At 45.0% G+C, this 288,358-nt stretch overlaps 1 protein-coding gene and 2 non-coding genes across 3 annotated transcripts; all 3 read right to left on the bottom strand.

Annotated features, from left to right (window-relative positions):
* Positions 1-65,024: 65,024 nt before the first annotated feature.
* Positions 65,025-65,095, bottom strand: Trnag-gcc (transfer RNA glycine (anticodon GCC)). The gene has a single exon. It is a non-coding gene; the product is annotated as a tRNA-Gly (tRNA).
* Positions 65,096-82,369: 17,274 nt separating this feature from the next.
* On the bottom strand, positions 82,370-284,629 carry LOC128714623 (protein sickie). The gene is made up of 19 exons (XM_053809496.1): positions 281,840-284,629; positions 247,131-247,301; positions 213,722-213,848; positions 213,221-213,374; positions 179,023-179,159; positions 177,182-177,329; positions 173,519-175,474; positions 155,685-156,187; positions 155,474-155,618; positions 154,823-155,155; positions 154,228-154,254; positions 151,196-151,440; positions 150,969-151,120; positions 85,399-85,482; positions 85,199-85,327; positions 84,597-85,125; positions 83,374-84,532; positions 83,039-83,294; positions 82,370-82,969 (listed from the first exon to the last, which is right to left on the bottom strand). Exons 1-19 carry the CDS (start codon positions 284,627-284,629, stop codon positions 82,370-82,372), a joined length of 9,645 nt encoding a protein of 3,214 aa, XP_053665471.1.
* Trnag-gcc (transfer RNA glycine (anticodon GCC)) lies at positions 223,463-223,533 on the bottom strand. The gene has a single exon. It is a non-coding gene; the product is annotated as a tRNA-Gly (tRNA).
* Positions 284,630-288,358: the final 3,729 nt, after the last annotated feature.

Here is a 288,358-nt window from a genome sequence, read left to right as displayed (position 1 = left end):
CAGAATTAAAACCTCAGCTCTTGCAGGATTTAGAAGAACTTAATCTCAAGATACTGAATTCTCATTCAGTCAAGTCAGTTCAGACACTATAAGTTTATTCTAAAATTGAAGAATTACTTGTAGCTTACGTAAAACAGCATCATCGACAACTGAAAGAGACCCGCTATTGCTTTTTTTATTGAGTGGCGTAACAGATACTTCTGGTCCAATTAAATTAATCATATGAGTTTGAAGTACACCTGCTTGACCGTTTGTAATCATCTATCGTGTTCGATATGTGTCAATATTATAACAAGGCTCCTCTCAAACGAGCTCCTAGAGCAACTCGTACTCAATCTAAAATCTTCGCAAAAACATGGAGATTACATACAAGTCGTTGGGTTCATACATTTATAAATGGATTCGCCAGGAGCACCATGGATTGGATATTAACGAAGTTTGACACATGGAAAGTTACGACAATGAACCAACTAACCTATTTCCCTATGACATCAGGCATGTACAATATGTGCCGTCCTGTACGTTCATTCTGTTTTGTTGTCTATTCTCTTTCTACTATTCTATTCTATTTTCTACGGATGTGTCACTTTCACACTAAGAGTGCATCTTGTCAAATTTTTAAGCTGGATATCTGTATCCAGTCATCCAGTCAACACACCCTCATATCTATTCTTCTCGGTGATGATAAAGCGGATAATCACTTCGTTAAATGAATGTCACCGATCAGAGTACGCATTAGCATAAGCTAATCCCTGGTGCAGCTCATTATTTCCGGAAAGCCGATCCGAATCCTAATCCAAAGTGCCGTGAATAGAAGAAAAATGAGCTCTCCCTCCCTCACTACCTGACGATTCGAAGTCCAAAAGATCGCAAGAACACGTCCTCAAGACAACAAACAGTACCAGCAGTGAGTCGTATTTACAAGGCCATTAGCCACCATGACGCGCAATCATGGCGACCGTTGAGGGTCGGTTGCTGTTGTTATTGTGGGGTTTTGAAAACTGCAGCTGCAACACGATGTGCATCTTGAATGCATCGAGGGAAATGATGATGACCTTCTGGTGACTTCTGCGGTTGCAGTAAACAATTTAAATCTGTTGCATTCTTTTCACCCTTGGCCGTGGGTTCGCTTCCGATACGCCCCGGCTTGCGGCTTGCGTCACGGTGTTCAAGTGCAAGGCGCCACCCGCAGTGTGTCATCGACAGTGCGCTTTGTCGGTGCCGGTGTGGGCACCGTCTACGAAGCGGATGGAATGGAGAAGGAAAGAAAAGTCATCTGATCCGTTTTCCCGTTTTTGGCAGATGTTTGCAATGCTTTCAGCAGGGTCGTTCGATGCCCGTTGAGGTTATAGGCTGCAGGACATCAAAACCGGGATGTGAATGTGAATAGAATAGTTAAATTTTAGTTCCCAAAACTGCGGGTGGGTATGCATCCCGAAATAAACAGCGATGCCCATTAAAATTCTCAACGTTGCCTATGGCCGATGTGCTACACTGTGTTTAACCCGCTATTGTTTTATGCTCCACTTTGTTTTCTGCTTCACGTATTGCTAGTGAGTGGATGGATTTCTTTCACAAAACTTGTACGAGATCTAGACGCTGAGGCAACATCTGCATGGTGGAAGGGTACATTAAACTAGGCGAAATGGCGCAAATGGGTTTTCGTCCAGTCTATAGAGTGGTTCACTCGGTTGCAAAGATGGCAACATTCTTCCCGTTTCTGAGCGATCCGCTTTTTTTCGCTGTGGAGTTTTTTTTTTTTCAGCGGAAACACAAATTCCACACAACTAAAGAGGCTGTTGCGGGCTGGACCTGGAAGTGTCTGACGGGAAGGTAAGTAAACACCCGCCGACTGGACATGGCCCGGGCACAAAATGGTCCCTTACCGCACCGAGAGACCTCTGGAATTGTTGATTGTTTTTGTTTCGTTGTTTACCTTCATTTTTTTTTCCCTCGCTAGTTCTTATGTCCGACCGCTAGCAGAATGGGCAATGTGTGCTGTACGGGTTGCCCACAGCGCCGATACACTTCTAATAGATATTTAATAGTGTATCAAACACTCATCCCGAACTCCAAACCCCCAATGTCCGGTACAATGTAATGGCATCACTTCCACTTCTCGTTAATTGCCATTTATAAACCTACTTATTTGTATGATTCTTTGCCCCGATTCCTTCGGTCCCTGTCTACCCCGGTGTGGCTTATCCCTTCCCGGCCGAGGGGATGGCCAGTGGATTAGGATGTTTTTTTTCCCATCCGTTAGCTACATCCATCCACTCTAATGGAAGGCTACGGAACGGAGAAGCTAAACAAACCGAACCGCAAACAAAGACCGTCGGCGGTAAGACAATCGTTTGACAGTGAGGCAGAAGCACCAACCTTAAGTGGTCCAGGTGTGTGTCTATGACTCTTCCTTCTTCACAAACCGTCGATCATCCCGACCTTCATCGCATCCTGGTTGATTTTTCCGCCCTACCGTTCGCTCCCTTCGCACCCAGCTAAAAAGGTTTTTCAAAACTATTTACTCAGCAATTTTGCGTTTCTTGAAGTGTACTTTTCATATTCTCAATCCCCCCCCAAGCGAGGGTTATGTTCACGTGTGTGTGTGTGTGTGTGTGTGTGTGTGTGTGTGTGTGTGTGTGTGTGTGCGCAAGTAGGTGGCTAAGTGGTGAACAACGGGCAGGATGTTATTCTTTTAATTTCTTCCTTACCGATATCCTAACCGTTTACTATCGATCTCACATTGTGTGTTGTTCTGTTTTCGTTACCATTAGAAAGTGTGCTGGAAATGAAAACAGAACCTGGGTGCGTGTGTGCCCGCATTGTGATAGGAAGGAATTATTACTGACTGGCTTAGGGCGTGGGTAGAGTAGAGGCGGCACTTACTTTGCTTCGCGTTCTTATGGGGAAAGTGGAGCTCTAAGCCCCTGCTAATGAAAAGTGCATTAGACTGCTGAAATATTGGATTGGTTTGAAGCCTCAAAAACTCGTGAATGGAAAATATTGCATTGTTTTTTATATTTCTATTACTTGAACAATACTTTAGAAACTTCATTGAATATTATAACATTATTGATAAATAATTTCGCAATAATTTACATAAAAATGATGATCATTTGTGCAGGCTCTACAGGCACAAACATTTTATATATGGTTTTAATAAATCAGTTTTCAATAACACTTTATCATTATTTTATTTCAAACTATTTTATTTCATTCCTTAACTATATTAAAATATTGAAGGTAATAAAATATTGCACAAAATGGCTAAAGCCCCAATCTTCCCTATCGATTGTTCGAGTGTGACATTGCGATATGATTTCATCACAGAAGGTGGATTATTATTTTATTCACTTTTCATCTAAACACTAGCTCACGTCGATGATGTCCTTGCGTAATGGCTTTGGCCGATGAAATGTCACGGTGACAATGGTTACCCGGATCCGTGACCATCCACAAACCCCCTTCCCGATTCCCCGATGTCGCTAATGTCGCAAGCAAATTAATCATCTTGAGCGAGCGAACCATAAAGCCGCGGAGGTCACAAAGAAACTGATACCATTTTTCGTCACAGCATCACTATACAGGGCGAATGCCATCATGCCTGTCAGCAGGGTGTCACTCATCATTTTAGTGTATTGCTGTATTTGGAAGTCATGGGGCATACAGTTTGCTGCTCATTTTACGAATGGATCCAATTCATCTGTAAAAGAGAAAAATCTACTACGGGGTGCAATAAAGCTAAAACTTTCATACGCCACCGAGAGCATTAATGCAAACGGATGGACGACATCGGGTTGAGATGCATCCATTGACTGTGAGCGTTTTTTTTTTTTTTCGTTGAAGTTGGTGCCTTGAGGTTGAACACACAAAATAAGCTGACGACAGCGAAGCCCCGGCGGCATGATGCATTATTAGTACATGGTCCAGATGAACGTTTCGGATGGATTCGCGGAACAGCGCATAACCTCACGTTCGCGCCTCGCTGAAGCGTTCCGATTTACGACGTGCGATACACCCCCGGTTTGGGGGCCCAGCTGACCATGCTCTAAAGCAACCGGAGTTTTTCGATCGTTTTTTTTTTTTGTTCTGCCAACCCATTTTTTGCCCCTTTTCCCGCTGCCCTGTGACCCGCGTGTTTGCCACCCCTTCCGGGGTTTCGGAAAGCGCTGTAGAACGTGTGCAATAGAAAACGCTTCACCGGACCGAAGAAACTAAAGGGCGCCCGCGGGCTGCAAATATCGTCGTCGTGCAAGGGAACACAAAGGAACCCAAACGGGTTGTGCAGAATTCCGTCGCGCGCGCGTTGCTGGCCAATTTTTCTACCATCGGGAACTGTTGGTGCGCGTTGGTTGTGTGGTTAGATCGTCTGGCCTGGACGAGAAGAAAAAAACACGATCCGATGATTCGTGCGAGGGCGAGATTTTAAAACGGATGAAAGGGGCGTAAGGAGATGGAGAGGGTAGGTAATAAGGAGGTTGAGGGAACGGTGTAGGTTGAGTGCAAGTGGAACAAATAAAAACATCAGACCTACAATTTGCACTGACCAGCGAGGAGAAAAATAGCCGGCGGAAGAAAGAGACCCGCACCCGGTCGGCGTGCTTTCTCTGGAAGGTTTGTTTGGATGTAAAATTCCATTTTCTACACGTTTTAGCCACCAGCGGACACTTGGAAACTCTCGCTGTCTGGTGCTCGTACACGCTCAAACAGAAAACCGGAAAGAACTTAAATAAAAACGAAAACCCAGCACGTCCGGGTTTTCCTCCAGGTCCGAACCGAACCGAGTGCGGTAATAAATGGCTAGCTACACATCGAATTGAATGTAATCTGGCGGACTGCCGAAGCGGCACTGATGTGACTGGTATCTGCCGGTGGTCGCGGTGTTGTTTGCAATTTTAAATAATGTTATTTTTCTGACTTAGTCCAACGACCGTGGATAGGAGATGTTTCGCTGCTGACAAATATGTTTTAGTAGCTAGGATGCAGCAGAGCATAAGGGCATGCTTTGAGACAGTAAATGTAATGTAGTCTATGAATGCCTCGAAAAACAAGCTCTGTTGTGGAAGCCTTTGCATTGTTTATGTTTGAAAAGTGAAGAGGTGTGTGAAAGTGATACTTGCTACCATAGTTCATAGCATTCCGAAAGGACCCAACTTTTCTTTGGAGTCTTAATGTTCAAGTACCGCCTTCAAGTAAACCTCAAACTTTCCATATGATTCTACCATAGCCCAACTTTGATGACTTTGAGAAGTAATTGGGGTATTGAATATTAGGATCGAGAAGGCAGATGGGATACTTCAAGGTAAATAAGAGCACAAAAATGATAGTTAGTTGTCTGATAGCTGTCAGAATTCTTAGTGGATGATGGCTTGAAGGTCCAATCCCACAGATTTTACAACATTTTGCTTCGTTTATCGGAGCAAAACATTTGCGTTCAATAGCTGAAAGACATTTTTCAAATGAGTTGTTCTAAGTTGCTTTGCACATCACTTTTTTTGTGTGTCTAAACCGAACATTAGACTACTCTCGCTCGAAGGAATTTGATCCATTTTGACAATTTTCACCCACGACCAGTACGGCAGTATACGATCCACTTACGCACAGTCGTATTCTTTAACGGAATCCTAACCTCAATTTAAAACACCTAAAAGCGACACTCAATTAAGGTAATGATGTTCGTGCCTTTTTTCCCACGCTCTCCCGGTTGTGATGTGTTTTGCCGAAAAAAAAGCAACAGAAAATTGTACCATTTATCAAATTGGCATCATGATTGGCCGATAAATAAATGGAGAGCTTCTGCCCCGAAAAAATACGAGCTGGAACACGTTTTACTGTACGCACATTTACAACCTTGCCACCTTATTTGTGCCTTATTGGGTAAATTATTTCACAATTAAAACCCCCGGTCGTTTATGTTTCCGTGCGTCGAGAGCGGGCCGTTCAAATTGTGCGCAACCCCTCCGCTGTGCTGATAATGACACGCGAAGAGTTGCGTGAGTGCGTTGTCCTCTTGGTGTTGCTATACTATTTTTTTTTATTCCGGGACGGTTTATTGATCGTAAAGCTTTATAGGAAGTGGGAAAAAGGTGGTATTAGAATTTATGATTTTACGAGACATCTCTACGAGTTCACTTACTGCTGGTGGCGTGTAGAGATTCCGGCACGAGATTCCACGGCGGTGGACTTTAAGTGAGCGAGTGCGTTAAGCACGTGGAAGGCAGTTAAAGGCCGTGTCGTTTATAGTGTCAGGTTTGTGGATGGTAGCAAGGGGACAATTAAAGTACAAGCGAGCAGGAGTGGGTTGCGTAAACCGTAAATCTCGGTCGTCTATGGCTATTTGGTGGGAAGTAGTATGGCTGTAAAGCTACTAGAAGAAAATCAGTTAACCGGTGGTTGGAAAATTGGAAAAGTATCGCATCAAATCATTAGCAGAAATTAGAACTCCATGTACAAGTTTATGAGTTGACACATCTCCACCGTGATGGTCCTCCTGGACAGGTTTCTTAGCTTCTAGGAATCCAGTTTCTCCTACGGTTCGGAAAAACAGACATTTATGATGCTTCCTTTCGTCTAAACGGATGTAACCCCCTGCAGGGGAGTTAGTGCTGGAAGGTGATGTTTTATGCGTTGCTCTAGCATATGTCCAGCCACTCGCTGCCCTGCACACTTTCCCTCTCACTACACCTATCGCACACGCAAGGCGGCACGCGCTTGCCCATTGACTGCTCCGTGTCGGTGAAGCGAACGAGTCGGCCCGGTGTGCAGCGTAAAAGCTTTCGGGGCGGTTATTTTGTAGCTGCATGTGTGTGTTTCGTAGTTTGGAGCTAGAAAACGGGATCATCGATACCGACTCTCGGCCCGCCGGCCCCTATGTAGGTGAAAGAACAACGCTGCAAGAGATGATGGTCATGATGATGTTTATGATTTTATGAGCTCACATGCGATCGAGCGAGCGGAAAGGCAAGAACATTAGGAAAGTGATCCCAATTTAGCGCTTACCGGTGTGGGAGATCCGTGCTTTGGGAAAGGCACGATGGAGCTAGCAGGAGGACGCGTTTTTATGGCGTTAAGTTTATGCTGCTGCCGCCTCTGTGCTTCTGTTGCTGCTGCCTGAGATGGTGGGCCTCACTCTCGCTGTTTCTCGTACGGGTTGAGGGGTTTTTTTTGTTATGTTCCGCCCGGGCCATAATGAGCCGAAACGCGAAAGCATGGCGGACAGGAAGCGCAACAGCGTGCTGCCGCTTAATGCCTTCCTTTAACTCTTCGCTCGGGTGTGTTTATTTCTTTTCTGCCTTTCGCTTCTCCCACACGTTCTTTCCGTTTCGTTCGGGGAGGTGTTTCTTCACTCGTCCAGATGCAGCTGTATGTTTTGTAAATTCTTGATTAATTATACCTTGTTGGTTGAATGTGTTTTTACATTTATGGTAAACATTTTAGCTCACTTACACACCTACGACGTCCGTTCCGTGGAAGATGGATTTCACAAAACAGAAAAAATCAAGTCTCGACGTACTTTGCCCCTGTGTTCCGGACGTTCCGGGGTGCATAGTGCTAGTACATGTCCAATTATTTTTCCATATAACTATTTATTTGAAGATCACTTTCAGCTAGCTCATAATTCGAACTGACTTACCCCCTGACTGGGGGTTGCGGGAGTCATCCTAAAGCCAGTCGTCTTATGATTTCTTTCTTCGGTGGATCTGTTTACAAAAGAATTTTCTCCCCCTCCAAAATCGGTTGTGAGCCTAGGAAAAATCGTTCCGATAAATGACTACAACCAGCTGACCGGAATCATCTTCGGTGTCCGTATGGTTGCGAGTCCCGGTGCGCGAGTCTGTTTATTCTTTAACGGCGCCGAACTGAGCGCGCTTCATAAAAATAATCATACCTACCAACACGGTTCGGTGTCTTAAATCATTCCACCTTCATCTTCACCGAGTTGTTCCGATTAGGGGGAGGTCGTCTTGAGGACCGAGGGACATTTATTAACCTGAGCCCGTGTTGCATTCGGTGCATGTGCATTAACACTAATCTAAACACTTTTCCCAATCCCTACCCCGACAGAACACATCGTGCTGGGGCGCATGCCTTGCCGAAGACTTTCATCATATCAATAATGGCGATCGAGTCGGCCTCGAAACGGAAATGGCCAAAGCATTACAAATTTGTTTTGCTTTTTCCTCTCCCTCTCGGCTTTTATTTATGCTGTACACAATCTCATTCGTAAATATTGATACAGTGGATTTGGGGCAAATAATTCTACTTTATGTGCAGTGCCGGTTGGGCCCGCAGTTCTCGGATGTTTATTTGTTACATGAAGATAATCCACAAGAAATCCTCTTTTAATGCCGCTGTTTTCGAATAGTAAAAGCGAGATTTTTTCAGTGTTTTTGCGGCTATTGTTGTGATGTGTGCAAAGCGACTGTAAAATAAAAAAAACTTTAGGTACGATTATTTTGGAAAAATTCCTGGAATTGGAAATCTGGTGAAATGGAATTGGCATGGGAAAAGGGATTGGAAGGTGAGTTTTATTGAATTTTGTTTTATTTATTGAAGAAGAATTGAGAAGCAGTATACCTAGGGTGCTCCTATAGTTACTTATGTTGGTAATCTACCTAGTACACCGAGGACCATTTTGAAGTCATATTTGAAGTCATTGCTTCATTGTCAACAGATGCCTACTTGTGTAATAATATTTTTCCTGTAGAGCTTTTGTTTGAAGAGCGTCGCATGGGAAAGAATTTTATTTTCTCGTCGACAACTTTACCACAGAAATTTTTCACTTTACTTAAAGTTAATAATTATGATAATAACCTTCAATTAGGCTATTTTCACCTCATTTCATCCCGTTAAGCAGGACTTATTTATCGAATCTTCCCATGTCTCAATGATTGTCCTTCAAACGGTATCCGTTAAGCCCGGCGCCCACTTTAAAAGCACACATTTCGCCAAACTTTGACACCGCTCATAACCTCAAGCGATTGGTATCGGACGGGGCAGAGAAAAGTTTTAATACCACGCTCGATTAACCCGACGCCTGCGAAACACATCGCCTGGATCATCGATTTCCCCTTGCTACTTTGTATCATTAAACGGTTTCTATCGGTTCGGAAACTTTTCCCCGCACACCCCTGTTACCACTGAGCCACCGGTTTAAGAACCGATGGTAAACGTACATTTGGCCCGGGGTTTTTGTCCTCCTGACACGCGCTCCCAACCTATCAGTCGTGTGTGTCTCGTGATGCGCTCGTGTCCTTTTTGCATGTTGCTGGCATAATTTTTCATTCCGCTCGATAGCGCCACCATTTATCGGTGTTGAATTTTGAAATGACCGCTCGATCAAACCGAACGCAAAGTGCACTCCTACGCACTCGGGATACACATGCATAGAAGGGTGATAGGGGGAGAGGTTGGGTTGATAGGGGGTGTTCGATCATTCACTGTGATGATGCAACTTTTTCCCCATTTCACCCGTTCACTCCATTTCATCATATGATAGGACGTTGACGTTGAAAGTTGTTCCTGTTTGAAAACGGTTTCGGTTAAAGTCCGGCAAAAGTCATCCAACTTTGACCTCAATCCTTGCGGGATAAAACGGAAGGACTGCGGCTGGGAAGTGGTTCGGGTGGGGGGAATAGGGAGTGACCTCGTGCTTGGCTTTGAAAACTGTCACTTCCGCCCGTTCCATTGTGTCCATCCTTGCCCCGTATCTATCTTTCGCCGTTAAACACAAAAAAAAACATCAACTTTCGAGCTGTTTCAAAGTGCAAATGCAGTTTTGCAAACTGACGAATGCAATGCCGCTGACCCTCGCTCCCTCTCGAACCCTCTCATTCGCTCTTGCGAGATGAAACGGGTCACCGGAGGTTGAACAATCTCGCGGCCATTGTCTCCCTTGCGCTTTCTGCCCCCCGTCAACCAAGGTGATGCAGTTCGTGGTTAAAGCATTTTCGGGGTTGGAGCGAAAATTCATGCATTATTAATCCGATTATAATGATACCGAATTTCGTGGTCGAGGTTGTGTGCGGTGACCTGCACCGCCGCCCCGATGAGGAGGAAGCGACCCAAGCGAAGAAAGGATGCAAATTTCAATCACATTTGATTTACTTCGTGTTCGTTCATCCCGTTCGTCCCGTGGAACGTGTGTGTGTGTTTTGCTGCAAACCATTCGAAGTTCGATTGTCATCCCGCCCGGGGAGAGAAATCACATTTTAAGCAAATGATCAGTCGCATTAAATATTTAAAACCTTAAATGACTTACAGTGGTAGCTTTGTAAGCTGAGCGATCAACGGGAACGTTGGTGTGGAACAGCTGAGTTTTCGATACGTGCCAAACCGGAGCTTCCTGTTGCAAGCATGCAGTGACCGTACGGTTTCCCATGCCGAAACATGCTAACGAACCGATTGCTTTAGCACACCGGTACTAAAACCGAGTGCGGTGTGCGACCTACAAAATACCGCTTACGGATTAAGCGGCCATTTTTCAACGAAGATGGTGGTATATTTTTAATGCTAATTGTGCGCGAAACGAACGACCCTGGTGGAAGTGTGTGTGTGTGTGTCCTTTTCTTTGTGTTACAAGTGCATACAACTTATTGGTCGTGAATATGCCATCGGCTGCATGGCATCATCCGGCGGGCACAATGAACCTACGGCTCAACCTTTTAGATGAGATAGACGGTGAAGTAGTTTCGACCTTACATTTTATAACCTCAATATCCTAATTGATAGTAGATTCTTGTCTAATCAATTAGTGTCTAACTCTAACTAGACATCTGATACACTCTGCAAACGGAAGCATCTGCTCAAGACGTTACATCCTCAAGGGTTAATTTACCCACCAGAAACACGAACGTCAAGAAGGTGGGGCAAGCTTTCACGTTTTCGCGCTTGCGTTAGTTCTACGTGTAGCGCCATAAAAAAGTACTTTGTACGGTATGATGTAAGCCGCTTCCTTCACAACAGCCGATGGTGCGAGGTGTGCGAGGTGGACGATAAAATTAAATATTAAATCCGTCAGTCACTTACCGCACGCGGTTTCGCCGGTTGTCGTTACGTTTAATGCACCGTGGATCCGAAGTTCCCTGGCCGGTGCAGTTTGTTTGCAATACCGGAACGGGGTACTGTTGCTGGTGCATTGCGCTGGAGTAGGACAGTCAATGACCGAATCGGGCCGTGGGTTTTTGCGGGTAGAAAGTGTTGATGAAAGCGAGTTAAAGAAATAGGAAACGCTCAAGAATGCCACTGGACTGGAGCAGCTGTTGAGAAAAACGGGAGGTGTAAAACTGTCCTGGATCGTACCGGTGCTGGAGACACCGGAGATACCAACCCTGAGGAAGATGACGAAAGTTTTTCCATCCAATTACACTGTTGGAAAGTATGGCCGGAATAGGAAGTTTGTTTAAAGTTTTGCGGCCATTAGCGACGGTCGGTCGATGTATGTATGTGTGTGTGCGTGTGTGGGTGCATTCGTGTGGATATTCAAACCTGAGATCCCGATCCAGTTGTGGGTCATTTCCGGTTTTACCCGTGTCGGAAGATGTGCAAAGACTTTGGTTTGGTAAAAGGGCCGAAAGTCACTCGGATTGGCTGTGGTCCAGGTCGAGGTCGTACCTAGTGTCGAAAGCTTTAAAACCACCACCGCACACACACACTGAGACACTGGCGCCCTACGATCGGATTACGATTTTATGCTTAAATCCCCCTGAAGCTGCTTTACGTCCACCCCAACACCCGCCATCTCCACCGCCCTCAGTCCATTCCGACCGACAGATTACGACAATGTTTCCCCAGATGAGACTTTTCGTGAATATATTCTACCAATATGTCACACGGTAAGCGTCCACGGAAGGAAGAAATTGTGGTTTAGTAGAGCTCCGCCTTCAGGAGCTTGAAAACAAAGAAAAAAAGGTAGCATTTTTGCGTGGGTCGAAAGATGCTGAGGAAAATAACCTCCACACAAGACCTAGGCACACACACACACACACCGGAGTCGTGCGGATAAGGAGTCGGAAAATTGGACAGCAAGATAGGTGGACAGCACATCAAGACGGTAGGAAGATTCAAACTCCACACTTAAAAGCTCAAGATAGTGGTCCTTACGGGGCAACGTTTTCCCTTTTTGCCGTACCATACCGGGAAGCTGAGCAGTGGGGTGTTTTTGCGAGCGATCGGATGAAGTTCCTCGCCCAGAGGTGTGCCCCGGCGAGGGTTCTGGGTTGGGGATTTTAGGTTTGTTCTTATCGGTATTAGGTACGGGATTTGACTCGGTTAGGAGTTGCATCAAATCTGTGTAAGACGATAATTTTGTCTTGACTCTGGCAAGGTTCCCTGTTTGCCCTCGGGGGAAGGTTCCAGTAACCACCGGGAGCTTAGGATTGGTTTACAGATTAAATAAGTTTTACGATCTTTTGCAATCAAGGTGTGGGTCCAGGTGGACGCGGGCTTACCGAATTTCTCGGATTTCTTATGCTCATAGGGAGACGTGTATGAATCAGCCTCCGTACAATGTAACTGAACAAGAATGCAATGCTTGGTTTGGTGGTGGTTCAAAAAAACCAGATCCAGACATTATGGAATTTCACACAAAAACAAAAATCTCCCCACAATTACCGCCTCTTTAAAGTGAATTATTTCCTTAACCGCACGTTTGGCTTTTATATCTTCAATTAAATCGTCAATTGTGGCACCCCGCGGAACGCCACCACACTTGGGGCCTGCATCGCGCCCTGAGATGATTTACACGATGCCATTCGTCTGGAAATTGTCCAACTGATGGTCATCGTTTGTAATTTTTTTTTTCGTTTGCTTGTTCGTAAGATTGCTCCTTTATTTTTGTTTCCTCGGTCGTACACTTCCGTACCACAAAACAAACAAAAGCACCCCCACTTCTGTTCATCCCACTGCCGACCATACCACCGCCGGAAGGGGAGGTTAAACGAGAACGTCATTCGGTACGTCAAAATTGAGCCAAGAATGCGCAAAAGAACCTACCGAGCAGGCGACATAACCATACATCAAAGCTGCTTCGATAATCGCTTGCAATAAAAAAAAAGGCGAGTGAAGCAAATAAAAGCTACGACACAAGCGGCCCAAAAGTGAGACTCAATGCGCCCGTTCCGATGGAATGGAATGTCGTCTGTTCGCTGCCTTACTTGGAAGGGATTTTTTTTTTGGAGGCAAAACAAGCGACCTCAGTGACCACGCGGAGCAGCAACGCGCCAAGGCACGTACGAACCGGGTGATAAGTGATGGCTTTTGTCAATCGTCCCCGTCTTGCAGGGATGGGTGGCGTGCGAGATGAGCTGGGACTTTAAGATCAATCGAGGGCAGCTTCTGTAAAAATGTGCACGCTTTCGCGAACAAAAAACCCGGCGCGTGAAAACGCTGCCGTTCATCGTTTTCTGCCCACTTGGGTCCTTTTCAGGGCTTTTCAGATGAAAGCGTACTGGGGTTTTTTTTTTTCTCTCATATTCAATCGTTTGCGATTTTCCACGATTTATTTCTGTGAGCTTCCAGTCGGAATTACTTCAGGAGAATGTATGGAAAACAAACACGGACGGAAAAAGCAGCTATTTTTTGTTCTTTGCTGGCTGGCGCTGAGGTTAGTTAGAATATTGAACTAATATTTATTTTTCATATTACTCGGCCGCTTTATTTGTTAGTTGGCACTCGGGGACGATAAAGTGTCAGAATGTTCACTTCAGCTGACCGTTCGGAATGCGCGCCGGGCCGCTTTTTTCGACTGCTCCGGAAGCTCCAGACATGTCACGCCATCCAGCGGGCGGTACGGGAATTGAACATCCCTGTGCAAAGTTCTGGAATAGGGAAAAGCTACACGAATGAATAATTGAACGGATAGAGGAGATCCGATCTGAGTGGGGTCATCGCGTATAGAGGTTTTTTTCCCCTCATGGAAAATAGGAACACTCCTATCTTTAGTCAGGGAAAGGTGCATCAAAATAAAAAAATCCCGGAGAGTGTTTCTGGGAATTTTTCGTCTATATTTGTCCAACGTATTTTCCGGGGGGGTCCGATGGTACAGCAACGAGATACCCCGAAATGGAATTCGAATAAACCATTCACCGGTCGTGATTTTGTTTTCCTTTTTTTATTGCCTACGACCAAAAAGGAACAAATTGGTTCAACCAGATTTGGCTGTCTCTCCTGGATATATAAAAATCCTGACCCAATCCGTTATCGACAAGACCACGGCGGTCAAACGGGTAGTGCTCTTGCGACATAAACGTGTTCGTGTGTCTTTGACACAGAAATCAAACGGTTTCGATCACCGAGAGGGGACAGCGGAAAGAGTGCCGGAAGACGGGTCAGGGTTCCATCCTGCAAAGGTTTTGCCCGCTATATTGGCACCAGGGTTTTGTGAATCGAGTCGAGAAGGTAAATCTGAGCAGGGAGCCCTTTTTTTGCCCCGTTTGTTGTCGCGCTAGTGTCATGGCGGAAAGGTAATCTCCAAAGCCAAACGGGGAAATGAATATTTATAGAATAAATAATCTAATAAAACACAAATACACGTACCCGATTGATTGAGTGAGCTTGGCGAACGGTTCCAGAGTTTGCCTTTGATGATGGCCGCCATAGCAGAGTTCCTCGTAGAAGACCATACAAACCCGATCCTGACCCGGTGCGATCTGTGTGCGAGCGTCTCAGATCTTGCCGAAGGAAATCTCGGCGCCATGGCCGCCACATTACATTTCCATTCCAGTTCAAGGAAAAGGTGTTGATATTTGAAATATTATTAGCCACCTCACCTGTGCTTTCCCAGCATCTTGGCGCTTTTTGCCCGCAAGCATTCAGGATATCCGCATTATCGGATTCTGGGGGTTATTTTTATGGCCTCACCGATCATCGATGGTGCCTGAAGCTGTTTGAGTTCGTATATTAAACCCCCGTAACTGCACTGCCAGCAAGCGAAGAGATTCCGTCCGCAATGAGGTGTGTATTTGATGGTCGTTTTTGGTCCTTCTTTGCCGGACGGAACAAGGACATCCGACGTAAAACTCCGGTAGCCTAGTTTGTGTGTGCCAGACGACCAACTGAACGAGTAGTTGGGGCGTTTTGCTGGCGATTTCTACTTCCAGCAAGGGTAGGGAAGGGGAAATAAAATTGAAAATTCCAATGGCCCGGTGACCTGCAGGCGAATTTCGGAAACCACAACAGCAGCAGCAATAGCAGAAAAGAAATAAAAATGGACGTCACTGCGCCAACTGGTCTGGGCCAAGGTACGGTACGGGTTCGGAAATCCTTGCGGGCAAGTTGCAGAAAATATTTGTAAAATTACTCTACACACTCGCACGATCCGAAACACATAAAGGGAAAAGAAAATGAAAAAAAGGAAGTGAAATCCAATCTAATCGAAAATCCTTCAGTTTCGAGTCCTTCGCAGCGGTGCTCAGTGTGGTAGTACGAATTGAATTCGAGTTTCATAAAATGTGTGCGCACGCTAAACATTTTTATCACTCTCAACACGAGATCGGTGTGTTGTTATGTTTATGCTGCGATTATAAATGACTTTCGAATGCATTTTGCTCTGCCTGTGTTTCTGGTTTTGTGCGTGTGCATTTCTTCAAACTTAACTTCAAACGCATAATTAATCTTCCTTAATGGAACTCCCAACAAATCTGGACACATTTAATCACATTACACATTTACATCTACAACCGACACAACAGCGTGTAGTGAATAGTGGATAGTGTATTACACAACGTTCAGCAAAAAGGGGCTTATGTCTAATAGTTACCCTCGAGAGTCGTCGAATTCCCATTCCCGCACAGTATCCAACGCTCGCATCTAAACATTCCGAACGAAATCCACCCCACTTATTACCACACTGTTCGTAATCCTACCCTGTGAAGATAGCTTCACACAGCCAAACCGTTGCGACTATTTAATTATCTATACTTCAATTGTCATTTATCTTCTATTTCTGGACGAACGCTCCCCATTGGAGGTTAAAGAGCGCCCGAAAATTCAGACAAAAAATACACACCAAAATCGTTTACGAAATCGTTTAGCGAGCTTAGGATTTTGTGTCGCTTTAGATTTATGTAATGCGCCCGCCTCAGTTCTCGTTTTGCACAAAAAAAAAGAAACAATTCCATTGGCCAACACTACCACTACCCCTAAGGGTTTGGATTTTGAACGTGGCAAGATTTCGGAACAGGCAACCCACCGATAAAGATAAAATCGAAAGCGAAACGTGAAACGTCAACGTCAAAATAGTGTCAACCTCGTGTCCGTGGTACTAGGTCGAGCTGCTCACAATGAGCTCCCATTCAATACCTCGGTAGAGTGGCAGAGGAAGGTTGGTTTTTCTTGCTTTTGCTACACCGCTCGCTACGGTGGTGTTTGGCGCTAATGCTTCGATACGCCCAGAGATCCATCAATCACAAATCTCGACATCCACATCCAGCAGCATTCCTATTCCACCCCCGGGCTGGATCGGGTGAAAGAGGAATTGAGCGAAAGAAATCCGCACAAAAAGCAAATCTGATCGTTCACGCGATCGAGTAGTGCACCGAAGTCGCGACACAGTCGACACAGCAATGATAAAAGCACCAAACGCGGCTCGCAATTTGCCCCGACGGCAAGTAAGACACACAATTAAACGATTGTATCGGGGCCGCTTGTTTGCGCTTGGTGTGGAGTCGCTTTGGCAAGGCGTCCCGGTGCCGAAGTCCGTTACCGTGACAGTTGGCCACGGGCGACTTATTGCCACATCGGTGTATCGAGTGCATCACAATCCTTGGGAGACGAAGGGAGCATTAATTTTGGGATGTTTCTAGTCGCTGGTTGGGGAGGGATTTTAACAGTAGCTTTCGAGCTCCGTCTGGATACGCGTGGGGGGATATGCCACATCTCCGGAGGGTCTTCTGTCATTAGATCCACCGTTAGTGGTGGAAGACTCGGACATCCCTTCAGATTTCATCCAGATCACCCCGCGGATGGATGATGTGAAGTGCATGAAAAATGATGCTGCCCAAACAACCATCACCCAATTCCCACTTCCCAGGCCACCATTAGGTTTTGTTTCGGTTGTTTTTGTTTTTCTATTGGGGAGACCATACAAACACAGGCCAGTTATGTTTAATGTTTTTCTCTCGCGTACGACACGGCAGGGGTGCAAACGTTTGCAATCGATGGGGGGAGGGAAGACAGAGAGGTAGGCAGAAGAGGAAGTGTGTTGGGAGCTGAAAAAAGATTGCGCTCACTTCGATTGGGATCGATCGATCCTCGAAGCGTTCGAAATGACCTCCGGGGTTCAGGCGAATACCGGCACACCAGGCGACTCCACCACGGTGCTGCCTATTGCTGCTGGTTTAATCATTACGATCTCTCAATCTCGCATCCGTCCCGGCCATCTCCCTGCACATATCGCCAACCGATTCCCCGGGCGAGGTGCCAACATACCAGGTGAGAAAAAATTCCCTCCCAACATCCTCCACCATTCTACGTTACGGCCCAACGCACACGCCGTACGCTGGGACCCTCACCCAATGTAAATGATTAATTCATTTCCATTGCACCAAAGGGCCTCCCTGGCTGGCTTGTAGGTCTGTTCCCGGTTCCATCTAGCGATGAATCTTCGGGGTTTTTTTTTTGAACGCATACGCATACACTACGTCGATGGATAATGGTTTGCTTTATTGTTGTAAGCGCGTGTTGATCCGTGCATGGCGGAATATGGTAAATTGAAGTGGTCAGAAATTGGGAGAATGGATTGCTTCCATCAGTGAGACGTAAAGTTTAGCAATATTTCTTTGCTGCGAGATGTTTTTATGGCAAGAGAAGGAAAGGTAGTAGAGAATTTCGTTACAGGTTAGGTAGGTTCTGAGTACTCTAACACACTTAGTCGATAGTCAGGGAAATGGCAATCTAGTCTATAAGTTACATATTTATTGGAATCAGTTTAATTCAAGCATTTTTATTCCATGACTTCGATTCTAACCGGAGGAATTGTTGGAAATTCGCAAGATGCTGGTCGTGTTTATAAATAACTAATTTTAAATTTTAAAACTATATCCAACAAAAGTCCATTCTATCCTAAATGTTATCAATGCTCTAGTCACATGAGAACGATAGTGCAAAAATTGATTGGAACACAAAAACATTTGGATTTTTTGTTGTTTTCGTACCTGAACAGCAATTGCCCTAACTGTACATCATCTTGAACTGGAATCCATCATTCTGTCCAAGCACTCGTCCGCGCTGAACCCACTGTCAATAGGTCGGATCGAACGATCTCCACGGATCAAGATCTCTTTCACAAGGTTCCTTTACGAACGCACCATAGCACTTCTAGCTGGCAGCTAATCCATTTTTCATAGAGTTGTCAGACACCAAATCTGACCCCACCGGGCTCCTCACAAATCCTTTCGGAGTCGCTTCCGCCAGTGTACGGTACGAAGTAGCTCACCGGTTTACCTACTCGGCCCGGCACCATCTCCGCGATCATCATCATCGGCACCGTTGTTTTGACGTCCGATTGTTGTGCGTACTGAAGTCCCGTCGACCGCGCGAAATTCCTTCCCTTTCCCTCGACCGCGATCGCGGTCTTACCGGCAAAACCGACAACCGGGCACACTCATCAACGGCACCATCAATTCGTCCAAACTTCCCCATAAACAATAGCACCCAGTCGGTGCCGGTAACTAACTACTGTGACCCCTTTTGCCCCTCGGCGGTTCGGGAGAATCTAGGCGTTCTTGGCAGCTGTTGTGCGGACACACTCTAAAGATAGAGAGGCACCGGGCAACACCGAAAAACACAATGAGCCGAGAATTGTGAAATTTGGTGGCAATTTCGGGGTGGCTATAAGCGCGCCACCAGAAAAGACTACCAGCAGCAGTAGAAGTGGACCGCGCGTGGTGAGGTTTCCATTTTTGAGGTTAATTTATCATCCCCCGAAACAAGTCACCCCGAATGAGCGGCAAAACACAATTTTCTTCTGTTCTGGTCCTGGCTGCTGAATAGCATTGTGGCGAGGGAAGGGGAGGGATTTGGGAAGGCGGAGAAGGGAAATGGAGCTAACTATTCGAAAGGAACCAACGTAGGAATCAAAACAAACCCCCCCGAAAACACCCGCAAACGAACGGTTTCGTTGTAGACGGAGCTGGTCGGAACCGATCGGTACGTGCAACTGGCCCGGTTCCAAGCAAAGAGCATCGAAGCAACACAAATCTTTGCGGAATTTTATCCTCAAATTAAATCAAACAAATGACTGCTCGGTCCAACGGTGCGAGACCTCTGATCCCGCTGGGCCAGGGGACAGGGAGGCCCCTGTTGGAGCGGGTGGAATGTCCAGGTGGTGTACCAGGACAGAAGATGGTGTGAGTTTCGACACTTCTTTCGTTGCAGTCGCAGATCCTATCTGCCGTTGAGCAGCTAACCAGCGTTACTGTTGGCCTCCGTTTACAACGCAAGAAAAGTAATGAATTTCCGCTTGTGTGTTGGTAAACAAAAAAAAATGCAATAAGCTTCCATTTAGCTGCGAACGACAACGGCTTACGCAAGTCACCGGGTGTAGCTTGAGCCGAGATAAGAAGTGATCAATTTTCGGGTGTTTTTAGATTTTGTTTTATAACGCCCTGACGCTGCTCCCACCGCGAGGTTAAGTAATTCAATTTTATATTGTCAACAAACGAACCTGCAACAACCGGAAAGATGCTCGGTGCGGCTTACATCTTACATCACATGGCTCTGGACCCTCCGGTTCCCTTCGTACTCGCGCCTCGATGTATTGATTGATTGATTGATATTGATGACAGCGGTGGATGGATGCATTTGTCACTGCCGGATTTTAATAACGCACCATGCAAACAACGGGCCTTTTTATCCCCTTCCGGAACCGGAAGTATTATCTGCAATGGGAGGCTTCCCTTGATCCATAAAAGTGAAGAAAGAAGTAAAGCAACAACAAAAGAACCACTCGCCCCAATAAAAGCCGGGAACCGAAAAATGCAGATGAGTTCGCGTTTTCTCGTGACGATTATTAAATATTATTGTTATCGAAGTAAATGATTGATGGATGCGGGTACGGATATGATGTATTGGAGCTGCGTTGCGCTTTCACATAGTGTGGTACACGGTAAGGAAATCATTTGACAGGTCCGTGTCAAAGTTTTCGGGGGCTGGTGATGTAATTTGGGCTGCGCAAATTTGCCTCCTATTTCGATTACGAGATTTTTGGGGGTGCCGAAAGACGTGGTTGGCCACACGTCTAGAAGAAAATGTTAACTTACGATGTAGAGCAAACATTAGCTCATAATACAAAATCGCGATCAAGTCCCACCAGACATTAAAGTTGAATAGACCAGACCGGCAGTTGGATCTATGCAAGATTTATTCTACTATCCTATTCAATTCTCTCATTGCAACAAAGTTATCTTCTCTGCCCTCTAGGGTGCCTAGATTTTGGCTACAGTGCGAGATTTTCCATTGCGGGGTTTTTAGTGTTTCTGTGGTCGCAATACGACTTTTTCTGCGTTGTTTCTGCTCGCCCGTTTCCTAGTAACCGTACCATACCCTATCATACCATTCAAATCACATACACTCCAACGCATACAGCCCGCAACTGGCCATATCTCCCCCCCACATCCACACGAAATCACCCCATTTGTTAGTGGTGATCCGTATGTGGATGGTGTGCGGTTCATTTGTTTCTAATCTTTCTCACATACGGCGGGAATTTGTTTGTTGGTGGAACCGTACCCCAAAAAACTAAACGCAAAAGACATGTGTTACTGACCATTCGATTCGTGCTAGCTGCTGCTGCTGCTGTTGCTGCTGCTGTTGGTGATGGTTTGAATCGTTCGTGTTGTTTTTTTGCTATGTGTTCTTGCTATGCTGCACTGTGTACCATTATGCTGCTCCCACACACATGGTAGCATTGTATAAGGAGGTTTTTTGTTGTTGTTTTGCCGTTGTTTTTTTTTTGCCGCTCGTTGTTGGGTGAAGCTGAGGCGTGTATTAAAAAATACGTACGGGGGAGGTCATGCCATTCGGACCGAAAGCTCTAGCTTAGGGGCTAGCGCTGCCCCAAACACCAAGGGGCAGTTAAGCGGCGGGGGCCATTTTGCACATACGCGTGCGTTATTTTCTCGTCGTCCAATAGGGCCGGTTTATCTACGAGGAGTCGTGCCGGGTTTTTGGGGACGGTTCGTTGGGTGGGTTATAAAATGATTAACGATTCTCTATTGTTGTGCCATACAATCCATGCCACTTTGGGCGAATATTCCATTACCCTCGGATGCCCTCCCCCTTGCCCAATGAATTCCCTTTCGAATCTCCCTCCAAAACCCTCAGCTACCCTCAAGAGGTTCGGGTGACTTTTCATGCTTACGAAAGCGTTGTTCTCCATCTCTCACCCGCACTTTCGAGGCGACTTGTATGCTGTATGTGACCATTAGTGTTTTTACTGCGCCGCTATGATGTGCAAAAGCAAAGAAGTAAAAATCGCAAAACGCACGCGTTACATCCGTGACCCAATGGAGAGCGATGGCTACGCGAAGTGCGCGACCTTTCGGTGGGGATCCCTTCCTTCGGCAAGCAATTTTTATTCAGGTCTTTTTCCTGGTTCCCAGCCCAGGAACTACTGCGTGTGGCGGTTGGTTCTATTCAGCGTTGGTTTTATTTCGCGTGACCTCATCCTCTTATCGCCCCATGCTGCTCTGCCACAGGGAAAGCACCAGAAAAGCTTCCAATTCTATGAATCCATCTGAAACGATTCCGGACAGCAAGCTTTTTTCGCGTCGCGCCGGGAGATGTATGTTTTTTCTCTGCCCTACAGCACCTTTTTACGCTGCTGTGACTGCCTTCGGTTTGGCATCACGCAAAACTTGCACACACAAAAGTCTCACCACTTCCCGTTTTTCACCCTCGCTCGGGGTGAGCGTAAATCTCGGTACGCTGTCGTGTATGGCAGACATTCAAGCAGTAAGTTTGCTTTTAAAAAAACGGGGTCCTTTTACTATCGCCACGAGTTTTCCCCGCGAGTTAGTCATATTATTATTTTGATGAAATTTTTCATTTTGTTTGTGATGCCACATGCTTTTTCTATGAAGTTAGTGGATTTTCATCAGCGGCGAGAAAAAAAGATACTCCAACCAAAGCTTCACTACTGTTCTAGTGCTTTTCTTTTCCTCCCGATCTTTGGACGACCCAGACGTCGCGATCCAAAAACTTTCAAACCCTTCGTACCATAATGCGAAAGCACACTCATATACTGTAATAATAGACCAAATCCATCTAGTGCTAGTTGGCAATCCTTGGTACCGTGCCGCAAACTTATTATTACGGATTAACAAGATCGGCATGAAGACTCACACAAATGATAGCATGAGGAACTTCCGTGCATGCATCAGCTGCAGATGCTGATGCAATTCCCGAAAGGAGGCGCACGTCCCAAGAGTACAATTTTTTACACCCTTGAGCTGGATGTCACTAGCGCCGCTCGCTCACCCCGAGACGGTTACTCCCAAACGCAGAAGTCCCAGTCCTAATCCCTTTGTCTGCTTCACCAAACGAAACAAGGCAGCGCACACTTTCTCTGCGTCTATTTATAATTTTAATTAAATAGTGTAGTAATTTAATTTCTCGCTTCGCGTGTTTATTTGTTATGTCTTTCTCGCTCTCTCTTTCTCTCTGTCTCTTTTTTGTTGTGTTTTGTTTCGACTTTTGCGATCTTTACTTTCTTACTGTTGTTTTTCCTCTCCGAAACTTCACTTTTCATCTCCGTACCATTGTTGCTGTGTGATTCATCGCTTCCACGCTTTGTTTTATCTCCTCCTGTTTCTCTTTGTTTTAGTTTATTGCGTTTTGTCGTTGATTTTCAATTTTATGTGTGTGTGGCTTCGTGTGTTGCCTTTGGTTTTTTTTTCTTGTTGGTCGCGAGTATTGTGTTTTTCTCGTTTTTTCTTTTATCTGCGCCTAACGAGAAGGTGAGAAGTCGCGGAAAGCAACCAAGTCAGACAAGCGAAACAAATAAATTCCAACGGCTGGATGGAAAGGAAACGGAGTAGGAAATACCTACTAGCCACTAGAGCCCGACTCGCTTTGGAGGGTGGAAGATTCGGTGGGCAAGATGGTTTCCCTTCGTTTGCTGTTTGCAGTCGGGATGACTCGTTTATCTAGCACGGCTGCCAACTCGGACATGGACGGGATGTGTATTTGCAGGTTGTGTGTGCCTTTTTTGCATATCTTTATTTGTCTAATAAAATGCACACCTCTAGCGGGGAGGGTGAAGCATAAGCCGCCCTGGATCAGATCCGCTGATGGAAGCGGAATGGAATAATAACAACATCAAAATGATACAAAAATGCGCCACCCGATGCTGGACGCCGATAAGATGCAGTTTGCGTATAATAAAGAAAACAAAAAAAACAGACACACACACACACACTACTACATCCTCTTCCGAGATTCACCCCGAGGCAGCATTTTTGACCCATCACTCCACGCGTTTTGTATGGTGTGGAGAGTGTTCGGCCAAAGATTGGGTCTCGCGTGAAATGTTCCACGGTCCCGGTCCCGGGGCTGTCGGATAACATGACGGTAACATGAAATTTTACACAGGATAAACATTTTACGGCGCAGGGGAAGTTATCGTTGCGCGTTCATCTTTCATCGGAGCTTCAAGTGACCGTAAATTGCATATGTATAGTTTTCTCGAGCATTTCCGCAACATGACAGGGGCCGTTTTGGCCCGGGAGGAGAATGTCGGAGGTGTGCAGGTGGTTCACATTCAGAAATTCTTTCCAAATAGAACGGAGAAGGTCGGAAAAACATGCCTCGACCTGATCTATTGGACTTCGTTTGGATGGAGAAACGGTGGGATGGGAATGGTTTGGTTTTAATAATTCCGCTCCGCTTGGGGTTCTTTAAAATCGTTAGTCGCTAGATAAATGGCACGGGCGGGACATTGATGATCCAACCCTTAAAGTGGTAGCTATGAGTTTAATAGAAATTATTTAAGGTGGCTGGACTGTAAACATAACCCATCTGGTAACTTTATTCGTAACGATATTCGGTGAAATTTTTAAACAAGTTTTTTTGACAAAGTTTTTTTTGATAACAAGATAAGGTCCACTATTTTTAACATAACAGGACAAGGACCCTTGCCCACAAGTTTATGTTTTTTAGTCAATAAATTAATGCAAAGCAAACGTTTATTTGCCCTTATTTTTAATGTCCACCGAAAGGTTTTCCCCAAAGCTTTAATCGCATCCAACACGAAGCAGATCCAGTCTTACCTATTATGGGTAAAAATTTGGTAATGGCGTTAGCCTTATCCTCCTGCACTTTCTTTTTGTTCTATCGTTGATCCTGTAGAGAATCTTTCCCCTCCCCGTTTCGTGTTCTTTTTTGTGCCTTTTTGGCAATTGCAAGGTGCCATAAAACTCTGAATCCTGCAGAAAGAATCGTACATCCGCAATATGACTTTCTCCCTTTCCAAAGATAAACAATAGATCATCAAAAAAGGGAACGACAGCCAGGGATGCCAGATTCTGGTTGAGGGATCGCGGAACTTAAAACAAAGCACGAGTGACAAAAAAAAATACTAACGGGAAGATTAAACCAACGCGGTAAAGCACGGTGTGAACCCAACTGAAACGCCTGCAAAACCTACGGGAGGCAGTGACTTTACGCGCGCGCTTTACCGCGACGATAGTTGTGCAGTGCAAACGGGTTGGCCGTGCAGTTGCTCCGTTTACCGAAACGAAAACAATAAAACTGTCTGTCTGTGAGCTAGTATGGTCGGGTGGCTCATTTTTCCTGCCTGTTGTGGACTCGCTTATCCTTCACACTCGCTGGCGGAAGAACAGCAGTGGCCCGGTTTCGTCCTGGGAGTCAAACACGTTGCCAAATACTTGTAGCGGAGAACATTGGAAAATATTTTGGAAAAATAGTATATTGTAAATCTTACTTGAATTTTGGTTTCGTGAAGAATAAGTGAAGTTTGTACGGCAAAATGAATTTTGGGTGAAGATTGGACAACACTGGGCTGGTTTCTTGCAATTTCTTGTAGATTATATTAAAATCCAGGAAGCTCAAAGTCTCTTGGATGAATGTTAATTAATTGTTTCATTCTACAATGTAGATGACAATAAGAATCTTTGGAATTGGAATATAAATTGAAATAAGATTTTTTATATGTAGATGATTTAACACCGTTAAAAGCTCTGAGCTACAGCGTTTTACAGATTTCATTTTTTATTCACACAAATGTCTTTGATGGCTATTGGATACTAAATATTTCATAGTTGTTTTATTTCTTTTCATCGTCTATTGATGATGAACAATGATAATATAATCGTAGGTATCAATTATATAAGAAATTACTTAAAGCTTCAGTTCACATCAGAGAATCAGTTATCTTCGTCTTCTAAATTCCCGAACAAAGAACATCCTTGATGTAACTTTACAAATATCTTATTTTTTGTTGCACTAATTTATTCATGTTACGCATCGAGTTTGACACATCTGCTGTGTTTGTTGCTGTTGTGCTAAGGTTCATTCATTCCCAGCAACCTCCTCGCAAAAGTTCTCCCGCACTTGGAGGCTGAGGGCAGCTGCCCTTCTGCTGCTGTTGATACTGTTATAAAGCAAATGATTGTTTTTGGTTTAGTGTTTTCATATATTTTCGGCCACATTATTCCGCTGCTCGCATGAAAGGAAGGAGCAGAAGGGCTTTTGATTTAAGTTCCACTTTGAGCGGGACCGGGCGCGCACTTTTTTGCATATGTCAAAATAGAACAAAAGCTTAAGCGAAAAACTCCGCTCGTTAACTTCACAAACCGTCGCAAATCTTGTTGAAGTTTTTAGTAACTGTGTCTCTTTCTCTTTCGGGGTGTTTCTTTTTTGTTTTTTTCATTATAGAAATTGGGTACGACGAGGACATAAATGAGAATAGGACAAGGGGGATGGAAAAGATTTCCTCCAGCTTCTTGCACTGTCCTGCTCCGTTCGCTATGCTAACGCTAACGAAATTATCATTATCATCCCTCCGTAGGTTTGAGATTTCCCTGGCGCTTAACCACTACCCCCCCCCCCCCTCTCCCCCTCCCTCTCTCTTCCTACCCTTCCGAGATCCCCTTTGGACCCGCAGCGAAAGATTTTGATCCACGACCAAGGTCCACAAACTATCGCTCGTTTGCTCGTAATTTAATTTTACTGCCGCCGCGGTACGTAAGGGAAGGCGCGATTTCGACGACAGCGTACGGCGACGAAGAGCTGTAAAAATATTATCAATAGTCCGAGCCCCGAGGAGGGATTGATTGAGGCAAGGACAGACGCGCATTATGTTGTCGTTTTTTTGTTGTTGCTGTTGCTTGTTTCTTCGTTACGTTGTTCATTCATTCGCCGTTTTGGCGCTCGGCCGGTGCCGGGCTTCTGGGGATTTGTGGGCCGTGGGGTTACGGCCAAGTTTTCGGTGCTGTGGAAACATGACTGCACGGCACGGAAAAGATGCCACAACATTTGGCGCTCGGAAGGGCAGCGAAAGCGATAAAGATAAAAGCACGGGCCCGGGTATGGAAACTTCCGACCGAAAAAGACGACACAAGCGGAGCAGACGATTGCAAGGGAGAAGAGATAAAACAACGAATAACAGAATGGAAATAAAATTAAGCAAGAAAAACATGGGAATGGAGAGCGAAGAAACATACACAGATACGAAACGTTATCGAAATCGAGTGTTGGGTTGAAAGAAAAAACTACATCACTTAAAAAAAAGCTTGTGGTCCGGAGAAGGTCATAAATAGCAGCCGGAATTTTCTCCAGCGATCCGGCCCTCCAAAGAGCGAACCTTTCCGTTCCACTCCTTCGCGGAGTCAACGTCAATGTACGCGTACAAGCGCAGGCGACAGTGTGGATGAGTTTATTACTGTCATTCGGTCATTTTTGCCTCGGACAGTTTCGGAATGATTTGACGCATGAAGACGCTGAAACTGAGGCGGAAAAGACTGCAGAAAAAATATCGGCAACATTTCGCCGACGAAAAAAAACCCTTTTCCACTTTTTTTGCCACGATTCTCCAATTTTCAAAGACTTACCGGGGTTACAAATCAAAAATCTTATTGCCCAGGGTTTGTCTTGGGAGCGGTTTTTTTTCTCGCTGTGTGTGCGTTGCCTTTCCGTAGTAATGATCGTTTCGGGACCGTTTCGGTACGTTACAAAGCAGGCAAATCATCTTCGACATACGATTAGAAGATGGCGGACAGAAGAAAAAAAAATCGTCCGTGATTGAGGGTCATAATTCTTTTGACTATTTTTAATTTGCTTCCCACAACGTGTACCGGAGGCTAGTCCTTCCTGGTTGTCTAGCTTTGTTCGATTTGATTAAAGGAAAACAGCCCGATGCTGTGTTATGTTGGGTGTGTGGTGAAGTTTATAGCTTTTGATAAATATGGACCTTCAGTAGGTTGGGTACGATGCCAAAAAAACCTAATCAGAATCTTTGTAGTCCAACAACGAAATACAACATTTGTAAGGTTCTACTGTCAGAATGTATGGTAGTTTCGTTCACCTTTTCAATTGACTTCTATTTCCACATATATTTCCAATTATGTTTATTAAGACTTTACACTAAGACGCTAAAGTTCATACCACCAGCAAGCAAGCGACTCTCTCAAAAACCCAAACGAACATCAGTCGGTCGGACAAATCGGTTTCGGAAGAGTATCGAAGCCAAACCATTTAATCTATCATTTTATATCGAACCTGACGATTCCCAGAAAGCAAACGATTTTGTTGCCGAACTGCGGCCTGTTTCTACCTGTGCGCCGCATTCCCAGATTGATGAAAGGCAGTTAATTTGTTCGATCCTAAATAATGTTTAAAATGTGGGAGGTCCGGTCCCGGGATGATCGTCAGCTACGTAAAGGGGGAAACTCATTTGCAAAAGTGGTCCCTGCCCTGCCGCCGACCGGCAATGCGGACGTTGTATTAACGTTTTCCAAAATTATGTATAAAACGGTTTTGTTTTTTTTTTTATTACGAAAAGGTTGTGTTTCTGCGGTTTTTCTTTATATTATTGCCACTAAGCATTGCTCTCGAATGTATGAAAAAAAAAAAACACAGCGCGCAATATCCCTTTTTCATGCTAAATTTAAGATTAACTTTTTCCCCGATCTCATTTCTCTTCGGGTGGCGATCAGATTTTGTGTTTGTTCCATGCAGCTGCTGATGCGATTTCAAACCCCGGCTGTGTTCTGTTCCGAGCGAACGTTCCAACTTTTTTGCGACATGACCACGTTCCAACCCCGAAGCCGTAATTTCACTTTGAGCGGTAAATTTCACGCCCCAGCCCGTATCCGCCACGACGGTTGCATCCCCGCTGGAAAGAGGATTCTTTCCACCTTCCGATAAAATCAGATGAAATTCCATAAAACATTCTCGAATTTCGGTTGCGAATCTTTCCTCTTTTTTTTACGCTACCACCTCGTGCGACATCTTTCTCTCCCGGTGGAGATGCAAATTACTGTTACGATGCACCGGTTGCAAGCATTCCAAAGTGTACGAAAAACCCATTTTCCGACAGTTTTCCCGATGGTGGTTGTCCTTTTTCATGGGATGTAAGCAACGACGGGGGGGCACCGTGCGGGAAAAGTGGTCGAACCAAGTCCAAAATCTAATTTTCAATAAATTAGGATCAGTTTTGGTACGGTTTCGACGGGAACTTCGCCGTAGCACACCGTGCAGAAGAGGAAACCGTTTTTCTTTCCCCCCGTTTCCGATCTCTCCCAACGCCATACTCCTCCTCCCGGTGGCACTCGTTACGTGTTACCTGCGGTTAAAGATGCGGACTTAAGGACACCGAAGATGCACAATTCTGGATGGAGCACTACTCTTTTTTGTTCACACCAACAGAATTGACACCAGAGCGAAAACAAACCAAAAAATATCAAATGGGAAAAGGTTTGATTTTGGACCGAGTGCAATGATGCGAGTGATGCGGAGACAGGATTTAAAAGGCTCAGCCAAGAAGAAATGTTTAATAATTGATTATTTTTAGCACCGACGAATAAAGAGAATGGGATGAGTCTAATCCCCTTTAAGAAGGGGCAATTGTCATCAAGCAAGAAGGGCTCCCAAGGAATTAAAGCTCTTGCTACTGGGTGTTTGATTGTTTTTCTCCCCCACTTTTCCTTCTTAAACTTAACCTCCCGAGCAAGTTATTTGTACGTGCAATTGGAAGGCAATCCCTATTTTCTCACCCTCTATTTTCGGGATCCGCAAATTCGTACTTCTGTTCGCTTTAAGCTCCCGCAAAATGGTGAGCTCTCGTTTAGCGAGCATCCATTTTCATATCTCATTAAACTTTTAAAGTTTTTGTGGCCATTTTTAGCGATCTGCCCTGTGCATAGCGGACGACCAAGCCGTCAACTTCCATCTTCTTCATCTTGTGTTGGGAATAAACTTTGTAAAAAAAGAAAAAAACGGACACTCAAGATGAACCTCGTCAGGGTTTCTTACTCTAAGGTAATGCCAGGAAAATGAGGATGTAGATACAACGATTGCAAATGTACTGGCCCTTTCCAATAACGGGAGGAAGTAATATCTCAGATCTAACAAACAACGGTGGCGGAAGACTAATTCCAGTAGTCCCCACAACTCGCTGTACTTTTGGGTTATGTTGCAATTACTACACTCGCTCAGCTCATGATCTTTAATTCTCACCGTCAGCATCTCACCGGAGTGGGTCCGCAATGCTCATCTGTCGGCTCATTGATGCGAAGATTTATTGCTCACCTTTTCTGTACCAACTTCTAAACGGCGTCTCGTGGCTGTGCCTAGAAGTTTGGAGCTGGGAAGATGGTGCTCCTCCGGGTGCTTCGCTCCTCAGCCTTTGCCCCGTTGCTATGGGTTACTCCGATGGCTGTGAAGGATGCCTTTGCCGATTGCCTTTTTCCCAGCTGAGGCCACAACAACAAGCCGAGCATCGGCCATCTCTCATCGTACAGCATCGCAGATGCCTTCGCTGCACTGAAACGGAACGAATGGGAAGGCATGAAGCAGGAGCGAGACAGCAGTGGCGCAGGCCCGCACCATTTGGGGAATGGAATAAACGGATCGTTTCCACTTTTCCTGTGCGCCCTCTGCACCGAAGTCCCGGATGCTTCCACAAACGAACCAATCGGTCAGTACATCCAAATTGAATGGTACTTCTTCTCTTCCGACCCATCCGCTGCTCCGATGCTGCCATCCATCCGAACCGTACCAAGCAAAACCGGAAAGCTTTCCGATCGCATCTAAGTTGTATACAAATTCCGTGCTCCAAGTCCACTCGCTTTCGCACTCCTTCCTTCTCTATCGTTCGGTCACTCTCGTACGATTATGCTTTGGAGGTTTGGATGCTTGGCGTTAGCATACCGTTCCGGATTGCCTTGGTCTGACCTCATGCCCTCCCCTTCAGCTGCTTCCCTTTTTTCCGTTTTCCTCCCATGCACCAAACTGACCATGGAGCTCCAAGTTTGTGTTCGGTCTGTGTGTGTGTGTGTGAGTGCAACGAAGAAACTGTGAAAACTTCCCTCACACCGTTCAAGTGCTGCTGTCTCTCGTGCTCATGATGCCGTTTTTGGTGTCTTTTTTCGCGACTCGCCAACATCTCCCAACGCCTCCTGGCCACCAAAAGAACACCGTAGCGATGCTCCCTTTTTCCGGATGATTTGTTTTCAGCATTCGGTCCAGCCGGTCTCCGGAACCTGGGTTTTTGCCGTCGGCAGCTTTGCTGACCACTTTGCCGAGACTCGTTTCCCCCGCACCTGAAGAGGGGGGTTGACTCGAAGCAAAGCGAGTTGAAGAAGTAGTGCAAGTGTGTAAGAGTAGTTCTTGATTTTTTAGTCCCTCTCTCTCTCTCTCTCGCTTTCTTTTCTTTTAAATCTTCCGCACTCCCTCGCACCGGTCGGGGTTGAGTTGTGTGATGGTTGCCCGGTAGAAAGGTTTGTTGCTGTGGTTATGGTTCGATGGGAAAATGGTGTTTATGGAAAATTGGTCACCCACAGGCATTTGGGGTTGTTGGGGTAGCACTCGGAGAAGTTGGTACTATCGATACGGTCACTGCATAATGCACATGCACAGCCCAGTGTGCAAGACCTAGCAGAGTCACGCAATTTGTGGGGGTTTTGGTATGAAATGTGTGGGTTTTCCCACTGCAGAAATGGTTCGGTAACAACACCTCCGAACATGCCTAAATATTTTATGGAACTTCAGAGATCTCCGAATTTATTGGAGCAAGCGTTGGTGAACGTGTCCCAGCCATACCGGACATTGCCTATCGCGATGAAACGCCAACCAAATAACCGAACCAAACAGGAAGCGACGATGCGCACCAATGCGCGATAAGCCGTCCGAGATGTATCCGATGTATTCCCGCAAATCTAGAGGCATCTAGAGGAAAATGGTGTGTGTGTGCTAAGAAAGAGCCTACGGGCAGGGTCAAACTAACCGAAAAATCATCATCATGATCGTTTCCCGGTTAGAGCAAACTTTCACGGTGGGATTTGGGTTAGTTACGGGTGGTTCCTTCAAGGTGGCGAATCACGCAAAATGTGGCGATGCCGTTCGGTCCACCAACATCCAAGTTACTCTGAGTCAACCTACGATTTTTTTTTTGCTCTGCTGAGTGTACAAAGTCATCGTCTTGGGCACGATAAAACATACAGCCCGCTTTGTGACGCCATTGTGGGGCAAGGCGGGACGCCAAGAGTTGGCCCAATTGTTGGGCAATTTCGACGCGTCTTCCGTGGAAGGCACAAGACACGGACCAGTGTGGCATAAAATGCGAAAGACACTTCTGCATTCTGCCGACGACTAGATGATGCTCTTGGCTAGCAGGCCCGCAAACCCATCGCGTGATGCTTCTCAGAAGAAAGCTTCACATCCACATGGGCTTCAACCGCAAAGCGAACTGTGGTCGTAGAGTGTGGAAGCATCGCAGCAGAGCAGAGAAGCGAAAACAAAACAAAAAACAATCTGAAACGGTCCACCAAAACCCACGTCACGAAACCGAGCCCTTTTCCGCGAGTGTCTTTTGGTGTGTGCCAAGTGTGCGCGACCGAAGGCGAAGAAATCAAGATGTGTTTTACATCTCATTTCTTGTGTTTTTTTTTCTTCTGTTCTTCTACTCTGGCTCCCCCCAAAACAGCATTGTCTTACCGGGTTTTGCTGGTGGCCGATGCCTTGAACTTGCCCAGGTAGGGAGGCTGACTTTGCTACCATACCTGTTGGGTGCCCTCGCCGTCAACCCCAATCAATCCCCGTTAGACGCCGGTTTACCAACGTACCAGCCAGATTTCGGTTTGTTTTATGTCGCGACCGTTTTTTGGTCGGTTTATAGTTTTGGAGGTTTGGGGTTGGCGCGTCGGCCTGACGGTTGGGAGACGCTTGTTTTTACTGCTTCTTTAAGGTGTCCTTTATTTGTTTTATCGTTCGCATCACAGCCCGGCCCGGTTTGGGCTGATTTGGAGTTAGATGACACTCGAACATAAAAAAAGACAACCCATACCCAGCATGCCCCCCTTCTCGGGGGGTTGTGGCAGTACCTATTTTTTTGTGCCACTGACTGTGTTTTAATTTCACCGCACGGTAACGCCAACAATGTCAAACATGATGTGTGTGAGTGTCGCCATTTTTTGTCGCCACGGAGCGGATATCCAATTACTAAAGGTGGCACCAACAATAGAAAAATTCGCGGAAAAGTATTGAAATTCGTTTGTTCATTTAGATGCAGACAGAGCCAAATGATCAATTTCAATTGCTAATTCTTGCAACTCATCTGAAACACTTCCAAATGTTGTGACCTCTGGCTTTTATTGTGATGATTTAGATATATTTTATATTTTTAATATTACTTCAACATATGTTTGTTGAGTCCTATGCAACGGACGACCTGCAACTGAGCAACTGAATAAACGAATTGCTGTAAAACGATTGAAAATAATGGTATGAAAAATTATTAAGCCTCCAATTATCATCTCCGTAGATGTTTCGATATTCAGTTACGAAGAATTAGTTGCTACTGGTATGTGATTTTAAGATAATCCTACTGGCTTTAACTCATCGTTCAAAAAAATATGTTCCAAGTGGAATTAAAGGATTAATTAAACAAATCCCATACACGTACAAGTGCAGTACATAAAAATAGGCTCGAAATCATTGCTCCATTGCATCGTAAATCATATCAAGTTTCTAGGTTTTCCACCGAAAGGCAAAAGTAATTTTCTGTACGTAATCTCTCTCCCTGGAATTGTGTTAAATTAAATTTCACAATTCTATCACAAAACAAGTCGTGGACAGATTGCTCACTGTAAATATTTTCGGTGCACAAAACATTTCTCTGCACTCTGGTCCGTCGGTGCCCTCCAGGAGGATTATGCTTCACGGTTAATTCTGACGAGGTGTATGCCAACGTGTCTGGGACTACCATTTCGGTAGGTTAATTTGAATACACCATAGCGATGGTGTACTACGGTGCGATTTAATTTGTCCGTCCATCCTCCTGGCAAGATCGTCTAGCGGGCAAATCAACAGCAAAGTTCGGTTCTCGTGTTCTCCTCTGTAATTCCCCATGTCTGTTCATGTATTTTTTTTTTTCGTGGGCAACAGCTCACTTCGTCGAACCTTTCCTTCGAAAGCACTCCAAACAACTGTACGTACATAGAGCCACCAAGAAACGGCAAGCGATGAAGATCCAGCAAACGGCAGCAGTACGAACGAAAACCAAAACACTGAGTGGCGAGGTGAAAAAAAAAACAGATTGACTAGAAATACAACCCCGGGACGCTTTTTGGGGATGCGTAACGCCCGGACGACCCACTTCAAACAAAACTCACGCACACACACACACGGGCGCGTAGTCCGGTACACGCATCTGTGGCATGTTCTGGTCCGCAAAAATACGCCAAACGATTCGTAACGACCAAATGGGGTGGTTTTCTTGTTTTGCCTTTTCCCCTTCGGTCAGCCCACTTTCTTCCTTCCATTCAAAACCCAAACCAGCCCGAGTCTCTATTAGTTCTAGAGCGTACAAACACAACGGGTGGGAGAGTTGGAAGATGGAACCATCCCGGGGAGATGATGCGTGTGCGTGCAGTCCATTAATCATTCATTCATCCGTCCATTCTGGTTTTTCCCGACGTACCCGACGATGCAATGCCCGGTGGTAGAGTGGCTTTGGGGCGGTTTGGCAAGATCGGGATTCAACCCCGCAGACGGTCGTTAGTGGATGTCGGGATGAACCGGTGGATAGGTGCGGTTGGGACAACATTCGCTCAAGTCAAGAAGTGGCCAGAAGTAGCAGCAAACTTGATGTAAGTGAGTGACACCTCGCCTCCCTCGCTTCTTCGGCACCTATGCGCTCTGGATCAGGTTGCCGCAGGCGGTCTGCTTTGCGTTATCGATCGGATCCTGGCGTGGTACGTGTGAGCGTTTGTACGTTTGGTGGCGTATCAGTATAAAGATCCTGAGGAAGAAGCAGATAAGCTTTTGCTCTCAGTAATAGCCACCGTGGCGTCCGACCGTCCGTCCATCCGATGATGGCCACTGGAACGACATCAATAATCGATTATTCCATCGTGCAGACAAGAGACCTGACGAATATAAGCGGGATATAAGCTGGTCAAGCGGAACTTTGCGCCAAGTACGTACGTATCCTGATGGTGGCGTAGGGCGGAACTTTGGGCAAAACTTTCCGAACACGTTCCACAATTCTGGCCCACCCGGCGTACGACTGCTTGGAGTTCGTTTTAGTGTCTTTTTAGTGCTCTTAAGCAGTGTTTAGCAACCGGTCTTCAAACCGTGAACCGGACGCGGGATGAGCGCGACGTGTGCCACAGCGTACCGAGAGATAGCAACGAAAGCACTTACGAGAGGTTGTTTTCTTGAGAGTTTTCCTCCTCCGGTTGTCCGGTGAACCGTTTACACTTCATTCTCATTACATCCGGTCCCCGGGTTTGCGCTGGACCTTGCAGGATAAGAGAGAGATAGAGAGAAAAAGAGAGAGAAACAAAATATTCTTACCATCCTGTGGTCCTCCACAAAAGGAAGTGATGATGATGATGAACACGAACCACTATATCAAACAAAAGTGAGGCAAAAAAATAATAGAATGGATAACACAACCAGAGGTGTTGCGGAATGTAAACTTTTCACAGGGCCAGCCATCGGCGATGAGTCCATCCCACAACCCACTGACGGGTGCTCGGGGACACGCTAACATTTGCTTTTGTCAAGTGAAGAGAAATGATGGCGCACGGTTTGATAGATGGCGATTTGCAGAGACGAGACGAGTCCTTGTTCGGGAAAGTTTGCCGCGCTAGAGCATGGCAACCAACGATCGGACCCGTTTGATAAGCAGCGTTTTTGCAGTAAGTGTTAACTCGCCCTCCTTCTTGCGCATCGTTTTACGCCGAAGCGTAGTTTGGCGACAGCTAACACGCTTCGAGACATGATTAAACGTTCTTTAATATTTATCATCGCCGCACAAAACGACGATATCGATCAAAATTTCTGCTCCAAATTTTAATTACTTACCAACGAGTGAAACATTTTGACGTCGAGAAGTAAAAAGGACAGGCACTTTCGGTAAAATTCTTCGAAATGTTTTCCCCCTTCCTCCGGATGGTTTTGCTGCCTAGCCGGGATTGAGTTTAATTTTGTTAAAACACTTCAAGCACCCTTCCGTATCGGTACGGTGTGTGCTCGGCGACGTCTGCGTGTGGAACAAATTGCGTTTGAAAAACGATCACACTAATAATAATCACCCCGGGGGATGCGCGTGGCAACAACAGCAACAGCCCGCCGGGATAGAGCGAAATACGCGTTTGGGTGAACCCTCTTAATGGTTTTCTCGACCGACCTCCTGCCGTGGTGAGGATCGATTTTTCAACACCCCGGAAAAAAAGAGTCCATTCGATCTAGGTTCGACTACGAAGAATCCTTTCCACTGCCCAGTACGCGTCCATTTTGCCCGTCGACGGGTGGTTAAGGATGTTGCCATTAGTTTTTGTTGTTTTTGTTTGCAATCCCTCTACTACTTCCCTCGCTTAAAGGGAAATACCCACTTAGACGATCCACGACAGATGCACTCAAGTGGTCAGAACGTTCATCTGTCACTGTGGTCATGTGCGCGGTGTCCTTGAGCGGTTGAAGTTCTGCTAAAGGGCAGAACGAGCAGTCAGCGACCGAAAAAAAAACTCCCCCCTCCTCTCAACTAATCGAATGGAAGGACGACAGTCAACTCAAGAGGTTTTCCATCGAATTTTCCTCCTAAAAATATAACCACACACACACATACGAAGGGTACAGTTATGGCAAAGTTTTCCCTTCGTAAACAACCTCCCAACTGGTGGAAAGTTGAAGTTCGTTCCCGAAAAAAAAAGCAAACCCTCTTACTCTAATGATGGTCCATTTTCAAGTTCATACATCGATCATTAGCGAGAGCGTCCACTCGACTTGACGGTGAATTTGGTCCATTTTTCTTCCATATTCACACAACATACAGGCGGTGCCCCTCCACTTCGTCCATTGGATTAGTGGTCAGTGGTCGGCAAAGTCACGAGCAGTATGTAAATAATTTTTGCATCCCATTTGTCTTCCTGTGTGGTGTTGTATAGCACCTCCGAAGGTTTTATCACCTCTTTGTTTAAGGGGTTGAATAACTGGCCGAAAAAAAAACTTAGCATAATTAAGCATTCTTTTATAAGAGGTATGACTTAGAAAGTCTTTAAGCCTGAAAAAAGATGTCAACTTCATTTCAAGACATGGAAGTCATTCTGTCGATTTAGAAATATATTCACATGCTAATAAAATTGAAGCTTTGAATAATTTCTCCTTTTTTTGGTTAAAAAGCAATATATTAAGATAGATTTCTAATGCGAATTCTTTGCCACTTAGCAACTTACAAATACAAACTCTTTTGACCTTTTCACACACGCTACTAGTTTGCCGACCACTGGACTAGATGGTCAGAACTAGATCAACTAGACCAGTTGGGCGGAAGCACCGAATTAAGCGAGCCCGAACCTAGCTACACCGGGCGAAGAAAAAGAAACGTGATAAACCCGATGATTAATTCTTGTTTATGAATATTAGTCAATTAATTCAATTTGGACCGTATTCGGGACTCCGTTTCCGGGCGCCCTGTCCAAGAAGATACCGCAGCTAAAAGGGTGGTGAAGTTTTTGAGGGCGGGTGGTCGGACTGTGGTCCAGTTTTATCAGCGCGTCTATTTCTGCCGCCCGTGACTATATGCCCGGAGGGTTTTGCGTGAGCCCTGTTCCCGTCCTGCTTATGCCAAGGTGTTCCGTCTTCGCTTCTAAACGTGCGCAAGTTAACATACAATGTGTGCAGGACCGGGGCACTGGCCAAATATACGGGGCGCGCGTACGCGCGTTGCACACCGCGAGACGAGAGATGGTGGCAAAAATCGTGACGTGAAGTGACGCGGCCATCTAATGAAGATGTATGCAATATTTATGAAGCGCCGTGATGTGGTTTTGGTTTGTTGTGTTTTTTTTTTGTTTTGTTCCACAGACTCGTGGAAGTTTGTTTTTTTTTTTAATCTATTTCAGGCTCATATTTCTCGCCTTCCACACGGTCGTAAGTTTTAAAGGTGTTTTAAAGGCGAATTTATGAGTCGCCACAGTTAGAGGCCGGACACTAAGTAGCTTAAGATGATAATGGAAATGGGCGCTTTTGCTGGTGGTACTCTTTGACACGGTTGTGATCCGTTTCTTACATGGGGGTTGCTGTTGTTTATCCGCCCATTTAGCGGCGAGACAGCAAAACAATGCACTAATATTTCATTCCACGCGTTTGCTGTTGAGTGAAATTAATTGAAAAAGATATCTTGTTTATTCCAAACCTAAGCCCCATCTTATCGTTTGGAGGTTGTGTGTCAAAGCGTCCGAGAAAGGTATGATGGATTTTTTAAAAAAAAATGGGCACCATTTTAAGGGGTAATAAAACACGCAATTTCCCTTGTCGCAAAGTTGCAGCGCGAACATTTCTCAAACCTACCCAACCTTAAAATACACAGCCTCGAAACCGATTGATCATCCGTGTCTCGATCGCCAAAGCCCGGAAAAGGGTGATCATTCCCACTTCAAGCGCATCCAATTTCGTACGTGTCATTGGCTGTTCGACATTAGATGGGGTCGCCTTTCTTTGTGCGTGCGAGCATATTTATTACCCCGAACGAAAACCACCGAGCAGCACCGCAACGGCGCAGTAACACCGTTTATGAGGGCCAGCCAGGGCCACTTGGAAATATTTCGGTGGTCCTTAAAAAATCAGCTGTCCCGGATTCGATCCAGCCGATCCGGTGCGCGCACACGGGCGGCCCTTCATCGCCATATGTCATAGATAAAGGTATCAGCAATTAATAGGCCACAAGCAGGGGGTAGGGAAAACACCGCAACGACATAAAAACAAGGACGGCGCACCATCGAAACCGGTAGATTTTAGATAAGCCGCAGCCGAAATTAGGGAACCCATTCCCGCGCGTTGGTCGGTCGGTCTGAGAGGTCGCAGTTTTCAATGGGCTGGAGGAGTGGAGTGAAAGTGTGGTAAAGAAATTTCCACAACTTAACAACAAAACTTTAACATTTCCGGCTGCAGCAAGCGGGCATATGTTCGTTAAGGGAGAAAGAAAAAGAAAGTAAAAACACATATGAAAGCACACACATACATAAATGCACCCATGCACACGTTCGCACACACCACTGCCAACGGAACCAACATTAAATGCAGTTGTGTTTAAATTTTCTGATCTCGAGCGAGGGTCCCTATTTGGGTTTTTGTGAGTGTTTTTGTTTTTTTCTTGTTGTTGCTGCTGATACAAATTGGAACACGGCTGGATAAAGGAGGGCATGTGCAGGAGTGTGGTTCCCTGATTAAGACGTGTGCGACTGGAAGCGTGACGGGGAACCGGAACTGGGGCGGGGTTGTTTTCGATGGTTAGTGCGTTTAATTTTCCCGTTTGGACTACGACCGACTGATCCGTGCGACGTCCAAGGCAGAAAGGCATAACATGGTGGCCGATTAGATAGTCGGCGTCGTAAAACACGTAACTGGATGGATTTGGTTGGTTTTTTTTTCGAATGGTGTTCGTGTAGTTTACAGTTGTCTTAATTGTGCTAATCGAGTTGATGAAAACATTGTCACATCTGGGCGATTGGGTCGGAGCGGTGCATTTTCTCTCGGCAATTGGTTGCAACACTCGCTTTTACAGATGGAAGAGAATGTATTAGGGGAACGACTTTTTCTGAACTTGTTTAATATGTCTAAATAAAACAACTGGAATTCATATACGTTTGAGGTTCGACTGCATATTTCTATAGATCCTTACGTACTATAAATCCCTCGACTATTATACTTCGTCCACCAATTATTGTGTTGTCATGAAGCATGACATACATATATTGCTTTGCACACAGATTCTTTCTAGAGAACTTATTGGAAATATTAATATTTTAATCATTCTCAATATATCGACCTCTGAAAATCTGTAAATTATCATATTAAATATATTACTTTAGAACATGTTTACCATGTAAACTGTTCACTGGAAACAGTCCAAACGAGTGAGATTCGTTCACACTTCAATGCAGCTTGGTTCATACGTTTTCCGAACTCGGAACAAAACTGCAACTTCAAAAGCAACTTCAAAGAATTAATCACTAATGAGATGAACGGTGATAAAATTAGCAACCTCAGCAATGGGTGTATAAGCACTATTTAAAGGATTCTTTTTTAATCCTTCCTGTCCTGTCTCCTTACAGTGTCCGGAAAAAGTGGAAGCAAGTTCAGTTACTGCGTTCAGATTGCGAAAGCTTTCTGTTTCCATTACCTGTGGGTGGCATTCTTTGTACGTGGAAAATCCATAGAATTTTCATTATTCAAGTGTTGCTATTGTTAACCTGTCAAACCCGCAGTGGAGCTTTCGAGAAAATGCGGCTACTAGCACGCTTCTCTCTAACGCCCATTACGCACATGTTACGCACAAATCACCTTTCTACTGCAAAATTCATTCGAAAATGGCTTGATAGTGAACAACGACAAAAAAAAACAACTCATTCCGAACAAAGGCAATTCGCTGAATGCCCGTGTAACAATTTCCTCAGGCAGTGATTTTCTAATGAAAGAGGTCGTATTGTGACAGTGGCTCGGGTACCGTACATTCAGGAAATGACACCCAATAATTGAAGCCCCTGTCTTTTGTTCGGGGAAACTCGATGAATTGTATCGATTGGATGGGTTATGTGGGGGGGAGAGGTTCACACATACCAGGATGCGAAAGAAGCCCGGTGTTGTGTGTTTCAAGTCCATTTTCATTATTACAATCGCGTTCCCCTTTGTATGTACCGGCGAACGGTCACCCTGAACATCCCCAAAACGGGGCATTCCAAAATTGCTCTATTCCCAGCTTGCCATTTATCAATTCATTACACCGGCGCGTTGCCTGAAGGGACTCATTTAGCTGGTAGGAGCCGGCATACGGACGCCTATATTCAGGTGCGGCGGAAAGGACAAACATTGCGGAAAAAAGGCACCTCACCTTTCGTCATGCTCCCACCAAGCCAAAACATGGCATCAAACAATTTACATCGTACAGTACAGAGCGAAAGTGTTTCGCTTCCATTAAGGAGCCGCCCCGATGCGAGGCGGACTTGTTTTGGTCCTTCGAACCAGCTCGCATGTAACCAAGGCAACCAAGCATACAGTGAGTAGCTTAAAAATAAAGCATCACTCACAGACACACACACACACACACACACGGGGGTGCGTCTGCAACATCCTTCGCATGTTACATTTTATTTTTAAGCTCTCACAAATGACTCCCACTTGTCCATGTGTCCCGCTTTCGGCCTCAAATTCTTCTTGTTCCCTCAAAAGGGAAAAACCCAATGGAGATGGAAAAAAAGCACACGAAAGCAAACCGTGGGAGGGAATTAATTTTTAACAAACTCTACATCCTTGCACCACCACCACCGGGCCTTCGTCCGCGCGATGGAGAGCTTTTAATTTTAAATAATTAATATTTTCCGATAAATACTCGCTCTTCACTTTTCATCCCACCATCCTCCGTAATAACTCACTCCCCCTCAACTCCAATGCCCATTCGGACAGGTGGCCACTTCACACAAAGCCGGTAATAAAATGTTGATCCATATCCTTCCACCGTTTTTCGGTACGAGAGAGAGAGAGACAGTAGCCGTACGGGAGACAGCTACTTTGTTCCGATGTGTGCGTTTGTGGAAACATGATAAGAAGATGTTACGGTGGAAAGGTAAAGGGGGCAGACGGAGGAGGAAGGGATGTAGCTTTTTTTTGTTCTACACCCCGGTGTCGAGTTTTCCATATTCCGACGGGCGCTTGACTGATGGGTTTTCCTTTCCCCTTTTCTACGCTTTCCGCGTTTTTCCCTCTCGTGGTCCTTGTGTGCGTTTCGCCCATTTTGAGTGGTCTATCAATTCATCCATCAATTACCATACCCTCCCCCTCCTTCTTATGCCTCTCATCGTACTCACCCTTTCCCTTACCCTCAGGTGGGCAGTTATGACCACCGCTGAGTTACCTCCCTCCGTCCCTCCTACTCCATTGGCTTCCCCAACTCCGCGTTTTCCTGCCACAAGTCAACGCATCAACGCGCGAATGAAAACGGTTTCGGTTAAAGAGGTTTTCTGGATTAAAAATTCATTACTCTCGGCTTCCGTCCCCGGCTTCCTAGCGAACACTCCCCGTGACCACATCGCGAGTACCGCGGTGCCCTCTCCCAACGGGACGGAGCACGCTGATTCATGCGGGTTAGGATTTGGGTAGCAGGAGTGAAGAATAATACAAAAATTCTATCACAACGTATGTACACACGCGAATGTGTCCTTGGCCGAAAATGTTTTGCTGGTGTGACAAAACCACATCGCGTCCCAAACAACCACCATGCAGGAATTTTACTTTAATTTGACCGTGGCACGAACGGAAGCAGCAAAGCGGGTGACCGCCTTGGTCCCAGAGCTGTCGCTGGAGGAGCATTGGGAGGAGCATTGTTTTTTTCGGGTGGAAGAATTTTGGCCCAAGCGCTTTGTGGTACGGTGCCACTGTTGCTTCGGTTTTTAGAAGTAGGCCCTGGAGGATTTTTAGCCGTTATGGTCGGCGAAGGAGTTGTTGTTGGCCAAAAGGAATAGAAAATTAATTTGCACCAGCAGAACGTCCGTGGAGTATGGGCATTAGAAAATTAGTGTCAGTATAAGGTTGGTCATTGCATGAAGTTTCAGCTCATGGTTAATGCTAATTTTGGAACAAATGTGATGCTTCACTTTACCTTATCTTTAGACCGGGAGCATAATATTCTTGATTTATAATTAGTTTTTTAATCAGCAAAGTAAAATCTCAACCAATAACATTAAATTCAGTATGTATTGTTTTGTATTTCAATTCTAAATTCTGACAGAAAACTAGCTACATGATTCATTAAATAAAAAATGTCTCCAATATGGTGCAATAGGTATTTATTCCTTCACTTGGAGTACAATGCCAACCATGATTAAACGACTGCATGCCTGGTGATGCCCAATGCCCTGCAAATCCCGCCTACTCTGATCTTATGATTTTCCAATTATTTGTAATATATGAAACAATAAAAAAAACGTTTCTATTAAACTAAGAACAAGAAAGGAAAGATTTGTAAAAGAGAAAGTATAATTGACATCTGGTTGTGGTTGTTCACACCAATCAAGAAGACCATTATGGTTTGTCCTGTAAATAAATAAAATGTTCCCTTCGAACCGTTCCAGGATCGATAAAAACCAACCACTGGATCAATTTTAGTGAAGGCCAATAATCATATCGATTAGGTGAGTGGGGAAGGGGGGGCTATTGAGGTCAATAATTTTGTTTCCTTCACATACGACACTCCACTGTCACTCTCATCACTCTGAGTACAAGAGTGAATAATTCAACATAAAATTACTGTAAATGGCGGTAAGTGGACAGTTTTCTTGAGGCTAAATTCCCGTCGTAATGGGTTTGGAGTTCCTTGCAACAGTGCATAGTGGAGCTGTACGCTCGAATGAATCCACTGTCATCGCTTAATTTCCGCTATTACACCAGAATGCGTCATTCATTTGTCATTTATTAATCAAAAGTCACGATCATGTTGAATGTAAACGCACTGAACCGTGTAACACGGTTATGTGTGTTCCAGTATCCATGTGTAGGTTGTAGTTGTGTGTGTGTGTGATGATGATGGGGGTTGAGGGTGGTTGTTATGTGTCTTCACCGTTCACCGGTATTGTTTCTAATTAATGCATCGCGATGCAATTTGTGCAGTACAAAACTATTTCCATCGATTTGCCATCCTATTAACGATTCATTCGACCGACGGGTTTTCGGGCGAATATGCGAGTGGACATTTACACACGACAGGACTTCATTACACTGGTATGCGTAATGGGGGACGTAAAGGGGGTCTTTTGGTGGATTACCACTGAAAAGGAAACAATAGGACACAGAACACTGTGCTGGAGCGTGACAGAAGCGACAGAGGAGGGATCGAGGGCAGAGGTTGAGCTGATTAAAGAATCATCCGTCAAATGCACAAACGCGTGGCTTTGATTGATTCGGTGATGATGGTGTGATCGCGCAAATCCCACATAGCTGAATAACGCATCAAAAGATCAAAATTCTGGACCGCTGCTAAAAGGGACAATAATTGATTTGGGCAATTTAATTAACAAAATCATTCCGATGGACATCTAATGCTGTTTGCCCAATAGTGTCCATTAGTTTTGGGGACGGATTCGTTTCGATTCATGCGCATTACGGGTTAGGCTGCTTAGCTATGTTAGCAACTGTAGCAAGAACGCCGTAAAACCGTAAAATATGTGTAATAAATAAAGTAAATTTAATTGCAGTTGCTACTACAAATGGCAATCAGGTGGATAAAACCTTATCGCAGGAAGAAATGGCTTAAAAGGTCCATTTACTTGCTCCTTGATTCCGTTCCATTTGTCGCGTTGATTTAATTCCATCTGTACCTTGCCTTCGGAGTGATGCAGCGAAAGGATATCTTTGCTCGGGCCACGCTGCATTGCATCACCCATCAGCACTCGAGATGCACTCCCGTACGCGAGCACCATTAGCGATCCTCGAGGCGGGGCGCTTTCATCTCGCCTGAATACTAAAGGATAACGCTTACACTTGAAAGCTTGTCACCAGCATAAAGCAATGGTTAGAAAAATTAAATAAAGAAGCGAAAAAAAACTGCAACGGTTCCGGTAAACTCAGGAAACTCCTATCCACAGATAAATGCATTCAGGAAATGCAACTGAGGCGGGGCCCTGCTGTTGCTACTTGGAGGCAGCCAAATGGATGATCTGCACCGGAGGATAATGCAGTAAATCAGTGCACGAAATGGAAGCAGGCAGCACGGTAAGGATTTTTATTTCGCGATTGATTGAGGAGGTAAAATATTAAATTACAATGATAGCTGCCCCGAGTGCCGTTCCGTTTCGTCGTACGATTGACTGACGGAGACGATTCTTCATCTGCGTTGAGCGGATGTGAGATTTTCTGCTTCCTTTTTTTTTTTTTTTGGTTTGGCCCGGGAATTCGATTCTGAAATATCATCAAGGCATGATTCACGGTGGGTGAAAGTAGAGCACAAAGGAGGTTATAATTTGTTTTCGCTCCATACGACTGAAATATTATGAAAGATAAATACATGGTGGAATGATGAAAAATCGTTTTGAAAGTTAAGTAATCTCGATAGCTTCAGATTTAATATTTTTGTACCAACATTTAACGAACGAATGAGATTGCAGCAATCCGCATGTAATTTACTCGAATCAAATGTGAAAAGAAGGCTACAGGAAGAGATCCACAATGAAAGGACTCCGGGAAAATATTTAATATCTATTTGTATTATGTATACAAATTAATTGAACTAATCGATCGATATTTCCCGTCTTAATTTCTTATTTGGTCGTACGTAATATGTAATTCTCGTATACAATTCGGAGTGATCTTCTAAGATGCATTTATAGTTGAGGATAAAAAGATCCTTATATTTTAAATTATTTTTTGCATTAAATCTTAATCCTACCTGCATTTAATATTTCCAAAATGTATGGTTCATGCCCGCAGTGCTCGCCCAATCGCAGAGAAGAACCATACGCGCAGAAAAATGAAACTTTGTGCATTTATGCGTTCACCTCTTGAGTCATCCGCATGACTGAGGCTCGACAGCGTAGAAGGGCCGGGACCGGGACGAGATAACAATAAACAACATTGCACCGGAACAAAGCATAGAGTTTCGTTATCAAACTGCATGAATTGTACCTAGCCTGCATCCTTCTGGTCCTGGTTTTGCTGGCACGACGCTACCGTAATTGGAAAATGGAACGAGGTGATGCTTACGGATGTCTCAATATATATCCCGGCGGATATGTTGCGTTTTCCGAATCGGGGTGCATAGGCTTCCCGGCCGTCCCGTTCGCACGCGTGCGAACCGGTGAGGTGGCACCGATTCAATAAAGTCGCCGTCATCCCGTTTGTGAATATCGCCGGCATATGCAACGAAAGCGGGAACCACACACACACACACACACACGCGCACCGTTATCACTTTTCCGGTTCGTGCGCGGGAAAGTGCACCCGAGTGTTTGTGGGAGGCGGCGAACAAACATCAAACGTGGGCCAAACGGCACAAAAGCATCTTTCACCATGCGGGCCAACTTTTGTGTAAGTCATGTGCATCTGCAATTGCCCGCTGGAAAAAGCGTCATAAACGTTCGCATACGCCATGTATGGGGGGGGGGGGGGGGGGGGGCGAAATGGATAAGGATGGCGCGGAAAAGGTTACCATTTGCAGGAAACGGTACAATACACTCTGACTCTATGGTTCGCTTCTTTGGGATGGCGCAGCCAACAGCAGCTGGGTCTTATGTAAATGGGCAATATTATCAATTAGCGACTGGTCGGATTGTTGAGTGGAGTTCCTTTATGTGAGGAGATCACTCTCTACAGGACTGTATGAATGTAGGCTTCCGAGCGGTATGGTATTGCGTTGATCGTTCGAGCATTGACTAGACAATTTAGCTGACTGTGGTACTGAATGCTGCACCGATACTCCGTATGATGCATTTTGAAAAAAATGATTCATTTTTATTGCTTTTCTTTCTTTTATTGCAATTAAAACTGATATTCTTATTGAGGTGGACTAATTTCTATTTCTTTTATCATGCTTCTTCACAAGATTGCGATATCTTTGAGAAGAATATTATCAATTTCTATATACATCATTGGGAATAGTGTACAATATTCTAATGATCGAACCGCTAGCTATCTAAGTTTGAAGTCCTAAGACACCTCAGTCCAAGGTTATAATTGAATTTTTTGATAAAAATATTTGGATGGAGAATAAAGTAAACTTTTAATTCTTTTTTTTTTGATAATAACAAATAAATACCATTTTCTTCCACTTGTGTATGTCTATGTTGTAGATGTTGTCTTACCTTAACACATTGACGACAAGGAAAAAGTCAACATGGTTTCATAGCCTGCTGTAATACTTTTTGCCTTATCATTTGACTCGTTTACCGCAATGATTGATAATGTTTACAAGATGAAACAAGCAGCAGTTCCTTGTTTGGGTTGCCGTTCGATATGACCAGCAAACCAGGGACCGGAGTAGTTCTACTTACATTGATGAACTCCTGGAAATGCATTGCAATTTCATACTAAAACACTCATTATAAACAAGCTGCTCGAAAATATGCATCTTCCTGTAATACAATCATGTTGATTGCAACATCTATCTGTGTTTCCAGGGATGTTTCTTGCTTTGCTTGTTATTTAAGAATTTTCCATGTTACTTTCGTCGTTTTTTTTTTCTTCTATGTTGTCTATGTAGCTATCGGCAAATTATTTACCTTCTCGGTTCATCTCTTCACAACCAATCTTCACTTTAACATTGCTATCAGGTGAACTTGTTTACCTTTCACCGGAAGCTGTACATTGCAACATGAACATCGTAAAGACAGTGTACAAGATTTGTAGTAGTTTTCCTCGGAAGTAGCAAACAGCAGGGAAACCAGAATAGAAAAATATCATCACCAAACACACACACTCACACAATAATGATAATCAATTCCACAAACAGAGAAGCAATTAGGGATTAGAGTGCTTAACGTGCCATTTTGTTTCTTCCATATTTTTCCCTCTTTCTCTCTCTCTGTCCGTGTCCAATGCTGTTGCACAAATTTTCCACCCTCTTACCTGAGTGACGGAGCTTTTATTGGTTCACAGTAAATTAATTGACTTCGAACCTACACCCCCCCCAAGGGGGGGGGATAAGCAGACCAACTAACTACAACCGCTTAGGAATTGATGGAGTTTGCAGGAGAGAATTCATCATTTCACCACATAAATGCGATTGCGGATGCGTTGACCTCGGATGTTGTGCGGGGGAATATAGGAAAAAAGTCCATCCCACTTACTCCTCCTCCCATTCCTTCTCTAGTGCAGACAGAAATCTCGAGCTCGTTAATTACACCGTTGCAATTTCGAAATAATAAAGCAATTAATTTAATTAAGTCCATAAACAACGCGCGACTCGCTCTAAGCGCATTCGCCCCGGCCGGCGACTGACAAAGCCAGACAAAATTCCCTCTAATCTCTCCATACCAGCATCCAGCACAAAGCGTTCGGTGGGCATGACAGCGCCATACGGGTATCATCGTAAAAAAGTAAGAACGAACCGACATGGAGTACAACGGCAACCGGGAGGGGAAAAAAACTAATCACGCAGAATATTAATAATCTATGCATATTTCAAAATTGATGCGCGAGGTGCGGATGCCCCTCATTCCGGATTCCACGCCATTTTTTTATGTTTCTTCCACGTTTTTTTTCTCTCTCTCTCCTCTTCACTCCAGCTAAATCATAGGCATCCATCTGCAATGATTCCGTAGTGATTTATGACACCCTCGACGTTGTTAATTGCCTCCAATAATCACTTGCGAGCCGCCGGAACACCGGGTGGACCACAATCGAACGGCCTGCCAAAAGGGCCGCCAGAATGTTAGACGCCGCAGGGCACACAGACGAGTGAGAGAGAGAGCGAGAGATGGAAAGAACTATCCCCATCACGTGTAAAAATGGGGTGCTATAATAGTGCGTTTTTTGCGCACCACCTACCTTCGGTGCGTGGCCCCGATCCGGTTGGTGCCGGAGGCGGGTTGGAGAGTGATTTCGGGCAATTATTCAATTTATGACTCAATTTGAATATTTGCACCTATCGGCATCATTAGCGAGCGCTTGGGCATCCCATCACCTACCTGGACACCGGCAGCTTCCCTATTCTCGGCCGTGGCCACCTTGACCATCTGGCCAGTTTGGCGAATTTACCACCGCGAGTGACCTCCTTTAACGGGGGAAACACGGACCAAAAGGTAGAAACCCCACCGTGGTATTAATCTCGCACCTGAGAAAATCGCCCCTGGGAGAGTGTAAGAGAATGACAAAACGACCCACAAGCGTGTTGCCCACCGCACCGGTAACGGTATGTGTGCAGTGGGGCACGGGAGACCCGGTGGCATTAGGTGCTGGGTTGGTGAGCCGGCAATTATGAAAGTGGCCTCGCACTTTCCCGGAAGAAACGCGTCACCGCGATGGGTCGGCAAGGTGCTAGCCTTGGCGAACCGGTAAGCGAATTTTAATTTACCATTCCGACGTGTCAGAACGATCGGTGACGTGACGATGGGAACAGCAGACGTGCAAAAAAGGCCACGATTGCATCACTTATCCGGTACGCAAACGTAACAACACAAACAGTGCTGGTGAGGGTTGTTGTAATGGGCAAACAATCTAAAATGGGTCTTAAAGATTGTGTTTATTTCTTGCTTGTTGTTTGTGCTGCGGAGCCAAGGGACATTAATTAGGGTGGAGTGGGAAAGCTTTAATTGGGACGTGAAGCGAAGGTGCTAAACTATAGCTCTGCTGTTTTCTAGTTGCTTCCTTTAATTTTTTTTTTTGGTGAATCTTTCCAGTGGGAATTTTAGTCCATAACCTTCAGGTGTTGCAGTTGTAACGCTTAATGAGGCTTGTGTTTCATCTAGTTTGGTATGTATGTTTTTTTTTTAATTAAGCAACTTGATAAGCTTTTTTGGCTTTAACTGAGGTTCATATTGTGATAATTTTGTTCTGTTCATTATAAAGTTTTCACGCAAGATTCCGTAAGGTTCGTTTGTCTACAACGTACCATCGCCACCTTCCTCTATATGCTTCAAAGTTCCCTGTATGAGGAACAGCCGGGATATGACTAAGTATTGATCTTATCATGTTCAAAATAGCGAAACAGTCGTTAATCAAACAGCTCCCTGTGGTCTAACTCGTGAATAACACGCCTCCACTAGTTCTTTGAGGCTTAAGTCATAACGCACATGATCAGCGGATAAAAATTTGGCGAACCAACTTCGAGACATTGTTTTCCATTTATTTTCTCGAAGATCAAAGTATGCCACATTTGTTGAAAACGTCAAACGGCTCGGTTGCTTCAGCTCGAGGCACTCACTCTTTGACACAGCTTTAGTTATGCACTGAAAACAGTTTCTTCATTGCAAACTTATTGATTTACAAAAAAAAAAATTCTTGATATGATAAAAAAAGAGTTTCACTTTCTAAGTATTAAAACATATAAAATTCGGAATTAAATTGCTTGCTCCCTCTTTCTTACGTTACAGTAGAACGAAGAAAAAACTAAATAAAACTGCAGAACATTCTCATAAAGCTCTGATTTGTGTAACCATCAAATGTCCATCAAAATGTGCAGCATAATAATAGCGCAACTGGTGCAATCCCCATGAATGCCTCATCCACAAAATAAAAACATACAAAATAGGTCTGGAAGGAGTGCAATTTCGGTGCACATCGCATTCACCACCGTTTGATTATGCAGCCGGTTGTGAAAGATAAAGTGAGCATTTGAATAAATCACTGCACAATCATAAATCGAGTTTGCGAAAAGATTCCTTACACCCTAGCTCACACCGAGTGTGTTGGGTTCCCGCTTGGGAGAACATAACATTTGATGTACTCGTGTGGAGTCGGTTCCCTCGTTGCGTATCACCGTAACTGGCGCTTTAATGATTAGGATGGCGAATGGTTGCTGTGTGGCGAAGGTTTGGTCTTCCATCTTTTCTTTTTTTTTTGAAAATTGCTCTTTTCGTTTAGCACATAATGGTCGCCGCCCGATTCAGCACATAAACTCGCATTAAAGGGTTTTCCGTTCGCTGTTGTTTTTCGGTGGAGCAGAAATGTTTGGCCGTTTTTTTGCGGTGGAGTGTATGTTTTGGGGTGTGTTTATGTAGGATGCTTCTGTGTACGCGGTTTATGTGGCCGTAACACTTTCAATTTTTGCCTCGCACTGCGATGTTGTGAGAAACGGGTCGCGGTTAAGAAGGTGTTTAACAGATATCAATTAATGTTGGTAACTGCTCACTGCCCGAGAAAATGGCAATGTTTAATGGCCGTGTTTCGTACCGTTTCGGTTGGGTTAGCTTTGTTAAACTGCTGATGAAGTGAGATGTTTTTTCATTCCCTTACTTGAATGTAAAAAAAACCCCAAAATAAATAAAAAAAAACAACCTCCACATCACCTTCTAATGCCTTAACCGGGCCCTTGCCCGTGGAGTTGTATTAAACATTCCAACCGTGTAAGGTGGACGTGCACAAACACGCACACGTTACGCCACAAATGCCATCCGCTGGCAGTGCCGATGACAGCAAAACTGTGAAGCGGCGTGGAAACGAACACACCGGCGGAGTATCAATTCGCAAACGACGAGTGAGTTAATTAGCGCGCGTCTCGTACTTTGCCGGCCACAGGAATAATTTCCTTTCCATTCCACGATCCGGTGGCCTTGGCTTTCGGGGGGGGGGGAAGGAGAGTGTAGACGAGTGCAGCTGGAAGCGGATGCCCTGCGGATGGACGAAATGGAACGAAAGTCATAAAGGAATCGTTTCTGCTAGTTTGAGTTCCGCAAGCAGTGACATCAGGCCGACGACGGTGGTACAAACCCTTTCCACCCTGTGGATCACCAGAGTTTTCTTCAAGACGATTGCCATTATGGAGTGGTTTATATCACCTTCTGTGGATCTGTTACTCGCACCATTAGCAAACAGGCTTAGAGAAGACATTCGGCCAGGGTTGGGAGCAGCTTGGAACGAACGTTTAAGGAAAAAACCAGAACCACGAGCCGCTTTGGATTTTTAATTTTATTTTACTCCTTTTTTCTCTTTGCTGCTACTACACCCTTACGCCACAAGACGTCAAGATTTACATCTCGTTTGTCATGGGAAGCACCAGCCAAGTCCGGGGCTCCCAATCTCCGATGAAGGGTTTTCTTTTATTATTTGTGAACGAGCTGGAAACTTCCTCTCGGTCGCCCCTGATTTACCCTCCGTTGCAGCAGTAAAAAAAATACCACCAGAAGACAACGCTCCCGTTTCGCGAAAGGCTTGCGGAGTCTGGCGTGTTTAACTCGTTAATTCTTGCTGCTAAAATACAGCCACAAAAAAGGCAAGTGCGAGCAGCAGCAACTTATGCACACGTACACACAAAAGTGCAGACCGCACTGAAATTAAAATCGAGCACAAAAATAGAAGGAAATGAAAATGCTTCATTTTCTTCTGCATCGGAAACAGAAAAACGATCCCCCGAAAGCGCCCGGGGCCCCGTGATGGTTCTGGTTTCGCGTCCGTCGTTCTGATGTGCCCCTTTTGCTGAAAGCGGACCGGGCTTAAGTAACCCTTCATCGCCTTGGGAGAAAAATCATTTCCAATCTTGCAAGGCATCTTAGCGATCGTACTTTCGTCACCAAGTGCGGCTGTTACAATGTTGCCACGGGTTGCAGCAGTGTGGCACGTGGAGTACGGCACTGTCTTGCGTTGGGAAAGGTTGGGTAAATGGAAAAGTTGGTAAAGTTCTAATTATTGTATCGGGATTTATTTAGATAGACATGTTGATTTCTGTAACAGTAGACGAGAAAATTTTAACGTGGTCAGCATGTGAGCAAGTTTCCAAGACTCCCCGTTGGCAGGACTGACTAGGGGAGAATAAAATCAAAGCAAGCCAGAACAAGGTAGGCCTAGACCTATTGAGGTTGAAAGACTCCAAGAGTTCGAGTAGGGTTCTTCTTTTATAAATGACTTCTTGAGCATCGTACCAGATATATTGAACGACAACGGCTCCTAACGCAAATAAAATAGTAGCTTGCGGAAGCTTTTCCTTTCTCCTTATTGCCAATTAGTCCTTTGTAGTCCTTAACTGCCTTACTCAGTAAATTAATTTTATTTTTTCGTGCGCTTATCCTTAGACCAAAAGCTTCAAGAGAATAAAAAAAATAAATCATTCATTAATCACCTTTAATGCTGAAAAGTCTTCGACATTCTAATGATAATTATCAACCAACTTTTCAAAGCACCTCAACACAGCCGAGATAAAAATGCGCCTCTCAATGCCATTTCCTTGAGAGCTTTTCATTTTACACCGACATCCACTGTCACGATAATTGAATGCAATGGAATGTGCTTAAGCTTCGTTTAAAATTTGTTACTCAATGTTTCTTTTTTGCTGTTGTTCTGTTTACTTATTTGCTCTCTCTCTCTCTTTCGCACCAAAACCATCGGGAGTGCACCGATAATCTTATCAATGGGAACCGATCGGCCAGATTGTGTGCGCGACAGTTTAACTCCTTACTGTTTGCTTGTTGCTGTAACCGACACCCACCCGACGGTTCATCTGGCGATGGCGTTGCAGTGAAGACTTTTATTTTATGCTGTTGTAGCAATTAATACCGCACCGTGTCCACAGGCACGAAAGCAAACCGATGAAACAATCGAAAACTCATCACCGGGCCGGGTAAGTAAGTTGTGTTTGCCGCGATGGTAAAAACAAAAGAAAAAAGCAACGGAAAAACGGAATCGGAACCGATGAAATGCATTGCACGCGGTTGATAGGGTGAGAAAACAAACGGGGAGTTGAAGTGGGCCAGCACACATTCAGCCGCTCGCTTGCGTAATGCGCTCATCGATCAGCTCACAGTGGTGGATCATAATAACAATAAATAAAATATTACAAGTAATGTTGGGAAAGGATTTTAATTAAATTATGTATACCCAATCAACTGACAGCTGCCAGGCGGGCGCATGCAAGCGGTGGGTTGGGAGGACGATGCGCTGCGACGAAGGTGAACCGGACGGACGGAGGGGGTGGATATTTATTTGAATGATAAACATTGTGTAACAACTTTTTGCCCCCTCAATAGCTGTGGCTGTGGCTGCTCAAAACCAGTGGAAAACAGTGGGGAAAAATTGATCGGCAAGAATTTTCGATTGCAGTTCACATTTCCAACGGGAAACAAAATTTAAGCTTTGTCGAGTGAAAAGTCGATATGGCACGATGAGTGGAATTATTAAATTTTTCAGCAATCAAACAACAAACGAATGCGCGGAATACTCGTCGGAAATATGGTACTATTTTTTTGGGGGGGAGAAGCTTTTTTTTTGTCGTACATCTTCCTTTCATCCAGGGAGGGAACGAGAGTCAATGCGTTCTGAATTGCCTTTCTTCGTCGGCGGGATCATCATCATTTTGGTTGGGGAGCAGAGCCCATGCCCATGTAATTTTCCGGGAAAGCGTATTCAAAGCTCAAGAGCTACCCAAATCGAGGAAGGGATGCCGGAGGAGGTACATGGGAGAGGACTTGAAAAAGAAGCTCGTGATTGTTGTGTGTTAATGTTTGAATCAATTTCTGTGGATGATAAATTGATTACTCCGTAGTTCGCGAGCGTCACGTTCCACGTCGTCCGTCAGATGGATGTTTTTCTTTTCGATTTTCGCGTATTAATTTCACTGGCAAACCCCGTGGCGTCCCGCTGGCAGCAGCCGGGGCTGCCCCTGCAAGCATCCTGATTTTTCACAGCTGCGAGCCAATCGCGGTACGCCATATTGAACGGGGCATATTGAATGCAGTTCGGGAAGGAGGAGTTCATTTTTATGGGTTTTTTGGTGCTCGCTCTGTTGCTTCTCTCGAAGCCTTTTTGCTATGGGGCTCTGTGTTTGTGCGTTCGTGGTTCGTGAGGATAAATTTCCTCCAAAAGGGAAACCAGTGGGAAGAGTGGGTGGAATCGTGCGTGCACAAACACAAGTGCAATGCATTTAATATATTGCACAGCCTCACCGAACCAACCGGGCGTTTGGGGGGGAATGAGAACGGGGAAGAGGACAAGCAGTTACACACTTCAGCAAATTCGATGAAAGTAGCTTGTGCTGGAAAAATGATATTTTCTTTATTGTATTTCAATGCACCGCCGGTGAACTGCCTACCACCGGGGACGGGCAGGACGGAGATCCGGATTTTTGCGGGGTATCCCCGGTTGTTTGCCACAGTCAATATTGTGCGCTTGCGAGAAGTAATACATGGAAATTGTAATTTTTGATAAATTGAACAATGCATTAATTGTGCTTGCGTTTGATCGATGTAGTAGAAAAATGGTTCCCTCGCGCCCCGTGCTGTTTGGGGCTGGCAAGCGGAAATTGCAGCGCGCTACATATTTTTCATCGCAAGCAAACGCAACTTTCCAGCTGGATGGGTTTTATTAGTACATCGCTTGTTCGGGGATTGATATTTAATCGGGCTTATTTTATTCATTCTGTTTTTTTTTTTTTTGTTGTTGTTGTCCCATACTGCACCGGGACACAATTATTGCAAATTCAAACAAAGGAACGGGTTCTGTTGTGCCCGGTTCCAGTGAATGAAATTTTAGTTTTAATAAAATGTGTTTATTTTGCTAAATTTGCTTACCATGAATTAAAGTTTACCATTAAACAAACATACCCTGTTCTGGGTATGCGGAGGAAAATTGAGCTGGATTAAGCCGTCTGACTAACTTATCCATGGTTACAGCCGCTACACGATCTTGGCTTGCCACAGGAAGCCTATAAACCCCTCACATGTCTAGTAATAGGCGTATATGAGTCGCGACAGTTGTTCTGTGTAGAGAAGCTTACTCAGACTGGAGAAAGGTCGATTGGAATACATTTACATACAACATCAATGTTTGTCATTCGTGCTTAGCTTCGAGCCAAGAAAGGTGAAATGTTGCTGATATGAAAGAGAGCCGTAAACCAATGTTGTATCTATGCCATCAGCATACTTCAGGATCTGGATTGACTCAAAGAAAATGATCCCCGAAGTTTGCACCTCCGATTCACCCTCTCTAACACTAGGTTGAAGAGCAGATTTGTTTTCCAGAATTCATTGTTCAGAATCACCTTGACATGTAAAACATATTTGCTGTTAATATTTACGCAGAACGATATCAAACGAATATATGTTTTTTGTTGGTATATTTAAAAGTATTTCTAATATTTTGTTATTGCCATTCTAAATTCTATGTTTCGAACAAAATTTCAAACGTATTGGACAATAGGACAAGCTCTTTCTGCTCCTTTTTTCATGCTGTAAGCGAATTCCTTTCAAATACCGCTCGCTGAAAGCAAATCCGCCTTAGGAAAGGAATAAATTTCTCACTTGCCCCCACCATAAAGGCGTTAACCGTTTCATTTGTCACCGGTTTCCAGCTGTTCAAAGGCCACCGAAGCCACGACTCAACACTATCGCATTCCAAACCCCGAACCGCCGGCGATGGCGATCGGCCCAAAGAGGGATCGAACATGTCAAAGCGGGAATCATTAAAGTCCTGCGATAAAACCGTCCTAATGGGTCAATTTTTCAGCTTGTGGCTGAAACAAACAGCAAACAATCCAAAGCAAACTTAGAATCTTCCAAACACACGCGGCTCGAAGGTAGGATTTCGTTAACTTTGGTTCTGGGTGAGATATTTTCCCTTCTTTTTTGTCAGACCCTTTCCGACGCTTATCGGGAGATGGTGTCCGGTGCCCAGTCCATTATGGTTTGAATGGCGCCTTTTCGCTGTTGTTTCGTCCAGCAGGCTAGCAAACAAACAACCCAACCACACACAACGCGACCACGCATATGCGCCTGCAGCGAGTCTTTGGCTCCTTTTGACTGATAATTGAAACATCCGAAACGCCACCCAAAGTGACCGCTTCGGAAGGGCTGCGAAGGTCCGCGAAGATGCACTCTTCTTGTGCCTTTCCGTTGTCTCTTATCGTTCATGCTCGAGAAATGGTTTCGTCGATTCTAATAAATTCTTTTACTCTTACGAAACAAATTACCCTACTCGCCCAGAGATATTGGGGCGAGCGAGAGCGTTGGAAGAATGCAGTTTCTACGACCACCCATAATGGGACGCTTTGTTTTCGACCATGGTTGGATTTCGATCGTTACAAGGTGTGAAGATGCCATCATCCTTTTTAGCTTTCGGGTGATACCGTCCCTTGGTGTGTTGCTGTCACACGATACCGGAAGAAGGAACGAAACCAAAGAGAACATAAAATATCGTCACCATCAATTCTTGGCTGATGGTTTTCTTCCTTCTTTTGGTTTTTATTTCCATGGCACTTGACGAAAGGTTGAGCTCAACCTACAGGACGGACAACAAATCGTCATCAAACCAGGAATAAAAAAGCCGATTCCACAAAAACAAAAGGCCGTTTCCGGGGTTTTCGTTTGTATAGCCATTCCATTCCCCGCTGGCTGCTCTGTGCGGTTCGTTTCCCCATTCGAGGTACTTCCGACACGCTCGGAACTCGGAATGCGCGAAGGATTGTTCTCAAGTGTGCTTCAAAAAGGGACTAGACCGCCGCAAACCGTGCAAAACAATAGCTTCATGGAAAATATTTCACGATTGCCAAATTTATGACACCTGACCTGTGATATCGTAGCCGAAAGGATTGCTTCTGGTCCTTTCCACCAACGGAGCTTTCCGGTAATCCTTCCGCTAGATTTCTGAGTGGAAAGATTCACACGGCTTACGGTACCACACAACGGGTGTCGATATCGTCTGCTGTGAATAGGAGCAATCTGTTTGAACCATTGTTTCAGGGTCCTTGTTTTTTAGCGAAATGAAGATAACAGACGCTTGTTTCTTTTTTTTAGTAGAAAACACCAACAAGTTGTTAAGCGGTTTGTTAATAAGACAATATTGTCACACTAAAAGCATAACTTTGGGCGTATTAACAGGGCCGATTGAACGATTCGCGCCTGTAAGTATGCAATTTGAAGGATACAAATCACGGTTAAGACATCTGAACGTTTCCTATCGATACGTCTGTCGCTTGGGTATGTTCGTTATTATCATTTCCTGTGCTCTGTGTTACATACTCCCACTCAACATGACCATCTCAGGAATCAACGCTTACTATCCCGGAAGCCCACTGCGGATGAGACCAGAGACCAGAGGCTACAAAAATAAACGCTCCAGGCTGCTGGAACACTTCTTCGAATCACAGCTACGCCGTTGCGAATCATCTCGCACGTTAGTGGCGATTACGAAAATTAACCTTACCCGGTTCATCCCTCCCCCCCCCCCAGCAATCCATGCAAATGCTCCTCCCGGACCCTCCTCTATGGACTGCCGGACAACGGCAGCAAAGGCACTCGGCAGTGCAAAATGGTAGCCATTTAAATTATTAACTGCCTGTCATCAACATGAACGGGTTTTCCCGGGCCAAGTGCTGCCCGTCGTTCGAATGCATCTCTCTAGTGTTTTTTTTTTCTATGTGATCTCCCCCCCGCCCAGTTGGATTCACAATCGGAAAGTTTTGACCACGGAAGGGAGCGACGAGTTGAAGTGGTAGGAAATTGAGTTCCATTTTCATTTTTGCATCCGTCTCGACGTAGCTCCGTTCGGTTCGAAATGGTGGTACAATTCTCAATCTCGTTCCACAGATGCAGACCACAACCAAAGACGAGCCTCGGACCAGCAGGACGACTTCTCACTCTCGCCCTCACACTCTGGTCTAGACGGTGTTTTTCGGTAAAGTGGACGACGACACGGACCGTTAGATGGACAAATCGAACTATTTTCCTAGATTTAATTAATTAAAATCGGAATTGGTTGCAAAACTGCACCGGCGAGGAAATCGACCGGAGCGCGATCGGTCGAGCGAGTTCCGGTTCGTGGTGCGTTGTGGACTCGTGCGAATGCCCGGTTAGGGATTCAGAAGATGGGACACTATTTTCCCTATCATAACCACGATAAGTGGTGTGAAATAAAAGTGAATGGTGTTGGTTGAAATGGGTGGAATAATTAAAAATCTAAATGCAGTCGCAGTTTAGCGATGATACGATCGAGTGTGTTCCTGTTGTTTCGTGTGGAATTGGTACGAATTTCGGGTGGCTAAAAAGGGTTGGAAATGGTAACAGCACTCGATAGTAAGTTGATATTGTTAATGGCCTTTCAATAGTTACCGTTCCAGGGTTTGAAGTCCCATAAAAGATAGCTTATGTAGCAAAGACTTTTCTGAACCAGGTTAAGGTTTCTGCATTTCCAAATAAGAATACTAATTGGAGCTTATCATCCTACTGCATCTACTTGTAGGCACACATAGCGACTTATCGCTGTACTTAGAAAGCTTTAGATAGGTTTGATTTGGTTCGTTTAATTCGTAATCCAAAGTTCGTCACTAACGTCTAGTGCACTATTGAAGTGGATCTTCATTAACGTATTCTACAGATTAGTTGCCATAGACATCGTTGTTTCTAAGTCTCTCGCAGGACGTTCTCTAGAACCATGTTGAACCGAACGCTCGGAATCTTTCACAGCTTCAAAAGTCGTCAATGGCAGCAGTTTGTTTGTGATAAAATCGTTTAGTGCCGCTTAATACTTACACTGAAATGTAAGCGTTTCATGTGCATGCTTTTTCCGATAGATTACAAAATAATGCACCCAATTCAGTGGAAAAAGTAACTAAAACTGAATGCGTGCTTTTAATTAACGTAATTGTTCCGTGAAGCTGAAACATGTTTTTTCTCGTCAGTTGCTGTATGGATAATTTGCTTTTTGAACATTTTTTCCCCAACCTTGGTTACAATTACCGAACACTTCTATTGCATGCTAATTGGAAAACAAATTACATTATGATACTCAACGATGAAATTCATTCTAAAACAATTCGAACCAAGCAAGGTGCAAAAAACTAATCCAACCACTATCATTCCCAGCAGCACACACGACGCGCAAATCATCACAAATCCCGGTGATTAAAAGGCATCATCGGCAAACAAAAACAAACGGCGTATAACAAACAAGCAACCCGATCGTTCCAACAGCCAACCCTTGAACAGTGGGGGCAACTTTAGCACTCGAGTCGATTGTTTAGCATCAACACCTCGGTAAAATAAAATCCCAAACTCGCAAATCCTCTAAATCTCGCACACTCCATCTCCCGTGCAAGGGCACACACGGTTGGAGCAGCTACCGAGCACTCCGTCAACGAACCCCTCAAACACACGCGGCTGGGGGAAGCTAAAAGTGCATACGAGTGGCAGTGAGAGCGGCAAAAATAGCAAACCTTCAAACTTCAACCTCTCGCCCACGCCAGTCTGAAGCAAGGGAAAAGTTTTTGAACTCGCGAGCGGGCTCCCTCCGACGCTGAATGCACACTTTGGCTGGGTTTTGGTTGTCGAGGGTGGAAATTGCACGGTGCAGCGAACGGAGCGACGCATTGGTCAAAGATCTGGCAGATTTAATCCGTAAAAGGTGTGCTGACTGTGCGCACAGTACGGCTACGAATGCAAACGGCTCTGTCATTGCCGTGGAGCGTGGGGAAATTCGGGGAAAATGCTGACGAACTGACCTCGGTACACCGGGCTGATGATGGACGGAACATGGCAGAAGGATGATGATGGTCGGCCAACGGTACGGTACGGTATATTTTACGCTTCGTTCCGTCGGTTGTTGTCCGCTTGATGGTATCATAATTGTATGTGTTGTTTTTTTGTTGTTGTTGCAGTTGTCATTTGTAGTACAGACGGTGGTACTAGAATTAACCTTTAAAGTGCTGAGCGTATAACGACTTCGTTTGACAATGGTTTTAACTGCCGAACTACTGTACATACAGTCAAGTCTCTCTAACCTGCAAGCTGAAGGGACCGCTATCTTAGAGAGACATGCAGCTTAGGGAAACAAACACACTTGGATGTATGGCAAAATTTATGTACGGCAAAAGTCATCAACTATACTCTGTAAACGCAGCCAAGACGAGGTGTCATTGGCAAACACCAAAATACGGCTACCTTAGGGAGACATTGGTGTATAAACTTCATGTGCAGCTTAGAGAATGCTATGTTAAGGAGACTTTGCAGCTTTGAGAGACAAAAAATGAAGGAACTGTCAAAAATGTTCATCTTAGGGAGACTTACTATCTTTAAGAGACACTACCTAAGTGAGATTAGACTGTAGTTTATAGGATCCAGTGGTAAAGTTGGAGTTATTTCTGGGGGATATAGTTCGGTACAAATCTTTCTCAATTCTTACACATTTCTCTCCGACATTACGGATGTTTTATCCGAGGTAGCTGGGTGCATTGCCTACTTCGTTTTATGCGACATCCAGAAAGTCGGAAGGGCCACAATACCTTCTGACTTAACCTGAATAGAATACAACTTTACCACTTGAACTCCAGAACCTTGAATCTAGTTTTGAAGAGGACAACTTTTGATAAGACAACTGGATTGTTTTGATATATTTTCAAACTATGTCAGATATGATCATAACCCTTGTACACTGGAAAGCGCCCATACACCCAAGGGTTAATGAAATAGAAACACAACGCTATCGTTTTTTTTTTGTTTTTTTGCCTCTTCACTTTTGCAGCTTATTCCAAAAGCACCGTACAATGAGGGCACCAGACCACGGTGGCACCAGTGGGAAGTCACCTGCATTTCCCTACCGAAGCGGAACTAGCAAAACGGCACACAAGTAGCCGTTTCGGTACGTCGAAGCGTAGAGTGGGCACTTTTCGCGAATGGGCCATTTTCCCTCTGCGGGCGCATCGTGATAAGCTTCACCTTCCCCGGCTCTGGTCACCCACGTTCGAGCCCGGTCGTTCATTGTTATTACCATTCTTTTGCACACATTTTTCTATTTATTTGTTTACATCATGCAAGCGAGTAAGCGGACCTGGGCGCGAGGGAGTGTTTTTTTGTATTATTTTTGTACCTTCTTTTTGCGCTGTTGTACAGCAGTAATGGGCTTTTGTTGGACGCGAGTGCGATATGTTTGGAGCTGGTCGCCGACCAGTTCGTGACGGTCGGCGCAAGCCCACATGGAGGTCCACTGGATGCTTTGACGCACGGAGTGCTGGAAGTTACAAAACGTCATTTACTGCAGCGTCAAGCCATTTTGGCCAAACATTTTTCCTAGCTCATTTTCCCCGTTTCGCTTCCCTACGTTGTCCGTTCGTACGGATAATTTCACATCCGTGGCTTGTTTGTTGGTGTGTTGGAGTGCCAGTGCACGGATTCCACAGCCGCCGGCCAACACGCCGCTGGACAGCGTAGAAAAGCACCCAAAAAGGGGGGGTAGGAAGGTGAAACCATCAACATGGACCGAATGGACCGGGGGGTTGGCAATTTAAGTGGCCTGCCGTACGGTGAGCATCCCGCCATAATGTTCCGCCGGGTCCGATTTAAGTGCGATCGCGTATGAATTTCCGACCGTAGCGAACGTGGAGACGAGGCAAACCGGGGTGTTCGTTGTCGAAGCTAAATACCGATGCAATCACTAGCCACTACGGGTAGGGTGTGTGGATTCATCTCTGCGCCCGTGTGCGTCATGGAGCAGAAAAACTTCCGCGATGTCAAGATGCGACAGACCCCCACACTGGACATAGTGGTAAAACGAAAACAAAACACACCACAAACAACATTAAGCTACAACCGGTCAAATATTGCTGGAATTTGTGGGGTTTGGGGAAGAAGAACAGGGCCGTTAAAGGGTCGTCTCGTCGCAGGATCGACAGCCACAAATACCCACACACAAAACCCCGGAAAGAAACGGAAACGTCACGTCAAAATGGCCCTTTCGCAACGGCTTCTTAACGGATGAGGGGGGGAGGGTAAGACGGAATGCAGCAGGGTGGGACACACTAAGCCCAGATTAGACGAACATCGGTGGAGAGCGAGCGAAAAAAGGGTTTAATTGTCGCCCAGGAGAAGACGTGGCCTCTCTCCCGATCGCCCATGGGAAATTGATATTGATTCGTGTGCGGAACGAATTGTTCTGTTTGTCGGGGGGAGGTTTGTGTTTGGGTATGAGCCCCGTGATCCCTGTTCCGGATTTGGGGTGGCGAGATTAGTGTGGACGGAAAATGGTTTCAGTTTCGTTGGACGGATTGAAAGTGAATGCGCAGTGCCGACCGTTCGTCACCTGAAGGCGTTGTGAAGAAATGTGGGACTATTAGAAAGGATTATACCACTGGCTGGCTGTTGCTCCAAAAGAGCCCTCCCAACAAAAGGAAGGAGGTCAAAAGATCATTAATTGAATGTCCAGGGAAATCGTGGCACAAGCATATCAACACTAGCCGCAGATTATTGAACGAGAAAGTTCACATTCCACCAGGGCGAATGCAATGACAGCCGTAATGAACCAAACATGAAGTCCGGTGCGTTACTTTCACCGCCCTGTCAATTCACATTGTTACATTCAAAGTTAAGATTTTATTGCACAACCCACAAAAAAAAAATTTGACTTTTGCGGTGATAGCGCAAATGAAATGTTAATGTCGCGTATTGCCTTGCGCAACTTACCGTTTGGTCTAATCCAGGGGTCTCCAAACTTTTCAGCCTCTCTATTCCTCCTGATGTATTGGATAGTATTCAGGCCTAGATAAAAATATCTTCAAGATCACTAATGGTAAGTAGTGATAAATATTACTTAGGAAAAGTTAGTGAAACTTCCCTAAATTTAAACAGAATTTAATGTTCGTTTTAGATTTAGCTCAATTCCAGCCAGTTGAGAGTACACCAGTAATGAAATTCCAGTAAAATCATAAGCTCCAAAAACGAGCCGCTCCGTTAATGAAGGGTAATTCTACGTATCTGCCGAAATGAGATTTCACCCAGGGATTCACTTTAAACACAGAACTCCCTTCCCGGAAGATCATGTTACCGGGCTCGGCAAATCGAGAAAATCGATGGCATGAAATCCCACCCACCGGCCGGTTATTGCCATTCCATCCCAAAAACCCTCCCCGCTTTTGACCGCTTTAGGCACGGAACCATCCCGCTTGCATTGGTAAAAATCGGTTTTCCACCGAAATTTCCCTCCAATCTGTCATCATTAGGCCTCAGCCAATTGCACCGGGTACAGAGTCGCACATCGGGAAAGGAGGCCGACCGGCCGTCCAATGAAGGGTTATTACCACCTGTCTGAAAGTGAATAGTAATGTCATACCATACGCACCGTGCAGAGTTGGCAGTGGAGTTGTGAGTTGGAAGTGCATCGCCAACTCTCTCGCTCTCACTCTCTCTCACGCACCATGGTTAAATTTCACACAATTCATCCACCTCGTCACTGCCAATCGAGTGCAATCGGGTGGTTGCTGAGGGGAGGTAAATTTTGGGGACCGAAAACCGTTTGTCGTCCAATTCGCTGCGTTGTCGGAAGGATGGTGGTGGCGGCTGATGTCGCAGGTGGACAGTAATTTATCGCGAGTGAAATAAAGCCGGAGATGCGCGTTCGAGTTCGATTGGCATCTGCAAGCGTGGCACTTTCTGTGGGGGGGCACGTTGGTTTTGATTTTCGGATCGGATGCAGTAGATGCATGATTGCAGTTGACGGGATGTGGGCTGGATTTTGGGGTGGGCTATGTAATTGGAGAGGTACTTTGTAGTTGTCGTAGTAGTAGTAGAAAACAAGGATCTCTCCATTAGTGGGTGCTATACAAGCAGATAGCGAAAGTGGCACGGGAAATAGAAATCGGGTGGTGTTAACCCTTCAAGTGCAAGTAGTGGAAAATGTAACTAATTTGTTAATCCATATCTCAGAAGTATAATGCATTCGGAGATGCTTAACCCTCGAGATTCGGCTCACTGAACTTGGTTAGTTACATTACGATCAATCAGAAGCACTTTACGGGTTGACAGTTTAAAGATGGTAGAAATCCAGCTCCAACCACAGAGAGCTTCCTAACCGATAATGAGAATTAAGCCTAATCCCGTCTTTTCCGTCCGAGTTATGAGCGAATGAATCCACCGCGATGCACTCAGCCATCAATCCAATGCGTCCATTCAAAGTCGAAAAAAGACTGCTCGGAAATTCTACGATTCCCGCACTGATTACAACCCGTGCACGATATGGCGTATAGATGGCCCCGAAACTCCGCACCACCCGGATGGAAGGAAAGACATGTGGCCAATATGTCAAATCATCATCCTCCCCGATCCTAGATGATGCTGCTGCGTAACCGCGTGTCACTGTTTGCCGTACCGAAAATCCCAATAATTCGCCAGCCGAACCGAACACAAACGGTAAATTGACGTTCCGGATGCGCACTGGATGAAATAAGCGTGGTAGGACCCCGTACTACCCAACCAACGGCGTAGTGCATCGATGCGTAAGGCAGGCTGATATGCACCTTCCATTGTCTGTTTCGGTACGCCGTGGGTTGGCAGTGGGCAGAACGGGCAGGATCACTCAGTCAAACCGGCGATAATGATGTTTGCGAAGAATGTTGCCATACCTGCTCGTACTGCCAAGGTAGGAAGGGGAGCAAACGGGAATTCGCTTCCGAGTCAGCGGTATTTGTGTGTCTGGCATTTACAGTTTCTGTACAGTTATCGGTTCAACGGCATCGGACGGCGGGAGAACATAGGATTACAAACCCGAACCATTGGATGGCATGTGCCGCTCGCCAGTTTTAGTAAAGTGAGACGACATGGACATATATAATGTTGATATCGTTGAAGGATTGTGTACACAATGCGGTAATGATGACGTGCACCGATAACGATGAGTTTAATCTCAGGAGGCAACTAATTACAAAAGAATTGTTGTAAAAAAGAAGTGTTCAAATTTGCATCGGCCGGGAATCGAACCCGGGCCGCCCGCGTGGCAGGCGAGCATTCTACCACTGAACCACCGATGCGTGTTGAGCGAAGGCTATTAAAAAACCGTTTACTGAGAGATTATATTCATAGAACTTATCACGCTTCACTTTCGCACAGTGCGTGCCACACTTTGTGTGCTTGTTTTATTTCTATTATTAATTATGTGAGTGCTTATTTTTAGCTGGTTTATGTATGTTATCATGAAGCTATTTAATGTTAAAATTGGCATCTCCATTCGACGATTTTCTTTATTCATTTTCATCACAATCAGGGCTTCATAAATTGTACATTTTTTTGGGACACATTCCCTAGATGTGCTGTACTATTTACTACCAACAGACCTTTACTGATAAAGGATGATGCTTGAACAAAAAAATCTAGATATCATCTTGGTCCCACAATTTCGATCAAGGAATTTCACGAAAAAGCAATTATACTTGTCAGTTAGAATAATCGGCTGGACGGTTTTTGGTTCAGAACTGTATAAAATCATTCATTGAGAGTAGAGTTTGAAATTAAACTAATATTTTACAGAACTTGTTGAAGTTAACTTTTAACATTTAAGTAACGCATCGCACGAACATAATGGCGAGCTAATTGTGTTACGTACTGTAGTAATAAATAACGATAAGTAACGCATTTTTTGCCCATTTGCTTCATAATTCTAATTTATGGCACCCATTATGCTCCCCTAAATTGTGAAGCCTGCTCGCTCAATATATCTTTACACCATTAAACCACGTGCTGACGTTGCATCCCTCGCCCAACTTATCACACGGTCTCATCCTTTTCTCCGACTTTTTGCAGCGGGATTTTGATGAGGCGTCTTTCATCGACAACTGCAACCCCAATTAATTGCCTCCCGGAAACAATCAGATGCATCACACCACAGCCGGGGTTGGAAGGAAACAGTATGCCGACCTCAAGCTTAGTGTGGACACCGAGCGTACGCTCCTATGACAATCGGAGCGCCAGTGTGGACGGCGTATTGATGAATCGGTTTTCCGGATTCGGTCGCACTGAGGCTGAGCGAGCAACAAACAACGTGATAAGACGAGCTTGTGTCCGAGAAAGTGTTCAAAGTGATTGAAGGTGACGTACGGCAGTCTCGCATCAAGCTGTAGGTGAACCGATACCCGGAGCTATAAATTAGCAGCATGCATCGGAAAGGAGCTTTGCTCATTTCATTGTGTTGACTCACCAACCACGCATTCGATGAGTTCTAATCGATTCCGGCCCGAGAACAGCTTTGATACACACATTGTAGTAGTGAAGCGGAATTGACGGTAGGTAGTAGGTGTTGTGACACACGTTTAACATTTTAAGTAGTGACACTAACAGGAATTCTGAAGTTTAATATTTCTCCTCGATTTTTCAATCCTGGTAAACAAAAATGCGTTTATACTCTCTATTTTTAACGCCCCAACAAATTCAAGGTGTTATATTTTTATCTACTTACGTTCCGGATACCAAAAGCAACGCCGCTTCTCCCGTCTAATGTTTCTGCCTTTTGCCCTGGAACAACACAAACCAACGACCGTGGTCCCGTAAATGAAGTGCTAAAGATGTCAAACAGCGGCGTTAATGCAACGTGAATTATCAATTAACATTCCACTACACGCCGCCAGCTGGGTTAGACTGGGGGAGGGAACTATGTATGTGGGAACCCCCCCGCTTCCCCTCCTACCTTCCCACTCTAAAACCTCCTTCAGACACACACACGTTTCTGCCGTCTGTGACTCATAACTCACTGGACAAATTGATCTCCAGATCTACGGACGCGTGTTTCGTGGGCCTCCCCCTCCCCTTTTTGTATCCAGCCAGACAGCAACCAGGAGACGCCGTCGTCATACCGTGGCCGGAAATTCGCTAAAAAAAATGTGTGTCATAGCTGAATGGTTCGAGTTGTTTTTGGCCTAGTTTGTGCCGATGTAGGAGACCTGGAGACCGCAAATTTTGCGCGCAAGCCATGAGTCCTCGCACCAATCGCTGACCAATGCGATCCGAATTCCGTACTTCGCTGGCAAATGTTCCGATTTGGTGTCGCCGATCTCGTGCCGTGCCGATTTCCGTTGCATTTTAAAATGATTTCTTCATCGTGCATCGGACGGCGCGGCGCACGTAGACGTGGACGCTGTTTTGTCGTCTCAATCTGCAACAACAAAGCCGCGTGCAATAAAGTATATGCGCGGTCTATGGTTCCCTCGTCTCTGTACCTTTTTGGCTGGGGCTCCCAGAACTGGTCCAGCCGTCAGCGGGTGGGCCCACCATTAGTTCCATTACCGCGAGGGTTTGAACCCTTCGCTTGGGGCTTGCGCTGGGGTCTGACCGGTTGATTCATCATCGCTCGGACAGCCAGACTGGGTCGGTATGGAAATGAAAATGTAATAACGCATTAGAAACGAACCGCTGATTGAATGCTGAATGGAGCGGAGTTTGATTTAAATGTGATCGAATCGAATGAAAGTGATCGGTTGTGGTAGGGAAGTTATGTTGTGTGACCCAATAAATTGACTTGAGAGGGAATCAAATGGACAATGAATCACAATTCAACGGGTGTTTTAAAATTTCTTAGCTTTTTTGCTCACAAAATGTTTTTTTAAGCTACAACTCTTTCAATATTCATACAATTGTGGTAGAAAATACAAGAAATTAATGACCATTCCGACACGTCATTCTTCAAATGACGCAATGCACAACACCCACTGGTTATGGCACATAAATCACCGTGTGACTGATGTTGGCGGGTCTACCTTCCCACAGGAAGGCGTCAAACATTCCTCAACTGACGCGCTCATAAGTCATCAGTTAGCGCACAACAGAACAGTTGCGTTTTGAGGTTGAAAGTAGAACAATGTAGTAAAACATATTATCTTATATAAACTTTTACAATGAATTTTCTACATCGACTTCAGTTTGCCCCTGTCAATTATTTTACACTAACAACTTGTGTTTGACACCGAAATGTCAAATGCAAAACGATAGGACCTGGCGAGAGAGAGAGACGTCAGTTTGACAGGAAGGAAGATGAGTGTGACTGAATGTTTGGTTGGGGCCTGATTGTTTTTGTAAGATCGGCGAATTTAACAAAAAAAATAAAAATTGTTAACCACAACGTAGGGTCGAAAGACATTTCTTTTACCACGGTACAAAACAACTTGTTTGAACAATTTAGACCTGCAAAAGAATCTTACCAGCTCTTTAATTTAATTTAATCTATCCAATGGCTCATAATACACACAAAGCCTTCTTCCTTGCTTTATAACTTGAACTTGGACGTGTCTTTGTGACTTGATAGTTCGTTAGTTATTTCCAATACTAACACCTCGAACTCGTGTAAATCCACATTCATCCCCTACGGGACCTCGAGATTACTGTGGGATAGATATTGAACGAGCACATTGATTAATTTACTTCCAGTTGTGACTTTTGCCTTCAAACAAACAATATTAAGTACCACGTACCTTCTTATCATGCTGCTTCTCATCATTAACCGGGCAGGCGATATCCCCCGCGCCCTCCCCCCCTCGGCTTAGGTTGCTCACCTGCCCGTTGTCCCACCGGGAGTCCAGCGGAGTCACTCCAGATGAAAGCTATCTGATGCTTTCCCACACTCGTGCTCGTTTCGTGTGTCGGCCTGATGCCTGATGGTACGATACACCGAACGGGATCCCGTTGACCAAGTGGATCACGTGATCCGAGGCCCGGGCGCTGGAAAAGCTTTCGCGTGATGCCGAGAAAAGCGCGTGTGAAAGTTGCCCTTTCGCGCCTCGCGTGCCAAAGTCGAATCGCGTGCTCCTCGTGAGGCCAAGTTCCTGTGAGTGGGTGCTGCCCTCTTCCTGTGTGTAAGAGAAACGGGCCGGGTGGGGGGTCAAAGATAGAATGGATACGATTCTTACCCGTGGAAGCGGGGGCGACGGTTGGACAGTGCTTCCTTCCGTTGTGCTAATGCTCCCTTTTTTTGAGGAATAATATCGCTTTTTTAGGTGTGTTTGGTTAGCTTTTTTCGCTATCCTTTCTTCCCCAGTTTTGGCTCGCGTTACGCAACACGGTTCACGTCGAATCATTCGCGCACGGGGGTGGGTTGGTTCGATGCAGTGCCGTATGGTGTCGTGCCGGTCCCATAATCCAATCCATCCATTGGATCGCTCCGTCCATGCTCTCGTGTTTTGTGTTCGTCGTGCGAGCTTTTTTGATCGATTCGATTCGATTAAAATGCGTTCCAAAGCGCGGATTTCGACGGATAGGGCGGGAAACGGCACAGCGGATCAGCTGCAAGGGAGAGCCGGTTGTGCGAGGAGAGCAATTTATGCTGACTGCAAGAAAAGTAAACCCAGCAAAGAAGAGAAAGAAGCGGAGGAAAAAATGCTCAATAAAGCAACACGCGGCACTGGCGCGCACCAAACATAATCTACAAACCGTTCGAACTTTGAACCGATCTCCATCGTCGATACACTGTTGTAGGGTGACCGGTCGGTCCGGTGGGTCGTCGTGTCCATTCGTCCATCGCCGCTTTAAATCGCCTATCGACCCACTTTTTTAACGCAGTTTGCTCGCTCTGGAACCCACCCTGCGGGCCGCATGGAACACCGTGGGAGAAGTGCGACCCGTGCCCCCCCCCCCCCCCCCCCCCCCCCCCCCCCCCCCCCCCCCCCCGGTGGCCCCAGTTTTTGATGTGCAAAACTTTTAATGGCCAATGAACATTAAACGTTACGCACTTCAAAAATCAATCGCTCTGTTCGGGCCGTCTTCCTTCTTCGCCGTGAGGATTTATTTCAACCCAGAGGCAGAGGCCGGAAAGGAAATTTATGTCCACAGAGGAACAGCGAAATTGGAACAAATGACGATTTCAGAGGGGGGACAAACGGTACATAAATATAGAAGAGTGAATCTTGCTTTGTGGCTCTTTGTGGGTATTGCTTCGGGTTTTATGCTTTATTTTTAGTAACATCCATCCAGTTCCGCCCTCATCAGTCACACGTGTGTGTGTTTGGATGCCTTTCTAATTAATATTTTCCTTCCTTCCAAACGACACTTTGTGGAGCTCAGCTGAGGAAGGAATGCATTTGCATACTGCCGTGCGATCTTCCACTGCTAATGAGTTCGATTTATTATTTCTCGCCGCGTGCGGCAAGAATTTGGTTTCATGCGTTTCGTTGAAGCGAAGCGATTCCATTGCGTAATGGGGAATACCGAGTAACCGAGTTCTAAACTTTATTGTCTCCACACCTTCGTTGCATTACTTCCGATATTGCAACTGTGCTAGGTTTTGAAAAGTTGCTAATTAGTTAGGCATTTCCTGGTGCTCCGAATGCTCCGAAATGCTGCATTAAACTGAAGGGCCACTGGTCCGCTTTCAGAGGCACGTGACGGAACGGTTGTGCATTCCGTACCGTGGCACTTTGCCGGTCTGACAGGAACCACCGAATTCCGGTATCGGTTCCTTGATGGAAGTGATTTTGACACATTTTGAGGAAGCAGTAAATGGGATGCATTACTCAAACACACGATTAAAGATGGAATGTGGTGCGTGGAGTTGTGGGACCAAAATTGAGTTGAGGGAAAAACGCAGAGAGTATATATTTTTATAGCATGATTTAGGTCAGCAGCATTTCCTGCTCGTTCTGTGAACTCGTGAAGTCGTATTCTTTAGTATGCTAACCCTTATCTGATGGTAAACCTTTATGGCATCACTTGTATAATATTTTTGATGGCTAACTAATGCCTAACTTAGACAAACAGTGCAGAGCAGATGCGGAGCATCTGTAGATCCCTGGTGGCAGACCACTGATGAAACACACCTTGGCCAAATTACGTCGCAAATTTAATTAATCCAATTCGAAAAGCAAGCAACGCGAGTATCTTAAAAATGGCAAAGGAGAGAAGATCTAAGCATACTCTTTATAAAGGACTCTCTTGAATTATTTTTGGAAGGAACTCAATTCGTATACAGATAAGGTCCCTGAAATCAGACGGAACACGAGTGAAAAACCCAAGAGTTCTGCATGCTTTCGTTAGAACTTCATTGACAGGTTTGAATTTGAAGGTGAACTTATCATCGAGTATTACCCCAAGATCACGAGTGTAATGTCCTCACTTTTACCTTTTTTCCGGGGTAATCGATCTAAACATCTAAACCTCTTTTGTTTCAAGAACTTCTTCTTGCTTATTATAAGTTGGCCATGACAGTTTGACAGCTAGAGTTTCAACTTATGTTCTTCTCGAGTGTGACACATTAGACATTAGTGAGCGATAAAGGATTTGAATTAAGAATTAACTATCGACCTTGAAACCATGTGATGCTTCTACCTTACTAGCTAGGATGTTATCGGGCAGCCCGTTGAGGATGTTATCGGGCGACCACGCTTCCAACCACGCTTTTAGCTTCGTCTCATTTGATGGGCTTCGTACCAATCACACTCTCCCCCTGCCAGAACTATAATTTCTTAAAAGTAGACTACTATCCCCAACTATCATTCCACCCAGGTCCTCCAAGGGGTTTAATGCACCACATTGAGGAGGAGGGACATTGAGAAGACAACCCACGGCAGTAGTGTGCGCTGGAGTTTCTTTTTTTTCATCATAACCGCCTGTTGAGGGTTTCATATTCCAAAAACAAAATGCAATATTCTTCCAATCTGGAAGAGATTTGTGTTTTAAACAGCTTATGTTAAGCCCTACACTATATCGGATAATCCATAGCTGTTCCGGTTGCCATCACAGCACGTGCCATCCACCAACTCTCTGCCCCCCACGTGTCACCGTATGCATCACGGAGCAATCTCCAAGCAAATGGCCAAAGCAAAGCAAAAAAAAACGAGAGAACTTTCCATTTTCCAACAAACATACCATCACTGTTCGGCTTAGCTTTGAAGCAAGCTTCAATTAATTTACAACAATCTGATCCATGGTCCGTTCCGCCTCGCTTGAGCCAAATAGCATTCATCAAAACATCATCCATCCAGCATTTCCTGCAAATTGTGCAAATAAAAATCCCAAAAACCAACTGTTTGGTTGACGAGTTGTTCATTAAAAATGTTGAGCCTGCCACGAAATTACCAACCGACCTGACCTGCCCCCCAATGGGGCTGTTGCCGCATCCAACCGGGGAGAGTCTGAACAGCCAATTCGTCTAGTTCCATCAAAGGGTGACTATAGTCTGGGTGTTGTTGTATGGTGGTACAGTTGGCTGGTTGTTTTTTTCCCCCCCTCACAACGTGTGCCGATATTTTTGGGGTTGTGGAACGTTCTGTTTTCGCTACATGGCGCTCCCCGTTGGAGGTGGAATTTTCAACGTACGCGCGATCCTTATTCAACCGAGAAAAAGGGCCACATAGAGGCTGTGTGCATAACTTTCCTTTTTTTTTTCTCCCATCAATACCCGGTTGAAGGACGCGGTGTTGTCATGAGGACCTCCGGGTGATGCCAGATTGTTTTGGTGGGAACTGGGAAAGCGCCGCACTTGTGCAATATTTTTTTTTATAATCCCGCACTAAAAGCTGCCTCCTCCTCCTGGTGGGTTCCTTTGGGGGGCGGTTTTTTTTCATTACTGTCCTATCCAGTTTTTAGTGCTTCGGCAAACATTTTGAGGCCCCCGGGTTCGACGTGCGTTGCCGCTTTACGGTGTACATCGCTTGGTGAGGTATTAGGTGGCAGCAGACACAAGCACAGCAAGCCGCCAACTATTTGTACATTCATTCGGTAAATACACACACCGTTGCCGGATGCGTCCCGGGACACAACGCGAGCAGATGGAGCTATGGACACGAAATTAAAATATCCAAACCGGGACCTGTAAACTGTTCCGCAAAAGGGTGACGTATCAAAGCTAGTTCCATAAGCCTTCTTTTACCTCTCGCTTGTGAAGGCCCACAAGGGATGGGTGTTGTTTGTCGAATGGGAGCGGGGGAGGGGGGAGGGGGTGCTCTAATTCTGGCCTGCCACGACTTCCAGTGGAAAATGAAAAATGCCAACAAAACCGGACAAAACAGACACAAACTCTCCGCGCTCGGTTGTGCACAGATTTTGGGAGGCTCCCTCGTCAGGAAGGAACGTGTTGTTTGCACGACGCGCTGTTGCACACGCCTGTCGATGACTGTTCATTCGGGGGTGTACCACCCTTACCCACCCTTCGAGGGCAGCTCTGGTGTCCACAGGTCGATGGCAAAACAGCAGCATTCATTAATTCACTCTCCGCTGACTCCGGTGGTAGAAAGCATACAGCTCTCGAAATGGCCACAGCTTGTACCCATCCATCCGTGGCCAGTGATGTTCGTGTAGCCCTAAAACAGCGAGAAAATTGAGACCTTACAATGATCGCAAAAAAGAAAAAAAGCCGTGGAACCTCCAAAATCCGCAACGATGACCGATGGTGGTGTGATGACTGGGCCTGGTGGTCAACATTGGACGTGCTCCCGAAACCGAAAATTCTGACGTTCTGGCGCAGCAAAGCAAGCACAGACAAATGGATTGATTGTTTGTTTGTTAAATAATAAATATTTAACTCGCACTATGTTTGTAACGAAACTACACAAAGTGCAACGAATGTGGACGGAAACCGAAATCGAACGACGGGAGTTTAAAAAGGAATAAAAAGGAATGTTTTCGTGTACATTGAATTACAATGTCTAAAAGCAATCGGTTTTCTATTCGGGCCTCGGGCGTCATCATCATCATCATGATGAAAGACAAGCAATATTCGGGAATATATCCCGAGGTGCTGCTGTCTCCGGGATGGAGTGTAAAACTAACTGTCATAATTGTTATGGCTATGGCGAAAGTTTGCAATATAAATTATAAACTTCCACCGTGACGACTCTTCCCCAAACCGCAGCTCGCGTCCCCCAACGCTTCCCAGTTCTGTTGGCTTTTCCCATCGACGCCACGCTCCATTATGTGTTTTAAGAGGAGGGCCTCTGGGTATCTCTGGGAGGGAGAAGGGAAGGTCGAAAGCGAGCTGTCCTGCCCTCCCCCACAAAATTCTCCTCCGCCATTTTTATTAATATTTAATCAGCAACTCGCATTTGCATTCGCTTTAAATTTGAATGAATATTATAATCGAGCGAACCTCCCACCGCCCCGTGCGCCGCACAATGATCTTCGCCCTTCTGCGGCACCACGGAGACGCACCTTTTTTGAAGGTTACTTCCCAAAACAAAACAACCGACCAACGGTACGAGGCGTCGGAGTACACCCTGCGCCAAGCGGGGTGTAATATTGACTGGGAGAGGTGGGGTGGACATCTGTAAAATGCACACCAGCACTTCCAGCTTCGGGATGTCTAGAATTTGGGCTCACGTAGAATATTCCATTGAAGGAGGAATTAAATTCTCGCTTCAGTCGATTTCATCTGCTTTGAAATGAATTTCCTTCCTCGGCGCGGAAGCATCATCCCGAGTGTTCTCATCCCGATTCCCCAACAAACTGAAGACCGTTGAGATACACACTGCCCAAACCCACGGAACGGAACCAGCAGGCTTTAGTAGCTCGTGAAATCTAGGCCACATTCCTCACGTCCTGCAGCAGTCGTAGGGGAGTAGTCGTCGTCATCGTCCGTCAGTGGAGGACACCCTCCAGAGCGGCTCGAAATCGACCGGGATGGCTGGTGTCTCAGCTGTTTTTACGTCGAAATAATTGAAATAATTACCAATCCATTAAAATGTAATTACGTTTTAATTATATTTAGAAAACCAGAAAATGTCCCCTTTCGCTTGAAGTGAAGCACGACAAGGAGCAATGTCTGGAACGGAGTAGTAGACCCGTGTTGAATACACTTTCTGTCAGCCAACGTCCTAGGCTTCGTCCAGTAGTGTGCAGACAACTGACAAAATAAGGATTCCGGGATGAGGTGAAGTCAATTACCAAAAAAAAAAACAAAAAACCGGAGGCCTCACTCACACATATAACCCTGAACAAAGCAAAAAAAATGCAACAAAACATAAGTGTGAGAGGCCGTTTGGTGGTGGCACCAGCAGTACCAGACTCGGCCAGCCCAAGGATAATCGATAATCTGATTGGGATGTTGCTTTCTTGCGTTTGTGGTTTTTAGAGATGTGGAATAAAAAGGATCTGATTCCCCCCAACTCAGGAGCTCGGCCGTTCGTGAACCATCATCATCTCCCAACCCAATTACCACAATATTCGAGCATCCCTTTTCCGTTTCGAGTTAGAGTTCATTAATTCTAATAACGCATTGACAATCGGAATATTGGATTTTTGGTTTATCCGGGCAGTCCTTTTATTATGTCGTGCTGGGGTTTTTGGTCACTTTGGAACTCAACAAAAAAGGAAGGTTTTTGTTGGAGGAGGGATTGAAGACGTTCCCGAAGCAACGTGTCTGCGGGTAAGCTAAACCACCACACCACACACCGACAACGCAGAGAAACTGCTCCAGGATGTCGGCGCAAAGTCGGTATCGAAAGTGAGACCTCATGCGGTTGGTACGTGCCACCCATACGGAACATGCTTAAACGGAGCGCAACATTCCGATTTTTATCTGCTTTTGTCATCGAAATCTCTTTCCGGTTCCGAACCCCTTTTTTCCTTCACGGACACTGGCCGATGGTGTGTGTGTGTGTGTGTGTGTGTGTGGGAAGATAACGTTCGATACAATCTTCGCTCTTTGATTGGGGGTTGGTATGTAGAATGAACGAGTTTGCAATAATAGATTTGCTTTGATGCAAAATTGAGCATGAGGCTTCATTTAGCTGGAACCCAAACTGATGGAACGGAATTGGTTATTTCCCTGTTTTACAATACATCACAACGAACGGAATGAAATTATTGGTAGCGATACATCTCTTCATCGTTTTGTTGGGCTAAGTGTGAGTATATCGGAAGAAGCGGAGCGATGCCTTTGTCTCTTTCTATCCGGCATCTTCTCCGCCGCCATGCAAATAACACGAAAAAAAAGAACATTTTTCTAATTCCTGATACCAAGAGAACATCCTCAATGGAGGTAACATGGAATCCCCCCTCGAAGTGCTTTCCCTTTCACTTTTTTTCCTTCTAGCTCACTTACACTAGGCGATCGTTCTCACGAGTTTGATAGTATGCAGTGGTGAAATGGCCCCTTCACTATCGAATACTCTCAAACTATTAGAATGATCTGCTATCACTTCCGATGATAACATGCGAGAGCGGAACAACTATATGCACGCTGGAGGTGAATCAACTGTTACCTCCTAGAAAGATGCTCTCCTGGTATCGGAAATCCAGAAATCGACTCGTTTGTATGGAGTCAATGAGAAAGTTTGAGAGAGATGGAGGATACTTTCCCTTTTATGCAGCTCACTGACACTACGCGATCGATCTCACGAGTTTGATAGTATGCGGTGGTGAAATGGCCCATCACTATCGAATACACTCAAACTAATAGGATGATCTGTCATCACGCTCAATGATAACATGCGGGAGCGATACAGCTATATGCACGCTGGCGCTGAATCAATGTCACCTCCTAGAAAGATGCTCTCCTGGTATCAGAAATCCAGGAATCGGCTCGTTTGTATGGAGTTTCGGCATCAGTCGACGGGAATTTAGAGAGAGATGGAGGATGCTTTCCCTTTCATGCAGCTCACTGACACTAGGCGATCGTTCTCACGAGTTTGATAGTATGCGGTGGTGAAATGGCCCATCACTATCGAATACACTCAAACTAATAGGATGATCTGTCATCACGCTCAATGATAACATGCGAGAGCGATACAGCTATATGCACGCTGGCGCTGAATCAATGTCACCTCCTAGAAAGATGCTCTCCTGGTATCGGAAATCCAGAAATCGGCTCATTTGTATGGAGTTTCGGCATCAGCCGGCGGGAAGTTTGACAGAGATGGAGGATGCGTTCTCTTTCATCTAACTCACTTACACTAGGCGATCGTTCTCACGAGTTTGATAGTATGCGGTGGTGAAATGGCCCATCACTATCGAATACACTCAAACTAATAGGATGATCTGTCATCACGCTCAATGATAACATGCGAGAGCGATACAGCTATATGCACGCTGGCGCTGAATCAATGTCACCTCCTAGAAAGATGCTCTCCTGGTATCAGAAATCCAGGAATCGGCTCGTTTGTATGGAGTTTCGGCATCAGTCGACGGGAATTTAGAGAGAGATGGAGGATGCTTTCCCTTTCATGCAGCTCACTGACACTAGGCGATCGTTCTCACGAGTTTGATAGTATGCGGTGGTGAAATGGCCCATCACTATCGAATACACTCAAACTAATAGGATGATCTGTCATCACGCTCAATGATAACATGCGAGAGCGATACAGCTATATGCACGCTGGCGCTGAATCAATGTCACCTCCTAGAAAGATGCTCTCCTGGTATCAGAAATCCAGGAATCGGCTCGTTTGTATGGAGTTTCGGCATCAGTCGACGGGAATTTAGAGAGAGATGGAGGATGCTTTCCCTTTCATGCAGCTCACTGACACTAGGCGATCGTTCTCACGAGTTTGATAGTATGCGGTGGTGAAATGGCCCATCACTATCGAATACACTCAAACTAATAGGATGATCTGTCATCACGCTCAATGATAACATGCGGGAGCGATACAGCTATATGCACGCTGGCGCTGAATCAATGTCACCTCCTAGAAAGATGCTCTCCTGGTATCGGAAATCCAGAAATCGGCTCATTTGTATGGAGTTTCGGCATCAGCCGGCGGGAAGTTTGACAGAGATGGAGGATGCGTTCTCTTTCATCTAACTCACTTACACTAGGCGATCGTTCTCACGAGTTTGATAGTATGCGGTGGTGAAATGGCCCATCACTATCGAATACACTCAAACTAATAGGATGATCTGTCATCACGCTCAATGATAACATGCGAGAGCGATACAGCTATATGCACGCTGGCGCTGAATCAATGTCACCTCCTAGAAAGATGCTCTCCTGGTATCAGAAATCCAGGAATCGGCTCGTTTGTATGGAGTTTCGGCATCAGTCGACGGGAATTTAGAGAGAGATGGAGGATGCTTTCCCTTTCATGCAGCTCACTGACACTAGGCGATCGTTCTCACGAGTTTGATAGTATGCGGTGGTGAAATGGCCCATCACTATCGAATACACTCAAACTAATAGGATGATCTGTCATCACGCTCAATGATAACATGCGGGAGCGATACAGCTATATGCACGCTGGCGCTGAATCAATGTCACCTCCTAGAAAGATGCTCTCCTGGTATCGGAAATCCAGAAATCGGCTCATTTGTATGGAGTTTCGGCATCAGCCGGCGGGAAGTTTGACAGAGATGGAGGATGCGTTCTCTTTCATCTAACTCACTTACACTAGGCGATCGTTCTCACGAGTTTGATAGTATGCGGTGGTGAAATGGCCCATCACTATCGAATACACTCAAACTAATAGGATGATCTGTCATCACGCTCAATGATAACATGCGAGAGCGATACAGCTATATGCACGCTGGCGCTGAATCAATGTCACCTCCTAGAAAGATGCTCTCCTGGTATCGGAAATCCAGAATTCGGCTCATTTGTATGGAGTTTCGGCACCAGTCGGCGGGAAGTTTGAGAGAGATGGAGGATGCTTTCCCTTTCATCTAACTCACTTACACTAGGCGATCGTTCTCACGAGTTTGATAGTATGCGGTGGTGAAATGGCCCATCACTATCGAATACACTCAAACTATTAGAATGATCTGCTATCACTTCCGATGATAACATGCGAGAGCGGAACAACTATATGCACGCTGGAGGTGAATTAACTGTTACCCCCTAGAAAGATGCTCTCCTGGTATCGGAAATCCAGAAATCGACTCGTTTGTATGGAGTTTCGGCATCAGTCGATGGGAATTTAGAGAGAGATGGAGGATGCTTCCCTTTCATCTAGCTCACTGACACTTGGCGATCGTTCTCACGAGTCTGATAGTATGCGGTGGTGAAATTGCCCATCACTATCGAATACTCACAAACTATCACGATATCTGCTATCACGCTCAATGATAACATGCGAGAGCGGAACAACTGTATGCACGCAGGAGTTGAATCAACTGTTACCTCCTAGAAAGATGCTCTCCTGGTATCGGAAATCCAGAAATCGGCTCGTTTGTATGGAGTTTCGGCATCAGTCGGCGGGAAGTTTGAGAGAGATGGAGAATGCTTACCTTTCTAACTCACTCACACTAGGCGATCGAATACACTCAAACTATCACAAGATGCGCTATCACGATATGCGCGCGGGACTTAATAGAAGGAACTGAAGAACAACTCATTGTTGTGATATTATCGCTTCTTATTATTGCATCTTCCAAACTTCAAACAACCAATTGTTCGTATTTTCTTTTCTTTAATAATTTAATAGCTGTTGTTTTTCGTTTATTGAAGTTCACGTTATCAATAAATTGCTTCCATAGTTTACCGGCGCAGCGTTCCATTGAGTTGTGCTTGTTTTCCACCGGCGGCTTGTTTCGCTTACTTGCTTTTCCATTGCTAGGTATCCATCTCATCTTCCCTTCCAAGTATTATCACTCTTGCTGTAACTGTTTGATTTTGAGAAAGTTTGACATGCGTGTGTCACTTCGCTTTAATACGTCCTCGCCTTTATAGTATTGGTTTGGTAAAGTTAATTGCTGCTTTCATGGCCACTTACACAGTTGTGTTTGTATAGTTTTACTGAGGGGAGAGATTTATCTGTGTGCATTATCATCATTGTAGCAACGTTCGGTCCGTGTTCCTTCTCGGTCGCTAATATTATTCGCATTTAAAGTTTAGGGGTTCTATTTTCAGTTTCATTTTTATCACGAGTTGTATGAGTGTAATATCGTTTGGTTGTTTTTGCTTGATGATTATCCGCGACAGAACCCGGAAGTGGAAGCCAGTGAGCAGGAGAACGTAAGCGGAACCGGAAGAAGCAGAAATACATCTACGTACGCGCTAACAAAAAAACGGATCGCAAAACGCAAAACAAACGTGCGAAATTAATTATGCTACACTATGTTACAAAACATGGAGCGCAAAACGATGTCCCCATTCGTCGTGATTGGTTTCTTCAGTGGTGTGGGCAAGAAATTCGATGCTCTTTTGAGCAAGAGCAACACAACTTCTCTTCCAGCCAGGGACAAAGGATTCGGGTAGATTAAAGCTTTAGAAGCGACAAACAATCGAACGTGCGTTGGTTAACGAATACACGGGAAGTGATGCACGAGAATAGAGGGGAGAGGGCGTGGGGATTTTTTTAACTGTAATGTTGTAAAGTTAGCACTTTTGTTGTTGTTTTTTTTACACGATTCCTTACGAAGAATGGTTAAGGACTAAATTTCATACACTAGCTAGAGATGAAACGTACGCGCGATTGATTATGATAGATAGGTCGTATGATACTGCTTGAAACTAACATGTGTATAGTGTGTTTGCGGTAGTATGTAAAGGGAAGTCGTTTATCGTTAAGGTGATACCGGGTATACGCTTACTAGTAAATAGCTATTTACAAAAGAAAACACAACTTTCTTCACACCTGCACAACCCTCAGCATTCCCTTAGCTGTATCTACTCCTGTCCTCTTCTCTTCTGTTGAGTAAACAAACCCAAAATACGCACATCCAAAAAGCCCACAGCAGCCCGCGACAAAAACACGGTACACTAGCACGTGGAAAGAGGGAAAACGTTCGGACAACGCACTACTAATGCCTGATGCCTTTGTTTTGCCTCCCAATCCTTAAGCTTACGGTCGGTTTACATCCAGCGTACAAGGTGTACAATTAAATGGACACACGCACATGTGAATGTTCGCAGTAAAATTCTCTCACAATTCAATTATTGTTTCTGTTTCAACGCATTTTTTTTTTGTTGGTTGATTGTGCGTTTATATGTGGCGTGGAGGATCCCGAGGCAGTATTTTCATTAAATTTTGTTTAACTATTACACACAATTCAGTCGCCATCAGTTTTCGCTACAATCAGTGCCAAATTATCTCCCACCCGCCCGATCGAGATCAAACACGATCAATTTTCCACGCGCTTGCACTCTGTAACGCAGCAGAAAGAAAAAATCCACTGACATTTCATCAATTTGCCCCTTGCTGGTATGCAACATGCACTGCACGTTCGCACTGCTTCCGACACCGACCACTAGAGTGCGCTCGGTCGTTCGGGCGCAAGATTGCTAAAGTTAGCGCGAAGCGAAAGATTGGCTCATTTTGCGCCCAACAAGGGACCCAACCGTGCCTTCGGTGATGGAAGCGGTCTCGTACAACGATTGCGCTTCCATCACAGCTGTTTTCGGCTAGAGCGAGAAGACAAGCACAGCAGTGCAATGAACGTCAGGGATGGGAATAAAATCTCAGAGAGAGCGACGCGGTTTGTGGGTTCTGCCGGTGTGAAACGCAGTGCAACTAGTAGTTGCAGGGCAAAAATTGCTCCCTGGTTTTCACACTACACCAACACACACCTTCTGACTGGCCTCTCCTTTACCAATTCGCGGAATACGTAATTACCTGGCACTTTTGCTTGCATGACCATATATAAACCCCACATGTGAAATTGATATCACAAAATTGGTACCACACGCACATACGCACAGCACACCTACCGAATAAATCTATCCAAACGTGTGAGTAATCTGTGTATGTGTGTCGGTGTTCTGATTTTGTTTCGTCCTGGTTCTTACTTTTTGTTTTTGGTCCTGGTATCCGCGACGCTACCAACTGCCCATCGCGCCACACCTTGGGCTCGGTTAATTAATTTAATGGCTTCACTTGCGTTAATGAGGCTTAATAATGACGATCGAAATGATGACACGTGTCTCTTCTGCTCCACGCTTTGTTTTGGGCGAACAGATGAGCATTTCGGTTTGCCTGCACGCATACTATGTACACTACAATTTCATCAATATTACCATATCGGTTGCCCCCCCCAGTTGGGACCAGGGGAGTGAAATTAATTAATAGCCTTTTTCGCACCTCCAGGGGACGCAATGTGGCGGGGAAGAGTAGGATGAAGTTGGATTGGCAACAAAGAATCAAACTGCAACCTTGTATGGTGGCGGTGTTGTTATTGGCCACATCGGCGAAAGGGTAGATTATTTAACCGCACATGTCGCGTTTGTTCCTCTTTTTGTCTGATTCTTGGGGACTATTTCGTTTCCTTTAGACTTATGAAAAATACTATAAGCCTAAAAAAGTGCATCCTGAGGTGTAAATATACACTTGCACTATATACGCTATTCTTTCTTGGTGTGCTATTGGTGTGTGTGTGTGTGCTGTGGTGTTTATAATTAATTCCTCGCTAAATTTGCCTCTCGTTGGTGTCGTACTACACTGTCACCCGTTCCCTTGAGCTTAAGCTTACTCCGCACCAGCCGAACTATCGTGCGTCATGTTCGAATCTAAGCTAGCACAATCGGAGTCCTGTTCCGCATTACCATTATAGTTGGCCGCTTCCTGCAGACGCATCAGCATGTTCAACAGTGGATCTTGATTCTCCGCATTTCCCGGTGCGCTTGCCTCCAGGCCCACGTCATCGGCCGTGATTTGACGGAGCTGCGGTACCGTCGTCGGACCGACTGGCCACGGGTACGTTTCGCGAATGTACGTGCAGGGATCAACCCACGCACCACCACGACGACCGTACAGCTGAACACCTTCCCGAACGGCGTCCATCAGATACGGTGCCAGATGATAGTTCCAAACGTCCGTGAACCATACCTGTGAATCGGGTAGATTCATCGGACAGGAGAGGAACAATCGGGGACCGATCGTAACATCGCTGGAGCTGTGTGTCTCCAGGAAGCTGTTTATGTGCTGCCAGACGGTTGGCAACCATTTCAGCACCTTTTCGAGCTGTGGCTGCTGTTGCTGGTTTTGCAACTCCACGGAGAACAACTTTCGGCGCAGGAATCGACCCAAGAACCCTTTCACCGGTTCCATATGGTTCGCTGTGAGTACCTGTGTAAATGGAAAATAAAACGTGAGCATCAATGTTACGTAGAGACTTGTCGAATAGCGGATGCTAACCCATCGGAAATTGTGGTGAAGTTGAAGGTTGGTCGTGTTGCACGTCGCTTGCGACATCGTTCCTATGATGCACGGTAGCTTGGCGGCTGTGGCACTAAGCAGACAGGAAAACACATCTCCAAGCGCCGAAGCATGATGGAGATTATCCAGAATAATTACTGCTGGTAGTTCTTCTGCTGCTCCATTAGACATCGAGGCCTGTTCAGCGATGTGGCCAAGATATTGCTGCAGTTCCTTTGAAGATTTGTGATCGACACTGTGTATGGGAAAGGAAGAGATCGTATAAGTAAAAAGATCTTCAAAAACAACATCAACTACACGATATTGTAACATACTTGAACGTCGCTATCGCCTCAATCGGATTATCACGACCCGCTCTTGCCACAAGGAACTCGGCGAGTTTGCGCGCTAGATACGACTTCCCGGTACCGCTTGGTCCACAAAGAATCAATCGCCGATGTTCCGTCAACAGCGAAATGTACCGATGGACAATGTTCCGCAGGATCAAACTATCGAACGCGAGGCTTCCGACACCCTGCAGACATATGTACAGTGTCTTCACATTGCCGATGATGTACCCGCACGGTAACAGTTCCGGGAAGCCCATCTCCGGCCCACGCTTCGCCTCTCCAAGATGGTAGGACGTGATGGAATCCGTATTCAAACCCAGGTTCGTTCCCGGATCGATCCGCGACAGATAGTCCTTGAATGTTTTGCGCACGATGTAGTCCAGATTTTGCCAGGTCGTTTTGCCCGATATGTACGTGTACGCAATGACAAACTCGTTCGTTTCCACACCATTGCCGATGGAGAATGAAGACGATTTCGGTCCTTTCTCACCGTTTGCTTCCGACTTCTCGCCACCCAGCTCATCGTCCGGCGATGAGTGGTAGTAGTTATCACATTCGTTCATCTCTTCCGCGTACTTTGGGAAGGATTCGGGCTGCCCCAGGTAGACGGCGATGGAAATCTTCTTCCCATCTACCGGATCGGCCACGTCTTCGGCGGGTGTTGTGAGAATCTCGTTCACCATTGCCGCACGCTCGATCGTGGGCGAAAGTTCGGCAATAATGGCCGGACTGAGTGGTGCTGGCGGTGGTTCCGGTGCGGGCGCGGGCGGGATATTGTCTTCTTCCGTTTCGTCAAGATTCTGCGGTAGCTCGAGCGGGGCTCTGCTCAGACCGTTATCGGCCGCCAGACTGTACCGGCGTGGCTCTCCGATTGAACCGCTCGGACTGACGGGACCGAGCGATACCTCACTGCCGGCCAGCGAGCGTGTCGTTACGAGCCGCTGCAGCCGTTCATTGTTCTGCTTGAGGTTCATCATTTCCTGACGCATCTTCATCACCGTATCTTTCAGGCTTTCAAGCTGTGATGCGGAGCTGAGTGCTTCCAGCCTGATGTCGGTAAGCACAAGATCCTTTTCGCGCAGCTGCTTCTTGAGATCTTCCACCATGGGGTTTCCATTCAGCTCGATGGCATCGACCGGTTTGGCTGTGGGGTAAAAATACGTTTCATTAATATCTCATAGCAAACACGGTATTTCGAACATCCTTACCATTGTCAATGACGGTCACCGTCTTGTGCGGACTACCTTTGGTTGGTGAAGGAGGTGGCAGTCCTGCACCTGGCGGTGGTGGAATTCCGGACTGTTTCAGACCACCAACCCCATTCAATGGACCCCCCATGGTCGTCGTGGTGGTTGTTCCATTCTCCAACACCGACCCATGATGATGATGGTGGTGGTGATGATGATGGTGATGATTGCCGCTATCCGTCACCGTACCGGCCGTCGATCCATTATTGTTGCTACCCGCCGTTACGTGGCGATTGGTTTTGGAGATTTTGGCATTGCGCGAAAAGGCTTTGGTAAACGAGCTTCGGAGCCATCCCTTCTTCTTCTGTTTGCTCTTGTCCTGGGCAGAACAGCCGGAACTGACCGAATTCAACGAGCACATAGAATCGGAACTATGGTGCCGTTGCATTTCTGCACCGGCCGGTGCTGATGCCGCCGAGCCGGTAGCATTCGATGCTACCGCTTTGTTGGCCGTACCGGTCGTCGTCGTTTTCGTCTGCTCAGCTGCGATCTGGAGATAGAGCATAAGAATTCTTGGTGAGTGCTGGCGTTGAAGGACACAGCGAGCGTTACGAGATACTTACCGCCGTTCCGTTGACCTGTCCATTAACTTGTACGCCCATACTCTGCATATGGGCGGTAGTTAAACCGGCCTGGATCGATTGCTTCCGCAGCAGCTCTATCGTTTGGCGCATGTCCAAAATTTCGCTATCCTGTAAAGAGAACGAAAAACAAACGATTAGCGCACAACGATCTCGTCGCTTTCCAAGAGTCCAAGACGTACCTTCTTCTCCGTCGTCGCCGTAAGCGATTGCAGTCTGTGGGTCATATTTGAAAGACTCTGCTCGAACGCAGCCACCACATGAGCCTGTTGGGCAACGAAGAAAAGAAAAAAAAAAGACGAAACGTCAATTAGTGTCAGCTATTGATTCGGGAGGGAAAGAAAGACGGTTCCAAAACTCTAGTTTGGATCTTTGTGTCGGAACCTTTGCTCCGAAACATCGATTCATTACGATTTTCTCCCTTGTCGAAGACCCGGAAGAGAAGCCGCCGAGGCTTGTTGCAACCTGCGATAGAGGAAGACTTGTGGAAGACTTCCGTCTTTCCGTCCTGACATGCATTTAACAGCGTTAAAGTTTCCCCCCGTGTGACGGGTGAAAGTACGATGCATCGAACGTCTTCCGATCAATTAAAAGATAAATACCTTTCATATTGTGTATTTCGCTTTTAATTGTTTGACAAGGAAGTTGGGTTCACGAGAGATTGCGCGTTAAAGAAGAGATTATGGAACGAAGTAGCTACCATGTATTTGGAAGAGATTTATTATGATCGCCAAACATTGTTGGCGCCTCCCTGCGATGTCCGCAACGAACCACGATCGTACGCCATTAAAATCATCAACATCATCACAGCTAATTGAAAAGTGTCTCAGTGTCCGGCATTCTTCGCGCGACATTATGACCACGGAGCAAACCAAATTGGACGTATGGTTCCCGTTCGCCTTCGCGATATCAAAAACATTGCTCTCAATTAGTATTGATGGGGTTGTGTGATAGTGCTTATGATTGGGTTCGATGGTAATGGCCGAGAATCATTCTCGTCTCGCACGAAACCACCACGCAGTTATTGATGATGACAGATGTATTATACGGTCGTGGATCTTTCCTCCCCTTCGCTCCCCGTTCTCCAAAGGCCCAAGGTCCAGGGCCATCAGAATTATTTTTTTAAAGGGGTACACTACACCCAGGTCGGTACGCAGTTCCTTGAAGAGTGTGAGATTGAATATTTTATCCAGCCTGCAGTGACGAGCCCGAAGACGTGATGCGGAGACGTAGGATCCCCCTTATTTCCCAGCATCATCAACACAAACTCACCCGAGCCGCACGGTGTTCGGGACATAAGAAACGCTACAATTGAATTTCCATATGAATAGAGGACATTAAGTGACGGAGCATCCACCGCAAGAGTCAACTGTGTAAATGTGACCCTTTTGACAACGCTCCGCTTTCCCGTCTGCCAGATGCATCGCACCGCCACCAAAGGGAAGGAAACAAAAGCATCGTGTCCCCCGAAAATGGGAAGATTATTTTCTAGCCCACCCCAAACAGTACTTGTCAAGTGGTTGTGTTCGCCGCCTCACGCCGTGAGCTGGAGAGGATGGGTAGATTGACGCATTATTTTTGGAGAATGGCCCTCAATTCGGGTGGTACACTACGACGGACCCACCACACTACCCGAATGGAGACGATATCACACATCATCTTAATAGGATTGTTGTTTCAATTTCTCTGTCTAGAAGGAGTTCCCACTTCGGCTGGGCCAAGAAATGGACCATACTGGGAATACACTTTGGGATGAAGGGGGAGGAATTCTTGCTATTGAAGCAGGTCTGCATTTCATCTCCATAGATAGCCGTGAGAGTTTTCCTTGTTGTTATAGGTTCGCCGGAAAGAGTGTAATTGAAAAGTACAGATGTAAAGATTACCCATGTTGCTCTATCGTTTATTACAATGGACGTGATCCATTTGTCCTGAATGAAGTCTATGATTACCCGCCAATGTATCAACTTCTGTAAGCGCTTCTTCTTTGAGATAGCATCGATCTTATCTTTGTACGAACGGTACACACCTTACCTTTTCCGTGGTATGACCCCAAAAAAGCCCACGTTGTAGCGTTGCAATGTACATATGGGTGCACACTATAAATCCTATCTAATCGGATCCGGTGGTTTATAACACCGCACAACAATGATAACGAACTTCATCGTCTGCGGCAGTAGTCGCTGCATGGGAACGCAACAACACACTCTTCTAATTCAATTCACGCGCAAATGAAGATTGCTTGCTTCAAGCGTAGTATCGTTCACATGCAAAAGACACTTTGTTTTAGTCCGTTCCATTCGCTCGATGGAAGCTGTTGCTCTAAACTACGTATGATCACCATACCGCCCATAGGAAAGCATCATATTTATCAATGTCGTCCATATCTCTGCAACTCCCATCCAAAATTCTGCCGATTGCCACCATATGAAAATTAATAACTTCATCCTCCGGGGCGACCATCATTTCATTCATGGAAACATATTTCACCAGTACAACTGGTACCCGCCACACAACCAAAGGGCACACCCTCGACAAACTGTGTTGCGATTGACTCTGGTCCCTCCAAAAAAAACAACACACACACAACTCGCATCAACAAAACTGCAATTGCAATCTGCTCGGAGCTATTATTGGGAGCGTGCACTACAGAACCCCCTTGCCCCAACCCAATCTGCAATGGTGACCCGTTTAGAAGGTACATTCATGCCGGCATCTCCTTCACTACTACCCAGCGCGCAACAGCGTTTGACGCTCGGAGGGTCTCTCCCATGCCAGGGTCAATAATTTGTACTGCAATGATGACTGAAAGTGAGCGGAACGGGCAGAGGATGTGGAAATTAATTTGCCTGGAAAATTTGTTGCAAATGCAATTATTTGCTTCGGGGAGTTCGGGTTGGAATATGTTCGCATTCCGTACCCACTCAACCGGAGTTGAATCTTACACCATATACACAACCATCCGTCGGGCTAGGGCGGTGACTAGGGAGTTTGCACAGGCAACGACCGGTGGAAAAGAACGATTCCAATCGGAACAGCAACAGAAAACAAAGCTTGTGAGAAAAAACCGTTTGTGAAACTTTGTTGCCAATGGCGGAAAAATCCCTTCCACGCATACCAAAGCCAAGAAGGATTGCTAATAAATTGCGAACTAATTTGTTGTCCCTAATTGGGGCCCCGCGTGTGAGGACTTTTCTACTCAATTCTCTGTTAATTTTGTCGCGCAAACGTTAATCACTGCGGGAAGTTTGATACACAAAACCCCACGCAAGCGATCAAGATGCATAAGTAATGGAATCGCCACGTGTACCCGGTCTCGATTGTCATGTCACCGAAGGAAAAGTTTCACCTAATGAAGCTTTCACCTTCAGGCCCCTCCAAAATCCAACACCAAGTGGTTTCTCTTCGGGGAAAAGTTTTGCCAAGGTCGTCGCTTCCCGTTAGCGCATTGGCGCAATGTTCTTTAACGGTGAGCTGCTTACTGATAAGATAAAGCGAACTTTGGAAGTCGAAATGGACGCACGTGTTGTCGTGAGTTTGAGCATGTTCGTAAGGGGTGTGTACTGGGGGTGGCACCGGTAAGGTGAGCGTATTAGACGCGTTTGAATGTAGGCGAAGGTTACCGAAGTTTCGATAAACAATCTCAACATCTTCCGGAGGTTGTGTGTCCGGAGAAGGTGTTGTGCAAAGGCTCTGGTGGGAGTACACTCCTGTATCTTGCACCACAAAGCTTATTCTCAATTGACGACGGCTCTAGTGGCGGCTTGGTGACACTGGTTTGTTTGAAGTAAGCGTATCAATCTCGCGCTATTCTAGAATCAACTACGACGAACGCGGGGACTAACCATTGGATGTACCTCAGGAAAAAGGGCACCCCCCATTGGACATGGCATCGCGAGACCTCCAACATAGGTAAGCTGATTGATGGACCACCGAGAAGAAAGTCGTCCCCAACGCACACACTTCTGTTCTTCCGCACATAAATTCCTCACGGAAAATGAAGTATCAAGTTTTATGTCGTATTTTCCATTGTTTCCTTCCAGTGGAGCTTTCGGACGAGACCGTCGGGAGGTACTTTTTTGGACGGGATGCATGTAAATGCACCACCAACTGTCTGTTTCTATTTTGCGGTGAAGGGTCTGCCTTCTCACCTTGGTTTGGGGACGGTTGGACCATTCGATTCTCCGCGGTAATATGATACCTTTCTCCACTTTCGATCGTCGGCCGTTCGATCACCACACACGGCGGGAGGGCCAACATATCTTCGACCAACCGACAAGAGAGCGAAGGCACGGCCGTGACAGACGTGTCGTCAAAATGAAGGGACACGGAGCAATGTTGTGATTCGCCCTTTTCGCTTTCGGACGCGTCACGACGGTAATAACTTGAACTCGCCACTCGTAACGTCAAACAAGCATTCTCCGCGTATGGAGCGGAGGACTAATTGGACAAAAAAGCACACAGGGGAACATACACGCCGACTAATCAGTGTCGGATTTCTTACGACTGTTTTTGCCCCGGTCTGGATTACGGGCGGCTCGCAGGGTCGAAACCTCAAGACAGTGGCAGTTGCCCGGAAGATGTTTACATCGAATTATTGTGTGACACAATCACAGCCGAGAAGAGATTTCCCAACCTTCGAAAAGGGCGAAAGTTTGGTAGACAGCCGTCCACACGTACTACCTTCGTGCGTAGCGTAGTGTCGTCTAAGGGAATAAATTCCGTGCCTTGTTTTCCCTTTTCATCGTCTGCTGCGTTTAAGGGTCCAATAAAATGTTTAAGGTACTTACTTTAATCGACAGCAAATTACGCGCTTTGTTATTTTCCCCACCCCCTTTAATAAATCGCCATTTAACCACTAACAAGCGATTTGGGATGTGTTCTGGAAGATGCAGATCTTGCACAAATACACTAACCGCCTACGGTTAACATTGGGGTTGTGCGCTCGCGCTCGCGCATAACAATAATCATTTAAATCACTCGCCGAATGGAAGAGACATAGCACTCGGGCGAGCCATTTACAAGCCCACCGGCCGTTCCTCTCTAATAGGACCCAAATGCCTTCAGAAAGCACACCTTTTGCTGTTAGAAGAACCATTTATACACTGGGTCGGAAAAGTTGTCGTCAGCTGGAGTTTCTTCGTTGCGATCTCTAGTGTGTCTTTGCCGCAGAGCGTACAACCTCTACCCATATGGGGGGGATCCGAGCATATGTGAGTCTGTTGCTATAAATAATGGATCGATAATTCACCGCCACGCCATAAATTACGATTTGCTACGAAAGGCAATACTCATATCGATCGAATGCGATCGGTAGGCAAATGGAAAAAAGAGGTTCCCACCTCAATACTGCACTGAGGAGCACACGCGAGCGTGCTCACAACGCACGTAGGATTGGAATTATAGACCAACTTTGCCATCATCTGCCCTCATCAGGCACTGGCGGGGCCGAGAACGTTGTTCTTCCGTCCACCAGTACCGATCAAACTCGATCACCTTCGACGAAATCAATTTACAACTTCCAATCTGTTTAAACGATTATTGGCCCCGTGAACGCGTTCCCCGCAAGGAGTGCTTTAGACAATTCCAAGTCTCCCGGAGGTCCTTCTGGAATTCTCTGTACTCCGCCTGGTTGTCTCCATCTTAATAGGTCGCCTGAAAGGATGGGGGAAACCCCACTCTGACGTACATTATCTACCGCTGTACGCAGTGATTAGGTCGCGACCACCAACCCACCTTTCGCGCTGCGTGATCGAAATTCACTTAAGTGAAAATTGATTTATCAACGAGTTTTTCGGCATATATGGAGCGATCGAAACACCTCACACGATCATGTCCCGCTTATCGCCAATCGATAGTATCGGAGTTTGCGTGCCAAGGGAACTGGTTTAGAAAGACGGCGGGCTAAACATAGTGGGAGGGTTGTACCTTCCCAAACAAGGGCCTCCAGGGCAAGATGTAAGTAGTTTCCGAACCATTCGTCACTTAATTGAAAAGCTATGTTCGATCGTCCCCTTCCGAGCTGGTGGTGGTGGTAATGTTGGTGGACCATAATACACCACTGCAAAATACACCGGCGGTACGATCGAGTTACGACCTCACGCACGCACGGGGCGCGCACCGCCGATCGGCTTGGCAGCAATCAGCCACAAACAAAACCGCGACTATGTTGGAGATGAAGTGTTGCAAATTGAGTTATCTCTCGGCCCGAGTGTGCCAACCACTATTCGAACACGACTCCGTACAACATCGTGGAAGACGAGATCGTACGGGAACGATAGCATAAATTACAAACGCGCACATGGGAAATTAAAATATCCAATTTATCTGGACATGCTATCGAAGTTGTTGAGCGCGGAGGTTTTTGAAGAGTAACACGAGCAAAAGATCCCGAAGTGACCTACAAGAAATAGAGAGTTTGAAGTTATTGAATCACTGCTCTCGGCAGGGATGCAGATATATTGGTGCAACGGAAGGAATGATGTCCCCTTCTAGCTCTAGCGGGGTTTATTTCACTATCTGCTGAAGTTCATCATCTTCATCATCCTTTGAAATTATTAGTTATTCAATCTTTCCTTTAGACTATGGATGAAAAGGATGTTCTTTTGATTATTTAAGGTAGCAATAGTTAGTAAAGCTGCTACTGCTATGTCCATGCTACCAAACAAGGCGGTAATTATACACCACAAAACCTGCAATTTCTTCTCTATCGACGGACACCCAACACAACAACAAAAATATGTAACAAGCAAGACGTCGATGTGAGACGTTGACAGTTCTCTTGCCAGACGAAGGTTGACATTCCCTCGCGGTCAACCTCAAATCCGTCCATGTCGGCGGAGCCCTTCGCCCTTCTCGCCAGCAGCAAAGGAACCTTTCCTTAGCCTGGCCGCCTATCACTACACCTCAAGAATGGTGCTAGGCCGTTTATAAATAATCGAACGTATTTTACTGTTGCACCGCGCGTCATGGTTCTCGCTATGCGCTTTCGTGTGACGCGCGGGCTAATAAATATTGTTCCTCGCGCGGTGCACATACAATGTGAGTAGTCGCGCGTAACGCTTTTGCCACCATTACTGGTATGACGCCAGCGAACGGGTCCTGTGACTTGACTTATTGTTTTCTAGTTGGCACTTGATTGTACAATAAATTAGAACAGTTCTAAGCCGCTGTTAGACAGCGGAAACCGTCGCTGTTGCTGACACACAGCACCGGCGTGTGATGTAGCATTTGTTATTGGGGCGGCACGGCGACGGTGACCACAGCGATATGCACACACAGATGCACCGAAAATTGTGTAACGCGTGGTGTTTTTTGTTTGGCAGCCGTTATCCTGCATTGTTGTTCTCGAGTCACATACAAACAACAGCACCGCTAGGAGTCTATCAATTATGTAGTTGAACCTACTGCTGCTCCGAAAATACGCTCGCTTGCTAATCCTTTTGGCGGCCAAATATACAAACATGGCACATTCTGCTATCGGCCCCTTTGCGTTAGTTCTGAAATAACCTCAAAACATTTCAGTCGACAAATTTTGAATGAACCGGCAACATCACCAACCACAAATATTGCGCCACAATTGCGAGAGAGCGAGAGTTTTGGGAGCTTAGACGGGTAAGAAGTTAATTGCTAACAACTAAAACATAATTCCCAAACCCCCTCGGTTGGGGTGTAGGGGGAGGTGTTGTCTCTGCTCGCAAATGATTCGGATGGTCAGATTATCTGCCGTAATCAAGGATAATGGGGTACACACATTCGCTTCCCGACAGGGTCAGAAGGGTAGAGATATGGCTGTGACATGTGACAAAAAGCCAGGAAGAGTGTAGTTAATGGAGAATCGCAGCACCTTTCCGTGACTTATACCCTCAACGGTTGACACTAATGTTCACACTCAATCGGAAACAGCTGCTGAGTTGAGGTTTTGTGGATGCTGCCAACCGAAATATGCATCATTAGGATACATTTTCGGTTGCCCACAGCACGGTCAAACATTCCATGGAATTATTTAGCACACGCTAAATCGACAATAGAAATCCCACTGATCGACCGAACTGCTAATTGTTTGGGGATCGTTTCTATATTCCAATGATAAGGATAATTTTAATGGGATGCCGTGGTGTTTAACGCAGTTAGTTACAGCCTAAATTATAGTGAATTAATTTTGCCGCAAATTTAGAACGAGATACACCACCCCAACAAACAAACTGTGGCACGTTCTCGCAATTGGACATTACAATTCTTCTAATGACCGAATATCATCACCCAACACCAGGGTGCAGCAATCATCTTTTGGCAGGTTGCGCGATATCGTGGGGTTTGCCTTTTGCGAATAATTACACAGTCTGCAACCGAAACACGTACGTTGCTGGTCACCTGTTCGGTCTTATTTGCGTATATTGTGATGCGTCTGCTTCTGCAGCCTTCCTTATCGCTACCGCGCAAAGGGCAGCTGCTGTGTTTTCGTCATGTGCTTTGCTGCTTGCGTTTTTATTACGATCGGTTGCATCAACGTCCGCTGCTTTTTGTTGGGCCAACAACGAAAGGTGTTTTTGGTGAGCCAATTTTATGTCCCACGTTGCCCACGTTTACGAGATGTCGCCCTCGTCGTGCAGCTTCTTGAGTAAACCCATCACCGTTCGCTTTGTGTGAGAGAGAGCTGGGCTTTTATTGCTGGAGAACTTTGCGATAGTAAACCACCGTTTTGGTGACTGATGTGTTCACTAATTAACGGACGGACCACCGTACGATATGGTGTGGCTAGTAAATCCATTCGCCCCAAGAAAAAACAAAAACCTCGACCTTAAAGGCATCTCCATAAACAGAGTATGTGATTGGATGGTATTTCTAATGGCAGGGAAATCTCCTGTCCTCAAACTCCATCGCCACCGCATGGCGCATCAACACCCGTAATAACATTAGCAACATGATGGACGTTTAGCACCTACGGGCGAATGCCTAATATGGCGCAACACTAGTCGCTCCACAAAGCCAACCGCGTAACTGGAGGGTCCGAGAGATAGCACGGCCCAGAAGGTGTCAAAATGAAACCTTCCCCGAAAAACACGACAACCGTCGACCACGAGGTGCGTTTGCTCCAAAAGGCTTGAAGGAATATCTTATGCTGTAGGCAAAACACTTCACACGGAACATCCTCTCCGGCAGCCGAAAACGGAGCACGATCCGGTTCCGGTTGTTGGCGTGTCAAGAGAGATCTACCTTTCAAGCACAAAACGAACAATCGGTGATTGGTCTTTGCTTCACGCCTATCGAAACTCTCAACGCCAGATTGATCGATCGATTGGGAACTTTGGCTAAGAGCTTCCTGTGAGGTCTCGCCTTCCAACTCCTACGCAAGCATATCGCGCCAAGAGATCACGGACGGAAGCCCAATACACGCAATCGGTTTGCAGCGTCAAAGAGGGTGAAATGGAAACACTTTTAACGCGGGCTGATCGAAGCTCACGCGCCGAAAGACAACGTAGGGAGAAAAAGGGTGACGACCACACACATTTAGCACCTGCCCAATCATGCACGAGTTTTCGGTACAGTAAAAACAAACCAGAGGGAGATATCTGGTGGAAAATTGATAGACAAACATGCGATGGTAGTTGACCAAAGTGAAGGCAACACACGCGACACAGAAACAGGGAGCAAATATGGTCATTCAAACGTTAACTTCCTGGTGGGAAACGGTTTGCTGAGTTGCATAGTTATAAAATCATTTAAGCCATTTTGTCATGCAAATTGCAAACCTTTTGGGCGGTTTTAATAAAGTAAATTGAACGATAGTTCATTTTACGCGACTGTAGAACAAAATCAAACAACTTCTTCTTTATTTTACACACCACAGACTGTGAGAATGGTAAGAATATTTTTTAAAGAACAAAACAGAAACGGCATGTTTGGACAGGTAAAATCAAATAGATCAATTGTGTGTGTAACCTTGAAATTGGTCTGTTTACACAGTCGAACGTCCCCTCCCCTTTCAGCGTAGTTTCCGGTACGCTGACAAACAAGAACACCCATTCTCACGCACTTCGACATCCATTATGAATTGAACATAAAAATGGTTTGCACCGGGAGGGAAAAATGTTTGGTTCCGATTCTCACGCATTTTTACGATGACGACATTCTCTCATCCCAGCTTGGAACAGAATAACCCCGTCCCCACAATCGACAATTAAAGAAACAGCATTAAAATAATACAAATTTTACCACCCCATCCAAAAGGCGACATAAACAAACATAAAGGAAAGGGAGGAATATGAAACTTTCACACAAGAAGACAGATAGTGAATTTCCCTTCGTTGGTTTTGCCTTTGGGAGTTGTATGCCGTCCACGAGTATTTGCACAATTGGCATGAAATAAAACTTAAAATAAAGCACCCCACATCACCAATGCAGGAAAATTGGCAATGCGCTGCAAATTGTGGAAGTAAATCTGATGGAAAGATGCGGGTCACGATTTTCTTCCACACGCACGAACGCTTGCACTCACACTCACCATACTTCACGGCGGGACTATTTGCACGACGAAGACAAATGTTCCACCGCAGCCAGGGCCCGAAGATAACAAACACGTCACTCTTCCTTGGACACTCTCCACCCATTGGCTCCCTTTCCCCGGGATTTCAATTACAGCAAAAACGGTTTCCCTTTTGCCCTATCGCAGCCTGAAGGCTTTCCCGATTTGGGGTCCCGGTTTGTCCCGGTGATTGGAAAATCGTGGCATCCCGTCAATATATCTTCAACCTCCGGTGCATTTCGTGCACTATACAAATGTGGGGGGGGAAGGTGATTTTTCTGCAATTTTTCACCATCAATCTCGTGGGTCAAACTGCTGCCTGGTATGTAGGAGAGTGTTGAATGGATTCATTGAATTGTGTGTGGAACCCAATTGCTATTGCATTCAACGTTGGAACGTAAGCGAAAAATAACGAACCCTTAGAAAGCCCACGGCGCATTAGAGCACCCGGTGCTAAAAAGGCTCTCTCGGACTCACGTGCCTGAGAAGGAGCGTGGATGGAACACTGACAACCGTTGGAGATGGGATTTAAATCCGCCAAATGATGACCTCAACGAATGGTTCGTATTGTATCACCCCTTCCTACAGGGGGTGTACAACATGTGGAGTCAGACGTAAAATGAGCTGAAAGCTAAACACATAGGGCGCTCCGTTGGAACTATCCGCTTTACCACACGATCTCGTTGTTTATTTTCCACTTAACCACCACTTTTCACGGTAACGGTCATTATTCAGAAGCTTAAACAAACATCACTCCCGCGCGACTTTCGTCCCACATTCGTGGGGAAACGAACCTTAAATATATGAAGAGTGAGTGAGGGAGAGAGCCTCCACAGGGAAGAGCTTTTTTCCATGCTACAGATCTGATAATGCTATAAATACCTTTACTGCCCTACGACGTGAGTGGGACACAGTTTGTTATGAATCACGAAATGTCTCCACCACGTCTTGCCTGCAGAAGCCGAAGGCAGTAAAAGCATATGTGCCACACCATTTTTCATCTACCGGCAACTGACACATTAAACACACACACTAACACACGTATGCGTTCCAAATGCGTGTCCAACGAAGCAATTGCTTCTAGGGTCCAGGTCTCGCAGACCTCGTCTGTCTCCGCAACGAGGAAGATAAATAATGAGAAACAAATCAGCCTTCAGCATGACTGCCTGGTTTCAGGGCTCGTCCATTTCATTCGCTATACACTGCTTTTCACTTGCAGAAACACCAGGAACTGATGACTTTACTTCTGGGGCTTCGAAACTGACGTTGCAAGAATCACTAGAAAGGGTGCGTCGCGTATAAACCGTTTACGCGATCTAGACTCCAGCAAAAGGACTACGAAGGTCCAATAGATTGAGGTCACCTAAAAGGTGTGTGTGTGTGTGTGTGTGTGTGTGTGTTGGGAGCCACACAAAAGGACAATCTGTTTCGTGGGTTTTGATTACAATTTACAACACTTTTTCCCATTTCACCGGCTAGACAGACGTTGGGAATAAAATGGAGATTTGTTTTTCGGACTGGCTGAATATCAACCTAACGCGTTCAGTGAACTGTGAAACACACGAACGAGAAGGACATTTCCACCGTTAAACGAACATTGAATGGGACTGCCAATTTTGTTGTCACCAGATTGCGCGCCTCCATCATCACTCCTTTCGCCTAAACGTAACATGGAAATAATCGTGTGGAAAATGGTGCCAACACACACCACACCACTACTAACGATGTACAGCAAAAATGGTCGCGTTTTGATATTCAAATCACGCACGCCCAAGAGTTTCGACTGCTTTCACTTAGCACCTTTTGCTTTCCCGATGTTCGTGGGGAGTGTAACCCTTTCGCTGTGGTTTGGGTTCTAACCAAATCACGGGAAATGCTCAATAAAAAAGGCAGTGAAAAAGGTTAATCACATTGCTCTAGCCTACCGGTGTACGATCGCTTTGTACCGCACAGTGAGGGGACGAACACGAGCACACTTTTGTATGTGATGAAAATACATAAATTTTCCGGTCCGAGCATACGTTCCCGTGTGTCTGTGGGTGTGTGTGTGTGTATAAGGGTCATAATAATTGACATTGAACTTCTTTCATTGCTTCGGCGACACTTCAGTGCTTCATGATGCATTCAGTAGTCGTAGCACGACTCTAGTCCCTTTCAATTATAAGCATGTCAGCAAATCCACGTGACTTCATTTGCACAACAACTTTTTGCAATAAATCACATCGCAAAACGAATAGAATGCACCCTTGAAATCTTGATTTAGGTCTCTCCCTTTCCGGGCCCCAAATCACAAATAAATACCTCGTTCGACCAAGCAACATTTTGCAGTGTCTTGTCACTTGAGGGATGATAAGAAGAAGGTTGGGTCGATTTTTACATTCAATAGCACGACAAAAACACAACTGATAAGCCGATTAGAGTGCTGTGAGACGTCAATAAACATACGATTGATTGCACATTCAAATCGCCAATTACATCAAACATCGCACGTCGAAGGTATGTACGCGTTTCGCAATGGGACGAGACTGATTGGCAAGTGCTATGGTAACTGCTGATGGCTACGCTGATTTGTACATCGCGACTGATGGCCTTTCAGTTTGCGGATACCCCCCGTTGAGGTGAAGAGGTGAGGAGGAACCTCCAGAGTTCAAGACATGCTGACCCGTAGGCTAATGATGCTCTTTTCCAGCCTTTCTGCTTCAACTCCTCCCAACTCCAAGCGGTCTACACCTGATACATCATGCAATTGAATAAGACATCAGACAAGCAGACAAGCTGACATCCATTGGAGGTACTAAAGTAGGATAAAGCATTAATTTGATACAGCTCTTCCTTCATCGCCCGACCACATCCGTGACCAAAAATTCGGCTAATAAATTGGAAGCGATTTGCCTCTTTGGAACGACCAGTTCCGGATCCGGCCAGCTCACGTTCCATCGCGGTTCAGTTTAAGGTGAATTGGCACTCAAATTCCTCCGAGTGGGTCGTAAATCTAAATCGCTTCATCGACGTGATCCGCCTCTTCTATCCGTAGTATAGTTGGGTCATCTCACATTACGATCGCTGCAAATGCATTCCCCTGAGGAAGCTGGAAGTCGAGGAGGAGAGAGGAGCGGGGGAGGTTAAAAACGTAATGTGATCGTTGAAATTCATCCCACTCTCGACGAGTTGAGCGGAAATCAGATCTTACACGGGCCGTACCAGGAGGCGTACTGCTGTGCGACGAGAAGCGCAAAAACCGCAACCGACCCAATACGACAGCGCGCGGTTCAATCATCTGGATCGGAAACATGTCAAAACAATGTGCGCCGTTCTCTTCCTCCTTCACTTCCAGACACGAGATCGCACGGAAAAGATCAAGAGGAAAGGATCTTGACACTTCTCGCGTACGGATCGGATCGAACGGTTCGATCGCAATCTAAGCCGGCGGAGAGTGAAGGCTTTCTTCACGCATCCGTTGCGCGCGATTAGTTGCACCATGCCTTCGGTGATCGGTTTAACATTTTGCCGCACCTCCACCTTACCGCAGTGAAGTGAACCGGAGCGAATGCCTCGACTTACTCCGAAAGGGCGTTTCGAGTTCCACAATCTCACCTTAACCCTAAAACCGATCGGTGTGTACTAAATCAATGCTTAGATTGCAATTTCTTTTCCTCTTTCGTTCCACCACTGAAACACGACGAGACAAACTGACGCGCGTCGCATTGGAACTCGTCCATGCCCATGCCAAGGGTGTTAGCGGGCATCCAAAGCCACGCGGCAAAGTAGTAAAAGAAAGGAACATTAAAAACAATGCCACAAAAGAACAACAAACAAACAAACAAACCAACGCTCTTCCTCCCGCGGAAAGAACCACGTCAGTCGCTTCGGCGGCGGTGACTTCAGTGAGCAAAGCAAATATTTTCCGTCGTGGTGGTGGTTGTTGTTTTTTTTTTGCGTTGCCCACACTTTAGTTTCAGTTTCGCAAATCCGCCATCAGCGTGCGCATTACAAGCGTGAAGAGATTTTCGCTACGCGCGTGTCACGTGTCGCCGTCGTCTCGCTGTCACACGCCATCGAATCATGCCGCCACGTCGAAGGCGCGCGATCACCGGTTGGCGGCGGTAGTTTTGAAAAGCCAAAAAGAGATTGAGAAAGAGAAAAAGTTCCTCACCTGAAGCACAATTTCGAATGCGCATCAGCTTCACCGCGCAATAAACCCTCGAACGAGAACAGTGGAACACAAGATGCGGAGGTCGCCGTCATCCACATGAACACCTTATATTCGTTGGTAGTCCAACAACCCGGGAACTGGGACCGTGCTTACACTTTCGAGCGATATTGATGCAAACGGGAGGAGAAGAAATTCAAATCAAAATGCACCATATGCAGCCAGCCGGTTATGAACAGGGTGTTAGTGCTCATCCAAGCCGATGGTGTTGGAAGACCTCCAGCGGTCTTTGTGTGGATCGTTTTGATCGTATGCAAATGGGTGAGGCTCTCGGTTCTCGACACGTTTCAGGGCACCAACAAAATCTGAACACAAGTTATTGGTGTTTGGATCATATAGCACTCCCTCGGCCAGATCTTGGCACTTGGTCACAAAACATCTTTTCAATCATAGAATAACTTCACCACAGGCAACACATTTTTGAAGAATTAAATAATAATATTTGCCTACTTAAAGAACTTCCATTCAAATGACACTTTAATGGATTTCTTTGCATCGAACACTTATGTCCACTGTTCAAACCCAATCTCTTTGGCAGAAAACTTTCCAAGAGTTCCGACCGTTTGGCTGTAAAAGTTCAAGCTGACGATTAAAGCAGCCATCTGCGAAAAGGAAACAATCAGCACATCACATTACATGGGATGATCTCTTGATTCGATTCATCAACGAACGTTGCTGCCACTGAAATGTGACGTCCATTGTGCGTTTCAGGTCCCTCCCCATGATCGACAGTAGCCGGATGATTATTTTCTGTGCTCGGTGTACAACCAGCGAACCAAGGCAGCCATCGCCATGCCGAGAAGCGCTCAAAGTCACACACACTAATGAGGTGGAAATTTTGCCCGAAAGCATAATCGATGTTACGAATTCCCAAACCATACATTCGCCTTTCCTCGGAACGATGAGATGGAAGCAAGAAGTGTAGAGTAAAAGGCAGAAAACCACAAGTGTGCTACCGCTTCGCGGCTTTCAAGCGACACATCGCACCCGTCGCGGAAAGACTCATCACGTGAAAGAAAGCCTACCATTCTTCTTTCGCCTCGAGAAAACACCAGGCCGGTGCGAGATGGAATGGCAGAGGGGTGAGTACGAATGGTGTTTTTTAGCTGGAGCTGACGCCACCATGACTCCTCCAGTTTCCATGCCTAATGGCGTTTCCAGCGTTCCAACAATAAATAGAAATCCAGTATATTCCAGCACTGAGCCGTACCATCCGATTGAAGCGAGGATCGTAGCATCCTTCTGACCTTGGAGCCACATACACTTCCAACTGGAATGATACACTAAGGGCCCCTTTCCTTTACCACAAATACACACACACATACACATGGTGTGGAGCCCTTAGCAAATCGAAAACTTAAATGAACCATTCCGTGGTGTACCATTGGATGAGGCACAACAAAAAGCTGGAAGCAGATGCTTTCATTCTCAGGAAGCTGAAGAATCGGTGGACCGGAGGAGTTTGTGGTGAAACATCCATTAAAAAAAAACTGGCAAATGGCTGTTAGAAAAAACAACGGTATAATGAAGCCCAGGACTGATTCGATGGTGGAGGGCAAAACCGCAAACCTCCACAATAGACAACGGGGAGACACAGACAGACGGACAGACAGACAGACAGACCCCGTCAGACAAACGGCAGTGCAAGAGCGTTCGACATAATTGACTCCATTTATATAATCTCGCCATTATCTAGCGGTGGAAAAATTCGCCCTCAAGGCGAGAAATGCAAACCCAAAAAGAACTGCGAAAACACGCTACGATAATGATAAGCGCAAAGGAAGCGACTATGCTATAACACACTCACACAATTCGCTCATAAAAAGTATGAGCTTTAACGAAAATAAAAAAAAAAACATGACGGATGAATTTGATTTCCAAATTCCGACTCTGGTTGAGTACCGAAGGAGATGCTGTTCCCAAATAAGATAGCAATTTAATAATGTTTTTCTTTCTTTTCTCTCGTCCATCCAGCTTCGGTTAGGTCACCATAGTTTACAGTCACTGCTTACTTTAAAACCCCACAACTTAACATCAACTTGTGCTCCATCAATCGCTTAATGTTGGCCAACAATATCTCCCAACATGGGACACACGCGCGGCCGCGGTGGTCATAATAAAATGATTCTGTGGCTTCTTGTTTTCTTTTTGGGGGGGATATCGCTCTTGATGATATTTTACCTTACAGGGGTTGCGGAAGTTGTAAATTGTGTTTCTTTTTGCCAAAACTCCTGGATCGATAATCAAAAGTGATAAAATTTTATGATTATCAAAATGACATCATCACCATCGGCTGAAAGTTCCCCTTGCGAGTGGTTTTTGGCTTGTTTTTTTTTTTGCTGTGTATATAAACAAAATCGTTAATATTGCCCTCCAATAACAACAACAGCACTTCGAACACATTTGTGAGACGTGTTGAAGCGGTAGTAAAAGATTTCCGTTGGCAGATTATTTAACATTCGCAACGAAAAGAAACAAGGCAGCGCGCGCGTGGGCTTCAGACCGAATGTGAAGAATGAGCGGAACATTAAACTTCCCTTATGGGTAGGCATTCTTGTGCGCCCAAATGTTCCTAGAATTGGTAGAATTTTGGAACGCGTTCATCAAATGTCAGAAACAAGCACGTACTTCGGGTGCTCTCTGAAGCAAGTGAAGATATTCTTCGGAAAAGCAAACTAAGTGGCGATACCGAATAGTATGTATTCGTCTATGTACTGGATCTGTTTACGTGTTGTTACAATATTCTTCTGTCAATACGTCGTAGCATATTCACAACAGGAAAAGGAAATCTTTGAAGACTCCATTAATGAGCTATGGCAACACTAAAAATCCCCGGGTCAGTGCTAATCACCGTGAGTCAATCGTCACGCACGTACCGCGAACCGGAAATCCGTGTCCATTTTGCAACTTGCACAACACATCCGCACGCACGGTAACGGACACCTTACACCTCTCGCAATAAAGGGTCAAATTACGGCTCGTGAGAAATACCCTACTTACAGTACCCCGACGAACATGGATTCGTAGGATGGATTGAATGGCGGAGATTGACGCGCCAGTAAGTAACTCATAACTCACCTGAAAAGAGATGAAGAAAAAGTAGGAAGTAAAGATTAGTTCACGCTTCTTCAAACGAATACAACTACAATGTAAATGAACCATACACGACAAACTGTCATCTGCACGGGCTTGTCACGAACTCTGGCGAAGATGTGGGACGTCAATTTGTTACACCAATTCCTACACGGTCTGGAGAAGTATATCCCTTCGGGAGTAGTGTTAATGGATAGTGGAGGAAGTGTCAGTACAATGTGTCCATACACACATCTTCAATCTGCTCTTCCTTCGTGGAGTCAAGTGCGATCGTAATCGAACGAAGACACTTCATTGCAAATGACTTCAGCGTAAATGCGTCTTTCAGGTTTCTCTTGTACCGAGCCGCGCGTGAGTGTCAAGCGGGAAAAGTTGATTACCATTGATCGTAAAAAAAACACGCAATTGCCCATCCTCCAATGCACTTGTGCACGAACTACACAACAACATTGTGCGAAACGATACGACACGCAACATGGAGATGATGATCATATCGATCGTTAAGAAGATGCTGCTGCCGTTGCTCCACCGTACAGCTCTATTCATCTGATCTACTTGACTCACTGGCATACGGCTGAGAGGGCATGAGGATGTGAGAAAAACCAGCTGATGATTAAAAACTTGTTAACTGATTGTGTGTGCGTGTTGTTGTTGTTTTTTTACCGCTGTTTGACCGCATCTTCTACAAAGGGGGGCTGCTACTCAATTGTACTGTTGTTACTAAAACTACTACTGCTAGGGGCTGGAACACATCACGGATCCAGACGAAAATTACGAACAATCAGCGATTATTGTTCTGTTTATTGTTTTTGATTGCCTCTAATTAGCATTCAGCGTTTATTGGGCTTCATTTCGTGCATCATCGACTGTTGCTTCTTGTGCGGATCTCTAACGGACAACGGCACTGTGTGGAGGAAGCGCGTTGCATACTGCGAGAGTACAACAAGTCGTCTACGGTACACATCTTTAATTACGTAATGTTAATCGTTAGCTTCCTCTCGAAGAAAAGCTCCATCCAAGGCTCCACCGTTACAAGCACGGAGGTTGGTTTTCCGACGTTTTTAAAACCCTCCAACGCTTCTGTAACAATGTACGCCCAACCTCTTTGCATCCGCGTGGACGTGGTGATAGATGCAATTTGTTGGATCTACAAAAGCACATCCACACACCCACGAATCGGTTGAGAAGAATTGGTCAAAGAGAGATCACTGCGACATCCGCTTATCATCAACCAGAAGCGGAAACATCAACCGACACACACGTACCTTAGAGACGAACGCCAACGATGGCATGATTTGTTGGCGAAAATGGCCCATCACCGCATGTGTCGGTCCCCGTGTGTCTAAAAGTGTTACCAATCCTCCAACACGTACCGTGGGGCGTGCTGCCCCCTAACGTCGTTGCGATGCGCTGCTAGAATTCTTCCCACGCGACTTCCACAGGAACTCCGGAACTCATCAAACGATGTACAGAAGACAGTGGACACGCAGCAGCAAGGCAGAAACAGCACATATATGCGTAGGATTTTTTGATGGATGGTTTCGTTCGTTGTCCACGTGTTTTGTTGCATCGAAATGAAATGACGACCCGTGATCGTTAGCACTGAACGACCAGCTAAGGGGGAGAACCAACCACCATTTCGAAGACGATAAATTGCAACCGTGACAGCTTGGTTTGACAGCTCGCCTCATAGAAATGGGGAGACAAAACGAAAACACTGACACATTACCCGTCTGGGGTGACTATTGTCCGAAAGCACGGGTTGAGTGCTCGCGTATGATCTATGCTGACGGAGGAACTCGTTTTATCGCTTGTACATTAGGGTTAATGACGTGACTCGGGATTGAAGCGGATGGCACACTAATAGAAATTTAGCTCTTACGGTAGCACTGTAAAGACCGTTCTTTTGACCCAAAAACACACCTGGATTAACCATCGCCTAGCTGCTCTTATCACACACGCCTAGAGTGTGTTTTTCACACTGCACCATCGTAAACGACCTCATAAATCCCCGTTGTTGCATGGGGTGTGATAGTCCACAGAGCAAACGTTAAGCAATTGCTACGCGTTTCCGTGACTCCAAGTTACAAAATGGACCACGACCGACCTGTCACATAAATTACCTTCTCGTTCGGTACGCATTGCGAGTCTTATCTTCACGGTGCTGCGAGGTGTGCTCTACTTGCAGTCAGGAGATGATGGGCTCCAATAATCACACCTCAGGGCTGTAGGATTTCTCTCTCTCTCTCTCTCGCCACGCAAAAGGTGCATTACTTATTCGTGCAACATCTCTAGTTCCAATTCGCCTACGCCAACACAAAACGAAGGTTGCTTTATTTGCAAATGAAAAATAAAAATAAATAGCCTCTCGCGTGTAATAGCAATTCCTCCTTTTAATCACCTTCAGGATACAACAAGCAGATCGCTGGACGAGATGACAACGAAGTGTGTCTCTAATTCGTTTGAGACATTCAAAAGTGCCTTACAGACGCCCCAGTTCACCATCTCATGCTGGTTGTTGCACCAAGAATTTGGTTGCCATAAGGAGCCAAAAGCCACTCAACGCGTAGGGAGATTTCAGAACACTCGAGCGCTGGTGGTGTGATGTCAACCACCAGGTAAGCCCTGGGTGACTACCGCTGCCTCGAAGGTGTCTAGGGTCCACGAAGAGAGACTCCCGCGTTCAACACGCCATCGGTCGGAAAGCACTCGGGGCACGGTGTTCTTAATGTCTGCAATCGGGTGTCACGCTCGTTGATTGCATTCCCATCGGGGTCCCGCACGGTCTCCCTAAGACTACGATCACAGATCGCGAGGAGTAACTGACCTCTGCGGATACACACATACGCCTACACGCGGTTGTAGCTCAAGCTGCAACTAGTAGAGCGCCTAGCGAAGCAGTACAGCTTTACTTACTTCGTATCGTCAAGCAAACGCAATGGCGTGAAACGATACTTGCTGAGGTGTGGAAAGAAAATACAAACTGCGTCTTCGATGACTTCTTTTCGTACAGTCATGCATTCTCGGGCGAAGTATCGAGAGCGATGTGATCCGCGAACAAATAAACAAACGTTCCATCGACGTGCGGAAAGAAATAATTACTCCCCTTGTTGATCTTACGACTCTCCACGCTGGAACGCTTGGAGGTAGAAAAACAGACGACCACAACCTACGCAAAACTCCAGTTATTGACCACATTACGATCACATCATTGTAAGTGGCATGGGCACGTTTATCGAAAAGCCTTGACCATTGACTATACGTCCTTCTTCGCATGGAAAGGTTTCCAACCAACACCGCTAGCTCTCGAAAGTTTAGAGTTTGGTTTAAAAAAATGGAGAAGGAATTCCGATAATATGTTGCCCATTTGACGATAATTAATTAAATATATCTCAGGCCAGTTTCGGGGACCATTTCGACTGTCGATCATAACGATTCCAACACTAATCACATCACTCAAACATGGGTGGTTTTCCCCCATTTTGGCTATTGGAGTTGCTTCGCCGCGTGTCGAGATTCAGATTCGATTAGATAATTTGGAATAACTCATGGGTGTTAGCGCATAATAAGCAGTTAGTTGCCCTCTTCCACCAACAACAACAAAACAAAAAACAAACCTTGTCTAACCCTAATTAGTCTCGTCAACTTGAGCGTCATATACTCGGAGCAGGAGTAGGAGGACGCAGGAGTGCGCCACCTTTAACACTCGACGAAAATAGATCTTTCACTCTTTTTGGCAAATGGTGATTGTCGCGCGTTTGTCACCATCTATGGGACCCGGTGGACAAGATCGGGTTTTTCGGGTAGGACGTCGGGTTTTATGTTTATGCTACCGGACCCGGCTACGCTAACCAAGGACACACAGTAGTGTTAGACCGTTAATGTTCACAGTGAGTATATGGTTTAAGCCGAAGCATAGTTTAACGAGCGTGCTATTAATTATTTGGTCGTTAGTCGCCGTTCGAAGCGATTTACGATGGGTTTTAGTACAAGCATTACTCCATTACGCGAATCCTTTGCTGTGTCCTGTATCGTATCAGATCTCAACTACTTTCCAAAACCGATTTCGTGGCCGCGGCTTTTTTTTTGCTGTTGTATTAATACCCAAACCTGTCACATTAACGCAGGTTACACCTTCTTTTCCATGTCACCGACGTTTCGAGCTTGATTCGTGTTGGTAAATTAGTTTCCTGCCCTCTACCCCAACAAAAAAGGTTGCAAAAGTGGATCTTTTTTCATTGTTTTGTGTTGCCCTCGAACGGTCGAACGGGAACCACAAATTGGTAATTTTTTTGCATCAATGTCGGATTTTTGGCGGCTTATCGCCGGTTTTTCGACCTTTTTTTTCCTTCGAACTAAAGCTAATTTGCGGTCGGCAGTGGTAGAAAAAGGAGCCGCAACAAAAAAAGCGCAACATACACACTTGCGTTGCAAAAGGTCAGTCTTACTTTTTTTTAATATCGGATCTTAAGCAAGCGAAACCACACGAGCCCATTTCTCGTTTCGTTCTGGTTGCAGCCGATGGTGCATCGAACAGAAACCGCGAAACCAAAGCAGAAACAAGACAAGAAAACAAAAACAAAGACCAAATACCTCTTTTTTACCAGGAAAGATTATTAATTTCGAACACCACTCGAGATGGCTCGAAACATTGCCCAAAAATATTCCACCCCAACAAGCTGCTGGGCGCGAATCTTTGCAGTTAAAGCGCCTTGCAAGGGGTTATGTTAACCATCCCCTGTGGTGAAACATTGAACACTGTTTAACCAAGTCGGGCCTAGTACGAAAAAAAACATCGAATAATTAATTCGATTATCATAACTTTTCGCTCTTCCGAAGTTGAAAAAACATTACCGCGTATAGCAGACACCCGCTGGCACTGCAACTACTACCGTCAATTCCGTGCAGTAACTTCTTAAGAAGGCTTTCTTTTTCAAACAAACAAACAGATTATTTTAATTTCCATTAATTAATCGTCACGTTCGTGTACAGAAAGGTATCTGTTAGTCTGTCTAAATTATTCATTGCGTGAGCAGCTTGGAACACCTTGGCCATTATTGCTGCACGTAACCTTTCTTGCATTAAATTTTCTGGATGACTTCCCGCCTATTGCAACAACAATCAAATTAGGGGAAAAATCATTAACGAACTAATTCCAAACTAGCGTCACCTAATTGGTTGTTTGTGGAAATTTCTATCGATATCGAACAGTCGACCCCTCCCCGACGTGGTGTCAATTTATTCAACTTCACCTTTTTGTCCAATAAGATTTACATTTTATGATGTTTGTCCCCTTTGACGAAAAATCCAATAAAATACAAATAAAATCATTACGAAGATTGAATGCATTTTCTTCCCATCGTGCACCTACCTAGTTTTAACGACCAATTTTTAAGGGCTTTAAGTGACACAAATCATGCCCTAGAGCACGAACTCCCACCAGCGATGGGAGTCGATCGGCATAATTGGCCACGAGGTATTTCGAATACGGATTTGTATTGACATTGAACCACTCTTCAACAGTGGAGTATATCTGCTGGCCGTCTTCGAATAATCGGGGCACAACATGACAAGCGACACAAGCCACGCAGCACTCAGCAGCTCCTCTTGGCGCGCTGGACACACGGCAGTCCCTTTCCAATGGGCGTTCGGTTTGCGGTGTGCCTAATCGTTCCTAATCCATTCACGAGGTCACCCGCCATCTTACCATATGCACAGGCGCAGGCAAACTCGCATAGTTAAAAGGGGTGTCGTGTCAGAAAACGACTTAAACAACTAAATCAAAACCACGTTCCATCCCATGTTATGCTCGATCGTGATATGTTTGTTTATGTTTACAGCAGCGTCTCAGCACTGCGTTATCACTGTGCATTTTTTCCCCCATTCTATAAGCATGCTTTTAGGGACCGTTTCATGTCCCATGAGGAAACCTATGATGTTCTCCACATACAGATGCTACGCTTCAATTCGAAGCGCACACAGAATGATCACGATCACCATCATCACCAGCAAGTAGACTGCTGCACGGCACTACACAGACAAGGGACACGTGGGACGAACATACAAAGGAATACAACTGAAAAAAACACAACAATACCAACCAAAAACCGGATTATGAAACCAAAGATCTTTTCGTCAATGGCGGGGGAATGGAACCTATAAGGCATATGCCCCTAACGACCCTTCTTCTCGTTTAAAGAAGGAGAACCCTTCAAGAAGACGAAACAAAACATCATCCAAATTAAATGCCGATCGACCGTGCTTTATGCTTTTTTTTTTGGAATGCACCACACTATTGCTAGCCTTTAAAAAAATCCAAGGTCTCATTACCAAAACAATGTACCAGTTTTAAAGCCCCCGGAATAACCCGCACGTGTGTGTGTTTTTTATGCGAGGAAATAATAAACAAATCCCCTCATCGAAAGTTGCACGTTGTACGAAAGCGATCTTGCCACCGCTTTTATGTTCCCTTTTTATCTTCAATTTACGATAAATCACAAAATCAATGTATTTAGGAACATTTAACTGACCGACATACAAGAGCCATGAGAAAACTCCAATAAAAAACTTCGATGTTTTGCGGTAAAAAAATACCTCAAGATCGCTCAATTAGGTCTGTGAACACGTTTTTGTGGCGCCAAAACTTGACATTGCTTGCAAAAACAAAACATTTTTATGGTCGCTTGTTCCTCAGCTGGAACTCCTGGAGCGAATCGTTTCTTAACTATTCGGCGCCAAACCCGCGATACCGTGAGAGGATCGTATGCCTTTGGATGCGAAATTGTCACCCGGAGACCATTATGCAGATGCACAATTATCTCAACTGTGACCTCGGATAACGCGACACGGACGAAGCGAAGTTGAAAAAGAATTGTCATAAAATCTCTACTTCATGTAGCTGAGACTTCGTTGTTGTTTTGCTACAGCGCCAGATGTGTTTCCTTTTCCTCCTATCCGAAGCACAAACTTCCATCTGCCTGTTGGAACCTTTTTCTTCTGCCCTTCTCACACACCTTTTGCCATGTTGCTCTTCTCCGTTCGGCCACCCGTCCTGTTCGTGAGTTTTTATGACACTGACAACATAACACAACACTATGACAAACTAAAAATGATACAGTAGAAGGGAGAGAAAAAACTCCAGAAGCAAATCTCAACTACAAATCCCATCGAGTTGCTTGAATAAACACATGCCGCTGCTACTACCGCATCACACCATGTACAAACGCCCAAGGAACACGGGCGCAGCGCGATTGCATTTGAGCATTATATATATATAGGTGCATCAGCTACCGCACCATATGTTTGCAGCCCGGTACACGGTCGAACACTCGTCGTAGTAACGCAATAAGAAAGCACACGGAAAGCAAAACAATCGAACAGTAAGTTGCTGGCCACGTATTGGAGGTGTTGGACGGTAAAAAGGCGAGGCTGTGAAAGGAAACCAGGAAAGTTGCAGCAGCTGTGTGTGTCCAGGGCGGATTGAACAAGCTCTTTTTTTTCAGGAAAACCCTATCAAGCATATCCATGAGCGCCATGTGCTACCAATGTGTGATGATCTTTACGCCTTATTTCACTCTCCCGCTTACCTTTCGGCCGTTTCTCGTCTACACCGGCGTTTAACTCTTTTGTGAACATATTTTCACACGTCACAGATTCGCAAAGAACCTCCTGTGCGAATTGGACAAGAAATGAAAAATGTCCCCCGTGGTGTTCACGTTGAGTAGTTCACTTTAGAGCCCCAGTAGATCATCTAAATGACATCAGCTGAGATTATTCACTCAGCAAATTCTTCATGAGAGTTGGGGAATCACATACAAACTAGCTGTACTAGAATAACTTTTGTACTATTAAATCAAAGCCTTTTAATACCCACGGTAAGAAAAATGAAAATAAACCTCAACTCACGACTGATAGACATACAAATTGGTTCCTTCCTACCCGGTGGCATAAACAGAAGGCCACCACAAAATTATAGTTCGTAAGACTAATTTTCCATACCAGACACCTCCCAACGAGGGAATGTGCTAGTGGAGTGTCTGGGAAAGCAAACGAGTGACATATGCAAATGACTTCTCTCTAATGCTGTCCACCGTCGCCATCCAAGCGCACCATAGCACACCGACGGAGACACACTCCCAGAAGGAAAAGGTTGCCAACTAACTAACGCGAGGCCGACGATGCGTTCCAACGGGTGTGTAGAGAGAAAGAGGGACGAGAGGCTGGCAAAATTGACATGCTTTCATATTACCTCACACACGTACGCACAAGGTACGAAGGAATTACGCACGCTATGGCGGCGCTAAGAGATAAGTGGTCTTTTGGCGTCGATCAAAATGGCCGTGCGGCGGTGCTCCGTTTCTCGTCGGCCTCAAATCAGGCACATGCCGGTGGTGCATGCGTAAAATGCTACAGCTATCAGCAGACATGTTCGCGGCTAGTGCGAATTAATGTCCGGATAGGCAAAACAACCGGCCGAAATGGTGGTGGTAGGAGACCCCGTGGAGATATGGGTGGAGGTTAATGAATTCAATTAGGCAATAATTTGTACCTCATGCCCAACCCGTGCCACCGGGCGCACGTGGGTACAATCTGGCCTCAACCTGACGTAAGATCAACACACTTATCCTTCGCAAACAAACGCGCGATCGATCGCGATCGCGAGATCTGGTACGCCCCCCTCCCCCCGCAGAGCACGATCGATCATACGTAATGAGTGTGTGAGTGCATGTGTCGTGGACGATCGTGATCTCGCGCAATCGTAATGAGCGACTTATCTTTCTCTCGTGCATGTAATTGTCGAAAATCGTTTTAAAGATCGCGCGCGAACTCCAACCATTCGGGGTGTGTAATTGCTCACCCCAATCCATCCGTCCGTTCGAGTTCTGGGTCGAATGGTGTAACGTAAACTCCGCACGGGAGGTCATAACCTTTTAATGGGCTCTGTTGATCCCGGTAAAAGCAGAAACGGGAAAAAGACACATTCGTTGAGAATTCAATAGGCACGAGCATAAAATTTCTCATCAGGAGTTCGGGTATGCGAGCTATTTCTGGTTGTTTTTAATGTGATTTAAACTCGTCGGGGGAAAATGTTGATGAGAATCAATTTTCGGAAAAAAAAGGGTTAGTGAACTTGTGTGTGTCTCCCTGATTCACGGAAAGAAAACCTCAATTCTAAAACCACAACAAGTGGAACAGCAAACCATTCCAAGCATGAATGGTAGCTACTGCAGAACGGAAACGATCTCCAATTAAATTACGTTCGAGAAAAGGAAAACACCAACTTTCTGGTCGAGCCGCACACGTACGAAGAAAAATTTGAGTCGACAGAACTCCGAAAGCAAAACATAACCTTCGTGATCATAAAACTCTCCCTCCCATACATCTTTGACAGGCGCATCTTTGGAAGTTCTTCTTTCCGACATTTACGGGTGTGCGAGAAACATAACTCCGTGAGAACGGAAATGACAAGACCCGCGCGGAGTTCGTGGGAGCTTCCGAAGATGAGCGCGGAACACTTTCGTTGGTAAACAGTGTGTCTTCGCCTTTGAACAGTGACAGTTGCGAAAGAAATTTCCTCCAATGGTGAGGAGCAGGAGTCACTTTCGGTTAACGATGAGTGACGACATTGAGTGCTTATGGGTGTAGAATTTCGGAAAGTGCATATCATCTGCACCTAATGAAGATGTCAAAATATACATTATCGCAGCCCCGTTTTGGAGACTCTTCTGCGAGAATTTACTTGAGTGATCTTCAGTATCCAAAGCTAAAAGAAAACAAAAACAGTATTTCACTTTGTTTGAAGATAACAATTGTCCAACAAGCACATACATCAATGACAATCTTTATCGACGATGTCTGAACTGCAACAGTATGTACAAAGGGAGCAACTAGTTCAGTTTGGCATGGTCCAAAAAGCCTCCATTAGGGCGATTGAATTGACCTGTACTGGCGTCCCACAACAACGCGCCAATCGCTGGTGTATCGAGATAAGAAAATGAGGAACATTCCCAACATCGCCAGCAATCGAACCAAACGGCAAACAAAGACCAGCTTGGGTGCCTTGGCGTACCAGCATACCTGGGTGCAAGCTTACCGTTTATGGTTTGTGGAGCATAGACCAGCAGGGCAACGTGTGACCTTATATTCGCTTACATTACACTTTCAGGCGCTGATGGTGACGCGATCGGGAAATGGCGAAATAGTGCGAAAGCTAATGGAGTTCTTGCTCCATATTTCTTTTCCAATTTTCCTTTCAGTCAATTCCACCACACACCTTGTTGTTTACGCGTTTAGCTTACGATTTTGATAATACATCGTTCAACCTTCTACAGTTTGCTTTGTGTGAGGTAGAAAACGGCTGCAAAAAAAAAATGGTATCAAGTTCACACACAAATAGTAGAAACCAGCAGCAACCAATACCTGGCACTGGGCTACTTCGATAAGAGTTGCCAACTGCCTGAAGTGGTATACATACCTCTACCTCAAATGCACTTGAAGCGCACCACTTTCGAATGCCGAATCGTTTGCCGGAAGAAAGACCACAGCCCTAAATTGGAGCAAACTCACGCGCGCGCACGGAATGTAATCAATTCCTCGCCAGCGATGCCGAGATTGTTGGCTATTGGCGAAGACGGCGGAGGAGAACGAAGGGCCGCACAACACATCGTTGCACCTTTTTCGCACACACGTGGAGGAATTGATCTCAATATAGTTTGCTTTTCAAAAGATTCGCTGTAATTGAGTGCAAGTTGTTCTGCTCTGCCCTCTCCCCCTTGGACTGTGAAATGATTTTAAATTTTAATTTAATTTGTTTGGAATTGAGCATATGCTAATTGCAGCAGCGCTCGTTTACCGCCACCAACCGTTTGAAGGGTTTTGGGCTTCTTAGAGTTGCCTTGTAAAAGCAGCAGATTGGCATCAATTACATTTACCGAATTACCGTTCCGTGCGCTCTGCAACCTTTGGCTTTTTTTTGCTGCTTTATCGCACCTTTCAAGTTCACATAACCTTTCTTCCGCTTCGCTGAGAACACCGGCGCATGTGCATCGAACGTGCAATTAAATTGCACAAGAAAATGCGACGAAAGCAAAGGAAAGAGATAGAGAGAAAAAAAAAGCTGCACACATCGTTTAACCGACCGTTACTATTTTTCGTGAGGACCGTGCCAACTTCTGCCCAGAAAAGGCATCGTATGAATATGCATTTCGAAAGCAGCTGCGGTCATTAAGTTTCTGCCATCCACCAGCATCGAGAGGGAAATGGTTGAATCTCCCAAATGCATCTTCCCCATTTCCGGATGGTACTACTACCGGTAGGATTGGACAATGAAGCGCCATCTAAAGTGGTTGGCCGTAAGCCAAAACAAATGCAGTAGACCTTGGGGGGACAGACAGACAGAGCATAGGAGAAATAAATTACTCCATGGGTCAAAGATTTTGATTTGAATTATTTATATCCCACGTAAGTGGATGCACAGGAAAGTCTTCTGAAATGTGAAAACGACCTTCAGCTGGAGTCATCTTGGTGCAATCATACGCTTCCCGCTATTTTTACATGCAATTCTACCGATTCGTTTGCATTGCCGTCGTGCTTGTACCGGATATGGAAACAGATATTCGAAGCCATTCCATTTTTGTCTAACTCTCTCTTTTTAACGTTTCGTTCCCGAAGTGTACTACACCTAAACATCTCTAAATCTGCTATTGATGACTGTTTCCGAGCTACCATCTATTTCCTCCGAACGAAAAACGCCCACATAGGACAAGGAGCACAGTTTCGAGCAAGACACCTTTTGGGCCAACAATTCCTTCCCCACACGATGGAAGACATAGACAGCTTTTCCTTCCATTGTTTTATGGCACAAAAATCTCTTTCCATTTTGGCTATCTGCATCGCTTACAGCGCTCTAACTATTGTCACTTTTCCATGAGTGGAAAACTCATTTGCATTTGCCCGCGGTTGGTAAGATCGCCTGAAAAAAGCATTGAAGATGAAAGGCAAGATATGGAATCTGCACTTCCGAGCGTCCTGTTCATTTTTTCCCACCAAGTGTCACAATTATTCCAAAACTCCAAAAAGGAATAAGCCTTTAATGTAATTATTCCTTATCATTAGCCGGGCTCCAAAAGGCAGTTGTGATTAAACGAGCACAGCTACTGATGACGAAACGGTATCTCGTGGATTAACTTGTCCCACGGAACTACCTAATAACCGATCAGTCAGTAAGCGACACCCTCCATTAAAGCATTTCTGATGCTAAACAAAGCCGTCATAATACCCCATAGATTAAATCAAGAATTCTTGATGGGGACACTCCCTCCAAAAACTGTTGATCTTCATGATGGTCTTGGCAACCTCATATCGAGAAGCAGCCTGCGCACTAAAGAACAAGCTTATTATTCCCGATCTCTTTCAGTTTCCTCTACTCACCTCCTTCATTGCGGGACAGCTTTGGCGGTGGTCTTTTCGTATCGCCAACTCGTACCACGGTATAACTGGTTTACTTCGCAACGTCGTTTGACAGCCGATCTTGTAGTTCAACAGATCGTCATCCACCTTCACCAGGTCCTGATCATTCAGCGAGGATGTTGATTTGGCACCGGCACCAAACTCATCCTCATCCACACCAACCCCTCCCCCATCACTACCGGTACCGTTCTGGCCGTACCGGAGATCCTTTCCCGGATGTCCGAGGGTTGCGTACCGCCGGATATATCCATTCGGGCGACTAACCAGCAAGCTCGTACTAATGTCCGCAAAGTTTAGCAATTCCGCACTGGCATTCTTGTGGATCTTCAGGTAACGGCCAACGCCATTACCACTACTGCTACCACCATCGTAACTCGAGTCGGTGTCACTCGAAATGCATGCCGTACCTCCGTTTCGGTGCAACGCTTTAGGCTCCTCGTAGATAATATCCGTCCGGGAATTGGAGTGATTAAATGACTTCCGGTACTGCAGCGAGTGCGGTGCCACGGCGACAATCGTTTTCGCGGGGACGTCGTACAGAAAGGCGGACCGACTACTGCCACTCCCATTGCTCCCGTGGTGCAACGGGTGTGAGTAGGTGGACGAGTTGGAAGACCCATTGTCGAGACTTTCCGGTGTGGTCGACCGATAGCTCGAGCGGATCTTCCCGTACGACGGTGGACTTTCGGGACGAATGGCATTGTTGTACGATGGTGGAGCTGCAAAAAGCAGCGGCATTGGAACCATCTGCTCGCCACCACCCTTCCCACCGACGGACACATCCAGTGCTCTCGTGCGCATCATGTTTAGCTCGTTGATGTACTGTGGGCTTTTGAGCGGTGGCAGTGAGAAGTCGTACGCCAAGCTCTCGATGTACTCGCTCGACTGTGCCAGATTGAGGTAGTTGCTCGAGTCACCGACCTTCATCTCGAGGTTGGCGCTCTTCGCTAACGGTTTGAACGTTTCGTACGTCAGCGACGAGGTGTAGTAGATATCGTCATCTTCACGGTACGGTCCCGTGGGTGGCTGTTGCTGCTGCTGCTGCTGTCGTCCCCCGGTGGGTAACTTCTCTTCCTCCACCACCTCTCCACCATCACATTCCAACTCCGCATCTTCCGGTGTTTCCACACTGCTGCTCCGATCACTAACCGTCCTCTCGGAGGATGTACGTGGCGGAACCGGAGGTGGAGTTGCGATCGCTGTCGCAGAGGAACTCTTGTAGCGAAGTTGCTCTTGCTTCTGTTGTTGGTGGAGTTGCTGCTGTCCCTGCTGGTGCACATTGTCCCCGGTCGGGCACTCAAACAGAGGACCCGACCCGGAGGGTTTCATTTTGTTCACCATCACCGGCGGCACGACACCGATCATTGTCGATCGTCGCCCGGACATTTGTGCCGACGGTGGTGCATACTGTTCGGCGCGACTCTTGCTGCGCGTAAGGCCCCGGGTGCGTATCGTCGCAAAGCCATCCGGAAGCTGCGACTTCACCATTGACATTTCCTCACACCACGTTCACGCGACCACTACAGCTACAATCGCTCGCTAATCGTAAGGCACAACACAATCGCAGGCACGACAGAGGGCTCTCCTCGTTCCGAACATTGATTAAGGCGGTTCATCTAGAACTAACGAACGGGGTGGTACAGTTATTCAAACACACACGCGTCAGATCTCACTCAAAACAATAGAATTCAACAGTGCTACCATCGCTATAATGAAGGAAAAACAGTAAACTATCAACTATTTGCATCGAAGAACTCCAGTGCACCACAGAAAGCCAACATCACCAACAACCAGGACCAGATCAATGCTCTTACAGAAGATGATTAGATTGAATTTGATTAATTAAAGCCAATGTTCGAAAATTATGTCGTGATACATTCCGCTCCGCCTGCTCCTCACTTCTCTCTTTCCCACTACACGTTTATTTGGCCACCCAAATCATCAATCAAGCAACGATTACTGTCAAATGTCCGCACTGCCTCACCCTCCGCCGGGGGCCAATCGAAAGGTGACAATGGACTACAAGGGGAGCGTCATTGTTGGCTGTAACAAACTCGGGATGGATTGGATGTGTGCTGTAGCCACTAAAGTGATCGATTTTAAGCGACTACAACGTTGTACGATGAAAAGAGCCCTGAATGGGCGACCTTCTTTCCACCATTTTGTGCACTTTTCCAGCCCACAACCGAGCAACACATGTTGTTCCAGCAGATGTAAAGAGGCATCGTTATCGAATGATGGATTTATGATCGTCGCTTTCCAAATCGAACATGACCGGAGAACGGAGAACAAAGGTGTGTGTGAGAAGGGAAGCGTGAAGAGCTGACAACCATCGAACCAATTCACCCGCTTGGTTGACATGGAGAAGACACACACACGTTCTTCAATCAATCTTGCTACTTTCCGCCTCCGCTTCATGTTTAAATCCGTGTCATGTAAATTAATGATTTGAGCTACTTTGTACAAATCCTTGAAGTCGATTTTTGCCTAAAGAACTGGGAAAAGAGAACCAAAAAAAAAAATAATGCGGCAAAGGAAGTGCATCCGATGTGTTTCGGGTGGGCAGAGTAGGTTTACAAGAATTGGAACGGAAATGACTCGTGTTTCGTCGGCTAGGATCTAGAACACCACAACCCACTAGCAGACCAGTCAGTCAAACGTGCCGAAGGACAAGAAGGACCTCAATATTTTGTTGCTACTTTGTTGCCTTTTGAATATCCGTTTTGTAGGTTGAGGTTCTGTCCGTTTCCGAACAGTAAGCAAAAGACTCCAACGAAATTCCATTGACGTTGAACTGTTCCACAAAAAGCGCTCAACAAAAAAGAGTTTCCAACATGCAAACGATGTAAAATACTAGTTGCGATTCACATGGACGTTCCACATCTTCTTTCTTTGTAGAATTCCAAAATAGGCAAATGTTGTTTCCGGCCAGCAACTAAGTCTAGCTTGCCAGTTCTCTCTCTCCGCTCGGTAGAAACTGATTGATGTTGACACTTGTAAAATGACGATGTAGCTGTCCTCGGAACGACCAGCTGCTTGCAGATGTTTGTAGTTTTGTGAACACGAACATCGGAACCCATCGATGAGCATTGGTACGCCTCCGCCCCTAAAGACTTGGGCCTCGTACAAAAGGGCCCCGAAACGATAGGCATATTTCTCCCGTCCGTTTCAACAGTGTGTTCAATTCATGACTGACAACATCCACATACGCCCTAATACATCTTCTCCGACCGCTTCTTCCGTCCCTGGGAAATCTTGTTTCCTGTCGAGTAAAGATTGTTACGATCCGCACTGCTCTTTAATCACTTCACTTTGTTTAATCCCAGCATGAATCAACCATCGTTCAGAAATGGCAAACCATAATCATATTTCATAATGCAGTAATTTGTTGTTGTTAGACTTAAATGTAAATCGAAGGCCCTCGCCTCACTTTAACCGATGACCTTGCGGTCGTTAATGTCGCAGATGTTCTCAAAACCCGTCCCTTATGTTTTCATAGCCGACCCGAAAGCCAAATATAGGAATGACAACGTTCGGCTTTAGCGTTCCCATAAAATATTCTCGCGCCTATCGCACAACAGTTCGATGCCGTCGGCAAACAGGGACCCCGGTTTGGTGCTTGCCTGGGTTGTCGATTACGTAAGACACGCGTTTTGTAAGCGGGGAAGGGTTCCAACGGTTTTCACCCCCGAACGGACTGAGCGACTGATAAGTGAAGTAGCCCGTCGTACGCACACCGGCTATTTACGCAGCTGTCACTGCCGATGGAGCGCGGTACCACCACTGTTATCAGTGAGCCTTCGTCGCATATGACCTCTATTTAATCTTACTACGGTTGGCGTTTCCTACTCTTGACATCTTCACACCGTTACATGTGTGTGTGAGTGTTGGAGGGTGATAAAGCAAGGGGCAAATTACCCTTTTGTAGCAAGGCAATTAACAGTTGCAGGAGAAATACTTTTCGGGTAAGGTAGCGATAAAAGTACCAAGAACGCACCTGCTAGACTCTTAATATGATGGTGCGGACATATGCTTTTCCCATCAGGTGGAAGATATTTTGCAAAGGGCCTTAGATTTAGTGGTGTTTATACCAAAACTAATTTCTTATTCAATTCTCAATAACGTATTTCATACATCCAACTTATCAAGAACGGGGACAGCTATAGTAGTGTATTTGTGTACCAACCAAATGAAGGTAGATGAACCAAACAAGTCATATTTGACGCACAAATACAGCTGAGTTCAGCATGAACGCCGAGACACTTATCGAAATCAAACCATCCACGAATTGACATTCCCACCGGCTTTCCGGAGTCGCCATGACCATGGCCCCTGTGTTCCAGCACACGATCAGAATGACTAACCACGGTCACATGGTAGTGCTGTGGCGCGTCTTCTTTCTTGCCGTCTCATCATCGACCGTGCATACAAAGTAACGGCCAAAGATAGCGCCAAAAGCGCTAACGGCAAAAAAAAAAACCTTTTACTCTTCACCGTCTTCAAAACCACTGGTTATCGCCGCGATGACCGACACAAACGCACCGGGGACTGGGATCGGATCACTTTGAAGAATGGTTTTTTTGGGTGGGGGAGCGTTATGTATAGAGAGCTAGATGCCTCGGATGCATAATTAATTATATCCGAAGGGGTGTGGATGTCTATCCCTTTTTTCTGCGCGGTTTTGCGCCCAGTGGGTCAGCGAAGACGAAGCCGACACTTAACGTTTATTGGACGCTCCAGGAGGATGAGGATTAAGAGCTCCATAAACACGAGTGTCAAAAACATGTGGATATGTCAGATCTCTCTGCATCTCACGAACGAAGCAAGAATACGGTTCATTCGGGTCGCCTTTTAATCAGCTGTCTCACCGAGCATCCTTGTTAAAACGAAGGCACCTTCAGAGCAGTTCCCCTCTGGGGGTCTCCATAAGCTTTCGACACGCTTTCTATTTAATCATATCCACTTTGCGCGCTTGTGTGAGCCCGTGTTGTTTGCTTGCTTCTGATGAACGAACCCCGGGTGTAGAAACCGAAGGTGAACCAGATAGCATGAGTTCTTCCCTCAGGCGAACTCAGGGTATCCCCTCCTAATTCACACACCACAACTCGGGATGTAGGAGTGTCCACTTCGTGATCAAGAATGATTCCAGTTTCAGCCAAATTTTCGATGCAAAAGCCATCCACCGATGGACATTAGAGGGCAAAAGGCCGACGGACAAACACATCGTTTCCTTTCCCTATCTGCTTCGCAGCAGAAGAACCCAACCTCTCTCTGCCACACACTTGCAGGGCCACACAGACCGGCATGCATAAACAAACAAAGTAATTAATTACAGATACTTCTGCCATCTTCTGCCATACCCCTTCCCTTTCCAACCATTGCCGGTAAGGCTCGATCCAATCCGTGAGATTGCCTCTACCCTTCGCTGGCCTCTACGATGATGCTTAAGCTTCACCTTCATCATTATGCGCTTGATTTGCTTTTCTCGGGATCCCGGCATTCGGTGCGCAAAACCCATCAAGAAAATGACCACTAATGGGCCTTTTGCTGTCCTCATTCCACACTCCAAAAGTGCCTCTCGTACCTAAAAGCCACACGCAAAACTGTAATATAGTCCCTCCTCCCTGCAGCTGCCCGTACCTCAACACGAACAACCAACAGGTTGATAAGGAGCTTCGGTACTCTGGAAGACCTCGTACAATCCCGTCCCCACCACGCACGTTCGTTCGCAGAATAAGAATTGACAGTTCTCAGAATGATGTCAGTAAATGGTGGTGACTTCCGGGCGGTGAAAACATCGTCATCGAACGGCATCGTCCGTCGGCTACGGTGATGCCCGGGATGCATCGGCAGCCGGCAGTAGAACCGGTTTTTCGGACGTTCCGAGCAAGATGCTCAATCAAAACCTGTCTCCAGCGAAGAAAAGGAGCGTGTCCAGCGGCGGTGGCGTGGCGTCGAATGCAACTGCTATTTTGCTCGTTTCCCCAACCGAACTGACCCACCGGCAAGGTCGTCCAGGCACACAGCGCGGCAAAAAGTTGAAGGGAGCTGGTATGAGAATTTCGTCACACCGGTGTTTGGGTGTGCAAAACGCAAGCGAATAGTTTTGTGAATCATATAAATTCCCAGGCGCGCCAACAAACGCTCCAAACGTTTCCGAACACCAGGGCAGGGTGCAATATTATGGCTTACTACTACCACGAGCACAAGATGACTCATAGGGTCGTCGCGGCCCAGCGCCCTGATACAGCAGAATGTGTTCCAATGTTTCCTTTCACCCTCTTATGTTGGTTATCAGGAAACAGTAGTCGTACGATGACTCTTGGACTTGAGATACGCTATAGCTCAACCGAGACATGGATCAGTTCTTTGCTCCACCAAAGAGATGCCCCAGGCCGGACAATCAATATTGCCGAGTCTTCATAAAAATGTATCAATTATTCATTATGCTACTCAAACACTCCACAGCGAGCAAGATTTTTATGGATTGACAAGCAACTAAATGCCACGAGGCCATAAAAACCTCGTACGTGACTTGTACTAGAGCTGAGACATTAGTTCTCTTGGGAATAACCCTCCGCGGTGGCTCCAAAACACGCTTTGTTACATCAGAAAAATAAAACAAAATTAGTATATTTACACCAAATGTGAGAAATGAAGTAGCTGAGCACTTCTACCAAAGGTCTCCACAAGTACGCCAGAAACCAAGGGTAAAACGAAACAGCGAGAGAAGGAGCAAAGATAACAATGCTCATTCTATTACCATTGAGATTCGTAAGTCTGTTTTTTTTTATACATGGTGTAACCTTCGCGAGTTGGGCTTTCCCACATGTGAGTTCTGTTGCTCCACTATCTGAAGCTTCTTTATTTTTTGCTATCACCATGCAACTCGAGTAGCTCTGTTGCGCAATGTTTCCGTTCCACGGAAAAGGGTGTGTGTTTTTTTACCATATCTTTTCGCCTTCCCAATTTCATTAAAGCTTGCAAACGGACACGTACTATTTGCTGGTAAGCACGGAACGTTAATGAGAAAACGGCAGAATAGCTGCACAAACAGTCGGAAGGAAGGAAGCCGGGCCCTTAATGAATGGAAGAATGTTCGGCAAGGCGCCAAATTGAGAGATTTTTCAGCATCGTCTGGTGCCTGCAAGTCGCCGAAATATGTTTATACACACAAAACCCCGCGATGATGATGATGACGATGATTTTTTTGTTGGGTATTTCCCCGTACTTTGAATAATGCTCTACTTATTTCTAACCCTCCCGAATGTGCGAATGTGTTCGAGCGACTGCGGAAGCTGGTCAAACGTTGTAGAGTTTGGATGGCATAAAAACATGTCTTAATTACATTAGCGTCGATACTGACACGAGTTGACTCGATCGCTACCCTCACCCGAGAGACGGATGCCCGAATCGATTATTAATTAATCCGTCAACGGATAAAAATAACAAACATGATCGACAGCAGACTGTGCGCCGGTTGTGTTGGTAGCAGCAGTAATGGTTGGGTTTTCTCGCATTTTTCGCTGATGCAGCTCGAACGCGACGTCGGACGCCAGAAACCAGTCGCTCGATCGCTACACCCTTCACTCCACATGCATATGACAACGCGGTCGTAAGGAGCCACAGAGCCACAAACTGGTCACCAGTGAGCAAGCATTTATGAAAAAAAAACGCGGACTCCACTCGCAAGACGCCATATTAAACACACCTCGCGAGCTCCTTAGAGACTCTCGACTACTCTGTCTTTAGAATCAATATAAGAACCGTCCCCTTTGGTCCGATCGTAACAAGGTGGTGGTGTGTTTCGTAAACCTTTCATTTTGTGATCCAAATGAATAATTTGTTTGCATTAATGTTTCCTCGGTTCGATCTAAACGGGAGCTGGCCATTGCTTTTGTTCGGACGTTCGGTATGCTCAAGTACACCTCAACAAGACACTCCGACACCAACTCCGACCGACCATATGGTGCGGCGAATACAAATTCGGCATAATTGACTTGTCGATGTTTGCGCTCCCTGAAATGTGTCTTAACATGTCCAACGTCGTTTTTGGAGAGCGCCCCTAATGCCGGAGCAATCTATCGAAATGGAACGAACTCCCAAACATGCACGACCCAAACCGCTCCACAACGCACAACGCTTCCAGCAATGGACAAAACGGGTGGGGAAACGATCGATACGATCAATAGCAGCGGAGGTCGATCCTCGCACCCTTTAAGACAAATAAAGCAGCACGTACACCTCCTCGTTGGAGCGTTTTATTTGAACAAAATGTAAATCGACGACACCTTCTTCCCATTTGCGTTGTTTTCTATGCGGTGGAATAAATATCCCGCTGTGACAAAGTGTACGCAACCAGAAATCGATTCCAAGGTGTTGCGCGAAAATGAATTTAATTTCCATACGTATTGGGCCGAACGACATGTGCATACATTGGAGTCTGTTTGGCGACATTTGGATGTGACTTTTGTGGGCTATGCTTGAAGAGGGAGTGTCCCCTATGTACAACCATCTCCATCTCGTGTGATCCTTCACCTTAAAACGATCGGCTAATGTATTTTTTCAAATGTCTTTAAAGCACTTCAACAGAGCACACGGCGTTCAAGTTCCAATCGCACAAGACAAATGAATTGCAATGTTTTGCTTCCTAGAAAACAACAGCGTGCCTTTAATCGAACTGCTGGCGGTGTTTGGTTTTGTGCGTTGTGACCCAAACAAATAATAATGACTCGCTTATCAATGTTCCGCTCTCGAGTGAGGGAATGTAAACAAATCCCTCCCGGGGATCGCCTATCTTGCAGCGAACGGATGAGTTGAAATCTTTCCAAAACCGTGCCCAATCGCTTGGGGTTTTAAAGATTAGGTAGTAAAACAAAAAAAAACAAACGGAATACGTACATCACTCATTGATAAAACCGTGGAGCTGATTTCAACATCGGCGGTTCATCACAGCATGAAGCCCAAAACAGGTCGATAAGGTTTGACACATTTTGAGGTTAGAGTCACATCCCATGGAACCTCCACATTCGGGGCTCGATTTGTCTAGGATGTTGAGTTGTACAGGGTGCACACAAAGGAATTTTCATTATACTATTTGCATATCATAAACGCGAATTTAATCGATAACTCGTTTGTAGTGGTAATGTATTTCTCTCTCAAATTTAATCAAATTTCAAAAGCATGCAATATCCATGGAGCTTCTGAAATTCGTTTCCAACATCACAGGAGCGTGATTCTTGATCAGCGAAATTTGAATAATCCGTTTAATATGCACGTTGACAGGTTTTTGCACGTTGACAGCGACATCAAACCCATCTCCCTGCCCTGTCCACGAATGGGTTTTGGGATTATTTGACTATTTCGCCGCTTCCATCCAGCGTCTTCAGGTGTTTGCGAGCGAAGAAAGAAGCGGATACATACGAAGGAGATGAAGATGATGCGGTGCTTGGACACAACCAGTTGGAACCCATCGCAGAGACCCATTTGTTAAATCGGCTGAAGCTGATGATTATGCTTCACCGGTGTAACATCGGGTTCGGTTGTGTGTTTATTTGTACAAACCAAACCCTCCAGATGGAATGAGGAACAACACGCCATGTGCGGCACCAACGCGGGTCATTGTGGAGTTGTGAGCAATCACACACTCACACAACGACCGGTTCAATGACCTGAACGCCACTAGCCACGAGTCAAGTACGGTACCGCAACATTAACGCGAGAACGCAACGAAACCCAACCGAAAGGCGCATCGTTTTGTTGAAGATGGTCGAGATGTGTACCGAACGAACCAGCCGGGCTGTACATCATAAAACTCACCTCCCTGCACCAATGTGTTTCGCTTGGCAAGAAGCTTATGGAAGGGAAAGAAAAACTCCCCCGTGTGCCACCTGCGGGAAGTTGCTGGCCGGAAAAGTGCACTGTTTTTTCTCTCCCTCGCGATACCGAAAGTCATTCCGGTGCGACGGTGAACTTCGCAATTATACGGCAACACAACAACCGCAACGCCACAAACACCGCGCACCACGACCAAGCAACAAAACAAGTCACCGAGAAGCGCGTACAGGAATTAGAAATGAGTTTTCTCTGGGTGAAGTTTTTCCCGGGCCCAAAGAAGAGAAGTAAATGACAACCATCTTTCCAGTTGGAACATTAAATCAGTACCACTGCAGGTTTCTTTTGCGCGATATGCTTTGTTGATCTTCTCTAACTACTGATTTATTCTCCGGGTGTTAAAAGTGAACCGAGCGTTTTTTCTGTTGCTTCGACCTCAACAAAAAAGTAGTAACGTTGTGTAAAACTACGCCGATTTGCACTACAATTAGAAGCTAAAGTGCCTTCTAAACTTCAAGTAGTAGTGAAAAAACAAGGAGAAAGAGAATTATGCAGTACTTATCATTTGATATCATAAAATAATCATAATTTAAGGCAAACGAAGCAAGGAACATCGTATTTAGTTTGAAAGTAGGAAAATTATTTGGCACACAGGTGCTGGCCATTGGAAAATAAATGAAGTAGGTTGGCTAATGTGTGATAATATCTTTCGGTATAGATATCAATAATTGTCTTATCATCTGATTTGTTTACATACTTAAATTGATCGTTTTGCGATATGAAATGATAATCTTTCATACTTCACTGTACCAACAAAGAATGCATAATACATTGAAGTACCTTTCCTTGCTTAAGTATTAAGGAATGATATATGAATGATAATTATCCGCCCTACACTTTCGTGAAAGGTTTTCGCCACAAAGTGTGTGGGATTTTTGGGACAACAACAAAACGAACCACCAACCCCGGCATGTAATGGTACACATATTTCTTGAATGATTATAAATTGCTTTTACAAAAGGTTTCGTATCCGATAATGGCGATACCGACCCTTATCAACACTTCATCGCAGCATAAAATCATGCAAAAAGGTTCTCTATTTCGAAACCTTTTCTCATCGATATGGGCAATATTGAAGCCCTTTCTATGCGATACCCCCAATCAACCCACACATCCGCAACACAGCAACAGCAAAACGCCTGAAAGATCTAAATTGGCATCAAACCGACTGATATGAACCGGCAGTCATTGTTGATTGTGGAATATAACCCCGAAACATTATCATAATCTGACCATCTCAACTCACCCAACCGACGGGTCTCCGAACGCCACAGCCACCCATACATTGCGTTGTGGTAAAAGTACTTCCGGCGATTGCCAGTCCGAAAATCTCCAAAAAACCTCCAACTTCAAAAGGAGTTCGCAAAAAATTTGAAGTGGAAAAAAAAGGTCCAAAACGCTGGTTTGTCTGCCGACAAATAATTTGCATACTGCGGATATGGATACACAGTATGCTTACACACTTACAACAGCAAGAAAAAAGGAATCGACAGCAGCACCGTGTTGGTGCGACGCCGTGACGCTGGTCAAGATATACACAAATCAGACAAATCGCTACAAAATGGAATGGAAAAATGCACCCCACGGCGAGGAAAACGGAACGGAAACGGCAAACCCATATAACCACATTTGAATTGAAACATCTTCTTGTCTCTGACCACCGTTCCACAGTTCAGAATGTTGGGCAATGGACCGCCCTCTCGGCGAGGGGCATATATCTGTGGACGGTTTCTTGACATCATTTGCCGTGGATGCTGCCGTTTGCCACCGACGATTTTGGCTGATGACGGTGGCGATGGTCAACGTCTTCGTATTCAATTAGCCATCGTTTCACTTCATCGTACGGTGGGACACCCAGGAAAGGGACTGCTAAAATGAGATCGCTCACCGAGCAAAAGGGCCACAACAGCCGGGTGTGCTGGTTTTCATCCATCTGCTGTAGCTTACAGGGTGAAGAATAACATTAGCTACTCTTTAGCCCGATTCTCTCTGGGTAAGCCTGTCTGTAGGGGGTTGATCCACTTCAACGTCGAAGATCAATCAATCCGATAAACCCAAACAAGATCTGTTAGCAAAATTGCACATCCTTCGACGAGAGGGATCCGCTCTAGCTGCAAAAGAGAAGAGAGTTCTCTCCGTACAAAAGATGTTCTCTACTTCAACAATTATCGGCTGGCTGCATTTGTGACGGGGGACCGTGCACAGTTCCTATTTATGTTTGTAATTGGAATTGTTGCGGTGTTTGCAGCAAAAACCCTCACATTATGTTCGGGCGCGTGTATGCACACATATGGTCGCGCATACCTAGCTCCGCTTCTTTCTTCCCCCAGGATCATGCATGCACGGATCGCGGTTTGATGCGATGACGGGAGGAATGAAAGATGAAAATAAATAAACACGATCATCCCCTTCTGCCCGAGTGCATATGGCATATGATCTTTGTACCATGGCGTAAAGTTTATGCTACGTCAAACGTGAGCATAATGCGGTTTTCGAGAGGTATGTAGACTACTGTGTCTGTGTTTAATATTCCTCCTTCCCCATCCAACCCTCCCTTTTACCTACCGGATCATCTGAATCCCCTTTGTTCTTCTACACCCTCTCAATTTATGAACCGGTGGTGGATTGGTAACATCGGTTTATTTATCCTGTGTCTCGACCATCGGGCCCTTCGTTTCGAACCGTCGGATTTTGCCCGAATATTGCCCACTATTTCCTCCCTTCCCGGCGGACATGGACAGTATTTTTAATTCTTGCCCAATCTCCTTGCATCCCTCCTACAAAACCACGCCACCATTTTGCCATTCCTTCCAAACGAGCAACCAACGGGCGCGGGATATGACTGTTTCATATTTGGGTCAAACGGTCTTCATCATGTCTCCGGAAGCGTTGTTCCTTCTCATTACTGTTTTGGGGCAGCCGCGAATCGGCGGACCCCCTGGACAGGGCCGGAAGCTTTCGGTCAATATATCGAACGCGTTCGCGATCGCCTCGTTGTTCGCCGGATGTGAGGCGGCGATGGAAACTTTGAAATAGATCCAAAGGCTAACCCTTACACCGTGTGTCCCAAGAAAATTGCATCCCTTTCGGGGTGTTTGGGCGATCAAAGGGTGGCGTCTTCCAGGGGAAAAGGAAATCTAACGCCAGTATGCGCGAACATGATCTTCAAGCGTACTATGAGTCACTCGTCAAGTAGCAAACTCCTTACCAAAACGGTAGCATCGTATCGTGTGCATTTTCCATTCCTAAACATCTATTTTCAACAGCATAAAACACACACAGCCTCTACAGACGAGACGGAAATGGTCTGCGCACAGCTGGAGAACTCTGCGCTGTCTTTGGGTCTTCTGAATGCAATTTGCACACGGCAAACCCATCCTTCGGAAAGCAGTAAAATAAAGTCATAATATCTCGCACGGTGCCGTACTCGATGATGCCGTGTGTTACCTGGGGCGATGCGCTTTTCGTCAGGGATGGAACATAAATCATGCCCAACGTCGGGACGGATTGGTTTCTCCGGGGGGTTTTGGACGGTTAAAAAGAGAAACAACATACGACTAATAATTGCGATGTGCCCTGGACGCAGGACACCACTCGGTACCGCTTATGTCCGACCCGATCTCGGATGGAACTCCGCACGATCCTTCCCTTTTAACAAAATGACCTTTTCCTTGGAGGTGGATAGCGGCAAATGAAGATGAGAAAATAAATAAAGAAACAAACTGCCAGCTTCTACCAAAGGCCAGGTTTTTTTTGGTGATGAATTTTAACAAAGTAAGAATAAAATGGATGGAAGCTTTCATGGAACAGCTTTAGATAGACTTCCTTTATTTTTTTGGAAACGTTCTCCGTACGAGCATGGTATGGCAATCAGTACGAAGAAATGGTCAATCAAACACTCATAAATTTAATCGTTCGCCCGCTCTATCTCATCGTTTACACGGGCACAACACGCATATCGTATCGGAGCTGTACGATCTTTTCGAAGTCTCTTTTACGCGAGAACATGATCAATCGGAGAAGAATACGTTCCTCGCCTCAGAATCCCCCAAATATAGAGCCCCAAACCGGTGGAATGGTTTATTGTGTAGATAAATAAATAAAACATTACACGACGATTTTCGGACGTTCGGTAGATGATTATCCGGCAGGCTTCTGAGCTGTCTGTATTCGGGAGCAAATCTTGAACCGAAATCTCTTGATGCTCTTTTCAAAGATGCTTTGCTTTCTGGTGAGTTCGGGTTTAAAATCAATTTGATTTTGGTTCGTATTCAGTGAGTGTAAAGAATGTTCAATTTTTACCTCCCAAAAGCGATACAGATCCTGCAAGAAACAGTCTTGTCTTGGGATGTTTACGAGCTTGTACACGGAGTGGAACGACCTGCTACTCCAGCGTAAAGGACCCGGGTGTGAATTAACCATAAACGATGCGTCCCGAATCGACCACAATATACCCCCCCCCCAAAACGTAAACCGGTTTTCTCCTGCAAGAAGGACCACAAGAACGTAAACGCTTTGCTATTGGAACCCAAGAAGACTACGGCTTGAAAGTGCTGGAAATGGATGAACACCAAAATCAAAACATTCAACTCCCCTCTTTTTCGACTGGTTGTATCCCGCGTGCTGGGCACGCATTCAATCGGGGCTTCCTGAAGTACCTGTCGGCTTCAAAGTGACACAGGAGACAACGGATGGAGAGTTCGCCTCCAGCTCGAGGCTTCCATCTAATCTTCCAATTTGAATAATAGAGAAAATCAAGGAAAGGAAGGAGAATTTCCTGCTTGAAGGGATCTTGACCCGAAAAACTCCACCAGCATATAAGCCACTCGAATAATTGACCAAAACTTCAAACACGAAATGCATCAAAGGAAGGAGGAAGAGGATCGCGTATCACAACATAATTTCCATTGGCTTTGGAATGGAGAAATCCGACGAAGCAACCACATTAAAAATAACAACAGCGACTAAGGAGGGAACTCCAGAACCAGAAAGCCTTCCTGTTCTAGGCCTTAATGATCTCGGTTATCGTCATGATCCTGATGTTGATGGCGTTGGCTTCCATCGTTCGTTGGGGCTCTTTGAACGGTGCTGAATGTGTAGGAAATGGTTGACGCGCGAGTCCATCCATGGCTGTCATTCACGCAGCGCTTCAGAACTCGAGCACTTCCAACCGCACACGCACACTCCAACGCGTGACTCGTATCAATCGATCGACGATCGGGGTGCGTACACACGTATCGGGTGTTACGCGCATTCCCTTTACGATGCTTTTATTTTCCGCGTTCTCGCTGTTGATAATTTTTTTTCTGCTCTTCCAATAATGCCGCTCCAATACTACCGCCACGTTTCTCCGGTTGAACGATTATGATCTACCCGTCGTGTGTTTTTTTTGTTTCACTCATTTTTGTTTGAGTGCGTTTATGTTGCTTGTTCGCCGTTTGTTCTTCCCGTATTCTTCTTTCGTTGCTCACTCTTTGCATGACGATGACAGTCATAAAACGTGGAACAACAACGTTGAGAACAGGGGATCGACAGCATTATCTTCTTTTATCACTTTTCTTCTTCTCGCGCGTTCGTAATCTTCAGCGAAGTGCGGGATCCGGTAGAATTAATCAGCGCCGAGTGTTACACACAGCGTTACGCACATGATATTAACACACAACCCGCCCGATTGTCGTCAATTATTGATGAAATTAACACAACCTTATACACCGGATGGGAAAGACGTTTGCCTTTTGTTTCTTTTTTACACCATCATCATCACCATTCTAAAGCATTTGCGCGGCCTTCGATCATTCGAAATGATCATCAGACCAAGCGCTACACCACAACCGTACAGAACAACTTCGATTCTGCTCGTTAGAACGACCCGGAGACAAATCAATTTCAAGGTAACTTCAGCGCACGCCTTGCACGATCACGATTTGAAGCTATCACGAGACCCATCACGTCATTTTGAGGACATCACAAACGACATGCGAACGCCACTACAATCGAACACAAATTTACAAAATAACACTGGAAGAAGCACGCTGGCATGATATGAATTATTTAACCTGGTACTCAGCACATTTGCACAAACAGTAGACGCGTCAAAATTGCGCCTCTTTGCTGTTGTACGCAACAGCGAAACACAATACGATCATTCCGAGAACCACTGCAAGCGACGATCAGAATCACTCATACAATTCTTCCTTCACAAAGCAAACAAACACGGAAAAAGGGGCTCTTTCTAAGATAGCACACTATTTCTTCCCCAAAAACCAATCGCTATATTAGACACTGGAAATAGGTAATTTTACCCGCGTAGAATAGTATCGTCGGTAAATGAAAGACACTTCGAACTTCAACAAACGGAACGAAACGCGACGCAGCTCGGACCGTGTCTTAACGCAAGAAAAATAAGAAAGCGAATAAATGTGTGCAGTGTGTGTTCGGTGCCGTATAGCTGTGGCGGAATTGTGACCAGTGGTGAGTCCCATAGTGCAGGGATGAGCAACTTAGAATGGTACACAAAATTCATTTGCTCAATGATATTAAAAATGATTGATTTGTTTTCCCTGTTTTCAAAAACAAAGTGGGAAACATTTTATCATAAAATTTAATTTTTTTTTACATAAAACCAAAGGTTTTTAATGCTACTAACACTCGAAATTTGCCTCGACGCCGAAAGTAACTAAAAAGCAATGGAGCAATAATTCACCACCAAGTTTCTCACCACTGCTTGATCACACCAAAGTGAGAGAAACGTACAGATTCTCTCGCGAGTTTCTATCCTTCTTTTGTTTGGTAATATTTTAACCACCGGTATCGTGCCTTCTCCGTCTCTCACTAGCGTTGTTCGCAGAAGAACGGCAAATGAGAGAACCATCAGTTTCTCTCTCTTTCTCTCTCGCACGCTACGTTGAACTTGCTTTGTACTACGAAACTATGGAACACACACTGTGAAACACTGCGCTGCTCACGCATACACTCTCTCCCCGTGGTTTGAAAACATTGCCCTCTTGGTTTGCTATCAACATGCTGAATTTTCTTTTTTGGAAACAATTATAATTCTAATATGATTTATTTATGTATTATTGAGTACAAGTGGGTTCCTTGGTGTACTGAAAATTTGCATCAGAAAACATAATTTTGCTGCGGATTCATAATGCACAGTATATGAAAATATTTTCCAAGCGATCATATTGCAATACAATGCATCATAATTTCACTACACCGTCATCCCTGGGGGCACATAGCGGGCAAGTGAAAGAAAAAAGCTTTTTACCCCAGTCTAGACAGCTCACAGACATTGGCTTCATCCTTATAGAACAGGAAAGAAATATTCGCCATTCGCTGTTCCATTGTTCGAGACACCGGGAAGCAAAAATTAAAAGCCATCCTTTGTCGTTTCGTGTGCGAAAATGGGTGGAAAACGGCTAGGAAAAACTATCACCATGAGAGTACCACCAGTCATGTATTTTCCGCAATCGGTTCCCGCTGCAAGTCTGCTGCTTTTGTGGCAAGGAAACTGACGTTGCAGGCGTTTGCGGTTTGCGAAAAGTTCGGCCAAATTTATGCAACACGTCCAAACGAAGATACGTGCGCGGGTGGATGCTCGTTTGGCGTTTAGACATAAAATAAATGTGAGCATCACCAATGGCGAAAGGACACGATTTCCGTTCCGATTTTGGAGACTGCACGACAAGTAAGGGTTGTTTTGTAGCTCAAATGTCAACGACTTTTGCTGGACTGCATCTAGTGCATTTTGGAATTCCTCAGAATTCCGGTCAGCTGACGCAACTATTGCGCATCAGAAAGCTTTAATTGAACGTTCGAGCTAATTTGCATAATCGGTGCGAAATTGTGCAATTATTAAAGCGCATGTTCTGAGAACCGATACAAATGCTTGTCATTCCCCCATAAAAGTATCGCTTCACGGGATTTTTATCACTTTACAGCCGGTGGGGTCATAAATTGCAGAGGTGAAACATTTTTCAGGTACGGTGGATGACTCGTAAAAAAGAAGGCAAAATTGATTTCTTGCAGATTTTGCACATGAAAAATCAATCTCATCCGTACGTGTTGCGACGGACGCTTCATGCTGGAAGGAGCACGAAGGAACCAGCAGTGGCATGACTGTTGCCCACCTCAATCATGGAGAAATAGAACGAAAAGCAGTTAGATATGAGTTCGGTGGAAGGGCAGCGAATGAAACTATTAAAGGGCTGTTTTTTATGTTATCTACCCTTCCAGCATACTTATGTACCTCTTTTCCAGCTCTGACTGACTGGCAAAATAGAAGGAACTCTGTGCAGGTAAGTGTATCGAGTGGTCAAAATTAAAGAATCATCATCACTCGGAAACAGCCATCAAAGGATTTTTGATGATTAAAACATAATTTGGTGAATATATATCCTGAGGAAAAATCGGACAAAACAAGCATTAGTTGTGCTTGAGAATGTGAGCAAACTATTCTCTCCCATAGTTGCAAAATCGTCTTACGCCTTGGTGTGAGTGCTTGCATTAGACCTCCGTTAGATAGGACAGATCTTTGTCCGTATCGTATCTTGTCCGTACGGTCCTTTCCCTCACAACTCCACAACCCGCATCTTGCCCTGTCCACCATCACCTTAATTCTACGCTATCAGCGAAAGATCGCGCACGGCCCGCAGCATCGACGAGTTGCTACTCGTACGTGAGCGGCAACTGCAATTGTGGATAGTGGAACTATGTGTTTTTATGTTTACCAACCCCAACTCTCTCACTGCACATCACATCCCCCTCGGTGCAACATATTCTACACCGAACCGGCAACACAATTGCCAACCTCTAGCTACAGTGGAGGGAAAAGTTTGTGTCTGAAGCATATTTCTACTCCCCCCCTCATGTTCGGGCGTGCATGCGAATACGGTAGCGAACGAGAAGCTGCAACAACAGGGCGGGTGCCTGCGGGTTCATGCTCGCCCCCGTGACACACACTCACACCACGGGGGTCGTCGACGACACTGTTGCGATCGAGCGATGTTTTGTTATGCTGGCTGATTGTTATGCTCACTGTTTCTATGCCCTCCGTCTCGAGCGAAACCTGGTATTGAAGAATGGTGCACCACGAAAAGCGCACGCATTTGCCACGGAGAAAGTGGTGTACAGCAGCGAACGGTTTGATGGCGGAAAAATAGGTATCAAGCTAACGGTAAATAAGCTGCGAAGATGTGTGAAAAGAGATGCAGTTTAGGGGTGTTGACAGAATCAATCAGAAAATCATCCGACTCGTCTAAATGCTATTGCGCATTGTGTGTTGCCATTAACTGCCCTCATTAAATGGAGATTTATGTCGAATGAAGGCCACATAAATCAGCCTGGGATACATTAATTCATTCATGCGTATTAAATGTTGGAATATATTGTGCTTCTAACATTGATCACACCCATCGATGCCCGCATCTAGACAAACTCCTGCAATTGAAGATATTTCACGAACAAGTCTATTTGCTTTCTGCATGCGACTGCTGACGCTTCAATTGCATACAATTGCATAAAATATCTCAATTATCGATCGAAAGACATGTACACATGAAAGACTTTACGGTGGAGTTACTCCCAAAACTTACCTACCCCGCCAGAGTTCGCATGTGCTCAGCAGAAGTAGATGCATTTCAATTCAATGCAAACAGCAGTTAAATACTCACCTGAAAAGAAAACAACAAGAGAAACATTAGATTGCATTTCATATATTTATATCGTAATTAATGAGATGATGTTTGGTGCATTTTTATTCATCGGTGAAACTTTCTAGTGTCTATTTCCCTCCGGGGGGTGAGAGATCTCGCTGATCATTGGTGCTTCCCAGAGCTATATTGCAACGACACACACATCACGGCAGTAACACGATCGCCTAAACCAGCGTGATCATTAATGAAGTCAATTTACTATCGAAAGCTTACAGGCTCGCAGCACGCACATCTAACCACGTTAGCAACGGAGCAGCAAAGGGAAGCTTGTTAATTTGAAATCGAAACTCATCGCTTTTCACCTCACATTTGTACGGTGGTGTTGCTAACGATGTTGACGACGACATTACCGTACCTGCGATCGAATGGATTTTCGAGCTGATTTGAGATTAGTTGACACAATAGTGCACAACCCGTTTAGTGTTTGACGTTTGAATACTACCATTTGACATTTTGCGAACACTTCTTCTTTTTTTCTGGCACAAATAAACGTTCAAAAATCCATTTTGACACTGTTGACAGCCGTGGTAAGCGTTAATCAATCATTCTGCACACCGAACGGTAAAGTCAGCGGAAAGGTAGTTCGTGCCTCCTTTCAAATCCTGGTCACGGCACCAACCGATTTGCCGAACGACCTTGAGAAGTAGTTTGACAACTCAACAGGTGATGTGATCGGTTTTGTTTGATGCCTAAAGGGGGTTTGCTATAACTCGATTTTTGTGGAGATTATGCCAACTTTAGAAGCTGCGAGATGCCCAGAGGGCTGATAGTCTCCAATTTGATTAGTGGTGATTTTGTTTTTGTTCCTATTACTTCAATCTCTGTCCTTTCCAACCTGCGACCGGTCGGTACGGTCTCTTTTGGTCGATGGAAGTGTAAACACGGAACTGCGAATTTTGTGGCGAAGAGCACTTGGCCGGAGAAACGATTTCATTGTACGGCGGAGTTTGGTTCCCTTCGCTGTGTGTTTGGGCAAACACTTATCACATTCGCCCTACTCTTCGTGGAATGGCCTATGCGTGTGTACATTTTTTTAGCGGCGCCAAATTGCGGAAGTGCTGTGCCGAAATGGTTTCCCATTGCGGGTATGCTTAATGATGTTTGGAATGCTTGAGCACGCACTGTAAAAATAAAGGCACCGACGGTCAGTTTTTGTCGCCAGATCAGGCAGGGGCTCTTGTTCATCTCTCGACTCCACGAAAAAAACGTACAGCAAACAAAGAATTACCCAAGAAAAGACACTCGCACTGAGCGCTGGGAAGGGTTACACACTTTGACAGCAAGATTTGCCGGTAATTGTGCCCGATTGAGCATTATTTACCGCTTCTACGGTCAATATTATGATGCGCACCGTATTTGGGTTGACTTTTGGAGAACGGAACACATCGTCGATTGACCCGTAAAAGGCGTTAAATGCAATAAAAGCTGTTTTAAGCGCACGACCACGTGCTGATGGTTGATGGATCGTCCGGAAAAAAGCTCGTCGTCACGGCGAAAGGGTAATTTCTTTCTGGACGACAGCAACACACAACAAAAAACGACGTTGTTTCACAGAACAATTTGCACATTTTCACACGTAAATATAGTGACCTTTCATGGGAGGTTTTGCGGTCGGGGTGTGAAGCATTTGTGGTGCTCGTGCGGTTGGAATTGTGATAATGGTTCTATTGATTTAAGAAAATCGTAACCTCATATTGGGATCGAAATGTTTGTTGAGGTCTCTTAAGGTCTTTGCTGAACAAACTCTTTGCTAATATCTCATTTTTAATTCTTTCCGGGAAGAGGTTTTTAATTTATTATATGAGAAAAAGGAAAGTTTCATCCCATTCGTAAAAAGAGTTCTCTTAATGAGGGTCCGATAATAAAGTCATTTCATCAGACGGACTGGATCACGCCGCTGGCGGATAACGAATGCAGCACTGTCTGATCCATCCGACCCACGGACGACTGCAATTTGCACAAATAATCCCCAATTCAAGCAGCAGCAGTAACCTCTCCGGTTCCGCGGGCTCCATCTCGTCTATAAATCCCTCTCCCATCGCGAAAGCTTTTGTGGCGCTAAAGCGTGACGTTACGGTGTACGCAAATCGGACACGCGGCACCCGCCGAACGAGGTGAAAAGGTTGGAATAAATGCAAATTGACTGTTTTTTTTTGGAGTGAGTGTGTATAGCCAACTCCGGACATCCACCTTTCACCGACCTTTCGAAACGGTGGATGGAGGAGTGATTTCCGGAAGGTGGAGTTCGCTGCCCATCTTGGACCCGAAGCACGACCCGACCATCATGCGCTGTGTCAGCACGGAAATGATCGATAGCCCGGAGGAACTTCTATCGCGCAGAGTTCGATATCCTACCACCCCACGCTTATACGCATAATTTGCAGTCCGATCGTGACCGAAAGGCTTTCCATTTCGTTGACCAGGTCGTAGGTCACCGCTCGAGAATATTCGCACTTTTGACATTTGGTCCAAATGTGGTGCTATTCTTCGAACAGCGATTCAACATTTATGTTGGTGGTTTATCTTTTGTTTAAAGAAAACCTTCCCCATATACCGTGTCGACCGTACCCAAGAACGGAGCACGTAAAGGTGCCCGCCACATGGACGAACGTGGCAAATTTTCCGCGAGATTGTCATGAAATATGCATGCTGCTTTTATTTTTCCACCTTTCGCTCGGTTGCGGGTCGTTTTGCCTTTTTTGCCAGCAACACCAAAGAACAAGACCACGGTGTAAGTCACGGTTTTTCGTTACAAGAAGTTAACCACGCGACACAAAGTCACACTCTTGAGGTCGCGGGCACTCCAAAGCGAATGTTTCGCAACGGGCACGTTTCGCCCGTGCAGCAACCGAAGAAGCAGAGCGAGGTGTGAAGATGACATCGTATGAAAATTGTCGACATTTTCCCCACGGGGTTTGGAGAAGGTGTGCTGTTGCAGTGCTTTCGAGCACGACGACATGTCTCCTCTACCCCAGTATCATAATCTTACTACATTGGCTGGCTATGTTTCACCCCGTGGTACCGAGGAGTTCTTGGTTGTTATATGCACCACGATGCAATGCCTTGATGTTGTACAAGCTGTAACAGGCCTTCTTATGTTGTCTTTGCAAAAGTTCCTTCCAAGCTGTGGGTTGTGACTAAGAACAGCAATCATATCGCAATCTAACACACAAACGACAAAGCGGATAAGAATATTCTCAATGCGCCGAGAGACCTTGCACAACCTTGTGCCTCCGGTCCAAACAAAGTGTGACCTCCAAGTTCCTTTCGCGAGTCATCCACGGTCACAGCTGCAATTACGGAGAGCACTGCATCCTAATGGCATCACTAGCTAACGTTGGGTGTGAGTGTTTGTGAGTGCCAGCGGCCAAGATGATGCATAATTAATGTTGACTGATCTAAAGTGGGGGAACCGTGGTCGTGAGAGAGATTTTTGCTAACGCCATTATCGAGACCTCCGACGAGACCGTTTGATCATTGCATCCCCTTATTGCTGCACCGAGGGAAGATTGATCGATTGTCTGCCCCAACGGGCCATGAGGTGAGCCGATCCGAATCTATGACCTCATCACATCACATTTTGTCTCACGAGCGCCTATATACCTACATCGAAGCGGGTCTTTGCAGCATTCAGCTGGGAGGATTTGATTCCAAAGAGCGAGATTTTGGGATTTGTGTATTCCTGAATGAAGAAAACGCAAGTACACTAGGGCAGTTTGTTTTACAAATTGTACAGCCAGTTGCGTAGAGTGTCGCCGAAAATAGCTCTTAAATGAGCACAGAAACGAAAGGAATTCACACGCATTCGCAGAAGGAAGGATCGGATGAGACACTGGAAATACCTTCCAACTCCACTGCTTTGGTTGGCGTTAATTCGGCTGATCGTAAGGTCTGTGGCATTTGTCATCTGTCGTAATGTGTGCCAAAATTAGCATTTCATATGCCAACACTTCGCATTCATACGAATGCTTGAACATATTTCGGTGCGTTTCAAACTAGAAAATAACAGCCTCACAGTCATGCAAACCTGAAGCTAAGCACGCGAGTAGTATGACATTTTTCTTCAATAGCAATACTAAAAATTCGATTTGGATACAACCTTTCACAATACTAATTTTGTTGAGGTTTGAGATAATATCGCTTGGAAGTATGAAACTTTTACTCAATGAAGCACATTTAAATGGATCCGAAAATATAAGCAGAAGTTTCTTGACCAGAGTTATTTGTGCTCCGAACCCGCTTCAGGGTTTCTAAATTTACAATCTTCAAAAAAAACTTTCAAGAAAGGTTGTCCCAACTTGGTTTTACGGTGCTGTACAAAAAGACGACCTTTCTCTCTTGACATTCATGAATTCATTCAACTGGTTACCCAAAGCATAATTTTCCATCTAATGTGCTCTTCCTCCACACTTCGTAGATATGTTTTTCTCTCGCCTTACTTTAGTCCATCACTGTACAATACCCGCAGCCCGCATTAAGAAGAAGGTGATGAAACCGTACCGAGCACGCTTGTGTATATGTCTTCATAAGCAGCATGGTAGCTCCAAATGAAAGATCCTATCACATTACATTACAGAAGCAGGTGCATCGCCCGCTGGGTACAGCCCGGGAATGCTCGCTGCACGAGCGCGAGCGATATAATCTACGCGCAATACCCGTGCGACAACAGCGATGTGCCAGTCTCCTAATTTGCAGCGAACCCCCCCTGCAGTTACACGAACCGGCAGGTTCCCGATGTAGCGAAACGAAATGAATTTGTTACAGGCTGATGAACGGTTGGAAGCAATATTGCACAGCTACGATCGATACGTCGAGATCCTGGTTGTGTGTTAAAGAGTTTCCTTGGCAAGTCGATTGGATTAAGCTATGATTAAATTAATCCAGAGATGGGCAATAATATACCAACTGCATAGAAGTTTTTAATGAAACACTACTCATATCTCCAAATTGATTAGATTGAACGAAACACCTGCATATGTCCCTTAACGCATTTTCCATTTTCCATAATGTTCGTAAACTAATTCTCCTAGCAGATGTCCATAAAAATGTAAATCCCATTACACGTGTGATTGCATTTCCGAGCTGCAACAGGCAATCCGGCATGGCATAAACATCATATGCCAAGAATCTCGTCAGCTACTCATGGAAAATCAGGCATATCTAGGTCAGCTGGAGCATTCCTCCCACCGATGGGAAGAATCCGAGCAACGACGGGCAAAACAAGGTCTACGATTTTCTACGCAACTGCACACGATTGTGGTAAAAAAAAACGAACCGTCCAACAATGAGCATCATGGAGCATCCGTTGTTGGATGCTGGAAATAAAAGTCTGCAAAAGCAATCACCGAGACCGAACGCATCTTTACAGCTGGAACCAGCGAGAGCCAGCCATGAACTGCATTCGCTTGCCATTCGAACACAGATTTTACTATCTACGTTGGAGGACAGCCGGGTATGGGTGGTATGGGACACGCTAACGAACAGTAATATGCACCCCAGAGCTGCACAATATGGGAAGCTAATGTTTAAGCCATTTTGGTTTCCCATCAGCAGCAGCCGGAGGGTACTAAACGGTCGATAAAAAACCATTGCGCTGAAGTGTGTAGTGGTGCTATTAGACTTTAATTTGAATCTCGTTCGACAGCGAGCAGAGCCAACGTTGGAATCATCATGGCAAAAAAAAATACAAGCGTGATGACACGATCCATCAGCAAAGATTTATATCGCGCAATCCTTCTAAGGTGCTGTTGGAGTCGTGAGATAAACGTGAACTTTTTTCAAGATGTAAAGATTAGCAGCCAAAGGGGAAGTTTTGTATTGTTTTTGGAGAACACTTCTGATAGTGCATAAGAAACACAACAGATGGCAGAAGTTGTCGATAGTTCTTGAAGATATCCACAACGCTGAGCTCGGTTGGGTAAGACTTCAGCGTCAGACACCATTCAGGAAAATCGATCACTCCCGTCAAATTGTTTCAAGTGTCACCAACGACAACGCTAATTTTCCGCTCATTTGTCAGCTTTGCCCGCCCGGGTATCCAAGGGTCTGTAGGTTCTCGTAAACGAACGCAAATTGTTGTCGTTGTCGTCGTCACCATTTCCTTTCCCCAAGAACACGCCACGTTGTGTTATTGGCGGATTATCGGAACCGGTCTAGACCGGTGACTGGTAGAGAGGGTAGGCAAGTCACAGGTTTATGTAACGATTATCCATCACACAACACACCGATAGCGGCAACAGGGAGCTGATTATCTCCGACTTGACACACCACTCGTGTGTCAGGTTCTCGTGTCAAAAAGGAAAAGATGCAGACAACATTTTGGCATTACTCCAGAATGTCTATGTCCGGGAAAAATGGCTAATGCTTGAAATAAACAAGACATGCTACACACCGTCCCGACATTCATTGACAATGTCTGAATGCTCCCGAAGTTTCGTGCTTGTGCCTTTTTTGGTTTTCATCCCCATCCCCAGTGTTGTACATTTTCCCACACTATTGGAACGCTTCGGACAGCAACAGGTCAACGCTCAAGCGGCTCAGTAATGGACACGTGATTATTTATAAAAATGAAACTCATCGTTATCCGACCGCGGTGCTTCATACCGGGCCAACTTTCCATCCAGACCTTCAAAAGGCTATTTCGGAGCTGTGCGGCGAACGTTCCGTTATCGGAACCGATGGCGGCTTTCGATAGTGGGCCAATCATTGCGAACCCCGTAATGGGAGGGAAGAAATCATCGACATCCGTCGATTAGTGATCTGGGAACACTGCACTCACATTGCACCGTGGTTGGTGTAGCTGATTTGATGTGAAAGTGTCCGTGCAACGTGCAGGACTACGTTCGTCTTCGAGACGTACTTAATTGACGTCCGTACCATTAGTTTGAAGTCTCACTGGAGCATCAACTTTGGGTCTTTTGTTTTTATGTATCTTCGACGTCGCATCCTAATACATGCGAGGGAAATTCTTGCACGATGAAAAATGAAACATCCCCATATGTCCAGCCGTGCAATTTAGAAGGGCAGTACGATCATTACCGACCGTACGGGTAATCACGCCCAAACGTGATCCGCCTCTAGAGGGCGCTCGAAGGCAACGACGATTAAGTGGTGCATTTATCATTTGGAGCCTGCCGCCAATCGTCGGACAGTGCAGCTACAAAGTGTGTTGCAGAGCCACACATTAGACCCGGGATTTGGATTTTGCGTAGGGTAAACCTTAAAGCCCTTGCAGCAATCTCGGGAGTTTTCCTCCCCCCGGGGCGTAGATAATCCGCATGCCATTGTACGGCTGATGAGGTGGGGCTGCACTTCCGGAATGTAGGTCAACCGGGTGCAGTTGGTCTTGCAATCTGTACAGCCCTGAAGTTCTAATCCAACAAAAGGGAACTGGTTTCTTGGCGTGAAGTCGCATCATAAAGCACCGCTGGCAAAGAATAAGCAACTCCAAAGCACGAAAACCACCCAGACTTGAAGCATTTGAATTCCAACCACCGAAAAGGTGTCTTTTAGGGGTGCTTTGGTGGTTGGTCAGGTGGTTTCCGATCAAAGCGGTCGGTTTACGTGTGTGTTAATTAAACTGTTTGTGAGCAGCAGGAAGGTTGGAAATATGTTGGACAATATTTAAGCAACACGGTGTGAATTGAATTCATTGAAATCGAACACCCAGGCCTGAGTTTCCGAAAAGGCAGGAGCGTGTTGCCGGGCCATAACGGGCACTGGGGCACTGTTGATCTGGGTTGGGTTTTGGATGGAGTGAAAAATGTTTGCCAACCCACCTCTCATCGTGATGCAGGTACGTGCTTCATTTTTCGTAACAGGTGAGCAAGCAAACAGCAAATCGATTAGCACTTGGGAGTGAATTATTTGAATTGCTGATCTTTATGTCGTTCGCCAGTATGGTGGACGGGAACGATGGACCTTGAATAAACCGACATTGGGTCATTAAATTCATTTACTCGGTTCGGGTGGCGTGTTCACACAAACAAGTTGCCTCATTGTGCGTGGACTGTTTGCAACAAGTAGGACCTGCTTAGGGTACGTGATGCCTAGCGTTAACGAACGTTATGAGAGCGTCCTATCCTATCGGAACAATATTCTTCATTCATTCATTAAATTCACGATGCAGTTCGTTACTTAAACTGCACTATGTTATACCCAGCGGGAAAAAAGCAGGCCTTGTACAAGAAGGATCATTATGGCGCATCATCGTTGTGTCCCCGATTCCGTTCTGCCCAGAAATGGGAGAATACCAGGAAGATACAGCATGAGACCAAATGGAATCTGCTTTATCCTCTTTCCTTCATCTTCCACTTCTCTTCATCTGACAGCATAAGTCATCGATAGCCATCGTGTATTGGGACACGCTCAACTAACTCGTTTCGCGTCCTTCATAAAACATTGAACACACGACACGGCCGCGCCGGCAGAATGGAAGATACATTCACAAACGCAAACGAACGACCGTTATAGTGACATTATCAGTGTCACAGTGCTGTTCACAACTCTTCCCTGCTATCGCGTGCCTTTTTTGATAGATGCCAATACACCCGGTGGAATGGCGGAATGAAAACGGCACTTTTCGAATCTCGACTCTTGGTCGAAGTGGTGAGGAATTCACTGGGTGAGCAGGCGATGAGGTGCACGACGATCACAATGCACTTTGACGAAAGTATGCAGCCGTTGTGTTTGCTGGTCGATCGTGTATACTAGCAGGCTCCCTTTATGGGCAATGTCTAATGCCGGACTGCTGGATGGAATGAGAAGTGTCCGTTAAATGACCATCAATGCAGAATGGTGGAGAGGCAAAGGAAGAAAACGCGGTGCAAAAAAAATGCACGAATGTGCGTTGCGTTGTATGATGTGAATTGATCAATGACATTTATGGCCGGATGCAAGCGTCCTATACGTACATATTGGTTTGAGATTGTGTTTGGCTACAACGCGCATTTTTCTGCTGGTTTCCATCTACCAAGGAAAAGTGCATTATGCGATGCTGTAACCTATTTCTGGAGATGCGAGTTGTTTCTCCAAGGGAGCCAAGGACCAGAAGTGGTCCAGTGGGAAGTGATCTCGATCACGAAAATGGCTCAAATACGTGAGGGCATCACGACGCGCCGTAATGTAAATACAACATACGTAGCTGAAGTAAGTTATTCCTGGTGCCATAATTTCTTATGACGAAATTTAGAAACAATTTAATCCTGAATTTAATCCATAGTTAACGTCTACAAAATTCCACACTTCTCAATAGTACTGTGGTTTTACAAAACGTTGCTCTTGAACATTCCTTTCCAATGTCCAGACTCATATCTGGGCATTAGAAGAACAAGCAATAATCCTATAAATTATATTGAGCTCCGAAGAACACGATGAGCAAACGAGCGCATAAAAAATAAAGACGCCACTAATGACAATTTCAAAGATCATTGGAACAGACTTATGTAAAGTTCCGTTCCGATGAGCATCAAGACACCGAACCAACGTCATGTGTGGTAACCGGGACACAATTCGATAGTGAAACACAGACACAGATGCCTATTCCTAATTCTTCCCCAGACTTAACGAAATAATGATAAGCCCTCTCGACAATTTACGAGCCAAGTGGGCCACATCTCCACCTCCTGCCACACATTGCAGGCAGCAGTCCACTACAAGTGGAACCAATGCTTTCTGTTCAAAGGATTACGAAAAGAAAGCATTCTCCCATGTTGGGACAGTCCCATGAAGTCGAAGCAAAAAGAAAAATCTTCCGCTACTGCTACTTTGAGTGAGCGCGAGGAACAAACCAATTCTGCAACCGACCCAAGTCTCTCGAGCCGATTTCAAAGTGCTAAATTAAGCATTCAAAGAAATCAAAGACTCGCTGTGTTTGGACACTTCAGAGGAAACCCGCACTCTTCTCTACTCGAGCTAGAGATGGAGCTCGAGATGAATGATAGATGGAATTGATTTCATAACTTTTCCTCGGTGTGGGCGGTTTCGGTGGATTCCGATTTCTTCCCTCACGGTACTGTTGTGTTTTTCCGTTTGAACTCGGGATCACTTCCGCGTGGTATTATTTAGAATTCCGGTGCATGAGATTTTCACTTTCGATATTCAACATTTCCAACTGGGCGTGTACAAGCGAGTGTGTTGTGCAATTCCATTTGACATCGATACTGTTGGGGAATATCGCTTACACGTTGCATAGTGCATAGAAACTAGATATTTGGAGTTTATTTGAATTATTCAGCCCAAAACTAGAAGATCTAGTTCCGATTGTAGCCGAACTGCATCCAATCACATTCCAATTGAACGGCCCAAGTGAATGAGAAATGGTACGAAAGGATACAACTTAAAGCCAAAACATAAATCAATCATAACGTCTATTCAAGCGGTCGGAATTCCATCAAGCAGATGGTACAACGAATATTGCATCGGGTCTTTGGACTTTGATTTCATTCAGGGATGGGCAACTTCATTTAGAATCTCTGCTGTATCTCTTTAGTTTTTTTGTAAATTTGGTACAAAACCTTAAAAATAATAAAGTGGATATGACAACATTGATGAAAGTCTCGAGCTGAGCGTTGTCAAGAAAGGTTCATCGAAGTAAAGATTTACTATCGAAGTACTTGGTACAAATCCTAGAATTTATTATGTTGGAATCAAGACCTAATAAGCAAACAAACATGTTGGTTGCTCCACACTGACGTACTCGAATGGCAATCGATCCGTCCGACATCAATCGGAATGAGATCAAAGCGTATGTGCTACACCGCACGACTTGTAACTATTTATTGGCAGTTGTTGAATAAATTAATCATCATAATGCTTTCCCGCTATCGATAACACAGCCAGTAGAGGGAAGGAAAATAAAAAAAACACACAATCGAACATGACATATGAGAAGGACGGTAGTGTCGGCTGCTGAATCCAAACACTACGCCGAACGCCAAACGGCTGTACAATGTTGGCCGAGTTGCAAATGTGTTTCATCGTGCGGAAACCACAGCTATAAAGCAGCCTGGTCTATTGCTCCGTGTTTTGTGTTTCGTGTTTATTGTCGGTAGTAAACAATTTTACTTCCCGCTGGAGCAGAGAAATCGATTCTTTGGCGAATTCGTGCTGCGTTCATCCGACAATCGAGGACTAGGTTGTCTGCCAGAGATCAACTTCTCATCGAATCATAATCAGTCCCAGCATCGGTATAGATGTCCAATAATGCTACCCGAACTGCCCCCTTGTGGGTGTTCTTCACGATTTCGTTTTAAAGCATTTCCTTCTGTTTGGTAGCCCCATTTCGCATCGTCATCATGGCTAATGCCGACGTGACGATGCCGAATCGACGGTTTTATTATTGTGACACAAACTATGACACTCTCGCCCAGCAAAGTACTAGTGAACTATCTGTACGGACTTGCCATAAATTGCATCCCCGAGCAGGCGACGATCGGACGCTTTCTAGTGATGGAATTCGACGACAAGGAGACCCACCATTAAGGGCCTTGAAGGTGACGAGAAGGTTTTTTTTTGTTGTGTCGTATTTGAACCAATTTCAACTCTCTAGATCGCGGTTACCGTCTGCGTCATCGGTTGATTGATTGAAATTTCAAATTAGATCATGCGCTCGAAAGCTCGTTACGATCACGATCGATTGCGATGGTGGCAATTCGGTGGCAAACGCTTTGATGTATATGTTGCCGAGGGTTTTACCGATGATTATGAAGCTGAAACGTTGGGTCACGGGTGGAATGCAGCGCCCGTAAGCTTTGCAAAATGCATTCCAATTCTTCATTGACCTTCGACTTCCTTTGCCAAAATGCTAAGTACGTTGAAGGCGAAATAGGGGTGTTGATTTAGATTGGTATGTGCATGAGATTTTTTTTTGAGTGACAGATTAACCTTGTTGGGTTTTTTTTCAAAGTGTTTTTTTTAAAGTGTTGAAATATGGCTTATGGAAAGTTTGCTGGTTTAATAAGTTTCGCTTAACAATATTATTATCTGTATGCAGTAAGCTCTGCTCTGTTAAGAAAGATTTTTAATGCGCATTACATACCTTCAGGCGTTTTAATAATGATGATGCATACAATACACAACGCTATAATCAAACGAAACTTGTTTTGAAGGGTATCTTAATTGGGAAATACATCACCTGTCCACTTCCTTACCAATCATCCATCCACACAATCTCCATCTGTCATTTTACATCCGGTAGAGCAGGGTTTAAATTTGCATTACCATACCCCAGCCACACTTTAACCAACATAACCCTGGAAGGGTTGAAAGCCAACTGGTAAAGAAAAATAAGCAAACCAATTGCGACAAGACCCATGAACATACGGAACGGGGATCACCTGTGCATCTGATCGGTAGATCTGGTCAGCTTTACCACCAAGGTCAATGTGATGGTTTTTTGTGCCATCGGTACGCAATCATTAACGCACGCGTTACGGATATATGTTACTGTCCCCTAGGGGGAGGGCACGCAACGCAAAAATGATATAAAACATAAATAAAACGCTTCAGTTGAAACGGAACCGCTGCCCGAATTGGCGACAGGACGCGAAATATTTGTTGCATCTGGCATGGAAGGGGAGCGAAGGCCCCAAACATGGTCAAGAATTTTGTGGTGGTGGTCACCCAGCTCTTGTAAAAACGATTTATGTGACATTCCTCTTGTGTGCGATTACGACGCCAAAATGAACCGGTTTTGGGGGGCGATGTTTATTTAGCGTTATTTTTGGGTTGTCTCTTCTCGCATTTTGCTGGCAGCAGTGTCAGCATGTCACAAAGGATGCGCCTTGCAGTGTTTATTGGACAAAATTTAACATGAGAGTGGAAAAGTATTTCTGAGTTTGTACACCCTTAGGGTCTGCTTAATGGGCTTTAAATTATCATCTGTGATGCCGAACTCCCTCTCTATAGCGTGTTTGCAAGCGGTTCGGTTTTATTTTTTTATAGCAGCTCATTATGGATGCAAAAACTACTTAAATCTGTCAAAACCTGTTGAAATACTGCCAAGTTTGTGTACGGCGTGCAATAAAATCATAAAATGAAGATATTGCTAATTTCAGCGTAATTTAAGTGCAGTTTAATTTTGCAATCAACAACACTGCAGTTGGTTGCATCTCCCGCTGTCGTGGAATGGGATCCCGGACCCAAGTTGCCGTCCAGCAGCGTGTGGAACGTTCGCGAGATCCTTCTGGTCTGCAATTCGTTCAGCGCGGGGATGGTTCCAAAATGAGGAAGAAACCCCATTTACAAAGCAACACCACAAAAATGACAAGTGGATGCATCACACCGAATGGGACTGCTCCACTCATCTGTCCGCAGTGTCCTGGACGGACATGCATTGCGTTGCGGGTTTTCGACTTTCCAGCATTAATAATGCTTATACCACCTTGGTCTCAATGCATTTCTCACCTTTTCATGTGTAGCTGCAATTCGTTGAAACAATGCCATTCCTGCCATAACCCCCCGAAGGGTGTGTTTTTAAAAAGTCACGGAAATTAAAAATTCCAATCCGTCCCTCACAGATGACCAACACAAGGACATCTCACGCTTGCGGAGGGAACAAAATGACCAAGAAAGGGAGAGATAAAAAATAACTCGCCCGGACTTGCATTGCACCACTGCCATCATTCGTGCGGGAATCGGCTGTGCATCGTTTCCGTTATTCGTTTTATCGCAAAAATTCACCAACATGATACGCGCGGCGATCGATTGTTTCTACGGCATTGCAACACGCACCGAACGGTCATCCATTCAGTCGCGAATACACGTACACACGGCCGGAAAACAGGTTTCGTGTCTTGGGCTCGGGAAAGATTGTCATCTTTTTATCAGTGGCCGGGTGGAAAAATGGGACACAAGAGAGAAGCACCAGCGGCGCCGGTATGGGGTCAGCACATTCGGAAAACCAGCATCATTAGGCAAAGTGCAAGTAGGTCGTATTAATTTGTTACGGAAGGTTTTAGTTGTTGTTGTTTCTTTTCCTCGCTCGCTAGAAGTACGGCGTTAACGAGAGACGATGGAAATTGACCCATCCGTTCCGAAACCCGAAGCCGCAGTCATCGCCAAAGCCAATCAATCAATGGGCCATCATAAGGGCTTGTCTATAGGCGTAGTGTATAGTCCCGTGCCAAGGGCCATCAACAAACGATGGCGCAGTGTGCCTTTTTAATGGATCAATGGAACATAACTAGTAGAGAAAAAGGCTAGTGTGAGTGAAACTAAGGGTCAAAGTTGCACTCAGCAAGTGCACTTCGTCGGTGCAGGGTTCGTCGGACTAAATGAGTTTATTCCATAGTGTACCAATATTTGTTTAAAAAAAAAAAACAATGAGAAATTGACATTACATCGCAGCGAAATACAATGCGAAATTAGAAATTCGATATTGTTTGATGTTTTCATCGATTTTAATGTCGAACGCCTGGTAGTATGCAATTTATTCTTCATACGTATCTATCAATAGAAGAAAAGACTGTGATTGCATAATTGTAGGAGTTGTTGTACTCAGATTACAAGCGCGGAATAAACTCACTTCGTCGGTAGTACTTGAAGGTTCTAAAGTACCTTCAAATAGTTAAATATACCATCAAGTCAAACGGAATATGTACTGTTTCTAGAGATAGTAATTAATAGGTTTGAACATAACTTGAACTTGAATTAATACGTTTGAAGCTGATCAAACGCTGTTCAAAGAACACTATAAAATTATTCATTCGTGATATATTTTCCGAAGGCTTTCAAACCCTGCACAATCGTTTTATGCGCAAACAAATTGACCTATTTGCTATTTTTTCCGCAAGAAGCGAAAAAATTGAGAAAATTGGTACAAAGTGTTGAAGTGCTTAAATTAAGAAGCAAAAAAACAATCTAACGTAACGAGAAAATTAAAAGCCTGAAAAAGTTGTATTGAACGGTTTGCAGCAAGTGCAGAGAGCAATAAACTTGACTAGAAAACATGTTCAAATTTGTGTGGCAAAGAAAGAGTAGCCACAAAAATAGCTTTACTAGAGAGAATGGCAAATTCGCATGTTGGGTAAAGAAGAACGATAAATCTTCGTTACGCTGTGTAGCATGAAATGTATGTATGCGAGCCTTAGTATTTTTTGTACTCGCAGCCTTATTTGGCTGAGTTGGTAAAAACGAAATAAAAAACCTCCCTTCCTATTCTCGATTAGCAAACGGTCAGCACATGGCGAAAACGAACACTCCAACGAGTGAAGCAAAGGAAAATTAAAATTTATTTTCTCCAAAACATGTACCGGAGGGAGGGGTTTGTTTTGCTTTGAAGAGTTGTATTCAAGTCTAATTATTTTTTTACCCTCTGGTTGAGATTTCTTTGTTTTTCGGGTGAAAACCCCTCCCGCTAGTTAAGAGAAACGGGTAATTAGGAGTTTATCTTAATGTCTTACTGACAGGGAATGAGCACAAGACAAATTTTTATTACTTTATGTGCCAGTTTTCCTACCGAAGCATATTATGAATTATATCCCTTAAATTATTCCCACAAAACGTAAAGAACACAAAAGCTATGGGAAACCACCTGAAGGAAGCACATGAAACTAGTTTTGGACATTTTGGCTCGAAGTTTTTATACATTTTGCAAAACTCTTTTCAACAAAGCTTGAACTCTTTTCCTCGCACACACTCAAGCAAGGAGAGTTTGTAAACTAGGTCGAAGGATATCCGCATCCCGAGCTGAAGCAAGATGTCTTTTTGCAGCGCAAAGTCAGTCCTCAGACGAACGCGACCTGAATAGCAGTTTTAGTTCGTTTCAGCAGCTTAAAACTTTCATGCAAATGCCATTTCCGGTGCTTAAGTTTAAGGCAAACGAACATTAAACCCGCAAGGGATACTCACGTTTGTTGACAGCTGACTGGAAAGACTCATGACTTGGTCCCGGGCGTCGGCCAGTTCGCGCTTTAGGCGACGCACCTCTCCCGCCTGCCGTTCCTCGGTGGAACCGTATAAGGATGAACCTCCGGAAAGCAGCGACGCCTGGCTGCCGTGCACTGTTGTGTTGGATGGATGGAAATGAAACCGATTAGAATAAAAGTTTGCATACGGTACGGCGTAATGTTGCTTACCTTCATCGTTCTTCTTCGGATAGGTTAACCGGCTACCCCCGGTTCCACTACCGGTGTGGGTCGGTGAAAGCAACCCACCGAACCCACGGGCCGGCGGTGTCGGAGAGGTCGGTTGGCTCCACGGGACCATGCCTCCGTTGGGCGCGTGTACAACGGTACCGACGGGAAGACAATAGTACGGTTCAATCTCCACGTCCGGGCCACGGCTCAACATCGAGGGATACATTTTCTCTGATTTGGTTGATCTAGGTTGTCGGAAAGCACGGAACGTAAAAAGTTAGCCATATGTTTTGATGCTGTTGCAAAGTCTGATAAGGATGTCTAAGGTTAAGATCGTTACGTTTCGCTGATGCGATGACGCTACATGAAAAACCATTATCATGCGCGGATGAGTAAGGTGATAGGAGAGTGAAACTTGCATTAATAGCATGAGAAATGAATGTTTAAAGAGCCGGAAAGATGGCATGAAATCTCGGACAGTTGGTAGGAGTGGAGTGCATGCAAACATGCGCCAGTGCGCCCAGTACGATTGACGCAGACTTGCATTGGGCAGTTGTAGAAGGTGGTCACCAGACACCATCACGGACTATGGCGATGGCATGCGAATAAATATTTAAATCGCAAACAGTTATTCAGATTTTGAACTTCTGCTTGTGTCGTTTCGCGTTGGGTTCCCACCTAACCCGATCAGAATGGACGGAATGGATCACGAAGCGAATGGAACTCGATTCGAACACTATAAATGGTCAGAACGAACAGCCTCCGGGAGAGACTGCAAGTATTCCACGACTCACATTAGGAAGGTTGGGTCCGTTCGTGTTTTTAGATGGTACGGGCCGACTCAAGCAACCTGGTCCAGTTGGACCTTTCGTCAACGTCTACTCAGCTGCCAAACATCACTGTGTCGACAGCATTTATGATGTGGCAATGGCGAAATACGACGACAAACCGCCTCGCCACCGTGTGCATGAGGATGCTGACGTGCTTATGCTTATGCGGCTTCGCGCATCGTACGTCAATAAGCGTCTCCAAATGGGCGAATAAATATTAAACTGACGCGACATTAGGTTAGCGTTTACTTGGCTAAAACCACAAAGGGTCAATATATGTGGAACGCGGTAGGAAGACACGAACGTTGTTTATATGTACGCTTGACGGGTGCCCTTTGTTGCTCCGCACTGGTTGCCCGAAATCAAGCACAGACCCGTTTAATGAGAAAGTTAATCGTTGTCGTGCAGACATCCAATATGGTCAGAGGTTCAAATGAAGAATAAGGATTTTTTCCGTCAATGTTCGGTGGTGTCGCAAAAAAGGTGGATAAGAGCATGTGGTTAAATGGTTCCTTTGCGGTACTGAGAACTATTCGTTCACCGCCCAAGGGTGCAAAATAGTTGCTCAAAAAAATCAATAGTGTTCCAAAATAACTTCATTTGCAGCAATCACCATGTTACAACTTCCAACTTTTTCCCAGCTTCGTGTTGTCGATGACCGACACACGGTGTGTGTGACCGTCGTCTTCTCCAAAAGCATTGTGCTATTATCGTCAGCTACTTAATACGATTTTTATGACACGATGAGTTTTACGATGCCTGCCATACCATTCCACGCGTCCCTCTCGCGAAGTAATTTAGCGGCTCATTGTTCATGTAAAATCTCCTCGGGACTGACATCGGCCCGGGAAATTCCACTGCATCGCAAGCCAACGCACAACATTGTTGAACGCGTGTCTAGAAAATGGCGTGGAAACACTAGACGAACTTCAACATTCCTTCCAATATGTCCACCCAACCCCGGCAGACCTCGTCCATGTGGCCAGTGTACAGCAGGAGCACAGTCAGGAAATTAGTGCCGAGAGCTACAAACTGTGAAAAAACATTGGAGCAATGGAGAGAGACAAAAAAAATGAGCCTTACAAAGAAGAATAACATTATCAGACCGTCGTCCAACCCGCAGAGAAGCGGTGGAAGCTGGTGGAATGGAAAATTTAATTCCTTCCATTGTCTATCGCAAACAGCGGACCAGTGGTCTGGTGAAGCCTATCCCAAACACCCAACAATGGTCCGCAACGATGCGTTCAAAATGCAATAAAACAAAGTAAAATTAATTAAAAACTTTTTAATCTTATCACACCCAGCTGCAGCTTCTGCATTATGCTGTTGACGGAGGGGGGTCTTTTTCCCTAACTACCAATAGCTCAAATGGCATCGAATGAAGGAAGTTACGTCAGTGAATAGCAGGAACCTGGTATGAATTTAACTCCACGGTGGAGGAGATCGCATGGTCGTTATTTTAGGTATAGCTCAGTCAGCGCAATATCTTCATTGAACATCATACTCAGAGTATTGATTGGGTATCGATGGTACCCGAGGTGAAGGTACTCTATGCTGGTATCGATTGGAATTGAAAGTAGCAGAGTGTGGACTCTTCCTCACGTGCTCGTCATTATCCGTGCAAATGGTGCATAATTCATGGCCGATAACACACCGAACGAACGAAGGATAGGACGACGCACCACGTCCACGAACACTTATCAGGTTTTGCCTTAAACCCGAAAAGCGGAACATGGGAGTTGCGAAGGTGGTGGGGAACTCCAGCACCATAATGACGACTGTCAATCGTGCTGTGAAAATGCAATGCGTAAGCTGATGTTGGTACCAGGGAAATGGAAGGGAACTTGATTAAGCTGTACGCGTGCATGCAGGCAGGTGTGTATCGGGGAAGGAGCAAAGCTTGCCCTGCCGAAAATGTGAACATCCCCAAACGGGCGTAAGCGGGCATTCCGGACACGAAGGAAATGCCACGTCGCTCTGCAGGGGAAATAAATTTTCCAGTTCGTTCTTTTCTGCTTTTTTTGCACCCCTTGCTCATGAGCTTGTGTGTACGAAGGGCAGGTTCGCTACGGAGCATGCTATGAATGTTCATAGGGCATATTGATTTCCAGTGAGGTCACATGGTATTTTAAATGTGATGAGGTGATGGTTCGTGTGTCGTTTTTTTTTTGACAAGTCTTCTAGGTTAATAACGATATCTACCTGGGGTAGGTCCTCTCTTTCAGATAGCTATCCAAGGAGCGTGAAGAAATGAGAAAATTAAAGGTGTTACGAGAGTGTGTACAATTAGGACAGAACGTCTTCGGTGTGCGTACTAAAGGCATTCCGGCTTTTAGAGAAAATATCCAATAAGCAATTGCAGAATAGACGCAAAGAAAGCGAATCGAACAAGCAGAAACATAAAATCGATACTTCATGGTGCCATGGAGGATACGGTGATCGTGGACTCTACTGAGCAAGCGAACCGAAAAATAACATAACCATAATGTGGAGGCATATCCAGTGGACCATTAAATTTTAGTACTCTTGTGAACACTGGGCGACAAACGAAAAAGCAACTGAGAAGCGAGAGCAAAAGTAGACACCGTAAAGAAGCAAACGAAGAAACATGTAAAAAGCGCACTACACATCGAACAGCACACAGCGCACTTGAGTCTTTGGAATCCTTATGACTCTCAACACAAAGGTCCTGTTGGGGTGCAAATGACAGCACTGACATCGACGTGACGTGACACGCACACACACACACTCAGACAGTGTCACGGAGACTCCCGAGTCTCGCAGGTTGCATAATTACCTGATGCTGTTACTACGGTTCAGACGCGGACTGTTTGTGGTGGCCAACTGTTGGTGTAGATGGGGCTGCTGTGTTTCACCGCGCGTATGATGCAGCAGCTTGTGTGGTCTGGTGACGGCACCGGGTGATCCGGTCACCGCTGCGACCGCGGCCGACGGTGCAGTGCCGAGTGAGATCGCATCCAGTGTGTCACCCTCCGACAGCCGGCTGCTGGCCGTGTTCGAGTGCTTCAACCACATGGCGTACGAACCGTAGTCGGGCTTTACCTCCGCATATGTCTGCGTGTCGGAGAGGCTACCGTCGGTAAGCTTGGCGGAGGCGCGATTGGACATTCTGAACATTACCAACCGGAATTGTTTTAGCGAAACAGGAAAGGGAGGTAGTAGGTTGAGGTTTGGCATGGGAAGGAGCAAACGAAAAACAGTGTAAACACAGCAATCCGGTGCAAAACCACACCGACCGAACGACATCGCACCGTTGAAAGTCACCGAACAAACGTTAGGGTACGGTTGGGTTAGAAAAGAGAGATACGAAAAGAAACAAAAATGGGTTAGTGTTAGGAGATTCGTATGCAGTTAGCGGGGAGTTCTGAATGAAGAGAATGTTTAGCAAACGGTGTTAGCGAACGCTTGCCACGCGGGGAACACAAACCTATGTTGGAAGACATGCATATCTAGACCGGGCTTAGGCAAACTGTGCGTCCCGGAGCCAAACCTTTCTTTCACCGACTGGCTAAGCTGTGCCGCACCGGGTCCCGTGAGCGAGAAGCTTCGATACTGGGGGTGTTGTTGGACTTCTAAAATGAGACAACGAGACGGGCATTAGGCCGGTGGTCATGGGCTGTTAAGGTGTTGAGACTTACTAGCTTGGAAGTCGGCGGTGGTGGTTTGTGTGCCACCGGATACCTTCAGCTTGCTGGATCTTGGCACGGCCGAAACGTGTGCCGTTCGTCCACCGGTGAGCAGATTTTGTCCCTGTTGCTGTTGCTGCTGTTGCTGGTGTGGATCTAGTCCCGGCATGGTGGAGCCACCGCCTCCGTTCGTTCGCTTAATATAGCCGAAGCTCTGCGGGACACCGGCCACCTTGGTACGGCTCGAGCTACCCTTCGAAGATGGTGTGCTTCGACGCGACTGGCTCGGGCTCGAACCGGTCTTGTCCTTGCGCGAAGCGGTCGGGCTCGGTGGCTGTGAGCTGTGGTGGCTGTTGGATGGTTCCGGCAGCTTGCCCCAGTATTCGCGCCCGTTCGGTCCAACCGTACTTCCGCTGCTATGACGTGCGCTGCTCTTGCCGTTGACATGTGAGTGCTCCATTGCAGGTGGGTTCGTTCCCACACTGTCCAGATGATCGCCACGACTGCTACGACATCTGTGGAAGCACGGAGAACCAGAAGAAGGAAAAAATCACATTAGTTATATGCACAACTTCGCTTGCACATGAGATGGAACGGACTTCAAGAAGCGGAAAGGACGCGTTATAAACGATATCTGCAGAAAGTGAATTATCGTGGCAAAATAATTAAACATCCAGCAATAGACCGGAACTCGGAAGGGCTTTGCATGGTCATAAGTCTTCCACTCCGGCACCGGAGCAATCTGTTTCGGTAGTTTTGTGTACACTTCGGTACCATAAGCAAACCACCCCATACGGCTACTTTGCATATCAACACTACTTGCAAGTGGCCTGCAAGCGTCGCGACAGTGGTCGCTTTCTGTTTGCCATGTACGGCTATTTATTGCCCACCGGCCTAGTGCGCGACGTCTCGTTTTGATAAATCCTATCATGTCGCGAGTGTCGAGTCCTTTCGATATACGCTGGCAGGCTACGTTTGGCAGGACGGTTGTTGGACGGTGAGAAAATTTATGCCAGGCCCGGTCTGTGGCACAGGAACGGCAAATACCCGGAGGATGTTATTTTCCTGAAAAAGCTTAATTTAATTTTCCCACCGGACCATCACACCCCGGTTTGGACATTGTATTTGAATGTTTGCATGCGATAAGCCCGTTCCCGAATGTCGGACATTGGGCCACCAAGACGGTAAACTTGGTTTGTTAAATATGGTATATTTAATGGCTTCAGAAGGATATGCAACTGATGAAAAATTATCGTCGCAAAACATTATAATAAGAAAAGAACTAAAGATTACAAAAACCTGATAAATATACATAAAAATAAGTAGGAGCGGTTGAGAATACGTTCAGAATAACTCTGGAAGCACAGAAGTAGAATTACTCCTAAAAGTATGCAATGCTCTATACAATGCACTATGGGGTGCACAGTGGACTTAGGGTGAGCGATGCGCGTAACTATGGGATGGATGGTGGACATTTCACGAATTGGAAGGCATCTCTTGACACAACTCTACAATGCTCGCAACATTGCAAATAATACCTTTGAACGATAATGGAACTAGAAAGAAGGCTACCACAGTCACAGCTTTGAAATGCCGTTTGAAGACGCCAGCATCGATCGATCCTGGTATAAAAGCGAACACCGTTTTTCAGTAATGAATATTTAAAACCGTTTCGCCATCATCCCCATCATGTTTGCCATTATTTGCACAGTTTTGTGTGTGCTTGGAAAGACTGTTGGTGACGAAGAAACCCTTTTACGACAATGCGACAAGACAGGAGGTTTCGTCCCGACCGACAATCCGAATGTGGCGGAATATTAATCAGTGCGATTTACATCGGTAAACAAGGAATCTCCGCGGAGCGATGGATCAGTTTTGCAAATGAAACATCGGCACAAAGTGACGCTGCTGCGCGTATCTATTTCAAAACATTTCTTGATTGTCATCGCATACTATTTGCATGCATTATGTGAGGTGGGAAAAGCAAATGATCTGCTTTAAATTGTAAAATAAACTTGACTTTGCAGGTTTTCTGTTTCCAAGTATGATGTGCAAGGTTTCGTAGTTCGCGTAAATGATTTTAAAGGGAGCAAATAGCAAATAGACGTTTGTTAAAACCAGCTATTTGCTTGAGAAATATTCTCTTTGAAGATAAAATTGTTTAACTCTTTATCGATGCTTTCCACACAAATAGTCCAGTTTTTTTTAATACTCTTAAAGAACATAAATTCTTATTTAGTTCTACCAGTTTCAGTCAGTTACCCCAGGTCAGGATGGTGTAAAACTCGGTCACAACCCACCACCTAGTCACTCACCCAAGACGTAGACACAAAAACCGGCGTCTAGTGGTCTCTTGTTTATATCCAACCGCAATAGCATTATTTCCACGTGAACGATGGATAGGTCACATTCGCCACACCGGAACGGATCAGCAATGGGTGGGTGGGTTCAGCTCCATGCCACTTGGAACGAATTTATTAATGCGGATAATCCTTCACCGCGTTTCTTTGTGAGGTTTCTTTTGCCTAGGCAATGGAATCGCCTAGTTACGCGAAGGGTAAATATTGACCTGCACAACGGCTGCACGACTAGCTTTGAGCAATTCCCTTAATTAGTCATCCGCGTGACAAGCGACTCGCGTCTTCTCCGTCATGGTTGACAGGACGGCACAGCAGGGAGAAGCTGGGAAGATGTCTTAATTGAAATTAATGGAGACGCATGGTACTCTGGGCCATGCGCTGCCTTCCCTCAGAAGTTCTGTCTTATCACTATCACAGTTCCTTGAAGTGTGCAGCATATTTTTCATTCCCTGTTTTCATTTTTTCTCTCTCTCTCTCAGTACAAAGTGCCCAATCCTCAATGGAATCAGCCAGTCCCGAACGGAATTGGTTCCAATTAGGTTGGAAATAATTTAGATTACACGCTCTTGTGTGACCACTCGTTTCGTTTCGAATTGCTCCGATTGCACGGCATCGTTGGAATTGAAATGTTTCTTGCGTTCGTGAAGAGAGCCCTCCAAGCAACTCTCAAGTGCAAGCGTACTTTCGGTGGAACCCCTCATCGGGGAATTCGGTCGATAAAGTGCATTACGTGCCCGTCAGGCTGCAAGCAAGTGCATCCTTGCGTCTCGAAAGTGGATGTGGAAGATTTCTTACGATTTACCCGTGTCCCAAGGCGCTACTAGTTGCGTCCGTTTCGTTCGCCATCGGGAAAGTAATTTTCTTTTCTAGACACTTTTTTGCGCACACGAACAGGCCAAACACGAAGGTCACGGCGTGGTAAGGGAAAAGCAATCGCTGGATGCGGGCCTTTGATTCGACCAATTTATTTCGCTCATCACGCCACACTTAAGAGTCCGGTCGGGGGAGACAAAAATGCCGTCCCCATCCACCGGGACGCTTCAACTCCCGGAGATTTCTGCGGCTGCGTTGAAGTGGTTTGGCAAAGTGCAAAGTGTCTTTTTGGTTTGTAAAAGTATTGCTGTATGTTTTACGCTTCGTGCCGGACAAGTGCAAAAGTTGTCAAGTAGCAGAATGTAAATTTTCTTCGGGTTTTGCTCGTTGTTTTGTTTGTTTGTTTTTGAAACTCAAAAAGTTTGGTTGAAATGTAGAACAGTACACGACAAAGAAAGAAACAGTTCAGATTTCTTATGACAGTAACATGCGGGTGATGTTAGGTTTTGGAAAAAGTGTTGTTGTTACAATGTTTTTTTTTTGTACGACAAAAGAGCAGGAATGATCCTTGTGTTTCTAGACAAATTTCATAGAAAAAGGATTTATTAGTCACTATTGGTATATTAGTTTGCATACTACCAGGCGCGTAATATTTAAAATGGCAGTTTTATTTTGTTGTTACTTCATTGGTTACTTGTTTAAAATAAGACAGAGATGCATTAGTTTATGATTCTTATTGGATCTGTACAAATAGTTGAGTTCAACAAATCTGTTAAATAACTCAGTAAGGAAGCTGCATGATTAAAACTATTTTTTTCGCTAGTCTTCTTATTGTTGCTTTCGCATAGACCCAATGTCGAGTTTCTTTAGAGAATGGACCAGTGGAATGTCAGTCACAATGCATGACGAAGACGAAGGCCAATCCAATAAATGTACTTGCATTGCAAAATCAAAAACTCGCTATGATGTGATTGCGAATCAGCAGAGAGGATGATGGGGTCGACTTTTGAAATTTTCTTTTACAAAACAGAAAACTCGACAAAATGTCCGATGAAATGCTGGAATCCCTTTTGGGTCGAAAAAAAAAATAAAAAAATACGGTGAAACGGACAGTAAACTTGATTGGCTCGGGAGATTCTCTCGTTTACGATTTAACCAATATCATTGGATGGGCATGTTGTCTATGGCAATGCTATTAAAACGGTACACCACCCAACATCGTCACTGTTGTTCTTTGTACACGTTTGTAGCTTCCTCTCGATTCAGTTCCGTATGGTGCTTATTGTAACGATGAGTTTTTCATTGGTGGATTTGCACATTGCTTTGGAGGTACTAACATTAAAGTGGATCAGCCTTTTTTAACGGTCAAAGGGATACAAACAACAAAAACTCCCATTGATGATGAACCGAATGAACCGAACAACCAAACACAGAAAAAGAGAGTGATAATCTCATAAGGAATATGTGAAAAACACATTAGCACGTGTTCGAACGGGAAAAACAAATCGATTTTATCGTTCGTATCGTTTTGTCGCTTCTGAAATAATAAAAAAAACGGAGCCGCCATAAATCGATACTCATCACCACTTGTGGGTGGTTTAAAAAATGAAATTCCCTGATGCAATAATATCGCTTGGTCGATAACTAAGTTTTCGGAAGAGTAAAAGAGTGCCGTTACGTTGCTTGGGATCATTGGAAATGCAAATGAAAAGCACACACCCCGAGAACGTTGAAGTTGATCCTCGCATTTTTTTTGTTGGTCAACCGAAAAAACTAATTGTGCCAGAACGATACACATCGATCTGTTGTTTGTCGCGCAAAAGAACAAATGACATCCAGAGAAAAGGAGGAGGAGATGGAAGGGAATGTGCGGTTAAATCCAATTAACGGCCGCACGGACACTGAACGAGGTGGATCCAGCATCATAAATCATATGCATTTCTGAGCATGCGGGATAATCATGCACACCACACAAACAGCATACCAGTGCGTAGGGAAGGGCCATCCCACAGTACCAACGGTAGTCCGGATAATTCAATAATCCGTTCACGCGTTCCATAAATCATGTGAAGGATGGTCACGCAGTAGCATAATACGCAAAACCTTCCGTACGACCTTCCTCTACCGATGAAATTTGCCGTAATTAATCGATCCTGCGTGTGTTGTGGCCCTTCGCACCTGTCACAAATCGGGCCATGTGTGTGATCGTGCTTTATGAACCCAGATAAGAGTTAAGATTAAGGATGGAGCACATCGATAAAATGCAGAGTGGAAAATGTGGCATAAATCATCGGTGGAATGTTGTGTTTGCAATGCAAATCATATGTTTTATGCTTTGCTCCGGGATATTGACCGTATCAAAGGCATTCTCTGTTGCCTCGCTTGTTGCCACAACACCAAGTTTTCCTTGGCAAGTCCTTGCTCATCTGCTTCAAATGATGCTGGAAGGGTGTGCTTTAGCCTGCCAGATAAATTTTCATTTTATTTTCCACAAGATTAGATCAAACGGGCTTTAACGGGGATAATCAACAGGAATTAAATTGGGAGCAGAAAATAACAGCAAATATATGTGTCTCTTTCTCTCACTCACAATAAAAGCGATGAAGATGTGCCTTTTTACGGAAGTATCGTACGGCCCCCGCATAAAATCCTTTGGCAAAGTAGAGTTGGTTAAAAATAGGCCAACCGTGTGGATTGGACGCATGGGAAAATTTCTACCCCCTTCACAGTCGGTCGGTGGTTTAGAAGGACCTGTGAGGTAAAGGTTTTTTTTTCACCTACGTTGGAACCTTCCTTACACTACCGATTTCGTTCATTGGTTCGATTGGTGAAGGGTGCGCCGGTACAGGGTAACGACCTTAAAAGCACGACCTAGAGGGCGCTCCATAGCCGATGGGAATAATTTGACTTTTATGGTCCGGCACAGCAGAGAACCCCGGAGTGTCTCGGAAGGAAGTCTCGAAAGGTGATCCGTTGCGGTTGAGCAAAGGATTAAGGAAATGGGTTTTAGCGACCGGGTGTGTGTGTGTTAGATTGCTTTACGACCACCATGGTTGAGGTTTTTACGATCTGGCATGATGCTCTTTTTCTGTATGAGTAAAAATAAGCTCCATGTTTTTTTTCGTTGCGATTCTAGAAAGATATGCGCAACTAATGAAAACCGCATAAAAGTTAAAAATAAGATTTTGGGTTTTAATAGATCATAACAAGTCAGTCGTGTGGTGCAGAAAGCATACTGTACATTCGGTTTTATGAAATCTACACAAATGGAACAAAACCGCCTAAAGGTATGCAATTAATAAGCAAAGGTTGCCTGTTTTGAATATCACAAGGGAAAATATTTAAAATACTTCAGCTTCAGCTTTTTTAAGGGCATTTCAAATACAAATATCATGTAATCGTAAAGTAATAGAATAGAACAACCTATCCCTTTCCTCTGTACATAGAATATATTCTTCCAACCCAAAGCGTTATCAAATTCAACCAGCGAGATAAAAGATCGTTGGATTTGCATGCAACTTGGCGGCAGTAAAACAAGGCTCAATTTTTAAAACCTTGCCAAATCGTTCGTTCAAGCGTGAGGCGGACAAAACCCAACGTCGAGTATGCATGAAGCTGCAATTACGAAGAAATATAGCTTTGGCAAAAGCACCACACCGAACGCTACATAAATTTCGCACAAAGAATGTTCTTTCTATACCGAAAGAACTGATCCTTACAAGAAAATGAAAAACATCTTTAAATTTGGTTCGATGGCTACCACCAAGCAGACTGTTTTCCTCAACCACCGTAAAACGATGTGTGTTTAACCAAAATTTCATCATTTGCCAGCGAATTTGTTCACACCTCAGCCACCCAACACCGCAACGTTGGGAAGGGAAGGTGTTTTTATTTTCTCTGAATTTAAATAAATTTACTTCCACCGACAGTCCGTTCTACCGCGCTTCCCATATTGCGAAGGTGACGTTTTGCTAAGGTTACCTTTTCAAGCACACCTGGGCCTGGGATGTCTTGCGTTGGTTGGGTTAAAATATACACCAATCTTATTTACATAGCATAATTTACACAACACCGCCTGCATTTACACTTCCTGCTGACTCATGCCGGTGGTAATAGGGATCCAGAGGACAAAAAAGGTACTGACTGGGAATATTTATCGCGTAGTGTAGTTTCGCGTACGTGTGTGTGTGTGAGTGAGCGTTACTTTGCACCTACGTCTCCTTAAATTAAGGAAACTGGCACTGAAAAACGATCCTTAGCATTAGTAGGTTTGTTGGGCCGAGAGTAGTGTTTTGTCAGACCGGTGTAGTGCAATTAAAATGGAAACAGTGTTCGCTTGGAAAACTTCCACCTTTTTCCGGCTAAAGGCCCTAACTATCCTTTGGCTGAGTGGGTACGTTACATAAACGTTGTAAGGATTAAGTGGAATGATTTAATCCCGCTGCTAAATGAGTAGGTCGAGGGTTAGTAGCGAGAAACAGAATCATGCAACTGCAACTGCTTACTCATTAGTGAGAAAATGGCGATATTGTTCATCGTTGTTAATTCTGCGGCTATTCGAAGCATGAAGGAGGAAGGGTTGGAGGGTCTTTTAGAGTTAAGTAAAAATGTTATAATGTCAGTAAGGAAAACATTGTATCATCCTCACCCTGGAACGCCTAAATTTAGACAACTTGCTTGTGTTTTCTCCCTTAATGCAATGTTGTTAACAGCATGTAAGACCTGTTTCAGGCCAGAATATCCCTTTGAAAACGAGAATACTATCAGAAAGCATTTAGACTGATAATACTGTTCTTCCGGATCGATTTTCGACCGAAAAGAAACGCCAGTGTCTCGTTTTAGTTTTCCCCTTCCGATTTTCCTCTGGCGTCTTATTCTCTCGTGGAAAACTCCTCCTTAAAGAAAGGCACCACTCACACACGTACACGTACAAGTTGGAACTCAGCATCGTCTTTCTCCATCAGTGCGCCGTCTAGTGCCAATGATTTTCTTTACACTTTTCCCGAATATCACCGTTCGAGAGATTCCATGGGGAGATATCGAAACGGAATAGTCGCGAAACTGAGAAGGCACCGCTTAAAATGGAACGGTTGGGATAGATTTCATTTCCGGTAACAAGAAGCCAACAACGGCCATGCAAAACTGGAAGAAACCCGGCAATACAATGGTGCGGTGGGTTTGGTTTACGAGCAACAAAACAAAGCTATAATTCAATTCCGGCGCCCGAAAACGTCGTGCTCGACTTTCCAACTCGCTTTCTTCTGCTTTGCAACCAAAGCGAGGGGATTTTTAGTACAATTTGGCGTATTTCTTTCGTTTTGCCTTTTCACTCAATAATTGCGTGGCCTTGTTCTTGTTGTTTGGGGATTTGTACGTGTGGTGTGCATTTCCTATCAGGACATACCCTTCAATGTTCGATGCTTGCAGGCGGTCGTACTGATGGAGCTATCGCACTTTAATCCACGACTGACAGTAGCAGTAGCACGGTTTAGCCTTTTTGCCTTTGGGATATTTTGGGGCGTGTTTTATCGTGAACTTTATCGACGGATTTTATCCGGCTCGTAGGCAGAAACGAGTGGTCCCATGAGGAGATCAAACGGGAATGCAAAGGCAGCACAACAATTATGTTAAGGCAGACTGATGTTCACTGTGTAGCTTCCTTTATAAGGATTATAAAATATGTTCCACTACTTTCTAACTCACAAATAAGTGCATTAATGATGCAGTTCACACATCACCAACTGATATCTTGAAAGAAAGGAATAAAATAAATATGTACACAAAAGCACTTTTTGCCACAATTATATCCTTGGTCCACACTGATCGCAGGGGTCCCCTACTGGCAGGACAACCCCTTTGCTTTTCAACAAAGCGTAGTTGATTTTTCCATTGAAGCATTTGCTGTTGTCGATCAAACTGTACCACTTTCCAGCACCTTCACCATATTTTCCTTCCATGCACCACTCGGAAACATGTGCATCGTGCTGTACACTTCACCATACGATCCTATTTGGGGGTTGCATTTTCAGATCGAAGAGGGAATGGCTTTTCGCTGCTCGGTCGCTTGATGATGGTAACAGAACTGAGCGAGAGCTGCTTTTCCAATCGTAAAAAAAGGGGTTGTGCACTTTTTTTTTTAGGGAATTATTCCTCGCTCTAATTGTTTCGGTGGTTGCAGGAATATGTGCCGGATGCATCGAAGCACGGCTCTCAAACCGGTGCACACATACACTCAGGTTCACATGAGTGGAAAATACACACATTTTCACCAACACTAACTAGTAAAAGTAGACGAGCCACGGACCCACCACAACCGGTGGTTGTTGGCAGCTGGCCAATCCATGTCGCAAAAGAATTCTTTCTCGCCGCTCCACAAAACTGCGATTCCGTACGAACGGAGTCAGGTTGAACCTTGCCACTGGATTTCCTCCTTCGCACTTCCTTTAAGACAAACACACATTCTAGGTGCAAAGAAGGGATGGAAACCTTCGTGCCGGTTGCACAATGATAGGGGATTCGAGAAACAGGTTGGTGAGGTTTTGCTTGGTACTGACACTGCCCTCTTGCAGGACCGACGGACTGATTCACACTCACGACAGGTCCTGTCGGTTTGCTCCTACTGCTGCTGCTGCTGCTGCTGCTAGCCGAGCGTACCGGAACGAGTGACCGCGTGCGCGTTCGCCACACAATGGGAAAAACGCACCCAAACGGGAAAAACCTTCCCACCGTGCACGAACAATATCGACCGTGTATGGGGTATTCAAGGAACTCACAACAGTTGAAGAGAGTTTGGGATAAAAGAAAAGTTTTGATCAAAAACTTTGTTTTTCAATTGTAATGTTTTCGAAATTTTCGTTTTTGTAAAATGTAGTTTGAAACACAATAAATTAATAGAAAAAAATAATTTGTTGCTATGAAGTTTGAACATGTTTTTAAATAATGTAAAGTATCTTGTTAACTTCTATTACTCCTTTTTCTCTAACTAAATTCACAAGCCTAAAAGTATGCAATCATGGCCTACTGAGACATATTTTGAAAGAAATTCACAACTAGTTGCATACCGACAGGCGCATACATACAATGCGACTATATTGCGACCAACTATTTATTCTAACAGAAGGCTAAGTTAGCAAGATTTTTCCACCAACCCAATAGAGAACAATCTGCTCTCACAAATCGTCGGTGAGCGTTTCGTTCCCATTGGTTCTCACTCTCAATTTGGGTGTGTATCGTGTGTCTGCTGAACAGATGATGAGCGAACCCACGCAGAGGGGTTTGGGTTTGTCTCGTGCGCGGGAAGGGAAAACTTCCGACTGCGAGCCTCCCAGAGCCGTTTGTGAGAACGTGTCCTTTTCCCCCTTAGATTTGATATCACAAGCAACCGATCCCTTCCGTTTTGCGGAACCATACACGAACGAACCACAAGGCAGAGATAGGATGTTATGACTCATCGCCTCTGCACGACTTCGGTCGGCGACAGACGACGAAGAAAGCACCAAACCGTTGGCAAGGGCAACAGCAAGAAGCGACTCCACAACAACTGATAAAATGTGACGAACAGTGTGTCGCCACCGAACTTCGCTGGGAATATTGGATACAAATGGAGGACACAATGTAACGTACTCTCCTCAGTTCGGGGGAAGACCGGCACCAAATCGAAGCACCAGGAAGCAGTACACTCACAGGAAAACGTGTCGTAAAAAGAGACTGCAAATGTTGATTGTGCACAGCTAGTGAACGATAAGCGTTCTTGGAGAATATTGCGGGACAAGGAAAATGGGCACCGATTGATAGGACGGTGCACGGTAGGACATGTCCGTTTTTGCAACCCGAACCAGACAGACGGGCGTTTTGTCCCGGATCGGTATCCGTTGGAACTTATTCAAGGAGCTGACAGTTGAGTATTGGAAATGGAAGTTTTGCGATGATGGGCGTTCTGTCTGGGAAATATTTTGACCAGAAAGGCGGCACGAGTCTGCTCGGTGGCCAACTCGCAAAGAACAAGCAGGAGACAATTTAATTAATTGAATTTGATTTGATTGCCCTTCGTGATGGGTTGTTAGGTTGTGTGCTGTGGTTAGAGTGGTTAGTTGCGTCTTGCGGTGTCCACACTCGAGGCAAGGATTGCAATTATGGTCGAGATTTTTCGCGGTCCCGCTGCAATGGAGTTGAATTAATAAATGGATGAGCACTTCCTGGCAGAAGGTTAGTACAGGGAGTGGCCCTTACGGTTATGGTTGTTGGAATAATAAAGGCACTGGTGGGTTTGAAGATGTTGTTGTTTAACAACAGAAATAAATTTTATGGTGGGTGCTCCAAACAGCTCGTTTTGTCATTCAGATAGCATACTTTAAGGGGTAACTTGAAAACTTGGACGCCTGAATTTATACTATGATTAAGTAAATTATTTTATGACGATTTATGACGTTTTGAAATGTGGAGAATGCAGAAGATAATATAAACTCTCATATATTCCAAAGCGAATTGTTACGAAAGTGTGTAACACAAAGCAAATATAAGAAAGGTAGCGAAAACAAATACAAATTAGCTACTGACACTTCATATAGACACTTCCTCTGCTAGTTGGTTCCTCAGACATATCTACGCACACCACAGAATCGGAAACATCCCTTGTGCTGTGCAAAAAAGATCTCACAATGTAGCATCAATAGACGGTGTCTTGCTACGACCCGGTTGACTGTTAAGTAGAAGCATCAATTTCCACGTCCACCCTACGCGGTAACTTACAATTTCTTCAAAGCACTCTGTTTCGCACCGAATCGTCCTATCACTGCATCCCAAGGGTAAGGTTAGATACTCGCCATCGCAAAGGTTACGGCGGATTTGGACACGGTGGATGAAAAAAAAAGCAAACCAGAAATACATTACTTCCCCTTATTCTTATCGCAGATCCTGTCGAAATGTTACTCTACCGAAGGCGAACTTCAAACGGCCGAACTATTCCAGCTGGTGGTCGGTGTGTTGTTTTGTATTTTGATAAAATATTTACCACCCTCTAGGCCAGAATTGTACACATACACACGCACACACTCAATCACCCGACCGGGCCGTGTGCTAGGAACACGTTCCAGTTGAGCGTGGTGTGGCAAGAAACCCCAAAACCAGATGTTTCAATTTCCCGACACTTTTCCCAACTGGACCGGTCGTGGGGTGAAAGATAAAACCACAACATCTCCCCTGCAGCAGTACGGTCAAGATGTTTCCACCGGTAGGGGGTGAATTCTCGCACGAACATTGATGTGCACGTTGAACTCGCACGGCAGCACAACGATGCATTGATGCAAGGCATCCACTTTGGTCAATTTCACAGTTTGCGCGGAAAGTTTATTTATCTTATCATATCGCGGCGTTTTGCACAAGTTGATGTCGCATCATTGAAGTTTCATTAATTGCCATCTTTCGGGTTTACTAGGTTTACTAACAGTTTACTATTGATAAAAATTATACCTATCTATCTCACGGTTCTAGTTCCGATTTACTCTTTTACCGTCTACATTCCTGTAGACTCCCCCAAATTAATTGGGCGATTCGGCGAAGATATTACGGAAAATGAAAGGTCATTTGCTTGTTTTGGTGTGATAAATAGCATAGATAAATCACGAATCCCTTAATGACTTTCAATCGAGTTTTATCAGCTTCAAGAAAAGTTGTGTTTAATTTAAGCATAAATATTATTTTATTTCGACCGAACTCGATTTTGCTCCATTCCAAGTCGGCTATTACCCAAGACATAAACCATTATTGCTCGAAACTCTAGCGAGCAGAAACACAAACCACAAACTCGAGACGCATTCTAGCAGCAATATAAACTGCTCGAACACTACCCGATTGAAGTGTGTCTAGACTAAAGCTTCGCAAAAGCTTATTCCATACAATTTTGTAATTTTGATCGTTAAAAACAAGCGAGAAGAAACTATTTTAGAATATGCCAAACATTTAGCAAGTATTTAACAGCAAATCAAAACTATTCGCGTACGATAAACTAATGAGTCAAACAGTTCAAATCCAAAATAAATAAATCATTACTACCGGCGAGCGTATCCTCTGATTAGGTGATCCAAATCACCGTAGAGACACGGTTCATAATTCGCTAAGCCCTTGGGAGAATAATGTACCTTATCTCAAAACCAACAGAAGTCGTTAAAGATAATGGCCACTGTTAAAGGAAGTCTGCTAATGGATCTTCCATTACTCTCATATGACAAAAAGGGAGAATGAGAGGGAGAGAGAGAGTTGCAGACAAATCGGAAAATGATTTACAACCATATCAAATCCCTCCTGGGAAAGGGAACACATTCAAAACCCGTACAAACCCGGGGACTCATTCGATATAACCCGTGTGTTTGCGAATAATCTTCCTTTTATTCTTCCCGGCGCTAGCGCAAATTTGTCCCCAGACGCGTTTCGGGAAATGTGGACAGCGAGGTAAAGAATTTCCTGCAGCCTTTTAACTAAAGCACCCAAATATGAAATGTCCCAGATTCCCTGCTGTAAATATTGCGTACGTTGCGTGCCCAATAAAAGATTCGACAGCAAACAATGGTGTAATGTCCCACGGTGATGGGCACTACTACCTGCAAAAAAAAAAGACTTCTCGCCTCTGGTCTGACCGTCAACTGCTGCTGCTGGGGTCACCCATAAACGGAGGCCGTGTGGTGTACACGTGCGATGGAAAAATAGATTTCTTCACGCAAAGTTTACACCCCGAAAGTCTACAACGGTGAACGTAAGAGTGAGATGAAAATTGCGTCCCCTACATAACGGGCCAAACGGGATAGGTAAAGTGTGACACAGACCGACCGTAGGGGATGTAGAATTTGGTGCCAGATTGGTGGTACAGAGAAGCGATTCGTACAGGGCCTTCGTGTCGTGGTAGGTGCTAATAACGCTGTTTAGTGAGCTGAGTAGGAAGACGCGAATAAGCGTTTCCCTTGTGCAATTTACGCAACATGCTACTGTTCCCGTAACATCCATCAAGGGATCCGTGGAAAGGCTTCGCACGAAATAGACACCTTTATGTTGTGGTTCATATTAAAACAAAAATCCATCAAACTTCCCAGACGGACGACTCGGCACAATAACCACGTCGATGAAGGTCGGAAATATGTTGTACTGAAGCTTATCAATCGATGGAGTGCCTTTTTCCATGAATAATATTAAAACTTCACCCGATTCCAATAATATTTTGCTCCGGTGCAACTTAACCCTATAATTCCCATGCAACGATCCGAGAGAATGCCAGACATTCTGTTGCATTTTATTCTCACCACAGACTACTTGCAATATAACGTATCAAAACACGCTATCAACGATCTTTCCTGCCGTCCATAGATGGGATGGGTGGACGACATTCAGGGAGGACATTTTTTCTCTCATCGTTTGCACTTCCGCAGCATCAAACAGGACATTGTCATGCGACAAGCGACACCGCACGAGCTATTCTGTTATTCTGCCCCGCCTCACAACAATGCACACAGGTCCTAAAATTGCTCCCGTTCGGGTGCGTCGTGTGCAGGGTGTGAATAATGCACCGAGCATCGTTGTGAAGCACAGATCTGTTCCGCACCCAATGACGGGGTGTGTGACGATGATGGTTCTCGCTCGCTGTGTTGGGCAGAAGAAAGTTTTTCAATCGCTTTGATAAACTATCGCCTCGTGTCGTACGAAATTCGTCGCACCGTAGCACGGAATAAAAAGGGAAAAACTTTGTCTCGGTATCGTAATTTCCGGATCCGGTATTGTATATGGTGCACACTACTTGAGGGAAGCACTGTGCAGCCAGAAAGACTGAGCAAAAAAAAAAAACAACAGCGATAAGAGTCTGATGAGACAGACAGTGGCGAAACAAAGACCACCTGTTGGTTAATGGTTTATCGCAGCAGGAGGGAGAAAACTCGCTCCGAAAGCTCTAGACACATCCTCCTACGCCACGACCAGCGTCCGTCGGGGTGGGTATTGAGATGAAAGTTTGAGATAATTCTCGTCACTTCGCGCGATTCTAAAAATATGTAACAATTCTATGGATGGAATATAATTTCAATTAATTCGTCTCTAAGCTTCTGAGTTCTTAGTAATATGCCGAGAGATCGTCCCAGCTTCTGGGATAATTGTTACTAACTATTTAATCTCGAACGAATGCTTTCGGTTTAAGCTATCAGATGCAATATGAGAGAAAATGAATGCTGGAATTATTGAGTTCCAATCTCATTGTTAAACATAAGATCCTAATCATATCGCTTTGAAGGGTTATAACGCCTAGAAGTATGCAATCATTATTGCGAAAGTCATCTTTTAATTGTTCTTTGGACTGAGCTCAATCGAAAGATGAAGGAGGAGGGATTTTGTCAATATTTGTTGGTAATATACCTGAAATCTGTATATATTTCAGAAGAAAATACAAGAACAAATTGACGGCTGTCTACAAGAAATTTGTTACATTGCTTTTATACCCTATTGTTTCCAGTTAGCTCACATTATTTACCTCGTGTTATTGCCATGATTACATTCCCATAAGAATGTGTTGTTTTCGATCAAAAAGATAGAATACGACCCGAAAAAAATAAACCCTCCGAAACGAATCCTTTGCAACAAGCTGTCAGTGGCATGGCCTAAAAATCCAATAAACATTTCCGCCTCAAGACTCCGTCTGGAAGAGTCAATGTTTCCTGTTCGATTCCCCAACATTTTCTTCTGGATGTTTCCCCCTATCATCGTTCGCCTGCTTTTTCTTATCCTTCACCTTCACTTTTTTGCCATTATAAAATTTCCTTTTTGGCCAAACATTCACACTATTTATCATCGTAACCTTTTATTTCACCCCTTTTAAGCAGCAGAAAACACAAACACACTTTCTTCGTTTGCAACGTAAAACGGAACGGACAGGAACTGGTAACAGTGTCATCCTGTCAGCATGATGCCTTTCCGCAGGATGCAACGGGTTGCCAATGATATTTATATCATACCCTGCAGGATATGCTTCCTGGTACAATATCATTCCAATGTCGTCGCGGTAGCATACCTTTGTTGCTGACCACAACAGGATGCTTTGAAAATTAGGGAATAAAAACAGTATTGTAGGTCACCATTAAGGCTATGTATGCTATTTGCACAAGCTATCTAAAAATATTTTCCCTAAAGGAAATCATCCTACGACACTGGAGCATTGCAAAAAAAACGTCGCTCTACCGTGTGCAGGACATGCTCATAAGCGAAAAGGAGTGCAACAATATTACATCATTAAAGAAGAGTAATTTAATTTGCCCTCATCTCTTGGCTCACTGATGTCCTCATTTTTGGAAAAACTCGAGCGAACAGTGGATGGTAATGGTGTCCGGGATGTGAAGCAGCACAAGATGTGCATGATTCGGTTCGATTGTGATCCGCTCGTAACAATGAATGGTTACTCATGGTCGACGCCATTCAGACGAAGGATGCTGTTGCTAAAATGTACTTTATTCATTGCATGTAGCAGTAACTTCCCTACCAGCGATCCATCCAGCACGGGGTTTATGGATTTCCATTTCCCTGCTTTATAATGTGCACTACTCCCTCGTCACCCGCAATGCAACTGAATAGGGCAGCATAATTATGAGTTATGCGACCAGACAGTTTGTGTGAGAAAGCATCGTAGGATGCGAGGCGAGACGAACAGTTGAGGCTGGGTTCAAGCGGCGCTGTGAATTAAATAAAACATAAAAGGGAGTCGGGTATTGGTTCAACCCGAAATAAAAAGCGATAGAACGGCACCCTCCTAGACAAAAAGGTCGTCCCAAAAACCTCCGAGAGCGCACCTAAAAACTGCTTACTGCTCATTGGAGTTTCCCGTGTCGATCGATAAACGCACACGCTGTGCGGTGGTGGGTCGTCTTTCAACACGATAGCGCAACCATTTCCTTTGTAGAACAGATTATTCCAAGTGTGCAAGTAAATTAATTACACGAAAGGATGGAAAACCCTGCACAAAAAGCAGTGAGCTAAAACACACACGGGACACACACACACACACTCTTTCCTCCCATTAGTCTTTTAATTGCCACTAAAAACTGTTCCACGATGCGGACTTACATTCTCGAGTGCGCGAAGGGAAAATTAAACCACACACATACGATAACCCTCCACACAAACACAGAAAAGGTCCTGCGAGGAGGGACACATCTCCATCTCAGGCGCTTGTCAAGCTTGAGATCACATTACGAGGCGAAGCGCGTTCAATTATTTCGGGATTTGGTCGTGAAATGGACGCCCCAACTTCTAAGGGGAGGGGGGTTGGATAGTTTATCCTGCAACACTAACATCTCATATCTCTTCCCGGTTGGTGGGAGTACGTGATTAGGGCGAACAAATAGGGCGTGTGTGTGTGTGCGTGCAAGACTGGGGGAACAGTAACCTGGATGTAATATCAAACGACCTATCGGTACTGCACCACACACTCTTCGGTCGATTTATCTCATCACTTCCAAAGAATTTCACTATTAATCTTAACCGAAACACCACAAACGGAAGGCGAAAACCGCCTGTCAACGGCATGTCGTCGGGGATAAAGTCCGAAACCATTGCCGCTCTCCAAAACAGGGAGGGTCCCCGTAATCTCCACAAAAATTTCGGAATGTCTAATCCGACAACTTTATGCAGCGGCATGAGCGCGTTACTCACCGTTCTTCGATGGTCGTTGGAAGTTGGGTGCGGGCCCGCAGCGAACTGATGTAGGATGCGTGCTGCTGACGGCCTGCACTTGTCAGGATGCTGGCACCTCCGCCACCACCACCACCACCACCCTCGGAAAGGTAACCGTTGTCGATGTTGTCCGAGTAGCGGGCCGGGATCTTACGCAGTGCGTCACCATCGCTGCAGTAGCCGCCACCCTGACCGTTGAAGTCTTCACAGTAATCAGCCGTCATTAGCTGGTGATGGTGGACATGCGGATGGTGTGGATGATGACCACGGGTACCGCGAGTCGGCAACGTGACGTGACTGTTGTACCCGCGAAGTAGCGGTCGCATCGGAAGCACGGTGATTTGCTTTTCCTCCTGCTCGTAGATCGTTGTCGGGTTCCCGGCAACGGGGCTACCCGTGTTGAGCATCTTCGTCGGTACGGTGTGGAACTTGTTGAAGTTATTATTGTTGTTGGTGGCATTGGTGTTGCTGTGATTGTTATTGCTGTGATGCAGATTACCATTGCCATTATGGAAGACATGTCCGGCGCCCGGACTGCTGCTACCGTTGTTACTACTGTTGAGGTTTACATCCGGTTGACCACCGTACAGGAGCGGTCCCGCAGCACCATTGACGGGGTGCAGTTTTTGAGGTGATTGAAGGAGTTGTTCCGAGCCCGACTCTGAGCTGGGACGATATGCAACGACACTGGACGTTTCGCTCGAGTTGGTCGAGTGTTGTCCCATCGAGGCACCTTGCGTGGAGTTCGAGTGCATACTGTCGGACATGGCGCCGCTACCGTTACTAGCCCCATTCGCGATCAGCTGTTGTTGCTGCTGCTGAAGGAGAAGCTGACCCATCATGGTGTTGTTGTTACCACTGACACTGATCGCCCCGTTGGAGTTGTTGTTGTTTGGCATCTGCTGCTGTACGATTGCACCGACGACCGGCTTACACACGGTTAGTTCCTCCTTCCCACTGCCAGCGGTCGATGAGAGCAGCTGCGTCGGTTTGCTCGTTCCCTTGATTGCGGCCATCGGTTTCGGAATACCGGTGCCAACTGCTGACTGTTGCATCTGTTGCTGTTGCTGCTGGTGCTGCTGTTGCTGCGGAGGCACCATCGTTTTCGGGGACTGTGGCACCATCATCTGCGGCTGGAGTAAACTAGTTTTACTTTCAGATTTGGCGTCCAGTTTTCGACCCGCACTACCCACGGTGGCAAGTTTGAGCCGGGACGAATCTTGCGCTTGCACCTTCGCCGATGCCATCGCCGACGCACCGGCAGCACCCGTCGCCAGCGAGGTCGTCGTCACGGTTGTCGCCATCGGAATTTTCTGCGCTTTCTGCGGTGCGAGCGGAATGTGCGTTTGGGGTGAGTCCTGCGCACCACCCGGATCCTTTTGCCGTTGTTTTTCCGCAGCGGCAGCAGCCTTGGCCGCCGCTTTGGACGATTCTTTCGAGCTCGATTTGGATGATATGAGTTTGGAGGACGATTTGCTCAGGGAGGACGATGGTGATGACTTGGCGCTCGAATCAAGCTTCTTCAGACCGGACTCTTTGATCTTTGCGCCAGGGATGGCGGACGTGGGAACGACCGTCGGCTGTAACGTTCCCTGGTGGTGCCCATTGTCGAGGCTGAGACTGGAATCGCTTCGTTCACTGCGGGCCGAGGAGAACCCACTGCTCGAACTCGTGCGCTTGGAGATCTGTGACTTCTGGGCAGCACGGTCCTGCTTTTCCTTGCTGTTGAACAGCTTAAACTTGTCTAGCATCGAATGTTTCTGGTGCTGTTGTTGCTGTTGGGCCGGATTGGTGGGAATGTTCGTCACGTTACCATTCGGAATCAGCGTAATAGTGTTGTTGTTATTGTTGTGATGATTGTTGTGCTGCAAAGTATTCGAGACCGAGTAGGGGCTGGCTGGAATTTTGCAGTTGGTCGCCTGCGGGAGGCGTAGGCTGTGGAAGGAGAGCGAGAAAGAAAAACAGACATGAGTCATCTGATGCAAATATTCATGGTAAGAATATATTTACAAGAATTAAAATTGAAAAAAAAGGAAAACGAAAGCAATCTTCGGGGGGTAACTCAAAAGACGAGTTGAAGTGCGAACAATCCACAACAATAATATCCAACATTTTATCGACGCACAAAAATGTGTGCTTTTACCTAAACTTATTTCAACATTCCCTGTGTTGTGGTGCCCCTACTGAGAACAACGAATCTGCGAACAATTCCTTCCAGGCACACAGGAGGTAATTGACAGCATTTGGTGCGTAATACCCAACACTCGGCACCTCGGCACCACCTTCTCCCTCGTCCCTCGTCGCAACCGAGCAGGACTTTCACGCACGTCCTTCGAATTTGACTTTTGATTTATTTGCACGCTCGCAAAATCGCTCGATATCCACAAAACTTTGGTTCGAACAGTAAAATTCAATCCTCCCGTTTTGGATGTTTTTTTTTGTTTTGTTCTTCCGTAGCATCCGTGGGTTTATTTTTCTTTTGGCGTTTGGGAGCTTTTGATTTACGGCACAAGTAAGTGTTAATTCTTGTTCATGTACGATGGCTGTATCCCGCTGGGCGTTATGTTCAGGATTTCGATTGCCCATATTTGGGTGCGTGAGGTGTGTGAGTACGATAAACGGAATACATTTGTGCGTGTCAATTTTTATTTGCCAAGGAAAAAAAACACCCACCAACACGGGCCGCAACAAAAAGGTGAAAAGAGGGTCTCTCATTTAAACTACATAATACAATTTGTTTCGATTACAACGGTGTCGGTGGAGTATTTCTTTCTCTCCCAATCGCGTGATAAATGTTTCTGTAAATGCCAATAACATAAAGCATAATATTGCTGGCAGGTAAAACGAACTGAAGTGTCCAAAGGGATACGACGAGTTGATTCATAATTAAAATTGGTGTCGGGTTGGTACAACTATGGAGACAAATCCTCTTAAGAGTGATTAGGAGGTTAATGTACGTTAGTCAATGGACAACTAGTGCAGCTCACATTCTTTCATTGGGAAGCAAACTACAGAACGAGCTGAATTTTTGAAAAGAACTTTCATTCCATTCAAAAGCAGCAACTCCGTCCAAAGTACTCGTCTTTGTGTCTCGAAACTATTCATCTCCCTAGGACGACCCGGATGATATCCTTGTTAAACGGAGCTAAGAAGACCAAAACAAGGAGAGTTTGGCAGGAAAATTGCATAGAAGCAGGCGTTATTTGACATAAAGTAGTATCTTCGGGTATACCCATCAGATATATACGCCTAATGTTATGCAACTTGCAATACAAATTTAAATTATTTAAATTTAAATTGCAATAAATTCAAATTAAAACTGTTATTTGGGAATCTTTTATCCGCTTATTTGAGGTAAGTAGCAAAAGTTTTCACCGCGAATACCGTGAGCGACCATCCGCATAAAATGGCCAGAAACAAAAGCCGCGGGACACGATGGGATAGAATGGCAAAACAAAACCGAACGAATTCCATCATTCATATACCGCTGGGGTACTGTTTTACTAACAAAACCACAAACATCAGTTTCGCGCAAGTATGGCACCACTTATCCCAGGGGTTGTGTTGTTGTTCCCTTCTTTCCATGCTGTAATGTTGGTGGTTCTGTCGTCTTCCGCGGTCAATGTGCGCGATATCGCTTACCTATTGTTTCCCTTCGGGATTTGTGTGATTATCGCCGTGCCGTTGTGATGCTGCGGGCTCCCAGGGCAGCTATTGCCGTCGGAGGGTGTACTGTTGTGGATGCCACCGGCGCCAAGCGTATGCTTCTGCAACCCACCATGAAGCAATCCTGTGGAGCATGGGAGAGAAGTGAGATAGCGAATGAATTTTTAATTCCAAAGCGGACCATATTTTGCTTTCTGGCTGGCGTTCGGTTAAGCTTATCGTCGGTGACACCGAGAGACGATGGGAATGATGCCGGAGGACGGCAGGGACATGAATTTAAAATCTACAAATAATGAGAAATGGTTCTCACACCTACTGGAGCACAGGAACCAACCGATGGTGGTAGTTAACTGTGACTCCACCGCCAGCCAAGAACCACTGTCAGTACATTCGAGAACGAGTGTTTTCGATTTTGTTACTATGAGTCCCCCAGGAACACTGAAAACATTTGAGTAGAGCAGTAGTAGATGGTGGCTGGAGCACGATGCTACACCTAATTCCACAATACCCACAGTTTAAAGCGGTGTTCTCGCATTCGAGTACTTCCATGATAATTTATTATTTAGCTTAATGCTTGAAGGATGCGATACGATCCTGTCTGGTCGCCAAAAGGGTCGCTTCAGAAACCGGTTCCAACAGCACGATCGGAACGGTAAAGGTAGCAGAGGTCAAAATGGGAGTCACTACGTCGCACGTTAGTGGACAGTAGCAGGATAAAAGTTTATCTTGCGGTAAAACTAGCTATCGAGTGGCTCCCGGAGCGCATCAATGGTGACCTTCGGGTGGAAAACCCTGCATACACCAGAACTCGGTTCTATGGGCGACCGGCCATAAACACCAGCAAGTTGCTTATAATTAATTTATAGGAGATTAAACATGCTGTATGAGCTTGCAAACGTGCTACGGGCAACGTTCTAATTGGACTTTGGTGAGACTTTTATTTCAACCTAGCAAACCAGCTTCAGTTCTGGGTGGGTTTGTTTGGTTCTCCGTTTTTTCATGCTCCCCTTGAAAGAGCGTACAGATAAACGATGAATTTTAATCGAATTTCGTTTTAATTGCCGCTTACGGAAAATGCGTTTCCATTGAGCCCGCTGCAGATGTACTTCAAACAAAACCGTTTACTGTCATAACCGACGTCTCTGTGTGTGTTCGGATCGGAAAAGGATCTAAATTCGGTATGTAAATAGAAACCGTATGTAAATTTCAAACTCCAATCGGGACGCTATTATGGTCTGGAAATGCAATCAAGCATTGCATTTGTGAGGAGCAGAGGGTTTAATTAAACTTCAAGCAAAGAGAAACTGCACACAAGTTACCTGGAACACATCCCAACCAGACAATGGATCTCGTATTTCTTTGTCTCTAGCAGAAGTTTGGACGGGAAAAGTCCTGAGATGTTCTGGGATACTTAATTATTCTATCAATTTGGACAACGGCAACGTCCTGTAAATATCGTTTTGATTTACAGTTTGAATGATAAATGCAAATCGTTAGTTCGCTTTACTCGTTGTACCTTCAAACTTTGCCAGCATTCCTTCAAAGTGCTCAAATTAAGAAACATTAAGCAAAAGTGGCCTCAAAATCCGGTTTGAGTTTGAGTCGACCTCCCTTTCTTATCTCAACCGTAATGGCGAACTAGTTGGGGGTGGAAAACTAATTAACAGTAAACGGAAAGTCTCTCGTATTCTCCATGAAAGGAACACTGCTTGGGTTGAAGTTGGCCCAAAGCTTGAAGATCCAGCTGGATCATCCACCATCATCATCCTTAAACGTCGGTGCCATTTGCTGGAATTGGAACGGAACGCGAAACTTACCCGTCTGTTGGTTCGGTGTCGGTGGCAGTGGACGCACTTTGTCCGGTGGACATCGTCTCGTGACCTGCACGGTAGCCGGCAGTGGTATCGCTGTGCCGCCATTAACACCCGTCTTAGCGTACGGCACCGGAAGTTGTCTGTAAGCGAGAACCGGAAAAAGAACGAACACAAAAGGTGTTAAAGCTTGGTTGATAATAAGACTCTCATCTAAGAGGCTGAAAGTTTGTCATGTCCAAAAGTCAATCATTTCTATGGACCTGAAGTTCCCTTCGTATTCGTGGCCGGAGTGAAAGTTTACTGTTCTGCTCCTCCGGCACCTATATCTCTGCTGTTTCTAAACAAATTGATATCGAAAATGAAATGGAAGACCCTGGGCAGGGCTGGAGGTTTATGCAAATGTGGTCGATTATGTGCGAAGACCCACTGAAGCTTATCGGTCGGTTTTCCCTTTGAATGTGTGTTTGAAAACAAAACGGCCGACCTTCGATGCTCGTGTCCAGCGGCGTCTTGGAGGTTGCCTACGCAAAAATAGCCCTGTCATTAGCATCATCGCGATTGGCAGCGGCAGACATTTGCATAATTAAATTAGATGCGAGTGTGCAGATTGGCGCTTCCTCAGGTGTCGTCCGCTCTTGCCGACGGCGAAGAGGCAACTACCCAACCTATAAACGGTGATGGAAGTTTAATCTTCTTTTAGGTATGGGTTAGATTATACTGTGAGCACCACCGAACCGTGGCGGTGTGAAAACGGTGTGATAAATTTGACCCATTAACGGGATTCTGGAGGATGAAGTGTTTTTTTTTCCTCCGGCGTCGACGACGTGTCGTGGGGAATGTTTTGCTACCGGGTTTACGGGACGCTCGCTTCGCTGACGGGGAGATGGTTAAAAATGCAACCAGCGAGTGTCGAGCAGTGATTGCTAATTCTGGTCCCGAAGCACCGGTTGGTCCAGTTCCAGATGCAGATGGAGGTGCATCGTTGCGCCACACGACGATGATGGCGTGCGTTGGCGTGTTTTGCGTGCGATGGTAGAATATTAATGCGAATGAGTGCCCTTCTGACCCTGTTGCAGGCACCCGTGCACAAACCTCCCCTTTTCTGTGTGTTCCCACTTTTGGGAGAATGGAAACGAGATCAGGGAACGGTTTTTTTTTTGGTCTATTCGGTGGGCGTTTCGAGGTAACTTCTCTCCCTGTATCTCCAGGCTGGATCATCATGGATCATCCCCGGAACGTTGAGAGGCTTCTAGTGTTACCAGAAAACGAAGCAGGACAAAAGCAACAAACCCGTACAGCTGTTGCACATTCTGACACTGCATCCATAAACCAGCAACATATACCTCCCGCTGGGGTAGAGCAACATGAGCCTTCTGTCAACTGTTTAACCATTCGCCAACCATGTGCCTCGTTCCAAGAACTCCTGGTGGCTCAGCTGGCTACCGCGTACATCGTGAATATCATCTGACCACCAGCGCCAGTGAACGAGCTTCAAACGAAACCTCGACCACTAGGGCAAGAAGAGTGGCTCCTCGCTAAAGTTCAACCCATCAGGCAGAGGTTCATTGACAGCGAACAAGAACCGTTTAACTGAACCGAAGCGAATCACACCACAGTCGGGGCAATTAGTGGCCGAACGGCACTACCATCGCACTCAGGGCGCAATAAATTATTTATGAGCACCTCCCGTACCAGCGCCATCTATCGGTGGACGAAGTAGAGGTAGCCAATTGACGGTACAATCCCGGCGTACTATTATTAATGCCACAAAATGACGGAAATGGCAACATTATTGATAACCGGAACGGCTTCCCCAGCACATGCAGAATATGCGAATCGTTTTGTTCTGAAAATAGCCACCACAAATCTAGCGACCACAGTCATTGGAAGGGATGAATTTGCATGTTGACAGCGTGACTGCTTCCACGCCAAGTTGGGATAGGGAACCACTGGAAAGCAAACAACTTTCACTGAAGATTATCAGGTGGCTTAGGTAGCTATGGTTGCGGTTGACAGATGGCAGGGGTTTGGGAGAATGGAAGGGCCCTGCATATTCTTTTTTGCCATTCCAATCTGTGTGGTTCTTTTATACGTCTGCTGGCCTCGTTTCAGACCAATTTGTCCAACGGTGAAGTTCGTTGGTCTGCCTGTGCCTACCTTTCTCTCTCTCCACTGTGTACGTTGTCTTCCGCAATTGCTCAGGTGGTTTATCCCGAAGGGAGCAAAACATTTTCCCGGGTGAGGTGGAACGAAGTTACGTACAACATGCTAGTTGAACAGCGATTCGAGTTGTAATAGAAGTTAGGCGGCGCGAATAAAACGACGCAACGAGAAGCAAAGCTGCTCTGCTTGTTGTGTGCGCGATTTTACGAGCACCGTGTGTGACTTGTGGTTGGCAAGTACTACGGACAGCAAAGAAGTCTTCCAACGGCATCGTACGATCGACCAGAAACTAGCCAGTTGTGCACGTGTGCGTCCACATGTAATGTGCATCGAATTTGATATTTAATGCCCCTTATTTTTAGGTTGCATCACAGTACTGCTGGAGGAGCTACACTCATGAGGAGCTCCAGAATGCTGCTCCATCCCGAGCAGCTTGCAATGATATCATTTTCTTTTGCAACAGGAAGTCACAACGATACGTCTTGCCTCTTTGCTTCAGATGCAGCTAGGTGTACAGGATGCATCCTCTTAGCTGGACATCCACAGGCATGGCCTGCATCGAGTCAAGCGATGATGTATTTAATTACGTTTCCGCTAGTGAGGTGTGAGAAATTGCAGAACGAAACAGCGCACTGTGGAACGAATGTGACGGATGAATAAATACGATTTTAAATAAAAAAAATGCAACAACCACGATACACGACTACAGAGCAGAGAAAGACTCAAAGAAAGAAGGAGATCGCCTCGGGGAGTGGAGTTTCTCATCTCGTCATAAGATTCTACAACAGCTGTTTGTGCAACGTGTTTCTAGACATCATGTGGAACGAATCGGGATGTCAGTAGTCAAACAAATGCAGGTATGGTTGTTGGCATGATCGTCTTGCCATTGTTCCATTGTGTCTGTTTAATCTATCCAAACAGTTGGCACAACAAACTACACTTAACCAACTCTACAGAACTGTTGGAGACGGGCTCAGTAAGACAGCCAAAAATCTATCCTTATCCCAACAAACTTCCCACTTGCAATCGTGCTGCATCGATTCAACATTCAACGACGCAGGCTAAGTAAACAACCACACAACACGAACCAAGCGATCAGCTCAGCAAGTGGAGTAGAGAGTTGCAGCTTAAAATAAAACTTTGTTGTCAAACTGTCGTGTCTTCGTTCTTTCATTCGTTATGCGGTATGTTATAGCTTTCCTCCCAACTGAGATGTTCCAGAAGGGGAAGAAGGCGATCGCGATCCACAATTAGATCGATCGGACGTGGAAGCCTGACGTGGTGAGAGACAGAGAGAACTGCTCGTGGGACGAAAAAATGTCACGTCCTTTTAAAAATCAATCGATCCGTGTTTGACAGCGAAACGATCTGCTTAGCCGGTCGGGTGTGGAGCGATCGATGGTTTTGAATCGATTTATTTTACCAGAGACTGGGAGTGCGGGTGATTAGTAGCTGGTGCTAATTGGGTCAACGCGGTACAGGCTGCAAACTCTATTGAGAAAATAGAAAGATTGATGCCTTGTGGTGGTGTAACGGACGTATGTGTGCGGAATTCCACTTTGGCTCGTTAATTAAAGCAAAACTCTTAGAAGCACCACCACTGAGCAGGCGATGAACTGTTTCATGAAGAGGTCACAAAACCGGGTGGTTGGCGTTGAATGGTCATAATTGATGCTAATCTTTTTCTTGCGTTTAACGCTCAAGGTGGGTTGGACCGGGGATGTGGTGAAACTGGAGAACTGATTATTAGTTTACGGTCATGGCTTCCTTTTAAGCGTCATGTCACTGATGTGACACTGATTTGCAGTTCAGAACGATGGTTGTCCCAGATCTGATTTGTGTGAATTAATGTCTTCTCTTTTAAAAGTGGCGGTAAAAAAAAATATTTTCATTTTAATAAATTAAAGCTTGAAAGGGCAATGTTACAAGACAATCAACGAAATACAGCGAGGACTTATCAGGCAAAGAGAGCATGATAGAATTTGTAATGCCGTGAGTCCTGTTACACGTTTCATTTCCTTCTAGGTTCTATCATTTATCCATCTCAAATCATGTTTTGCATACAAAAGCGTCCAACAGACGACATCGCCCGGTTTCGATTTATATTCGCTGTTCCTTTTAAATATCAGCCCCCTCTACATAGGACTACGCAATCGGAACATAAAATGCTTTATTGATGTTTCTTCGGTACGTTTCGATTTTCTTCCTTTGCATCTTTTATCTGCAACAGTACCGTGCTATTGAAAGCATCGTAACGTTGGTCTTCCTAATCTTTATTCAACCAGTTTATTGCTGTAGCTCTTTTCCATTGGTTACTGTAGCTCCATTCATTTGCTCGGGCAGCACCGTGTGTACGAGACGGTGCAAAAGTGGAAATTACCTATTTAGGAAAAGGTGCATCGATGGCTTTTTTTTGCCAGCAGCCCGTCACTGCTGTGGTTGCTTTGCACGGTCAACTCACAGCCACGCACGATGAACCGGTCCGAGAACCACTTTGCAAAAAGGAGGTTAAAGTTGAGGCATTTCTCCATCGTGCAAGGCAAGTACATTTGCGTACATTTCGATTTGCTTTATGAGAACAGTGTTTTCTCTCTCTCTCTTTCTCCCTCTCCAATAGATGTTCATAGTTAACACGTTTGTGTTGCTTTTACACCTCGATACGCATTCAGTTTCGAGCGCCATTTGAAAGACCATTGCACGCCATTGCATAATTTATTCCAATTTTGTTGGCAGGAAGCAAGCAGGGTTCAAATTTGATGCAACTGTGATCTGTCGAACATACGGTTGGGGAGTGTTTGATTTGTGGATGGTCGTAAAAAGAAAACAACAACACCACCCCACAGCATCATCCGTTGTCACTTTAAATCCTCATCACCAGAAGCGTCCGCTAAACACGGGCAAGATGAAAGAAAGGCATCCCCCATGATGGAATTCATTTGGCCCTAAAATGGGCGTTAATTATCATAAAACGCGCAGCTTTCCAGCTAACATTTTGTTCGTGAGAGGTTAGAATGATGGTTTGTTGCATCCCATCTCTTCCCGTTTTGTACACCATCGTTCAACATGATCTATAAGACATAGTGTAAGATATACTACCCACTACGAGCACGTGTCCAAATCGGTGTCTAGCAGAAGAGCTCCTGGCACAAGCTAGAACCAATTCGTTCCGATCCAGTTATCGTAACAATCTTCCGCAAAATAGAACCACCAGCATACATATTACAGAGATATCCCCCCTCAACATTTCGTCGTCAAAAAAGTATGTTCGTTTGGGCATAAATCTTCAAAATTTAATGTCCACATGTGCCTCCCACTGCTTCTTTACAATGCAGAGGAAACCGCTTCAAATTTTGTTGAAGACTCATTCTTGAACGTGGTCTATTCTCGTTTGCTAAAGATTGACAACATTTAAACAAATTATATCTCAATATACTTTATAATATATTCACTTAATATAACCACTAGAGAGTTGCTTTTGATCACACTTATGAAGCTTTTTTTGTAGTGTACATTACTTAAATGTCGTCTGCTAAAAACTGAAATATGCTCCATTTCTTCTCAAGATCTCCCACAAAGAAACCCATTTCCAGATGGAAATAGTCCGTTAATGCATTGTCATTAATAACTGTAGACGAGTACGCCTACGCTCACTAGCCGTGCTCTCGATCACTTCCAGTTCATTCAATTTCCACTTTCCTGGTATTTTATAAAGGTACCTTCCAAGGTACTGTGGTGTGTTGGAAACGCCGATGCTACCGTACGATCGCCGTGAATGCGCTCTTATCCCTTTCAGCTTGATTGATCGAACTCGAACATCTTCCAGCAGCTGCTGGAAGAAGGCGTTGGAACTTCCTCGTCAAAGCGAAAAAGAAGAAGTCCCAGCTAACTTCAGGAAGATCGCGCCCAATGTATCACAACCCACCTGAATTAAGCCCGGGGAGATTGTGTGCCAGACAGCGCGATATAAAACCCAGACACCGTGTACCGTTTGCGTGTCCCGTGTCGCCAGATGATTCCGCCGAGGAGAACTCACCCTCAGGCCCACAGGCACACACAGGCGGAGACTTCATTAAGGTACACCGGTACCAGGCCCCAACGACACCTACGCGGGAACGCGCGATTGGGAGTTCACTACAAGGAGTGCTGATGCTGGTGGCTGCAAGATTCGCCTGGGCACGGCTTTTTAATGCTCCGTTTTTATGAGTATCGTGCACTCTTTCCAATATTTATTACCTCTCGTGCAATTCTCTTGCTAGCTCCAGACCGATGGTGTGGTATGATGACTTCTTGCAGTTCACGCTTCGGGTTAGGCAAGCGGCGTGATTGTGGATGTAAAGGCTTAGGAGGCTCCTCTCAGCCAGTTAATTGCAACCGTGGCATGATTATTATACGCGCGACTGTCATCCGTGTGGGCATACAGAGCGCCCATTGTCTGACGTTGAGTGACGGTCGTGCAGGAATATATTTTGATGACTTGATCAATCTGCGCGCTATAAATCATCATTATGATACATGTGTATTGAAAGGTGTAATTAGAATGGGATTTTTTTTTTTTGCAACAAAACGAATCCAATGCTCCGTTCATGTGTAAGGAATTTCTCATAACTAACTCAGACCAAACCAGACAGCATAAACTTTGGATCGATATTAAAATGTGATATGATTCTCAAGATGCTGCCGACATGTTTGCAAGTCAAACTTCTTTCCAAAAGTGCTTCGTGTGTCCAAATATATCTTTCCAACGCTGCTTCGAGATTCGTTTCGACGGTTCAGTTCTGGATTTCCCACTCAACGGCACACTCAAGTCAACCATGAGCAGCCGAGGCAGCGTCATAAGTTCAAAGATCACGTGAAAAATTGGCAGCACAAATTCAAAACTTTTCCTTTTTCCCCCTGCTCTGTGTCTTCATTTATTATCGAACGAATAAAAGTTTCAAATGCGTACGATAAGTTTGCATTTTGCTCTGCACGAAACGGCATCTGTTTGCAATTGAGTTGCCCATTCGAGCAGAAAACAATTTGACGATTCAAAATATATCGAAATGGATCAGATCTTTTAACCATCGAGAGCGCCACGTTATGGGAACTAATTTCGCACAACGCGGCCTCTGCCATATAGAATCTGTTCGGTCGTTCGGTAAAGTTTTGCCAACTTTCTATTGCAATTATTATCGTGCCCTCTGACCGGAACGCAAAACAACAAGAAAGAGGAGCAAGAGGAGCTCTAAACCTGCCCAGAATGCGTTGTTAGATTCCGAATCGATCACTGCCGGAGGGTTTTTCCTTCGCTACGTGGGGCGCGTACTGCCAATGGTCCGCAGGAGGATGGAACCACGAATCGAACCAGCCCGAGAAGCGACCACTTTTGACCCAGTGCCTTAGGCCAATTCAAATGCTTCGCTCGATGCTCATAAGTACATAACAGCGTGCGGAGGAACAGAGTGCGTCAGAGATATAGGTTAGGGTCCAATAGTCCAACCGAGAGACAGGGAATACGGCTTTTACGGCTTTTTCGGCAGAATTGCCATCATCGTTCGCTTCCAGTGTCGCTGTTGTGGTTGTCCCCGCAAGCGCTAGCAATCACGCAACGGGAACAACATAACCGGTCGTTGACGTCTTGTTTGACCGAAGAATCGCCAACAACATGCCGCACTGTTGACGGTCGTAAATCGATGATGGTGACGATGATCGAAGCTCGGAACGTACCGGTGTACGCCCGTTTCTATTTCTGATGACAGTTAGCGAGTGGATTTGGTAGTGGAAAAGCAATAAAAGGTTTGCCGGCAACTATCTTTTTGATGGTCCATAACGGAAAAGCGTTGTTAATAGTGTTGCACAACGGCATGTTCGATATCCCACATTTTGGTGCTCCCGGTACTCATAAACCTGATGCTTATGATTTATTTTGCTTTGGTTTGTTGTCGTTTCTTCGTAGTTTTAGAAATCACAAGAAGCACACAGATAACTACTTCTATTTATTTTTATCTTCAAAATAACCGTTCTACTAATAACGTCTCCTCCTGAACGAAGAATACATTCAGCGCGACAGTAAAATCCACCGCATCATGCCGCAATACATTAACCACATCATCAACAAAGCATCCTAAATTCAACCTAGATCATTTATAAGCATCCCAACAGAACACATTTTCCCCGATTGCATGATCATCTTAAAATGTGTCAATTTTTAGCTGATTCATACAATGATGTTTTTCGGTCCTGCTGCTGCTGCTGGAAAATGCGGTTGACACAAGAAATGTGCACATGCAGAAGAGCTACGCTAGAGCTTGCTGCTCCCAACAGGGCATCCCCCGCTCGCTTGGTATGGCATGATTCAGCACGAATGGATGCATCATGCATCCCCGACCAATTACCATCATAGCACGGCTACACCATTGCAGCAAACTGCACAAAGAAAGCGTGTATATTATTATTCAATCGTACAACCACGCGCCCGCGAGCTCGGAGCGTTTCGGAGGCTAATTTTAGAGTAGAAACTCCATAAGGGTTTGTGAGTTCGGGTCGGTTGTGACAGTCAGCTGGTCGTGACTCGTAGGAACTTGCACCGGGTGGAATGTTTTATTCCCCTTCGCTTGTTTTCCGAAGCTGTGTTCCCCGTTCTCCCTGGCGCAGTGAAGTTTGGGAGTGGCGACACTAAATTGTATGCGACAGATAATGGGGATGGGGCACGTAAAATGAGCAACCGAGCAGATCGATCATTAATAACGTTAATAAATAAATTGAATCTTAATGGTTGACAAATAGGAAAACTATTGCGCTGCTGGAGGAGTTCACTGTACTGTTCCATCATCAGAATTTATTTAATTGATCTTGAGGAAACTCAGCGAACGACATTCTTCCGCACTAACCGCTTGGGTTAATTATAACCGTCAGAGATTTTGTCATTATCCGGTATTCTCCAATATGGACATTACAAACCTACGCCACGAAACGGCTGGAAGCAAACTTTATCTTAAAAAGGTACGGATATTTGACACCACAGTGGCGCCCACCTTGTTTGAGCTGGTCGCATCAACATGAAACTCTCCACCACAGGTAGTTGAAGTTGATAGTAAAAAAGTCGAAGCAAAGGAAGAGTTCCAACGGCCAACGCAGTTTTCCGTTGCAGGTATCTCCAGAGCGTGAAATAACGCCATATTTTGCCCATGGTCACCTGTGGGCAGGTGCCAAAAGTAACAACAAATTTTACCGTTGCCTTTGTGCGACCCGTTCCGGATCCTCTTGGACGTTGAATCTGAGCAATGAGATCTCCTCAAAAAAATACACAATAATATTTATACAACCTGATTACTGTGTCGCCCATGAACTCGACAATAACGATCTAATTTATTAACATCTTCAATGACACTTAATGTGAGGCCTCGGAGGAAGACTCCGGTGTGATGTTCATCCCCCAAACAAAAATGTCACGTAATTGCACGTCGCGATCAGGTTGGTACTTCTCACGGTATCCTACTGCAACGGAATGAACACAAAATCCAACCCATTGCCAGATTTCAGAACAATACACTCATTAGCGTACACTCCATCGAGGTTTCCAAAGGGTATCCGTCTCCGTGGTAGATAAAAACGGGATGCCCTTTTCAGCTGGATCACTCCACGACTCGTTGGTGAAGGTGATTTGATTTGCGTCGTGATTCATTTCGCGTAGGCGACACCAGCTACATCTCTCTCGTCCGGGCACTCATTACCATTCACCATCATCTTCCAAAGAGTGGTGGAGCGTTGTTTTGTTGTCTGATGAAATTAGCCCGTAATTGCCATCCACCATATTCCTACTCGAGGCTCATTCATCCCCTTTCTGGAGGGTTGCAGTTGTGCTGGGTCATTGAGCTTTTCCAGCCAGCGTGGAAGGTAAACGAGACCGCGGCGAGATCCTCCACAATCGAATAGCGTCCACACCTGAACTACGCTTTGAGAGAGGCAATTCAATCGTCAGTTGGAAGGATACGGTTTCAAGCTGAAATCGATCGGACATTGATTGTTGTTTGTGCGAGTCTAGCGAGTGTAGGCTTTGCGTGCAGGGCAATCGCAAACATAAACGGCAAGTGCGAAAACGTTTGACGTGCACTTGGACGGACACATGGATACACCGAGAGTGCACTGAACCATGGCTCCTAACGTGGTGATTTGAGACGAACCAACCTAAAGGAAGCCACCAACAACCATTTCACACCATCGCACAGCGGAGTTTCGTTTCGCTGGGAAGGTCGAGTTGCTTTAAACGTGACAAAGAAAGTCAGCGCATGGAAATATAGACAAACGCTAGCACAGTATCGAGGGAAATTATAAGCAAATCGTTTCCCATTTCGGAAAAAAAGAGTAAACCACGTCTGAGTGGATCCTTCAGAGCGTTAAAGAATATTCATAACTATTGCAGTACGTGCAACTCCGGTAGATGGATCGGTGGTAGTGTGTGTGCATGCAAATTTTAAAATTTATTTCCTTCCGCTTAGAGTGCTCGCTGAATAATGCACACTGCTCAGCATCTTCATCTTAAGGGCGTTCACTAGAGGGTTTCTGTTTGAACTACTGAAAGGGTGCTCGCTACCCATGTCGCATGTCTTTACAAAAGGAAACAATAAGTTGTTCAAAATATTCCAAAACGATGAATTTGTTGTGTACATTGCATAACTTTCGGCGCTTTGTTATGCATACTAATTGTTAAAGAATGAGAGCTAAAATTGTGCTTTCTAAAAATGTATTTTGTTAAAACATTCATTCTATAACAACGCATAAAAAGGGATTGAAATTCATAAAAAATATAGAAACGACTAGAACATTGAGCATTCCATCGGGTGTTGAGTGCCTTGTATCGCGCGTCAATCATGCCATAGAAAACGAACAGTCCCTAAAACATAAACCTCACCAAAGAAAGATGCAACGAAAAGTTGTAAACGATTTACCTTCGAACATCGGGTGAATTTGGTAAGCTGCGACATTTCCGTCCTTTCTCGTTGCGTGTCGAGGACGACGATGACGATGAGTTTCCCATCTTGTACCGGGAAATGTATGGTGAAACGCTTCCCTACGCTTTTACGTCGACACCCCTCCCCTCTCTTTAACGTATCACCCACAGCCAGTTCTAGAGCACTTCCGTTGGCATTGTGTCTGGTCGCGGGTTTGATTATTGTTGTCGGATCAGCTCACTGTCGTCGCGAAAGAACATCGTGCTTCTAACCATAATGCTTTTGCCGCTACCCTGACAATCACAACACCGACGTGCAATGTGGGATTTGTACACTTTCTTTTGTGCGCTTTTTTGAGCGATTGCTTAAACACGTGTTTCACGGAAGTGCACACGGGCACACACACGGTACATCACGGTTCACGGTTTGCTGGAACACCGTTTGAGCGCTGAACAAGATGGATGCACTCGAATGAGCTTCACTTCCTGGTTGCATAAAACACCAATCAATGTTTGGGAAAAATAGAAAAGGATTTGCTTGCATATTGCGATACACGAATAGTAAAACTAACACCGCGTAACCACGTATCACGAGTCGTTGCAACTTTGTAGCACTCTTAATCGATCGACCCGATCCGTCTTTATGTCTCCCGTAAAAGAACACAAATCGAACACAGGATTATTAACTCCATCCCTCCGTCCCAGAAGACTAGCTGCTATCGCAAGGGCTTTAATTAATTTCAAGCCATTCGCGTACGACGCCAACCGGGAGCTTTAGCGATGTAAGACGACCAAGCGCACCAGAAGCTTGTGTGCACACTTTCACATCGACGACGACGATGAGCAGCAGGATCGAGGCGTTAATTAATATCGCCATTTAATGGGTTCGACTTCGGAGCAGTGTTTTGCGAACATGCACCATCTATGATGCGAAACGTCTCAAGACTCAACGCGGCTCGGTTCGTCGAAGGTGCAGCAAACAGAAGACAACCCTAACCTAGCCTAGGAGAGCCGATAATTGCAGCCAAAGCTAAGAGGATTAACATTTATCAATTTACGCGTCGTGGCTGCTACTTCGTACACAGGCCGGCGGCGACGTTTACGGGATGGAAATTACATATAATCGCTACACGCCCCACACGCCACGATCTTCATTAAACCAATAAGTTATTTCAGGCTTTCCAATTGAGTCCGAGTGTGGTAGGTACGGTCTGCGCGTGTTATAAATAAAGCTTCTCCAGTTGTTTATCTTCCGAGTGCAGTGGAATGACACTGTGACGCACAACCTCGCGGTCTTAAAGGTGATCGCCAGAGAACACCTTGAAGATCGTGCAGATTTTTCGTTTCATCTAAGCCGTTGCGTTAGTTCAACTCCTGATTCACAACGTGGAGAAAAGATCTCGACCACAAATCAATCGCCCACGTTGTAACGTTTTTGGAGCAAAAAAATAACCTCAACTTCGGCAAAAAAACACAAGAGAAATCATTGTTTATGGTTGAGGTTGGAAAGCGAGAGAGAGAGAGAGAGAGAGAGAGAGAGAGAGAGAGAGAGCCTTAACCTACATAGATGGTTGACACTGTTATACCATAACATTTGAAATAGACATCGAGAACTGACTTTCGATGTGTTATCAGTAGGAGACGATCAATCGATAAAAGCGGAGCTATGTCCAACCGTAACGCCATCATCGTCTGGATCGTGCACTACGTGGTGGATAATTTGACCAAGTCTTATAAACGACCGTTTAGCTCCAGATTAGACAAGCGGCGGGAAGACAAGCCTTCAGGAGGAAAACATAAGACGTCCAAAGGCCGATCTAACCAAGCATCCTATTTCGTTTCTTTTTGTAGATTGTTGGAATCAGACTCAGGTTGTATATGTCCTTGTTTGTCCAAAAATGGAAGCATCCTCAGAAGGTGAGAGACACTGTAGCAAAAAATAGCACAACCATTTGAGGCAGTGCGTGATGGAGGTTTTCGGTTCATTCCAGCTGTTTGTCCAAGGTTTGGACGTGATAATTTTACAGCTCCAACAGCCCCGCCTCTATGAATGAGATCCACATCAAAGCAAGTGAGTAAAATTGGACAGCTTCGTGGAGAGATAAAAAGCTCCCGAGGAACTCCTCAACAAGTTTTGGCGGGAGAGAAATAAAACAAAAAAAAAAACATCCACAACAAGACACAAACTTGTTAACTCGATGTCTCGCACGAACAGCAAACTAACACGCAGCGATAAGATCGGTCCAATTAATTTTGACCCTCTGCAAAAACGATCAATCTTCACGCAGGTCTGGAGCGCCCAGGGGTGGGCTTGAAGTTAGAAGTCGACCCGGTGGCTTATCAGTGTCGGAAGGAAGGAAGCCGACAACAACACGAGAGCCTTGGCCAGACCCCAAAAAATCCCCGTCAAATCATTACGAAACCTGACACCATGGGCTTAGGCATCGATGATTAATTGTCATTGCGGTGTCCACACTCCTCGTCGTAAGAGTAGTTCTATCTCAGCAAAAAAGCGTACTGCGGGAGCCCAACGTCCACTGTCCCGAACGGTTGCTGCTTCTGGTCTTTGTTCCTTTTTGGAAGGTCTGATTAATTGACCGAGACTACAAGCGCATGTGCAACACACGGCTGCTAGACATCCGATGATCGTACCCCTTAAAGTCGGGAAGAATTCCGAATGCAATTTTGATCGTCGAAATGTAGCAGCGGCCGTTAATGACTGCCATCTCTTGTCTGGGAGATAGGTCGCGATGCGCTTGCTGAGTCCCGATTTCTATTTGGGTTCTCCAATTCAAATAGCTTCGCTCGGATGTGTTGTGATAACGACCAAAAATAACACCCAGATGGTGGATGTTGCGAGCTGTCCGTGCTGGGCAAACTTCGCCACCACGCGGTATGAAGTTGTGCGGATGAGCTCGAACACTGCAGACGATTAGTGTGTTATGACAGGTTCTTGTTTGCTTTTTCCTGTGTTAGCGCGGATTGTGTTATTTGAGCGAGCTAATGCACATAAAACAGAGTCTTTAAGCAAACCCAGTGCGTAGGAAAGTGTTGCGAGAATAATTATTTTTAACAAATACATTAGTGTGGTTTGGCAAACCGAATGCTGTAATTGATGTCAAGGTATTGCGTCTGTCATATCTATGTACCTAGCCACAGCCAACGCATCTATAAAAAAATCGGCTTAAGAGAAACAAAATTTCACCCTAATGAGCCAAACAAAGTTAATAAAAATCTTTTCCATCATATTTAGGTGCAGAATGCGAGTCGGAGGCGATGAAAGTGTCGTTAAATATAGCGCCTGAGGCATAGATAAAAGAATTTGAAAAAATCGTCTAATCAATCATATTTACGCTAGATTTATGGTAAAGGCAAATCGTATTTGCGGAGCGTCTTGTATGCGCATACTTCCAGGTTCCTTGTGGAAAATCTGATTAAAGTCCCACCAAACTGCCGACTGTGACTGCTTTCCTCCAGAAATTCCAAAGAAAAACGGTACCAAAAAAACCACGTCGTTTTTTCCCCTTGCCGTGGTGGGTCTTTTGGGAGATTACATTCAATTTTTCACCAAATTACTCTTCTGCGTTGGCAGAGCGTTCCAGTCAACGAGCTGGGGGTAGTTATCAGCGGTATCACATAAGCTGATGGTGCTGCTGGTTGGAGAGGGAACATTTTGACAGGCAAAGAGCGCAGTTATCTTCACCGTGGCAGAGAACGGAAGGAAAATTTAATCGAGCTCGCGGCATCTTTAGGCGAGCAGTTCATTAGGCAGGTTGGTGGCTGAGATCCAGGCTTCCACGATTGCAACACCTGCGTCGGTTTCGTTTGCAGCCATTTCCCCATTGGCATTTCCTTTGAAGAATTTCTCGTTCCCGGCTCGTGTGCAAGAGCGGGGTGTAAAATTCCACCCGGTGTAAACACAGAGCTTCTACCATGCAGAACTCGGTAGAAGAAGTGCAAGAAAATTCAAACATTTGTTTCCATCCCCCAACGACGTTCGGGAATTGCGAGTACGCAGAAGGAATGATAAAAGCTAATTTGATGAAGTTTGTCAGTGGGACTTGGGATTCAAGGTGGCCAATTTCATGGCGGTAGTATGTTTACCGCTTCTGTCAAGGAAATCGCTTAATCCTACGACGAAATCCTACGGCTTAGGTCGGGATGTGTCACACACAAAGAACCATAAAGGGACAGCCACACTAACCCGAGGGATGTTTCGGGAGGAGATTTTTATGCGTTGTTGTTGTTGTTTCAGAAGTAATTCATCAAATTCGGCTGACAAGGATTTGCTTCATTGCATACCAGATGCTTGAAAGTAAATGTTGATGTCAGTGCAATAAGCGTTCTGCGTAGATGGTTCGGAAGGAATCTCCCTGACAGGCATGTCGTGATATAGGAAACAGACTAGCCGTCAATAAATGCACAATAAGATAGCAGAAATTGGGGAATTTTATTCGTATACATTGCATCCAAAATAGACAAAAGATAAAGATTTCGCTAGACAGCAACATCTAACAAAAAGGATACTGTAAATTGTAGAAAAATTCTCAACAGATCGAAAGTCACCCATGAAGGATTCTCCTTTCATACTGTATCGAATAAAAATAAGCATCCACAAGGAACGCAATCAAGCGAAGTGAACAATTTCATTTCTTCTCCCTTCGGTCCAGAACGTCATCCACACGGACTTGACGGAGTCACTTTCGTCCCAGGATAGTGAAAAACTATTTTTCAACATTAGCCGTCGGTCGCTGGTCTAATGGAAAATAATATTTTCACTATCCAAATAGGAATCGTTTCAGGCTAGCGATGTGAAGTTGATGGAAAAACGAACGGTTGAAACTTATCCAATGCTATTTGAGAGAGCGTGAGAGTTTCTTCCCGTCCCAACCAAACCTGTTGAGATATTGAATCATCCGTTGAATAATAATCATAACTCCATCGTTTCGTTGAACTTAAGCAGTCCTTAGCACCGTTAAAGAGGTTTGTTGGAAGTGCACATCACAGGGGATATAAGAATTCAATTTTCCACCGATCGTTGGAACATGGAGCAAGCGCCACAGCACTTTTTGTTGAGTTAAAGAAGACGATTTAGTGGATAAAGCTAGTGACTCCTACTGACTAAAAGATGCTAGAGGAAAATGTTGTTAGAAACATGCTTTTGCCAGCAGCTGGTGTGTATGAGACGAAGTTTCACAAAACTCCCATTAGTATGCGAAGCCAATGGCTCACCAGAAGGGAACAGTTTCCATTCGATTAGTATTCGTCTTCGACCACACTGATGATGATTATGATGGCACTGTTAGAAGGGACACATCAAACACGAAAGCACGAGCAGAGTAATTACACGCTTGCTCTTTAATTGCACCTTAAGCGACTTGCTCGACGCGTACAAGAGGATCTGGAAAATAGGGGAGTGTTCCTTGCAAGAATCATTTTCTCGGACGTTTACTCCTCATTTACGACGCTTTCAACGCTAGAAAACTCATTCATACTGACCGTTTACCGATGTCAGATGCAATGTCATGAACAAACAAATGGTCCGGCTGTACATGAGCGGTGACAAGATTCGTGGTGGAAGTCATCTACTGCACTTGTCTTGTGCTATTAGTTGTAGTGAATACAGATAACTATTTTTGCTTCTTCATTCTCGCCGGAAAATGGCTGCTTTATTGAAATTCTGATCACATTTTCAAACTCCAAAACTCCACTCCTCCCAGGTCTTCCCCTTTGTCACGGTCAGCGAAGCCAACCATGCTTGTGTCAGACACAAACATTAAACACGCTCATCGGTTGCACCATCATATTCAATTATGATACCCAGGCGTCAGCCACAGTTTCTCCAGCCAATCATCGTACCGCATCATGACTCACGATGCCCATGGATATCATTGAGATGATGTGCTTCTAATCACGTAACAACCCATAGCGGGGTGGACATGCAAAACTGAAAAGTGCCTTCTCTGTTTTCCCAGCGTAAAAAAAACCACTGAAAGCAAGGAGGCTAATTTTCGGGACACCCTCTGGGATATTGAACGAACAAGCGTGTGCTGAAGGTGTGTCATCTAAATCCCTAGCTCATCCGTAGAAGCGTGACTCGACGATGGTTGTCAATCAGCGGCAGTTGATTTTTTCCCCTCCAGGAAGCCTGCCCTAACTCATCAATCTCGCCACCCTGCTGCTACTTGAGTCAGTCGTCGGCCGGGGTCTAATCCTTTCACGTTTTCCGTAGCGTCAACGGTCGAATAAAGTCCTGATCTCCCACGAGGCATCCCGTGCTGAAACAGCCGTGGCGCACGGTGCTGCCATTTATTTCCATCATAAAATCATAACGTGCAAATGACACGATCTGGTTGAATCATCCAAATACTACCATCATGATGCAGCTTAAAACTGTATCGCACGGGGAAGTGCATTTATTTCGTTCAGTTTCAAAATAAAACAACTCATCGAAACACGCTCATCGGTCGAAGGTTCCTATTATTTTTCCACCCGATTGGATGCTGATGTGTCTACGATTGCACACATTCGTTTCTATCAACACAGAATTTGCGCCACTCCAGATGCAGTTTTGCTTTCATTGCACAACAAGAAAATGCATCCAAGATGAAGATATGCACCAGACCGTTTAAAGTGGAAAAACAAACGTCTCAACGTGGGCCGTCGATCGAAAAAAACAATATCGCAGGTTTTTGGGAAGCTGTGTTGAAGTGCTGGATTATATGTTCGATTTAGCAGAACCGTACATCACTCTGCCTCACCGTTGAGAAAGGTTCGATGGAAACCATTTTCTTCGGTGTGTTTTGACCAAAGAAATACCCACACCAAACAGGGGGAACGAAAACAATAGAAACACAAGCGCGCTCCGTTAGTGATCCGATGGTAATGGTTCTTCAATCGTCTCCTTGCATTCTAGTGCTACTTCTGCACGCAAGTAACGAGCGGTGTTGTGCCTTTTGTGTTGGTCTCGTTCCGTCGTTCCTATCGGGAGATTAATATGAGCTAATGTCGATTGCAGAATTGCGTTTTCACGTATCGGTAGAGCAGTCAGATCCGGGAACGGTAAACGATTAATATTGCATCCCGGGCATCAGGTATAGCTCATTACCAGGAAGCAATACGATAAATGATGCCGTAGAAATGTTTGAAATTAATCCGGCTGCAAGCTCGCATCACAAAGACCGGCGGGAACAGGAGTTTAAAGGGAGTTGATATGGAGCTGGTTGCAAGAACAAAGAGGAACATAAGTAAGGAAGGATATCTCGAGAACCGTAGCAGACGTATTGCAAAGGTTTTTTTATTGATAGGAATTAAAGGCACGATTGAGGCAACCCTATGATCTCATTGTGCGACGCTTGGGATTATGCGTTGAAAGTCTTGCATTGAATCTGATTTGAGCTTGACTCACTCGAAGAACCTTTTTCAGACCATTTTGATATGGTTACAGTATGGAAATGCTCTTGATTCCCAGTGTGTCTTCTGCGTAGACTTGAGTGTAGTGAACCCCATCGGCATACATTTTTAATTAACACACTCAGTTCAGTTGAGGAACCGAACGAATCACAGCAAATATTAGAAGACTTATTTCATTAAATATTTGCGATTGCAACACCAGTTCAATAACCTATTTCTGCAGCTCGCGAGAAGGTTTTGAACGGGTATTTTCACCGTACAACTCCAGAAAAGTTCAATTATCACGCCTGCAAGAAGCAACACACTATGCAAGCCACCGTTTGCATAACCATTTATCATCGTTTGCAACTCGCTTTAACTCAAACGTCATATTGGAGTCTTCTCCTTCGTCCTCCCAGTTCTTCGTCGTGGGTAGACAGAACGCTAGGCGCTGCAGACGACAGCTGACGCTTTTGGGCCATTTTTGCCATCGACTGCACTCGACAGTTTCCGATACGATGACGATCGGCACAGTCCCGATTTGATACCGATTCGAGGTCTGTTTTGTTTGAAGGTGTGACGGAGAGCGCCGGGTAAGACCCGAAGCCAGAAAAGGGACAGGAAGAAATTAACCGACAGGATGCAGCCAATAGTCTGGAAAGGAAGTATGTTCAATAACGAACAGCTAATCGATGCGACGAGGGGCAGGCACCATTTGGGGTGCGAGCATTTTCGACGGCACCCAAAGAGTGTGGAAACGTTTGCAAAAAGGTCGATGACATTGTATCGTCCTGGAGGTTGGTATGCAACCGTTTCGAGTAGTAGGAAGCCAAACACAGTCGTAATAAATCAACCAGTCAGCAACAGAGAAAAAAAAGCAGCTGCAAACGCAACTTTTGCTGTACGGCGTGGGATTCGCGAAAGGACAATTAAACCGTGCCAATAAGAGACGTATCCGACAGACTTTGGGTCCCATTGAGGATGGGAGTATGCGTCATCCAAGGCGCCAACTTTGTGAACCATATTCAAGATGGCAACAATTTTACGATCGTCTTCCCGAACCGTATTCGTCACACTGTAGACGACCTCGCAGACACCTTCTGGCGACGTGGATCTTTGGGTCGAGAGTCATCGCTTGAACGGGTTTGATAGTGTCGCAAGCACATGGCGACTCCCCAGCAAAGGTGTGCACGGTGCTGACACACACGGCACTCCGGAACGATCGCAAATGCAATCAAAATGTCATCAAAATACTGGTGACGTCTTCGCACCGTACGGTTGCTAATCCTTTAAGTTGTGGTTTCTTGCTTACCTCAGCTCAAACCAAACCAAACCAGACCACCTTTCCGACCTGTGGCCACCGTTGAGGTAAAAACATAAAAAGGCAATAAATTGCATCGCACCGTCGTGGCCCTGCATAAAGAGTCAATCCTACGGAGCACCGAGAAGGCATACGTCGGTGGCACACCTCTGGGGTCTTACGGAGAGCTAAGAAATGACGGCCGTCTCGCGGTGGCCGTTTCTGACTGAAGCGTTTGCAATTTATCGTGCTACTCGCCTGGGAAGGTGGTACAAAGTGGTCCCAGCAAACCAAGACACCAGGAGGCATACCAAAACAAACAGAACAAACGGATCGGTGTAGACTGGACGGCTTGTTGCAATAAACCGTAAACGCACGCGCACACTGCACAAATCGCCGAGGCTCAGTCATATTTGTTCGATTATTCATCCACCTTTCAGGTCGCAAGGAGCGAACAGCGAAGTGAACAGGAACGTTTCCGCAATCGTTTGTTTTTTGAAGGTCCAGTGTAGGAAATGGACTCCGGTATAGACACACCTGGCATAGGTCAAGTCACGGTGTGCCCGTGCTCGCGGCGTTGGTTTGTTTTTGAGGTTATGGTTAACAGCAACAGTCTTCACGCGTGTGATCGCAAAATCCACGGATAACTTTCATCATCGTTTCCTTTCTCTTTGGGAAGCCGGAAAGACCACCGTATGATCAACGGGTGGAATATTGGGAAGAAAAGGATCTGTGCGAAGGGTGAAACACGTTTTCACGGTGATGGAGGGTGCATTTTTATTGTACGACGCTTATTGCAATGGTCGTCACACCAAACGTTCCACCCATAGACTCCTTTACTTGGAGTAGATCGTATTTTTAAATTTTAAATGAATTACGCTTAACGGGCACAAGTGACATTTATAAATCCTACTGGTGGAATACAGAAAGAAAGCCTTGTTTCATACGCTAAAGATAACGCGCTAAGTGGTTCATTAATGGGAAACGAGATTAATTAAATCAATCTGATAAACAGCAAGAGATCAAATTACCCAAAAACCCGTACTCCTTTATTGACTCGTGTTTTGGATTAGGTGTTACTGTAAGTTATGTGAATTTTAAATTAAAAGTCTGTAAAATATGAAGATAATATTACATGTTAAATCACTTAACCTTTCTTGAATAAATGGAAGGGTATTGTAAAAAAAAAACGAACATGTTAAATACTGATAACATGAAGTATCAAAAACTCAGAAACACAGAGTTTGTACTAAACACTTCCCAAGTGTGCAATGAAGTATGAATTATTGCTCTGATTGGATGACGAAAAGCAATCAAGCGCAGTGTGCTTTAAAATACGACCCATTAGCGTAATAAGCTTGTACGCAAACACTGCGTCCACGATAACGACTATCTTAATGTGCAAGTTCACTTAAGTGAGTTCACGACGCATTGCATTTACTAAAGCGGATTTTTTCTCAACCGCCAATAGTGCGCTGTTTACTTTGCATTGCAAAAGCAAAGAAAAAAGGGAAGAAACGAGGAAAACATTTCGTGAATCATCATCAATCCGTCAGGTTTCTATTTTAAACGCCAGCTACCATTTCCATTTCACGCATTTCCCGGCTTTGCATATTTGCAAACAGCATCACAATCCAGAGTTCCATAGATCCAGAGAGAAGGTGTGGCGAATTTCGTGTTTTTGTATCAATCCACTCCACTGTGTTTAGGCTTTATTTCTATTCTTTCGCGTGAAAATTGATGTGATTCAACAAATAGCACTTTGTTTACGAAATTAGTACACCCGACTTACTTCTGCATGGGGATGTCTGTTTTTGTTTGTGACGATTTATGCAACACACACTGGTGAATCAGAAAAAACGAACGAAAAAAGTGTGCCACACACACAAACAAACGTTTGGGATTGTTTTTAATTTCTTGCTGTACTCAACAAAAGCCCCCCGAAAGAAGCTGGACATTATTGTCCATTTTATTAATTTACAGACTTATCTCCTCACCCGGCCGAGTCGGGGTGGCATAAATATGGTCTGACCTCGTGAACATTTCCACCATCCGTTGGGAAAGCGGAAGTAGAGGACGGAGTTGGGGGTCCCAAACGCTACCGACCACCCCAAAACGTTACCCAACATATTTCTCATATTTTTCTTTTTCCTTTCTTTAGACAAGTGCCTCCACAGACACCAAACAAAAAAAAATGGGGTAATTTTCCCGTAAGACCTATTTTCGCCCGCATTTTCCAGCGCACTGGGCAGTGCGTTGATACATAAACAAGAAAATGAAATGAAAATAGAAACGAAAACAGAAATGAAGCTGAATTATGGTAGGTGCACAGCAAAACTGTCGGAAGGCTGAGCACTGTCGGAGGATTTCTCCTCTTCTTCTCGCTCTTTCTCTTTCCTTCTCACTCGCTTGATGCCTTGAGGGGTTGTAAATGTTTTCATTTTTCCGATGAAAAATTTATGATACCCACTCAGCACGCAGCGTGCTTCCGTGGTAGGAAAAAAGATGCGTCCAAAATTTAAAGCATCTTCCTTTGAAAAACAAAACCTAGCGCCGGGGCACTCTCCCGGACAAAAGAGCGAAATTGGTTGTGCAAGCATTTAGTGGTTGTTGATTGTTTGTCAAAACAATGTTGGCGAAAATTGTGTGACTTAATGCAGGGTGATGCGGAATAACAATGAAGCAAGGAAAGGTTTTTATTTTGTTTCCCGGAGAAGAAAGAAATATCTTCGATTAATGATGAAACAAAAAAGAATCCCATTGCTTTAAGCGTTTAAGTACAAAATGGCTTCAATTTGTGGTATTATAAATGATCATACACTTTCATGGAAAACTCGGTTTGAATATTCATAATTGCATAACTTCTTGTACAAATGTTGCCAAATAAAAGGATTGGTTAGAGTTAAGCCAGTTATTAGATAGCTTTGCATTATCATCTTGTACTTTTACATTTTCAACTGCCACATTTACTTAATCATCTGATAAGTTATGTTATTTTGTTTCTAACAACCCCTTTCGAAATCTCTGTCAAAATTGGTAAATAAAACCCTAAGGAATCATCCGTTTATGCAGCACATATTTTAAAACCAAACTCCCAACCCCATTATTCTCATTTTCTTTTTCGGGATGCACTTTACGTCCAATCCAGGCAGACACCAAGCAAAACAAACTTCTACCAGGAAGATAGACAAATTGCAGGGTTTTACTTAGCGTTCCTAGATCCGGTGTAATATGCTTCCGGAGACCCGTCACAAGAAGTTTCACGTTTCATCCGGATGAGTTAGTGGAGTCATCCACCGCCAATCCCGCAAAAGAGCTATGCCTTTGTATGTGACACCTTGGGGAAGGTAGGGCACAAAAATGCTACAGAAAAAAAATCCCTCTAGTAAACATGAAACAAATCTCGCATTTTGGATTTTCCTTCCCAAAAATGGGCATCCGTGTGTGGGCGATACGCCGTTGTTTTCGGAGCAGCAAACAAGCATGCTCTTAAAAGCAACACAATAAACAATTGGACATGAAACGGAGACGTGGAGAATGTCAAGGGACATGCTCTTGTCACGCTTTCATCAACTCCAAAAAGCCGAACAGAGAAGGGGGAGGAGGGGGGAAAAGTAAAAAGAAAAAACAACTTTTCCATGTCATCACGTTGCCAGTTTCATCTTCTTGGAGGAGTTTGTTTTCCACTGCATTACACCCACACCCATTTCCGCGGAGCGAAACGTTTTATCGAAATGAAAACGATACCAGCCCGTTGCAAGTAAGCAACGCGATGCGTAAAAGCGACAGAACTTCGAAGTGAAAAATAGAAGTGTGAGAAGTTTTAAAATGTATAAAAATAGTGAGTAACTCCTTCGCTGTTCCGTGCAGGTGCTTCTGAGGGCAGACCGTTCTTCTCGGGTGGTTTGACTAACATTCAATTTACGGCTCCTCTGTTGCGAATCTTTATCAGCTCCTTTAGAAACAATAAATATTGTGCATTATTTGCAAACTCCTCGCGTAAAAACAACGCTTCAAGATCTTTGTCCGATAGCCTTTGGTGAGCGCGTAACTCATCGCACACCACCGGCCGGTTGTTTGCTGGTAATCACATATTCATTGGTTTGATCTTTCGCTGTTTTTGCGTGCGTATTTTGTTTGCGATAGCAAGATTACAAATTTCCACTCCCAATTTTATGTGTGTTCCTCTCGCTTTCTTTCAGTTTAATCAACCTTATCTCGACAGAACCGTTCCACGTCCTTGTCAAACAAACAAATTCCATCAATTGGAACGTTGTTTATCATCGCTAGCAACACAAGAGCCCTTCGCAAACAACTCAAATGGATGCACTTCACGGAGGGCTCATGAATCTTTATCACCTAGCAGAGCACCCTTCGGCCCAAAACGTTTGTTTGCATAATCCGTTTCCGCATTGTTATCCTATTTTCAATTTGTCGAAGCGTATCTTCGAGGGGGTGTAGTTTTTTTTGCGTTCATCTATTGACAAATGTTTATCGTAGTGGTAAAAAAAATACACTACAAGATGTACACACCTACCAAAGAAGCCCATAAATCGAGCCATCTCTGTTGGAGATAGCAGAAAGGGCCCTGGCAAGCATTCGCATCTGGGAATTAATAGGGACATTAATGGGGTGCAAAGATTGGGAACCCGGAGTCGCACCTTTGTCAGTTCGTTTTTCTTCCATTCTATCGTTTGTTGCGCAGTTGTTGATTTTCTAAACTATTTGCAGATTGTGTCCCGATGCCGCTTCCTGGTCGAGTGGTGTGAGCCTACCGCAAACAGCACAACAGCCGCTGCCTTGCTCCCCATGGAAAAGGGCAAAAGAAAATTGCCACCGGTCGGCCACAGACCGAACCAATGTCTGTAAGTTCTCCATTTCTTTTCCAGGTCTCCACTCTACTCCAGCATCGGCAGTCGCGTCTGACAGATCAAAAAGGGGATTTGTTTACATTTTTCGACAGCGGGACTGTGCACTCGCTTTATGCAAAAAAAAAGAGGCGAACCCAGACACTGTGCTGTGCTGGAAGGTACGGTCATTGCATTGCGAATCCATACGAGTTGGTCTTTCGGTTTCTGGGGATCTTGGAGCGGGTGGTTTTTCTGTGGTTTCTGTTTACACTTGCCGATCGAAGTGTGCGGTTGCGGTACGGTTGTGAAGTGCGTTCGGTTAGCCACACAACCGACACCCGTAAAGGGGCTTGGATTGGGTGGGTTGAATGGTACGCCACAGCTGAAGATAACAACGATCGACGTCAATGATTTCGTAGCCGTGACTCTTTAGCCTGTCGGCTTGAGCCGGAACCAGAAGCCACCCAATGCTAATATTGGAGACCATTCCATCTCCGGAGGTTTGCAGAGTTCACAAAGTTGCAACAAAATTTCGTACCAAAGAGTCAACGCCACATTGGTGCCCAAGTCCCGTCCCGTTTTTGGTGAATTAATTCTACAAATGGTACAGCACACATTGGGTTACGGTACGGTCTGGGTGTGCGCGAGACGGTTTATAAATCACCCTCAGCCAAACGCCACGACCATGTCGTCAGGATCAATGCAGCAGATAGGGAAAGGATTTATGTGTGTGCACCCAGCCCAGACTGGACGTGAAGATGACGTGTAGAGGAGGCGGACCTGGTCATTAATTTAATTTCCACCAGCTGAAAACAAACCGCCCCGCTGCTGTATAATCCTTTCCACGGCACAGTCAGAAGTAGCAGTCGGCTAACCAATCCTTCCTCCTCCTGCGTGGCCAAACGCCTGGCGCAACACTGTCGCTTAAATGTGCGTTCATTAGTTTTATTGTTTGCATTAATTGTTAACGCATAAATCAAAACATTTCCTGGAATATTCTACTCGTAATCTGCCCAGTGGAGGCAATGGAGACTTGTTATCTCGTTGGGAAGCCCTCACACAAATCGCGGTTGAACTTTACGGCACCGCAACGCTTCTCTAGGTGACCTCGAAACACTGCCCGAAGGTACGTTTGACCTCACGTCTTCGCGGTGGACGCACAAACACGGAACAACGCACAACAAGATGCACTTTATTCTCGCCTGATGTCGACGCTTTGCATGCGACTGATCGATTGATTTGTATAATTTATTTTATTTTACACACATACACACACACATACACATAAGCACATTTTCACACACTGCTTTTAGAAATTCAAACATCGCCACACAAACACATTGATTGAAAAACGAGGCGCGATCGATCCGCGGAAGCCGCGGTCTCTTATCTATTCGCGGCACTGATTGAAACCTCGTCCAGGCACGAGTCGCATGTGTTTGTCCCGGGCACCAAACAACAAAGCGTACCACGCACGCCAGATGTGTTCATTCGTGCGGTGGAAAGGACTTCAGTGGCTTTTTTTCAACGAAAGGAACACAGTCAGGGGTACCAGTAGTGCGACCCTCGCGGAATCGCATTCACCTTCCTAGTGCACCCCTCGGATATGTGCGTTGATGTTGAAGATCCTTTTCACAAACATAAAGCACACAACACACACACACACGGGTACAAGCACACGGAAAACAAAGTGGTACTTTTTAAATACGAAAAAACGAAATGTACCTCGAAGGGTGGACAGTTACGATAGCTTAACGCACACGCCACATACGCGTGGTAAGAGTGCGAGTCAGCACGCGGCACGAGCTGCAGCACAGAAAACGTCTGTGCGCTAGAAACGTTCAAACGTAAATACATATACGTTCGCCGGTTTTGTTGGGGCTTTGGAAGCCAACAAGTTCTCCGGCTCACCCTAACTCACGCTACACCACGACGAGAGAAAGCATGCGCGAGAAATGAGAAATGTGCGTGAGATGTTGAGAGCATTTGCAGGGGTTGCAGCTTGTCAACTATTTCCTCCGTTTGATTATTTGTTTTTGACGTAATAAATCAGCCCCTTATGAATCACGAATAGCATGGTGTATTAGCTTTTCCCGAATAATTCAAATGTGTTTAAAAATCTAAATTTTAAAATAATATTTGTATTTTGTAACAAAAGCCCTATTTCCAATTGACTTTTCATCGTTTCGGTTTTGCATTAACAAAAAAAAAACATATGAGGACCATGCTTGAGATTTGAACCCAAATATGAGCAAAAAGGGCTGACCCAATTTAATTAAGAAATGGAAAAACTATTTTATCGAATGCGTTAGTACATTTTAGTATTTGAGTTACTGATTTAGGTTGTAAAATTGAAAAGGCTTAGCTCATCAGTTTTAGAAGCAAAATAATTGATTTTAGGCGGCCCGCTTGTGAATTGGTAGCGGCGCAGGTCTTCACTCGACAGGACCGGTCCGAAATCCCATCCGGACAAATCCTCCGTAAGCTATTAAAGTTAAAAGGGCTAAAGTTCGTGCCCAAACGTCACGTACAGACGTCATATATCTTTTGGTTTTTCAATAAATTTTCTCCAAATTATTCCAAATCCTTAACATTCCAAGCTGTGATTTACATTATCTTCCGTGTCACAGTTATGAGAACATTATGACCTTCCTGTCTTAAATCGAATTAATTTTTATTTGATCAGACAAATTTCGTAGTAGGCAATTGAAAGGTAAGTATAATTTAAGCAAATACCATTAAGTTACATTTATACATTTATTTCAAGAACAAACGGTCCATAAAAACCCCTGCAAAAGCGCGTCTCTCTCGAAAAACCGTAGCCTGGCAACCAGGGAGAATGTGCATTTTCTCCTGCTGGCCGAGAAGCAGCATGAAAGAAAGAGATGCCGGTCAAATGGAACTGCTTTTTTGCGTGTCCTGAAAGGGTGGGTTGGGGACGGACCTGGCATGGTAGAGGATTGTTGATGGTTGTTTCGTGCATGTGTGGGTGGTACATTAAACGCCGGCTCGCGCTTGTTCCCGAACAGTGAAATGTATCAAAATGGATGCTACAAGTAAGCGTTCCCTTTAATATTTGCATCGTTTCACATTCATCGATATTTGTGACTGTAACGCTAACGCTAACTGAGTATCTACCCTTAAAGGGTTACTCAAATAAAAATGTGCTAAACACCAGTCGCTCATTTACTAGCAACGTTTCCATCCGCATTAATGGCATCAAAAACGAATCAAACCGCGCTCGGTGCAAAAAAACCGCAGCAGCACAAGACGCCACTCTACTATTTAGCGCTCATTACAAAGGCACGAGACGTGCGACACATTGTTCTGCCACCGAACCGAGCGAAAAACGTGTCGCTTGCCTGTAGGCGAGCGCAGACTTTGACTTCCGCCGTGCAAAAAAGCAACCGCACGCGGTGATTCAACTTCCCATCTGTCCGTGAACTCCAAAAATTGAGAGATTTCTTTTGTCGGCAGAAGTAAAAAGCATATGTAAATTTAAATTGATTTGCAAACGGCTCGGGAAACTGTAGCACTCGAGGCAGTTTTCCTCGCAAGAAACTTTGCCCTTCAAGCAAACCACCAGACACGGCAATATAGAGTCGCTCCATTTTTGGGGAAGTTGAATAAATGCATGTCGAATGTTGGATTGCCCTCGGGAAGGGATTCGGCTTTTAACCGCAAGATAAGAGAGCGAGAAAACTTCAAAAACACAGCACACAAACAAACCGGTGTGGGAAGGTAATCAGGTGTATGGTGGAATAAATGCAATTTCTGCCCGAATTCAATTACCACCAAACAATGCGCTCCACGCCAAAATGGGATGCTACGATGGGGTGGTTTCGGTGTGACAAACGCATGGAGCACTCTGTCACAGTATCATTCGGGAAGAGACGGAGCGACACGCACACTGGAATTGAATTATGGTGCCCTGTGTTTCCAAGCGGGTCAACCCGAAAGGGGTTCATTTCCGGAGCCATATGTTAATTAGCCTCGGGTCAACCCCGGTGGGTACACATATTGTTCACAAAATGTCAATAAAACGTCGGCAGAGAGGAAGAAGGAAAGCGAAACCAAGAGAGTGTCAAAAATAAAACCAGGCGTGAACGTGAATGTCAATCGAGTGACAGGAAAGAAAAGGGAACGGACAAAGAAAGTCCCAAACTAGTCACGACTAGTTCCTATCGTTTGACGGTGAATGTCACTTGAAAATCATAAAACATAGCCGCTGGCCCAAGTTCAAGTGCAGCTCAACACTTGGAACGCCTCACTGTCCCGTAAGAAACAAAAAAAAAGAGATTAAAGCATGTGGTTCAATAAAAACCCCAAGTCAATAATATTGCCCACCCTCGCTTGGGTCCCCAAACTTATCGATCCTCATTCGGAACAATCGAAAGTTTTCATCCACAGTCACACAATTGACTGATTTATGATGATTGTGTTTTGTTTTTTTTTTTTTATTCAACAAGAACGGCCAGGTCTCGCATTGCTAGATTTATCCGCTTGAATGTAATAAAAATTTCCATATGCCCTTTTTATGATTCAATTCCGATAGCGTTGTGGAAAGAAATTTCATCATCAGACAATCGTTATTAAGATTCGAGACTTTGAATAATAATTCCAGATCGAAACTAACTTCAATCTAGTTAGTTAGTCAATCTATCAATCTAGTCAGTTGTGTCTGGAGATATTTTTGTACTAGTACAAATTGTGCCTCATTGATGTATCGTTAAGGATGTTTCAATTATGCAAGTTATGCAATTTGCACAACAAGCGCTTGAAGCTATGCAATTTACATTACAAAGTGTGTAATAAGCTTCCTCATGAAATTCTACTTTTAATTTAGGTGGCATTATTTATAGACTACACTACTAAAAGCCGGAAGACATTCTACCATTTTCCTATCCTCAAGCTCATAATACATCATAAATAAATTTATGGCAACATTTAGGGATAGGATAATGTTCCAGATTCCAGAACATATCTTTTTTACCGAGCGAATGGAATAATAACGAATTTTCCGGTAATGTAACGCATTACATGATAAGGAGCATTAACAATCCCACCTATACTACACCACGGCTTATCCGAGGGTATTCTTAGGAAATAGGAGCCATAGCCACCGTAAAAAGGGTTACAGATTTCATCCGAGTGATAATAACTGCACTAATTTGGGCTTAAAAATCTTTTGCCGAGATATTACTGCACGTGTCCTGTGGGACACTCCTTTTTGTGTGTGTATTAGCGAAAAGTTTAATAATCCACCCCTTGTTGCGTTGTTGGAGCACACAAAAACGGTTGAAACACAAGACTTTGAAGGTGTTCATTTACGGGAAAGAAAACTCCTTCTAATCACCACCCGTTGTGATGATTGGTGTGAGGAGTGTCCAGAACTAGCAGCTAGAATGGTGGAAATTTTGGAGCTAGGCCACATGGGACATGATTTACGGATCTAGTCTGCCCCACACAAATAGCCTTTTTCACGCATCAAATAATACAACGGCCGAGAGGGTACGTGCGTCCACGGGCACGTAAACTGATGCTCCCTCGATGGGATGGTTTCAAATTCGGGACATTATAGTATCGCTAGAATTGCTCGGTGGCGTAGCATGGACACACACACACACAAAGTGCTCCACGTCTAGCGGAGCGAAGCGTGTTCTGTTCCACCGATGTTTGTTTGGGTGCGTAAATGGTTGAGGATTTCCGTGCGGGTTACAAGATTTATGTCCCTGCTGTTTCGCCCGTTCCCGTTCGACTTCCAACGAACGCAGGAATAGTAAAGTTTGAATTTGCATTATATCCCTTTCTACTTCTTCCGTGGTTATCCTTGCCTATGTTGTGCGTGGAATGTCCCTCAGTAGTGTCGGTTCTAGTCCGGTGCGTTGTAGCTGTATCAGCTATTCAGGATCAACCCGGGAAACGACGCGTTCCAGGACCCAGATAGATGATCGAGAGAGAAAAAAATACACCAGGCCTTCACAAACAATGTGCTTTATGCTCCCCCTTTATGCCCGGAACCATTAGAAATTATTTATCGAGCAAGATGGAATGGTGCAAGGAATTTCGCGGTATCTTCCGGTGCTCCTAAACCCTCCCAAGCTGTATGCTACACAGGAAGTATCTAAGAAGGATTAATATACAAGCAAAAGTCGCTTCCTTCTACTTGGTGAGACGTTCCCCTACCTTACGATTCTATTCTGTTTACCAAAAACGAGGGTGCCCACAGATGACACCTACCGCTACCTAGGACTAGGCCAATATTTGTCTTCATCTTAACCGACCGTGGGCGCGTGTCGCGTGCAAAGATTTTAAGTGTTCCTTCATCCACTAATCTTTAACAGCTTGTAGTTGTGTGCAAACTTTTGCTTCTTCCACACTCTATAAATTTGTCCGGAAAACCCCTCAGCCAGTGGCGTTGGTGTGCATAATTGACGAAATACGAGACATACCATTTATCACATTATTGAGGTACGAATCGGTTAATCAATCAGGCTGCGCTTATGAAGATCGATCGTTGGCTTGCAACAGAGGTTGAGGTTTATCTCTACCAGAGAAACAAACAGTCATTGGATCCGTGGTCAATACTGTTGGGATTGTGCACGTGCCTAAAGTTCGTATGAGTTATTGTGCTGCATCAGGACACAATGCTTAGATGAATGTGCTGCTATCCAGCGCCTTTGGTACGCATGTACATCCATTTAGGTGTAATAAATTTTACCTTACACAAACTACCCACATTCCGGGTCGTCTAACGCTATGCAACACAAGTGTGGCACAAATACTAAAAAATACCGACAGTGAAGGGAGTTCGAAAAAGAATTCCGATGAATAAATTTACATTTCCGACTGTAAAAAAGCCATTTCTGATTGTGCGACAAGATAGAAGGGACCGCTTTTTTTTATACATGGACATACCGTGCAAAAGCTATCTGCTTCCGACAATCTATCCACGGCAAAGGAAGGATTATGGGTCGTTTTAATTACCATGTCGGAGTTTGCAGTTCACTTCCGATCGTCCTGTTGGGGTCAGTTGGTAGCTCTATGACTGTGTTTTTTCTTTGCTCCTTATTCCTGCTCGTACTTTATCCCCGCAGGGAAGTAAGCTATGGAGTCGTTTTTATGGTCACAAATATGAATACCTGCCGTATGCGTGTCGTAAATTAAAGTGAAAAAGGCCACAACATCTGGCATGGCTAATCCTTTGTAGGCTAACATGTTGCAATTTAATAGTTGCAATAGAAACAAGCAAACTGAATGGTTTTTATCGGGAAAACATGAACAATTTTCTTCCAGAGGCGTGGACACAGAGGAAAGCTTATGGCCTGAAAATTGCATAACTTTAGGGGCTTTATGATAGGTATTGTTTTCTTCAATAGATTTGCTCCTACAGTTATGCAATTGATTTGCAAATCTACGTGTTTAAATATTTTTCAAATTTCTTAGCAACTATGTAAAGTTTTGATGAATGTTACAGCTTTAACCAGCCACAATCGATGAGCAAAGATTCCATACATCTTGCTTCAAATTTATTACTTATTTTGCCTTTTTGCCAAATCTTTCTCCATCTCTGTTGCTTGAACAATATACGTTGATTATCAATCGATAATGGTAGAACTGTTTCCACAACAAAATCCCCAGCAAATCTCGCTCCATCTTTTACCGTTTGGGGACAACACCCACCCTGACAATCGTTTACGAGTTTAATATCTTTCTTTGTCACCGATGCAGCACAAATGTCTTTCTGCGCACGGTTGATGTAGAACCGTCCCCAATATAACACACTGCTGGGGCCTAATGCAAAAGAAAATGTAAGGAAAATCGGAAATTATTCCAACGAGGGGATAAACTTTCACTCTCCCCCAGAAAACACCCTGCGGGGAGTCCAAACCCGAACGACGTTCAATGGATAAAAAAATCATTTTCCTTTCGCTCATCATCACAATCGTGCCTTAAACGAGTTTGGACATGCTACACGGTTTTTTATGCCCTGCCTCGGATCAGGTATTCGATCATTCGATGGTTCCCTGTGGCTAGCGGAAGGACAACGCTGTATTACACCTTGCTGTGGCCCCCTTTTCCGGGTGTACTTGCTCCTTCTCTACACCGGTGTACGTCAAAATAGGATTGTCACACTCAATTTTCCCCAGCAATGATATTTCCTTACAAATGCGTGTGGAAACACAATTTAAACCCAACCAAGAAGAAAGGGAAGGTGGAACCGTTCTGCTTACTGTCCACGAGAAAGAGAGCGAGAAAAGGGGGAGAAGGTTCAGAACCATAAACTACAAACATCTGCGTCCAGCGGAAGGAAGTATCCCCCGGTGGTGGAGGTTTTTATGGTCTTCCTTGTTGCTAGGGGAGCGAGAAATCTAGCAATCGATTGGGGAAAATGAGGCGCGCCATGTTCCAGGCTGGACGCGATGGCTAGATTTCCCTGTTTACTCTGCTTTTTCCTTCCTACAGTAAGCGTTTGTGTACTTTGTGGGGACCGGAACCAAGTGAACGAAAATCTTTCGACCGACAATCCAATCACAAACGCGTGCAGGAGTGGATGGAGTTGAAAGCAAATCTCCATCTCAGCCGAAAGGAAAATTCCTTTTCCTTGCTTTTCCAAACTCGGCAATGTTGTTTGTGGTGTATGGCCATTTTCCGGTATATGTGAATGTTGGCGTGAAATTAGTTTGTATTCCTTTAAGCTGCTTACCGAAAGCCACTGTAGTTGTTGAAGGTTAATTAAGCGTAATTTGCACAGATGTGCTAGCGTGGCTGATATTTGATGCAGCAAAAAGTCAAGCAAGACATCGGCAAGGTGCGAACGAAATGGATTGCAACGATATAGACAATCGATTCTACCACGATCCAAAGGATTAGGATTCCCCTTAAGTACACCGTTGGCGAGGATATTGAAAGTATGCAAATTACGGACAACACTGCAGAACGGTGCACTATCGCCGATCTAAATTGCAGCTGCATGCCGGAAGTTACTGATTGGTTGAGTGCTGGGAACGTGACTTGCGCTTGGTATAGCTGTAATATTACATTTACTGAGGTTCATGTTCAGAAGAATCCAAGCGAGGTGGTCCACCTAGGGGTGGGAGTATCATTACATTTCAGAACCATTCATTTCCATCATCACTTGCTATCCACAAAATGATATTATTTCCATCGTTCTAAAAACACTCCCTCGGTATATCTTTGTGCCATTCGAAAACCACCAAGCGACCAAACGACACCGTTTCATGTCCTGTTGCCTCATTTAAATCGTTTTGTATGGCAAATACCCAACTACGCTCCAGCGTGTATCCCATCGAAGCCGGTTGTCCATAAGGGGAGAAGAATTTAAACGCTGCTCCAAAGCACATCAGTGCATAGAATTACAAGCGAGATTGAAAGTGATTGTTTTGCTATGATTATTCCTTGGAGAGTTTGAATTTTAATTACATAAATCTCTTTACTGCCTTATTTACATATTTGTGTAATTTCCGCGTCGATAGTTAATGTCATCTTTCAAATAGTGGTTCGTTTTATAAGAGTTTTAAACAAAGTTTACACATTAGCACTTACCGATTCGTCATTTCGGCAGGGACGGCATGGATTTCGACTTTCGTTTGATGTTGCTGTGGCAGTTGCTGTTGAGGTTGCTGTTGCTGCTGTTGATGCAGTTGCGGTGGTTGTAGCTGTAGGGAGGATTTCTGCTTCGTCGCTTGTTTGTATCGACCTGTTAAATCGTTGTAAAATAAGGGTATTAATGCATCAACAATCGATTTTGGAACCATAGGGTTTATGTCTAGGCTAAAATATTTCGATATCGTGTTAGCGCCACTAGTGGATTGCATCGAAAGCATTTTGAAGGTTTCTCGTGAACACCCATAGATGGCGCTGTAACGTTTTTATCGTTTTACTCCGTGTTGTATGCAATGCGCAGTACGCCTTTGACTTTTGAAACGGTCGTTTGGGTTGTGTATTGGAAATGAATACCACTATGTATTTAAAGAAGGATCTCCGTTTTACAAGACAACATTTAATTACTTTTTTCTTTTTACAATTCCAATACAAAACACTTACTCAAAGCGAAGAAGAGCGACAGCACAGCCTTTAACCGTCCGCTGCAGATGTCATTCGGAGTGACCGATTCTAAGCCGCCAACCTGATGCAATTTTAGAACCGTGAGGCACGAGTTCACGTTATCGTACTGTAGAAAGAAAGAAACAAAATTGGAAAGAAATACATTAGATAAGCTTGAATGAGAAATAATTATCAAGAGCTCCATATGGACGTGAGTTATATTCCAGTGATGCAATCCAGATTTATAGGTTATGAAGAAAATATGTGCGCCTAGTCGCATTTGTCTGTGACAAATTGATTATTGGCTGTGGAATTCTGCTTGTTGAGGAACATGTGCCACATGATTGTTTCGCTACAATCACATGATGACGACATATGGAGTTGCGTGTGGGTCTAGCGTTACAAATCGTTTTCAATTTATGGATGATGTAAGGGTGCTTTAATAGTACCAATAGAATTTTGAACATATACTTCATACACCACTGCCTAATAGAAGGTTTATAATCACGACTGAAATAAGCATTTCATAGCATTTGGTCTAACTGAGAGGATATTTCTAATTAAAACGCAGTAAATCACTTTTTTGGCGCAATACCATCATGCCTCAGAATACATTGTTAATAGAGTTATTCATCAGCTTATTCACAAATGACTCAATATAGGGTACGAAGAATTATGGAGCTGTAATTATAAATAATCTCACCACAATTAAGCCATGCAAGATTGGCATCTAACGGAACGCGTAACAAACTGGAATACTGTGTTCTGTACTGGAAAACCCCATCGTCTTCAATCGTTCAATCAAACAACGAAGATTCCAGTGACAACTGTGGTGACACATTCTTACACCCGGAAAGGAGAGTATCCATCATCCTCACACCTCAACGAAATACTTCCATGTGCACGACTCAAACGCATTGAAAGACTACATCACTGGCATAGCAGCTAATAGCGCACCAGATGCGTTGGAAAGAAGGAACAACATCGAACAAGTAGCTCACGCATTGCGCGTGCGATTCCCTGCCCTGTTGTACGTGGTTTTTACTTCTTTCCGCACATTTGTGAGTCGGTTCATTGACAACAAACTGACGTCGGTGGAAGGCTGCCTGTATGACGCTGTGTCTTTACAGCAGTAATAATCGTTTTCAGTACGGATCAGTTAGAAGAAGGCTGGCAAGGCCGGAGCTAATATGCAAAACTGACGCACCCGACATGACGTGGCGACTTTCTTGGTAACGCTTCGAGAGTGAGAGCTTGATTTAATGGCGCTCGTTGTCGGATCAACCGGAAGATAAGTGGGGTGCGACCCCTGCCGCAACTGAATTACGATTTAATTCATAAAGCTTGCGTTGAATTTCACGCCTCGGCGAACGATCTAGATCTACGGTGAAGTGTTGTTTTTCTGTTTTGACATATTTTTGTTTTCACTCGGATTTTTCATTTCACCCACAAAATGAGATCTTCATTAGCGATGGAAATGCGCACAGGTGGTTCTGATACGTCTAATCACGAACTGGTCAAAAATGATTTGAGGCATATTTTTTTTTTTATAAAACGTTTTACATTCAGGGGCCTATTTTGAGGTTGAAATCATATATATGCAAAGCGGGAGGTTATGCTTCGTTGGTTATGAATTACGATGAATGGTCTTCAATGTCATGGGGACAGTAGGACATTCAACTAGAGTTTTATTTCCCCAAAAAGTGTATATAAAATGTAAAACTTTGTTCGGGAGCTTGTCACCAATGGAACATACGCTAATTTATGTTAATGTCACTCAAGGTCAAACTTAAACTCAATGAGACTAAAAAAAAAACGATGAGTTTTAGGAGCTTGTGCACTTCATGATTACTTATTACCACAACGCCTTCTATGTTTATTTCGGTAAAAGTACAGTTTTCTATCGCTACCTTTGCGGCTTTCGTTCTAGTTTATGCGATGGGCGAATAAAAACGGTTAATGTCTGCGTTGTGGTTTATTCTACGTTCCAATAACGGCAATTTCCAATAACGGCTAAAGGCGCGAAGATTTGACAGCCGAGCGCCGTCGAGGTGGCATACAAGTTATACGCGTTTTTCACGATACAGCGGCGGGTAGTTTCTCCTGAATTTGAACGTATTTCTCTCCAGTTTTCCAAAGATATTTTAATATATTTTCCATCAATTTGGAGCCACCTCATGCCTGATTTTCTCACAACAAAACCCATGACAATTTGTTTACCACAATCCAGCTTCGAAGCAGTAAAAATAAAGGAACGACAGAAATGGTATTCCAAGACCCAAGAGGTTGTAATATCAAACGGTTAGAGAGAGTTCCACTGATTACGCTATGATTTTAATTCATATTCCTTGACAATACTAAACACGATCTATCACCCGATTCTTCAATATAAACCTGATTTTTTTTCTTTACAAGAGTAGCAAGGAACGAACACAATAGCCCAGGCCAACCTATTAAATTTCGGATGAGTATTTTTTTGTATTACGATGCTTTTGCCTTCAAATTTAGGATTCTTTTTCCAATGTTCAAAATATCAAAAACCCTATGATTATTCTAGCAACTCCACTCGTAATAAGACTGTCAAAACTAAACTTCTTGCTAAACCGAATGGATGATGGATTTGTATGCGCCATCCGGTAACAGCGTGGCGTGTTTGATGCTCATTCCGTTTAAGCCAAAGTAGCGCAAAAAAATGTGAAACCGGCGTTGAGTAATGTTGGGCGAACCCATCAAGCTTCTTCCCTACGATCCACATCAATATGCCACATTTTTCCATCGATTCCGCGCTTGTGGAACCTCGGATCCGCAATCCGTCCGTTTGGACAGGTGAGTGCCCAATTTCGGAACCTTCTGAATATGCCGCTTTGCCCTGCTTCTCTACAAGGGACAGGTAATAGAGTGGAATGCATCTTCGTCCTTAGAACCCTTCACACTGAAGGTATTCCACAATGGTGCGTTTTTCTACCCGATTCTGTTTCAACCGCTGGGCCTAAGTCAATACACCGAAAAATACCTTTTCGTAGTGGGTGATTCTTTCGTTTTGGGTTTTGTGTGCACTCATTTATCGAACCGTAAAACGGTACGCTATTTCGTCGGTATGCCGCCCATGATTGCGATCGTAAAAAAAAAATCGCACCCGCCGTCAAGGGATTGCACGCGCTTTCGTGTGAGTATATTTTGCAAATTAAATACCCGCAAAACCTTCGGGGATGGCATTTTGCACATACTTTCGGCGTTTGATTCTACGTGCCCAAGGTATGGAAAGCGGTGTGGTGCTGGAATGTTATGTACGCATGGCATGTGACGATTTAGGTGAATTGAAAAAACTCCGTTAGAAATGGTCTCTATTAAGTACTTCCGAACATTCCAAGCGAGCATTTCTGCGTTAAACGATTTTATTAGCCTTTTTTTTTTGGAAAATACTTGCACGAGAACCAGCATGCAAATCAAAGGACCCCCTAACGCCAACTAAACATTGACGTAAAGTTGTAAATTTATGCATAAACCTCATTGAATGTAATGTAAGTCGAATGCAAATATAGGGAAAACAATTTGATTAACAAATCAAATGAATTTATTACTTCCATGGATGAATGGGAAAATCAGTTGCCCGGTGTGATGCTTACCGAAAAGGGTTTTTTTGACGAATGGTTGAGCATTAGCTAATGTTAACCTTCACGAGTGATTGATTTCGAACAATAAACGAACCCAAACGCGACCCTTACGAACCCAGCCAGTGGAAGGGTACATGTACCTCATCCAAAAAAGGATCGCTTGTTAGTTAACATCAACCACCGTGCGCCTTTTCGCAAAAAGCTACAAAGAGGAACCAAACAGTACGTACTGTGTAATAATAATCAACCAGACAAAAACCACCCATTTCTTAAGGGAATCCAAAAAATAGACACTTATTTGGGAAGGAAATCCATTTCATTTCCATCATCGAACGCGGTCGGAGGCCCGACACCCGAAGTACGGCGCGCTTGCTCCGATCATCGCCCATTAATCTTCTTGTACGGCAACAAACCAGGCCACTGGCTAGAGCTGCGGGCATGAATGAATGAAACGGTTCGGGGATGGGAAAGAAGCTTTTTGACTTGATGACAAATTGCCACCTCCAACGAAACAAACAAACATGCCACGCTGGACCGATGGTGGTGGTTGCTTAGAATACATCATCACCCAGATGCCACCGAAGTCTAGACGCTCGACGCCCGAAGTCTCGTCTGGATCGAAGTGAAAACAACACAGGGCTTTTGGTGTGGATTTAGTGAGTATCGCACCCAATTGGAGCATGTTTTCCGAGTTGGTTTTCCTCTCGAAAAGGAATTCGATTTGTTGGCAATTGGAGACACCAGTGCCTATGATCCGGTGAGATCGCGATCATACCCTTTAAAGGATGGTGTGTTCGCTTGTTAAAAAGAGTCATTTTTGAGTAATAAACATGCAAGCATGGAATAAACTGATCGCCACATAATGATGTCTTGATCTTACCACATCTTAGAAATATTGTGGATCATTCGCTCCAGAAGATACTGAGCGAGCTATTTTTAGTCCCCTTCGAGCTAGCGGTACAATATGCCCACACTGCACCAAAAATGGATCGTTTGAACACCACCAACCTAAACCACGTGTCGAACATTGGTAACTCACGAACCGGTCACCCAGCCCAACACCATAACGTGTGGCTGCTAGCCGCATTCGCCAACGGCAAGAACAACCCCCAAGAATGCACACAGACACAGGGAGAAGGTAATGTCCCGAAAAGGGAAAACACTTTCCGGGAAGCCTCGCCGGTACAGTAAGAACCACCGGTTCGTGCTTATACTCGCTGACCTTCCAGCAGGCCGTTTTGTGTGATGCAAGATGTCACTGACCGGTTTGGCCGGAGTGGTTTATCTTCCACCCGGCGCACGATGACGAAGCAGGACGAAGTGGTGCTGACACGATGTAAAAGGGATTCCGACGCAAGCGAGGCAGGCAGGTGAGTCACGCGAAACACAAATCGGAGAACTGCGGCACTCGGTATCCACCTTCCCCGACGTACAACAGATCAAAATAACATGAAACATTCCGACCATCGGAGCGTGTCTGATGGCGGTGGTAGGCGCAGAATCATCGCCGTGAACATCCTTGAACGACAATGACCGTGGGGCGCGGTGTTGGGGGACATGAAGGACAGAAATTAGAATTACAAATGCGCTACAACACTCAGCGGGAGGCATTGCATCGTACTGCAAACTGCAATCACCGACGCGAGAGGGAGAAAGATCCCGAATTGGCAACTCACGATCGTGGGGAGATATTCCTGGACTTCCTTTCAAGAAAAAAGAAAAACACCAAAGAAAGGACACACCAAATTCGTGGGAATCCTTTTACTGGGTGGGGTTGCATTGATGCACTTGAGCCCTTGACAGACGATCCCGGGGATGAAACGAAACGCCAATCAATCTCGTTATGGTTCGTAAGAAAACCGCACATCAACATTCTTGCCTGCCCGTCCATGGATGATAATTAGAACCTGAAAGGTGCTACACAACTGTACCGTCACATTGGAATGGTCTTTAAGTCACGTCCCGAAATGTTGAGCTCGTCGCCGTGACACGTTGCGATTCCCATCGGAGTGGAAGTAAATGATTAAATGTAGGTAAAGGTGTACGGTGGAGCTACATATTTGGGTTACCGGAAGAGTCTCCTGTGGTAGAGGCCTATAGGAAGATACTCTTGTCAGTCTTGAAACCACGGGAGAATTCCCTAAAATAACCCCTCATTTTTCTACTAGCGTTACATAAATTCTTCTACGATGAGGAAGTTAGCAGGCGATACATCCTTCACATTACACTCGCTCTTAATTCAAATTCACACCGAATGTCGAGCGATACGCGACTGTGACACAACTTCCGCGTGATAGAACCGCTTGATGAGGTCACGCCCCGACGACGTGACCTGCACTACCGCCGGAAAGCATTTGCTGGGTGGAGATTGACACAGATTTTTGGCTTACTTTGTAGCGGAACGATATCTTCATCAGGTTTGATTGAATTATTTTGTTTAGCAACTTCCTCATTGGGACAGATTGTTATCGATGTGCGGAACTATAACTTAGCGAGAGCAGCGTGTGACGATGAGCTGAAGATGCTATCGGCAATCCTCACCAAAGCGGCTTCGATAATTGGTTGCTAGACAGTGAGGAAAAGGGATGTTAATTAAGCCAGATATGTTCCGAAAAAAGTTTGCCAGCTTGATGACTTAATTTTGCTGCGAGTTACGCTCCGATTGTTCCTGTCAGCTTCATAAAGCCGTGTCTCTTTCGACCAACCGTTGGAGACCCTTAACGACGACATTTTGCTTGTGGTTTGCGATTAATGGCCAATGGATTGTTGGGTTGAATTACACACTCGAAGGTGTGTAATGAAGGCAAAGTCGTTCTGGTACACGGTCGACAATATTCGTATTCCTTTTTGGGAGGCATGAACTTGAAGCGAAATTACACCACGTCCCGAAACCGAGCAACGGACTGATCCGCAGTCGATAGTGATCTTCGATTGTGAGCATAATCATATAATCGGAATCGCTTGTTAGACTCGCTGGAGGAGAGTTAAAGGTTGATTGAATCATAAAGCGGTCTCTCGAATGTGGGTCAGTCGGTGGTCGATCACGAATCGCCATCGTATGGCAATTAAACACCCATTAGAAATGACCGTGGCCTTTAAAGATGCGGAAAGGTTGGTTGACAAAATAAGCATACTTAACTGAAGGGAGAGTGGAGGTTATACTGTCCGTACAGAAATTTATTACCCCAACCGTGTTAACGGTGTAGTTGGGGTGCTTTACCGAGCTCCAATATCTGCAAGGTACGGAGACGTGCACAATCGGTACTCGGGGAACTTTTCCGTCCGGATATCGTCAAACGTGAATAAACACATTTTTGTGTGCCTCCCAAATTTATGACCACTTTCCCGACAAGGGAAGGTAAATTGGGGTTGGTAAAAGCTCTCGGAGGTATATTGGGACTGTTAGTTTAGTACCGCTAATCACCACCTTAGGAACCCCCGTCAGTAAAATCGGAAAGCTAAGGAATAGCCAAGAGCAAAGGTCTTTAAATGGCACCCGTCCTGGCTGCTAATTGAAAGGGGACCTCGATAAAGCTTAACAGCCACGACCAGCTAGGGAAGTGGGCGTATTTGCTTGTTTTTCTCCTCCATTTGATGTATTATGCTTTATGGGCTATTACCGCTTTTGTAAACCCAAACTAGAGCAAAAGTTCCTGGGCGACTTGGAATCCCAAGAAAAGGTAAAGCGTTCAACTTTCTTCCAGCGTTACTCACCGGTTCATCAGGAAACAAAACTTTTCCAATAGCTCCAACGCCTTCCTACTGCCATGTCTCTGCCATGGACCGTCGTCAGCTAAGGGACTAAGGGCCCGATGGTTCTTACGCAGCACGAGTGATTGGTAAGAAAAAGTTATGCGAGGTAATTAAATAAGAGCAATTTGCATAATATTAGTTTTTGCTCGCCGTTTCATCAAACCGGCTTCAGGTGGACTCGGAATTGAATGTTTATTCAATGAACAGTCCGTTAAGCTCGACTAGCGTTGCTTCGCAGATTTTCTTCTTGTTGGAAGCAATATCTTAGGATCGCAACTGGTTATTGCTCCGCGGTTCCTGAATGGTTTAGTTCCTGAACTTTTTGAACCCCCTTTCAATGTACACTGTCATGTGCAAAAGGGTCACGTTGAATGCCCCGAGTTCCAGACCACCCAAAACGCGAGGAAAAGGGGAGTAAAACATGGTACAACAAGTTTGCCGTCGTGTTCGGTTTGGGGAGTTCGATTGGATTTGATTGGGTTGTGGCAGCACAACAGAGAGGGACACTTGACACACGACCTTCACCGAGGTCACCCAGGGAGGGAAGTTGATTCGATCAAACTAAATAATAAACGCAAGCAGGAGAGTATCGCCGAGATGTCTTCGTAAATGCTCTGAAGGCGGAGGTGAATAAAAGTAAATAAGCGAAAGTGCATTAATTGAAAGAAATGAACGTTGATTGAGGGAGATACAACCGTAGTTCTCCAAAAACAAAAACAAAAAAAGGATTCCTCCCTGATGGTAGTCAGCTTTATTAAGCAATTTAATTGGTAAACAGCTCGATGCTGACCTCAATTCCATGGGCAAAATCCTATTCAGCTGACAATCATCCTCGCCAGTGATAACCTTTTTTGGAGGTGAAATAAAACATCTCTTCTTAAGCTACCAGCAGCACCTTGACGAGCAGCTTTGGTAATTTCTGATTTCGTGATGTGTGACTTTGCAGGTCTGAGGTTCGTCAGAGACGAGTGTCGCATAGTGTTTCCTTAACGGTACTTATTTACAGAAAATTAAAAAAGCCCCCACCCCAGACTTCCCTCCATTATTACAAAGGTAACCTTCACGTAGCATCTTTCATGCTTTATGTCCACGGCAATGCAACGGATACGGTGGCTCCCGGTGCAATTCAAAATTGCCAACCAAATCGTCGCCCTTTCCGTAGCAAAAGCCTGACTTAGCGCGACTCCATCATGAGCAGTGTGTGCCTGTCTTTTTTGTTGTTATGTTCAGCGTTTTATCCCGAAAATGGGTCACGGTTGCTATAATTGCGCATACGTCGACGACGACGACGACAACGACAACGACGGGCGGCAGCATCGCGAGTGTCCTTCCCGCTGGCAGCCCGCTATATATGCATGCGCGCTGTATGAGTGACTGACTGGTTTCGCGCCGCTCAATGCGCTGAATCCCATTTAAGGAAATATCTTTTTGGCATGCGGGGCTGCGCGGGGGCTTAGGTCGGTTCGTGTTTGCGGATAAGGGAGAAGGGCGAAAGCGTTCAAGCGCCATCAAGGAAGGAGGCCGGTCGAAACACACCGCAAGGTGACGAAAAGTTACCAGCACCGGTGGTTGCATCCCCTAACACAACGCCTTTTCTGCTTGAAAACGGCATGTTAATGAAGCTCCGGTACCGGTAAGATGGGGCCTCGAGCCAACCACAACAACAAAAACACTCTCCGATCCTCGTAAGTAAACAAAATGCGTAAATTATCCGGTGGCTTTGCTGAGCCCGATTCTTCGAAGTCATCCAAGTGCACCCAGATAGCTGGGGCCAGATTAAAAGGCACACACGCGATAGCTACACAGCGGCCTAGCGGAGAAGAAGGTCAACCGGGTGATAATTCGCGCAACCGGTACGCTACCGCCGCTTAAACGCACACCTCGAGACCGGGGTTCGCCGGGCGTTCCGATAATGAGGCACTGGCGCGACAATTAAAGAAGCTTTCCGTTCGGCAGCTTAATGCTTTCCCGAGTGTGTTATTTGGTGCTGGCGGGAATGGTGCGTTTTAACCTGAGCAACGGGAACTGAGCGTGAGATGGGTACCGCGAATGTACTCCCGGGGCGTTGGATAATGACATAAGACCAGTAATTATACACAGTCGTAATTTTTAATACAACCACAAATTGGTAAAACTCGCTGAAAGGCGAATTTTATGACACCTTTGAGAACAAATTGTACAGGAAATGGATGCGAGCGAATGCGAGTGACGCTACAAAAAGGAGGTGAGAACGGTGATTCATTTGTGAGTTGCTTTCTTTTGAAGAAGTGTAAGTTTAGTTTAACTACATAAGTGGTGAACCATTTGACAAGAATTCTTCAATAATTATTAAAATCCAGCCGAATCTGTTCAGTAAAAAAATTCTCGAGACTGTTGCATCGGCCGGGAATCGAACCCGGGCCGCCCGCGTGGCAGGCGAGCATTCTACCACTGAACCACCGATGCGCCTGCCAAAAGCGATGATACAGCTCGATTGCTGCTATGCCTCTAAAAATAGACCGTGAAGCATTCTAATCTCTCTCTCTGCTTAACACAGCATCCGTCAGTTTAGCGTCCTAAAATAGACACTTTTTAGAGGAAAAGTAACGCTAGATCCACTAGTTTATCAGATTTTACAGTAAACAAAATTAACCAAGTACAAAAACATATAATGAAGCAGAGTGTTAACGAGCTTACAGCCATTTCCAATTGCTTGCTTATCACTCCCAAGCGCCCACTAATGAACGTTGATCGATTTCAGATAGCTTCGAATGGGAAGATATATCTGTTTTAAAGTTCCTTCGCGACATGCTTGTTTGCCCCTGCAGGCGCATTAAAAACTTCTCCCTATTTAAATTATACGGTGATTAATACGACTTTCCCGCTCCGTTACGAATCGATCTAGATGGCAGTGAGGGACAGAAGAACTTTACAGTACGAAAATGTATGCCGTCCTCTCGATTTAATGCATGCTAATTGGCGTGTTTAACGTCGCCATCGATTATCGAACTCGTCGATGATATGCGTATGAGTGTGTGTGTGTGTGTGTAGGGTTTTTTTTTCGGGCCTCTCAAGTAGTTTGTTTTGTCTTCCCGAAACAACGGTTTTTTCTCTTCCCAGTCGTATAATTAATTTTCTAGCCCCCGGGGAAAAGGAATGTTGTGTGCGAGTTGGGAGTGGGATTTTTATCTCCTTTTTGCCCTCCGCAGGATGGATGGGGCTTATCAGGTGAAGTTTTATGCTCAACAGGTTGCTATGAGACCCACTCCGGGCAAAGTTGGGGGACTGATTTCTCGAGATAATAAAGAGGACAGAAAAAAAAAACACATGTAACACCAAGAGCCTTTAAGGTGTGTTATAGACTCTCTTTTGTAGGCTTAATGCTTTGAGCCCGATTGATCGATTGATTGGTTCACGTTTGCCGCCAGTACGGGGACACTCCCGCTGGCAGTTTAATCCCATTCTGTCAAAGACTCCTGTCAATCAGAGCAACGGGAACAACTAGACGAGGATTTCGCATAACGCAAAAACAGGTGAAGACGTGCTTCCGATACACAGCAGCACCACCGTATCTCGTACGCATTAAAGCGGCTTTACGAGCAAACAATTATTGACCGTTTAAGCCCGTTGGAACCCGTTAATAAGCCCATTTGACAGGTTCATTTATCGCTGCTCGTTTGTTTTGGGGCGATTTTTTTTCGCGATATTTTATATGTTTTATCAAATTTACGACAGAATAAAATAAAATATGCGCTCCCACGTACGGATATGGAAGTCGTTTAACGCGGAGTCGTGTTCAACTTTCCCTTTAAAGTCGAACTATCAACAATGGAGCGCTGTTTATCTACCGATTCATACGATCAATTTGCAACCAGCTTTTATCGTTGGCCGAAAAAAGCGAATCGCTTTGATCCTTTGGGGTTGGGGAGATTCTTGTTTTCCTATCGCACATCCCACCTTGTGGCAGATGTAAGGTCTGCCAACAAGGGAAACAATTGCACCACATTGTACTGGGGGGTGGGAAAAAAACGGGTGAACTATCGGTCAAAACGGGGAAGATCCAGCTTTTGCCAGGAAGCTAAACCCCTAAATGAACTTTTGTTTCGCATGTTTTTTCTGTCCCGCAACATGCCTCGTCCTGCCCTCGTCGTTAAATGCCATTTTGCACCGGCAAAGAACTACAAAGAAAGTCTTTTAGCGTCGGTCGATTACGGATGTAGTACCGAAAAGCGCGATCTCATTCCGCACGTTTGGCACGATACCTGATACAGGCCGTTGCCTGCTTATTCCCAACTACGGTGTAAAACATAAATGCCGCCCGTTGTTAGGGGATTTCGAACGGATGGGGAACCGGGAACCTCCTGCTCGCATAAAGTTCGATCACAAATTGCATTAGCACAACACGGTCCCACCACCACACAGCTGCACATACACACGTGTAATATTCGTCGTGTCGTGCCTCCCAAATACGGAAACCACAATCGAGATCTATGTGTGGTCCGGTACGTATCTCGCATCACTCGGCCAGAAAGAAAAAAAGCTCTCATGTGGTAATCCGCGCAGTATATCGAGAATTGTCTATCGCCCGGGTTGTGGTGGGTTGGGCGAGCGCTTCCAGTGGCGCTTTTTTTCGGAACACGCGTTTTTACCATTTATCTTAACCAATTTACAATGGCTCCCGAGACAGGACCCCACCTTGTTTAGCGGGGGCATGTGCAGAATGTATCCCGCCGTGACGGCAATTGTTGGTGTGTAGTTTTGTTTTTTTCGCTGCGCTCTCCACAGATCACGTTTGTGGACCGTGTTTGGTCGAAGCCGATATCGGTTACAGTTTCGAGCGGCGTTATCGTGCTCTAACAAGGTAGTACGGCGGGACAAAAAGCACCACCAACACGGTTGTGCTTTGAAATGTATCTCCGGCACGGGTCTCCTCACAAAACCGCAGGATCTCGAGTTGTACACGATGTACGTACGTTGGTTGGTGGTTTGTTTTGCAAACGTTCGAAAAGTCTGGGGCAAAAGTCGTCCAAAAAAACATTCGTCCAAAAACAAAACAAAAAAATATCATTGCACGTCGCTGATGTATCGAACGCATTACAGCTGGATCGTTTCGTTCCGGTTATGTTATTTTTTTATCGTCACCTTCGCCCTGAAACAGCATTCATCTTCCCGCGCGAAGGTGGTAAAACATTGCTGACAAAGTGTGAAATGGTGATAACCGCTGGTGTAGGACGGATGCAACAAAAGCCAACCCGTTGACAGTTTCCCCGGTCAGCACGCACCGCGCGTACGTCTTCATTGTTTGGTGCGGCGAGTGGATGAAACATTTGCATTTGTCTCGGTTAAGTAGAATGGAGCATAAAGTCGCACACTTTCCCGGACTGCACTCTTCCAGCGCTCCGTTGCAACCGTCTTGGAACTCGCCGTTGTTGGCAGTGGATTACATTAAACAAGGACGTGAGGATGACGTTTGGTGGTGGTTTATGGTTGATGATGGTTTGGTAAATGCATGGCTTGATGTATGTGCCGTTGTTATGGGTTTGCAAACGGCAACTTTCAATGTGCAACATCGGACGGGTATTAATGGTTCGGCGTACCGGTGAAGGACGGGATATAAAACGTTATGAAAATAAAAGATCGTATGATGCGGTGTTCTTGTTCTCGTTGGAGGCTAAGACCATCCGGTCTAAGATAAGTGACGGCGTTGAAGTATCAGTGCTGTGTTAGGAAATCCATTTTAAAAGTTAGTTCACATGGCTCAGATAATGGTTTTACAATGAGTTTTGGACGAATTCTTGATGCAGAAGTCTTTGGAAAATGTCTGTACTCTCAAGAAAAGAAATGTTCATTTTTGAACTAGAGAGTTGATATGTCCCACTATTAATTAGCTCTCAGAATAATCTTTTATTTATTTTAAACCATAAACTTGACGTATTCTCTACCTATCAGTTGTACTCTCATCGTTATCATTTCACCTAAAAACCCCTGCACTGCAAAAAATGGCGCTAGAACTGCGAGAAATCGGGAATCATAATGGTCACACTATCACGATTTTACCTCGTTTTGCCATTCAATCGGAAATATATTTTACTACCTATCCACGGTGGAATGTGCCATTCCAGAATAACAATCTTGGCGGAACAACTCCTATCCCCAGCAATGCAGCACGAATTTTTAGTGTCGGTAAGCATCGAAACCATCGCGCCCAGACCTTGAAGAAGATGCGCAGAATAAATTTATGTCCATACCGTGTGCGCATCATAAGCATGTGGATGCACACAGAAAGTCACCAGGATCACGACGACGGTTGCGGATTCGCGAATTTTAAGTGTTGATTTCCATAGCACGATCCAGCGGACCGTGTGGATTCACCAAATACTTGTGGCAGAGGCGGTGCCTTGCGCCAGTATGGACATATCGAACTAGCACTGTTTCTGCATTCTATTCATTCCTTCCTAATGTCGCGTGACTGTTCCAAAAGACTCAAAAGGTTTAAAGAGCTAGAAGAGCACCAAGCGGGAACAGCGGATCGAATGAGACACCTCCAAAAGGGTTCCTATCACGAAAGGTGAATTTACAATAAGTTATTGCCTATTATTTCTATTTTCTATGGTGGTGCCATCGATAGATAGAGCGCAACATAAGAAACCCATCGAAGGATGCTCGAGAATGGGATGCATTTCATCGGGTGTCGCGCGCATCTGTGTGTTTATGTTCTTTCACCGTATATATTCCAAACAGATAGCCTGTGTTTGGCTCATTTTTCTGTCCTAGCCAGTTGTGTATTGGAGGCAACGATAGAATGCAACGAGCAAAGGGCTGGAAGATAATAAACCGTGAGATGATCCGTAATCCGCCACCCGAAAGAGGTGATAGCGAGAGTTCGAGAGGTCGGTTTGGATATTCCATCTCATGGTTTTCTTGTTTCTTTTTCAATAATCATAACAAGCACCGGCAGCATGTAGAACGGAACCGTACCGTGACATTGTTAGCGGGTTCGGTCTTACGAAGCAAAACATTTGGTCTCGCAAGCATAAGGCTCTTGAGGAGGGTTATGATTCATCCGAGAAGCAGCACAGCCCCAGCTTGGGATAGTCCCATGTTTAATTCGACCGTGGAAGCGATGCAAGTAAAAGGGTTGGGAGTGCATGGCGAGTGGAAAAGATCTATAAAAAGCCACACTCGTTGTAAGCCACCAACGTAATCAGAATCAGAGAGAAAAAAAAACGGGAATACCCAGGAGACAAGCCTTATTAAGGAGCGGGGATGCATTGTTGTTAAGATTTAAAAATAATATTTTTCTTATTATAAAATTTTCTTATCTGTTTTGTTAAATAATTAGCCGGAATGAATGCTATACTCGCAGCAAAACTCCCAAAGTTATGCAATTTGTTTCACAAAATATCTTTTATTTCATAAGTTTTTCATTGTTTTACCCTTTCTTTACGCACTACTGCCCCCTGGGAAGTATCAAAACATGGAACAGAAGAAAAAATATCTCAAACCAACCATAATGTTCCGAACGGACTGCATCATCCCAGGAGGAAGAACAACGCTACCTACTGCTGCTCCTCCTACCCAAGAGCGAATGCGTAAATTATGTCTTTTTAATGATGTTGAACAATATTCGATTGGCGTTTAATAATGCCATTGCTAGAAGAGTTTTTCTCTGTTTTCTCCAAACAACCGAACACACTGAAGTGGGAATAATCTAGCCATACGCCCGGCATAAAGTTTCCAACCGGGCCCGGTTCGCTTCGTCTCCCACCAACGAAGAGAGTAGCAGCAATGAAAGCCTGCGGTGGAATTTATTTGCCTACATTAAACTCCTCGTGGGTGGGTTATGTGTCGCTTCCCAAGACGCGTCCGTGGACCATTCTCACGCGGGTCTGCCATGCAGCGAGGGGGGCTTGCGGTAGCGGGCCAAATCGTCTTCGTGCGAAGAAGTCAATACTATTATCATTAACATTTTAAACGAGCATTTCGAGAAGAGTGATCGCGTCCGTGGAATAAACATATGTTGGCGTATATTAAGTGTATAAATAAAAGCGTATGCGTTGGTAGGGTGAGAGATTGAGATCCGCTTCGAACGGAAATTGCTTCTCGATGACCAACAGGACAAGGCAGTGGTTTATAATGTAGCTAAGAACTAAGATCATTACATGCTAAATGGCGGGGTGGTCTTGATCAGCAGCTTATTTGGGGCTTAGACTTACGAATAAAAATAAATTGCTTCGCGTTCGATTGTCGGGATCGTCATACATTCTTGGAAGATTTTAAAAAATGCCTCAAAGGTTCTTTAATTTATTCCCATCGTCACACCTTCTTCTGCAATGCTTCTGCGTTTTCTCAAGTTTTTTTTATTATCAAACGATCTTTCCAACACAACATGAGTGACGCACATACGCTTGAGGTGCCTTTGACTTCACACCTAAATCTGGGCCTGTTTTATTTGGCAAAGGTGCGGTACGGTGTAGCAATGAAGCAAACAGGATAAACGAATGATCATCCCAGCGGCTAAAACGTAACCCAAACCCACGATCCCAGAGACACGCGACACTGCAACAATGTGTTGGGTGTCATTGCGGAATGTTAAACCTTTTTTTTTTTCGTTGGCTGGACTTCAACTTCCTTTACACACGGTCCTTTCATACCGCTTCCAGAGATTCAATGGAAGACAAATGGTTCAACCTAATGAAAGGTTTGTCACCGGTCAGTGCACACTGGACCGACTGACCGACCGAAAATGCCATTCGCCATATTTGGTACAAAACAATAGTGCGCAAACAGTGTCTCGTCCCAAACACGCACACCATAACGGAGTTGTAATTGAAAACAGTGTTGGCAGGGGTCCATTTAAACTTATAAGCAATAATTTAGAGTCTCCATTCATCGGCTCATTACGACCGGTTGGTGGACAAATTGTCTCCTTCCCGGAACGGACCGCAGCGACACGCGGGACACGGAATGCAATAAGTTTCTGCCGAAATGAAGAAAACGAAATACCGTTCGTTTGGGAATGCAAACTCACGTTCCGCACGTGATCGCTGGGGCCCTCAGGAACTTCAATCCAAGTCCTACTTTTGGCCAGAGATGTTAGATAATTGATGGCAAGCAAATTACTATCATTATATTTATTTAATGTTGCACCTTTTTATGCCATTGTTTGCCCTGGCGAATATCTTGGGGCAACATGAATGTTCGATGTCAGAGATATTATCATGAGATATTATAATGAAAATTATCTGCAATGAGCTTGAAATAATAGTTCCGTGTGAGATCTTACCATGTCAATAGAATGATCACGCTGATAAGAAAGTTCGGAATTCAGAATCTGAGATATCTCGTTGATGAGAATGCTCGAGAATCTCGAATCATCCAACGAGCACCAATAACAGTTTAGCCAAAGAAAGCTACTTTTTATCAGTTTATTTCAAGTCAAATCTGATTACTCACAAATACATTACATTGCTGATGTTCTGGAGAACTGATAAAGCAATCCTGATGTTGACACATAACAAATTGAGTGATTTCGTGCTAAAGAAGAAGTTTAATGCTAATTGTATTCTATTAACGTAGAACATCCTTCGTTCTATTAGAAACGGTAGTTAACATAGTTCCCCAAAGTACTCCAAGATGAGATCGCATCGAATGCATTAACAGCTCCCGATTAAATCGTAATCTTGTTCATCCACTGTTAGTGCATGTACCATTAGACACGATCATTTCATCCTACTCTTAACATCCCATAAAAACCCACAATCCTTTGTACTACTGTCGGCCGTACTACACCGTCCGGTATCACGCGATCGTGAGCGATATTTTATGCAATCATTTCAGTTTTACTCTCCATCAAACAACAAAAGCTGTCCTCCTTTTCATGCGTTTCTTCAGGCGCATCATATAGCTCAACCTTCATTATTTGCTTTCGGAAGCGGTTGGAGACTTCTAATGGCAGCTCCGTACAGTGGGGATTGAAATCCGACACGCTTCATGAAGCGTCAATTTAGATCATTCGCCTTTGCCCAGTGTCTCCGGGGGTGGCGAGATCGAACCGATCGGGTGTCTCGGGTTAGGTGGGAGCCATTAGCGATTATTTCTGCATTATTTCGGTGTGTTTCGGTGCAGCAGGCGGCTGCCACCGCCGCCGGGCAACGAAAAGGAGAAAAGGCGAAAGCCACCAGCGACGAGATCAGGCAGCACGATCACGACACCATCAAGTCAACGAATGGTATGGTGCGATAGCTGCTGTGGCTGTTGCTCTTGGTTGCTTGCTCGTAAACTATCGCATGCTGTGACTTGCTGTGACCTGCGGTGCACATCATATTGGGTAGACAGTGTCCGTGTCCGACGACGTGACGTGACAAAACCGAGATCAGACTGAACTGTAAAAATGGAATAGTTCCGGATTCGCTACCAAAAAGGAATTTGTAGGTGGTCAAATCTCTCACTGCGACTGTTCAGGGTGCAGAAGTACGATGATATTGAAGCTGGATATTGAAGAAGTTCTCAATTGTTTACTTACTCGTTACTAAACTCGTCTAAACTCCAGACGTTGCTGCTCGATGTCCCAGTTCGTTCGTCGCCTTACAATAAAGCGTTTAGTCACAGTAATTACCGAGATGGGAGCGCAGCAATGGCAATTGTGTAACAATTTCTTTCCTTTCTTGTGCTAACACAACTCCGTCTTAATTGAACACGATGTGTGCGATCGCGTAAGGAAGATTTCACTGATGATCAATTTCAAGCACTTTGCGTTATTGAAAAGAGGTTTTAATTACTCGCTTTGACCTCTTGGAGCATTGCGGGGAATGAAACGATCACGAACTGCACGCAGAACGCAACACGATATGATGGCTTCATCGAATGATCTGACTACGTTGCACTTACACTTGCATCCCGCACTGTGTTTCACTGGCACTCTAGAACACTGTTCAGCGAGGAATCGAATGGTAAAAGCTTCGACGACGTTGCTGGAGTTATGAACAGTGCAAGGATTTTTCGATCGGTCGCCACTGCCAAGATCACTGAACTGATTAAGCTAAATAAACAAATCTTCATTTAACACTTTTTGGTTCGCTGTCGTTCCGATTTGGAGGACAGAACGATCGCGGTTCCGATCATGTGTTTCGGTTTCGGGGGAATACCCAAACGAGATACACAACCCCCTCCGTTGAGAGACGCTGTGGAACAGAACGTCAAAAGCAACAAACAATTAAATGCAAGGCCATAAATCACTCTTGCCTTTTGGGATGGTTGATGCTTCGCAAGCAAAACTAACATGCAATCGGCTAGCGAGATGCCGTGATGCCGCCACCGCTCGCTGAAGTGCACTGGGACTCGCTGCAATTGGCTCCGATCAGCTACAGACGTTCGAACCAGGCGGATTTGTCAATTTCTCAGTTAAATATCTCGTGATGGATCTTCGAACGGTTCTTCCAACCCGCCAATTTCAGCTTGTTTGCTTGCAGTTTGCTCCAGCAGCAACTAAAGCAAACGCAAACAACGTCCACTACATGCAGAACCAACAGTAGACCGGCTGGGTTCGATATGACCTTGGCCATTAAAAAAAAGCTTTTTGCATGCTCTCGTTTACCCTGTCCAGGGACGGCGCTTTAGAAAATGTGTTCCTCGGACGGCGCTTGTGAGTGAACAGTGAAAAGGGTTTGCTTTTTCTTTCCTTGGTGCGAAGAATTGCGTGAACAAAGTCAAAATCGCCAAGACAATCACCACCACCTCTGGTTTACAGATTTTCGCAGACTTTGCATCTGTGGATGCTATACACTGTTTCGGCCACTTAATGTGTGCGTGCGTTTTTATGAGAGCACTGTTTTCTTCTTGATCTACCTTGTCTGGCGGGGTGCTTTTTTTCTAATAAACTCTCCGGACATTGGCAGACAGTGGGTTCTTTTTTTTGCTGGCACCTATTATAATTGTACCGTGTGAATGCAGGAAAGAAGCGGTAAAACAAGCTCAAGATTATACATTTTTACGACCGCTTCCATCGACAGAATCATTGCGATGGCTCCGTAAACGTCATAACCGGCAGCCCTTCCAGTCTGGTACGGCTGCGTGGATGGAATTCTAATCACTCGCACATTTTCACGATGTCGTAAAATTGATCAAGTTTTTCAAGTTTAATGTGTGTGCACAATCAAGGAATCGGGTCACCCATGCTCATGTCCAAGCATGGGATGAGATGCGTTAAATGCGAATGCATTTGCCAACTTTAAATATCCTTTTTTACGGCCTAATGGGCCTTCAAGGTATTGAGGGTTCATTTGCATGCAGGAGCAGGAATAAAGTACAGACACTGAGAGCAATAAAAGCTTATTGCAAGAACTGACCTTCTGTACCAATTTAGAGAATAAAACTAAGCCAAATATTTAAACTTTACTATCAAAAATGTATCGAAATGCCTTGTTTTAGCTAAAAAATTCCATGAATATTAGTAGAATTTTAAATTTTGGGTTATTCAACAAACCCTCTTTAGCACCTAAAGGGCAATTCTTCAGTTCTAGTTCTGAGTCTGAAATGACAGAACAAATATTTAAATTTCAACCATTTTAACCAACATTATCATGAATGTCTCCAAAGACACAAACATAACCCACAATTGAAAAAAGTTGTATTGAAGCTTCAAATTCATCAGCTTTGATGAATAACATGAAAATGTCCAATATTTGCACATTAATTTTAACCACAAATCTATGCTGAAAATCTTTCATCCTAAAACGACCAACGTGAGTTGCTAATTATTATTCCAAACCGATCGAGTTGCACATAAATCACACACTCAACCTGTCAGGAGATGCTAGACGGACTTTTTTTTCTAGGTGTATTTGTAGTAGACTGCGAGAAATCAATCATACTCATATTTCTATAGTGTATTTGAATTGTACGCGAATTCACCCAAAACATCAACGCATGGCACGAGTTATTTTTAATTCACCCACGTCGCAAAGTCACAAATTCAAATGGAGTTTTTTTTGGGTAAGAACCTGAACTGTGGTTTAGGTGTTTTTTTTATGCTCCCAAAAAGCAAGAGTTACCTGAGTTAGGCTCATTAGTACTGATTGTGACACGCACTGGAGAAATGATTGACCATAAATCTGCTTCCCGATTTGCATAACCGTGAGTTCTGATTACGAAATGACATCGTTCACTAGTCGTTTGGCAACATTTTTTTGTGTGTGAATTGTTTTGAACGCTATTTTTTCTTCGCTTCACAACCTCTCTCAAGCTGCATGGCATGAATGACTGCGCTAACCGTGGTGCTTGTCGTCAGGGAACGTGCAACGGCAATTAGATAGCGGAAAGCGATTGGAAAGAAACGCCGATCGACAGTGACATCGATCAACTGCCAGCAACCAGCACCAACGGCAGGCCGTCTTCCGGCAGAAGTCGTCGTACATGGTGGGGAAAGATGCGACACAAGCTAAGAAGCACATATAGACACCCATTCACCCATACAAACACGCACTGTCCTGGGGGAGATTTATGGACCATGGGTTATGTTCCCGTTGGAAGCTGGCCGATACCAGCTTCCAGCGATTGGGTTTCCCCTCGGCACCGTACCACCGATCACTTCCTATGTGCGCTTACTGCCCGAGGATGAAGACTTGTTTTCACGCCGAGAAATTGGGAAAACAAATGGGGAAGGAAATGGAGAACGCTACTACCGGGTGAGGGTTTTGACTGGGTGGGAGATAAATCTTTCGCTTTTTTGTGGCACCTTCATGCGAGTACCGTTTGGTGTGTGGACCGACCGATCAGGGAACGTGTCATAAATCAGCTGATCTATGATTTGAAGCAGGTTTTTTTTTGTTCTTTCTACGATGCCGACGATGTTAACAAGATATTTTTCTAGGCGTTTTTTTTGTGGCACTACGAACTTACGAGAAAAAAGGCATAAACTTATCACATCCCCGGTATGATAACTTTGACGACACACTTAGCGGCTATTAGGACCTCGTAAAGCTTTGGCTCCAGAGACACTCGTAGTACGCACATATAAAGCATAAAAGACACCGTAGAACGTAAATGGCCTTAAACGTACCGGCCTCTGACACAAGCACAACAGCAGAACGAGTGAACGTGCACCGTCATAATTAAGATCACAATCTTTTCCCCTCGAACACCGTCCCTACCCAGCTTCGGTTTAATCTCTACACACCAGCGTGATCGATTTTCCACGTGACGCAACTTGAGCACAAAAGACAATAGACAAGCCCTCGTCACGTGCGTGTTTAGGATTTCCCCCTTGTCTACCGGAAACTAGGCTTTTGTTCGCACTTGTCTCATTGACATATGATACCGCACTCGAGAATATTCTCGTGCAGAGGTTTTCACGTGTGGTGATGACCTTCGATAAGATCACTTCAACACCAGGCCGCTTACGATCACTTACTCAAGCAGCAGTAACGCCGGCTGGAAAGACGACAAACAATGACAAACGCGATGTAAAGTAAGCTCCGAAATGCAGCTTGTCCACCTATCGAGTGGCGCGGTTCAACCAGAACTGACTGCGCGAGCATACTGGACGGCGCGTTTGCTATCGAATGGTTTCATTTTTGCAGGGTTACTCTACGAGTTGATCGTTCAGCAATATGGTTGCTGAGATTTTTTTTGGGCAATGAGGAAATATTGCTTATCTGGCTATGAAATGATTCATTACAATTATTTTTTAATTCACCTTTTGAGATAAGGTTTGGAGCAAGTTTTTGGAAATATAAATAAATTTGAAAAAAAATCCACAAAGTCTCAAAATCAACCAAAATGTGAGGTTTTAAACAGGTTCTGGATGGTTTAATTTTAATATTTGTTGAGTAACAGTACTTCAGTAACAAAACCATTATGCACAACCCTGCATCCAAAGAATATCGAAAGGAAAGGAGAAAAAATCTCTCGTTATCGTCCGAAAGTGATGTAAAGCGAGAGAATGAGTGACTGAGCGGGAAATCGAAAAGAAAAAAACAATGTGAGAATCCGTTTGTGTCTGCACAGCATCCAACATTGTTGAGAGGTGATCAGCAACAGGTTGTTTTAAATTATTCTTCCATTCGAAAGAAATAGTAATTGACAATACACTTCGCAACAAACCTATTTGTGTTGAACATTTAAATAAACTTATTAAAATATTTTAAGAATTTAACCAGCGCAAGCGATCCATCTTTCGTTCCTACCGGATGCTGGCCTCTCTGATGGAGCCTTCAAACGTCCACTGAGAGAGTGAGTGCTCCGGTGCTCACCACTTAACCAACCGGCATCCGACTTAAGCCGGCTTCGTCAGCCTTGTTGCCGGTGACCCTTGACTTGCTGTCCGTCATTTTTCATCATTACCTCCACTTTCCACACCGGCTGTACAACTGATCGACGTTACACATACACAGTACGTTCCACCCCTCTTTCGCCCTCTCCTCCGACCCCTCATTTCCACACATGATCGCAACAACACGGCTCGATCGACTGCGACTTCAAAGCGTGATGTGAACTCACGTGTAAGGTGATCCATTGCTCCAGATCCACATTATTTTGCTCCCCTTCAAATTCCGCTCACATCACAACACCACCAGTGAGGAAAATAAAAACAGCAAGCTTCTGTAGCATCGTTTCGGGGTTCGTTTTCGATGTTTTTTTTTTCATCCATCTTTTCGTTGTTATTTATAAAATTCACAGCGTGAAAGCATATGGGCATAAGCTTTCATATGCTAAGGTTCGGGTTCGGTGCCACGAGCCGCCTCTTGGAAAGCGGCGGTATTGGGCTGCCAACTGATCGCGAGCTCGATTTATAATTCACACCTCGCAGTTGTCGGTCTCAATCGCTCGCTCGCTCACGGCACGTCGATCTGACTTGACCGATCGCTTTGGCTGCACCTCATCCGCCGGGTTGGAAGGCACGCATAATTGATTGGTTTGGATGCTGTTCGGGAGGTACATTGAACCGGCGGTAAGCTCGTGATCATTTTCCAATGTTCCTGTCCTTCCCCTTCTTATGCAACTTTCCACTTGAACTTCCGTAATGCTTTCCTCCATCTCGCACCATCTTCTCTGCTCCATCATAATCCTTTTTAGTTTGCTTTTTGCACCCCCTGTAGTTAAGATTGGAAAGGCAACCGTGGCGTTATGAATTTGTTCTCTCGTTAGTAGGGCTGTTTTTACAAATATGCTGCACGAATTGACACCTTCAACTTTGGTTGGAGTGGCGTGATTAATGGGTGCGTAAGTATCGTGTGCAACAATGCGAATACTTTGCATGTCGAAGGAGAATAACTGGGAAAAGATTTCGGAGGATGAATTCAGGTTTAAATGGGTTCAAATTAGTCGGTCGTTGAGCAGAATATGTCAGTCGAGAACTTAGTATCTCCGGTAATCGGAGTTCGAACCTCAATAAACTGATAAGTTTTGTCTACTAAAAACATCTTTAGATTTCCGATGTTCACAGGCCTTTTCTACAAGTTTCTGATAGTATCTTCATTTTATTATCTCATATGCAATTGTGTGAAGCCAATCTCGTCTCGCCAAGCCTTCCCAAAATGCATCAAAATTAATAACCCAACAAACCCCGATTACTTTCAATTCATCTCATCACAATAGCAACGTAAAAATCAATCAGTGCATAATATCTTTCAGAAGCTGTTCAGACACTCCTCCATAAAAGCCACCTGTCGAAACCAGTTCGATCGATCGATTTACGAACCTCTTCTCAAGGCGCGAACCACCAGTTGGTAGGCGCGCCAGTTCGGGTCAGGGGCAAGCAGTGTAGTGTAGTGATAAATATCTGCATATTAATCATAAAACGGTGTCATGCCTAGTGACAGCCAGCACGGCTACCGTTGTTGACTCTACCACTCAATCTACACTCTCTCTCCAACATTTCGACGAGCTTTTGGGTTTGGTCACCTGATCAGCATAACAACATGGTACTGTTAAAATGATGGTTGCTCGCTCATGTCTTAATGCAATTTGCTGTAACTTTCATCACTATCGGACGCCATCTTTGGGAACACCATCGATATGTGCTGGTTCCGTTCTTTGTATGGTGCTACCTTCAACTAGTTTCTAGTTTGCCGAACTACTGACATTGATTTTGAGCATTCGGTCCCCTATTCCGGTTCTGCTAGACATATTAGCAGCTAATGGAAGTTTGTTTGCGGAAGTTTATTTAGGTTGCATTTCCTTTTTTTTTGGGAGGGAAATTGGGCAAACTTGTTTCACAATTCATAGGTTTTATTTGAGATTTTTTTAGCACCTTTGTGGGCCTAGTTCATTTCAATTCGTTGCAAAAGAAATAGGTCAAAGTGGGTTATTTACTGTGGAACTTGATCGTTATGGCTCTAGCATGGTGGTCTTGGTGAGCTCACTGTGGGCCTCGGTTCAATTACACGTCCCGAATGCTGTGGATCAAATTTCATGCAGCTCGAGGCTGTTGTTTTGACATCGACATTGCGCACCGCTCACGCCATTTGCCATTTGCCACAGGTACCTCGCAACACAGGTATGTCAACAAATGGGTGAGCATGGCCGAACGTATCGAATGTCCCGTCCGGACGGTGAGATAAAGGGATGCACATAGACGATATACACAGCGTCGTTGCCGGCAACTGTATGCCATTTGTTTCCCCGTTTTGTCTACAAACGGCGCCGTCTTGCGTACAGCCCGGGGAAGATACGTGCAAAGTATGCTGACGTTTGCTGATTGCAATCTTTTACGGGTAACAAAGGAGCAGCTTAGGAATCAAGTTTCCGATCCACTTAGAACGACCTCGGACAGGTGCCGGCGCTGATTAGGCTGGTGTTTTGAATCATTAAAAGCAATGAGATAAAACGCACCGGAAATGCGACCTCAGCAAATAAGGCTCGAAGGTTTACTAACGTTCAAGACTGTGCGGACAAAATCCACACAGAATGCTCGGTTGCCTAAACAAAGATTATCAATTTCCACAATGCTTATGGTGGGTTCGGTGAGAAACCATTTTGAAACAACCACTATGGGAAAATGTCGGTTGAAACGCAATAGTATGTCGCGAATAGTATGTCACACATTAAAGTAATGGACGTTATGTGTAAAAATTCACGGCCTATTTTCACTTCGCGGGCGCACTAACACACAACCTGCGACGGTGTCTATCTATTCCAATGTCATAACATTTTGCCAATAAGCTAGAAAAGACGGTTCATTTGATTCACGGGCGGCAAACCTATGTTACAAACCTCGTCGCCATTGCCTAATGTTATGAGACACTTCACCTGGGTGATGGTGATAATTCTTGCTCCACTCACTATTAAGAATCACATCACATTTGATGGTTATTGTCTCGATTAAATTTCAAAAATTAAATCCACCTTCTTTTACTGCTGAGGTGAGCAGCGAGCAGCAAGCTGAACGGTGTTCAGAAGATGTTTGTAACCGATTTCTAACGACACCACCCGCCAGATTGGGGTTGGGGCGTGTGTTGAAATTTATCCCCAAAGCCCCATGGGATGGCAACTTCAGTTTTTTTTGCTTCTTCTTCATCGTTTCAAGCCGATCAAAGCAACGCGCAATGCAAGACTTGAAATCTTCATCGACCATCCGGTAGGATTTAGGTGTCCTACCGAATGTGGCAGCGGTCATGGTTTCAGAACATTTAGTATGATTTATGCCAGCGTCTTAGCCTCAGTCCCGGGCTAGCGTTGGGTTAGGTCTTTCCCAGTGCTTGTCAGACAACGTTGGAAGTCGATTTTGTACAACCAAAGCAGCGCAACTAATTGTGAAGAAAAGGTTATGCTACCGGTTTGGTAGCTTGATAATTGCATTCTTGCTGCCGGTGGTCACTATCTTCCACACCGACGAATGGTAAAAGTGCAACTTAATTCCCATCGAAAAAGGCGCCGCCCGACCGTTGGATGCTTAAGAGCATTTTGTCATAAATTTTCCCGTCTTCTTAATTTCTCGCCACTGCCACCGTACAGTTTACCTCGCGTGTACCATGGATTGAGATGCAATCTAAAGCATGCTCTTAAACTGCACCGTTTACGATGGACTAGAAGATCCCTCGGCACACTGGAAGGTTGGCAAAAATAGGACAAGCTCTCTTACATAAGAGCTATTTATAGCGTTGAGCGCTCAAGTGCCCAAGCCGGAACCACATTGTCTTAATGACGGATGGCGCGAAATTCTATCCGCCGTGCGTTACACTCCTTCCCAAACAGTGTTCGGAACGGAAATGCATGTGGCAGCCGACCCGTCTTGCTGGTCCACATTGGCAAAGGGAAATATCGTGAAGAAGAATCGAACCGTACATCCAGAACCGCTCGAGAACCACCAGCAGTCAGCGGCAGCGCGCGACAGTATCGATGGGAAAAAGTAGGTCACGAGAAATGAGGTCTTTAGCAATGCGTGCCGCATTGGTTGTGTTGGTTTGCGCGAACAGACTACAAAACCAACGCTCATGCAAAACCATATTTCCCACAGCCTGCGACGTTGCCAAGCCGTGATTGGTGAGTTGCAGTTTACGTATTGAAACAACATAAATCAACTGACTAATGAACGTCCTCTTCGGCGATCGCGTGGCGCCGTTTTTACTGTGAGTATCTTGTAGCGTCTAACGCGCGGTCACGGAACTTTGCGATATTTGGGACTCTCGAGACTTATCCTGGCCGAACGCCGTACCGTATGACCCCTGCCCAGCTGTCACGCTGACGTCTGGGGTGGTCAACTCGTGGCGTGGTTTATGAGGCATATTTCATCGACCACCAAGCATAAATTGGCTATTTATAGCGATAGTGGCAAGCCGTGCTCAGGGAGCATGCGTTTTATATCCCGTCGATGATGTCCACCTGCGGGTTTGTCACTCTTCATCTGGCCGGTCATTCGTTTCGATGGCGACGAAATATTGCCCTCGATAGCGTGCGCGACCACACAAATATACGCGTGTTTGGCTTGTCGCCGATGAGGTGGAATTTGGACATATACGTGGAGGTATTTTGGAGCAATTTATCTAAATTTATATGCGCCATCGTGAGCTATGTTGAGGATTTTATAAGTAGCGTCAAAATATGACACTCAACTCACTGTGGAGATCACTTCATGGAGAATTCCAGTAAAATATTGAATGTCAGACATTCCATTTAACTTCCTATAAATTTTGAGCTGTTTTTTTATTCTACACTGAATTCCAGACCTTGCAGACCTCTTTAATCTCTCCAAAACCAGAAACATTTGAAAGACCTTGATTATTGAGACATGGTTGCGACTAGAGCAAAATGGTTATACTTTGGCTTTGATGGCGGAATATTCGGAGACGACAGTTTAATAGCAACGGTCACGCAATTCTAAAGTGTTTCGGTTTTGCTCTCCGCAATAAACGAACCGCTTTTTGTGCGACAAACACAATTTCAATCGTTCGTTCGAGTTCGCAAATGTGACCCTAAAACGCAAGCGAAAAAAACCATTCACGAACTTCCAATTAGTCCTCTGGGTCTAGTGGCTGGAATCGCAACATCCCTTGGAGATGCGATCGTTCCATCAAAAACATAGACCTGGATTGATTTTTGCTGTTTCATTGCCATTCTCACTGAACATTTAAATTGCCAAAAACGAACGAACGGAAAAGAACCATACATTCTAGAAGGTGGCGCGCGGGAAAGATCATTTCACGATCGCGCCTCGACATAAATCCGGGAACCGGACCCGAGTGTGCCCGATGCCGGAAACGGTCACGCTAATTCATCCCGCCACCCGGGACCGGATGCCTCTAATTTACGGTACCTCCAGTAGCCCCTCACTGAACCAGTGCTTACGCGTGCTATCGCGAGAACCTCGACCTCTCCACAGCCAAACCCCATCAGACACGGAACAAACCACAAAGCCAATGACCGAATATAATGCCCGCGAGTGCAGTAAATTGTTGTGCGCTCGCGAACGGTATGCTTTCCAGAACAAACTGTTCCAAAAATGTTCCGAAACCAGCTCCGAATGTTATAAAACTTGGATATGGCAGGAAAATAGCAATTATTGCTTCACCGTGAGCCATCGCGCATATGTTGCTATCGCGCCGTACAATGACTGCCGTGGAAATACGTTTATTTAATTGATCATCATTAATCTTTCCCCACAACACTTCCCTCGGCTGGAGGTCATACCGTTGCAGTTTTCTATCGCACAGGCTCTAACTGCAACTGCAGCTCAAACCGATGTACTGAGTTGTGTTAACAGCTTCAATAAAATATATTTATTCGCCCCATCTACGGAGCTGCCTAAACACGTTATATGCGAACGAAATGATTTGCATCGATGTTTTTGCATGTGTGCTACCTCAAGTTCATAAATCGCACCCGTACCACGGGGGCACACGTTTGTTGTAGCACATGAAAAACCACAATTATCCGCCAGTACCAGAATCACGGCGTTGTATTGAAAGCAAATAATTGCTGAGCACAGCGGGGCATTGTGATAAGATTGATCGTGTGATGGAGGGGAACATACGTACCAGTACGTGCCCTGAGTGATCACAAATCTGGCCCCCTGATGTTTGTATGGTTTGTCTATCAAACATCAAATAAAGTAGTAGAAAATATTGGAATTGTAATGCAAGAGCTTGATATATTATTGAATAAAAGTGTTCATCGAATGATGCAGGAACTAGTTTTGTGTAAATTACCGGGTTTTGGTCGAGTTATTACTCACAAGTTCATGATTACTTATTTGCTTTTTTCAGGATTTGCTTCATAACCAAACACATTCGCTGAAGACACTAAGCTACCACCAATTGAAAAAATAGTTTGCTATGCATATCTTTTAATCCTCAGAAAAATAGAAATGCATTGCATCACCAGAATTAACCTCCCAAAGCACGTCATTCACAACTCGATACACGCCCTATATAGACCGGCAACATCATCATCATTTACGGTAGTAGTGTAGTGCACCCGGTTTGACCTAATTACCGACACACAACCGACAGCCAACACCTCCGAGCTGCAACCTCAACATCAGATGCAGTTAATTAAATCGCTCATTCTTCGGTTACGTTCCATCCCATAGGTAAGTAAATCTCGCTAGACACCCCAGCATTGTACTCACCGTAATGCAGTCGAGAATAGTTTATAGTGTGCAGTGGCGATGCTGAACTATGCCGAAAGCGTGCCGACAGCCACTCGGTTCCAGAACAGAGCTCGTAGATTCTAGCTTTCCTTTAGAAAAAAAAAAAATCGGAGCACATCTGGTCGATATTAGCATGTGTTTACATGCCAACGCCATTGACCGAAAGCAGCTGCAGCAGCATAGAAGAAAGGCATCTTCACCTTCCACAAATCGAACTTCCCCAACTCCACGGCCAAAAGGCCCAAAGTGAAACACCAAAAAAAGGCACACAGGCTTGCCTGTGGAATCTTGCGCACCGAAGAGCGAAACGAATTTATTGATTTAAATATCTTCGCGTACGTACCACCGGACCAGACGTTTCATCGGGTGGCAAAATTGGGCGGCGGCACGTAACAAAGTTAACCCCGTAGAAACGATAAATAAAAACATGGAAACAACCGAATGTTTCTCCGCCTTCGGAATGCTTGTTCACTTTTTTTTTGTTTTGTTCGCAAGATCGCAATTCCGCTTTCCGGGTGAGGTTTTATGTTATTTTCTGTGGAAATTTTGGTACATCACGGGGCTTTTTGAAAGGCTAAGCTTTGGATTGAAAAGTGTGTTTAGAAAACGTATGAAATATTTTAGAATATAAACAAACCGAACAATTTTGTACTATTAAACTGAATGTGTTTGTTTTAGAGACAAAGAAACAAAAGATCACGACAAATGAGTGATGAGGTTTGTCAAACATCTGTTCAAATTTTTATATTATATTCCTATGAACAACCTTGCTGTATTTCTCGTCGGGAAAATATTATTTAGATAAAAGGTTAGCATATTTAGTAGGTATTAGAAGAACCTATCACTCAACCACCGGAGTACAACATAACGTTCCTAACCTTACTATCGGTACCAGTAGTGCAGCAAATGTTTTTGTTCTATGCTACACGATTATGAACTAGAATGTGGCGGTGGCATCTTCAACCAGATGCAACGTGCACCGCACTCTGAACCTTCACCGTATAAATATCCTAGATTACGAGAAGTAACATATTCTACCCTTTGCCTTACAGTATCAAACTTTCCATATATTGACGCTGACGGCAAGGGTTCTTGGCGTGGTGCGAATCCGCGTTCAACTTCACACCCAGAAAACCTCGTAAACTTACTCTAAGCTGAACCCACTAACGAGATAGGGCGTTGTGCTGCTTTGTACATTCTGCTCACGATTGGTCGTAAATCAATGCAATATTTTGAATCAAGCACAGGGAAGACAGTTTTGATTTTCTGGCGTGCGGCACCGAATCATCATCAACGTCAGAATCGTTCATCGTCACCAGTCACGAAGCGGTAAGTGGCGCGTTGGATCTTCATTTTCGGTACCATCGTGTTGCTCCAGAACCCCAGTGTCCAATGTGTGCATCTAGCACAGTTGGCCTCTTGTCAGCATTACCCCCATTACCCAGAGGGACTTTCCATTTTAAGCTAGATTTCTTCTCGGCCTCGGACGGTTCCTACCGTAAGCGGCCTGTTTCGCATGAATGAGCTCACTCACTTTCAATTACAGTGCGAGTGGATGCAAGTGTCCATCGTGAATTTATTACGTCTAGCCACGATCCAGACCAGCGCAGCAAGACGCGCTGGTGACAACGCTGAGGCCTGGCGGTTCTGATGCATACGATTCGAGGATTATATCTTTTGTCCGCGGGCTGATGACGCCACTCCATGGCGGGGTTGCGAGGTACAGACAATGAAGATGCGTTGCATTTCAATCATGCTAATGAGCATTGTTCTGGAACGTAGCGAAAGACGACATCTTCCACGGAGCCGCAGCAGATGTGTGGGAGTTCAATTAAACATTGGAACCCGCATTTTGCCCCTTACAAACCAAAAAACTCGCTCCTTTAATCAAACATTTACGTGATCAGAGATACCAATTCTGACACTCGGACGTAACTAAACGATGGTGTCAGATTTTCTGTCTGGAAACATTTTACATTCAAGCGGGAATACATTTCTGAGCCTTTTGGTTTAAGGGTTTGAGAATTGTGATTTAATCAGAGGAGTTCGGAGCGGCGGTCTCCAATATTGACTCCACACACACGCACACCGGGGCTTGTGCCCCCGATGAGAATGCACCATAAATCATGATCCGATAGGCGCGTTTGAGCTTTGCACGGCCCGACACAATTGTTACCCGATATCGTTCTAACAGTGTGGTGTGCACCAATGGAATGATGCCACAACGCAACAAATGCAAGTGGAGTGTGCGCTCGACTCCCTGCAACTGACAACGTTCACATGCAAACTCATCGTCCATTAGGAGGAGGCCGTGGAGACAAGCAAACCGGTGGGTGCTCGCGTTCGCAGCACGCTTTCATCGACAACATTAATCGAAGACAAGCGCAATCGCCGCAAGAGAAGACGACCCTCACGCCGGGTCCCGGGTTGTCTCGTACGATAACCGAAGGAAAAACACTAACCCACCCGCAGTGCGTTCGGGAAAAAAGACCGTAGCCGTTGTGTCGTTGTTCTTGGTTTCCTTTCGGTTTCGGTTTCCCAGCAGGATGGTCAACTTCGGCAATTAAATAACCATGCCGCACAAAGCCCTGCTGCCGGACTGGATGTCCAATGGCCGATAAAACCCAACGATGATAACCCGATAAAAGGATGGGAAAGTGGCTCGCGTCCAGGGGGAAAAGTGTTCTGTGCATGCGTGTGCATTCTTTCAACTGTGTTCTGTTCCAAATGCTTCATAAGCCGCACCACGGCGGGCAACCGTAATCGAATCGCATCTAGTTGCTTTTAGAGCGAATTATTTTCAATTTAGATAGAACGTTGATTAAATTGATGATTACTCCCTTCCCAGGGCAGGCACTCGCGGAAAGAAAGTCTTACGCTTAGTCTCTAGGGGAGAAGAAAAGTGAATGCAATGATAGAGCAATTTTTCATCTACCGCTTGTGGCATCGTTGTCCGTTTCCAATCGATGTCCGTCGATAGGTTGTGGTACGCTAAGTGCTGGAATGCTTTCAACGCACCAGCTCCCCACAAGTTGCCATGGACCGCTGGTTCTTAATTCAGCTCAAAAAGATGAAACTCACCTGGGAGTATTTGAAGTTAAGGAATAAGTGCAATGACATCCTCAGGGATTCATGGCGAAGGATTTAAGGGATAGCTATTCCTTTTTAACAGTGGCAGTAGCGGTAAACTTACGTATTGCAAGTTGCATAGTTTTTGGCGTTTTAACGACGAATATTCCTACAATCGTCAAAGACGTTGGAAACGAGCATCTCCGCGGTTTGGTTCACAACCACTTGACAAAAGTTACAACTATACAACAGTGTGGTCTCATGAAATTTTTTCACTATTGTACCGCAAACACTACTCAAAGATTTATTGTCGTTTCATGCAATAATATCATAACAAATCCTTCATTCCTTTTTCCGGAATGGAAATATCTTTCTTATCATGCATACAATGTGCAACCCAAAGCATGCACCAATTAATTATTCATAGAATAAAATAGAAACACGTAATGCACCGGGAACGCTATTGGAAGGGAAGTTAACGTTTGCCGGTAAAGGCCAATGGCCCTCCCATTGGAGTGTAAGCATAATAGACGTAATGGAATGGAAAAAGGCGCCCGCGGACTGGTGCGCGAATGCACACCAGCAGTCGTCGTCGTCTTCGTCGTCGTCGTCACTTTTCTCATACCGCACGGAATCATATCCGCTCGGGTTGTTGGTGATGATTTATGGTGAACTGATTGTTATTAATAAGTATGATTTATGGCGGTAATTGATTTATCGTTCTTTCCGTCTTTCGTCAAGAGTTTTTCCTTCCAAGAGAGATGTTGAGGGAAAAAAATAGTATTTTTTCAAATCGGATCCCACAAGCAAAAAGCAGCTTGGGAGGGTTAAGAACTCATCCAAGATGTACCACAGGTAGGAAATTCAAATTATAAGCCTAAAGACCAAAAAAATGTCCAGTACTCACCATGTGTTGAGGAGTTTTTGGTTTCTTCACCAAATCAGGTACTTTGAAGGTGGTGACGGCTTCGATTACCTCTGCCAGCAGTAGTCCATCGCGGCAGTCGGCGGACAGGTCGGATACCTTCCGTTTCGACTTGGCCCGTTCGAGATAATAGTTGGCCCAGTCGGTGTAGATCTGTGAAGGATGAAATTCGAAAAGCCAAACAGATAAGGTTTAGGGTTGATAAATAGACGAAAACAGGATGTGAGTCCCAAGGAAGGTAACGACGCGCATTAGTATTATTAAATTTATTCAACATCCAATGACAATCAGGCTTGTACAAATATGATACGTTAGCTTGGAAGGTTAGAAGATGGTGCGACATATGGTGCTCTGGACGTACGTGAGTGTAGCCCGTTGACCATGTCGACGAAGCATTACTAGAAATGTACAAATCACGTAGTCCGACTGCAAGACGAGAAACGAAGTAAAATGAAAAGGACACTAGGGCAAGAACTCTGTTCTTCGCATTTGTTGGAAGCTTCCAGATAGAATGGATCCAAATGGAAACATAAATTCCTTGGAGAAATCGTGGAGGAGTCTTTTACAGCACCATGCCCCTTCTCGCCTCGGGGCATTAGGTCCTATTCTTCATGGAATATTCACGTCTTGCTGCGTACGGATTGTGATGTACATCTGTGTTTCCACGCTACGGTATCCTTTTCTCGGACTTTACTTTACACAAGGCTTATGCAACGATAGCTTTTGATATTAGAGTGACGTTACGGTACTACCATCGGCTAACAGACGTTCGTAACATGGGCTTGTTATAGTCCACTTGGCACGCGCGCTCGCCAGCCTGCTCCTTTTGCTTCCCGAAGCGAAGACAAATGGTGTCCAATAAAAGTAGGAAATTTTGGTCCATAAATTTTAAATCACCCAAAACTTGTGCTCTGAACTTATGGAGGCTCCGGTTGGGCACAAAAAAAAACAAACAGTGAAGCAAAAGAAGAGAAGTGCTAAGAGAGATATAAAATGCATTCTTGCTTTAAGAAAGGCTCTGCGCTACGGTTAAGCAAGAGTCAGCAGATTCTTGGTAAGTAAAAAAACTCACTCGCTCGTGCTAGTTTTTCTGTCGTCTCCTTTCGGTAGGCTCCTTTGCCAACAATCAGAACAAACTGCAGGCTGGCATTAATCGGAACGAGCTCCAAACGAGCGTACTTTGACTGCAATTTGGCACTGCTAAGGAAGCTATTTGTTTTATTCGATGGGATGAGGTCTTCTTCGTCCTTCTAAGCGTTTAATGTATGTGTTCGTTTGGAGTTGCATGCAACCATTTTTATGCCTCAGCTCATAGGAAACATGAAAATAGAGCAGTAATAACGCTAAATGGCGTCGCTGGCTTGTCCTTTTTTTGAGTACACTCCAAAGAAAATTGGGTTAATGATGAGATGCGATGGCAGCTGCTTTGGCGGAAGTCCATATTTAGTTCGCCCTCAGCAAACCTTTGATCAGTTCGAAATATTTCACAAACTGACACAGTTTATGTCACTTTTGAACTTCCACACCAAACTTACCTTCCCTGTGGAAACAGGTACTTTCCTTGCGTTACTTCTTCAAACGAGAGTCTCTTCAAATGAAGCGTTCTTTCATCATCTTTCGTCTTTGCGAGTTAAGGGAGAAAAAAACACCCCTCAAAGTGACAAGCTGGGTGAGAAAATAAATAAAGTGCCAAATCACATCAACAATTCATCGTTGGCAATCAACATTGCACTGGTGGTGAAGATCATTCACCATGCCCCTTCTGATTGTCGCCTTCACTCTCCGCCCTAATGAAGCGTAAGCTCCACCAAAACGTCAAGACGGGTGCGGTGCGGCGGTGTTTCATTTTCCCAATTAAAATCCAACCGTGGAATCGTCGTGGTTGTTTCATCCCTCCATTTTTCCAAAGGGCTCTGATCTCCGTTCCGCCTCAGACGCGAGTAGATGAAATGATGAAATCCCCTCCTTCATCGAGGAATTTTGATCGCGGCGTTTTACACCACGCGCCATGAACCGATTATGTCGCACGACTTGGAAAATCTCTTGATTTTCCTTTCCCATTCAGAAGCTGCTACGCACTTGAAGCAACAGTCTGGGATAGAAGCGGGAAGCGGGAAAGAATCCTGGTGGCAAAGGCGTGTCAGCAGCATAGCTTCATAATGTTCTTTTCGGTTGGTAATTTATCTTTCGCTCGCGCTCACTTTCATAAGCGTCGCGCGGTTTGTTTCCGCTTTAACGCGCCCAGGCCCCCATTCGGAAGCGTCTTTTAAAAGATGATTATTTTTTTATCTTCTCAACATATTTTCGCCGCACTCCTGGATTTCTTTTCACTCACGTTTAGGCACACAAAGAAGTGCACGGTCTGTGCTAAGCATGTGTACGCTATGGGCAAGTGTTTTCCCGACCAGACTCCAAATATTGCTCCGAGCTGTGCATGGTTTAGGATTAATCAGCTGTAAATGGCGCTGGGGAAACATATTTTTTCGCCAAAAAATAATTGCTTTTGTGCGTACGAAGGACGAAGCTTTAATGGTTTTTTTCCCCCGCGGAGTACACACGCTCTAATGCATTCTGGAGCGAAATTAGCCAAATACGCCAACCATCGCTGCTGGTATTCTACGGTCAGAAAAATTAGGGTTTTAAGCTGACTAAGACTTCAAAATCATACCAGTGGGACCACTCAACGAGAGCCAGTTTTTTTCTGTTGCTGTTATGGTGGAACCTTTTCAAGAGCACGCATTAATTTAATGCCATCCTATAAAAACGTGCTAAAAAGTGTGACCATACTTGAAACCTCGTTAAACGTCCCTTGAAAACGAGTCGATGGGAGCAACCCATCGGGGCCACACGTGCGTTGATGAGTGAGGAGCGTCGGGGTTTTCCAACGCTCATGGAAAATCGCACCTCGCGAATGGAGTTAGCATTGGCACACCATCATTCCTCCATCGCATCGTGCCGTCCCGCAAAGGGTATAGCACAGTATAAGACACATCCTAACGCGAGTTATTTATGGTTGTGAGGTCGTTTTTTCATTTTCCATGACCTTTCCGCCTTCACTGCTCTATTCCTAGTTTTTCCATCGTAACTTTATGCCGTCTCTTTGCGTGCCTTACACCGTAAAGTCTGCTAACAAAAAAAAACTACCACTACTCTTCATGCCACATATGAGCGGATATTAACAGCGGAGTAGCGGAGTACGTGTAGTACAAGTCTATTCAGCCATATTTTTTTCATCCCTAGAACAATATTTTCCTACAAGAGTTTCCTTACCATTGCTCCAGGGCGACCACGGACGTCATCAGTCTGCTGGAAGTATAGCGATCGTAGAGAACGACCGAGACTGCCACAGAAAAGAAGCAGAAACGTTCCAGCGCAAAAACAAAACGAATCTGCAACATAATTAATTACCTCCCGAGTCGTTTTCTAACTTCATGGAGCTGATCTTATTTTCCGACCAACCCTTGCCAACGTCAAAAAGCATCGCAAAAGTCGATCCTACTTTTGGGTGCACGTGTACCGGAGTTTTCCCTTTTCATGCGCATGTACGCGTGTGCTTCTAACTTCTCCGACCCTATGATCGTTCGCTGTTTGCTTTTTTTTCGGAGGGCTCAGTCTGGCTGTCCGTGGCTGTTTTTGCTCATCACCTTCCTAAGCTACTATGCTTCCGGTCCGTCACGGGAGAAGCTGTCGCCAGGTTCGGATGGGTTGGTTGGATTCGGACGGGCAGGTTAGGGGCATGCTGTGTACTAAGGTCAGTAGCGACTCAGTCGCTGTCTCGAAGAGTTATTTTAGGAAATCAAATTGCGAGTTTGTTTTGGCGAGAACCGTGCTGAGAAGTTTAGGTTTTGTCGCAACGGAATGGATTAGTGGATGAAAATGAATGTTTTATAAACGATTGTTAAGTTCTTGGAATATAAAGACGTCCAAAGATAGGATAAAACATAAAAATTCAATTGAATTTCCTAAAATTGACTTATTTTTAGTGGATATTCCACGCCAGAAAGCATGCGATTGGACAATTGATGACGGTGTTCGTTTGTTCTTATCTCTACTCTTACCTGCGATAGATTTTTCGTCACAGAAAGATCGTCGCTTGATCCCTGACCACTAACACATCGGCCCAACATTATGTAGCACTTGTTGTAGCACACCCGAGGTTCACACCAGAAATCTCAAACAAAACAGACCCCCGTATGCGCCTTTCGCAAACGCAGCGGTGTGGTGATGTTATCTCGTAAATCAATTCGCACCCGAATTGAATCCGAAAATCACTTCCGCCGATTGGACACCGTTTCATGTGCCCATTCATCAATCATTTCTATCACGGGGTCGGGCTTGACGATTTAATTTGCCTTCCCTTGGTAAATACTACTGCGGTACGATGCTTTCCTTTGATTCTCTCATAATCACTCACTAGTAGACTGGTCAGCCTGGACCAAACGGAATGGAGTTTCACTTTCCACGTGTACCACACACCCCAAACACACACAAACACACTTCACTTTTACTTACTGAGATGTTAATTGCCACATTTTTCCCTAACAGTAGCACTGCTCACAAGTCACATGGTGACTCCACATGAACATTTACAAACAGCACTTCAAACGCAAACAAATAAACAAATTAGAGACCCTTCGCAAAGCTACTGACGGGCCAAAGAACCGTGCAGAGTTTGGCCGGCCACAAAGAGTGTGGTAGAAATATTGCACACGGGGTAAGGTGGTACCGCAGTCGCGTGTCAAGCCATAATCCATCATCTAAATCGCGGTTTTCCCACATGTTTCCCAAGAGCGTTGGCTTTCTTTTCCCAAACTTGCTGGTCGTGTTTGGTACAGTTCTAAGTCTACTTTGTACCATTTAATGCAATTGATTTGGATGGAATTTGTACTGGCGGGTGTTAAAACAATGGAAATCCGCTAGAGAAATGGGTCGGTATTGTGCTGCGATTGCAATTTGTAATCAGTTTGTCGCATTTTCATGACCCTTTAAGGGTTTCTTCCGCCACCCTAAAAATTGTCTCCATCACCTGAGTGTATAATAGATTCATTTCTCAACCACCATTCCCTAAAGCCCAAAATAGACATCACCGAAAAGAATCGCGTTTTGTTGAACATTGTTTTAACAGAGCAGTTGTTTACAGGCGAATAAAAATAGTCCCCAAAATTAACCCTTCTCTATGGCTGACAGTGGCGCCCACCGTCCTAACTGGACCACACTGCGTCTCACTACTAGCTCAGTAACAACAACACCTTTCGTCTAGGGCCTAATGGTCTAAGGTTCTACACCAGAAATGCAGCCACGAGTGGCTGTACAGACAGTCGGTAGCATCCCAACACCGTGCAGTCGTGGCGTATAGGAAAACGGTACGTTATTTATAGCCGGTTTGTTTTTCCACGTTGTGTTTCTTTGTTTATTTTCCATCGACGTACACGCACGCGAAGGAACGGAGGTTCGAAAGGGTTCAAAGGCATTTGGTGGACGGACAGTTTACTTATGTTGCAGTTGTGGTGCAGTTTTGTGAAATAGGGGAAGCTTGTCTCTCATCACATAATATGAAGTTAGCTGAGGGACATGGAAAGGGTTCTGTCTGTTGTCCTCTGAGGCTGTCTCTTCCATGCCCCGATGGTGTTGATGCATGGCAAATGGATAATTGCACTTTGACGAACTGTCAGTCTGGCGGACTCGGGCCGGGATTTACACTGATTTCCGTGTCGGCGATGTTACCTACCCCACCGAGATGTGGGCTAAACCCCGGAAACATTCGAAAAGGTACTAGAGCTCCACTACAAAACTGAGTGGCGGATAATAATATGCAATCAAAGGGAGCTTAAACGTACAGTCGAACCTGAAGCTCCGGTTTGAAAACTGAATCCATAAACCCAGAGTTACCTCAGTTACCGCGGTAAGTTCGATGTCCAGTTGTGCCGTTGGACATGTTGCATCAAAAATTCTCACGTGTCACGTGGCACGAATTTGCTGCCGTGCATAATGAATGAGCCCGTCACCTGCGTGCAGAGGTTGGTTTTTTGAGGGAGTGAGTAATTCGATGCATTCATTAGTGGAGTACAAATGCGACGCCCACCCTGCAGTTTGTGGTAAAGTTGAGATGTTTTCGGAACATGCGGAACGCACACACAGATTTGGTATGCAGGATTTCCGGTCAAAGTTTCTCTTATTTCACCATCGATGGACCCTTTTCGTGGAACTCGAACCGCTTGATGAGGTTTAACAATAACCCAGAAATTATAGCTGAAAATTAAGCTGAGGCACTTTCCGGGCAACTATAGACGCGTTTCGGCCGGAAAGTTCCCCAACAGCTTTGGGTCTTTAACGGGACGAACTTGTGGAGGAAACTTTTTGGCATGTTTATGCACCACTCGTTCGCTGTAACCCGAAAGTTATTAGGATCGCTCATTAAAAGGAACCATTTTGCTGGGCAAAGCGGGGATGCCGCTGGATTCGATACGCAAAAGACCCATCATCATCCGAAGCTTTGAGCGGGGTTGAGAATAATGGCCAAAATTCAATATTGGGCCAGAGAATCACCTTTCAACCTTTTGCGATCCACAATTTCTCTTTTCATCCTTTCAAACTCTACAAAAACGGATTTCGCCTTCAGAGCTACTAATGAAGCAAGTGCTGATGGAAGGGAAATTAATAAAAATAACCTAATTAGTTGCATTTCCCTCACAAGTATCCCTGTTTTTCTGTTCTTTCTCCCGGGGTAAAATCACTATCGTAAAACAGTCATTCTCACTACCCTCCTTCAAATACATAAATGGGTTATGGGCCGGAAGGCGACAGAAATCCTCATCGCTTCGACCGTACTAACCCAATTCCGAATTCCGAACGGGTCAACGCTTCATTAGGTGTCACCATTGCTGCCCCAGTAGACATTCTACGGAAGCGGAAATTGAAACAACGGCTACTTCCAAAAACCTTTCAACAACATCGTCAAGGCAGTGGCGTTGAAAAATTTTGTTACATTCCATCATCAAGCCCCTTCGGGGAGTTGAACGGGAAGCGGGAAAAATAAAGGAACTTTCCGAACCCTTCATGAACATGCCTTCCTTGCTGTTGTTGGGGCGTACCAGAAGGACCCACGAATTCCCCACCGGACAGCGTTGAGTTGAGCTCATCGATAAGCATCTTGATGTTCGGACAATTCGTGGGCGCCTTCAGCTTGACTGACACGTTTGCGTGGGCTGTTCGTCTCTTCCTTCGTTTGCTTTGATTTAATTTTCAAACTCAACGTTTTTGCTCCGTTGAGATATAGAACTTCCGAAAGGTCACGGAACTGTGGGTAATGTATGCGTGTGCGTGCAGGCAAAACGGAAACCCAGTGTGACGTAAGAAGGTCGTACGAAGCAACAGGAACGCAACCCGGGAGACGGTTTTTGTTTACATTTCAAGCCGATTTCTTTATTTAGGACATGTCCGCCCAATACGTAGCACTACTGTTGATATTGATGGTTGAAGAATTTTTGTTTTGTATTCGATTGTTTTTCTGCTATCTTCCGTTTCTTGGGTGGCTTCCCGTGGGATGGAAACGCAATCGGAAATCGGACCAAATACAGTCGCTGGTGGGGAGAACAGTGTATTTAAGAATAAAAAAGAACCAGTGCGCCAGAGCCAAATATCCTGGGCAGGAAAAAGCATATCAAAAGCAAAAGAAAATATGAAAGAAAAATAGAAATCATCCACAATTTTGCTTTGATTGGTTTCTACTAAAAACAACAGGAACTGGGGATGGTAAAAGTTTGAATAAATAAATTCCCCCCCCAGAGAGTGGCGTGTGGCAGGTTATCATCTTCCTGCATCTATAATGTTCCTTGGCACGGTTGTCCATTCGACGCCTCGTTCATGGAGATTTAGTCTCACCCGATCAAACAAAACACGGTAGCATAAATGTTTAATGTTTGATGTGTTGCAGCGTGGGGTTGGTGATGCCAGAAAGACTATAACTTTTAGAGCTGCTCACAGCTCCATCTCTAACTGCTCGCGATGCTTTCAAGGTGCGAATCAGATTGCGATCAATCGGATCAAAAGACCCCGAGTTCCGGGGGCGTGTTCCAAGCGGGCGATGCAGTAAGATTTAAGATGCCCCAGACATCTCATCAGACCCTTCCCGGGGCCACCGTCGTCTAGCCGTGTTGAATCGATTAAGGAGACGAGATTTACTGCACACCTAACGCTTGATGTCGCGGCGTTCTTTTCGTTTTCTGACGCTGTTGGAACTAGATTACGGATGGAGCGTCATAAAAAACGGTCGTTTTCAGTATGTTCGACGTTAGGTTTTAGCGCAAAGTCACAGCCGCATAGCCGAAAGCCAAAGACTAATCCACTGCAGTTAAATAGATGAATGTAAATTATTCGATTCGAAGCGGGACGATGCAACGGGGCAACGATCGATCAAGTTGAAAAATACCTTCCCACCCGTTGAGACGTTCGTCTAATTGTTTGTTACTCCACTGTTTTGCTGGCTTAAAATCAGATTATCCCAACTTCAAAAATTCGATAAATGAGCATGATCTGTGGGGAAAACGGGGAAACAATGTTACACGGCCGCTTTCGTTAAGGAACAAAAAGATTAAATTTAAATTCCAAATTAATTTTACAACATTGTATCCACCAGCAATCACGCGCTGTTCGGTGTGCCATGATTCAGTGCGTTTCTGACGAGTTTCAATGTTTGAATCATTTTGGGGGATACGGCTCCCAAGGAGTTGCACCCACGGTTTGGCAAAACCGTCAAAAGTGTTTCACACCGCATCGGCATCGTCAGCGTGGATGGAAGTGAGTTCTGCGAAATTTATACGCGAATGCACACGCGTTCGCCTTTTTCAGCGCTTAATTGATTCACCTTTCCTTGTGCATGGATGCACCGCATACGCTAAACCAGTTTCATGAAAATGATTCAACGTGCACATTAACATCGTCAAGATATAAATAACTAAACATTACGTACAAAATTTTCCTCTCCAAGCAACTTTCAATATTGTTTCAAAGCGACGCCATTTCCTCATTCACGTATTTGCTCCGATTCGCGTGCAATAATTTATCGAATGTTTTATGCATCGCACAAATCGCGAACACATTGAAATTCCTACCTACCAGATCTGAAGCTGTAAAACTAAACGCATGTCGAGTGCAGCTAACGATTGAAGAAATGGAATTTAGGTCCTTGAACCTCTTGGAACCTTGGCGTCAGCAGGTAGCGAGGGCGTACTGCAAGAGTTGCGAATATGAAGTGCCCGCATAGCTAGAGCTTGGACAAGCGTGGATCTTAAATGCAGGGTTAGAGTGTCAGCAGCGTTTTCAAATTTTAATTTTTTATCTGTATGCAATATAGTTAATTGCATTGCCGTTGTTTCACGATGTCCAAAAGTATGCAAATATTTACTGAATAATGCAATATTCGCACAATAAAACAAATATTTCAGATTTCTACGATCCACATACTTCCAAATTCTTCTGTAGAAACAGAATGCTCCCATGAAACAAATAGCAATTTTGGTATGTTTCTGCTAAAGGACCCCGCGCTGATCATAACTTGAAGTGCAAAATTGCATATCTCCAGGCGCGCATAAGTAATAAAGAATGTGGATTGTATTGATAAGCCTTTACATATTTTGCTTCGCCAATAAGAACTTCATTAAGAATGAGAAATTACGTTATACTTCAATTTTAAAACTAAACTCCGGATAGAAAATCCCTGCATCGATCCGTATCTAGTCGGAAACTTACTTTTAAAACCAGATTCCCAACGGAAACAACCTATCACACAAGAACGTTCTCGTGATGCTTTCTCCACTTGCAAATCAATTGCATTGCCTTTATATTCTTTCCCTTCCCGTGGTTTTGTTTCTTTTCGTGACGATCAATCACTCGACACGTTTCGACGCCATTTGCACCATCGTAGAAAACGCACTCACAACCACTTCCCGCTGTCGTCGCAACATTTCTCACCGATTCGCTGGCAAATCGAGTGGTGTGTGCAATTTATAACTTAATGAACTTCTTTGCGACACGCGTAAACAAATCTGCCGCTTCCTTCCGGTTTGAGATCTTCCGCGGAGTGTGTAAATCACTTTTACAATGATACACAAACACAAAACCACTGCCGACACACGATGGCGGTGAAGATTTCCCACGCATTCACATTAAACTGGCAATTATTTGCAACTTTTATTGGGAGAATAATAAACACAAAATCCCAAATGGCTTGGGGTTTAGGTGAATCACAACACCTTCGGTACACAATTTTATTTCAATTTTAAAACACCTTCGGCTTCGTCGTACGTGTATCTGGCACATCATCCCGATTCGAGGGGAGAGTCACGATTTATTCCCTGAATGGTACCAACCAACGCACATTACCACATCATTGCCAACGTAAGCACACACTGCGGCACTGCAGTTGCAAAATTATGCACTCACCCAAACACATACTAACACGCTTCAGTGCGGGGTCGTTGGATTCGTTCCGCTTAGATTAGCGATGCGTCCAGGATACTATTTTTAAAGAAGCACCGGAATTAATTGCCTAATAAATTCGCAACCTTCCTCTAGGCAAGTACGGATCTTTCGTGATCGATTTTTGTGTATTTCACTACGTGCACGTGCGCGTACGGTTCTTCCGTCGCCCAGAAACGTGAACCACTTCTTCCAAAACGGAAAAGACGCCAACGAACGCACCCGCCAGAGTACGTACACCCGTTCTAACGCCAACACGATCGATATCTGAACCGAAGTCGCGAGGGTAACGCGTGCGCCATGCCCTACGATGCTGTTCTATGCTACGGTACGCCAGCACTGCGCATGACATAAGCCGATCGTGGATTCGAGAGTCGAAGCGGCCGACGCGTTCTGTGCACGCTCATCATCGGGCTGTCCCCGGTCGGTCGGTTCTTGGTACTGTTGCTGGGTATGGTTGGTGTTGAAGGTGCGTACCCTCGCATCGGTTCACATAGACGGCGGCTCAGTACAAACGGCATCGGCATCGTACACCAACTTATTTGGCAATGGCTTAATGGGAGCTACAGGGACCCCACAATCGCTGTTCCGCCAAACCAGGTGGTGGTGCAACGACACGGTGACGCATAAATAACGGATAGAGGTCTTACGCAGTCATTGCTTTGTCTTTTGGGGCGCTTGATCGCGGTGTATTGGCGTACACAAGAAGGGTCCCGCGTTCGGGTGCTCTGTCTATGCTTCTTCCAATCTTTCCACAACCAAAATGTCAAAGAATGACGGCGGCGGCTAAGGTAATGCCTATAAAACCAACCTAGACGCACGCCGAAGCTTCCGCAGTAGAACACGCAGTGCGTGTGACCTTCGGAGCGGCAGCATTACGATTCTTTCGGGCCCCATCCGTCCGTAATGGTGGCCGTTACGGATGTTTACGTAACAATGCCAGCTGTTCTTTGGCTCTATTTTTCACCGATTTTGGAGACATTATCGACTGGCAGATACTTCGCTATGCTCGGAGGCATTCTACCGCTCCAGATGGTTAGAACGTTTGATGCGCTTCCAACAACTCTCCGAAACATTTGTGAAAGCAAAAGGAAAACACAATTCTTGGCTATTGTGCACATAAATCTATCGCGGCTGGAAGAGCTTGCTACAAATTAAACTGTTCAACGAACGCGTGCACCTGATATGGTTCTGACTGGGAACTAAATTTACGACACAAAAAATCAACACAATTAGACGGAACGTATTCGTTAGCATAATGGATGGATTTTGTATTTCCTGGAAGGCACAGAAAGGGATAATATTCTTAATTAATAATTAACAAACATACTAAACAACGATTGAATTTGGCAGATGTGAACGTTAAAAGAACGGAAAGTTTCTACTATGTAAGACAATGTTAGAATAAGATTAGAAGTAGCGAGAAAATTCATCTGTGTCATTCCTAATAACATAACTTTGTTTGTTGTATTGCATAGTTTCAGGCGAATCACATTTTTTTACGGTTTCTTGATACTTTTCATGTCTAATGTGTTAATAAACCTAATTTTTTTTAGATATTGTAAATCCTGTTTAAAATAAAGCCATCTAAAAATGGTCCTATATATGATTCAGTTAAACATTAAAATGAATTGATATAAAGCCTGTAAGGTAACAATTAAGCAAAGTTGTACATGATTTGAATGTAGATCAAATTGCTAATCAAACGTCAATCTAACTGCGTCAATAAACTGTACATCAATTGCCAATAATAGACCAGTAACAACCTTATTTCATTTGAATAATGTCTCATTGAAGCAACCGTTTTCGATCGCCGTTCGGCTGCCCAGAAAAACAGCCTACTTACTCGTGTCTCCCGCGCATTATTTTCAATCAAGAACAACTGCATGTCGTTCGATTGAATAATTCATGCTCATAACTGGCTCGCGCCACACACACAGCATGTACTACGCCGCATTTCATAACTGGTTGATATTCTAGACGTGTGTTGTTTTGCATATTTTTCGAACAATTTCGAAGCGCACGATCACACTCCGTACACGGTGCGCGCCTGTAATGGATATTATTTTTGCAGCTCATCAATGAGCTCGTATTATGTTTAGTCGATTACCATATGCAGTGGTTCCTATTCAATAAGCTTTGCGAGGGAGAGAGAGAAAAGCAGCGTTCGACGCAGCGCTTCTGACTTTAGGATCGATTTTGGCATTCTAATTTGACACGCCACAAACTGAAACCACCTATCAGCGCTACCTTCAGAATTTATTCCCATCGTTCTCGGCTTCCAAACAATTTCACTCTCTCAACCATCCGCCACCAGTATCAGCGGTATGAAATATTCGGCAGCTGCCTGGAATGTCCTGCCGGCCTTGTGCATCCATCCACCTCCCTCCGCTAGGCCCATCTTCCGGGACGTATTGATTATGGGAACAAATTTTCATCAACCCCATCCGAGAAAGCCACTCGAACCGAGCCCGACGACACATGCTTCCATGTACGTACGCCAGACAACCGCCATTAGCGCCGCCGGCGATAATAATACAACCATCAGCCACAGCATCGATCGATACCACCGGCACCGTTGGGGCGTCCATGTTCCGGGCAGGATCGGGGCTTAGGCCGAAAAGGGATAGCAAACCAAAACAACGGCAAAAAATCTTCCACCAACGGACATTGACACTGAAACCATTATCATTTAGCCTCGGTTTGCTCTTTTGGACAAGGATGGTCGATTGAGGGTAAAAAAAAATAGGGAACGATCCCGACAAATCCACTAACCACCAGGAAGGAAACGTTCACTGCCACGACGCTATGGCTCGAAAGCAACCTGCCAGCCAGCCGTTGACCCAACCGCAACATAATTAGTGCACCCGTTGGTTGCACCGATGGAGGGGAACGCTTTGTTTATGATGCAATCCCTGTTTACATTCTTCCCAACATTGCCACACCGCAACGGGGCGACAACGGGCCGGTTCGAGGTTTATGCATTTCCAATCGTGAAACAATTTGCATAATTTAATAACCTTCTTTTTTTGGACGGTCCACTTCGATGCTCTTGTAAAGCGTGGTAATCGATGGTCGATTTTGTCAGCTTGCGGTAAGTATCGAACGGTCATTGTTGGGTGTATTATCATATTTTCATACATAATTTCTCCATTGTGCGGTGCTTCAACTGCGGGATGTTTTCTTGCATAATATTAAGGGCGTAAAATACGGATGGTTCCAAGCGTAAGTCTTTACGATCCAGCTTAACCAGGTGCAGTAGAAATATGTTGTGTATTAGAAGTTTTAAATATAATCGAAACAATTGATCCGTAATTAATTCATATCCCGAACATTTCACAACTCAGTTTTTTAATATAAAGGATACAATAATTATTATTAATAAAACATTGATGTGGATTACGGATTGGAATTCGTCAACTACGGTAAGGTTCTAATTGAATTCAGCATGGATTCAGCAAGCTAAAAATGGCATACTTTAAGGCGTTTCAAGACACAATACTCTCAATTATGAAGAATAAAAGGTTTATTAAGGTTCTTTCTTCAAACATGTCTAAAGATTCCAAAAAAGTATTGCAAAATTTCTATACAATTTCAAGACTTTTCTCAAGGAAAACCATCGTACCATTAGAACACGTATTGTATTTATTGACCTATCCCTTCCAAAGCGCATAGATGCAACACGTACATGCGTAACGGTTGAAGTACAACATAATTTCCCTAATTGAATCATCTCCAATGGTTGCGCAATTTGCCCGCCGTCCGCTCGACGGGTGTTCCTACAGTAGACGTTAAATTCTACAAACAATTCACGATCCGCCTATGGCCCCGTGTGTTTTGCGTGCGTAAATATTTGCAATTTCACTTTTCATCACCTCGGTGAAATGAAACGCATCGCAAATGGCTAGGCCCCGTTGAACCGCTTATGCGAATCAATATTTAAACGGATTCCGATGTTGCAAGATCCTTTCCGGAGTGCAAGCGTACGGTGGAAATTGCATGGCGCCATTGTACCGAGGAGAAGGCGAAGCCGATTGCAACAACATTGACACTTCCGTAAACAATCCAAAGCGGGTGCCAACACACATGGTACGTATAGGAAAACTGCGTGAAAAACCTATCGATTGTTGTGACGGTGACAGACCGCCGCTTTACAGCTTGCCCTTCTAGTTGCCGCTCTCCAGCATATGATTCAATGTTGTTTGGATTCGGAAAATTACAATTTGATTAAAACAAATGATGACATTTATCATGTTCGAACACCTTGCACTCCATATATACACAAACACACAAGCGGTGTTTTGTCTCGGCTGACCACGGAAACAGTCACCACATGTTGACTTAGTCTGGCTTTGAGGTTGGACATTGGTGGAGTACGTGGGTGGTTCCGGATTTCAATTCGGAAATGCAATTACTCATCGATCGGCTGGACAAAGGTCGTTCTGCTACCGTCCCAACTATCAGCCACGTTCAGCGATGGATGTCAACATGTTTCCGCCTCGCTTCCACACCAAACGCATCACCGAACCTCGGTTGTACGAACGTGACCTCCAACCGAGTGGAGTCGAACTGTCTGACCACGTCCGGCAAATAAATAGTCAAATGCAAACAGTGATGTTCACGGAAAAGTGAAACCAGTTGCAGCCCGAAAGCTTGGCCGGTGCGTTGCCTGATTGAGAAATGCTTCCCAAATGCAATTTGGTTTGATGTTGCATTGGTTGTGCATTCGAGATTCGTAGGCAACAGCACACACAGGATTTTTACGTTTTGTTTTGGTTGGAAAAACAAGGGAGAATACATCACCGACAGGAATTCGTTAAAAAATGGAGGACAAGGATGTGGGGATCATTCAGAATTTGTGTTTTTGCTCAGTTTTGTGGAGCTGACTATGCTTACAGTTTCAGTTTATACCATACTGGTGCCTTAAGGCACAACAACTCAGAATCATTTGTTCGTTCAATGGGCTCACTGAAAACATATTTTTACGTAGCTCCTTTTACTATGGAATTACATACTCGAAATGTGCCTAAATGTAGGCAATCAGCATGGAAATTCAACTTATTTATTGAACAGATTTCACCTTCAAGTGTGAAAATAATCTCATTAAACCATCGCTCGGTGAGCAGATTTTAAGTACAAATACACCCTCTACCTTCAAATCACAAACACCAGCAGACGAAATACGCTTTACATTTCCCCGAACTGACAACAAGAGTTAAACCCATGGCAGCACAATCGGTCAACCATATTATGGGCGTCCAATGTTGACCACCGGATTTTCCACCTCGCAAATCACCGGGGATTACAATCCAAATCATCCGATTATCAGTTCCCGGTTTTCGGTCCCGTCCCGAATGGCGCGAGTGTCGCAGTGAACGCGTACGTGCTCAAACTGCATTCCCCCAACAGCATGGAACGAACGCGCGTAAAAGATGGATCGTTTCATCATCAAGCGGAGAGTATAAAGAACACAACCACCTGGCAGGACCCACCGAAACGCGGTACAGTGTGTCCGTCGAGGAAGCTATTTTCGTCCCTTTTGTGCTATTGTTTGGACTGTGTCCATTGCCAAAGGACAATCTTCCTACCGATGATGGTGAAGGATATTTGCATAGGAGCATTTAAAAGTGTAATCTACTCCATCTATTTCACGTCAATAGCGGATAAATGACTCGTTTTTCACGCGCTGTACCATGACAATGCTGGCAGTGTGACGTGTGGGCTCTGTTTGTTGTGAGCCATGTGGTGATGGTTTGAGTGAGACGTTGTTGGATGTCGGCTACCGGCAAGGACTGTAGCACTGACAACGAATCGATTCCCGGTGGAATACTGTTGATGGTGGCACAATCGTTGCTGGTAAATAATTGGAAAGCTCTCACAAATTAAAGGTTGTCAGTAATTTAAACGTTCTTCAATGGTCAAAGGCGAAACTTGTCTAAATAACTCTTGAACGTTAAAGGAGTCTTGAAACACTTGAAATGCCATGAAGTTTGCATACGTTAGGGCGTGTGATACAGCAGCTACTAAGCTATCCATTTAAGAATAATTAATACGCCGTGCAGTATGCAAAACGCATGACGTGACAATCGCTTTGACGATTTAAATTAGTTCAAAATTATTAATCCGTTAGTATAACATACACAAACTAACATTACGCTTCTCCGAGAATTCCCAAGGAAAGATAAAAGCCTTTTTGCCACAAATTTGATCAAATTTCTTAGAGTTTCGGGGCTTTAACCCACATTGATGTTCACTTGGTTTCGCAGCAAACTCGTCTGTAAGTGCCATTCTCGACATCCTTTACACGTTATATCTTCTGACCATTGTCTGGAGTTTACCGGAGTTAGTTTTTCTGCCAAGCACTCGTTCGAAAAGTACAATTTCCATTCGGGTAAATAACATTCTACCAATCGAAGGGGTAAAAGGCACAGTTACATAACCACACCTAGGGTAAACAGTACTGCAAGGAGCATGCAGCATGCAAGAAACCAAGCAGAAATTCCCTCCCGTATGGTTCCGATAGCAAACGGACAGGACAATAGACAGGATGGAAACCTAACACAGTTCCTTTGCCAATAATGTACATCCATTTTGGGGCCAGCGTGTGACGATAGAGTTTCACCTTTTCGAGACTCTTTCCAACCAAAACCACAATCGATACCGATGCCTTGAACCGAACTCTTTCGAGTGCACTTCTTATCAAGTGTTTGGCTATATTGAACAAATCCCATGGAGAAACTCCCGTGAGTAGAACGTTAAGAGGAAGAGCAACAAACCCTGCTTATAGTACTGGCCACAAAAGCTCCCTCGGTATCCTCTTCTGGTCGCTCGGCTTCCACAATAGTTTTGTTTCCGTTTCCGGCTCGTTGGGCGTCCGGTTTTGTTTGCGGTTTTTATTCGTCCACACGTCCACTGGTGCATCGCACCAACGCATGCAACGTTGCACTATTTGCAATCATCATTTGCCACCGGATTGGATGAACGGGTTCTCGTTTGAAGTTTTGCCCCAGCACACCACAGAACGGTTGCTTGTGAAGAAACACAAGCCAGAACGAGATAAGTTTGCGTACGTACTTTATGATCAAATTGTCTCGCTGTGCTCGAAAAGAGTAGAAGTTCATGTTATTGCCTACACCGCCCGTCACATTTGGGCGGCTTTTGGGGCGCAAACCGAAGAATGGAATGGTTCAATTATGGTTATTACTTTAGCATAATTGCAAAACTTTGTTATGCGTTGGTCGATTCTTAGCCAGCAAATCGAGACAATTTAATCTGATCATAAATAATTTCGCATTCGGAAAATGCACCTAAAAACATATTTTTTAGCATTGGCGCTCCGAATTGATGCTCATAATAAAATCAACACATTGCCAATAGCACCACTCTCAGCATAATCCGATCGCATCCCACCATCCCCAGTCGCTACCGTTCGTGAGTAAACTCAATTCTCCTGATGGCCTGCAGGGTGAGTATCTTTGCTTCTTCCGTTCCCTGGCAATCGTCCAAACATAACCTTAAAACGTTTTGCTGTGATGCTTCCCTGACACAGACACGGCAAGCATCGGAACTGTTCTACGATCGTTTCCGAAAGTGATTCGACACATGCACGGCGCAGACCGTCCGTTCCGGTGACCACAATTTCCGATGCTTTTGTGTGGCACAGCCTGGAATACTGGTTGGGTAGAAGGTGGAACCCTGTTGAGCCATCTGGAGGCATGTTTTCCAACCGTCGTCACTGATGTGCCGGTTCATCGTGGGGATTGCGTCTGAATATTTATGCGTGAGCCAAAGCATAACAGAGCAACAAGAGGGAATTATTCAGCGCGTTTCGGTTGTTGTTTTAATGTTTGTTTGTTTGTCGGTAGGATTCTGCCGTTGACTATGGATCGCTCCGAATGATGACGTTTGGCTATCAGGCATACCGCATTCGGTTGGTGGAGTCAAAATAGTTCCCTGTACGCCTGAATTGTTGTATGCTTTGTCCGAAAACTTCAATGTTTAGGACACGTCGTTCAAAAATACACATAGAACGGAGAATTTGTACACCACTCAAGAGCTAAACTACACTCACAAGCCCACTGAGTACCATTTGCACAGCAAAATTGCATACCACAAGCACCCAAAAGGGGAAAGACCGTTTCGTGCTCGTAAATTTTCAATCTGCTATCCATGTCCGGGATCTCTTGCACCATGTACGCGCCCACAAGTGCTTCGCACTAACAAAAAAAAAAAACGCCACATTCTAATCTACCAGAAAGGTCCCAATTCGGTCCCCATGGTTCAATGGTCAGTGTCAAGTTTCAAGTTTGACCAGGCTTTCTGGTCTGGGTCCGGTCTTTGTCAGCATAAAATAAACATGTATTAATTAGTCAGACACGCACCAACTTCCTGACACCGGGAAACACTTCGGGATGGTCTCAGTTCCAACCGAGCTAACGCGCACGAACCCATGTCATCGTGTCGCTTCTGGTGACTTTGACCTTCGGCCTTCTTCCGAACCCTCTCTTTATCCTTCGGACGTACACGGACGACAACTGCCATGGCTTCATCCGAATTGGGAATGGGTGCTTTTGGACGATGTTCGAACTGGAACTGTTCCCCATCGTGGGACCAAACCCTCTTGACTCCGGTAGAATCTTTCCGCCTTTTCGGCCTTTATACGGTCACCTGACCGGGTCGATTGACTCGGGGCAAAAAAGCCAAAGGCCACCTTTCACCAACCGATTGTCATTAGCAGCGTGTGTCGTAGTAAAAAGCGAGACACGATCGGTTTTCGAAACGGAACGGGAACGGGTTTTGATAAATGAGCTGGGAGTTTTCTGCATGTTTCGCTTGATTAGCGCGAGGGCGGTATCATTTAGCACATGGGAGTGTTTTAATCAATCGCTTCATTAAGGTCCTTTCACTAGAATTTCGAAAGTGTAACGAATTCGTTCACCTAAATGGGTAAAAAAGAGAAAGTTCTACCAGTTATACAAACCATTTGACCGAATACCCTGAAGTTATGCTATCTTTTGTATAAACCGACGTTGCCGAATACAAACTGGAGGTCCAGATTAAAGTCAGAAAGCACTGAATCGATTTTCCGACACGACGTCCCGTTCCCGAAATGTCTTTATTTTCACTTTAGATCTCTTATCGTTACAAGAGTAATGCATCTTGCGTTGCTCCATTGCCATCGCTTCTGTTGACTTTTAGAAGCAATAAATGTCTGTGCAAGGGAAGAAAACATACAGGAGGACCATCCATCGATCTAACATTTTGAGCAGTTTGATAGAACTCGATGCTACGATGCGATGTGTTGGATCGAAAACGAGAGCATCTAACGTACGGTACAGACAACACGTCCGGTCGTTTCGCTGTTCCACTTGAATGGACTTTCGCTTTAGCGTAACATCGTCCCAAAAAACGGGCTAAAAATTATTATTTCAACTGCAATTTCTTTCCCTTGAGGTACATCGTCATGCACAAGGTATACACTCAGGGGAATGAAAACATGCTGCTCATCTACGCACATCCCACCACAAAAGCGAAGGTGTAACCGATCGGTTGAAGTAAGTTTTTGCGGTACACCAACATGAGTAGTCGAGGCATCTTCCCTAACCCAAAATCTCCTGTGTTGTATGTAATGGAAAGAAAATATCCAACCATCTTCCCACTTCCAACACATTCCTCCGGGTTTCATTCAAACAAAGGACCAATCAAGGGCTTTCGATATTGGATCCTTCTTTTGCTTCCTGCGAGAAAAGAAAAACACAGCACTGCTGTCGGAAAATAGATAGATCATGATTGTGCCATGTTGTTGTAATGGCATTTTCATCAAATATCCTTCAAGCGCACAACGATATCATCACACACACACCCAATTTTGCCACCCTGAAAGTGTTGGCAGCATTATGGGCTTCCTTTTTGTGCAGAAGAATTACCCCAAATAGAAGAGCTGCCACTGTGATGTGTCAATGTTTCTTCTAGATTGGCTTCGGCTAACGACTGGATCCAGCGCCAAAAGATGGAGACGAATAAAAGTTAATTAGACAACAACAAGAATTTGCCCACGGCCAGACAAAGAGAATGCATCACGACCATTACAGAAGCCTCCGGCCGAACGGAAGGAAGCGCCATGATTGGCATTGGATTACTCTCACTCCTCCAAATGGACTGTCCAATGCCCTAGCAGTTCTGATTTTACTTCCGGTCATTTTGAACATCTGTTGACTTGACCCAAAGCAGGTCAAGCGGTGGCCATGTAAGAACTGGTCCATTTCTTCGATGTTTAGAATGTGGTAGAACGTTAGTGGTGCAGACTAGCTACCCTTACTTGAAATCAATTGCTGGCGGTTCTTCTATCTCCAATGAGTTAAGATGTAACGTAACGCTAATCCTGTTGGATGTCGTGATCGTTTTCGCTTACCTGTGAAAATAAAATGGAAAAAAGAAATATTCATTAGCCTTCAATTCGATGGTGGTGAGTAAATGATAGCACCAATCAGTAGCTCCCCTATTTGGTACACTAATTGATTTTGTGGGTTTTATCGGGATCCTGTTGGGGATTTGAATCAATTAATTAATTGATTTGTGTGATTGATCCGATAGTAATCTGTCGGTGTGCAATATAATAGACGGTAAAAAAGGGATGCTTTGGGAGCGAAAGATGGACTGATACAAGGTAATTAATATTTGTATTTATTTATTTATCGACCCAGGCAACATTTAACAACCCAGACAAGAAACTTAAGCAGACTACTTAATGAGGGGACTTTGTCAAAAATATTGCATACATTTGGGCGCAATCTATAGCATCTCAAAAATTAAACACAGAGTTAGTTTTTTGAATGCGAAATATTTTATGAAACGAAATATTATTTATGAAAACCTTTTTAACTGCTTGCTAGGCTTTTTGGTACAGCCTTTAAATCTGGGACACCGTCCTCGTCCCGTTAACGAATAACAAAGGAGCGATGTGATGTAATTACCATATTTTAATTAAATTTTTCTCACAGAATATGCTACCGTTCATCCGTTCGCGTGTCATGTCAGCGAAAGAAAGGAAGATTCACTCACAATCGCCTCCGCCTTGGATAGCCTTTCATCAACCAGATCGGTCAGAACTGGCGCTTTTTGCGTACCTTCAGCCGGTACTAGTGTATCCCTAACTGAACAGTTTCCCCGGAGGTCAGGTAATTGATTTTCTATTCTACTTTTTCCCCCTTTCCGGTACACGCACCGTGATTTCCGCTGATGAAGTGTCGGTCGTGCTGTTCCGGATATCCTTTCGAAGGTGTGCTCACCGGTAACGCCTTCACAGTGTAGTGGGCCTTGGTGTGAATAATGAATCATGGTACCCTTTTTTCCCCGAAGGCAAGAAAAGCTCTTTTTTTTTTGGGGGGGAAAACCTCTTTCCCACTGATGGGTTAATGTTTAAAGGCACTTCGAACGCGCCATTATGGTGGTAATCAGCTCGGTGCCATCGTCGCAATCACTGATGACCTGGTTCTTGGAGGTGTTTAAGCTTTTACACCGTATTTTACCATTTTAAAGTAGGCTCTAGAGAAAATGCATGACTTCCCATCATCATCGAGTTGTCGGTAACATAAAGATCGATCGACTATGGTCGTGACCATGTTTGGTACCGGTGGGATTGCGGACAACAACGAGCGTATCATGCTCGCTCACCCTTTCCATGCCATTATGGAGACGCCTGGTGGTGCGTATCGAAACGGAAGGTCAGACCCATCCTCTCATCCGAACCGAACCTTCCCATTCAATGTCAGTCAACCGGTCGGCAATCATCGGACCCGTTTGTAATAGCAATAAAATTTACATCGGTTTCGATTACAAGATAAGAAAGACTGCAACATCCGGTCGATTCCAGAACACAGCTCGAGGGGCGTCGTCTTTTTGCGTACACGGCGGCATCAAAGCAGACAACATGTTTCCACGGAAGTCGGGCGGGAAAAGCAAAAATGATGGTTTTTCCTCCCCTTCTCGCCATAGTCTTTCGTTTGTACGCCACGGTATTCGGTGTTCATAAATGTCAAATCAGCTTCAAGTACGATGCGTTTATGGTGTTCCCTCCCTCCTTTTTTTGGGGCTCCTTGCACTGCTCGCCTCAATGATGATTAGGCCGGAAAGACTCATACACTCCGGAAGCATCCCCTCGGATAATTTATTAAGGAGAATAATTACTTTTTTGGCATCATTATCTAGCCTCCCGTCCCGTACAAGAACGCCACAATAGCACAATATTCCCCTTGTAGTTTGTGTTTCGCTATACACGAAGAGAAAGTCCGTACAGCTTATATTCGATGTAGGAAGATAGCACCAAAACAGAAAAACTCATCTCAGCCTCGGTACATTCTCTTTAATGAGTGCTAATTTGACCACAGAAGGAAAACGTACGGTTGAGCTGATTGAACGCGAAGGCGAATTCTGGGGGAAATTGTTTTCCAATGTCCCGCTGTGTGCTGTGCTACGAGACAGGAGCTGACAGAGGCAGAAGTCTCATTTGCATGATAATTGGATTTTCTCACCCACAACTTCGCTCGTTTCGGGGCTTGGAAGCACACCTGGAACAGTGGGCAGAAGGAGCAAAAATAGAAGTGAAATAAAAAAAAAAAAAACAGTACACGATGACAAGTGATTTTGTAATTAATGCTGAAGATATCCAGTTGGTTAATTAATCAACAGCTTTGCAGTGGAAGATAGCTTACTCAACAGACAATCATTATCTTAAAGAATAACAATCGAATTTGAATAATATGAGTCACCGTTTTTATATTTGGATCTCGGTGAAAATCCTCCAAAAAATGTGTTATCGTTCCCACAAATTCTTCATCTCGCTAATACGTCCTTAATTGACAGTCCTTCTCCTACGCTCTAGTTGATCATTTTCAGCTCGAACGCAAATATTTACGCTCCTCCAGCAAACGCTTAAGCTATATCGGTTCAGCACAATTGCTCAATTATAATTTATTCATCCCATCTCACTTGTGCGCCCTCGGATATGTTGGGCACACTGCCAAAACTCCAACAACTTCTCCCTTTCGCAGAGGGATGTGGCGGATGTAATGTAACACACTTTTACACTCTGCAACAATTGCTTGCTGCCACTTGCCACCCTCGCACGATGTACCAGGGCCAGCTGTGTTGGTAAGTGACTTCATTAGTGCAGAGTACAGCCTCCCATTTGCGCGCATATCGGAACGCGACAACCCTCGTACTGCCTGCTGGCGTTTTATGCAAAAGTAAACATAGCTCTCCGGTGCGGTCTGTACTCGGTCTGGGCAGGTTCGAGAGGTACTAGGCAAACATATAAAATTCCATACGCAAAGTGTGGTGTGCGTAACTGAATGGCATAGGTACCTCACGGGATCGGATCCTTTTCAGAGCGTAACCTAGATGTGCTTATCCACCATTCCCAGCAAGGGCGCGCTCTGACACTGCTATCAAACTGCACGGGTTAAATATTTAATGAATTCCAACAGAAAGGATGAAGGATGCGTGCGTCTCCAGGGGAATGTGGAGACCGTACCACAGCGTACAAACGTAACCCGACCTTTAACCGGCACAGCCTGTGATCTGAGTTCTACGTAAACAAAGCCCCCGGTCGTCAAACATTCGGGTGATTGTGGTCTGTTGTGGCAGAGGATATTCTACCCAGTAACTCCGACTGTAAATTCTTCCATTCTCCTATCACAACCATTTCCCGGGACTTCGAAGATCCCGACCAACTTCGCTTCTCATAAATCAGAAAGGAAAGCCAATTTGCATCAGCTCATTTCACCGACTGAATTGCAATTGCTGCACTTTCGTTTGGAGAAGTTGGTACAACAAGAAATCTGCCGCTACAGAGCACATCCGACATCAAAACTTTTCCCCGGAAACGTGTGACAACATGTTTGGAGTTTGGAGTCAGATTTAAAATGCATTTGTTTTCGATTTCCAACCTGGAAGTCTGTACAGTCAACGCCAAAGCTAACCATGGCGAGAAGATACTGCAAACTGCAATTTGAAACTAGAGAAAATTGCTCGAAACGGACATAAACATCACCACACACCACAGTTTCAAACAAATTGATCCTTCCTTTCGCTTGTCGAGTGTCGACCAATTGCCTAGCATAGTGTGCGGCCCTACCAGAAGAGACGACCGGGAAGCTAGATTAGATTTACCGTAGCTAATCTTCCATTGGCACGAATTTCCCTGAGCTCGTGCGGTTGCAGTCGGACCTTCCCCATATTCGAACTCCACTAAATAATAGCCTATGAGTCCCCAAAGCAACAACACGTAAGACCATCGGCTACTGGGTTGGTTTGGTACTGCTTCGAATGTCCCCACGGTGAACACCATGAATGTCAGTTGCTCATAAACTATCAAACACCCTCGACCTGCACGGCCCGATCAAATTCCACAGCAATTCTCTGTGTTAAATATCCATAAAATATTTATGGACATCATTCCACCGGAGCAGCAGTAGTCTCTCCAGACCCAAGGCAGGTTACTTTCTCTTCCTCTGCCTACTGAAAGGTCAGAGCCAGGAACCAACAGGAAGCGAGTGAGTATGATTTTATTTACGCTTTAATCCGTGTAGTTTCAGCATACCATCAGTGGAGAAGAAATAATCATTTCACGAGCTGCATGCCACCGAGCGCACGCCATTCATCATAATCCGAGCGAAACAATGCGACGTACAGCGACCACCACACCGTGCACGATATGTTCCGCTGGCTCAAAACCACCTCCTTTGGCATCTCCCGTGGAGCCGGCCGTTAAAACAGAGTCCATTTGTCAAAATGGGGAGCGAAACTAGTCGACTCATGATAGTGGTGATAATAAAATTCATATTAGGAAACGTTTACGACTTTTGGGAGTGAAGCAGCCGACCGGGGTGCTTGAGCAGGTCCCACCAAGTATCTCCCATCGCTCGTATTTTTACACCCACCACTACTTGCAGGGCTTTCCGTCCATCGAGCGACCATTTTCCGGAAGTGTGATCGTAAAACGCTACAAACCATTGCCGCCCTGAGAGGGTTTTCCAAAAACCGGATGTTTTCATGAAAGTACTTTTCACTTTTCCCTTTCGAAAAAAGAAACAAGGCAACCTTCCTCGAGCGAACACGTTCGTTGTCTGTGACGTTTGGGCGTAGTGGCATTAACATTTCCGGCTATGCAGAAAGGTTGCCCGGTGCGCCCTCAATTAGCGTAAGCAATACGATAAGGAAGCAGCAATTCTACCTTCTTTTATGGTACGATATCCGTTTGATTGCTGTGTTGTAAAATACTTATCATGTGGTTTAAGTTGTAAAGGACAACGAACGGACCCGTTGGTAGAACCGCGCTGGTTGTACACTAAAACATATCTTCCACACTGGAAGGCGGTGTGCCGATTAAATGTTAATCAGATAATTGTGGGTAAAATTCGCAATGCGACGGATTTATATAGGAAACATTTTTCAGGCTTTTTTCCTTGTGAAAGTGGAGCAACGCAATGATAACGTGGCAGCTATCCTGAAACAATTGTTTCATTACAAGCGTTTTAGCGTAAAATGATAAAACGCCTAAAGGTATGCACTTCACAAAACAAAGCAGAATTCCGTTCGGATCACCTCCCATTAATTTAAATTAAAAGGAAACATTGTTCTATATGATGAAGAAACACATTCATTCAAACAACTATTACAGTTTGAATATTTTTACTCTTCGTATTATTACAAAATCCCTGGAAATCCTGCGCAATATTTATCCTGTGCGTTGTTCGGCGAAAGCTTTTGTCCACAATCATGATACACCTGTATACCTCTCCGGAAGGTGATTAAATTTCCCATCTAAAATGGGACAATTTCAGGTTTATGAGAAACCATTTTCGAAGCGGAGAAAGGTCCCATTTTTTAGTGGGACCAACAGAAAAACGATAACTTGCCCGCAGTAAAATACGATTATTGCTACTTCCGGGTTCAGACCGGCTACTACCGGCTGATTTGTGCGTCTCAAACATTGGGTTCCATAAAGCAATGCGTCCGGCCGTTGTACAAAATTTCATAACTCACTTTGTAGCGAATATTTTTCGTTTCACTTAGTCTCGCTCTCTTTCCAACTCCCCTACCGGTTAGCATAATCCCTGCCGAGCATGGCGTCAGGTTTTAATGTTTATTACTGCTTTTTTTTCCTGCCTCATTCTAAACCTCTTTTTCTTTTGCTTCAACACGGAAACAACAGCGCGCAAGACGACCTGGACCGGGCAAAGTGAAAACCGAACAACATTAAACCATGCCTTCTCCATACCGTGCTGTCTCAGGCACTATTAGGCATTAAAACATTCCGAAACAAAAAATAACTTTGTGGCGCATTTTCATAAAAATTTATGACACTCTGGTCACCCCACCGGGGCAGAGTAAGGGCCCCGGATATGAAGGAATGCGAAACGGTTTTAGGAATTTATGCTTCAGTTTACGCTTTCATGTTTATCAGTCTCTAATTAACTGAATAAGCAGGCCCTTCATCTGTGCCGTCTCGCTGCAAAGTGTGGTCCAAAAATAGGGAAGCATCACAATCAAAATAACTTTATCGCAGTCACTCCAGCAACGTGGCAGCGTAGCGAATTGGAAGCGAAATTCGTCCATCAGGCGACCGAACAATTATGACCGTTCTGAGAGATAGGCCGACGACCTTTTCCGGCACAGAACAATCCGACCAGATGCGTCCTTGTAAACGGTGAATTTAGACGCGATTCTTTTCGAGAAACCGGAAGCACACCACCACCCCTTTCTTTGGAAGATCACTTCCAAAGGGCATCCCTTAAAGGCATTAAGCGTCGGCCTCACAACACACAGCAAGTGCAGAATGAAACCGCAGAAATTTGATTTCTGTCCCCGTCCGAAAGTGGCAAGAGGAAAATAGCTCGCGGAAAAAGCGTACAAAGAGAACAAAGGTCGCATTTTCCGTTGTCGGTAGAACTTCTCGTTGGTAGATATTTAAAGTGAAAACAGCGGAAAAGTAATTTGTTTTGCCGCTTTGTACTTAAATTATGATGCTTCCCAAGGCAGCCTTGCACAAGGGTCATGTCAATCCCACACACTAGACCGGAAATAGTGGAATGGTGGAAGCTGCGGGGTTTTATTTAAAGGTCGATCTTCATCCCTTTTCGATGCTTCCTTTGGGATGCTGCAAAAACCCAGGGCAAGGATGCGAATCAAGACAATGATGTGAAAACATTAGCAATCGTTGTTTGGAAAACACGGGTATGTGTTACAATTTCTGGAAAAGGGTACCGTGCGTTCACAGATAGCATTGTATCCCAGTTTCTTTTGTTAGGTCTTCGCTACTAAATTACCAATTATCACACATCCGCTCGATGAGTTTATTTATCTCAGCAGTCTTATCGCGTAGTAATGGCGCGAAAATTTGATTCCATTCCACTGTGAAAGGTACTTTTCTGCATGAGTTTCTCAATATTCTTGCAACAATCTGAAAGGTACAGAATACACAGGCTTTAAGGAATCATTTGAAGTCATCCCTATCCTTCAGCTCGAACTTGGAATCTTTCCTCCCTTGTGATGTTTCTCCACCAACAACATGTTCACTAGCAAACACCTCCAGTACTACCATTCATGTACAGAGGCGCTGGATTGTTCGAAACCAGCCGAATCTTCTTTACAAGATGTCGTCCTCCCTCGTAGTTGTGCGACATTGGGGATGGGAAAATAAATTTATTCTACCCATCGCTGCAGGGTGCAATCTCCTTTTGCTGGTGAAAACTTATGCCACCGACCTGCAAAATGGTGGAAAATATCGTACTTTCTTCTACCGAGGGAAACGCGATAGTATGATACGGATCGGCGTAGCAGTGAATGCTTGTTTGCAGACTTTTCGTTACATGTGTAATGCGCGCTTCGTTGCCCTGTGGCGTCAGTACACGTTCATATTGGGCTGGTCGCGGTCACACAGGCCGAACGGTATGTACATTTTTACCTGCACTGCGTGAAAAAACCACATAGAAAACGGTGATCAAACCATGGGAGGGAGGCTAATCAAATGAGTCGTTTTCTTGTAGTGACAAGGATCTCTGGCTGTGTTCGTTACAGTGGTAACTTTCTTGAAGGAAACATGAAAAAAACTCTACCAGGTCAAAGTACCAACAAATATTTTTTTCTTTATTTATTCTTTCACCACCAACATGAAATTACTTTTTTTAAAACGCCTAAATGTATGCAAACATCATATCAAACCTCCGTTTTAATGATGGTATTCCAAGTTCCATAAAATCAAAGGCAATGCTACGAGTTTTGGTTGCTTAATATATTTTAAAAGGAAGATTTCAAAATTAGCTTCCAGTTGAAGCTATCTCCGGAACTAATTAATGCCTCACGCTGGATGGAAAAAGAAAACACAATAGGTGAAATAGAACTCAAACCCGATTTAAACAATCCTAGACAGTTCTTTCGAGGTTTAATCACAATCTTCACTGTGAGAGGATTAAACAGATACAACTGTTTTCCTTTTCTGCATCAAGTTAGCATTCCACTTGCCTACTTCTCGGGTCGTTTACTTGTTAAATCTTTCCACCGGGATGCGACAGGTCCCTGAATCCACTCTCTCTAGTGTCATGGTCACGTGCCGAATGACACTTGGCAGAAGGCACAACTGTGTGCGTCGTGTGGGACTCTTTCGCCATCCGCTAGTTGAGTTAATTTTCCGCCAGCCGGAAACGAAACCCAAAGCCGAGCACCGTGACCGTTGCGAAGACACGTGCACGGTAATGGTGGCCATCTTTCGTTGCCCAGCGCTAAGGGGAACAGCAGTTATCGTGTGTTGATGCGATTTTCGATTTCAACCACCGATTGCAGGATTGTAAGGTGGCTTAGATGCAGCTTCCCGTTAACGCCAGCTTTGGACGGGGTGCTTTTTAAACGTCCACAGGACAATACCAAATTAAGCCAATGAAGAAGTTTATTGTACGAATGTTTGTGTGGGTGGTGTGATGCGTGTGCTAGAGCTAGTGACATGATTTATAGACGACAGGTGTTGGCGCGTGCGGGTCTGTGGTGTAGACTGTTGTCAAAGTCTCACCGGAACTGCTGCATTTGCATTTGAATAGCTACAAGCAGGATGTGTAAGGGTTTCAATACATCCGGGAGGTGAGTAAATTTAATATGGTAAGAAACGATGCCATTCAGCTCATTCAGTAGCTTAATTAAAAAAGAGGATTCAGCACAGCAGTGGCCACGGTAATATCGCTGGTACTGGGCAATGAGAGGAGATAACACATAATTTATTCAAAGCAATCTTCATCACATCACAATCACATAATCACTAAGCATTAAATTTTGTATATTGTAAAAACAAATATGTAAAAATTCTTTCATAAAAAAAAATTTCACCTATTTTCATACTTCACCCTGAAAGTTTGCAATTCACATACCACTATCCAATTTTGTATCATCCTGTAGAATTGTTTATTTTAAATCTATGTTAGAAACATCCCCAGTAATTGCCATCTCTTCGTATATTTAAAGTTGAATTTTAAAAGGCCATTCTTAAGCTTCACATATTTTCACATTAACGTAAATCCATTCCAATGACACATTGCTTCCAACAACAACTCATCTTCCACTCGTGCAATGGCACAGTGCTCTACCGGCCCTAGAATAATGGCACAAGACCATCCACTAATCGAAAACAGCCGACTCCTTCTTAACCAAAGTGCCATTGGTGGTTGAAAATGGTTTGTAACAATTTGCTATATGTCATCGGAATTGCCCGTCTGGCAACAGCGACCCAGCCAGCCAGAATGTGCATATTAATCGTTCCATGTCCAACCCCAACGCGACACCAACGCCTAGCCCTGGCTGTGATGCTCTAGGCACGCTCGTAGGGGTGCAATAATTTTACCCGATGGCCGATGTGAAAAATTGTCTCTCAACTCCGCAATAGTTCCATTACATGCAATCGAATTCCGCGGGAAGGTGCACAGTGCAGTGGCAATTTCCCAAGAGGGAATATGTTATAACGCTCATTCCCGGAGGGTTACATGCGCTCGTTCCTGCATGCTCTCTTACCCCCACGATCCCGGTCTCCGATGCGTGCAATCATTAGGGAAATTCTGTCGCACCCCTATTATTCCATTGATGGTATCGAATAAAAACAGCGAAGGGTTCGTCCACCCAGCTGTAAGATTGGTCGCTTTGCTGCCCAACCGAGCGAACGAGGGAGCATGTAGAGTAGTGTGTCGATGTCTTGGATTTGAAATCGATGGAAAGGGAATTATTTTAATGTCCTCCGAGACACAACTACATACGGAACCGCACATGGTGATGGCCCATTTCGGGATTTCGAGCAAGATGATGGCGACTCATTGCACGACGCTCTAAACCAGGAAGGTCAGAACTCGGGGACCTAGCGCACCGCTGATTCCCCGAAGCTAAAAGATAACGTGCTGTATCTGATTAAAATCCCTGGCAGCTCGTGTCAGCTTGACTCGAGGCGTTTGACTTCTGTTTGACTCCTGTATTGATGAACGAATGGCGAAGCTAAAATCTCCAATTGCTACCAAGCAACAGAACGAAAGGGGGAAAATTACACTCGGACCCTTCTGTCCATGCGTGTTTGTGTGCACGACGAGAAACATTATTAACGACATGATTTATTTGTTTAATTTATTTTTTAATAAAAGTGCTTACCGAAGCGTAAAACTGCGTTAGGTTTCGGGGTGTGATCGTGCGTATATTTTGCACCGGGCTAAAAAAACTGAAGGGACTTCCACAGCACAGGGTGACCGAGGCAATGTTTTAACTACTCCAGTGGAATCTTCGCACCCGGGTGCGTGAATGTAGTTTTGTCTGGGTTTGTTTTGTTTGTTTGCCACGGTGGTGGGAATTTTTAATTTAATTGAAACGCTACCAACCGCCGTCACAACGCTAGCTATTGTGAAGGAAATTAGAGTAATGACAGTGAGATTCAGCGCATTAGAATACGGTTGAGGGTGCATGCGTCGAAAGGCATGCAAAGGCAAACAGATAAGACAGTAACATTCCGCATCGAATCTTGCTTAATGGTTTTAGAATGAATTTGAATATTTCCATCACATTTCATAAATCACTTTGACACACTCTAATAAATGTCAGATGAAATATGTTTCATGTGGTCTAGCGGTTGTATGTAGAGCGGTTTTATAAGGCTGTGATAAATATGTTTTGTCAAAGAAACAAACCGATTTTGCGTAACATTTGTTTTATAAGTTGCATACATTTAGGCGCTTTTAGCTGCTAAATTTTACAGAATCTCATTTTTCTGTTTATGGGGCGCATAATGTTATGCATCCTATTCAGACAATATGTTTTTAAGATCATACTTCACAGCTTTGTGGACAATTTTTCGGCAAGGCATTACACTTCTATCGTTTTACCATTCCTCTCCAAGCATGCCCTTTCCCCGTATCCGCCTGGCTTATCAAAATTCAATTTTCCTTGGACAGCATAAATGGAAGTTTTTCATAGCTCAAGTTTTGCCATCAACCTACACCACACGGCGGAGGGGGTGGGATAATAAAATTGCTACAAGATCACCTGCCTCGCCCTAAACAGCTCTCAACTGGCCGTAAGGACATGCAAGGACCGATCTGTATTGCGAACGGAATGTGCACTCTCTGTCTCTCTCTCTCTCTCTCTCTCTCTCTCTCTCTCTCTCTCTCTCTCTCTCTCTCTCTCTTGGCAGCACTTCCGACTACGCCGCATGGTGCCACCGTTCAGCTTTACTACCCTGCACAATTCGGCCAAACGTGTTTCGCAACAGGGTGGAGTGGCAAATTTCAATCTTCGATTGGATAGGCGTTCTGCTACGAGTGTAAGCAGCGTAAAGGAAATGCAATAAAATGTACTTTAACAATGTTTCTTCATTAAAAGGTAATGATCGTTCGAAACCACCTCCACGCTTCGGAACGCACTCCAGCAAAAGATGGTTCGGCATTAAAAAAGTTATTTTTTCGTGCTATCTTAAGAGGAAAAATATTGGATGAGAGCGATCCGTTTCGAAGCTCCAATGTATTCAACAAGACTAGATGGGGCTAAAAAGGTTGCACGAACAAGAAATGTAAAGCGTTGAGCACGATAAACAATGCCTTCGTCTATCTTGTGATAGCGTGAAAATGCAATTATCTCTGCCCAGTTTGGGTTTTTTTTTGTTTCTCAAGCAGAAAATATTCTCCTTGTGCTCCACTTTCAACCCCAAGTTGTATTTGCTACCACTTCGGTTGTTAGGATTGACCAAACGATAAGAATATAAGGATACGATTATTGGCGCTTTGGCAATGGAGTTTTTTTAACAACTTATTCTCAAGAAACCTAACCATTGTTGTAAACCACAAAAGAAACCTCTCCCTAAAAAAGGATCTGCTGTGGAAAAGTTTTTACCATTTTTAGTCAATTGGATCCACTCACAGCCACACAAACAAGTGCCGGTTGATTGAGTTTCAGATTTGGGAAGCAAACTTACCGAAACCAACTGTTTCTTCTACAACACAAGCGGAACTACACCGGAACAATTCTACAGTGTATATTCTAGCAAAAGAGCAGACCAAACAACCTATTTCCCTCTCTTGTACGGGTATGTACTTGATAGCTAATAATGATTACTGTTTACGATTATTGCCACTTTAACCATCGAAAACCAATCCCAGTTATGCGGAGCCAGAGATGCTCTTCCAGTAATCCTTCGGAACAGGTAGTAAACATTCCACAAACGGTAAGTGAGCCGGAAAATGCTTGTTCGAGGCATGTAAACTATTCCAAACCAGGCTGCAATTGCTATCGAATCAATTATCAATCTAACGAGCGCCACTGTATGCTGTCGTCTAATTGATTACTCTTCTCCGGCGAGCTGTGGGTGGCGAGTTCCCGAACCCTCGGAAAGCACTAAGGGGAGACCGTAATTGTATCGAAACCTAATCACAACAACGCCACACATTCCTTCCATTCCAATCGAAAGGTGGAGTGCCACTTCAGAGTGACCACCCACGGGGGGGGAGAGAGGACGAACAGAAGCACTTACCTCTAGGTAAATTCCAAAATACCTCCTTTTAAACTAAACCCCCTCGCAACATCATGTTCGTTTGCGGAAATTATGGAAATAAATTCAAATTAGCACTCTCACGGTCCCCACGGTCGATTGCTCGCAATAACCATTTTTGTTTGAGCTTTTCGCAAAGGGTCATCCTACAACCTAAGTGGGGCCAGCACTCGGACGTTTAGCGATGTCTCCCTTGTCGATCGCTTTTGGTGCCTTAATTAACTTGTAATTGAAACGTAAAATTTATGAGAAATTTACATTTTTGTGTCGCTACATTTAAATGATGTTTGCTCTGCTGTTCTCGTTAGGAGCTACCGCTATCAGGCACACTTTTTCCTATCTGCTCGATACCGTGTGCGCTGACATATCGTTCGAACGTGGTGACTTAAAATTCACCACATCAAAACATCAAATATGCGAGGGCAGGAATTGAATCATGAACATCCACTTCGCTGGGTTCGTCGCTTGCCTGCAGGGCGATGTTTGGAGACCATCTGCGCGTACTACCAAGCCTGTACGAAAACATAGGGAAGGAAGCCAATTTTGGAGCCTTAATTACTGGAGCAGCAATTTCATGCCACCGGAAGCGATTTTTATTTCATTGCACCACGATGAGCGGAGCTCGAAGCACCTAGTGCAATCGAAAGTATGCCCCGAAGGTTCTTCATTTGTGTGCGACTGCCTTAAAAACGTCTCGTCAGCCAGGACACGCTTTGAAATTTATGAGCAATACGAAGGGTGAATTGCTAATATGCAGCCTCCTCTGCTTGGTTTCTATTTATTATTGAAATTGCCTGCAATCCTATCTCAGTGTTCCCCTTCAAACTCAAGCAGCGCTTGGAGGAAATCGTTCGGAAAACTAGGGAAAACGAGGATGAATTTCACTTTCTCTGGATGTGCAGGCGCAGGAACTCAACCGAAGTACGGCAGCCAAGAATAATGTTATGCCAAATAGGGACCACCAACGCTACGGCATGTTTTAGCGTTAGTCAACGCGAAACATCCGACGTCCGTAGCATTTGAATTTCAAATCTTCGAATTTCGCAGACGTTAATCTCAACATTTATCATTCGCCATCCAACATGGCAGTTGTATTAATCAACCTAGCGGGAGGAATTGCTTTGCAATTGAATTGAATCGTTTCAAGCTAATGAATTACCTGTATCAGCTCCTGGATGCTATCGCACTGCTCCAAAACAACCGCATCCTGCGAGGTCGACTGAGCTGTTCCAACGCCTTGCGAGGCTTGATCCAGCACTTCATCACAAGCGGCCAGGATGGACGCACCGTTCGAATCGGGCGGTGTGGCAGGACTCAGGAAGCCACTGTCAGCATCACTATGGTTCGAAAGCGGACGTTCCCGTTTCCGCAAACGGTTAAACAGCGGCGTTGAATCGAGCGAACCATTCCGTGGCTGCTGTGCACTAGCAGCTACCGTCGATTGTACCTTACTGATGGCACCGGTACCGGTATTAGCGCAAGAACTTACACGACTCCCCCCGTTAGCACCACCGGTTGGAAGTTGAGGCAGTGAAAAGCTCGACTTGAGCGGATCTAAAGCAAACGTACTGCGTAACAGGGGAAGGAAATTGGCCACCCGTCCCGTACCACCCGTGCCGGCGATGACACTCGTAACGGATTTCATTTTTGCCATCTTCTGAGTGGACATTTTGTCCTGCTCGGTGATGGAGGTAGACGCTGCGGGTAAAGTGTTGATTGCCTTCGGTGTCCCCTGGGCTTGCGCGGTGAAGGTGCTAATGCTTTCACCGACCGGTGCTACAAGCGTGCTGCTGGAACACGTGAAGGTGTTCTGTCGGAGAAGCGTTCCAGTGGTTGTTGTCCCTTCGCTGGGCGCACTGTGCGTTGCGGCTGGCGGTGATGCGGTGGCCGAAGAGGAAGACGACGATGATTCATCACATTTTCGGTGCTGCTTCATCGACTGCTGCTGAAGACGGTGCTGTACGAGGGGTGAGTTCGGTAGCGACACTGATTGCTGCTGATGAACTCGCTCGAGCCGTGAGGTGACGGGGCCTGACTTTAACACTACCCCGTAGTACACGGACGACGACGAGGGCGATTTTTTGGGTTCGTTGGCAGCTGCGTCCGCCAGTTCGGCCTCCTCGTTGGGAATATCTTCCACCTCCGCATTCTCATCCGGTATCGAACCGGAAATAGACTTCGGAACTACCAACACCTTCAAATTCTCCATCAGCCTATTCCGGAACCCATAATCGCTCTCGTCGGTGGACTCCAGGTTGGAGGAGGGTGTTTCAATCACGGAATTAAACATGGACGGATAGTCCGGGCTCGAGCCGCTGGTCGAACTCGTCGAGGAAGACGAAGCCGTGCGTGTTTTGTTGAAGATCTCGTCGATCTTTTCCTCCACCTTCTCCAACGACAGTCGATTCTTAACCTCAATCTCGAGCGACTCTGGCTCGATGGTGAAATAGTTGTCCGAATCACGATCCACTACCGCATCGTAGATAAGATGGTCCTGATACAACACCTGGTCCGCTAGTTCCACCGCTTCCGGGATGGCGCGCATCTTGTGCTCCTTTTCGTTGAAAAAATCCACCGACGGATCGAACAGACAGTAATTCTCCAGATGTGGGACCGTCCCCTTCTTTTGCCGTACGGGAATGTTCTTGAACAGCGAGGAGCTAAACTCGGGCTTCGCTAGTATATCATCGGGGGACGGTTGTCGCGGTTTCTCCTGTCCACCGCCGGATGCTGTCGGAAGCGCCATCGGAGAAGCCTGAGGAATAGCCGGCAGGTCCCCTCCAACGAACGCATCACCTTTGGAAGACATTGTTTTAGCTGTCGCTTTCGGTGAAGGTGGCAAGGTGACGTAATTGTTAGTGTTCCGTCGCTCCAGCCCGGTGTGGGATGATATCAGCTTACCTAATCCGAAGCCCTTCAGCTTCGAGCGAACCACCGTGCTGACATCTTCATTTTTGGTCGGTTCCGGTGCGAACTGTTGCGGTTCCTCGTGCATCTGTTTCGGTTCGGCGCGTTGCTTCACGATGGTTCCCACATTGGTGGAAGCGGGTGGGGCCGGCGGAGGCTCCCGGTAGGGTGGCAACGGTAGAGGATAATCACGGTACAGTTCCTTGTACTCGACTGCACTGTCACCGTGCTGCTGTTGTGATTGTTGTTGCGCCCGAGTGCGTAGAATCGTTTTGACAGCGCTGGTACGAATGTTTCCACCAGGTGCTGACACCGTCGCGGCACTCATCGACAGGTTCGGTATGAACGAAACTTTCTTCTGCGAGCGCACTGAGGAAGCGGTCGATTCGGACGCACTGGAAGGAGGGGAGCCAACTTTCTTCTCCTTCTGACCACCACCTCCACCCGCAATGGGTGTCGTTGTGCTCTTCATTCCCGGTGAACTCTTTGTAACGTCACCCTTGGAAGACGTAAGGTTTGATGCCCTTTGTAGAACGCTCGGCGGTTTGAGTTTGGATTTCAACCGCTCGTCCAACCGCGTCGCCTTGGTAGCGGGTATCTTGGAATCGTTCAACGTTTTCCTTCTGTCTATAGTCGTTTGTTGGGCGTGTGCTGAATTGATGTGCGATTTGATTGCCTCCGGGCTGATGGTTGGGCCGTTGGGTGATTTTTTCGAACCCTCCTGAAGTACACCGGAATCATTCGCACTATGCGTCCCCGGCCGTTGATCAAGGGAGTTTGCTTTCTGCTGATGTGTTTCATCTTGCGCCAGGGATTCCTTTGTGTCGGACTGTTCGATTCTCCTGCTGTCGGCCCCGGTTGGCGAGGGTGTTTTCTCCTTCGCCTCTAGTGAGGTCGGCCTTCGCTTGACCGTTCCCGTGTTGATATCCGATGAGGTCGGGTCGGACAAGTCCCGAGGGACACCACCGGTACGTTCGCCGGCTGATGCGAGCGTTTTCGGTGGTGCGTTTGCCACCGGTTTTCCACTTTCGTTCGCTATCATCTGATCGGTGCACAATTACACTGTCTCACCGAACTACACATTTCACCGATGGGTTGAAATTGAAGATAGCAAACACCTCTGACGTACGTTTCAAGTTTTACAATGATCTAAAAAGGGCTAAAATAGAGACACCTTCACTTGGGCGAAATTAAAGAATCTCCCTGCACAAAACACTTTTATTCACTCAGATGTTAATGGCATCTTGTAAATCATCAATTTTCTAAAAAAAATCGAATTCAATACATTGCACAATCCACTTCCAGGCACTTGCACATCTTTGGCCTTTACCCATCACACCGAGCACATCACCCACTTTAAACGTTTCTTTGATGTTGTTTTTAAGCGGAACTTTGTTTTTTTTTTCACTCACAAAACCCACTCAAACTGAAACCATCCACTTACAGCTTCCTTACCGACAGCAGCAAATCATAGGACATGAGATTTGATGGCCACTCGACAGCTCGACATGTTATCATGTATTCCTTAGAGCAAACCTTTTGCCTGTCCGTAAGTCAAATCGGTTTGGTTGGATTGAGTATGGTCGGTTGAATTTTAAATAAGACGCTCAGTTGGTCCTTCCTTACGCCCTGACGTCCTTATTGGTGGGTCTTCGGACAAACCATTTTACGTTTATCGTGCCAGATTATCCGATCGCTTCCGGCATCATCATTCCATTTCTTGCCATTCTTTCTTCGAACGTCTAACAGAATACCATCTCGTGGAAAATCATTTTCCCCCTCTTCACGCATCCGTGAATAAAATTTTGGAACCCCCACCGTTTGAGGGCTATTCCAGGGTCAAATTGGATCCGGCTTGATTGCGATGCAAGCAAAACCCTTCGCCCACCGGCAGCTGGTTTGTGTAATTGAGATGGAACGCGGTAATGTAATGTTATTTTTACGGTACAGACGTGGAATTTGTCGCATTGGAAAATGAAAAGGACTACAAATACCGGTTGAGGGGAAAATGGTTTCGTAAGTTGTACGAAGGAGAAGAGGTTGTCGTTGTGGGTTCAATGATGCAGAAAATGCTTCTTCACATGAGGTATGCACTCGGGTGTGAATTGAATTCGAGGTTGAACGGGTGACTTTACCAAGGGCTAGGGCCACTTTTAATTTAAAAGATTTATGATTAAAAGCTAAAACTTTTAATAGTATGCAGTTCAGGGAAACATTCTTGGTATCAATGTACTCTTTATTATATAAAGTAAGTTACTCGATTTTTTCGAAGGATACACTTCCATTCATCATCAATTCATTCTCTGATTGCAACAATTATTCAACGCTTTAGAGAGACTGCATGCGAGTCTTGAAATTGGCTTGATTGCCTAGAGTTTTCCCAAACGATACTGATTAATTATCTAATCCTCATCCTTTGATTTGCAATCAATCAGAATACCTTTGGAAGTTTGTCCGATGGCTTTATGGTAAATATTTGCACTCCTTCTTGTGGACAAACATGCAGAGCTCTTTGAACCATAGGGAAGAGTATGCCTGCTGTCCCAGGATCGACCCAAGAGACAACCTTGTTTAAGCAACAAGCAAACCTTTCTAACAAGGTATTGAAAAGACGTTATTTTATGTACAGGTCTATGTACAACTCAAAGTACATCGTTAACACAACACCATTTGCAAGCTTGTCTTTCCGAAGAGTAATTTTACGCCTAACAGTATGCAATCGAAATAATTCTACGAAAACTGTCTCTTGGGTAGTCACACGTCTGCTGCCTATGCTTTGGTTGAGACTCTCAACAACCGTTCCGCCACACCACAAACACCACAATAAATCAAGTGTGACTGTACAGGAAGGTTATCTATTGCCGTTCAGACCTCAGGCTCGTCCGTGCCAGGCCGGGAAAATTGAAAGAAAATCCTTCTCGCTCACATGATGCGCGCACGCCACACACGTTGGAAAGAAACGTTGGTAAGATAAGCAGCTCCGGTGTCATACGTTGTGCTGCCTGCTTGCGTTATATTTTAATTCCTTTTAAATGTCTTGTGCAATTAGAGCAGCAGACGACGCTCGATAGGCGACCATTTTGAAGACGATATTCACTTTTACCGTCCCAAAGCCAGCCGATAACGGTTTGCCGTAGAAGGCTAAGAACTTTTCCGAGACATTTTTGAAATGCAATGAACTTTACGAAGATAATGCGTCCGGCAGAGGGTTAGCAGGAAGGCAGAGAATTTCTTTATCAAGCCGCCGTGTATATGTTTAAAAAGGACATGTTTGTGTTGAGTGTTGTGAAACCGTGGAAAGATACGTCCGAAATCTAAAAGTGAAATCCTCTGTACACGAGGATCGCCAACTTTCTTGTGCGATTTTGCTAGAAGTGGAGCCCATGTGAAACTCCGTACACCGTCGTGCAGGGAGATAATCGCAAAACATAGCCCCAAAAACCCCATACCTGAATTTCGGAGGAAGAATTTTCCAACCGTTCAAATTACACATGGGACATAAATAAACTTTCCCGGGAAGCAAGGTTTTCTGATCTGCGTACATTAGCACTAACCGCAGCTTCCACGGGTTTTCCTTGAGGGTGTTTCGCGCTTAAGAAGCCACATTGTGGACACACCGTGGATCCATTTTCTTTATCCTTTAAGAACATTAAGGACACTACCGCAACAACAACAACAACAACAATCACCTTTTGCCAGTGGAAATTCTTGGACCTGAACCTGAACGGTTCCACCAGCCATCCGCACGTACACAAGCACAACACAAACGGATAATCCGTCTTAGGACATTTAAAGTAATTTGTACACCAGGGTGCATACCACCTCGCATACCATATCACGTGTGTGCGTTGGGTAGTGAGTGTACAACAGGAAAAGGATTATGGCCCCTTCGGTAAAAATGTTGTTCCATGGACAGTCAGTAAAATTCTCGCCAGGGAGAAAAGGCCTTTCTTACACCGCTTGTAATTAATACGACTGGGACGAGATCCAAGACGCGTACCTTCGTGTGTGTGTGTGTGCTGGGAAAATTGATTTAATTACAGGCGAGAAGGTTTACTTTACACATCGAAACACGAGATGGTTCACCGTTGGTACGGAGCGCGCTCCGTTTCCTTCACGCTTGGTAATTTACCCGTGTCGGGAAGGTGAGAGTACAAATGGGAGAAGCATATTTCGATGATGAAAAGCCCCCATGAATCATGGATAAAGTACTTGAGTTAATTGCAAAAACTCACTCCCCTTGCATCTCCTTCAAATGGCCTTGCCCGCCTCTGCTTGGCACCTATCATTGGCACCTTTCCGGTGTTGGAATGGAAACAACACTGCTCCTCTGTTTACCATCCAGCTTCTTCAGGAAAAGTGCCATTTTTTCCTTTAACAAATCGACTTTTGTGTTATATATTTGTGTGTGTATGTGTTGGTGAGAAGTTTTCCACGTGCGCTTACGCATCGTCTCCGAGGTTTTCTACTTCCACTTCCGCGCTGGAGCCATCTTTTCGCATTGGCCGGAAATGAAAATTTATGAAAACACGCCAGAAGGACGTCGAGCCTATGTTCCAAGTTTGAGCGGACGTTTTGCCACTGCCAAAGGCAAATAAACTTCCATTTGACCACTCCACTCCCCCCAAGTGGAGTCTTTTTTGCTGCCGTTGTTTCCCTGTCCTTCCTTAGGGAACTGCCAATAGCATCTGCTCACCACCGTGGGACTCCCGCGTTATGGTGAAATGTTTACCATGCAAATATTCTTATTGCCGGCGTTCTTTTCTTTCAC

Source organism: Anopheles marshallii, chromosome 3 (assembly GCF_943734725.1).
Source record: "Anopheles marshallii chromosome 3, idAnoMarsDA_429_01, whole genome shotgun sequence".
Taxonomy (NCBI): Eukaryota; Metazoa; Arthropoda; class Insecta; order Diptera; family Culicidae; genus Anopheles; species Anopheles marshallii.
Note: the sequence above shows the minus strand (reverse complement) of the source record. Positions and strands in the feature narration are given on the sequence as shown.

What these genes read in the sequence shown, in the direction of transcription:
- LOC128714623 (XM_053809496.1), bottom strand. Translation starts at nt 284,629, where the DNA reads ATGATAGCGAACGAAAGTGGAAAACCGGTGGCAAACGCACCACCGAAA. An exon ending in CCAGTCAGCTGTCAACAAAC is followed by an intron (nt 85,483 to 150,968) that starts GTGAGTATCCCT and finishes GTTGCCCAACAG; the next exon opens with GCTCATGTGGTGGCTGCGTT. An exon ending in GAGGCGATAGCGACGTTCAA is followed by an intron (nt 83,295 to 83,373) that starts GTATGTTACAAT and finishes TCCCATACACAG; the next exon opens with TGTCGATCACAAATCTTCAA.